At 37.8% G+C, this 288,358-nt stretch overlaps 9 protein-coding genes across 23 annotated transcripts; 4 read left to right on the forward strand and 5 right to left on the reverse strand.

Moving 5' to 3' along the window:
- The first annotated feature begins 358 nt into the window (after positions 1-358).
- Med21 (mediator complex subunit 21) lies at positions 359-4,290 on the forward strand. The gene is made up of 3 exons (XM_076814169.1): positions 359-502; positions 591-702; positions 3,731-4,290. The coding sequence occupies exons 1-3, from the start codon at positions 461-463 to the stop codon at positions 4,114-4,116; spliced, it is 540 nt and encodes a 179-aa protein (XP_076670284.1). The 5' UTR covers positions 359-460; the 3' UTR covers positions 4,117-4,290.
- Positions 4,210-10,704, reverse strand: Waw (Translation factor waclaw). The gene is made up of 7 exons (XM_076814071.1): positions 10,476-10,704; positions 7,370-8,182; positions 6,483-6,722; positions 6,079-6,344; positions 4,911-5,125; positions 4,599-4,811; positions 4,210-4,537 (listed from the first exon to the last, which is right to left on the reverse strand). Exons 1-7 carry the CDS (start codon positions 10,559-10,561, stop codon positions 4,412-4,414), a joined length of 1,959 nt encoding a protein of 652 aa, XP_076670186.1. The 5' UTR covers positions 10,562-10,704; the 3' UTR covers positions 4,210-4,411.
- Positions 10,705-10,851: 147 nt separating this feature from the next.
- Mrpl28 (mitochondrial ribosomal protein L28) lies at positions 10,852-14,210 on the forward strand. The gene is made up of 6 exons (XM_076814139.1): positions 10,852-11,078; positions 11,295-11,461; positions 13,018-13,276; positions 13,352-13,495; positions 13,577-13,764; positions 13,843-14,210. Exons 1-6 carry the CDS (start codon positions 11,055-11,057, stop codon positions 13,898-13,900), a joined length of 840 nt encoding a protein of 279 aa, XP_076670254.1. The 5' UTR covers positions 10,852-11,054; the 3' UTR covers positions 13,901-14,210.
- LOC143369723 (putative phosphorylase b kinase regulatory subunit alpha) lies at positions 13,773-27,836 on the reverse strand. Of its 2 annotated transcripts, none has more exons than XM_076814020.1 (15): positions 27,677-27,836; positions 27,039-27,543; positions 25,398-25,843; positions 24,232-24,547; positions 23,946-24,159; positions 23,744-23,853; positions 21,150-21,297; positions 20,787-20,965; positions 20,212-20,362; positions 19,056-19,348; positions 17,845-18,397; positions 17,672-17,724; positions 17,433-17,591; positions 17,105-17,362; positions 13,773-14,438 (listed from the first exon to the last, which is right to left on the reverse strand). In XM_076814020.1, the coding sequence occupies exons 1-15, from the start codon at positions 27,691-27,693 to the stop codon at positions 14,211-14,213; spliced, it is 3,630 nt and encodes a 1,209-aa protein (XP_076670135.1). In that variant the 5' UTR covers positions 27,694-27,836; the 3' UTR covers positions 13,773-14,210. The 2 variants fall into 2 exon arrangements, with proteins under 2 accessions (XP_076670135.1, XP_076670134.1); XM_076814019.1 differs by lacking the exon at positions 21,150-21,297 and adding an exon at positions 23,505-23,652.
- Positions 27,837-29,251: 1,415 nt separating this feature from the next.
- On the reverse strand, positions 29,252-32,294 carry Ns2 (nucleostemin 2). The gene is made up of 2 exons (XM_076813973.1): positions 32,147-32,294; positions 29,252-31,497 (listed from the first exon to the last, which is right to left on the reverse strand). Exon 2 carries the CDS (start codon positions 31,490-31,492, stop codon positions 29,351-29,353), a length of 2,142 nt encoding a protein of 713 aa, XP_076670088.1. The 5' UTR covers positions 31,493-31,497; positions 32,147-32,294; the 3' UTR covers positions 29,252-29,350.
- A 3,485-nt stretch (positions 32,295-35,779) lies between these two features.
- Positions 35,780-40,518, reverse strand: Rps6 (ribosomal protein S6). Its single transcript, XM_076814154.1, has 5 exons — positions 40,382-40,518; positions 39,820-40,024; positions 38,614-38,759; positions 37,444-37,644; positions 35,780-36,022 (listed from the first exon to the last, which is right to left on the reverse strand). The coding sequence occupies exons 1-5, from the start codon at positions 40,385-40,387 to the stop codon at positions 35,825-35,827; spliced, it is 756 nt and encodes a 251-aa protein (XP_076670269.1). The 5' UTR covers positions 40,388-40,518; the 3' UTR covers positions 35,780-35,824.
- Positions 40,519-40,926: 408 nt separating this feature from the next.
- Positions 40,927-53,393, forward strand: Impbeta11 (importin beta11). Of its 5 annotated transcripts, XM_076814041.1 has the most exons (19): positions 41,036-41,054; positions 41,212-41,440; positions 41,530-41,661; positions 41,805-41,905; positions 47,059-47,172; positions 47,248-47,654; positions 47,733-48,002; positions 48,096-48,266; positions 49,753-49,793; positions 49,882-50,064; positions 50,135-50,246; positions 50,350-50,570; positions 50,645-50,809; positions 50,896-51,088; positions 51,193-51,427; positions 51,497-51,593; positions 51,798-52,057; positions 52,155-52,278; positions 53,119-53,393. In XM_076814041.1, the coding sequence occupies exons 3-19, from the start codon at positions 41,539-41,541 to the stop codon at positions 53,221-53,223; spliced, it is 2,922 nt and encodes a 973-aa protein (XP_076670156.1). In that variant the 5' UTR covers positions 41,036-41,054; positions 41,212-41,440; positions 41,530-41,538; the 3' UTR covers positions 53,224-53,393. The 5 variants fall into 5 exon arrangements, with proteins under 5 accessions (XP_076670154.1, XP_076670157.1, XP_076670158.1 ...); XM_076814039.1 differs by having other exon boundaries at positions 40,927-41,440; XM_076814042.1 differs by lacking the exon at positions 41,212-41,440 and having other exon boundaries at positions 40,927-41,190.
- A 1,085-nt stretch (positions 53,394-54,478) lies between these two features.
- Positions 54,479-133,417, forward strand: Endoa (SH3 domain containing GRB2 like, endophilin-A). 10 transcript variants are annotated; one of them, XM_076814103.1, is made up of 13 exons: positions 54,479-54,634; positions 76,962-77,041; positions 95,164-95,232; positions 102,691-102,907; positions 106,822-106,955; positions 107,088-107,154; positions 116,496-116,561; positions 120,481-120,581; positions 120,712-120,815; positions 123,011-123,129; positions 125,479-125,571; positions 126,710-126,825; positions 128,242-133,417. In XM_076814103.1, the coding sequence occupies exons 2-13, from the start codon at positions 76,997-76,999 to the stop codon at positions 128,359-128,361; spliced, it is 1,251 nt and encodes a 416-aa protein (XP_076670218.1). In that variant the 5' UTR covers positions 54,479-54,634; positions 76,962-76,996; the 3' UTR covers positions 128,362-133,417. The 10 variants fall into 10 exon arrangements, with proteins under 10 accessions (XP_076670218.1, XP_076670223.1, XP_076670221.1 ...); XM_076814108.1 differs by having other exon boundaries at positions 123,011-123,108; XM_076814106.1 differs by having other exon boundaries at positions 120,496-120,581.
- A 21,250-nt stretch (positions 133,418-154,667) lies between these two features.
- On the reverse strand, positions 154,668-243,134 carry Fuss (SKI family transcriptional corepressor fussel). The gene is made up of 6 exons (XM_076814192.1): positions 242,859-243,134; positions 234,572-234,873; positions 231,022-231,614; positions 226,307-226,629; positions 162,212-162,341; positions 154,668-155,391 (listed from the first exon to the last, which is right to left on the reverse strand). The coding sequence occupies exons 1-6, from the start codon at positions 242,952-242,954 to the stop codon at positions 155,291-155,293; spliced, it is 1,545 nt and encodes a 514-aa protein (XP_076670307.1). The 5' UTR covers positions 242,955-243,134; the 3' UTR covers positions 154,668-155,290.
- Between the last annotated feature and the right edge of the window lie 45,224 nt (positions 243,135-288,358).

A 288,358-nucleotide genomic window follows, 5' to 3' on the forward strand; every position in this document is an offset into this window, starting at 1 on the left:
TGTACAAGTGTATACATCACTGCAAGTGATTTTGCACACCATCTTTAGTGTATGCACACCATCTTTAGTGTATGCACACTGTCGATGTGCATATTGCGTGATTGGGCCAGTGAAATTCAAGTGTGTATGGTCTGGGTTAGGTGTAGTGTATCGGTTTGACGGACAATATCAACTCGTAGTACAGAATATGTTTAAAAAACAATTTAAAAGTGAACTGAACTAAATGAAACATAAAACTAAACTAATGAGATGTGTTTCAACGTTTAGAATTTAAATAATTGTGAACGTAATAAACACATAATAAATTTATTTAATGCGAGTTTATCTGTTACGTTACATACTGAAACATTTTGAATATTGTAATAGCATTTAGGGATAGTAATGTTATATAAAAAATAATATTACTGTTTACATCGGAAAAATTAACCGTTCACAATTTTAGAGGTTATATTTTAAGAATATGGCGGATCGTCTAACACAATTACAGGATACTATAAATCAAGTAATATAATTTTTCATTCTTGTATCAAGATCGTATTAAAATGTTTGCATTGACGAGTATGATTACTTACTTACCTATATTATTGTAGCAAGCCGAGCACTTTTGTAACAGTGTAGGTATTCTACAACAATATTCTACACCCAGTAAATTTCCTGGTTTTGATCGTGTTGGAACACCACAGCCACATCAACCGCAAGAAGGTATTTTTTTGTTTCATATCTAGATCATTTAATGTGTGAACATGCCTTTCATGTATAAATTTATTATTTTCCTTTATTAAGGGTTGAATATGTACATGGACCAGGGTTGCCACATCAGGCCTGATCTTTTGCCGGAGATTTCAATTTCGTTGAGGATTGCAGTCGCGGGGGGGTGGGGGAGAAAGGACCAATAAAAAACAAGCATCTAAAATCATTATAATGAGCAAATTCCACTTATGCCCAAATCGCCCCTGCTTTTCATTAAGCTAGATTTCCCTGAAGGCAACGTCAAGAATTTCAAAGTCGATTTTCTCAAAAATGAAGCGTGATATGAAAAAAAGTTACTCTTTCTTTTCGACTTATAAGAAGTAAAGAAGTCGAGAAAAAGGTATAAAATTTTTTGATATTGCGCTTCATTTTCGAGAAAATCGACTTTGAAATTCTTGACGATGCGTCCAGTCGCGTATAAGGAAATCTACCCTAATGAAAATCTCGGGCGATTTGGGCGTAAGTGGAATTCGTCCAATGACTTTTTATAAAGGAGTAATAATAATAATAAAAGTATTATGAATATTTGTTAGAATTTGTTACAGATTTTAGTAGTTTTTAATTTTTGTATGGCATGCTACACCAGTACAGTGCCAGTGCGTGCCTGCCGAATTTGCTAATATTCTCTATTCTCCCGGAGATTTTTATTGTGCCTGCCTGAGGCCGGAGACAACGGTTCAAAACCTGAGACTCCGGCTGAATGCCGAAGATCTGGCAACCCTGACCTGGACGCTGTAAAAATTTCTCTATTTATAACTCTTTGCACTTTTCAAAATCTACATACTATCAGAGCTATGCAAGTTTAAACGAACCAAGTCCTGAACATATCATATCTCTTTGCCTTGTAAGTTGATAGTCAATAGTTCAAATAAGATTTCGATTTCTATTTTGTCCTTTGTACCATACATAGAGTGATTCTAGAAAAATGGTAGAAGATACTGTACAATTTAACGAAGTCTATTCTCCAATGCTTATATTTTTTCAAAAGATCCACTGTGCATCTGTAATCGTTTATATTTATTTTTGTACCATAAATCCATTTTTATCATCATTCTGTATATAAAACTATTAAAAGTATTTCATATCAGAAAATGATTTTATTACAGTATATGTATATGTATAAAGCTCTTACATCAGATCAGAAAACATTAATATAAACCTATCAACTTTTCCATTTTTGTGAATACCATTACAATATGGTTGGTGAATCAAACGAACTAACAAGGGAACATCCCGAACCCGGAAATTCAAAAAATTCTGAAACTTTGTGAATATGTGGGGAATTTCCTCCTGATTACAATGGAATTTTTGTTTAGTACCCAAATTCACTCTAAGGGGGTGTAATTGACCCCTGAAAATCCGGTTATTTTTTATTAAAACTTCATTTGATTTTCTTGTTTCACTTAAACTGTTTAAACAGCAGCACGCATACCACAAAATTTTGGCTATACTTCCGAAAGGGACCGGTGGCCGATCGAGATGAAACTTGGTGGGTATTACGAGAAGTGTGGAAAGACCCCAAATATAAAATTTCAGCTTCAGCAATTAATGCGTTCAAAAGATACAATTTTCAACTTGATAAAAGATACAGATTCCAACTTGTCCCGGGTATTAGTATTGGTTGGGGCTAAAACAGGTGGGGGGCGCGCGCCCGCTCGCGGGCACGTAAAGCATGGTAGCGAACCGATGTGAGTTTAGCGATGCTAAAAATGAGACTGTGGTTACAAATTTCAAAAATAAAAAATGGCAGGACGGGAGGGTTCCCGGGAAGGGGTGCCTGCACCAACGCCCAAAAAAAATCCCCAAAAAATTAACAATAATTTTTTATTAATATTTCGGAATCTAATAAATACCCGAAGCTACAATTTTAGATTTAGGGTCCTCACTCCCTCCCCACCCCTCTCCCCAAACCTCATCTCGATCGGCCACCGGTCCTTTTCGGAATAATATCCAAAATTTTACCCAAAAAACTATGTCTGGCAGTAATAGTTATATTTCTAACATTTTTCTTAATTTTTTTGATAAAATATTCTTACAAAGTATGTACTTTGATACCTGTACTTTTAAATGAACATAAACTTGACACAGGTCAAACCACAAATGACCGTTTTTCATACTGTTTATTTTTAACCCCTTAACTACTGATTTTTCTAACAAGGGGAGGACACCATGAGGTACTGTGGCCCGATGGAAAGAAGACGGTTGAAATGTCTTAGGGGCAAGAGGGGTTCTTCGCTAGCATTGGCTCCCGCCGCCCGTGTCCCGTTTGCTTACTTTGTATTCGTCGACGTTGTCGCGTCGGCCAATAGGGATATACTATTCGGACCTGATATTTGGACCCTAGAGTTTCTCGACCGACTTCTTTCCATCGGGGCACAGTGAACACCGATTTTAATGAGCCTTGACACGATGAATCTATGTCGAAAATAAGTAAATAGGTGTCCGAGCCTTTCTGCCAATGGGCCTTAATAATACAGATATTTACATAGATTAAAAATTATTAAAAATTTCATAGTGGCCGTGGGGCTTTAATGGGTAAAAGTCCCACACTACCCTGGCGCTTGCGGGAGATTCCCTTCTGGAGGCGTTGGGGTGCCTTTTGAAGATGTCTCCACGTTAAAAAAAAAACTTTATAAATTTTTTTTATAATTTTTTTTTTAACTCGGGAAAATTTTCAAAAGGCACCCTGACTCCTTTAGAGGGGAATCCCCCGGGGGCGCCATGGTAGTATGGGATTTTTAGCCATTAAAATCCCACGGCCACTATGAAATTTTTAATAATTTTTAATCCATGTAAATATCTGTATTATTAAGGCCCATTGGCACAAACGCTCGGACACCTATTTACTTATTTTCGACACAGATCCATCGTACCAAGGCTCATCAAAATCGGTGTCTACCTCATGGTGTCCTCCCCTTGTAAGTGTTCCTAATGCTTCGAAACCTGTTGATATTTCTACATACATAATTCCTAATTTTAGATTATGCAGCATTGTTCGCAACTTTAATAGCAAGGTGTGCAAAAGATATCGATACCTTGATAGAAAGTTTGCCAAGTGAAGAATCATCGCAAGAGCTACAAATTGCGAGTCTCAGTCGTCTCGAGCAGGAGAACCAAGAAGCCGGTGAACAATTAGAAGAAGTTGTAAAACAAGGAGAAGCTCTACTGCAAAGGATTCAAGCTGCTTTACAGGATATTGCTCAAAGCCAGCTGGATATGCAAGACCCAGCGTCTACATCTGTAATTAACATCAATCTTAAGACTAATTCAGTTTTCAAACAAGAAAATGTGAATTCTGTGAATACAGTGCCTTCGAATAATGCAAATCAATTATCCGATTCTACCGCAAGTTCCATAAATCAATGATATATTTTTTTAATAATCTAATTGTTCACATAAGTAACAACAGAATAAACTATAAAGTGAAGACACGATTGGTAAAGTATTAAAACATTCTAATAGATCATATAAAATATTTTATATTTTGAAGTAAATGATACAAATTAAATAAATGACCGAAAACGACCGATACATTGAAAACTTACATGCAATCAAAATGTTTTAGTTGATACATTACTGAATTTAAATGAAAATATTTATAATCATGTGAAACTTAAGACGAAGTAACAAATGTTGCATGCCTTTGTACTTAATTGTAGCGCTATCTCTTAAGAACTTTTATGAAAGTATCTCGCGGTAATGAAATCTTTCCAACCAATTTCATCTTTTTTTTCCCTTCTGATTGTTTTCGTAATAGCTTCATTCTCCTAGTGACATCGCCACCGTACTAAAAGTAAGAAAAATTGTAACAGAAATATGCAAATACGATACAGTGAAAGGATTCTTACCAGTTTTGCAGTCACATCTTTTCTATATGCTTTTAAAGTTTCCCGTGCTACAATCTTTCCATTAACTACAGCTTGAATCACTATATCGAACATCTGGCGTGGAATAACGTCTAATAATTTCTCGCATAATCGTTTGCTTACTGCCACAGCTTTACTGAGATGCACAATAGTACTCAGTTCTTCTACTGCGTTGCCGTTTAAATTAATATTTAACTGCAACGTGCAATTTGTAACGTATAAGAAGTATGAATCATATGAAATGTTCCATATATAATTAATATGTCAAAGTAAATAAGCCTAATTCTAAATTACCTTCACTATATTCGAAGGCTCATAATCGTTTTCTTCGTAATCGAAACTGGCATAACCCGAGGTTGTGCTTTTCAACAAATCATGAAAGTCGATGATAATTTCGTTTAGTGGTAATAAAAATTGTAACATTACCCTGTTGTTACCAATATCTTTCGTTGATTGTTCCACTCCCCGCTTTTCAAGACACAAAGCCATTACCGTGCCTATATATTCAGCTAATTATACAATTAAGGATCAATTAGTTTAGCTTGTCCACTACCTGTAGTTATGTCATTTAACACGTTGATCGCCAAGCGTGAATCGGTGGAGTTCCTAACGGGGCCCAAATCCGAACTCGGAGTGCAAACAGCGCGATACGATGCAGTTTAAATGTAGCCAGAGCCACGTAATTGAACGAAGAAGTGGCGACCAACGTGTTAAGGGGGGTCATGCTCAGTCAGGAGGCCGAAAAAAGGGTAGTATTTCGAAATTTATTACTCATAAGCTATAACACATTTCTCAAAAAAATTGTTTTCCTTTTAAGGTTTGCATCTAGTACCGTGCATCGTAATTTTTTTATTAAAAAATATTTATCAATAACTAAGTTATTGTCCATCACTCGAAGGTTCTCTAAAATAAAAGGCTTCTGCGGTGACCACTGCTGCTCGAAGGTCGATCATCTAAAATAAAAAAATTCAAAAGAATTTACTTATTATATTATTTCATCTAGTATTTGAACGAAGGATTGTTCGAAATATTGATTTGGGAAAAAATGGCTGATGTTTAAAGTAAAAGTTTCAATTTTTATCATAAATCGTGCTTGATTTTTGTCAATTAAAATAAAACTAAGCATCGGTTTAAAAAATCCTTCGTTCAAATACTAGATAATATAATATAATAAGTAAATTCTTTTGAATTTTTTATTTTAGATGATCGACTTTCGAGCAGCAGTGGTCACCGCAGAAGCCTTTTTTTTAGAGAACCTTCGAGTGGTGGACAATAACTTAGTTATTGATAAATATTTTTAAATAAAAAAATTACGATGCACGGTACTAGATGCTATCCTTAATAGGAAAAAAGATTTTTTGAGAAATGTGTTATAGCTTTTGAGTAAAAAATTTCCAAAGACCACCCTTTTTTCGGCCTCCTGACTGAGCATGACCCCTGAAGAAGTAATTGTTAAATGTACCTGGTGTTATAACAGTTCCTAATACCATAGGCTCGTAGAATTCTGATACGATTTGAGGAAGAGGAAAATGCGCAGGATTATTGAATGTAATCATATCGGTACCGTGTTTCTTGATATTTTTGCTGCCAATAATTTTTGCTTTGTACGTAACATTAGGCACTGTGACAATAGGTTGTGCACCGTATTCTTGTTCAAGACGCTGCATAAAAACTTCCATATGCAATAAGCCTAAAAACCCGATTCTCCACCCTTGTCCGAGAGCTACGCTGTAGTAGAAGTAAATGCTCGATTAGATAAATTACACGCATATAAAGTGAATATATTCATTACTTAATAGAATCTACGTTGCTGTGTTGATGTTATTATTTAATCTACGAGATGTTAAAAGATATTGCTGTACGTACTTAGAATCCAATGTAACAGAAACACCACTATCGTTTAATGTCAATTTTTCAATGGCAGTACGCATAGTATCAAATTGCGACTGATCAAGTGGATACAGTCCCGAGAATACCATTGGCTTTGGTGACTTAAATCCTATTAGGGGTTCAACAATATGATTTTTTAGGTGCACTGTATCACCAATGAACGCTTCTTTGGAAGATCTCATATTACACGAAATACATCCTATTTCACCTGCAATTCTGAATATAAATTGCCACGGGTAGACATTGTTATGTACACATTATATTATACCTCAGGGTTTCCCAAACTTTTTCTGCAATGGAACACTTCGCAAACCCAGAAATTTTAACGGAACACTTAGCGTTTACTTACAAGGGGGGACACCATGTGGTAGATACCGATTTTGATGAGCCTTGGCACAATGATTTCCCCAAGTTAAAAAGAAAACTTTATAAATTTTTTTTTAACTCGGGGAAATTTTCAAAAGGCACCCTGACTCCTTCAGAGGGGAATCCCCCGAGGGTGCCAGGGTAGTATGGGATTTTTACCCATTAAAATCCCACGGCCAATGAAATTTTTAATAATTTACATGTAAATGTCTCTATTATTAAGGCCTATTGGCTGAAACGCTCGGACAACTATTTACTTATTTTCGACATAGATCCATCATGCCAAGGCTCATCGAAATCGGTGTCTACCACATGGTGTCCTCCCCTTGTTAGTAGATCTTTAAATGTGTTGCAGTGTATAAAACCTTTCCAAATTGTCGCGGAACACATATTCAGGTTCAGCGGAAAATAGTTTGGGAAACCCTGCTGTATCTTATGATAGGATGACTTTGTCAACACTTTTTATAGAATTCTATAAAATAAGGAATAGCACTTACAACTTATTTACAGATTCTTCGTTAGGCTTTAGTAATGCCATCGTTTTAATTTCATAAGATTTTTTAGTATAGATTGAGGTGATAGATTGTCCTACTGATAAAGATCCTTCTTTAACATATATCAACGAAATAGCCCCTCTATATTTATCATACCAACTATCAAATATCAAGGCTCTGAAAGGTCTATCCCTAAATGCATCAGGCGGTGGGATTCTTTCAATGATAGTATCCGGGATCTTATCTACTCCAGTACCTAATTTGGCAGATACTTTTAAAACGTCTGCTTCCTCTATGTCGAATAATGTTTTTAATTGATGGATTACCCTAGCAGGATTGGCATTTTTCAAATCTATTTTATTAATTATTGGTACTATCACCATATTTCGTTTAGTAGCTAAATAAAAGTTAGCCACAGTTTGGGCTTGTACGCCATCATTTGCGTCTATTACTAACAGTACTCCTTGGCACGGTGCTAAGGAACGATGGACCTCAGCCGCAAAGTCTACATGACCAGGTGTATCTATTAAATTCAAAAGATATTTAGTCCCCTTATATGTATAATTCAGGGAAGCAGTTTGGGCTTTAACTGTGATTCCACGGTCCTTTTCAACTTGCAGATTATCTAGTATTTGTTTCCCAGAGTTTGCTTTTATCGCACCAGTTAATTCTAAAAGTCGGTCAGCAAGAGTACTTTTGCCATGATCAACATGTGCTATAATACTGAAGTTACGAATGTTTTTTACTTCTATTTCATGCTCTTTATTAATCTCCGAGTTTGTAGAATAACATTTCTTTAAAAGAAGTGAATATCTCCTGAAATAAAGTATATTATATGTATACATTAAAAGCTGTGGTCACTTTAATATTTGGACCAGGGACTTTAGACCGGTATGATTTTCATACCGGTATTACGTCAACAAAGCTATACCGAAACCGATATCGTACCAAAACAGATGATTACCGAAACCGTTATAGAACCGAAATAGGTGAATACCGAAATCGTTGAAGTACCGAAACCGAAATAAATACCGGTATTTTTCCGGTGTTTCTTTACGTGTCATGGTAGATTAAAGTACTATCTTCATAGCCCTTATTAATTCGAGCTGTAAAAACACCGACATAACGTAATATATTTTCATAAAAATACCAATAGATTCGTAGCTTCATTATAGCGTGGCGGCAGAAAAAAAAATGCAACGTTTCCCATCACTTTCTTCTTTACTTGCGAACACATTATACATGTTATTTTATGATTAGCTTCAGTATTACAGCAATATCAATATCATGTACAATCGGTTTTGCTTAATAATATTTTGAAAACTGTAATGAAATCCGAAAAAATTACCGGTAAATATAGCGGTATTTGCTTATATCGGTATGACGTCATACCGGTATCATCAGTTTCAGTAGAAGTCCCTGATTTGGGACACCACACTATCGCTAAAATTTGTTGCTTCGTATAATGAAAAAGTAATGAAAATACTGGTTTACTTCTGTTATAGAGTGGCGCACTGTTTATTCTAGTGTTGATAGACATGAACAATCTTTTACAATATATACAATTATTATGTAATACAATAATTCAGGTATCATTCAAAGGTGAACGTTTTTGTATATAGTTTTTCTAATTGTTAACATTTTAAAATTACAATTTTAGTATTTGGTTGAAATGCTATTTTATTTAATAAGTCCTTTTAACTCGGCGGGAGGGCGCTACTGTGTAAAATTTACCACAGAGGCACAAGTTGCGAAAATATATTTTTTCTCGCGCAATGTAAACGTCGTGGCGTTCTAGGTACCTTTCGGCGGGGGAATAACCGACCTAGTGTAATAAAAGACCAAAACCTTTCACTAACACTATGTAAACTGATGATTCTAAGTACCTATGTATGTACTTTAAGAAAATTCTGAGTATTATTTTGAAAAAGTAGCTATGAATTATTTTCTTTGCGTTCGTTGATAAGTTCATAGCATCTACTTTTGATATCGACCTCAATTTGATATTGTTACTAAAGAAAGAAGACTAATTTCTGTTTTTTTTTTTCGATTTTATAACCAAGTAAAAATTAAGAAGACTGTTTGAATTTTTGTTACAATTTTTTAAAGAACTTTAATAAAGATTTTGAGATATTTCGTAAATTTTGTTTGCTTCTTAAAACACTGTACTTTAATATAAAAATAAGAAAGTTGAAAGAAATATTCTGAAACTGTGGTTTTTAATTTTGGGTATTTTCGGCGCCGAGTTAAATGTTCGAAAATTAAAAAAGTTAGTTTCCTTTTCTTGCAGTCATATTTATCATTCTGCTTTTGAATGAAATAGATTTTTACAAACACATTGTCCCAACTTCATCACATAGATTTTAATTATACAGCAAATATTACAACACCTAGGACTTTGCTCGGACTCTTTATATTGATAGATTTGAAAAAAACCTTAAATTTTCAACTTTCTAGTACAGCAGACATGTTTATATTTTAACTGTTCTAAAGTTTTACATTCATCTACCTGGTCATCCTATGAGTCTTGTGGGATGAATTAGAACAGTGGTTAGAAGTGATTAGAAAAAATTTATTGATTCAAAGGTACAATTATAAGTACAAGTAAAAAAAGAACGAAGTGATATACTATATCGAATTAGAATATTTGATACAAATTATTCAGAATCTACTTCAATGCCTAAAAAACGTTACTGAAGAAAACAATTATGTAACTAAATATTACTATTGTCTTTTGTTATGAGATTTGTTGCCACCTAATTATTTTACATTATTTTATTTAAAACTTGTAATATAAAACGTAGTTTTCTAATATTATTGCAAATATAATTATATTATTATTACAAAACAATTGATTAAATCTTGGCAAACTAGAATAAATAATTCATCTGTCTCTAACATAAATATTTGAATATTCAAGTACTTTTTATTATACGGAAAGACAAATTTGGGAGTGTGTGGTATGTGTGTGTGTATATATATATATTATATGCGCATTAAAAAGACTAGATGAAAGTATATATTTTTGAAAAAATTACGAATTTGAAAAGTACAATAATATTTTCATGAAAATATTATTTAATATTTAAAAGATATGCGTAACACTGACCTTTCAAATGTTGATGCACATATTTGGAGAAAATTATAATGCCTCTGAGTATATCGTGCATAAGAAGTAACCTTACTTATTTTCATAATGGTCCAACAATGATTATTTATTAGCTCCAATGTAAAGACCTACGTAAACAAAAATACGTATTGATAAATTATATTTTCTTCTTCTCATTGTCGTAAATATTATAATTCTCTAGTTTGTGATTGAATTATAAGTACATACTGCTAAAACGTTTCTAAAGAATATCGAATTAAAATGTCATTAAAAGGTATATATAACTGAAGCTTTGCGGTTTAATATAAAATAATTGTTATAAGTAATATTTGCATATTGCGAATAAGACAATGAGAGTTTGAAAATGAAATCATATTCTTTCGCTTTTCAAGATTTAAGGTTAAGTATCATACACGAATGGTTGCTTCAGTTACTCGGAAACAATCGATAGCAGTGTTATCTTTACATTACTCCGAAAGATTGTCCCCGAGTACTTTAATGTTTTAAATTTAATGTGTAGAAACATAGAAAGAAGTGTTTTACATAAGCTTTATTAACAGTTTGGAAACTCCCGGAAATATGTCTGTGAAGCAATTTGGGCAGGTAAAATCTTACTTTGCACTTGAAGGCAATTATTACAAAGGTTAACCTAAAATGAATAACGTAAACATATATGAACGTACATTTTAATAACACATTTAATAAGTAATAGAGTTTAGAATGAAATTAGTTATAAAGATTTTCTGATATTACTGATATATGTATGTTACTTTCATACGTGTTAGGGAATAAGAGAATTTACGAAAATGAAAATTTCAGCGATTGTACTATATACCGAAAATAACACGTTGGTCAAGAGGAATTGGCGCCGAATTGCCAGAAGAGTATAAAAAATTCTGGAGAGAATGGAAATTACAAGAGCCAACTGCTGTTCATTACATAAAACAGGATGGGAACTATGTAAGAGACGAAGAAACAGAAGTTGTGTAGGTTGCGAATAGTTATTGATTTTAAAATGTTTCCATTCAAAAGGGTCTAGCAGGGTAAGCATGGGCAAAAGGCCCCCATGCCAATTCTTGGAGTTGTTATTTTTTAAACAATGCCCCTTGCCTGAAACACCACTATGTAAAGTTTTAGATGGCTAACCCCCCCCCCCCCCCCCGCCCCACCCGTTTAAGGGTAATACAGGGGTAAATGCCCCTAACATTATTTTTTGTTTTGGTTACTAGTTAAGATATTTTAATTTTAAAAAACGAAGACATAGCTATGTACCAACTGTACTTCATATATTTTTCTCTAAATTTTAAATCAAATATTAAGGGTAGAAAAAAATAATTAATTTTTTGGGGGTGGTTTTTGGAAACAACCCTTTGAGTGTCCACCTCCAAAAAAATCAAGAATAATGCTCTGTTATAGAGCTATTATATAAAAAAACTTGAAGATGCTCGAGATGGTGGAACATATAGTTAAATAATTTAAAGAAGATCATTATATTATAAATATGTGACGAGAAAGAGTATTTGTCGCAAGCCTGAGTATTACGTGTCATTTAAATTGGGAATGTAGGAAACGATTGCGGTTCGTTTGGGAGATCGAAGTGTGAAGGTAGCTGCGGAGCAACGCGCATGCGCTAAATTCGAATATTTCCCAGATATTAATATTTGTATATCACACTATAATTCTCTTATTTCAGAATATGTAAACCATTTGTCTCGAAGATTAGAAATATACTGTACGAAATATACGCGAGAATTATATTCACTTTAATATTCAAGGTAAAGCTGCATATAAATATTAATATCTGCGAAATATTCGTATTTAGCGCATGCGTGTTGTTAAGCAGCTACCTTCACCTTCACATTTCGATTTCCAAAACGAACTGCAATCGTTTCTTCCATTCACATTTAAATGACACGTACTCAGGCTGGCGACAAATATTCTTTGTCGTCACATATTTGTAATATAATGATCATCTTTAAATTATTTTACCCAGTAGCGCCAAATATTCTTTGTCGTCACATATTTGTAATATAATGATCATCTTTAAATTAGTTTACCCAGTAGCGCCTCCCGCCGAGTTAAAAATTAAAATATCTTAACTAGTAACCGAGAAAAAAAAAATAATAACGTTAAGGGTGTTTACCCCCGTATTACCCTTCAACGGGTTAGGGGTAGCGATCTAAAACTTTACATAATGGTGTTTCAAGCAAGGAGCATTCTTTAAAAAATAACAACTCCAAGAATCAGCATGGGGTAGTTTGCTCATGCTTACTCTACTAGACCCTTTATATATAATACTAACATTAACAATTATATGACTCACAAGGGAAGATCCCGAACAGTATAGCCAATATTTCATTCTCTTCTCTTAACATTCATGGACTAGAAATTAATATAAATCATTTTGAACACCTTTCATACGAGTATGTATTCTTAGGTGTATGAATTATATTAAAATTTGTAAAGGATGAAGTTCTTACTTCTCTATTATTTATCTAAAATTGTATTTAATTTCACGTTAAATTGGTATTTATTTATATAGACGGCCGGTTCAAAATATACCATTACCATTGAAATATCCCAAAGAACTTCACCAAGGCATATGGGGTGGTGAAGCCGTGGTACAAGGTTTCCAGAAGAAACATCGTCGAAGTCGTAGATGTCCTCATTTTTGGTTTCCTGCGCTTAAGAAGTCTGTAGTTTATAGCGAAGTTTTAGATACGTATATGAGCGTTGTTATTACCAATAGGACTATTACCTTAATTCACGAACACTACGGTTTTGATCATTATTTATTAAAGGTACATACACTGATTATCAAATATTCTTACATATTATCTGTTGATAATTTGAAACTGAAATTTTTAATTACTTAGACTCCCGCCTGTGATTTGAGGTCTGAGCTTGCGTTAAAGATAAAGCGTCAAATACTTATGGCGCTGGCTGACAAAACTTTGTATCCAAGTGATCCTACTAAAATGGAGAAAATTTATAACAAATATAAGGAGTATTTGACAGCGGTAAAACATCAGTTTTCGAACTATAGAAAATTAATATATACAGAAACAGATGTTAAATAATTATTATACATTTATCGTTAGTACACAAAAGAGGAAATCGAGTGGTATGGTCTAACGTATAAGGAGGCTTGTAAAAAATGGATAAAGCAGAAGGAAGAATCGACTGAAGTGGAACCTTTGAAAATTAAATATAGATCCGAGTTAATTGCAAAACTTAAAGAGAATAAAATCGGCGAAGCGGAAGGTGTGGATGTCTCGCCACCAGAGGGGTAAGTAAATATTAAATAACGTTTTATTTAAAACTGCACAAGTCTGTGATCGAATAAAATGAAACATTGCTTTTGCAGACATTCATCTTGGATATCAAAGCTCAATCCTTTTGCCAAGAGTTCAAAAACTGAATAAAAACATATAGTTGCGTATTATACATATTGAAAGTGAGTAAAATAAATTGCGTACAGAACAATTTTCTTTTTTCCCCTTAGATTTAACACGTTACAAAGACTGATGCTTTAGTATAGAATATTAAAGTCTTCAATTCGTTTGTCAAATTATATCCGAGTGTTAATACGTGGTTTCAAATACAACATCGATTTCTTTAAATTTGTGCTGCTTATGCTGCACAGAAAACCTAAATGACTGTTAACGGCGTACACGATTATAACAACATTCATAAATATGATTAACTGAAAGGCATTTGTCTGCAAAGAATAAACTATGATATTGAACACTCTAAATCACCATCCTTTGGTAAGCAATTTAACGATGAAGCTATAGCCCTTGTAATATATGTCATTGTTCCGAAGCTACCGCTTGGAGCACTATCATAAAAATGTTGGCAAACATATGCTGCTCCGCCGCAAAGAAGATTTCCCATTGCAGTTGTTTCGCGGTGTTCTTTTGGTTTGGCACAGCATAAGGTAGCATCGCCATCAATTTTCATCTAGTTAGTTGAAATACATTTAATAGTCATGTTTCGTAAATGTTACATTCGGGGATTGAAAGCTGATATAATATTGATTCCAGCACACGAAACAATTCCAAAGAACTGCTACGTCGAATAACAGTTGCAAAGAATTGACATTATCTAGCATAACGATTATGATTACGGGTTCAATGTTCTGTATCGATTCCCCTATCAGTTTTCAGCAACAGTGTGTCTAATAGTTTACTTTCCACTTCACCGCAACGGTTCGCATAAGAAACCATCTATAGAGTGTGAGTCACGTAAACTATTGCAAGCCAGTACCTCTTACAAAATCAGACATGAAGAAATTGTTGATTAGATGTTGTATAGTGGTCAGGGGTACATTGTTTGTGACGATGTTTGTTTTCTTTATGTGAAGTAATTTTTTGGTAACGAAAGTTGATTTTTTTTTTAAATTTGAACACTATGTTTTGTCCTCTATAGTCATGTTAGGGGCATGCAACAACGAATACAATTATGTACCGTTGTGTGACCTGTGTGGTGAAAGCTGAAATACACTCTTTTATCTAGCATTACGTAAAGCAGGGCTGTTTTCAGCGCCTAGCGGCGAACAACCGGCCGTGCGTCGAGCTGTCCGGTTGCTAAGGGTAGAATCAGGGAGGAGAACTGCAGTAGTGTAGGCGCGCGTTCGCAGCGGCTTTTTGTCGTTTTCGTGAAGAATGCGAGTGGCTGATTTCAAGTCATTTAGATTCGCACTTACACTACTACAGTTCTCCTCACTGATTCTATCCTTAGCAACTGGACAGCTCGATGCACGGCCGGTTGCTCGCAGCTAGGCGCTGAAAACAGCACCCTGTGCAGCCCTGATGTAAAGTGGCAGATGTTATCAAGTATAATTAAAGATCTTAAATGATCGTATAAGAAATGTGTATAAAATCATGAAAAAAGGACGCTTCATTTTAGTATGTAAAGAATTATCATTTGAGAAATGAATTAAGAATCATGAATTTGTGTTTATATTAACTCGTTTCATTCTACGATGCCTGTGCATACGCAGTATGCGGTCGGTCATCTTGACATTTAAGGGGGAATCCTATTTTTTGGGTTGAAATCATAGCAAAATTTGGGATTTTTCTTTTAAGAAACTAGCAATACGATTCATGTGAAATTTGGACCATGTTTTTATGCATCTTTGAAGAAGTCGCAGTTTCTTTTTTATTATTAATTTTTACTAATAAACATAGGAGTTATACAATGATCGACCATCATGCAGCGCAAAATTCGTTCCCTGCTTTTTGACTTCTTTTAGCATGTGAAATATTTATATTCTGATTTGTCCCATTACTTTAGAACACCCTCATATAACAATTTGTAACAAAGTAACAATTATATCTTTATGTTGGAGTTTTAAGGATTAACAATTTTAATCTGTATGGAATCGATATCAGAATCGTAACTAAGTAGACCGATATGTATGAGAACCTCTATTTCCCACAATGATTACAATATTATTTTGATTCTTCGTAATTTTATCAGAAAAAATCTTTATATACCAGCTTTCAACAGTCATTTCTGTACGTGCACATTCAGACTAGTTGTAATGCTTGGGTCACATGAGCATTCGCACGAACCCAACAAGCTAAATAGTTGAGTGGGCAAGGGCAGTGTTTCCCAACCTTTTTTGAGTCGCTATTCCTTTTTATAATATTCAACTAACCTGCGACCTCCCCCTTCCCCTCCCCCTCCCCATATAAGGTAAGGTAAATATTTCCTTCCTTTCATTTATGAAAAGTCTGTGTTACATCATTAATAAAATATGACAATGTAACCATACTAATATAAATGGCGACCCCCCCCCCCCGAAAACACTTCACGACCCACAGGTTGGGAATCACTGCATTATGGGTCTCTGCTCGTGCATTGTGGCTTGTATTTAATGGACTACTGAATTTAAACGTGGTTAGAAAAGCTTAGAAATGAGAGCGCCCGGAAGGTGCAATTACATCAGAAATTATTGACAAAGTCCACAATAAGGCTTTAGGAGATCGTCGCTTAAAGATCGTTACAATTGTGGATGTTGTAAATACAATCTCGGATGAATGCATATTTCACACCTTGACTAAAGAAGTAGGTATGTGGACAGAGGCTGCAAAAGTGGGTGAAGCGTTTCCTAATATTAAGGGGGTCAGTCCACTGTGAAGTCGTGAAAAATTGTCAAATATATCAATTTTTGAAATGCCAAAGGATTATGGTTGATAGATTATTATCCAAAAAGCTCAACGATAACAGGAAAATATTATGATAATTTTTCGAATTGAAAAAAAAAACATTTTTCGAAAGACATGGTTCAGTAAAGTAGAAAATCGTACCCCCTTAATCAAAGGAGATTATATTGAAAAATAAACATTTTTCCATTCCGTTCCAAAAACTTTTCAAATAACCCATGTAGTACACTGCATTTTGATGACTCGTTCCAGTTCATCACATGTGTTCAGCGGAGATATCAGTTCCTCCACCGTGCACATGTGATCGGTCGAAACGATTCGTTGGAACGCAGTGTACAATAATACTTGCTTTAGATATAGCAATGAGCACGAGCACGGTGAGACACGCAGTACAAGTAATCTGAACGTACTCTAATAATTTTACTATGCAGTCACATTAGGTAATAATGTATATACCTGATCATCCAAAAAGATTGCATTAGCCTTGTGAACTAATTGTTCTACAGCAATAAGTCCACCCAGGGAAGCCACGACATTATATTCAGTTACGAGCGTTAATACCATTAAAGCTTCAACCACTAATTGACGATATTCCGGTTGTGGTATGGTATTCAAAACAGTTTCTACTGCTAATGCAAATTTTAGTTCTCCAGGTGTCATTTCCTGGGTAAGATTCTGAGGTAGGACTCTACCCTCGATTGCCAAGCCTTGGCACTATCAGAAATAAAGATTTTAATCGAATGAAAAATTTTATGTAGGTATGAGGAAAAAAGTTTACACTTACCCGTTCAAGTACTTGCCAAACTCGGGGATAAAAATCTCGTGGCACTCTATTTAATGCCCCATCCAACCTTCGTCGTCGTAACCACTGACCTTGTCGGTCGGGCTCTGATTCGCTACCATCCGTTTGGTCAGGACTTAAGAAACCTCCGATTTGTGATTTCTAAAATGTGATATTAAATTTATGATAAAATGAGAAGTAAAAGAAAATGATAGTAATTTTGTTATTAATAAGTACATTACCTTACTGACTCTACTGGATTTGCAACTGATAACAGAGAAATTACCACGGCCAACTGAAAGTACAAATAAATTATTCCGAAATCAAGGTATTCGAACTTACATTATATCAGGTATCTAATGTTTGAATTGTACTTAATTCAATAATTTAATCCGTAAAAAAACGATGCACATACCACTACTAATGGCAAACTCTTTCCCACTCATGATGTGGTGTAAAAGATTCTTCATCTCAAACGGTGATAAATTAAGTAAATGTTCAGATGCTTCTTCCCCAGTACATATTAAAGTCCTTGATAATTCAGTAGCCATTACTTGAATAATTAAACCTACTCTAAGTCTGAGCATTTCGTGGAATAATTGGGGTTCTGTTCTAATGAACATTGCTAAGTAAACGAGTAATTCTTGTGTTAACATAGCGGTTGATTCGTCGTCTCCGTACGCTTGATGAATTAACGCTCGTAATTCATTTTCTGGCAATGGTGCGACAATAGTGTGCTCGTTGGTTGGTGGCATTCCAACTGTAACTTGTTTTTGGCGAACTAATAAATCGGTGACTGCTTTAGCTAAATCTTCGACTCGTTTCCCTAACATGCCAGCAGTGTGTCGTACAATTCCCCACATTTTTTGTTGGCAAGCTTTCTCATAAAGGTCTTTTAATAAATCTTTGATTAGAACTGGCTGACCTTCTAACATGCCGGTATTAAAATATAGGCCTTGCGAATCAACCTAAGCATTTAAGTTGATTATTGTTTTAAATATAATAAATAATATATTGCATACGATGTGTTTCCAAAAATATGTAATGATTTAAATTAGTAACGAATAATTTTAGGACTTCGTTTATGCATTATACGAGAATATCACAAATTCTTACTGTGAATAACAATTGCATTTTGAATTTACAATTGGCATGGACTCCAAGACAAATAAAGTTGTGATGCATTCTAGTTACACTGTCCAACAGCCATTTTAGTCTGTAAGATTCAATAGCCGTCTCTTATAGATTTGTGTGTGCTGAAAACGAATCCGCAAACCGTTTCTTGCCATCAACCTCAGTTTTTGAGAAATTCGATTTTGAAAAAAAAAACTGCAAATTTTCAAATTGGACTACTCAAATTATTCTATAAACCCTCCCGAATACAGCGATATAAGTTATTGGTGTATTATGAACATTTAAATATGTTTAAACAACGATCAAAAGGAAAAGTACACCCGAAGTGCACTCATTTTTCGTTGCAGATCATTTTCAGCGCACAAAAAGCTATAAGAAACGGCTATTGAATGTTACAGAACAGAAAAAAAGTTTAATTTTGTTGGACAGTGTTATGCAACTGCAAAAGTATTCGATATATGTTAATGTTACTGTGTAATGCTTATAACTCACAAGATATTGTAAAATATCTCCTTGCTCTTCTAAACTCTCAGTTTCTCGAAGCATAGATAACAATTCCTCGACTTCGGTATCTGCATATTGTGTTTCTCCTATGGCTCTATGTCTAGGTACTTTCGGACAATTTGTCCAGGATGGTATATCATCTGTAGGAGATGGCGTTCGATCAGCCGGAGCTGACTGCGCTGGACTAGAAGTTACCGTTGTATCAGTGACTTCAATGAATGGACTTGTAGGTAAAACTGTTGAAGGTCTTCGATCCTCTCCCGTCATACCAAGAATTTCAGCTACGAATGATGATAATTATTTTTTCATTTTTTCCCAGAAATTATTTTGCACACCCTTAAATTACTTGGTTTTTAAATCTATTTACAAATTACCGTACTTACAGAATTTTGCTTTAAACGCTTACAAATATTTTGTGAAAATATATATATTGTTAAATGTACATGTCAATTTTCTCTTTTATATATTTATTCGTCGTAGGGTTACCATACGTCCCGGTTTTCAATCCTTGCCCCGGGTGTCCCGGTTGGTTTACAAATACGTCCCTGTTTTCTGATTTCTTGATTTTTCACGGAATTTTACGAAGAAATTAAGAATAATGAAACATTTCTGAAGAAAGTTTCATGTACAGAAAAATATGACTTGGCTCCCAAATTATTCTGTCCCCTTTTTCTTACCTGCCTCGATTTGCTGGTAAAAACATATGGTAACCCTAATTAGTCGTATACTAAGTAAGCATATAACCAGTCAGCAAACTGTCTGCAGTATGCCAGCAGATTGGCCGCGGATTCGTGCGGGATATGGCAACATTGGCGACAGAACCGGTACGATTAAGCAATGGTTTTGCGGATGCGGTGACAGCGGATTGGCGGCAGAAACCGAACAGATCCTACTATCTACCTGCCGTTGGATTGTCAGCGGTATCTGTTGGGTTTCTTCTGTTAGACTGTTAACATCGCCGAATATAACAAATCCTGTATCAAATCTGTAGCCTTTCTGTCAACAAACATTTATAGCATGCGTTGGGCAAAATCTGCTCGAACAGACTTGGCTGACTAGGTATCATACATAACATAGCGTCCAATCAAAGTATTAGGAACTAAAACAGTTTATAACATTATGACGTAAAATAAGTATAACTCACGTTCTACAGCAATTGACCTCGTTTTCTTTATGGCACCTTTTACGGACATTCTACGCCTCAGATTCTTGCCAGTTCGTATTACTGGTCTATTGAGAAGACCGGTGCGATGGGGGAATGCGCCCATTAGATGTTCTTCTAAATATTGCTGAACCTTATCAAATATAACATAAGATATAGCATAATCATTTGGCAACAGAAATTGTATTTAGGGGTCGTCCTTAAATTACGTAAGGCTTTTGGGGGGGGGGAGGGGGTCGCGAATTTCTTCTGTTTTCTTATATGGGGGGGGGGGTCAGGTAGTATCTTACGTAATATTTTTTAATCTAATTTTCAATAAATACAAATTCTATCATTAATGTTCCAGAAAAATAGTTTTAGTTTAAATTTCCCGAAACCGAGTTAAATGAATTATATAAACCTTTAAAAGAACTTTAATAACTGAAAAAATTAAATGTAAAAAATATTACGTAAGAAGGGGGTTGCAATATGAAATCTTGCGAATTCTTATACTGGGGGAGGGAGGCGGTAAGAAATCGCCAAAATTACCCTTACGCAATTCAAGGACGGCCCCTTACCTGGGGGTTTAGCTTGTCTGGTCTACCATCCTCGGAACTCCCCAAGAAACTTAAATTTGTGATGCAGGAAGTACTTAAGAAATCATTCAAATTTCCCAAAGAGACCCGTGTACCATTGATATAACCGCTTTTTAATTTCTTCATAGTAGTTATCATTGCCAGTGGTATTTTCCCCTGATCTGCAATAACAATTACGTATGTACAAAATGAAGAATTAATTCGGCATTTGTATAGGAACAAGGAAAGCAATGAGTTCTATGATGCTTGTAGGGTGTATTGATTTTCGAGAGATTCATTTAATCTTCAGCATGCTGAAATTAAATTTTCATTCCTAACGATGATTTCAAGATGCCTATGGCATACCTAGATGATTATGAGTAGCGACAAGTGTTACGGTTGGCCTGCCGAGCATTTGCTTCCAGTTGATGGTGAGGAAGGCCAAGTTGGTGGTAAAAGTGTTGGCAAGGAGGGCTGCATCGTTTGTCGTGTAGTACTCCTCCGCATCAAAGTTCTAAGACATGCAACAAACGCGCACACCACCACACACATAAGTTCTTTCCTTATGATGCTATATTATATTCTCAAGAGAAAATGGATTCTCCGCAAATTTTTTTTTTTAATGTTCAATTGCTATGTTTCAGTTGAGATTCAGTTTTAAGCGATTTTGCTCATGATGAATAGGATGATATTAACTTTCAAATATCTCACAATGAGAAACAATAACCAATAAAACACTAATATTATCTAATTAAACTACGTTAAGACCTTCCATAGCCACTAACAAAGGATGATCACAACTTGGACGAGCACACTTTGGTTGAAACGGACCTTAAAATATACTGGTGGATGAGTTTAAACAAATCTTGGAATATTAGCCATTAACACTAGAACTACCAAACCAGTCAAAATGAATGGTATTAAATTTGTTAATAAATTTATCATTTTTAAGTATGAAAAAAGTGTATTTCTAACAAGAAAAGATACCGAACCCGGAAATTCATCAAATTCTGAGACTTTGTGAATATGTAGGGGATTTCCTCCTGATTACAACGCAATTTTTCTTTGCTGCCCAAATTCACACTAAGGGGGTGAAATTGATATTCCTTATATTCCGGCTGTTTTCCGATTTTGTGTTATAACTCGTGAACTGTAAAATATTTTTTTCTACCAAATTTTTTTCTATCTGTAAGAGATAGAAAAAAAAGTTGCAAGACAAGTTACTTCTTTTAATTAGGACTATCTCTTACAGATTGCAAGTTACAAAATAAAGTCGGAAAATAGCCGAATTTTCGGGAGTTAATTTCACCCCTTATTGTGAATTTGGGCAGCAAACAAAAATTGCATTGTAATCAGGAGTAAATCCCCTACACATTCACAATGTTTTTGAGATGTTTTTGAATCTTCGGGTTCGTGATCTTCGCTTGTAAGTAGTATTAATATGTAGAATATTATGTATATATTTTTTAACAATATAAAAATTACAAAAATTCGAATAAAAGTTTATTTTTCTTGTATAATGTATTTTATAAATAATTGGTTGTTTTAACTCAACTGGTAGAAATAGGTACACATTAATTGTAGGTAGTTCTAGTGTTAATTGTTGAACATTGTTATAAAAAGATAGTTTAAAACAATAACATATTACAGTCGTCGGATTGACTTCATTGTTTCCTATAAGCGGGATTTTTGCACGAAAAATCAGTATCTTAACTTTAAATAACCGCCATTTTGTTTCAAACTAATATTTCGGAAATTCCCTCCGTTAATCAGAAGATACATTAATATGCTAACGAATTTTTTTTTGTTTTTTGATTTTAGATAATCTGGTTCCGAATGGCCAGTGCTCACCGCAAAACCAAATTTTAAAAAATGCTTCTTGGATGTCGGTTGTTACTTTATTATAAACGTAAATATTTTTCCACGAAAAAATTACCAAATGTTCTTTAAACGTTGCTCTTTTAAACGCATAAAGTTTTGTAAAAATATATGCTTCCGCTTCTTCAAAAAAAATTTACAAATATTCGCCTCTTTTCGGCCGCCTGACTAGGTACAACCCCTTAAGGAGATACATACTGTGTCCGGATGGAAAGAAGTCGGTCGAGAAGCTCTAGGGTCCGAATATCAGGTCTGAATAGTATATCCCTATTGGCCGGCGCGACAACGTCGACGAATACAAAGTAAGCAAACCCCTCTAGCCCCTGTGACATTTCAACCGACTTCTTTCCATCCGGGCACAGTACGTGACAACAAGATTCAATTTTTTCATTAACCTATAGAGCTTAAAACAATGTCGTATGAGTGTCGACCAGGGTCCACAAGAACCTAAGTCAATGCGACGACTTCGGAATATCAGTGTTCAAAGCTACTTTTTATAATAATGATTAATTATTAGTAGTTAATATTTTCAGATTTATTTGTACTCGTGGACTTCTTACTTTAAGTTTGGATTCATCCAAATAGCAACCATTTTTGTAAGCAAAATTGATAACAAAAACAAATGCACGCATGCAGGCAGACATGTTAGCTTTTCTTTGGATGGTGTACATAACTTTGACAAAAAAATAAAAACGGGTATTCCAAAAAACATCTATATTTAAAAACCATATATTTCATCTCTGTTACTTTAAAGGCAATAATTTTAAAATGCTAATCTTATAACTTATTATGTGTTCAAGAAGAACTAATGAGTTATGGTTTTTAAACATTGAATTACTATACCTAGATGAATGTTCTTGAGGGGCATGACCACAAGAGGACGGCCTAACATGTTCTGCCAGCTAGACTTCAAGAAATTAATTTCGCCTTTGAATATGTCAATCATGAGCTCATAGTCCGATGCGATGTAGAAGCGGGTCATGTCTGTCAACTAACATTTGATGCGAGAACAAGAAGGAATCATCAGAAAAGAAACAAAAGTATAGAAGAGCAGATAACTTGATGTTTCTGAGAATACCTACCTGTGGAGTGAATGCAAATATTCTATCATTCAGGGAATATAATTTACTGGTGCTTAAAATTCCTACATCTCTAGATTTACGTCCGGACAAACCTAATTTTTTGTTTCGACCTACAATTAATTTTAATGTAAATTCGCCAGAAAAAAAAACGATGTAAAATAACTGAATAACACAATATAAGGATTTGATCATTCAAGCACACCTAAATAAGTGTATAAATGGCTGAGAACTTTTGCTGGTTGTACTTCTATTGGAGAAACTTCTGCGATTGTTTGCACATGAATATCATGTTGAGCTATTTTCTCTCTAATTTCCGCATCTTCCGCTAATATAACAACTTGCACTACGACATCTGGTTTTTTCTCGCTACATAAACGTCTGTTCAAGGGATCTAATTCTCCCACAGCAAGAAAACCCTATTTTAAAAAACAATGTCAATAATTTTAATCACTGTGCATTTTGTATTTTTCCTATACTTTTATACTCACTTCTTGCAGTAACTTTCCTAATATGTAAAGAGACTGAGCCCACATAAATGGACATCTACCTAATGCAATCCGTTTTTGACTACCTGGCTCAGCATACTCTGCTGACACATTTGCAGGTTCCACAGAATACAATTCAGGCACTAACCTTATCCCATCATCTGCTTTAATCATTATTCCTTCTAATTGCTTTGTATATTCCGCCACTGCTTCTTTATTGCCTTGGAAACAATAGTCCACAATTAAATAACAGAAGAACAAGGGCCATTCGCATTCTATATTTTCAAACATTCGTAATTCCCATGGCTCATAATAAAGTCTGTCATAAACATAATAAATTTGTTAATGAACATTCATATTATATTTGAAAATAGCTCTTATATTATTTCGGGCTGAACTTCCGAAAGGGACTGGTGGCCGATCGAGATGAAACTTGGTGGGTATTACGAGGGATGTGGAAAGACCCGAAATATAAAATCTTAGTTTCGGCAATTAATGCGTTCAAAAGATACAGGGGTAATTGTGCATAGAAGGGTACACCTTACCGATTTTTTTTATTCACTTTCCCACGGTCCCCCCTCTTAACAATATTTCTGTTGACTTATACCGACATAACGCATTCCACTTTCCAACTTATCCCGGGTATTATAGTCTGATTTTCGAGAGTTGAGACCTGAGGCGGGTCCCTCGAACGGAGCGTGCTTAAGGAGGAACCAATGATACGCTACGCCGCACGCAATCCGTAACGTACCATTGGTTCCTCCTTAACCACACTCCGTCCGAGGGACCCGCCTCAGGTCTCAACTCTCGAAAATCAGACTATAGTATTGGTTGGGGCTAGATCAATGGGGGGGGGCGCGTGCCCGCTTGCGGGCACGTGAAGCGTGGTAGTGAACCGATGTGAGTTTGGCGTTGCTAAAAATGAGACTGTGGTTACAAAATTTCAAAAATAAAAGTGGGAGACGGGATGACTCCCGGGTAGAGGGGCCTGCACCAACGTCTAAAAAAATCCCCCCCCAAAAAAAATTAACAATAATTTTTTATTAATATTTCGAAAACTAATAAGTACCCGAAGCTACAATTTTAGATTTAGAGTCCACACCCCCGCCCAAACCTCATCTCCATCGGCCACCGGTCCCTTTAGGAATAATATCCTTATTTTGTTTCACCTATTGGGATCTTCCTTTGGTGTTTTATATCCGTCTCTTAAGAATCTTTTACATCCGTAAGAACCTTGCAACTTTTTTGTAATAGCATCTCTTGTTAACTGAATTACATTTGGTTCGTCAACAGCAAATGCTGGAAAACTTATAACAGATAATAAGCCACTGTCTAATTCTTTTGAGTTCGATTCACGTGGCAACATGGACTGCAAAACTGCCTGGCACTTTTGTGCTTCATCTGCTAATACATGAATTACGGAAGTAGGTCCACCTCTTGCACCGAACAAATCTAATTCATTCATCGCCTCCATTGCAGCTTTAGCCATTCCAATACTGCTTGCATTTAATTCTGGTAAACCATGATTCGTTTTGTCACCTCTTTCCCAAATTCCATAGTCGGGAGTACAATAGGCAGACTCAATGTAAAATACCAAGTTTTGAATAAACGCGACCTGAAGTTGGAGTACATAAATTTTTAGTTATTACAATGAAAGGTAATTATTTAGAAGTTTTCCATCCTCACCGATTTCAATGATTTTTGGATATGTTGCCGGGGACACGATTCTGAACAACTTTTTCCTATACATGTTACCGCCGCTCGACCTTCGTTTCCGAGATATTCGCGAAAAACTTCTGTTGACTTATTCCGACGCAACGCATTCCACTTTCCAACTTGTCCCGGGTATTAGTATTGGTTGGGGCTAGTTTAACGCGGGGGGCGCGCGCCCGCCCGCGGGCGCGTAAAGCATGGTAGCGAACCGATATGAGTCGGGGTGTTGACGGGCATCCGCAAGTTTCTGGTTGAAATCTCTAAACTCACATCAGTTCGCTATCATACTTTACGCGCCCCCCGCACTAATCTAGCCCCAACCAATACTAATACCCGAGACGAGTTGGAAAGTGGAATGCGTTGCGTCGGAATAAATCAACAGAAGTATTTCGCAAATATCTCGAAAACGAAGGTCGTGCGGCGGTAACATGTATAGGAAAAAGTTGTTCAGAATCTTGATCTTGATAACATATCCAAAAATCATTGAAATCGGCGAGGATGGAAAACTTCGAAATAATTACCCAATGAAAATTATACTTTATATAACATTCAAGATGTCCTATGTAAATGTCACCACAAAATTTCATTTGTAAAAAATTGCTTTACACAGAAGTGACTACATATTTCTCATAAAAAGGCACAGGGAGTTTATCTCCAATTTTCGCGCGAGGTTATAGGGCGATAGTAAAATGTTAGGTATAAATAAATACTCGATTATTTTAGAGATACAAGTAATCGAAGTTATGTATTTTGTGACATATAATGTCCACATAAGATTTTTCATCAAAGTGTCTCGGGAATATGAAGTACAAGGACACAGATGGTGAACTTGAGATCTACAGATCAAATCCCCGTTAACTGAACTTTTTTTTCGATTTGTTTCAATTACAATAATGATATGCATGATGCTAAATGATTTCAAGAATAACCATAAGAGTTTATAAAAAAGAATAAACTATAAATGTATTTTTTTTACCAAAGCCAATCAGATCAGCCGCGGATATAATGGGTTCATAAAACAATTTTTTTCAAAGTCAAACAAGTTTGAAATTTGATGGTCATATTTACGTGAAACATCCCAAACGATGTATATTCACCTCATCTAAATTAAAAACTATTTGTAACCCAGATGCTGTCATTTGTGCTAGAACCAACAAATAAAGAGAAATAGCATCTATTTGAAGATGGCCCCATTCTGTATCAGCCACAACAGATTGTCCATTGACAGAACTGTATTTGGCGTGCAGAGCATCAAGTGGATTCTGACTGGATTTGAATCTTTCAACCTTTTCTTTTTGTTGCATCATTGCCATTAGCAGTCCTCTCATTAATTTCACGCAACTTTGCTCGAGTTCGTATGTCTTTGCCCTATCCTCATCCGCATCAGCTATTTTCTTATATGCCATCGAAAGACCCCACACAGCAAGAATGCAATAGACATTGTCACGAACCCATGCGTGGTTATTTTCTGGACTGGCAGGGAAAAGACCTGTGACTGCATGTTGATGCTTCATTATAATTTTGTGGACAATTCGTTGGTAATAATCGAGGCGGACACCAGAATTACTGCGACTCCGCATTTTGGGAACGTTACAGTCAAATCTGAAAATGTTTTCAGCTCCGTGTTATAAAAAACTACTACATTTTATATCTCTGTAATATATTCGTTATATCTATGTATTATCAGGAGGTTAAGTTCGAACTATTATTTTTTTTAAAATACTTTCGCAATTACCTTTCAAAGTTCTTCATAAATATTAATAATTGTTTCGATGTAAAGGAACTGTCAAATGAAAAATATAAAAATTCGAAGCACGCACATTTTAAATATTTGTAAAGGTCAGAAACATACACACATTCGTATCCTTTATATACAATGTGAAACGAATGTCAAACACAAGACCTCTACATTATCCCAAAGGAACTACTCGTCTCGAAAAGAAACCGCGTTTTCTGTCTTGGAAACAACTCCGTCGGTATCCCTGCTATCAGGGTGTTTATAGGGTACGTGTCCCGATTACGGTGCTTTGACGCCGACTTGCTCACTAAGGAATTAATTACTGACTTCTCTTACTTTAATTTTGCTTGGTGAAAATTTATATTGGTTTTTTGAACCTTTCTCTTTATTAAAGCAATTTTTCGGGTTAAAAATGTTAATCTTTCATATTTTTTTTAATTGAAATAAAAATACATGTTTTTGTCCCAATTACCGTGCCCTACAAAGTGCGTTGTCCGTATTACGGTGCCCCCAATTATGGTGCTTTTTTTTAAATAATGTTCCCGCGGATAGGTTATGTCTTCGAACTTCGAACCGTTGAAAACATTTTTTTTCTCTGCGAGAGGTGTTTGTATGTAATTTTAATATTATCTTTTCATTACAAAAGCAAAATATGCAGATATAAATTTCTGTTCACCCGTTCTGAGAAACGAAAGTAAGGTTAGGTTTAGCAGTTACAGAGGGAGCCAGTGGGTACCGAGGGGTAGTGATCCTCTAGGGAGTGATCGGAACAACGTGTATCGTCGCTGATTGGTTTGCGCGATTTTGGAGCAGAAGCGAAAATAGACAGAGAAAGAAACTGTAAAAAAGGAAAGAGACAGAATTGATATCTAATCGGGCCTAAGATATATTAAGAAGTCCGTGAAAACACAGTTTAGCCCTTTTCACCCCCTTGGGGATGGAATTTCCAAAAATCCTTTCTTAGTGGGTGTCTACGTCATGAAAACAATGTACCTTCCAAATTTCACGTTCCTAGGTTAAACGGTTTGAGCTGGGCGCGGAGCAGAGGCCCCTGATACGCACACGTAGCTAGAGACCCCTCACACACAGTAAAGCCGACCGCGGTGGTTCAAACTGTGAAACTGGGTTAGCGCAGTCGGCTCTACAGTGTGTGTGAACCTATGTATCTACACGTGCCTCCTATTTGCGTGCGAGCGAACGCTACTGCGCGCTCAGCTGACTGAGCTTTTAGGGCGGTATTCTCAGTCGCTACTTATTCTTAAGCAAATGCTTAAGGGCGGTATTCTCAGTCGCTACTTATTCTTAAGCATTTGCTGCACGGCCCGGAAGTTCCACCGCTATAAGTTAGAGAAGGGTAGAGAATGAGGAGTAGAAATAATGTACGAGTGACGGAGGGCGGGGGAGGGGGGCAAAAAAATAAAGATTAGGGATCAGGGAAAGAAGATGTGTCAAAGAAATTAAAACGTGGTTTTTGCAATGCGGCCGAACTAGAAAGAAATGCGAGGAAGTAGGAGGGATAATGCAAAGAAATATAAAATAAAGAAGGGATATGTAAAAGATAATGACAATATGTATTAGTCAACAGTTTGTATTTTTGAAGAAATATTACACAAATAAAGAAGATTAAAACAAGAGTTTCTGTATAATAATTTAATTTATTCAATTTGCACGTTACTTTTTTTTTATTTTAGGAATTTTTCTTTTCCTATTCCTATTTTTTACATTAGTAACTTCATAAAAGTTGCTACCAATTTTCTTCCTTTTATTTGCTCTTTCTATAGCTCGTCGTTGTTTACTCGTTAATTTTTTTCGTGTCTCTGCTTTAGGACATGAAGAAGAAACTTCAAACATACCACTACTTGATACAGTATTTGTATTAAACATTTCATTATCGCTTGAATCATACTCCTCTTCTACTACATTATACGCATTCTGTAGCAATGTATCTTTCTCTAATGGAAGACTAATTTCACTATCAGAATGTTCTTCTCGCTTATCATTTTCATCCTCGTTATTTTTCTTATTTTCTGCAATTGATACTTTGTCATTTTCCATATTACTGCATGCAATTTCAGTTTCATCTTCAGAAGTATCATCCAGGTTTGATAAAATCGAACTACTTTCAAATGTGTCCTCATCTTCTTTATGATCCGATTTGTCACTTACAGATTCATTGCCTATCACGGGCAAATCGTTTTTAATATCATCTCCCGAATACGGTAAACCAACTTTTATTTTTCGAAAATCCTGTACCACAACTAATTGAAGTTTTGTTGGTTCTTTGTTCTGTACATTATCAGTTTCTTTTGTACCAATATCATTACTTTCTTTTCGTGCATCATCGTCTTTGCCAGAGGATTCAGTGATCATTGTTGCATTCGATAGTGGCTCCTCAAAACCAGATGGAGGAATATAAAAAGGTAATTTACCACGCTGCCAATCATTTAACACCATCCGTGACGTAATGGTAATATCTGGCTCTCCTTTTTTCAATAATTTCCCACTTTTACGAGCCAACTTTTCCAAGAAATCCGTGTGATCATTCCAATCTGTAACTTTATAAGTTTTGCGTATATATTCTGCTTTCACGCGCGACAATACTTCCGAAACATAATCCTCGGGATTTTGAATACGTTCAACTCTTACTACGCCTTTTAAAACTTTTTCTGTATCAGTCTCTGCTGATGGGTAAACTACACCTGGGCAATCTATTAAATAAATCCGGCGCATTAAAGTAATATATTGCCATACTTTTGTTTCACCCGCTATTGGCGCAACCTTACATACTTTTTTCGATCTTAAAGTATTTATAATCGAACTTTTTCCTGTATTAGGATATCCTATAAAACCTACACTGATTTGTTTCTTATCTACGTGTAATTTTGCGAATTGGCGTAACAAATTTATCAATGAACCTTTGCCGAATGGATGCGTCAGTGAAGCATGAAATGCTACTGTGGGATACTCTGAGCTTAAAATCGCCACCCACCTCTGTGTAACCCACGTTGGAACAAGATCTACTTTATTTAAAATAAACATTAAATGCTTGTGAGGCTTTTCCGTTTTAAGATATTTTTCTATAGGAGGGGATCTAGTTCCTAAAGGGTCTCTGGCGTCTAGCACTTGCAAAATGACGTCAGAAGAATCTATAACTTTATACAATTCGTTCCAAATTCTTTTGCTTTGTCCAGCTGACATAACCCAGTCTCTTTGTGCATCCCTTGTACCATCATCAGGGCGGAGAAGATCGATATCTTTAGAGTCTTTCTCGTTATTATACGTTTCCTCTTTTTCTTCTGTTAATTGTTGTAACTGTTCGTACGATGATATTGTTAAATTCGGTCTCTTTCGGACTTTTTTCGGACCAAAAACGCTTTCAAAACTTTCAGTATCTAGTAAATGCACTCTTGCGTTCACAGCTTTCTGCTGAAGTAAAGTTACTGGTAATTGCGTGGGTTTCATAACAACATTGTAAGGATCTTTCATAGCTTTTCCTAGTTCATCTTGAAATTTTTGTAAAGCATTTTGAGAAATAACCCTGGAGTTACCGAACCATCTCTGTGAAGGTTCCACACGAGCCATAGTACCAGATGCTTGCCAGCCTTGAAACGGTGCTGGGGAAATTATTTTGCCTGTACGATCCCGTTTTGGTTTTTGATTACGATACATTTGTAACCTTTTGATCGTGGCCTTCGATCGTACTTTGGCTACACCTTTTAATCCCTCGGTAGGTCGTTCAGGATTCATACTGTGTTTGGAACGATTAAACCCCTCTTTACGAGGAGGTTTATTCGTAACGCGTGATTTCGCCATTTCACCTGAAAAGCAGTATATGTTTCAGTACCCAATATGTTTCATATTAATATGTAACAGTAGAAATATTATTGGTGGTGATTGTAATAATTTTGTTTCAAATCTTAGTTCTTATCTATGCGATACATGTGGCATGCAGGTATGTAATGTAGGATATATAGCAGCCTGATATTGTCATACTTTCTTAATACATAAAAAGATGGCAATTCAATTTTTGTAAACCTCAAGTCAATTAGACTTTTTTGATTTTTCTTTAAATCTCAAGAAACATCAACATCACAAAATTACAGAGCATCTGTTATTCATAAAACTTGACCAGGTTTTAATAAATATTCGTTACTTGCTACTTCAAAGCTCAGTTAATATATATTTCTGTGTATTAACTTTTCATTAAATCAAGGATCGGTATTAAAGGTTGGAATAAAGTGTGAAAGCAGGACATGCTCGCAATGACCAGACAGTGAATGAGTATTACTGTTATTAATTATAAATTATAATAATATTGCTCTATGTAATGTGGTACATTTTAAATACTAGTAAATTATATCAACTATTTATATTATCGCAAATTACAGTAATATAATTACTGTAATGTAATTTGAGTGATTTAAATTAGGTATGTAGCTAAACTTAGAATATCAAGAGAAAATATACCTTTCTTCCTGTATAATTATGTACTTAAAAGCTTATTTAAATTAATTTTCATATGCTTGGAGAAACAGCAAAATATAAATACGGTTCTATCATTCGTTTTCGAATGTTTTGATAAATTATATTAAACATGTGTACGTTCAGAGTTCGGAGGAAGTCGGCTCCAATGATGGAGGGGGAAACACCTACAGTAGCGGTGGTAATGTGTGCATGAACTGACGCCAGCGCCAAACCAGTCTAGTGGCGCCAACGCGAACTGACACCACGGCCAACCAGCGTCACCGGGAAGTATGTTGTCGACGCTGGTTGGCCGCGGCGTTACTCGCTTGGCGCTGGCGTTAGTTCACGCGCCATTCCATCGCTCCTGTAGGTGTCTTTCCCCCTCCATCATAGGAGCCGACTCCCACCGAACTCTGTGTACGAACATGTGCACACTATATGCAAGAAAGGTGCACACCATGTAATTCCTGTATTGTTACTGTTGCGCGGCCGCCTGGGGAAACTTGTGCTTCGTGGAAATTTTCTACGCGTTTGATACCCGTGGCGCCCTGAAGCAAAGAGGATAAGATAGAGTGGAAGCATCCCAAGAGCCCGTGTTAAAAAATAACATTGTGGCGCCCAGCCTAGCGATGTGCGAAGCACGCCGTCGCCACGTCAGGTTTACCATCTAGATAGACGAGGTTGACCATGGAAGAAGAAGATTCTAGAGAACGCTATATAGACATATAAAAGGAGCGCCACGTGTAGCGTCCTGAGTAGTAGAACGATAAAATATATATTTTCATTATTTCTACCTCCCAAAATCACGAGGCATTTCTTTTGAGTCAGAATCCTACTGTACGCACTCATACATAGTAGTATAGAGTGGGGAAATAACCCCACAATATACGAGATTCAGCGCTCTCTGGTGCTTCAGACCCTAGAAATTTCGATAAAAGCGGCAATATTTAAAAATTTTAAAGTTAGAAATGAATGAATTAAAATATTAATTAAAGGAGAAATAATGAAAGGAACTGTACATTTGATATTATGTTAAAATTTATTAAGGGTGAATTACATTATGAATATTACAGACATATTACATACATACATTACATTACATATATATATATAAATAAAACATAATAAATAAAATTAAATTAATTTTTTAAATTATGCATAAAGTATAAGTGTAAGGAAGTAATTGAAGGTGAAAAAAGATTACTTTATTGATACGAATTTCATAAACTTCCTTATTTAATAACATTGAAAGTTAGGTCATTGCTTGAAATCATTATACGTACATCATTAAATTTGCAGGTTCTGAGAAAAAGTGGTGATTTTTGTCTTTGGCTTGTGATCTATAGCATCCTTTAACGTGATAACGAACCATTTTTTACACTTTCTTCACCTTTAAATCAACGAATATCCCAAGCCCATTACAAACAGCTACAAATGGCTACCAATGGCTACAAACAGGTGTCTTTGACAATTTGGCTTGGCTTGGCTTCTTTACCCCCCACTCTGCTACCCGCAAACTGAATAATATTGAACCTGAACAGACAGGTGTCGCTTGCATTGCATATTTCTGCTTCTACTCTATCTTATCCTCTTTGCCCTGAAGGACTCTGCTCGTGAAACGCGTGAATTTAAATGAACTAATTATCTTGTAACAAATAACTCAAAACTGAATAAACTTAATAAACTGAAGCTAAATTAAATTGTTAAATAATTCGCTACTATTTAGGAACAGAACGAGGATATTTCATGGAGATCAAAACTGGTTTTATTATGACACGTCTAGACTCTAACAAGGCCAACGACGAGTGTTTAAGAAGGAGGCGAAGACAAATACAAAATATCTAATGTTGAAACGTTCACCCTTAACTCTTTTCTAATAAATGAAACTTGTTCAGCTCAAATTTAGCGCCTTAGGAGCTTACGCTAAACACCGCTAGGGCCCCGAAACCTAACGGCGTGTAGCGTAAACTCTAGAGGCGAGAAGTTTGAACCAGACTACAAATGTAATAGGATAGGGAAGTAAAAGTGAAGTTAGCATAAGTCCAAAGGGTTTGAAAACAGTAAACATACTTCATGATTATAATTTAATCAATACTTACTACCTGAAAAACGGATGTTTAAACATTTAAACTGCACTTTTATCCTTTCTCCTAAACGTGCAAAATCAGCGCAAAGATATTAAACCAGCGGTGTCGCCGTTCATGCGCCTGCTTGCCCTTCCAACCCGTCACCATATTCTACTTGACTAAATTTTAGGGTTCACACACGAAAAAGTGGAACAGACACGTCGAGTAGCGAGTAGTCACTTACTACTAAACGGTTTAGTGAATAGAAAGTGTCCGGATTAGTACATTTCACGGTTCACCTTTACCCTACTCGACTAGAAAAAATCCAATGAAATGGATCTACTCCACTAAATTATGTTACTAAAATACTTGACTAAATTCTAGTGTCTATACACGGTAAGTTACTAAATTACTCGCTACTCGACTAAATTACTGGACGTGTCTGAACTTAGCGTAGTCCGTATCCCTGACGACGCGGACGAAAGTGGGAGAACTCCACAGAGCATGCGTACTCTGGCTTGGACAGCGTTTAACATTAAACGCTTGTTAATTAAAAAATCAATACCCGAGAGGAAATGTATCGACGAATGTGAATTTATCTTATTATTAATAAGTCCCTGCTTGGCTCTTAGTATCTAAGTAAAGACATTTTGTATTTAACAAAATATGTTTTAAAAGATCGGTTTTATAAAGCGTTCACTCTTCAGCCGACAACGAAAGTGAACAGACATTATTAACATCTTGAAAATTTCATATTTGTATCTACTTGTACAGTTCAAATTTTATTTTTTGTTCAATATTCAAGTTTAGTTTCTTATTTCATGTTCTTATTAATTTATTCCCTTTCTTTGAAGTTTTATTATAATTGGCATATAATTAAATTATATATTATATCAAGTATCTTGCGAGCAGAGTGCTTTAGCGCTCCACGGGCATCATTCCGCATCCCAACTTCCCACGAAGAATGCAGAATTATTCCTAAAACGCCGTGCAACAGGCGCAACAGTATTTAGGGTAGAAATCACTATTACGGTGCTTTGACGCCAACTTGTTCACGAATGAATTAATTCACGAAAATTTATATAAAAATATAAATATTGAATATTAAAAGTTATGCAAAAACTAATTGCTGAACGGTATGATTTTGCCTTGACTTTTAACCTGGTCAGATCTCAGAGCAGACTTGAAATTGAGGAATTAAACTGCTCGAAATCAAGTGGAAAAAACTCGTGCAAGAACGCTCTAGCAAAATGTGTAACATTTCAATATTTATGCCCCACGCTTTTATTTTTAGTTATATGAGGGAATTTTTCTAAGGCAGTTATTTCAGCCGGTATCAAAATTATTTTTTTCTTTTTTAGTACATTTTAATGAAAGCTTGTTTTGTTAAAAAAAATTGTTTATTATAGATTTATCCTGTATATTGTGATACTGAATATGAGCTTTCAAAAGAAATTGAATTACATGTCAAATTGATGTAGATTGAGCGGAAAATAACGTAAGATTAATGAGAAAGGATATTAGAACGTCATATGCTGTTCAATGTAAAGAAACTAAAACGTTATACAAATACGTGAAAGTATTTTTATTAAATTGTAAATACATCACTTCCGTTTTACTTTTGTGTGGTGGGTGCTGACTGATTGGAGGATTTAGAGTCTCGCATGGAGGCACTACGTCTTCGTTTCAATTCTTCTTGCCGTCTATTCTTTGCCTCTTTTTGCCTTTGCGCTAACAGCTTCGCATAGTCAGCAGCTTGTTGCTTACGAGCCAAGCTACGCCTTCCCTTTAGAGCTAATCTATGTCGCTTGCGCTGTAAGAGTAAAGTATTTTCGTTTATTTCGTCTTATACTCCAGGCTTGGGAATTAAGTGAACTTGGCGGCCGATTTTCAGAGGCAATGCCTCCTTTCTCCCGCCACGCGTCTCAGCCCTCGTGGCGGCCAAGGTGCTTGGAGCGCCTCAGGCCCGTACCATATGAACCGCGCGTGGCGCATTGTATCAATAGGTTTCCACATCGTCCCAAAGAGCACGATTTTCGATGCGTTTTTGTTTTGTCAACGCGCCACGCGCGGTTCACGTGGTACGGGCCTGATGCGCTCCAAGCGTCTAGTCCAGGCTTGCCCTTTACGGTGCAAATACCTCCTGAATTTCTGGGACCCGGGCAACAGCCGGGCGCGTAACTGTTCCAATTAGGGTTGCCGAATTTTTCGGAAAGTATCGATTTTTTAAATCGATTCGAATCCCAAGATGAAAAATCGATTCAGGAAAAAATCGTTGCTAAAGAATCGATCTTGAAGAAATCGATTCAACTTGTAGGTATATTAAACTCATTGAAGACTAAGTAAGTAGTGAACGTTTTTCTCGCCGTAGGTTGAACAAAGGAAATCCGAATGCGTATGAACTCGATCGCTACACATACCTACAACATCCGGTCTTCCTCTCATGAAGTATAAAGGTGAGATTCCACTGAGACAACTTTCTGGCAACCGGTAATATCGTCGTATCTTTTTTTTGCATACAACACATGCAATCAGTATTCCACTCATCGCATGCGACATGTTGCCTCGCGTTGCCTCAGTGGAATAACACCTTTAGATTGCCTGTTTTCAACAATTTGCAATACAACAAAATCAAAATACTGTATAATATCAAAAATAAAAATCGGTAAATACAGCAGTATAATCACGAAGTGAGAAGCAGACAATATATTCCTTTTCAATTCAGTTGAAATGCGTGAAAAAGTGTACCTATAAATAATAAAGAATCGGAACACGATTTCTGTTCCCCGAGGATCGATTCCATAGGATCGCGATCTGTACTGAAAAATCGATCCAAAAAATCGAAAATTACGGGACAAAAGATCGATCTTTTGATTAATCGGCAACCCTAGTTCCAATGCTACCCGTCGCGAGAGCTGTGAAAGAACTGCATGAGTGTGCGTCCATGTACGAGCCTGCATGGACGGCCGCACACTCATGCAGTTCTCCCGCAGCCCATGCTGTGGTTAGCAACGTAACAGTCCCGTGCTCGGCTATTGCCCGGGTCCCAGAACTTCAGGAGGTATTTGTACCATAAAGAGCAGGCCTGACCTAGGCCGTCGCGGAGCCAAGACGCGCGGCGGGAGAAAGGAGGCGTTGCCTCTGAAAATCGTCCGCCAAGATCACTTAATTCCTAAGCCTGGCATACTCAGTACTTTTGTGTTGTAATAGGAAATAAACATAAAATATGTATACCTGTAGGGTAAGTGGTGTAATAAGACGTTGAATCTTAGGAGCCTTAAAACGTTCTTTCTTGCCTTCCTTCTGAATTGGCCGTTTCACAACAAACTGACGTACATCGTCTTCCTTAGACAAGTTGAAGAGCTTACGAATTTTGCTTGCTCTTTTGGGCCCTAAGCGCCGGGGAACATTGATATCAGTTAACCCTGGGATGTCCTGCAAGAAGTATTCAACTGTTTTGTACAAGTTTGGTAATTATTTAGAAGTTTTCCATCCTCACCGTTTTCAATGATTTCTGGATATGTTATCAAGATCAAGATTCTGAACAACTTTTTCCTATACATGTTACCGCCGCACGACCTTCATTTTCGAGATATTTGCGAAAAACTTCTGTTGATTTATTCCGACGCAACGCATTCCGCTTTCCAACTTGTCCCGGGTATTAGTATTGGTTGGGGCTAGATTAGTGCGGGGGGCGCGTAAAGCATGATAGCGAACTGATGTGAGTTTAGAGATTTCAACCAGAAACTTGCGGATGCCCGTCAACACCCCGACTCATATCGGTTCGCTACCATGGTTTTCGCGCCCGCGGGCGAGCGCACGCCCCCCGCGCTAATCTAGTCCCAAACAATACTAATACCCGGGACAAGTTGGAAAGTGGAATGCGTTGCGACGGAATAAGTCAAAAGAAGTTTTTCGCAAATATCTCGGAAACGAAGGTCAGCTTCGTCATTTATTTTGTCCCATGCTGGCGCATACGCTGCCACGGACGCGTACTGTAGGTAGGTATACCGCAGAATACATTGTGTAGTAGCAGCAGTTTTTCGCGAATATCTCGAAAACGAAAGTCGAGCGGCGGTAACATGTATAGGAAAAAGTTGTTCAGAATCGTGTCCCCGACAACATATCCAAAAATTCATTGAAATCGGTGAGGATGGAAAACATCTAAATAATTACCAGTATTTTTTTAGCAAATCGCGAAATTTAAGCAAATTAATACGTGTATCGTTCGTACACTGAGAAGAAGTGCTTGATATACAGTACTATTTCTCAAATCAAAAAACGATATTTGATCTTCCATGTTTACGATAGTATCATTAAGACACAATAGCAAAGTCTTAGATACACCCTGAATAACATGGTTCATAAAATCACACGAATAATAAGTAAAGTTACAACATATACCTTTTCTCCTTTTTTCACAATAACAAGAGCGAGTACGGACAAATTAGAGTCAACGATGCATCCACGAACAGACTTTCGTTTACGTTCACCATCACGTCGAGGTCTATAACACGAATGTCCTTTTGAGAGCAGTAAACGTACACGACCTAGTTACAAACATAAAGTGTTAGAAACTAATTTGAACATGACACTGATTACACTAGTTTACAAAATCCAAAAAATTATTTTTGATCAAAAAAATTTTTTTTAACTGCGTACAGGTAGCCCTAACCCAGGATCCATCCTGCCCCCTCCCCCTCCCAATTTGTTCTACGGACAGTTAGACGCGTGCCCCTCAGGCGCCTAAAAGGCACTCATATTTAGCTGAAATTCAAAATCAATTTTCTCGAAAACGAAGCGCGATATTAAAAAATTGTATTCTATATTTTCGTCTTATTTTGGCCTGTAGAATCACCCCCTAGAGTATTGCCTATCAATAAAGTAATAGGTAGATTCCCGGTATTATACCCTGTATAATAGGATGGATCTTATCCGCAAGTTTCTGGTTCAAATCTCCAAACTCACATCGGTTCACTACCATGCTTTACGCGCCCCCTGCACTGATCTAGCCCCAACCAATACTAATACCCAGAACAAGTTGGAAAGTGGAATGCGTTGTGTCGGAATAAGTCAACAGAAATACTGAAAGTTTTTTACTAATATCTCGGAAAGTAATAAATTCCCGAAGCAACAATTTTAGATTTAGGGTCCACACACCCTCCCCACCCTCCCCCTCAAACCTCGTGACGATCGGCCACTGGGGCTATTCGGAAGGACAGCCTTACATTTTTCTTAACTTTCACTCGATTCCACCTAAACTATTGGCCGCATTGGAAAACACTGTCGGAAAGAGTTGTATGCAATTTAATTATCTTTAATTTAAGAGTCGTTGCGATCAAATCGGTCAACTCTAACGCGAGATATGGCCAATAACGTTGGGTCGTCTTCTTGAAAAATTACCAAAATATTCATCGAGCGATATCTCAAAAACGTATCCATAGGATTTCGTTTCATGTCGATTTTTCAGTTTAGGGGACCACCTTATATAAGAATTTCATAGTAGAGTCTGGATCAAAAATAATTTTTTGGATTTTGTAAACTAGTGTTATGAAATAATATCGCATAATTATTTCAAAGAAACTTAAAGGAAAATCGTGAACATTTTACCATTGGTCAAAACACCCTGCTTCATGGGGAATCCTTGTTTGTCATTGCCACCAGAAATGCGGACAACGTAGCCATTCCATTCATTACCAAGGGAATCAGCTTCTACTTCTGCGCCCATGCGCTTTTCGTAAAAAATCCTAAGTTTATGCTCATCCGAAATTTCGAACAGTTTCTGACATCCTGTCACAGGATAGGATACGTTTAGCTGGAAATAAATCGTACGAACATTACAACACGTAAGTTACCTACCAAACATGTTTTAATTTTAGGCTGGTAATACGAAGGTAAGTTAATTTTCGCCTTTCGAATTTCATTCGTCAATAATTCGAACGATTATATTTGTTCGAAGCTTAACAATTTAACTAAACATTAATTATACGGTCAATACGAAAGAAAAATGTACAAGTTAATACGATAGGATTCAGAAGCATGTTCAGAATCAAAATTATATGCGTATAAAAATATTCGACAAGAAAACCATTTGCAGGTTCTCGATATTTAAATTTATCTACTAATCGTTCGCAAGTCGTGCAAGATTCTTAAAATATTTATGGATTCGTACCTTCATCGTGACAAGTATCAAACACTGCTGGAAGCCATGAACAGAAAGAAGGTGTATCGATCAGCTCGTCGCTAGGGTGCGCATACCGGATATCCGTCTGAGATGGAATGAAATTTTAAACTAAAACCAATAATCTTTTAACAAACTTGCAATAGTACGTAAATATCCATACAATCAGCGATGTTTCAGTATAGAAGGATACATTAGGCATAGATGAATGCGCAAGGAAATACATAATCTAAAATTTGTAAGTTTCTTTTGATCGAATCAATTGAAATTTCGTTTTGTAATTTACGAGCATATGCAATGTTATGCCACATATAGCGCATATAAATAGAGAAGACGTGTTGAATATCATAACATATTTTATTGATAATTATTGTTTACGATGCCTACGGTCTGAATAGAACGATCACGTTCTCTTGACAGTTTTATGGACAAAGGACGAGATTATTATTTAAATAAATATCACAAATAAATGATATTTACCACTACTGTAATCAATTCCGTATAACACGTAGCGGCAAGTTTATAAATTCCTTGTAAAAATAGGACGCGTCGCGCTTTATATGTAATAAGTGATTCACACTATACCAATAACTGTCACTGTTGTATTGTATCGAAAAAGAGAATAGCAAGAGATGGCAGCATTTTGAAATGTCGACTTGCAGGCGTGTGTGACATTTTGATGTAGTGTGTTTTCGATGATTTTCGTTATGTATCGATTTAATACGTAGATATTTGTGATAAGCGAAATTTACCGAGCATAATTCTACCGGTCCCGTATAAAATAGGTGGTACTTGAATGGGTAGGATTTGTTCTCTTATAGGTTAAGGACTGTCCACCCGGAATAAGGGAAGCGATAATTTATTTAACGATAATAATGTAACGACAGGAAATGTTTGATTTTACGCAATAATCTTCTTCTAATACGGCAGCGAGCGAGAAGAATGTTTCTTTAAATTCTACGATAAGATTAAACGTTGAAAGAAGAGAATAGTCTTAGCACATGTTCATTGTTAACTTTATAGATAACTTTCCCGACTAATACGAATAAAGTAAGGTGGTTTGAATTTAATACAGAGATAAACATACGATCCGATTGCTTCGTAATTAATACACGCGATCTAATAAAATATTTTCTTAGTAGAAAGATATGGATGCTGCGGTAATAGAGATTCTTCAACAAGCGGGTAGTCAAGATCCCAATATTTTAAAGCCAGCTGAACAAACGCTGAAACAGTGGGAGACCGAAAGAGGCTTCTATATCGCATTATACGTAAGTACAATCGTGTATGTTGAAAGCCTTACGAACTTTGGAAATTCGTCAGCCAACATGTTCATTTATAACCAAAAATTATATCTACGCTAATATTATTTAAAAAATGGGTGTGATAACTGAATGTACCGAAATTATTTTAGAACGTATTTTCCAATCATTCCTTGACTGTCAATATTAGATGGATGGCTATATTATGTTTTAAAAACGGTGTGGACAAATATTGGAGAAAAAATGCACCAAAGTGAGTACCCTTTAGTACAGTAAAGATTAATTTACCACGTAGCTAGCTTGCAAGTTATTACTGACCTTCTCGATGGTAAGATCGGTCTGCGCTATGTACAGTCAGTCACGTAGGAGTGTACGCACGATATTTATGAAAAACAACACAAAGTGCCGTGGAGACTGCGGTAATCTAAACGTATACAGTCCTCGCCAGGGTGTACTGGTAAGCAGGGCCAGCTTTAACCCTTCGTGGTCACACGGGATGTATTGTACCCCAAGAATAATTTTCGAGTTAAAATGTCGTGTCTTTACGACTTCCAGAGGGAATTTATCGCAAGAAAAAAGAATTAAAAAATCGGTTTTTTCCGAATTTTTCCAAAATTTACATTTCTAGGAAAAGACTATTAGACCATGATTGTATAAGTATTACGAACGTACAATTATCACTGAAAAATTAAAAGTTTCAAAAATATGAAAATGGTAACTCTAAAAATGACGCTGGGGTACAGTGAACCCCGTGTGACCATGAAGGGTTAAGGGGGGGAAGGCAGGGCGACTGCCCGGGGTTCTACATCAGTTGGGGCGCCGCTGCATGCGTTTATTCATTTATATCTGTTCTGCTAATTGATTTTCGTGCCCTTGGAGGGGTGCCATAATAATCTTGCCTGGGGTGCCAAGTATGCTAAAGCTGCCCCTGCTGGTACGTGTTCCTTTAAAGTTCGTTGGATTCTACCACTGAGAAATATGGATCTATCCGAGACGAGTGCTAGGCACTCTAAGCCGCTCGAAGCGTCTTCCCATGTTGCCAGCTGGAAGGGCCAGAAATGAGATTTGCAACTGCAGCAAAGTACCTAGCCAAGGTTACTAGACGAGCTTGGGCTGTTCACAGCAATCCAGTGATGCAAAGAACTATTAAGGATGTATCGGACGTACAATATTACACAAAACTATATAAAACTTGAAATACTTGAATACCTTCGTGTTACGCATAGTAAATCTAGATGTAGGGGTGTGCGGGTACCCGAGATTATGGTCTCGGGCGGGTTCGGAAAATTTCGGGCGGGTACCCGCAACATACGAATGCTCCGGTAACTCGAAATTTTCGGGCTTGGTTGGAAGTAGTCGGGCAGGTTCGGTCCAAGGCGTTGTCGTTTCTTACATGCTAATTTAAAATAAAGTATACTATTATCAGTGCCGGCGGAACCCATTGTGCAAGTTATGCGCCGCATAAGGGCGCCAGCCGAAGGGGGCGCTAAAAAACTATATCGCACACTTAATAATAAAGGAATCCAACTCCCGCGTAAATAAAATATAAATGTATTTTTTTGTATTGTTCCTCGTAAAGACAAAACATATTAAATAGAAAACAGGTACAAAAATTTGGGGGCGCCAAAAATTTTCTTGCATAAGGGCGCCAACCATCCTCGCGCCGGCCCTGACTATTGTACCTAATAATATGTGTGAAAAGTTCTTTAATATATATATTATACATTATTAAGAAATTGATAGGATACATCTACATATGCATATATGCACTACGAACGTCACTTAACTTGACTTGTGCCTAGCTATGATTGTATAAGTAATCGACGACGAAGTACGACGATAACGCCTTGGACCGAACCTGCCCGACTTCTTCCAACCAAGCCCGAAAATTTCGGGCTATTCGTATGTTGCGGGTACCCGCCCGAGCCCGCCAGAAATTTTTCGACCAGACCCGTCTGCTCAGGTACCCGCACACCCCTATCTAGATCTAAAAAAACTCGAACGACAGTTGGAGTCTTATTTTTACTCCTAGGAAGGTATTTTTCACTTTACAAAGGCTTCTACAAGCATTATTTGCTAAACTTTTGGCAGTGAAAATGCCCTGAATTCAGAATTTTCTTAAGTTATAATTTATTTCTTTAAAATGGTGTAGTGAAAACAGTTTAAACTCGCAGATACTTTCATCTACCCGTATACTACATGTAAAAAGATTTGAAAATATTGGTACTATTTCTTCAACATTTTTTCAGCTGTTTTATCTGTAAAGGCCGTCTCTTTCCACAAGAGTACGTGTAAAATCAGTGAAAATTAAAATCGTTATAACTCAGCAATCATTTAGAGAATTCGTTTAAAAATTTTGGACCACATTAGAAAGATTAGAAAGAACAATCTCACAAATTTTCATCAACTTGGTGCCATTTTGAAGATAGGTCCAATACTCCCTTAAATACTCACAAGGGGACCCTACTGCTGTACCCCCGGGGATTTTAATGAATTTTTGGGGGGTGAATTTGGAGGTCGTCTGAATGACCTTCTGCAAAATATTTTATGCCAATGAGCATTGTTTATGAACAATCGATATGCAGGGCCGTTCCTGCGCTTTGGCCGCCCAGGTGCAAAAACAATATTGCTGCCCTTATTAATTTAATATTTTTTAATTAAGAATTTGATATGCAGTGTTTATTTTTATATCTATATATATATACATAATTTTAAACAGTTATCGTGCAAAAGAGTTTCGATTATTATTGTTATTAGTCAAAACTTTACATATAACAAACGGCCTGCGGCCGCCCTTAAGTTTGGCCGCCCAGGTGCGGGTGCACCTTCTGTACCCCGCCAGGAACGGCCCTGTCGATATGTGCCCCTTGAAAGCAGTTCACTTTAAGGGGATCTTCCGGTCTAGAGCCCCCAAAAATAGTTGATCTTTAGGAATTAATTAAAGGAAAACTACTATATATAATTTAATGGGACTTTTTGCATGGTATTAAGGATGTCTTAAATAATAGAAATATATTTTTTGTTTTATAATTAATCATTGCAGACGGCACTGGGGAGTCGTTAAAGTCAAGGCTTCAAAAAATTAATCCAAATCGGTGGGACCTGTATCTCCAAAAGTTATTATCCGATTCAACTGAAACTTTTCTTAGTTTGAAGAATATACTTCTAGCTAGGAGGGATACCAGAAAAAATACAAAAATGAAAATTTATAATTTTCTAAGGCGTTGAAAGGATGAAAAATATAGTGAAAAAGTGATTTCAAATTTCAAGTGTCGTTATTTTCTAAAAAAAATGTCATTTTTGTAATTTTTCTGGTTCCCCTCCTAGTCAGAGTTATGTTCTTCAAAATAAAAAAAGTTTCAGTCGAATCGGATAATAACTTTTGGAGATACAGGTCCCACCATTTTGAGAACTCTGTTTCGAGAAAAACGCGTTTAAAGTTTTACCTGGGTGCCAAGTGGCCGGTTGTTGCCCATGCATTTGCCGCTACTCAAATGCCTATAATTTTGGGAATTTTACGAATTTCAACAAATCCTTTTAAACGCATATTCCTAAAAGGTTGAACAAAAAAAGTTTTAAAAAAATCAATTTGTAGACCGAAACCTCCCCTTAAACATGTTTGAGGAAAGTAAGTTGGGTAAGTGCGTATAGCGCTTACTTCCCAACCAAACGGCACGGGTTCAAATCCTGTCATTCTAGTTTATTTTTTTTCCTTTCTTTTGAATAATCAAATTTCATACTGCTTTGTTTCATAAATATTGTAATTTTTCAACATAAATTTTATATATAAACATGGTAAAAATACATAACTTTTTATACACGTACAAAAATAACTGGTACATACTTGTACTATAAAGACACTGTAAGTTTTATATTTAGTATGAAATTTTTTCTTTACAATACACATATACACGTCTGTGTAACTTTACACCGTTTATTACACACTATTATATCCTATTATATATCCATATATATACATAAAAAGAAAAAATTTCACATTAAATATATAATTCGATCGTGAGGCGCTGTTGCCATTTTACAATTTCGCGCGAGCGCGGGTTCCAGGATTAAACGCTGACCCTGTGTATAGGGTTACACATGGCAGATTAATTTTCGCGAAGATATCGCGAATATACTCTTGTGTGACTGACTCTATAAAGATCATTAGTTGTAAATTGCAGACTATATTTGCCAGATGTTTATGAACATTTACTGCATTGGTCCATTACTTGACTGTACACTAACAAGGAAAGGTCTAACGTGTTACCTTCATTTCTCAGCAGGCTTTTGCATAGTGATAGATAGTTTACAAGATATATGATATTGTAGTTTTGCAGGTTTCTCTCTTCTGTGATGGAGGCACTTCGTGTAAATAAGTACATGGCATAGTTGTATAGGCATTTGTGTACTAAATGTTTGGACATTTTTGGTGCAACTTCAAATCCCGTTATAAGTTGTTTCCAGTGCATAATTTGTTTGCATTGCTCAATTTTTCAGAATGTACACATATTATAGATAATAATAAATGTATTAGTTAATTCTAATTTTTGCTATCGACAAATTATTTATTAAAAGTTTATATTTATGCGATAGAAACCCTATAATAAAAAGATGCCGAGGAATAGAAAAGAATTATACAGTGGAAAAAGGTAACAAGGAGATTCGGATTCGCATAACAAGATGAAACTTTTGGTAGAGAAACGCTTATACCTCTACGCCATGTTTTTACCGGAACAAATGACCACAGAAGTTTGATACCTACAAAAGTTTACATGTTAAATATCTCATAAATTATTAACCTTATATGCATAAAACCATACATCATTGACTTCACTATCTGAAGCTCTAACACTCTGCAAATGCCTATTAAAAAAATGAAAATAACACCTCGGGACCTTCCCTTGTAAGAACTAGGGCTGGGACTATTTGTTGAATTTTTCGGTATTCGAATATTCGAATACTTCAGTTACTCAGTTATTCGGTGAATATAATTCGAATATCCAAGTATCCAAATACTATTCGAATATTTCAGTATTTGAATACTATTCGAATACTATGCAAATATTTCAGTATTCGAATGCTATTCGAATATTTCAGTATTTGAATACTATTCGAATACTATGCAAATATTTCAGTATTCGAATGCTATTCGAATATTTCAGTATTTGAATACTATTCGAATACTATGCAAATATTTCAGTATTCGAATGCTATTCGAATATTTCAGTATTCGAATAATAACATTCGAATACTCAAATATTCGAAGTTTATTCCTAGCATTCGAATACTTGTAAAATATTCGAATATTAAATTATTCGAATAGTCCCAGCCCTAGTAAGAACCACTTTCAGCATTCATAGAGTTATCATAAATTTAACGGACAAATAAAATATGCTATTATTTTAGTGCAATTGCGGATGACGAGAGAGAATTCCTTAGACAGCGTTTAATAGCAAATTTTGGAGAACCAGTAAACCAATTGGCTGTACAATTAGCAGCTGTTATTGCTAAAATTGCAAGGTAACTGGTTTCGATGAAATCTTTCATACCGATTGTTTGATGTAAAAAATAATTAAATGGCAAATTGTTATGTAGATACGATTGCCCTAGAGAGTGGGGCTCATTAATACCAACATTATTGGATATCATACGAGGGCAAAATCCATTAGCTCAACATCGGGCACTGTTAACGTTATATCATGTTGTTAAGTCTTTAGCATCTAAACGTTTAACTGCGGATAAACGATTCTTCCAAGAATTGACCGTTAATATGTTCAACTTCATTCTGAATTTATGGAACACATACACGGAATCTTTTCTTATAATGGCGTCAAATGGGGCAGACACAAATCAGACGCAAGAAGCTTTAGAAAAAGCATTACTTTTATTGAAAATACTTAGAAAACTTGTCGTATATGGGATCAACAAACTGTCGGAATCTCAGGACGCTATGCTATTCTTAGAAATTGTTTTTAAACGTGCAAGAACATGTCTCGAGTGTCGTTAGTATCCTGAATTTAAAACTCACACCACGAAACGAATCAAATGTATCACTGTTTCTGTAATATATTTGATTTTAGGAAAAACGTTAATGTCAAGGGATATGCAACTGGATACATGGGACAAATTTATAATTCACCTGGCCAAAGTACTAACAGAAACATTACACATGCATCAATTTGGTTGTATTGAACTGATACCAACGTTTCTAGAATTCTCTGTTTTTTACTGTTTCACTGAAGCTGGTCAAACTTTAGCATTTGAAAGATTTATTATTCAGTGTTTAAATTTAATAAAAAGCATCGTACCTTCTATATTTTTTAGGTCCGTTGTGTCTAAAAATCCGGAAGGTATAAATAATTATTTGCTTCGTGTGTATACGTTTATATGTACAATGCCGGTATAAAATATTAATAATTAAATCCGTAAATTTATTGATGCAGACATACAAGATCAACTCGATAAACAAAAATTACAATTGAGAGCATATCAGCTAAAACAAGAATTTTTCACACCTGAAATATTAACAGAAATCTTTTCAAGACTTGTAACACACTATTTTCTCTTAACACCTTCTGACTTGGAACTGTGGGATGCGGACCCAGAAAGTTTTTGTAAGTATTAAGTATGATTATTGTATATTATACAGGGTGGACCCAAACGACAGTCTACTAGTCCGGGCTCTAATAGGAAGTGCAAGAGTAAACGAACAGTATACATATGTGATAAAATACCTTCTTAAAAGGTTTTGGCTAAAAATCTTTATGCACCATTCTTCTTATTCAGGAGAACAAGAAAAGTGTAATGAACGAAACTTGCAACCATTCTTTAATCGCAATCATGACGCGTATTATTGAGTAAAAATAACATTAGCAAAAAAAAGTCGCTCAAAATATTTTTCGTCTACTTATAAGTATGCATATTCTTTCACTACCATTACAAATGCAAAAGTTGAATAGCAATAGCTATTTAAGGAAGCATTGAAGAATATATGTTTATTGGCACCTTTCTACTCAATAGTGTATTTATATCCGCGGATAGCGTCCGTTCATTTGGGTATACTCTGTATATGCATGTTGCTTGATTACACTGGCCAACAGCCATTTTGGTCTGTAAGATTCAATATCCGTTTCTTATAGATTTTTGTGCGCTGAAAACGAATCCGCAAACCGTTTGTCGCCATCACCCACAGTTTTTGAGAAATTCGATTTTGAAAAAAACTGCAAATTTTCAAATTTGAACTACTCAAATTATTCTATAAACCTCCCCGAATACAGCGATATAAGTTATTGGTGCATTATGAACATTTAATATATTTAAAAAACGATCAAAGGGAAAGGAACACCCGAAATGCACCCACTTTTGCAGATATCTTTCAATTTATTTCCAAAACTAAGGGTCTAAGAGAAAATCTGACTACTCCACGCGACGCGGCACACAATTTTCCTTCGGAAACCACCAACAGAATTGGTAAGTCACGTTTTGTTTTCAATACAGAAGCGAAATAGTTTGGCAAAAAGGGTGCTGTCGACAGTGGTGGTCACGCGCGTTAAGTGATTGTGTGACGCTGAGCGCAGTGTATCGCGCGCCGCCGTTGACTACCACTGTTGACGCCGCACGTTTTGCCAAACTATTTCGCTTCTGTATTGAAAACAAAACGTGACTTACCACTTCTGTTGGTGGTTTCCGAAAGAAAATTGTCTGCTGCATCGCGTGGAGTAGTTAAATTATCTCTTAGACCCTTAGTTTTTAAAATATATAGCAAGATATCTGCAAAATTGGTGCATTTCGGGTGTCCTTTTCCCTTTGATCGTTGTTTAAACATATTTAAATGCTTATAATTCAATAATAACTTATATCGTTGTGTTCGCGAGGGTTCAACTATTATTGTTTGAACACAAAACATGTTCAAAGTTGAAAATTTGCATTTTTTTTTTCAAAATCAAATTTCTCGAAAACTGAGGGTGATGGCGATAAACGGTTGCGGAAGAAACGGCTATTGAATGTTACGGAACAGAAAAAAAGTTTAATTTTGTTGGACAGTGTTATTTATATATTTATACATTTTAACGATTATTTTATATGGAAAATTAATTTCAGTTGTTGATGATGGGGGAGAATCATGGAAATACAGCTTGAGGGTAAATCTTTTAAATATTATAAATATTATGTACGGTATTGTGTAATTATAGCATTAAATATTCACTTACTTTATAATTGATATTTTAGCCTTGTGCAGAGTCTGTATTTGTAGAAATGTTCCAATATTTTAGAGACATTTTTGCATCGGTCTTAGTTGAATTGATGCAAAGATATCACCAACCTGTCGATCCAAATAATTTGCATGCTATTCTGCTAAAAGATGCAGTATACAATGCAGTTGGTTTGGTTGCATTCGAGTTATACGACGAGGTAGGAACAAACTATTACAAAAATTACTGTAAACAATCGGTTATCCAGTTATCACATTTCTATGTATTAGGTCAATTTTGATCAATGGTTCTCAACCACATTAAAGGAGGAACTGAAAATTCGAAGCAACAATTACCGAATTATTAGACGACGCGTATGTTGGCTTATCGGTCGGTGGACAAGTAAGTGGACTCGAATTTTCTTCGTATAAATATTTCGAATTTTACTATATAATAACGTCTACTTTCATTGCAGTTTGATTTAAGCATTATATTGAAATTGCAGGTGTAAAATTAAGCGCAAAATTAAGACCGGAATTGTACGAACTTATGGTTGAAGTTCTAAGCCCCGAAGAAGATTTAGGTGTCCGCTTGGAAGCGAGCGATGCGCTGAAACTTGCAATAGACGATTTTCAATTTAATCCAGAAGAATTCTCTCCTTATTTAGAACAAGCATTCTTTTTGTTATTTTCCCTTCTGAAAGAAGTAAAAGAATGTGATACGAAGGTATATACTTAGACCACTTTTAAAATTGTTTCTTTTTCGTTTTGTGGAATAATAAATATCGTAATTGTTTGTAGATGCATGTTTTATACGTATTATCATTCATGATTGAACGTGTGGGTAACGAAATAAATCCACACGTTGGGGTTCTCAGTTCGTATCTACCAGCCCTTTGGCAACAATCGGAAGGACATAACATGTTAAGATGCGCTATAATTTCGACGCTTACACATCTACAGAAGGTAAACATTTCATTTATACGATCTAATTAAGCTACTAAGTATATTTAATATTTCAAACAATGATTTAATGTTTTGATTAAAAATAGGCCTTAGGCCCTAAAAGTGTCATTTTAGAGCCACTGGTAATAGGTGCTATTGCGTTGAGTTGTGATGTTAATCAAGAAAGTCACGTTTATTTGTTAGAAGATGGATTACGATTGTGGTTAGCTTTATTGGAAAATGCACCTGCGTCAACACCAGCTATAATGGATTTGGCTAGAAATATGCCCGCGTTATTAGGTATCTGAATAATTTCACAAATTTTCAGTGAATATTTCTATTTACTTTTGGAAAGCTAAATAAGTTTAATAACAATAATAACACAGTAATTAATTTTTTTTCAGAACAATCTTCAGAGAATTTAAAATTATGTTTGTACATAATTCAGGCGTATGTAATATTAAACCCACAAGAATTTTTTAATCAAAGAGGAGCAGCAATAATCGAGATCCTTAGGTCACTCTTGGGAGATATGAGGTGGGAAGGAATCGTAACGACTATGAGTGTTTTTGAAACATGCTTGTGCGCTTCTCGGCAAGGTGCAGAGTTGATTAAACCTGCTTTAATGAATATATTCAAGTGAGTACAAGCATTTTGTGCCACGTTAGTGTGAATTATGGGTAATAACGCTTATTTTAACTTTCATAGGAATGTGTATAAGGAAAGAGGCCTTATATCGACGATGACTATGTATTTATCTATTGTGGCTAGAGTTTTATGGTTTTATAAAGATATTTTTATACAGGTATTAAGATTTTCATATGTTATTATTATTTTTAATTTAAAAATTCGTATTCCCGTCTCCATCCTCACTCGTCCTGTTCTTCTTCTTTCACTTTCTCTTCTTTCTTCTTCACCTTCTTCTTCTCATTATTAATATATTCTTTAATTTAAAACTCTATATTCAATTACAAGTATGGCTATTAAAAACGTACGAACTATTATATAGACAATAAGCGAATTAACCAGAAAATTGAGTAAACACGAAACAACGGAAGAGGCTGTACTTGGACAAATAATATATGTATGGGTCGATCGAATGGGATGTACCACTCAACCAGAAAGACGTAAATTATTAGCCCTTGCACTCTGTTCGCTCGTTGGGGCTAACAGTCCTAGTGTTCTCGAACATTTTTCACAGATAATGTCCAATATCGTCGAAACTCTGAATGATATAACCAAGCTGGATAGTATAGAATGTACCTTCGAGTAAGTGTCTTTTTTTAAACTTATGCATAGCGATTAAAAAGTACAATTATAATAGAAGTCATTATTTTGTTTAATGCTTTTCATTTAACTCGATTAGTGGACAATCTAGTTCATCGGAATATGAGGATGAAGATTATGAGAACAAACATGAACAGCGGAGACGACTCGCCTTCGGCGATCCTGTAACCTGTATATCTTTAAAAGATACATTACAAAATCAGGTAAAGCACTACGTTTTATTTATTAGTACAGTACTGCTCGGTTAGAAGCTCGCGAATCACCCCTTGCACATTTTTTCTTTGGGCACACCAGACACCGACCCCGAGCGGCCTCGGAATGAGCTATTGAAACTTCCATGTTTCCTATTTTTATTGCGAGTTCCAATCATATTGAAAATGGTACCAATTTCTGACATGTTTTTGATCAAAATGAGTCCAAACTTTTTGAGTAATGCGTACAATTGATTGCAAAGACTGAGCTTATCGCTCTAAAGTCTAAATCGCGCCATGCGCGTTGGTTTGGGGGAGCCTTTAGACAGTCACGAGGTTGAAATGTTCGCTCACACGATGATTTATGGGTTAATGAAAAATGAAACTCATATTTTTCACAATATTTTTAAAAGTGTGACATCAATGAATCGATAAAGTGCTTTTGATGAAAATGAGACCAAACGCGACGCTATCCCAACCATTTTTAACGATGATCGATTGGAATAATTTCTACATTCTGCAATCAGTTTTGCATTCCGCATTTTGATCAAGACATGTCAGAAACTAGTACCATTTTCAAGAAGATGTAATGAAAAATAAGAAACTTGAAGATTTCAATAGCGCATGACTCATTAAGTATGAGCTAATCGCTGCCCGCTCTCGGTTTTCTCGTCGATCGGTTCGCCCATAAAATCCAATCAACCGTTGACATATTCGCTACCATATACCGGTTGAATGATCGCATGGTCGAGATCGAAAGCGAGCCTTCAACAGGGCAGTAGTGTAGTTGTACCAGCGATAATGTTTTTCTCGGGGTTGATATCTATATTAAGAATTTAAACTTTATTTCAGTTAATTACGTTAAGGGGACTAATCGGGGACAGCCAGTTTAATCAATTGATGTTCACTCTTGACCAGGAAACTGGCGAACAGCTGAAGCATTACGTATCTCTATGAAAGAGGAGCGAGTCAAATTAAGAAAAATATTATTCAGTCAAACGCTATATTACGTGTAAAAAAGGCTTTACAGCATTCTATTGTAAAACGGCTCTATTTTATTGTATAATACTAGCTGTTTCACTGTACTAATAATGTTGATAATAAAAACCCATGTCATTTCAAATTTATTCTACACGTGAATCTTTTATCTCAAAAATATAATCAAAGGTTGCTATATCTAACGATAAACTACTGTGCGGAACCGAGATATGGGTCCGATTGTACATCCCCATAGGCCCAAGATCTCTAACGGATTCGTAGGGGTAGGGCACACGTATTGCCGCTATTGGCCGACGCGACACATCGAGGAATACGAAGTCAGCGGACAGGACAGAGTGGTGCGAGCGAAGTAGGGTAGATGTCCCGATTACCGTGTCCTTATGCTTAAAGAAGCCGTACAAAAAAACTTGCATAAATAAATAAGGAAATAATTTTTTTAATTAAGTTAAACTATTAATGTATGTGCTACAAACGAGAAGGTTGCATTTTTAAACAATTATAGCATAGTAAAAAAAATTTCAAAAATGCATATGAAGATTTTGATGGATTTATCTAAATGATACTGCTAAACCTAACCTTACTTTCGTTTCACAGAACGGGTGAATAGAAATTTATATTTGCATATTTTGCTTTTGTAATGAAAAGGTAATATTAAAATTACATAAAAACACCTCTCGTAGAGCAAAAAAATGTTTTGAACAGTTCAAAGTTCAAAGACATAACCTAACCGCGGGAACGCTATTCAAAAAAGGGCACGGTGATTGGGGCACGGGAATAGGGACAACGCATTTTTCGGGGCACGGTAATTGGGACAAAAATATGTATTTTTATTTCAATTAAAGAAATATGAAAAATTAACATTTTCAACCCGAAAAATGCCTTAATAAAGAGAAAAGTTCAAAACACCAATATAAATTTTCACCAAGCAAAATTAAAGTAAGAGAAGTAAGTAATTAATTCCTTCGCGGAGTAAGTCGGCGTCAAAGCACGGTAATTGGGACATCTACCCTACCCCTCTTGTTCCTGTGACATTTTGGGGGACAGCATCTCGGGGTTGCGCACAGTCATAATTTGTAATTATAAATTTGATAACTCCCGCAATTATTAAACTATTACACTAACGTGGTTTTAAATATTCACAATTAGTGCACACGAATGTTATGTGCTGCGTACAAACATTAGTATACGAGTTAGATAATGTTTCAATTTTATCATTTTCCCGCTTGTGAAGTAAGTACACGTTAGTGCGAGAGCAATCTAGCGTCGCTGCTGGAAACTCCAAACAGCTGTCGTCTGTATCAAACCGTAGCAGGGGGTTAGCTCAATTCTTGTTTCAAATAGTGGACTGCTCTCAGTAAATTAACGTGCGGTGAGTGTATTAGTATAAAATGTGCCTACTGGTTTGTATAAGATTGATATTTTTAACGGTTGTGTGTAAGAAAATGTTTAAATCGGCTCGTTTCTTCAAAGAATGGGTGCGATATAAATCTACATGACTGGTTAACACTTTTGTTTCACATGTTCGACAAATTTTTGTTATTCTTACGTACACACAGTGAACAATAATGTTTATTCTAACATTATATACTTACGAAATATAAGGTCGACCACCTAAAGTATTTGGACACAAATGTCCAAAAGACGCCATGTTCATTATTGGTTACTAACAGCAACATCTGTGATTGGATGCATGATACCACTGGAATTCTCGTTATTTCAAATTTCAGTGAAATGTCGCGTACATTCACAATCGGAATTGGTACTTATTCGAGTGAAATACAAAGCAATACCGTAAAAGAAATATTGTTTTTGCTGGAATTCTTAAAATGTTAATGTTCTAAAGTGTAGATTCATTCTTCTCTTTGTATTATTGTGTTCTCCGAAATATTTAGTAATGACACGGCACGAGCAAAAGTATAAATATTGACAATAAAAGTTTAATTAGAAATAACTTACCGACAATCACTGTTACGAGCACGTGATGGCATATATACAACGTATAATGTTACGTTCACTTTCAAGATCATTATTTAATAAATAAAAGGAGGGTTATCAACTTCATACTTTTTATTTGAATTCGGGGTTAACTTTAACATCCACGGGAATGGATATATACCGGGTGTGCGTGTAAAATTCGTAATTAATGGGAAATAATTTGATAGTTGAAGAAGTATAAACGTAACATGTTACAAAATGAATTTCTACAAGTAAAAATATACCGGCTATAATTATTTGTTTACAGCTATAGACATTTATATAAAAATAGTCGTACATAAAAGATGCACAGTACAGACGCTTACTTTCGTCATAAATTTGCGATATATGATCAATGTTTAAATCGATGTTATAATTGAAACATGACATACATTCAGATTACCAAAGTTACATAGGTATGTCATTCTTATAAAGTAACAAACGAGCGTGGTCACGAATGATGATAGTGAGACGTAATATAAAAGAACTGTATATTTAGGTTAGTTTCTTTCCGTTTATTTTGTATGCAATCAAAATTCATATTCTTTTAAATGAAATAATTTCTCTAGGGAAATGATGAATATCATTAACTATTTGACTAGTACTGATGTGTTTTTACATCTAAATTATTCTATGCTTTCGCTGACTGTGACATCTTTTTACACCGATGTGGGAGAGAAATATTGCCCCACGCAACTAATCTAGGGACATTTGAAGCGATGATCATAAGAAAAAGGCATTTTGTAGCGCTACTTATGCGCTTGTTCATAATATTATATTCGCATTAGTATCATTTTTGCATTAGCATGATTATCAGTGTTAAAGTCGAACAAATGTTGCAGAAGTCAGAAATTCAAACAAGTCGATTAATTAATGGCAGAACGGTCACGTGGGCGTGGCGTTGTGATCTGCGCCACGGAACCTTGGGTCATAGATGGGAATGCTGTTTTTCGTAGTGTGTCTCGGGAGGCAAGAGTGGGGATGCTAAATATTGTGTTCGGCAACGTATTCAAGCTTCTCAAGTTGTATATAAAGCGATATCCTTATGGGCCCAAACCGCTAAATGTGTTCTTTGTCACTCAATACAGGGCTGTCCGTATTTAGTCAAATTTCTACACATTTCAGGGTCTTAAGGTATATATTAAATGTCCAAAAAATATGCTGAAAGTTTTTCTGAGTGGTTCGCTTCTCGCCGAGACACTCAGAGGCGCTTATTGATTTCACCCTCTGCTGCTTTTATGACAACATTATACAAGCAACACACTATGCATAGAACGTAAATTTTATTACGTTCGATATAGATGAATATATAGCATCTGTGGGAGCAAAATAGTCTTATTTGTACAAAATATTGGTGTTCAGTGTATGTATGATAAATAGAGGTATATATAGGAAATAAGACTTGTCAGTGACATTGCCTAGGGTTATAGGAGATTAGCTGGATAATGCTTTACGTACTATTAGCGGATGCGTAAGGTCTGCCCGGTTTGGGACGGTATTTCTGTTTCCCTAGTAGAGGCAGAGGCTCTTGATTCTTTCGATTAACATGGTTGTGAAATGCTCAGTTTGGTTTTTTGATCTCCTTTTGAATGTCTTTAAAGTAAAATCATCTTTGTATATAAAACACCAGGGATTGTAATTATAAAAATACTAATACAGTAGAAAGAATCCATGAAAAGATAAATTTCAACTATATAATCGCAAAATTGAATAAAAGAAAGGATTCGTTAGTGACATCCTTCCGGATGCTGTTAAAAGAGGAAAACACTTACAAGGACAGTGCACAGGGTTTGGGGCCCCGATTTTTCTCGAATTTTGCACACTGTTGGTGCACGACATACATATGTGATAATGTATGGAACTCATAGAACATTTCACTCCAAATTTTACAAGAAAATCGAAAAAATCGTTGAAAGTTTTACCATTTCTAAGATCTCCAGTTCGCGCCTATAGGAAAAAAGAAAATTGCAAGTAAAGAGTGGCATGAAGGCAGCATGCCGAATTGTAAGTCGGAAGGTCCCGAGTCTCTTGTGGTAGGCAAATGTATTTTTTAGAAGGCGGAGGGAGGGAGGGAGAGGATTGGAACTATGTTTTTCGAAACTCATGGTTGGGAACACTGATCCTACGCTATTATTTACTCTTACGGCTTTATTTTTATGTGTAAACGCGAGTAATTCATTTTAGAAAAACAAAACTTTATGCGTTTAATCTCGTGCACTGCCTTGTCAATAAAATCATGAAAGTATTTTTTTTTCACTCACGCGATTTAGAAAGTACCAATAATGAATACCACCATCGAAGAATGAATGTATGAAGACAATGTTGAACGAGTAGTACACAAATGTTCGGCCGCAAATATTCGTGAAGTACTGCTATTACTATTCGTAGATAATATTCGTTAACGCATGGGTAGAACCGGCGTTAGGTGCTATGTTCCAACTCCATGTGCTTGGTGATGTGCAAACTGGGTGCGCGTAAATCATTATGTTGCTGACCATTCGATGATGCGGAACAAATCGAGTGGCGCATGCATTATTATGACAATAAACAGACTTGTACACTATTATTAAAAAGTTTCAATATATTCAGTTTCTAATATTTCTTACTTTCCGCTGTGTTTTATAATTTTTGTAATAACTCGTGCATCCCAATGTAAAGTTATGGGTTATAGTCATTCAAGCGTAGAGAATTAGAATTTTCATTCATAACCCTATGACACGAAGACGCTTTATTTAACGGTAATTTTTCGGTTTAGTTTCCAAGTTTACTACATTCATGTGCTGTATAACCCCGGGTCTCCACCAAGGCGAGCCCGAACAAAAACATTGTTCGCGAACTTTTTCGTCTGTTCTTGCCGAGTCCACATCGCTGCGAATATGAAAAGAAGTCAGCGTACGTTCACATGCGATTCGTACGCTGAGTTTTTCTCATACCTATTCGCGGCGATTTGGACTCGGCAGGAACAGACGAAGTTCGCGAACAATGTTTTTGTTCGTGTCCGCCTTGGTAGAGACCCGGGGTAAGGATATGTCTTGCGAAATTATTACCAGAACCACATGTAATTACAATTCCACGCAGCAGTGCATTTTATGAAAGTATTATATACGTAACCATTTGCTATAAAAATGTAATTAAAAAAACATTCTTCGGGAACTACGAACATACCATGAATTCAAATATTGGTGTGTCAGCGCAGGCGAGGTATATACATATAGGGTAAACCTACATCCAATGTATTTTGTGTACCGGTTTTTGGGGGTCCTAGCACCCAGGGGCGGATTTGGGACTTTCGGGAGGGGGGCGCAGGGGCGAATCTAAAATTTTCTTGAGCGGGGGGGGGGCGTAGGTCTGAGAAATAAGCCAGGGACCTTTCCCGATAATATTTTCGTGCTAAATGAAAAAGTGTTTTTTTTTTGGTATCAATTTGTCAAATTTTCTCTCATATTGCTAAGTTAAAATAAGTATTTTTCAAATTAAAATAAGTATTTTTCCCTTGAGGGAGGGCCCCCCCCCCTCTGAATCCGCCACTGCTAGCACCTCCGTAGCATTGTCCTCGCAAATGCAACGTTACCGTCAAACTGTTGAAACATCGTAAGGGGTTGTCCTTAAATTATGTAAGGCTTTGGGGGGGGGGAGGGTCGCGATTTCTTACGTTTTCTTACAGGGGGGGGGGGGCAGGTAGCGTCTTACGAAATATTTTTTAACCTAATTTTCAATAAATACAAATTCTATAATTAATGTTCCAGAAAAATAGTTTCAGTTTAAATTTCCCGAAACCGAGTTAAATGAATTATATAAACTTTTAAAAGAATTTTAATAATTAAAAAAAATAAATGTAAAAAATATTACGTAAGAAGAGGGTTGCAATATCAAATCTTATGAATTCTTATACTGGGGGGAGGGAGGGGGTAAGAAATCGACAAAATTACCCTTACGTAATTTAAGGACAGCCCCTAACGCTGTACAGTGGTGTATTTGCACCGAAAAGCCGGGAAGAACTATTTTACAATTTGCTGAATCTTCAAACTCCCGTAACTTTGGGAAGGCTAAAATTGGCTAAAATTTATCCAATGTGTATGAAACAAAAAACATTTTAAATATTAAAGTTTGAACTTTCTACTTTTCGATTCTGTAAACCACTCTTATTGAAATGGCTTAGTAAGGCATGTAAGTAGCTTAATTATTCAAGCAAGCTTGAAAAAAAAACGATTTTCTCGAAGGACTTGAGCAGCTTAAACGTTTTAACTATGTACTTACTTACATTTAAGCCACTTGAATTGAAATAATTACTCAAATCCCCAGAGCCGCCCTGAGAGTTTGCGAGACCCGAGCCAAAAGTCGATATTGTTGAAAACATCCAATTGAAAGCAGATAACGTTACGCAGGGCCGGCTTTAAAGGGGGGGGGGGGGGCAGGCAGGGCGGCCGCCCGGGGCGCCGAATTTGTACCGGCGCCGCTGTATGCGTTTATTCATTTATATCCGTTCTGCTAATTGATTTTCTTGCCCTTGGAGGGACGCCATGATAATCTTACCCGGGGGTGCCAAGTATGCTAAAGCCGCCCCTGATCTTACGTATCTACTTCATGCGTCACTTAGGCTTGCCGAAAATCTATTCTAGAAAAATTGATACCTTGACAATTATACTTAATTCATTTAATTTTTACAAAATCAAGTCCCTAAGCACAGGGCCCCCTAAGCGCGGGGCCCCCCTGAGCGCGGGGTCCCCCTAAGCGCGTGGCCTCCATAAACGCGGGGCCCGGACTCTGCAAATCCCTTTGAAATGCTTGAAAAATAACAAGATATTCGCATAATTTCAAACTACTTAGTTTATCAAGGGTCTTATAAGAATAAAATGAATCGATACAAGAAGAGGTTATTTCGAGAACAGAAGTGCTGCTATATCTTAAGAATAAAAAAATGTAAAACATGTATCTATAGTTTATTATACGTGGAAGTTAAATTTTTGTAGTTTATATAATATTTAATATAATATTCATATAATTTTGTATTTAATTGTATATAATTATTAATCTACATACGTATGTCTGTATAAGTTGAAACATTAATAATGATTTTGGATTTCGAGAATAAAATTAGTGGGTATCAATTATGAACAGTGAATGCTATACATATATGTAGTATTCGGTAATTTGAGTCGTTCAGAATAATATACCTTATAATTATACTGAATATAAGCCATAAATCAAATATCCATTGTATTAAGCAGTAAGCGCCATTATTGGGTCAAATTTTCGAGTAGTATTAGAATATCTGAATAACTCGAAATCGATCGAGTAGCTCGAAAGATCTAGAGACGCGGTAGCGTTTCGACGCCAAGTACATGAAAGACACCCTATATATATGTCGACTTTCGCTACCGCTATCATTTACTCGAACGCAGAGCTATTCCAACCTAACCTGAAACTTATTTCATTAATATCTCATCACGCTTGCAATATTTTCTAAATTTAACGGCATTTTTCTCATGTAAACCGCATATAAGCTTTCAAATAAGACCAAATTCAATAAAATCGGTCCGCGTATGACAGAGATATCGTAATATCGTCTCATGGATCTGTCAGAAATATAACATTTTTAACATTTTCTTCTTCTGATTCTCCAGTCAAATTTTTGCGACATAATACGTATACGCGTTACACGCAACATTCAGCCAAAACGACACTAAACATGTTTCATTCGTCGATTCGTCAACTCTCGGGACCATTCGGCAGGACACGGCAGGGATCGTCGTCCGTCATTGTATATATTATATGAAACTGAAAATTAACGACTAGTGTAAATTCTTTGAAATTTAATTTTCTATGCACGTGAGCATCTCCAGGAGGTGATTCTAAACGTGAATGTGCTGTGCAGTGGAATTCTGGATGAAAATAGAGGTTCAATGATGTCCAATTTCTTTGTCTAACCTCAATTTTCAGTTTCATATAATGACCAACGTAAATTCTTTGAAATTTAATATTCTGTGCACGTGGGAACATCTAGGAGATGATTCCAATCGTTAATGTGCTTTGCGCTTAAAATCTGACTTAAAGTGGAAGGTTCCGTGAAGTCAAATTTGCTTTTTGAACCTCAATTTTCAGTTTCATGTAACGACTACTGTAAATTCTTTGAAATTTAATTTTCTATGCACGTGAGCATCTGCAGGAGATGAATCAAAACGTGACTGTGCTATGTAGTGGATTTCTGGCTGAAAATAGAGGTTCAGTGATGTCAAATTTGATCGTCGAACCTCAATTTTCAGTTTCATATAACGACTGGTGTAAATTCTTTGATACCCATAAAAAACTTCAAAAAAGTAAACAAATTATGCCAAGTACATGAATTATCTTTTGTAAAAAGAATTGAGATCCCCATAAAAAAACTTCAAAAAAGTAAAGAAATTACGCCAAGTACACGAAATCAAATAAATCACAAAAAATAGAAGATAATAATAATTCCAAAATAAAAAAAAGATGTGAAATCAAAATGGGCTGCAAGTACATAAAGGTGGTTTCCAACTGTGCTTAAGATGACACAACTACATATACACAGCTAAAATGCTGTGTTCATACATTATGTTCATTCCATTACTCATATCGCGGACGTTTTAATTAACCCATCAAAAAGAATCCCATTTAAAAACATTGTCGTAAATTAATAGCTTTAGAAAATTAATTAATGATATACAAAAATTGCGACAATTATAATAATGGCTATTTATACAAAATAAGAATGTATTACATAATATTAAGCAGATATATGTTTATACAAATAAATATTTTATTCAAAGTACTTGGCGCTGCGATACCGAAGAAATGCTACTTGTATTAGTATTAATAATTTACAATTACCCCCTTACAATCTAAAATACATAATATACATATATATATACTAGAAACGCAGTCAGATTTATTCTACCTACATATATTTAATATTTAATTCTAATATACATAGCATATGCACACGCACACATACACACATTCACGAATGCACGCACAAGAAAGAAAAAGATTAATGCAACTTATACATATTTATTCAGTTTAGCGACACCAATTCGGGACGCAGCGCCAAGTATTTTGAATAAAATATTTATTCGTATTAAAATATTTATTTGTATAAAAATATATCTGCTTAATATTATGTAATACATTTTTATTTTGTATAAATAGCCATTATAATTGGCGCAATTTTTGTATATCATTAATTAATTTTCTAAAGCTATTAATTTACGACAATGGTTTTAAATGGGATTCTTTTTGATGGGTTAATTAAAATGTCTCAATTTTAAGTACTTAAATATTTCATATATTTAGTAGCTCTATCTATTTCACCCACAACGAATTTTATTACCTATAAACACGTAATTTAAGAAAGGAGTGCTTGGATGATGTATGACTTTATTTTATATTGGTAATTTCTATGCCAAAAGAATTTTTTAGGATCCTAATTTTTGTACTTTCTCAAAATTAATACTAATGTTGCGTTCGTGTGTGCATGACCCAATGTAAAATATAATAAAATTGTACTTATAACGACAGAAGTGATGTAAAAAATTGTATAATACAGCAGGAGGCGTAAAATGGTAGTCTATCTATACTACCACTTTGAACAGAAAGAAATCTACCCTACATACATAAGTATGTATACCAAAACCAAAAAAAGTACGAAGTTCGTTACTTTATTTTGGAAAGAAGACAACTATTAAAAATTATATCTTAACCCCTGGCTGCGAAAAGTGTATACATATGTACGCCCAGTAAATTCAGTACCTTGTTCTACTTAATTTGGTATTAAATTAGTATTGGACATAATATTACATTTTGCATAGCGACCACTCAAATAGTTAAATTTTGAGAACTATTTCCTTGTTTTCTTAAACATCGACAACTACGCACATCTTTCTAATTATACTGACACGCCTCAGCGGCGGTGATGTAAATATCGCCCCGCACACTGCGTATGGGTTTCTGTTAGAACGCGTCGTTGTAAAAGTGTTACTGCATATGGAGACTTCTCCGTGACTTTTCAGCCCTCTTGGGGGGTCTGGGTGTGCAATGCGCACGTCTGGATGCAGCTGCCGCCCTCGTGCAGGGATTGCAAAATTACCGAATTTTTCAATTACCGGTAATTCGGTAACATTTTTAATCAAAACCGGTTTACCGATAATTTACCGGTATTTTTTAAGGTATTGAAAATATAAGAGTAAACATTACAAAAAAACTTTTTTTTAACTCTAATCGCGCATTATAAAAAATATATGGAAATAAAATTATTCTGAACATAAAATATAAAATGATATAACACAAAATAGATATATTTGTATAACTGTTGACAATACTTATTAATATGGATCGTCAGCACGAAAACAATGAAAAGAATCTTAACTTACATACATAATTAAATATTTTTTATTTAACAATTCTTTTTATCAAATAAGCACGCAAAAACATACCTAATTCGTCTAAACTTTGGTCTCCTGATCGCTACCTAATTTTTGTACAAAATTATTAGTAATTGAAGTTTTTGTTTTTACTGATAACGTAGTAGATGTCGATGGAATTAATGAACGCATATATGCGCTATATTGCTATATGTAATTTATCGAATTACCAGTAAAAATTTGGTGAATTACCGGTAAAAATTTTAGGGTATTTCTCGCGATTTACCGGGAAACCGGTAAACCGGTTTACCGATATTGCAACCCCTAACTGGCACCGGGTCAACTAATTATGACAAATAGTTTACGCGATAAAAGTTCACAAGTACAACCTATTTTCACGCAACTGGGCAAAAATCGCAAAATTCAGAGCTCTGTATTTTTCAAAAAAACTCGACATCGGAAAAACGATGACTTAAACCCTTGATAATTTCACAAGAACTACATCATATTCCATTTGGAACAAAATCCCAAACATCGTGGGAAAAAAGTTATCGATTTGTTGTGGACTGACCCATTTTAGAGTTCTTTATTGGAACCAAGTCAACATTTCAGTTCCCAGCTGCAGTAGTAACCCACAACGATAGACTCTTACCGCCCGAAGTGTATTAATCTAAAAAGTTATGCGGCTAAACTAACTATCGTAGTGGCTTCCTAAAGTTAAGCAGTTGGTTCGTCCACGTCATCCAACCTCTTAGCAGCTAGTGGTGTTAACCAGGCACTGGGTCGAACACTACCCTTCCTAGTAGTTCCCTACGGTTTAAGGTCTCGACACACATATTAGTTCCGTGTCTGAGGGGCGTAGAGGATCTCTTCTTTCCACTGACACGTACCGTCACAGAACTGATATGTGTGCCCAGACCTTTAAGGTCAATTTATACAGCCACCGAGACTGCGACCAGGCGCGTTGGCACGTTTGATACTCGCACGGTCGCCGTGCGCTCATCTACTTAGTCTCCACCATGCGAGTATCAAACGTGCCGACACAGCTTGTCCCCGGCTCGGTGGCTGTATAAATTGACCTTTCGCCGTAGGATCGTCTACGACAGGCCCGCTCAGTCGGGAGCCAAAGACCTCCGTGTGGGACCCGGGTCAGAACCGACGGCTGTGGTTACCAACGTAATACAGTAAATCCCCGTTGTGAGCCCGACGAACGGGGCTGGCGATGGGCTCACGACGGGTTACGGACATGATTCTCTCTTCCGTACCTGACGGCAACGTCGTGTCTGACTCTTTCGTTTCCTCTCGCTCGTTGCCCGGTTCTCTCACTCCCGACCGCAGGCTTCCAAGAAATGGTGGGGATAGTCGCCGGGCTGTCAACGGGAGGTAAAAGCGAGCTCATAACGGGGATTTACTGTAGTTCCGCGCTCGGTTGTTACCCGGGTCTCAAATCCTAAGGAGGTCTTCGCAGAGTTAGGAGCGATGGGGCCTCAGTGAATGGAGGGGGAAACACCTACAGGAGTTGTAGTTATGTGTGCAAGAACTGCGCTTGCGTCAGTCACGCACCATTACCACCGCTCCTGTAGGTGTTTCCCCCTCCATCACTGCGGCCCCATCGCTCCTAACTCTGGGTCTTCGGCTCTCAAATGAACAGGCCTGGTTTACAACATCCACCTTCCTGTGGCTACCGGTGTTGGCCAGGCACCGGGTCGTCCGCGAGTAACAAATTCTAAATAAAACTCGTACCCTCGGGTGTGTAGCCGCCCTCAGTCCTCGGCGCGTAACAGGGTTAAAAAGGGGTAAAAAATGACGTTCTGACGAGTGGTTTTAATAATTGGAAAGAAAAGACTGTAAATTCGTGATTTTGAGTTTTATATTTTGTTTGTGATTTTCGCCAAGGTTAAATTCCAAGACGTACCATAACAAATCTTACGATCTGTTTCGATAGTGCATCACGAAAGTGGCACGGAGGTGCTAGACAGTGATGCCAGAATCGTGGGACGCGGGGCAAAATGCTTACCCCCACTATGACCTACCGTCGTCCCCCACTTTTTTCCTATCGCACTGCACACAGGCATATCCCTACTCCTGTCCGTTTGCTCGGTAGCCCAACAGACAGCTCACATGGACAGGAGTAGCCACCTGCGTTTAAAAGCCACAATAATGGCACATAGTCCCAAAAAATAAAATTAACGGAAGCCGGTATAGGCGTGACGTTGAGTAGCTAAAACATTCAGACATAAAAAATCTAGAAAAAAAATCACACACCGCTATACAATCAAAGACACGTCCCATTAGTTACCCCTTACGTCTGATCTAGGTATGCACTGCATTAAGGATAAAATCAGAAAAAAGAAATCCAGAACAATAGATTCTGAGCTCTGAAGAACTAACACATAATTGAATAAAAATTGAATTTCTCAATTTCTGAAAGTAATGATACAGAAACAACTAGCCTATTGTTTATCAACACCACGAATTTTAAAAGCAGCATTAAATACAGTATCAAATAAACAGTTTGCAAAAGCTTTTTACAACAATTATGGTTAAAAAATTCATAGAAAAAAAATTAAATAAATGTAAAATATGATAAATTATCCACCATTAAGAGGGAATAATTTTTTCTCATTTTGCGGCGCAAATTGCATTCCAATATCTTTTATAGTTCAAAAGTGATACGAAAAAGGCCCCAAATTTTTCAACCCGGGCCGGGAAAATCTGAATAGCTCTTTGCGACGTTAATTTGAAAGAGACCGTCCCAAAATTCTCGAAGCTCGGACATCACTGCTGTCCAGCGGTCGCTGGCAGCTCTCCGAACGCCGGGACGGTGCATGGTTGTAGTGGAATGCGTCCGTGAGGCGCTGTTGCCATTTTACCTGTTCGCGCGAGCGCGGGTTGCAGGATAAAACGCTGACCCTGTATAGTGTAAATCGACCTTTAGTCGGATTAGTCGTGTCTAATTATTCGGCAAAGAGCATAGGTACACATTGCAATCTTTTGCCCGTTGAGCTGATCGTACGGCAGATTTTATGAAAATGCCCTATAATCGTTCGATACGACCACGTGATACATCGAGTCCTGCTGAATCACTGCGACCGTCCACATATTCATGTACAGTGACTCGCATTAATATTCGGACACTTTTTAAAATTGCATAACTTTTTTAAAATTAATTCAAACGACTTGAGTTTTTTTAGAAGCTAGAAGGATTAGTTTGCTAAGTGACGTGATTTGTCGTTTTGAAAAAAAAAATGTGTTTGGTCGGAATAGCAAAAAAATAGAAAAAGGCGTTTTTAAAATTTTTTTAAAATCGCCAAATTCCTGAAATCAGCGATTTTTTACCTTATTCTGCGATCTTTAAACGTTTGTAGCTCGGAGCAACGTTAACCGATTTTGATGAAATTTTAGGCACGTATACAACTTACTGCAATCTACAAATTGTTTTTTTTAATTTTCATTACAAGCTCACAAAAAAAAAGTTTAAAAATCGACCTTTACTATTCTTTTCGCTATTCCAACCAAATACATTTTTTTTCAAAACGACGAAACGCTTCAGTTAGCAAACTAATCCTTCTAGCTTCTCAAAAAAACTCAAGTTGTTTGGACCAATTCTAAAAAAGTTATGCGATTTTAAAAAGTGTCCGAATATTAATGCGAGTCACTGTATGTAGGTAGAGAATGTGCCTCTTCCTAGGTGTCTTTTAACCAGAGAGAAAAGCATGCACATAGCATGTATTTATGTACTCGGAAGACATACGAGGGATCGTACGAAATATCATAACATCAGCGGACCCTTTAGAACTTGCGGTTACTGTAGAGTGGTTTACGTTTGTCGGGACAGTTGTGTTCAGCTAGCCCTGCACTCTGAATATAGTACGTCGACACTAATGAAAATTTGAATTTCCATATTTCCTATCAACCCTTCGTTGCCACACCTCTTTTTTCGGTCAACTTTGACATACCTGGGTGGCTCACACCCAGAACAATTTTTGAACGACTGCCATTCTTATCCGGAGAATCCAATCGTTATGAAAAAAATCATGGGTCAATTTTAAGGTCTGCATAATGTATTCCAATAGTTTTTTTATTGAAATTTCATCACAGGTTTGTAAAAAAAATCTAGATTACCATGTGTCGAGAAAACACGAAGAAAATCTTCAAACAATTTTAACTTTTACAAATTGCAATATTAGAAGCTATAAATCTACAGAGTTATTGTTCAGATATAATATTTTGAGAGAAAAAATAGTTTGTAAGTCGGCTTTGGAAAAAATGTATTTATTTTACATATAGAAGGTACAGAGCGTCAAAATCAGCTTGTGGGTGGCTCACACCCAGAGTGTCAAGGGTTAAACAGGTGGACGAGCAGGGAGATCCGATGCCAATAAGTCCAACACATCATCCAGATTATTTTTAATTATACGTAATTCTCATTGCTTCTGAATTTTATGGACTAATTTGACATTGTTTATTAAATATTACAAATAGTCGAGTGAAGTCGAGTTTGGACTTATTTTCATCAAGAACGCTCATACATTGTTAATAGTTTCATGATTATGTAACAGACAATATGGAAATGAAAGTTTTCATTGGCAGATGATTTATTGCAGGCTCGACTGATGGTTAAATTAAGGGTCATTGAGGCGATGAAGTTACGAACCGATCTCCGAGCTCAGTTTGTTTACACAAGAATCATTCAGGGCCTTTCAGACGATGGTTCCGATACTCTTTAGAAAACATCAATGCAAAAACGCGCCAGTGCCATGCATAGGGTGAACATCCCTCGGCGTAAAGAAACACCCCCGCTACTCAAAGTGTTACTGAACAAAAAAGATCTTTAATACTTTTCTTTATTGCAATTTATAAATCATTATTAATAGATACTGCATTGAGTATAAGATTTTTTACTAGTTTATTGTAAATGCATAAAAAGTCGTGTACGTTGTTTACCTAAAATATTATCCTGTATAATTATTTCTTGAGTATAAACTTTTTAAATCGAGATAATCAAATTATCTTGTATAATTATTTCTTTAACTGTTTAAATCAATTCATTTAGTTTCGAATGTCCAATAAGGTGAGAGAAATATTTTTTTTCAGTTATTTGTTTTTAAACTAGATTTTTGGCTCGCCATTATTTTTCTAAGAATAAAAATATACATATGTTTTTATCATCATATACCTGTAACTGACAAGAGGAACATATTAATCCGTATACAACATGTTGACCGTCCGATGACCTTGAACCAGAAAGTTCCATATTTAATCGGTCGGGAGTGCACGCAAACAGCGCAAGATATGTAGGCTGAGAGAAAAGAGTGAGAATATTTTGCGCGTTATTCTTCCTGTCTCGCGCTTAGGGTCGATTAACTATGTACGTAATTTCATATGCCATCTGTATTTTTGATTATGCATATTAGACGAGTATATCAATAATAATAGCAGGCAATAATTATATTAAGTATATTAAAGTACTAAAAAACAGAACAGAAAAAGCTCTGACAGATAAAACTCGCAGTATATTTTACTTTTTTCGGGTATGATTATTTTGACTTGTATTTCTATAAAATTCGTTATAGTAGGGTGGCGCTTATTTTCGATTTTTGAATTTTCTTCGGGGCACCCTCCAGAATAGTTTCAAATAATTAAAAAAAATCCGTGTAAAGTTTGAGCTCGATCGGATAACGGGAAAGGGTGCCCCTGGGCCCTTAATTATTTAAATCATTATTTAACAGCTCGCGAAGTCGATTTTATATAATATCTTCCAAATTATTGATTAAATCAAAAAATATGTCAAACAAAAGTTGTAGATCCGGACAAGGAGCATCTTTTATGTTGTATTACTTTTTCTCGTGCGACAAACGGTTTTCGAAAAAAGTCCGAAAAGCTAAAAAAAACTTTTTCCCCTCAAATTTTGAAAGTTTAAATGCTTCTGGAACACTTTTTATTTATGAAGGCGAACAAAAAAATGGAGGTTTTATTTTCGAGGACTATTTTTTTAAACATTTAAGGGGGGGGGCATATACCGAAATATGCGAAAAAGATAAAAAAAATTGTCTTATTTTCATTGTTTGATATGTCATGAATGTTTCCTGAAAATTTGGGACAGAAATTCGCAAAATATCGAAGATATAGAGTCTGTATATTCGATATTTTTGCTAATTTCGGTTATAGTAGATATAAACTTAAACACATTTTCTTGAATACTTGCATCGTTAATTTATTCTGTAGTTGTTAATGCTCCTTTTTATGTAAAATAAAAATACCGGCTTTTATCTGCAAAATAGTGTTCCAATATTCGCATATCATGCATTCGTTTCAAAGTTATGATTATTTAAAAGCAACAACCCCCAATTTGACGCCCTATGCAAATTCCTCTATATTTGCATTTTTACAACTTTCTCACCGTTTCTCCTGTTAGTAATTATGCTTCTATAATTCCACGGGACTTACAGTATAATCTCTTATTAAAATTCTAGATGTCAGAAGAAGCATAAATTTGGCCATTTTCTGTCACACGCTTTTAAAATGATATATTTGACTGTTTCAAAATTATTTATTAACAAAAGTGCAGAATATACTTTTCCATAAGTTTTTAATGCTCTACCACTATGTATATCACGGTTTAAATTAAATGACACAAATTTCGTTCTCGAGATGTACTATTGTAAATATTAATAAAAAAAAGAAGGCGTATATAAAGTAAACGTCGATTCGGCGTAGAGACGACGACTATTGTCGCCTGCAGGAATAAGATATACATTGGGATATATTTTTACGAAACGTGGGCGCAGTTTGAACAGCGGAAGTACAGTCAGACACATGGGGGCGTACAAAGCGACGGAATCATATCGAATGATAAAAGCACCCATGACCCAATCGTATTTAAATAGACTTTTCATTGATTACGTGTTAATACTTGCCTCCAGCTTTACAACGTTGCTATTTTTTAACACGACTTTACGCGATATACAATAATTAGATTTTTATTTAGCATTGCATGTTGTTTAGACATCGATATTTTCGTCTTACAGAGCCAAGTTTCATTTTTTGCTAGATTGTCTTTATTAATTTTCATCGTTATCTACAGCCAAATTTTGACAAGTCCTAGCATATTCGCGTATTTTATTTGTAATTTTTTTTAAAAAATATATCTATGAGATATATTTTGTAAATATATTTATGAGATATATTTTTTAAATATATCTATGAGATATATTTTTTAAATATATCTACGAGATATATTTTTTAAATATATCTACGAGATATATTTTTTAAATATAATGATATACCATGAGAAACAGTGTTCTCAAAACGGTGGGACCTGTATTTCCAAAAGTTATTATGCCATTCGATTGAAACTATTTTTACTTTGGAGAATATATTTCTGGCTAGGGGGGAAACCAGAAAAAATTACAAAAAATTGAAAATTTATAATTTTCTAAGCCGTTGAAACGATGAAAACTATAGGGAAAAAAGTGGTTTCAAACTTCAAGTGTCGTTGTTTAGTAATAAAAAGTAATTTTGTAATTTTTTCTGGTTTCCCCCCTAGCCAGAAGTATATTCTTCAAAATAAGAAAATTTTCAGTCGAATCTGATAATAACTTTTGGAGATACAGGTCCCACCGATTTGGATCAATTTCTTGACGCCTTGACTTTAACGACTCCCCAGTGCCGTCTGCAATGATTAATTATAAAACAAAAAATATATTTCTATAACGTAAGACATCCTTAATGCAATGCAAAAAGTCCCATTAAATTATATATAGTAGTTTTCCTTTAATTAATTCCTAAAGATCACCTATTTTTGGGGGGGCTCTTGTACCCTTAAGCTCCTATAACTCTGGGAGTTCTACGAATTCCACCTTAATATTTTATGGACATATTTTCGAAACCCTAAACTATTAGAAAATCAAAAAAAAATCGAATTTTTGGGTAGAATACCCCCTTAAGAAAACAACATTATAACCAATATCCTGGTAACAGATTACTGTGAATCTAATCCAAGGTTATCCCAGAGTCGGCTCCTTTGTCTTCAACAAATCTGACGCTCCACATTTTGTTGTGTCTCATATTGTTTGCAAATAAAATACAGTAAAGGGCGATTCTCTGATAGCAGTTACTGTATTTGATTATTATATTGCCCCATGGATAAAGGGCGATTCTCTGATAGCAGTTACTGTGTTTTATTATCATATTGCCCCATGGCAGGTATGCACAACTGTATGGTTAATAGTGACGTAACAGACAGTAGATGAGGAGTGGAGAACATCTCAAGTAGTGGACATGCAACGCTGCGTAAGTGAATAACTATTGAAAGAGGGTGCATTATGCATTGCTGTGCCCGCGGCTGTGCTCGCGGGCGCTCGTGCCCGCCAAGCCGCCAGTTGTGCACGCCTGATATAGGGTGCGATTGAATTAGGTCAATTAGGTGATCAGAATTTAGGAATGTGTAATCTAGACACCTCAAGTGTGAAGAGAGGCCATATAAACATGGATCCGCGAACTGTTCGTTTCTAAGATACCAGCATTGTTAAAGTACGATAGAGTTTTAAGAGAAGGTCTGTCAATGGTATCAGTTCTCTTATCACTTCTTTTTGTTGGAAGGAAACAATAATACTGAGTGAAAGACCAATTACGCGGCGTATACAGTGACTCGCATTAATATTCGGACACTTTTTAAAATCGCATAACTTTTTTAGAATTGGTCCAAACGACTTGAGTTTTTTTGAGAAGCTAGAAGGATTAGTTTGCTAACTGACGCGTTTCGTCGTTTTGAAAAAAAATGTATTTAGTTGGAATAGCGAAAAGAATAGTTGAGGTCGATTTTTAAACTTTTTTTGTGAGCTTGTAATGAAAATTCAAAAAAAAAAACCCGTTTGTAGATTGCAGTAAGTTGTATACGTGCCGAAAATTTCATCAAAATCGGTTAACGTTGCTCCGAGCTACAAACGTTTAAAGATCGCAGAATAAGGTCGAGAATCGCTGATTTCGGGAATTTTCGCGATTCTCGACCTTATTCTCCGGTAGATTTAAGTCTGTCTTCCTGACTTAAGGGGTTACGCCACCCTGAAAGTTTTGAAAAAAAAAAAACGATTTGTTTTTCTTTGCACTTTCTTATTACGTAAAGTTTTAAGAATAATTTAAGCCATGGTAGACGCAAAAATTCCCCAAAATAGCCGAGTTGTAGACTTTAAACGAGGCGCGGATGTCGATGTTCCGCAGCAGGTAGCTACCATTCTACTTTTCTTCTTTTGCGTTTTTCTCGAAACTACATTTTCAAAGATGACCTATCGAATATCTCCAAAACTATTTGTCCGATTGAGTTGAAACTTGGCACGCATATTCTTAATGGTATTATCTACGATGTAGCATATCAGTTTTTCCATGCTATACCCCATTCGTATATAATTAATGGTTTAAATTCGTTTTTTCATGTGAAAAACGTATAATTTTTTGACTTTGCTCTCATTTGTGCAATACATTTTTTTTTCTCAAATCCCTATGCTACATCGTAGGTATTTTATTAAGGAACACGAAAATCATCGGGTTTTTGATTTCAGACGAACATGTTCGTTATAATTTGTTAGGTTAGTCACGCGTGTAACGGCGGACGAGCTTCGCGGGAGAACAAATAACTCGGTCATTTTTTAATATTTTTGTACAGTATTTATACAATATATGCACTAATACATGCTCTACCCATAAGAAGAAAATAAATAATTTTGAAGCTCATAGTATCAGTAAAAAAAATTCGTCTAGTTTAGTGCTGTTTCGAGCGCCTCAGGGTGGCGTAACCCCTTATATCTACCGGATTTGTATTTGTACGTTAATATTTACTCAAGTTATCGCAATTTATGTTTAAAGAAATAATGATTTTGATTTTGGACGATGAAAAATTTTTTGTTTATAATTTTTAGCTCGAATATTAATGATTCGATAAACAAACTACAAATAGAAAAAATGTGTGTCTTGAAGAGCTTTACAACACTGTATTTTTTAAAATTCAGTTTAACATTTAATTTTCCAATCTTTCTTAGCGTTTAGACAATAATTTTTTCCATTTTCGAGCGCTAGTCCCCTTATTGCATCCGACCCTTCAATTGAATGCAACCAAAACAAAAGTACATTAATCAAGGTTTATATTAATGTGAATTAGATTTGCGAAATTTTACTTTGAAGTCGATTTAATGTGTAGAATATGTTACATATAGGGTGGGCGGATACTTTTCTGAGTAACTGCATGTAAATAGTTCCTAGTGAATAAAAGTAGGGCAATGTTTGTAAGATTCACTATCTTAGTAAGTCGGATTAGTCAAGAATGGCTCATTGAAGGAATGTAAGAAATGATACAGTTGATCCATATTTTAAGTTCCTCGACTCTGTGTGTAGGTTTTGTTTCAATAAGTCTGTTAATGAAAAATCCGTTTGAATAGTCGGGCTCATCGGCCGCTTTCTTGAATCGGTACGCACCGCGATGTTCAAATGAACTGTATGCAAAAAAGTGATATATTAAAAAGAAAGCTTAACAGAATTTGGTGATATTTCTCAGATCTTTGAAAAACTAAATTTCTCAACATAAAGAATTTATTTAAAATTCTTGTATTGAGAAAATTTTTACTTCTTAACGAAATAATTGTTTAGAACGTTTCAGAGTAAAAGTGAAAGAAAAACATGGCCACAAGATTAATAGTTTCAGAGATAAAAATTTATCTAGAGAGCAAAGATATGTCAAAATCGGTCAGAATTAAAACATTGATTAGCAATATTATTTTACTATTGCGTTACAGCTAGAATGATATAGCAGTTTTAATTTAGAATCCCCATCAGAATCAGTGGATATACAGTAGCGTGCAAAAGTATTCGGCCACCCTTTAAAATCGCATAACTTTTTTAAAATTAATCCAAACGACTTGATTTTTTTTTAGAAGCTAGAAGGATTAGTTTGCTAAGTGACGTGATTCGTTGTTTCAAAATAATGCACTTGGTCGGAATAGCAAAAAAAAAAAAAATAGAAAAACGCGTTTTTTAAATTTTTTATATGAGTCTGTGACGAAAATTAAAAAAACCCGTTTGTAGATTTAAGTAAGTTACATACGTGCCTAAAATTTCATCAAAATCAGGTAACGTTGCTCCGAGCTACAAAGTTTAAAGATCGCAGAATAAGGTCGAGAATCGCTGATTTGGGGAATTTGGCGATTTTAAAAAAAAATTAAAAAAACGCCTTTTCTATTTCTTTGCTATTCCGACCAAGTGCATTTTTTTCAAAACGACAAATCACGTCACTTAGCAAACTAATCCTTCTAGCTTCTAAAAAAAACTCAAGTCGTTTGAATTAATTTAAAAAAAGTTATGCGATTTTAAAGGGTGACCGAATACTTTGCACGCCACTGTATTTCTATACGAGAATTCGAAATTACCCTGTGCAGAATACGGTACTTATTAATATAATTCACTGTCAAAAATGATGACTGTAATTTACATAAGTGTACAAAAGCCCTGCATTACTCACAGTTAAAATCATTACCAGGAATTACTTTCCGCACTGGCTAAAACGTGCCCGAGCTTTTGAAAGAAGCATCAGTCGTTTCCTCGAAGGAATGTTTCTAATAAATTGTATATCGGACCGTGAAAGCCGTGATATGTTCTTACTGTGGCATCGGGGATACACGTATACTGTATTAGGGGATTTCATTTCTCTAAAACTTCTCCCAGCGGTTCAAGACGATTTTCTCTGCCGGCCAGTAATTTGTGCAGAAAGCAAAAGCATTGGAAGCAAGTGACAGGGTGCGTAATGGGGGAAAGGAGTAGGGAAAACAGGGAAACAAGCAAAAAAAAAGAGGAAGGAAGCTGGAATAACGAATAGAAGAGCAAGGGATGATTCCGAGGCCTAGGGGATGGGGGTATGTAGGCAGAAAGGTTGTAAGGAGCACAGAATAGACTCTACTCGGTAGAGCATAGCGAAAGGTTGGATGGAAAGTTGACTCGAAAGCCGAAAGAAAATATTGAAAGCGCAAGAAGTGGCGGAGGGGCTGTGGGAAGACGATGAGAGGAGAACGAGAGGGAGGGAGAGAGTCCGAGCGAGTTGCACGGGAGGGTGGGAGCGAGAAGGAGGGGTAAGGGGGTCAAGGGAGGGAGAGAAACGACTCGTAGCCGGGTATCGATCGTCAGCTAGAAAACTACCCCTTGAGGAAGAGGCGCAGTGTGCAAAACCGACTACGTACGGGTCGGTGGTGCTCGTGGTGTTCGTGATCCACGCGCATCTCTGAACGGTTTAGAGCTTCTCCGCCTGCTTTGTACAATCGTAATCGTCTATACTCCTCAGTGACAGGCATTGGTATACACCGAAGCAGATCCTGCCATCGGACGCAAGGTGAGGGATCTCATTCTGCTCTAATGTCACGCCTGTCGTTAACGATGGTCTTCTGGTCAACTCATCTACGAGACACCGCATCGAATTCATCCGTTCTCCGTGGCGTTTGTCCGGGCCCACTCAGGAAACCCGATAAAGCTCGAGGCGCGTGTTATTTTCGTGTCGCTTTATCCTGAAACTCGCTTCCTCCAGCCTCCCCGACGACATCATTCCCTTATCGCTTCCCAATTGCTGGGACACACAGTTCATTAACTAGACCACTTCTTCGTTTGCCTGCGATGCTTCAGCCGCGCTAAGGATTGCATGAAACGCGGCGTTCCTGAGGAATAGCGTGCCCCGCAAAATCGTCCTCTGTACTCCCTGTTTGGGCAAGAATACTGTACGTGACTCTTCGGTTCCTTCGCGCCCGTCACCTTTGCCCTTATTTATAAGACGCTTGCTTTCATTCCCTGTTCTATTCCGAGGAGCATTTCTGAAGGAGGACGACTGTTGTTCGTACCTCTTCACGAGCACAGCACTGAGCTTTTGGGACCATCGCTTGCGCGCTGTTATGGCAAGCCGATTAGCGGCGACAATAGTTCGTTAGGAACGACTTGATCATGCTGGTTTAACGCAATGTGTGCAACAAAATGGCTGTTTCGACGTTATCGGGCACAGTCGTTTTAAGCAAGGCATTAGGGTCCCCCGCGAGCTGTCGCGATTAAATGTTAGACTGGGTGCAAGTCCGCCTGTATGGAGTGTGCAAATGGATTACCGTTGGCGTGTACGTGTGTCGGTGATTATTACATCACAAGTAAGTCATGATGCTGGAAAACGTGGTCGATCGATAACATTGAAAATCATTCGTCCATGGGCGACCGGGTCTGGCAGGCAGCCAGGGAGCCAGTTGTCAGTTCAAGCTTCTCACACCTTGCCTTTGGAGTTTTTCTGTTCGAAATTAGGTTTTCCTCAGGCACGAATTTCTGTTGCAGACTACCGTTGAAAGGGGAGCCAGAGGAATTCCACCATGGCGTTCGCGGGGTTGAAGAAACAGATTAACAAGGCCAATCAGGTGAGTATTTCGCCACGCTTCTTCTGTCTAGGGCAATCGGTGGGGAGGAAATGTGTACTCCTACGGGACGCATATGTATTATGCATAGGCGAATCAAAAGGTTCGTTCATGTTTTGATACACTGTTGCGAATAAGACCAGCCAGTCAGCTCTTTTCACTGCAGAACCATAATTAGTGTCTTTCGAGTGGTGTATTAGGATAATCTCTGGTAATTGTCGATTTGCAGTTACGCACTATACCATCTCCGAATTTACTGCGTCGTATGAGAAAGAAAGAGCGGAGTGTAGCGGAGTACTGAATTACTTCTGCTTTGGAAAGGTGAACTGCTTTAGTTTACAAACGTATAGACAACCTCTTTATCAGATTTAATATTGTGTTAAATAACAGGTGTTTAAATAAGGCGGTGGAATGTTATTGCGCTTCAAGAATATTCAGGTACCTTTTTACCCTTCGCGGTCACAGGGGGTGTATCGCACCCCAAAAGCAATTATCGAATTGATATCTCGCGCCTTTGCGTCTTTCAGAGGGGATTTATCGCAAAAACAAAAATAAAAAAAATATTAAGAAAATCGGTTTCTCCTCACATGCGTGGAAAATCGTTGATTTTCAGCTGCACATTTTATCGTATCAGAATTCGCATTTCTAGAAAAATAATATTAGACCATGATTGTATGAGTGTTACGAATGTACAATTTTCACTGAAAACTTAGAAGATTCGGAAATACGGAAATGGTAATGGTATTTGAATCACCCTTTGCTTATATTTCGGCTCATTGCTATAATTCCCACCCACCTGATATTCGAGGTTTAAATTCGTTTCCTGATTTTAAATGTAAAGCTCGGCGATATATAAGGTTACATTATGCGTCACAATAACTTTCTAGTTTATTAATGTTAGTTAGTTTTTTTTTTAGTCGTTTAGTTAGTTATTTTGTTATGGTTAGGCTTCTAACAGTATTGTACTGCAACCTCGCCATTTACTTCGCTTGTCTTTATGTATTATTTTCTTCTCTGGATGTGTCAAGTAATAAAGACGAATAATAATAATAATAATAATAATAATAATAATAATAATAATAATAATAATAATAATAAGTATCTCAAAAAATAACCACGGGGTACAGTGAACCCCGTGTGACCAATTTGTGATTTTAAGAGGGTGTGTCCACGAAGGGTTTAGATTAAATATTTTTATATCAGGTATTTTTATTTACTTAAAATAAAAATAATTTTATTATATAATTTAATATATAATTTTATTCAGTTAGTTTTATTTAATTTGTCTCTCGCATCCTTTCGAGAATTCTGAAATTATTTATATTAAATATTGCGAATTAATATAGCTTCGTGTTCGCTTCCCTCTTCTCCGGAAATTTGAATTTCGAACGAATAGAAAATTTGCGAATCCTTAGGGATGGGATCAAGTTCAATATGTACTCACGAATCCGAGTCAATTCCAGTGCAAAAGTTTCGATTTTTGAGATTCGAATACTACTCATAAGAGGTGACGTTTCATTCTATGTACTTCCAAAGTACTTGGGTTATACAAGCTCGTTTCGAACCTTTGAAGGTGTACCTGAAGAGTTCGAGAATGTCCTTGTAGGTACTTTGGCATTCGAAAGAACTAAATCTCGTAAAAGTAGTATTCGAACACTGAAAAACAAAACACCAATCGCATAATTGCACAGAATAGAAAACTGCTAGTTAAAGTACTCGTAATAGGTTCGATTCTACTTGCTCAGGTTTCGATTCTACTTGAAAGTATCGCTAACGTTTCTCAAAGTACTTATAGAGAGTTCAAACCTACCTCGTCGAGGTTCGAGTCTACTTAAAAGTATTATTTTTCTTTTTCGAAGTACTCGTGAACTGGTCGAAAGTATTCAGTCAGATTCCAGTCTACTTCGAATATACTTCATCCATCATTGCAAATGTATCTTGCAAGTCATCTATTCTGTGATATTCGCGTCAAGTGACTGAAAAGGTAGATGCAAATGTTTGGGGGCGTTTGCGAGGTAAATATTCTGATATTATTCATACTTTATGCTTAAATCATAAAGCCATATTCATAGATTTTAAAAGAATTTTAAATCTTTACAATACCAAAGAAAATAGGGTGAATGTACCAGTGAATGGACATTTTATATTAAAACGAGTAAAATAAGTTATTAAAATATGCAACTAGTTAATTAGAGACTTCCTTTAATTTCTTGCTTCATGTCCAAACAATTTTTGCAGCACGTGGAATCAATCGTGCTGCAAACATAATTTTATAAAAGTGTTCATTCGTTAGCCTTAAGTGTTGATTTATTGGTGCGTTTACCCTACGCGTTTAATTGCCCTGCAATCAACATTTAAACTTCCTTACAAAATTGGTGAAAGGAACACGTCTCTAAATAATTTATGGGGTACTTGAGATACGAATATAATGATTGTGCTTTATATACGCATGTATAATACATAAATACAATAAAAAAAAATTTATTATTAAAATAATTTAAAAAAAAAAATATATATATATACATATATACATATATAGTAAGTATACTATACAACATACTATATTTGTTATATACTATATTATAATTGTTTTTATATATAAATGTTGTTAGCAGGGCAATTTTGACAGAATGTTTATTTCAATGCGAAAGCAGTAACGAAAGTGGCAAAAACGAAGAATTTAAGATTGACCTATAAACGAAAGGAGGAAGTGTGACAATGTGTCTGATGGTGTACTTCCAGTTAGTGTTCCTTTTCGAGAAATTTTATAATTGCTTATTTCTTATTTCTCGAGAAATACTATAATTTCTCGAGAAACTTAAGTCTAGGAAAAATATTATAAATCTCATTTATTTTCGTAAATGAATGTATTACTAGTTAATCGCGAACGTGTAAATGCATCTACAATTTATAATACATCTTATTAATAACATTAGAACCTCTATGAATTTCAATAGAAAATCACAGTACACAAGATTCGATATTATTAACTGCTGAAGGTGATCATAAATTCTTATTTAAAAATTTAGAAAAATTGTACACTGAATTAAGTACCTAATGAGTTTCTTGTGGCTATTAAAGAAGAAATATAGAAAGGAGGAGATAAGACTATTGTACCCCGTATACAATTTTTGCATGATCCAGAATTTCTTCCAAAAGGGTCAAAAGACGCATTTTTTTGTAACAGATTTTGCCACAAAAAAGAAATAGATTCGCTGACGCTACATTAGACGCATTGTGCTGTTTAAAAATAAATTTTAAAACCAAAAAGTAATGTTTCGCTTTGCATAAATTTCGTATTAAATAAATAAATTTACCAATTATATTTAATGTCTATTTTTCATTTACACAAGTTTTGTATAAATTAGACAGGAATAATCATTTAGTTAAAGTTCCCTTGTGTTTTTGATAAATATTATCAACATTATTCCAAAAATATGATTTTTGCAATATTTTTCCAATTTCTCGAGGAATATGATCTCATTTCTGATTTCTCGAGAAACAAAAAATATGGAGAAATCAGGAACACTACTTCCAGTACAAGTATTGCACACTAGTGTTTTTCAAAGACGTTTTGGGTAAAAATGAATATTTCGACGTTTTACAAAAGAAGTTATGAGAATTCGAAAAACTGAAACTCAGAAACCCCAGCAATTTAATAGTCCCACGCGTAAAGTATGAATAGCGTAGAAGCGTTTACGTTTCAAGTGCTCCAAAATTTTGCATCTGCATCTTCAGTCACCCGCCATGAATTTCACACAAAATTTATGCGATAAAATAGAATTCTAAATGCGGTAACCTTTCGAGAGTTTCGTCAGTGTCAGAGTTTCTTTTCGCTATAAGAAAATGTATATCCCCTCCAAGTAGGGAGATCAAGGCTGACATCCTTGTTCAGACACGGCGGTTTTGTCCGCGCAGTCTCTGGTTCTGTAGGATCAAATAAAATCGTTCGCACTTTGCCGCGTGGCCAAAATTAAAACTAAATTGCATCTACTCTTATCTTACTCACATTTTGGTGAATAATCAGCTCCGTTAATTTATCGCTTCCTTTGGTTGTTAATTAATCGTTTTACGATACTAATTACAAAGAATAAAAATATCGACTTTTATCTACAATTCATTTCGAAGTTATGATTATTATTTAAAGTCAACAACTTCCAATTTGTCGACTTGCGCACATTCCTCTTTATTTGCATTTCTCACAACTTTCCCATCGTATTCCGTGGCAGTAATTATGCTTTTATAATTTCACGGGACTTCAAATTTTCGGTGTCCGGATAAATTCGGCCAGTTTCGTTCATCCTTCTTTCAGTAGTGCATAATTCATTCTGAGCGCCGAGCTTTGCTGTTGGTCTTCGGACGTTAGGGGCTCGGGTGTGATGGGTCTCTGGTCTAGGTACTTAAAAAAGATTTGGGGGATGATTCGCGAGCCTTTAGCCCGGCGGGAGGCGCACCCCATGTTGTAACACAGGTTGTCGCTACCGGGTGAAAAATACCTTCACCTTCACACTTCGATTTCCAAAACGAACCGCAATCGTTTCTTCCATTCGCATTTAAATGACACGTACTCAGGCTCGCGACAAATATTCTTTGTCGTCACATATGTATAATATAATGATCTTCTTTAAATTATTTAACTGTGTTCCATCATCTCGACCATCTTCAGGTTTTTTTTTATATAATAGCTCGATAACAGAGCATTATTCTTGATTTTTTTGGAGGTGGTCACTCAAAGGGTTGTTTCCAAAAGCCACCCCCACAAAATTAATTATTTTTTTCCTACACTCAATAATTGATTTACAATTTAGAGAAAAATATATGAAGTACCGTTGGTACGTAGCTATATTTTCGTGTTTTAACCCGGCGGGAGGCGCACCCCATATTGTAACACGGGTTGTCGCTACTGGGTGAAAAATAGCCAAAATTGAAACGTAAAAAAACCACGGTTTCAGAATATTTTTTTTTAACTTTGTAATTTTTATGTTAAAGTACAGTGTTTTTAGTATCGAACGAAATTTATGAAATATCTTAAATTCTTTATTAAAGTTCTTCAAAAAATTGTAACAAAAACTCAAACAGTCTTCATATTTTCGCAACTAGCGCCTCTGTGGTAAATTTTAGCCAGTAGCGCCTCCCGCTTTGGTAACATATAACAAGTTACTTTTTTCTACATATGCCTAAGTATCTAATAGAAGTCATTAAACAATACGTTTATCTAATTAAATATTAGTAGTAAGGTGAGTGTCCCAATTTCTGCTCATGCCCCCATTTCTCATCATTTCGTATTTCTCTTATTATTATATGCGTTACGTTTGTACTACAGTTGCAACAAAATAATTCTAAACTAGTTAAACATTTACGCGAGTGTTGCAGGAACTTGGGTCAATACATACATCGCTATTTTTCTTGAGCAGAAATACGGACATTTAGAGGATTATATATTTAATTACAAATTACTAATAGTTGGACATCTTGAAATATCTTTCTTAAATAGTTTTTAAATTGGTTGATTTATTATTAAAGAATTAATTACTCTGCAAATTTTGATCACAAACAAATTTTTTACACCTTCTTTATAACCTCTTAAATGAGCAGAAATTGGGACATTCACCTTAGGTACATTTCATCTTCACTAGCACGTATAAAAATCTTCACATTTGTAAGGTGCCTGAATATTTTTGTAACATAATTTTCCATCACTAACTTTAAAACCTACTGTCCAGGGTGAGTCACCTAAGTTTAGTATCTCACAAACCTCCTGAATTTTTTATATTAGCGGAAAATATCAAAAGAAATATATCCTTAGTTTAATGGGGCGCCTCGAATAATTAAGGGCAGCTTTGCAATATTAGGTACTTATGGTTTTTAAGATTTCAGGTCACCTTGACTGTGAGATGGGATGCGGCATTTTTTACCGTGCAGTCTTGTACCTACCTGATGCAAAAACGAATTCAATGACTGAGATACTGACGTCGACATTCCGACTGTCGTCGGCGTGTTTTCACGCCCTGGGGTTTTCATGGCCATAATTTATGAAAATGTACTTCGCCGCCTCAGGGACCGCTAGCATGCAGTCGGGCACGATGAAGCCTGCACGCGAATGGGTCATCCGCTAACGGAAGTTAAAATTTTTATATTTTTCATTAGATATAGAAGAAAATATTACCAATAGATTGGCAAGTTTCTCCTGCTGAAAATGAGCCTACACTCGACCTCATTCAGACTGTTTCTAATTATACATAACATAGAACTGCGTTTCAAATTATGAGTAATTAAAAGCAGCTTTGATAAGGTCGTACATGGACTCAGTTTCGTCGGAAAAGCCTCGCTTATCCGTTTGCAGTACTCTCGTGAAGATGTAATGGACAATATAAAAGTTTAAATTTTCATTAGTGGTGGCTACTGATCGGGTCGATACCGGTACCGATTCTATTAATACCAGTTTATAAATTTCGATTCAGTATCAATTAGAGCTGTTGCTACCCGACCCGGCGGATACCTGGGTACCCGTGAAATACCTGGGTGGACAAAAATTACCCGTGAGAAGATACCTGGCTACCCGGGTATGCGCGACATACCCGAGTTTGTTTGTTTTTATTGTTTTCCTGCGTTTTAAACAGGATGGCGTTTCAAGCTTATTTTTTTTGCTCATATTGCCCAACGAACACAATAGTCCCATTTTTTTGTTCCCTCCTCTCTCCTTCGGGTCCCAGCAGCAGCAGCGCACTGAGAAAAAGGTGGTCACCCATCTTTCCCCAGTACACCGCCCCGTGATGCTTAACTTCGGTGATCTAACGGGAACCGGTGTTTTCCATCACGGCTACGGCCGCTGGTACATACCCGAGTAAATGAGTTAGTTGAGAATTCCGATTTGACAGCCGATCCTCTTTCGACTATCGATCATTTTCGCCTAACATTACTAATGAGCGGAATAATATCTTCAAGCAATTAAATGTGATATTGTCTGCGCGTTATGATTATGAAACCCTCCACCCCCATAAACATGATTCAGGTATGAAAGAAGCTAATTCCCTTTAATTCTCGAAAAATTAAAAAAGTTCAGATGCAAGGATTGTGAAATCAACTTTGCTAATTCCAACTGTATACAAATCAATTCAGTGCTCAGATTTTCAGCTTCGGTTTTAAGTAATTTGCGGGCTGTACGAAGATCATTTTACGATCGAAGATAATAAAAACTTGGTAGAGACTAATTGTTCCGATCACTCCCTAGAGGATCACTAGATTCTGCTTTCGAAAGGCGACATCTACTGGCGTCAAGTGGAGGAGTAAAACGAGAATGGCGACATCTACTGGCGTCAAGTACTAGTGCTACGTGACGTCTGACTGTCTCGTAAACAAAGTATCATTTTGATAACTATTAATTCAGAATAATTCTTTTATCTTTTAGAAAAACAGCTTGAAACATTAAGTAAAAGGACAAATGGGTTCAAAAAAAAAAATATTCGCTGGATCGTGTTAAAACACCGGATCTATGTAAGATAAAATAATAAGGCCAACATAGCTACGGGGTCGTACCCATTTCGCTAGCATTCGTGTATAGAGGCATGGTCGCTCAGTGTGCCTATGGGTAGAGGGGGAAGGGGAATTAACTTCCAGACGCGACCGCGTCTGTTGATTATGACTATGATACGTAGAATGTCATTTGATCAGAATGTGAAAATTGCGAACTGTCGACGTTCGTTGCACTTGCAATAAGGTAGTTCGCCCTGTTACAGTGCCTGCCCCTATTAGCTTAAGAGTAGAGGAATTAGTCTTATCTAATCCCAACCAACTCCGTCAGTCGATGCAAAGCAAAACTAAGAAAATCCTAGGAAAATGCACTCGTTCTGGGTTTTCGTTCGCATTGTGGTGGATGCCGGTTATCGATGCCTGTGCCCCAAAACTCTTTTAAAACGCTTGAGAACTTGGAATTGCTATATGGGGAGAAACGGGAGAAAATTGAACAGGAGCTTGCTACAGCGTCCTCGATGTCTGTGACCATCGATGAATGGTCATCCCTAACCCGATCGCAAGATTCTTATTTATCCCCAACGGCGCATTTCATAACAAATAATTGGGGGCTAAAAAATTTCACATTTTCCACGCATGATATAGTTATAGAGGGACGGCATACCGCCGAAAATGTCACAGCCGTTATAATAGGAAATAGGAATTCGTAGGAAGGTGGAACATTACAAATAAATTAATTGCTGTGGTACATGACAATGCAAGTAACATGAATGCATCAGCAAATTTATTAGAGAATTTAAAATACAGCATTTCGTGTACTGCGCATAATTTACAGTTATTCATAAAAGGCGCCCTTCGTAATCGTAACGCGCACACAATACCGCATTCAGTTGCTTGAAGTTCTTTACTGATGTTAGCCGAAAATGATCGAAAGTCGAAAGACGATCGGCTGTCAAATCGGAATTCTCAACTATCTCATTTACTCGGGTGTCTCACGGGTATCCGGGTAGTCGGGTAATTTTTGTGTACCCGAGTAGTCGGGTAATTTCTGTATACCCGGGTAATGGGGTAATTGTTGTCTACCCGGGTAGGCGGGTAATTTTTGTCTACCTGAGTAGTCGAGTAATTTCTGTCTACCCGGGTAGTCGGGTAATTTTTATCTACCTGAGTAGTCGGGTAATTTCTGTCTACCTGGCTAGTCGGGTAATATTTGTCAACCCGGGTATTTCACGGGTACCCGGGTAGTTTTGTCTACCCGTGGGTCTCATCGGATACCCGGGTGCCCGAGTACCCGAGTACCCGGGTGCCCGAGTACCCGAGTACCCGGGTAGTTTTGTCTACCCGTGGGTCTCATCGCATACCCGGGTACCCGGTCCAAAAGAATAGCTCTAGTATCAATACATATCAAAGAGGCAAGTATCAAAAAGAATTGATACCCCACAGATACACAAAAGTATCGATACCTGTTTTATATTTTCACGACAGTATCGATACCTACTTTAATATCGATATCTGTTTGATACTTTTTAATACCTTAGCTCTCATCTCCAAATATTATAAATTGGATAGGTAATATTAAATTTTCACTTCACATGAGTTTGAATTGTTTATTATTAGATAACACATTATATTAATTACTAATAAAACTAGATATTATTACAAACTGTTCACGCTCAACAGTGTGACTGCTCCAATCTAAAACAGGGAAACGATATTTTTGACCTTTGGCACTAACAGCACTGAACCGATACATATTTGCGAATCCGCCTTTAAGGTGACTCTCAACAATACACGTTTAACAAGCACACTGTGGATATTTGACGCGAACACTTGACAATCACGGTGCATCATAGGAAGATTCCCCTATCGATAGGGCTTCGTGACGTGGTATACTTTCGATGTGAATATTGAGAGTGACCGTCACGTTAAGATCATACTATTAAACGTCATTGAGTTCGTCGTTGCATCAGCTACATATGTATAAGACTATATGGTCAGAAATACTATATCCCATCTTAAAGAAGTCAAGGTGACTGTTACATCCGAAACCGAGATGGTGATTGATTCCGGAACGTAAAGAGGGATATATATCATATCATATCATATCATCTTGCCTCGTCGCCTCCGACGTAACCGTAATCCCTCGGGCCGGTCACGCTTTTTGGAGTACTGTGCGGAGCAGATGGATTGGCATTAAAGATCGAAGAGGAAAAGAAGATACTCATCATTAGGGCTATAGCTGACGGCTCCTGCCCTAGACACACTGGGACTAAGAGAAAATAAACTTGGAACTTGTATATATACGAACGAGAGTGGACGATAGGACTTGCGAGAAGAGTAGACCTCTAGCGGCGCCGGCGGAGACTAACCGGCGTGATCCATGTGGTGGGGCCGGGACGTCACAGTGACCTTAAAATTGTAAAAACTATATTTATATTTTCGATGTGTCCCATTAAATAGAATATATACTTATTCTTTTTTTTTACTAAAGACTAATGAAATATTAGAGATGGTAAGCTTCGACAACTCAACTTGTATAAGACTATACTAACATTTGTAAACTAGAACAAGTAGTTTCCCTTTCTACAGTAAAAATAATTCAATATTTCTGTATTTCTTCCATATGCAAATCGAAGAAATTGAAAAATATTGTGTTGTCCAAATATGAAAGTGAGTGATTGTAGTTTCATCATAGCATTATGCGTTACAGTTTCAATATCCATGCACAAGGTCTAACGAGGCATGCCTTACGGCTATTTAATGTAATGACATTTTACTTAAGACGTGTCCACATTACTCTCATTTATTTATATATAACTAGATCACCGAAGTTAAGCATCACGGGCCGGGTACTGGGGAAAGATGGGTGACCGAAACCACCTTTCTCCCGGTGCACCGCTGCTGCTGGGACCCGAAGAAGAGAGAGGAGGAAAAAATATAAAAAAATGACTAATATAGTAGTTCGTTGGGCAATACAAAGCGATTGGCTTTGAAACGCCATCCTGTTTAACAGGAAAACGAAAATACAAATGCAAATACAATTTATATATAACTGATCAAGACTCTGCGTTTCTATCAGTCGAATTTTGATGCTCACTTTCTCGCTAACAATGCGGAATTAGTTTCACCTTTTTGATCAAACATATATCTCATGTTGATTGGAGACTAGTATCAGTTTTAGTTGAATAATTTACGAATCGCTACACGATACGTGATATTCTAGGTTTATTTATTAGCGTCAAGAGAATAAGATTTTAATATTTACAACGATATATAGTACAATAGTCGATAAAGTTGAAAACTGGGAGAAGTTTTATTTCATGGGAAAAGGTCATTGTGATGATTATCGCGCACAGGATGCAACATACTTGCAACTTCTGTAATTATTGCAGACGATGCTTTCGTAATCCTTAGCTTAGGAGAATCGGTTTTGAATCAGGGTGATCGATGGATGAGGTGACCGCAGCGTAAAGAGCATGCATGAAAGACTGTGGTAATAAAATTAATGATACTGTGCAAAATGAAATGCTACTTTCTAAAATCGTGATAGGCTGTCCATAATTTAAATATGCCTCCCCCCCCCCGCCCTTCGCTTCCAACTCCTCCCGCCCTCCCTCTCCCTGCCTCTCTACCGTAAATTAAAAGATACACTTTTATTATGCGCCGGCTATCTATAATATGGACTATCTACAAACAGGGAATCTAACACGAATCGCACCCCGGATAACCACGAAAGGTTACTGCAAGTTACAGTAACCCGTAGTAAACACAAGAGAACGATTCCGAAGTGTTGCCAGTGAGGCGGTTAACCCGTTCGCAGCTGATTACAAGCGACATAAGGATTGTAGACGTTCTAATCGCTGCCTAATCCTTATTGTAACCCGGATTATCCAGAGACGGTTACTGATCTAAGCGGGTTAAGGGGGGAACTTGCTATAATCGACAGAAATCAAGGTTCTTTTTGGGAATTTTTTATGAGGAAACTATACCTGCAATCTTTTTAATTTTTTTATGCTATATTATTATTATGTCAAGGGGTGAACAAACATTTTTTTATATGGAAATAACGCTGTTATTCCAAATGGCACAATTGTGCCCCCCCCCCCCCTCCAATCGAGTCCCAAACCTATACCGATACCTCGTCGCATACTGAAGCATTCTAGAGAATATTGGTAACTTATAAGGAGAGTCTACCAGGTGTCCGCCTCCGATTGCTTTGATTTGTGGATATGTTTTAGAGGACCAAAAAATAAGATACACATGTTTTTTTGAAGCGGCCCGGTTTCATATTAAAGTTATAAGATTTTCAGGTGTTCGTCTCTGATTGCTTTGGTTTTTAGATATGCTTTAGAGGACCGAAAAATAAGAAATACGTGTCTTTTTATTTCGACCCGTTTGCATGTTTAGGGGGTGAAACCACCCCTCAAAGTTCATAAGGGGTACAAAATTGTGTTGAGTAAAACTTCATATGAAAATACATATCCACAAACCAAAACAATAAGAGGCGGGCACCACTTATTCTTATGAAATCTGAGGGGTGGTTTCACCCCCTCAACATGCAAACAGACGAAAATAAAAGACCCCTGTTTCTTATATTTCGGTCCTATAAAACATATCCAAAACCCAAAGTAATTGCAGACGAACACCTGAAAATCTTATAACTTTGAGGGGTGATTTCATCCCCTAAATATGAAAACGAGCCGTTATAAAAAATACACGTATATCTTATTTTTCGGCCCTCTAAAACATATCCAAAAAATCAAAGCATTGGAGGCGGGCACCTGGGCGACTCTCCTTGTTAGTGAGCTCATCTGTATTATTACCGAATGTTAGTAGAATGATACAGGTACGCGGCACCAACAGCCGACGCGAGTGCTAAGGCTGCTAACAATAAGTAGCACATTATACGCGGCTGCTGACTGTTGGTGGCGCGCGAGATTTATTAATCAGTGTAAAAAATTTGTGAAAATTTTCCTTGTATATTATGGAAAAACTTTGTTGCTGTAAGTTATATGTAAATATGTACCTCAAAATTGCCTCGATACTTTTTAACGGCGAACGTTGAAAAACATGGGGTGTGTCCAGTATTACTTTTTAAACTTACTTTAATATTTATAAATACTATTACATTTTTTAATATAAAGGTTTTGTGCATACACTTTACGGCTTCGTTAGAGTTTTCTGAATTTATGTTTTAAGTCTTATAATGATCCGTTAATTTTTACTCAAGTTATCGCAATTTATGTTTAAAGAAATATTGATTTTCGATGATGAAAAATTTTTTGTTTATAATTTCTAACTCCAATAGTAATGATTGGATAAACAAACTGTAAATAGAAAAAAATGTGTGTCGTGACGAGCTTTGAAACACTATATTTTTTAAAACACAGATTTAGCAACATTTAATTTTCCAATCTTTTTTAGCGTTTGGACAATAATTTTTCGCATTTTCAAGCGCTAGTTCCCTTATTGCATCCGACCCTTCAATTATTCAATTGAATTAATATCACGGCTTTCTGCTGGCCACTTCATTACCGAAAAAATCTATACTATTATATAAAATTAAAGTCGCATACTTTGAAATGCGGTGTCTCAGTAAATATGAACTGTACGCACAAGTGTGTTACATCATTTTGTTCGTCTTGGCGAGAGGAAGGCTCTACCGTTTTTATTTTTTTTAAATACTGATTTTTAAATAATAGTAGTTCGGGACGCGGCCGCCAGGCGGCGACCGGGCGAGCGTTTCTCGCTTGCGAAATAGCACCGCGCCGGGAATAAGTAGCCGAGGGCTCTCGAGTTTACAGATTGCAGACTACAGACTATGTATCAGTCACGCTAATATTTTGGGCGAAGCTGAGACGGGGAATGATAGTTTAAATTATAAATCCAATTTTTTAGTATTGTCGTTGTGTGTTTTGGCTCCCCGTCTTGCTGGAAGAACCACATCGTTTTTATTATTTCCGACGGAATTGGCAACTGCCGGTAAAATTATTTCCTAAGATATCTGAATTATTGTTCCTTTCGCTTGATCCCTTCGATTTTTATTATAGGTCCCCAACACCGTTGTGTGAAAAACAGCCCCAACACATAATGGATCCGCCAAATTTCATGGTTTGTTTTACTTTCGATGTTTGACCCGCTGCTATTAATGAGATCCAGTACCAGGATCTTCCGTCCGAATCAAATCGATTTATTTTTTACTTATCCACACTCCATTCTCTATAGGTATTAACAAATACTTCTCGTAGCTTTATATTCTTGTCAGAAAGAGCACATTTGCGTTTTCTTTCTTTAGCTTTTTAACCCAATTCCTTTCAAAGAACGGTGAATTGTCTATTCACTAGCCCTTATTTCTATTTAATTCTTGGGCCGCTATTTTCGGTGTTTTTGTACATTCCGAGCGAAGAATACGTCGCGAAATTTCACGTGCCTCTCTAGCGGGAATATGTAATTCGCGGTCTACCATTCTCTGTCGAAGTTAAGGCACAACCATGTTTTTCTTATCTTGGCCATTATTGTGTGACTCACGTCACGTTTACTTGCAACTTCGCGTAGTCGTAACCCGTTACCACACAAAGAAATGATTGCTATCAGTTTTTTCTTCGCTGACTGACTTCGTGTTGAGTTTCGCGGTTCAAACAATTGGAAGACTGAAGAAATATCACGGATTTTAAAATAAAAGCGTGTTATTTTCTACAATTGTCAACAAATGGCGACTATTGATTGTCCTGCTCTTCTATTATTTACCATTCGTTCTTTACACTTCTAACGAGACGTGCAAAAATGTTAACATTGCAATAAGCTAGCATTTTTTAAAATACTCTGCACATTGTTAGTATAAACGAAAATGAAGTGTTATATTTCATTTGCATTTTACTAGATTCTGTTTGCAATTATAATATCCAAATTTTTGTAAAATAATTCAAATTATTAGTTATTATCGCACTTCTTATAAGACAAGCGTGTTAAAAAAATTTATAACTCCTCTTTCTATTTAGTGCCATCGAGTTGTTTTTTCGTATTAGAATCATGCCTAAGAAGTATGTATGCACTTCAAACCGTGCTGTTTGGTCGGACGAAAATTTAAAGGAAGCCATTCGAATGTTGAAGGGGGCTCGTACTACAATATAGAACAAATTTTGAGAATGTAGATATTTTTTATGACAATTCGACTGATGCAGAAAATGACAACTACTGTGCAGTATGTGAACTACATTATTACGATAAAAAAGGACCTAAATGTAACTGGGTAAAAACTACTTGTTGCAAAAAGTGGGTCCATGAAGACTGCGTAGAGATTGGGGACTGTTTAGTTTGTTAGAAATAGCTTTTTTTCAAATATATTTTACGTTTCATTGAGTTCAAATATTTGTTATTAGTTACTAATAGCTTGAACAGTTTAAAATATTGTTGATTCTCAAAAATTTGAGTGCTTAGTTCGCACTTCATAGCTTGTGGCATATTACCTCAGACCTTGTGGCATATTTACCCACCACTTGGGTAATATGCCTTCTTTAAGTCATTTTTATTTCATATTTTCCTCTTTCGAATTTCTAGATCTAATATATGCCAAAGGTTTTCTATGGGTTTGTTACGTACGCAGACCTATCTTTGACCTTTTTAACCCTTTCGGGTGTCCGGAATGCACGTGACCCGGCGGGGTCACCGTTTCCTGCTGTGGTGTGATGCAACCGAGGTTTCCCCGAAAACCTAATATTCAATTGAAGGCATTCATGTCCCCACTACTTTCTAGCCGAATTTCGCCGTATAAAGAGAGCCACGAATCCACACTCCGGGGCTCATTTCAAGTGTACTACGTTCAGATGAAAGAGGCTTGCGAGATCGAGTATTAATTCAACTTAAGCCGTACAGCTCGCAGAGTTGCTGATAGGCGTTGTAATTATTAAAGTCCTTGAGACCCCCGCATTTCTCAGTGCGTCAAAACCGAGAGGTGGACTTAGGTACCGCGACAACTAAACACTCAGAAACAACTGTAAGAACCGAGCTTATAGAATATAATTAGTTATTTCTTCCTCAGAGTTCCTTTATTTGAATCTAATCATCATCTGAACTACCTCTACGAGACTAACCCACATAGATACATCTTTACCGCTCGAGGTGTATCACATTATATAGTTACGAGGCTAAACTGACATTTCTTAGTGGCTCCCGGTGCTATCCAGCCCCGGTTTGTCCACGGTTTCCAACCTCCTAACGGCTCCCGGTGTTATCCAGGCACCGGTTCGTCCGTGAACATTTACCTTCCTAGTGTCTCCCGGTGTTAGCCAGGCACCGGTTCCTCCATGCTTACCAACCTCCTTATAACGGCCCCCGGTATTAGCCCGGTTCCGGTTCATCCGTTACTAACAAACTCTAACAAGCAAATTCAATCCTCGGCCTGGCAGCCGCCACTCTCATTGCCCTCAGCCTCGGCTCGTAACAGGCTTAACATCCGGTGATTGAGGTGGTGTTTGAAGTTGTTAAGTACGGTATAAAGAAGCCACTCTTTTGTTCCGTGGGCCGTGTGCTTTGGGTCATTATCTTGCTGGAAATGTCGCCCCAATGCGCCACGTGCGGTTTATATGGTACGGGCCTGAGGCGCTCCAAATACCTTGGCCGCCGCGGGGGCCAAGCCGCGTGGCGGGAGAAAGGAGGCGTTGCCTCTGAAAATCGGCTGCCGCGTTCACTTAATTTTCAAGCCTGCATTAGGCAGTAAGTAAAAGCATTATTCTATCTAGAAGAACGAAACTTTATATCTTCTTTATGCCCCACTTACGAAAAAACTCTTATTATAACCTCGTATTACGCTCCCCTTGAAACCAAATAACATTTGTCCGAAGCATTTTTTCTTTTATCACCAAAAATAAACAAGTTAATGAGGTACATGTTTAAGACGTCTCTCCCTGTATATACTCCCTGCCATTTAAGAAGGAACCTGCCGACCGACGAGTTTAGACCGGTTCTGCGCAGGTTGACGCCCATTGGTGCCGGGAGACGCCGCTATTGGCTGTACCCCCACCATCGCTTTTTCAAGACCAATGAGCTCATCCCACATGCGCGAAACGGGTTCCTTCTTAAATGATAGGGAGAATAGTATGTGTACAAAAGTGTCCGCAAATTTATACCAATTTGGACCACGAAATAAAAAATCGCATCGTAATGAATGTTTTGCATTTTAGTGACTCAGGGGTAACAGAAGGCTGGTCTGTTTCGAAGTGATTCAAAACATGACAATTACTGTAGTTTCAAATTAAAAAATTGTGCTTCAATTTCTGTTTGATATAAAAAAATCGAGAAGATAATGTCACTGTCTGATTCATGTTTGTTATAAACATCGTCATTCTGTAGCAATTCTCATGTATTAATGTATTGGCCGATTTACACTACAGTTTAAAAGATTGGGTACACACATTAGTGAAAGAAATATTAAATTTAGTACTCACGGTTTCATATTACGCCTGTCATTTGTATATCTACATTTGTCAACTACTAGGTAAATGTGGGCAATCAAAAATATGATGTAAAATATCGGTCTTCCAGTTCAAACCATTTCCAAGATATTAGACGATGAAGTTGTAAGAAAGTGGAAAGAATGTACGCAAGTGCCAGTAAATATTCATACACTTATACAGTATTTCTTCGTTACGGGCTCGGTTTGGTGTACACGATATGGACTTTTCGCTATCCCCACCACTTCTGTCTCACTCTTGTCCGGCGAAGGCGAGAGCGAGATGGAACGAGAGCGAGCGAGAGGCACTGAAAGCGAGTGAGGACGTTTTGTTTCGCTCCGTCTTTCGAACGTCTGACACTCTGTCCTTTGCGTGCGCGACCATCGCGCACGCCCGCCGCGCACACATTGTTCCATCTCGCTCCCCCCTTCGGCCAGAAAGAAGCGAGAAACAAACTCTCGGAATTAGGGCTCTGTTCACGATACCGACTCAACGCCGGTCCCGACCGGCGAGCCGCTAACGAGGAAATACTGTACCAGCGCTGTCCAAGGTCGCTCCCGCGGGAGCTTGGGGTTCTCCCACTCTCGCCTGCGTTGTCAGGGATACCGCGCGACGCTAACCGCGAAGACGCTAGCCCGGCTAGCCCGTCATGGCAGCCTTTGTAGCGCCGCGCGGTCTCCTTGACAACGGAAGGCACGCTGCGCGAAAGAAAGATTGGAAGGGGAAGCGGGCGCGTGAGGGGCCCCTACTCTGGACAGCGCTGATTTATACTAATATTGTTTTTTCTGGAATTTATATACTCTTTAAAACTGTCGGCACTTCTGTTCTCGCTTGCCCGTGTGAAAGAGCTGTTATTCAAGAACCTGTTTAAACTTGTTGAACTATACAATGACATTTTCCTAAATATTTGTCAGACGTAGCATAAAATAACAGTAAGATTTACAAAAAGTCGAAAAATAATTTTAAGAGGGACAAAAGTAATTATAACATCAGAAAATGCTATTCTCTACAGCTAGAAGTGAATTAAATACTTTTATAGTGCAACAATCATTCAACAAATACCTGAGGATTAAAGTACCTACAGTCAGATGTTAGACTCTACATTTTATATTTGAATGCAAAAGGCAAATATGGCAAGTGTACCCAAACTATTGAGCAGTAGTGTACATATTTCAACGTCATTACTAATGCAATTTCTTGTTAAAGTATATGACAGAAAAAATGGGTGGCGCGGAAGGAACCAAGCTCGACGTTGACTTTATGGACATGGAGAGGGTAAGTACATGTTCTAAAAGACATTTTTTAGAAAAAAATTCAAGACTATTCGATATAAATATTTAACATGTTACGTTTTTTTGAGTGGCTTGAGTTCTCAGCTGCTTAAAATTTTTAAATTTTCTTGTAATTACAAGATGCAATAATTTCATGCTGTGCGTGCGTTTTTTGTTCTTGCTAAAAGGTTTATTTTCACTATCTGTCTAACTGGCAATGAGCAACCGTTCGTCAAAATATCCGTTATCGTGAACTTTGCTGGATAGTTTGTTAAAGCAACCGCATGGTAGTATTCGTAAAAAGTAAAATACAATGGGCTTTCAATGAAGAAATTTTGTTTCGTCTAATAAGTCTTATATTTTATGTAAAGAATTCTCCCCATCAAATTCGTCCTGTGTTTTCCTCTCCAGTTAACTCTTTCCTCAATAATATTTTTTAATGCCCATGAATTATGATATCAATGATCAGGCAATATTTTCTATTTTACTTGAGTTAGGAGTAATGAATAAGGAGAGCAGATGGTAAAAATACAATATTAATGGGAACATGATTATTGCAAGTTGTCTAAAGGCAGATATTACGACGCTAGTTAGTTTTCGACGGTTGCCTGGTATGAGTTAGGTAGACAGTAAAAATCCACCTGCGGTAATGTCGCGCTATTAAAGTCATGGCATCGGTTTAGGTCTACATATTCAGACCACTGAGATAATCTTTATTGTACGGTTTAGCTATTACCTATCTGTTCCAGTGATGCCAGACTCGTGGGACGTGGGACAAATGCTTACCCCCACTATGACCTACCGTCGTCCCCCATTTTCTTCCCATCGCACTGCACACAAGCATATCCCTACTCCTGTCCATGTGAGCTGTCTGTTGGGCTGCCGAGCACACCGGACAGGAGTAGGGATATGCTTGTGTGCAGTGCGATGGGAAGAAAGTGGGAGACGATGGTAGGTCATAGTGGGGGTAAGTATTTGTCCCACGTCCCACGATTCTGGCATCACTGCGTGGAGCTGTTGCAGATCGCGCAATATAACTTTGCCTCCGAGCGGTCACTGAGTAGGCCGTGCGTGCCAGAGAGTCTGACCGTCGGCGTTCTTTTAATTCATTTCGAAAAACATGCGACCGCACACTGACGAGTATCATACAAAGTAACAGGTTAGCGTGATGCTCATGCGTGTTCGACCGTATGTTTTTCGAATCGAATGGGGAAGATGACTGCAACTTTTTCCCACCTGTGACGCCACCAGCACACGTGTAAACATTATGTAACTACCCACTTCATACATTCCACAAATGAAAAATTCGCGCGCAAATCATTCGCACATGCGCACTCATGCAAAACCACAGTACATGCGCTCGTGGCGCCCCTTGTACCGAGCGTTGCGTCATCTTCCCCATTAAAAGAACGCCGGCGGTCGGACTTTCTGGCACGTACGGCTGACTTACGGCCTACTCAGTGGCCGCTCGGAGGCAAAGTTATATTGCGCGCTCTGTACGTTGCTAACCACAGCAAAGGACGGCGGTAACCCCTACAGTTAGGGTTGATTCGATACTACCATGGTATCGATACTTGTACTCGTTACTTGGATCGGAATAGACGTATCGATACTACTCGGGTATCGGTGGAAAAGTATCAATACCTTACTAGTGTATTCGGACGGTCGCACTGGTGCGCACTGATTGCGAATTTTAGCTTGTTTTAGCCAATCGGAAGCAAAAAGTTCACACTCAGTGCGCGCACCAGTACAACCGTCCGAATACGCTGTTAAATATCAGTATCGAATGTACTATTATTTTTCGTGAAGAAAGCACTTCTGCTTCTGCATTATTCATGGTGCCCCGATTCTTCTAATTATTTCCTTTTTCACTGCCAACCACTCCAAAAATAATAAGAGTCAACAGAAAAAAATTGTCGGTTAATATGTTTTCAACGGAAAAATACGTTTCATATGTGGCGAGAGAAGGTTTTGTGTGGAAGGTTACGGTGTTTGTGGATAAAAAAACCCGTTGTCCACTAGAAAAAACACCGACTGTCAAGTTTCCTCCCTGGCCTCTTATTACTTTGACGTGATAAACAATTAAAAAAAAATAATGCGAAAATCGAGGTACCACGAATAATTTAGAATCTAAACTATTCGGAATAGTTTTTCCCAACGTCACCGGAAAGTAGGTTCCTGCAAACTATTCGTAGTGGAGGGGGAACACCTACCTTGGCGTCGATTGGTTTGACTTCATGGCGTCATCACGCGCATGCGTGCTGCGTTCCCCCTCCACTACGACAGGAAATTCCTGATGTACATGTTAATGCGTATTCGATTCGATTCGATTCAAATACCTCTCTTTCGATTCCTCACAAGTATCGCATGGCAAGTATCGATACCAAAAATACTCGGTATCGAATCGAAAGTATCGATACTTTACTTGTATTTACTAGTATCGAAACAACCCTGCCTACAGTCTGTCTGTCTCTCGCGCTATCGGTGGCTCGGAATCGTGGACGCTATTCGTTAAGTACTCGCCGCCAGCCCCGATCGCGAGCCCATAGCGAGATTTTACTGTACATATGCTGTGTCTCAAGGGATCAGTTGCGTTTCAAACAAATAATGGGGAACGCAAATTACTAACATAATTAAAATCTAAAAGGGATGGTCGCATTTTTCCAAACTGACTATCTGGGATCACATTGTTTGGAATGCTGTGCTCTAGTATTTTATCATTTATAATTGCCTCATACACTTTGCTCAGGCACGGTGTCAGGCTGATTGGATGGTAACTGGCAGAATCACTAGGGTTTTTACCTTTTTTATGATGGGCAGGACCCTCCCTAGCACTTTTCCATGACTTAGGGAAGTAGCACCTATTGAGAGCATTATTAAATATGATTGTTAGGTCTACTATTATTTCACCCGGTAGATGTTTCAATACAATCGGGGGGATTCCGTCAATCCCACACGATGTCTTGTTGGGCAGATGCTTCAGTGTGTAGTTGACAGACTAGGGATCACGAAAAGGGTGTGCGACGTTATCTACTAAGGTTGGATGGACAGCCGTATTTACATCGCTGAAGTGAACCAGCGTTGCGCTTTGATCTCTGTTGGTATTAAACTCCCTTTTCAGTAACTCCGCCGAGGTGTCAACCAATTCCTTCAGCCTAGTGTTATTGTTGAGATAGCGCGATGAATTTATGGTTTCATAATAGGCTCCGATAACGTTGAGTTTGTCCGCGTATTCTGAAGAAACGTAACTGTTTTCAACTTTTGGTACATTTTGTAGATTACATCCACTTCTAGTGAGGATAGAGATGTTGTCAGAATCAATGTGAATGTTGATGCCATCAAATTGTCTGGGTCTGAATATTGCGTTAATCTTTGGGAAGAAACTATCGGATTTTCTGTAATCGATATTTTTAATTACTTTGGTCCAATATTTCTCTATAACGGATTTGAATCCGCGCTGCAGGGCTTTAAGTAGCTTCTTGAGGGGGACATTGGCCTTTTTCGTTACCAGGAGACGCGAGGATGGATCTAATATGTGCAGTTTGTGTAGCAGGGATACTATATAGCTCTTATCTTTCTGTACTTTTTTCATCCTACGGTTTAGGTACTTGTTTACACGATTGACCCGCTTATATGTGGGGACAGTATCGGCCATGCAACAGAGAATTGCGTTGGTGATCGTTGGCAAGTGAGCATCGATTTGTACTAATGTCAGATTATTATCGAACGGTATATGATTCACATATGACTCGGACAACCTTCTTGTGAACTTGCGCCATTTCGTGGCTTTGTAATTATATGTGTGCTTTAATGCCGCCTGCCCATCCCAGGGAAAGTAATCGTTTTGCTCCTCAAAGACAAGGGACAGCGCCGTGTGATTGCTGTCGTATGGAAGAGTCCTTGCCTTACCACTCAAATCATTGAGCCAATTCAGTCTGGAGTCAGCCAGGCAGATGTCGAGAAACATCTGGGCCGGCTTGAAAGTGGGGAAGGCCGGGATAATTATTCGCAGCTTATAATTAACATCTTGCTCGCACTCCCAATGTTGCATATACTTGCCCCGTTGATTTTCTGCCTGGTCACCCCATGCCTTGAATCTGACGCGCTACCTTAGTGGCCGCGGAACCTTCTTGGGTGTAGGTTACTATAGATGCTATATATCTGGATGAAGTACTACGTACGTTAAAAACTTTAAATTAGAGTCAGTTCTTTCTATCGAGGGATCACTTTCTAAAGTAGATTGACAACTCTCCGCGTTGCATGAATGGTATGGTATGTTAGCGGCCTCATATTTTGAAGGCAAGTCAAAGCGGATAGCCAAACGCTACTTTCCTTTCGGACTGTTTCTGACGGGGTCACGTCACAGATGAGGCTTTGATATAAGCTATACGCCCCTTGTGGGTGGGTATCGGATGATGGTTGATGACTCCGAGTCACCAAGCTGTCGCATGTGATTCGCGATTGCTTAAGGCGGGTACGGACTAGAAGACGAACGTGAATGAGGCAAGCCGAGCTTCAACCAAATGCCTCGGGCTGGAAAAATAGAGATTTTTCGATCTGTACATTCCGCACGAAGCAAGATGAGGCGAGCTAAGGTAAGGAGAGCGGAGGAGGGACCCCTCGCACGTTTACGCAGGAGGCAATGCGTAGGTACAGACCGCGCACGCATTAGAGACCGCGCTGGTACAAACCGCCAAAATAGGCTAGCGTACGCTGCCGCGATTGCCGCACGCTCAGCTGACTCGGCTTTAAACTGCGCGGCCCGGAAGTTACACTAGATTGAGAACAACCTGAACAACCTAGAGGGCACGCGGCAGCGACGGACTATAAATTACGGTGCGCTCTTACTTTCCGCGGTAACTACAAAAGAATTAGTGGCAATGGTGGATTAGCACTGATGGACTCGCGAAATGTGCAATAGTGGCGTAACTCACAATTTTGGGTGAATTAACATTTCAGCCTAAACCATTTCTTATACAGCAAAATTTTAATTTTATGGTGTCTTGAGCAACCCTACAAAAACATACACAAAATGGCAGCACAAAAACGTGTTTTTGCGTCATTATTTTATATATTAATAATATACACCATAGCAATTAGATTTTGTAAAACATCATACCTATGTACTTAAAAATAGAAATTTAAGCATCGACTTTAAAACGTCAGTAATTTCATTAGCCGTTATATCAAAACAAAAGTTTTGGGTTTACGGTACTATTGCGCTGATAGTCTCATATATGTAGACATGTATCTCGCCTTTCGGTGTGCGCGATAAAGTATGTAAACCCCTTGCTACATCTCAAACAGTATGAAGTGTGCAACCCGTGTTTCGGTCACTGACAGCTAGTGCCAGATAGCACAAACAAACATATTATATAAAGAGGGCTCGTCTTTTCATCGTATTTCGACGTGGGCACGAGGAGTTCTCTTTGATGGACCGTGTTACGTCCGAAACCGAGATGGTGATTGGTGATTGATTCCGGAAAACGTAAAGAGAGGGAGATTTGCCCCCGTCGCCTCCGGCGTAACCGTAATCCCTCGGGGCCAGGTAACGCTTTTTGGAGTACTACTGTGCGGGACAGGTGGATTGGCATTAAATCGAGGAGGAAAAGAAGATGTGCGCGTGTGTTTCGTCTTGGGACTGTCAGCCAGACTCATTGGTAGGGTTATAGCTGACGGCCCCTGCCCTAGACACACGGGGACTAAAAGGAAAGAACTTGGAACTTGTATATATGGGAACGAGAGTGGACGATAGGACTTGCGAGAAGAGTAGACCTCTAGCGGTGCCGGCGGAGACTAAGCGGCGTAACTCATGTAGTGGGGCCGGGACGTCACAACCGACAACATTCAGCTCAGCCTGAGGCGTCTACATTGAGCATACTTAAATTCTGTTTTCTGAACCGACATCGTTCGGGCTCGGTCCGAGGCAGTGCGGCGAAGAGCCCGAAGCACTTCACAGTTCGCATGCTGCGGAACAACGTTCGCACTTGCATACTCATGCAGCTTCGGCTTGCCTCATTCGCGTTCGTCTTCTAGTGTGTACCCGCCTTTAGAAAAATAAAGTTTAGGAATGGCAAGCTATCAGCTACCAGAGGTCATACTGCTAAAAATTAGGGACTCTGTTCCTAAAGGATTTGGCCACAGAGTGGGGAAGGCGATTGGCGTATTTTGATATGGGGCCTGTGGGTGAGCCACCTAGTTCTTACTCATTGTCAGAACCATTTTGAAGCGAGCTTGTCGGAATTCTAGGTTACGATTTTCCAATAATTTTTGACAGGTAGATGACTGTCAGTAGACTGCACTTCTTGCGCATCGTTTCATATACCGATAATAATATTTTTTATCTATCAGGTCTTTTTTTACGTTTAAACGTTTACCTCTAAATCTATATTCCTAATTGTTAATTGCATTTAGTTACTCTTTTTTATTATAATTTCTACATTCTCTAATGTAATATGTACTAATATAAGTAGTAATGTAGTAGTAATTATGCTTTCCGAACTTTTTGGAATATACAGGTGCTTGTCCCGCTCAAATTTTTATTTTCCGCTGTGGTCCCAAATTGACTAAAAAGTGACAGTGTTCTTTCAACATTAAATATCTCATAACTATTATATTAAGCGTGTAAGCCTAAAATAATATACAACAAGCTGTACGCCTTCATTTCAAGTCTTATCGCTATCTAAAAATTTATTAGAAAGTCAGCGTTACACCTCAGGATCTTTCATTGTCGGTATGTATATCTCGTCCAGTTTCATCGTACAATGGTAATGCTAGGACCGGTCTAAAGAGGACATAATTTGGATTAATGCCAGGAATAAAAACTCTCTCCTCCCGCGGTGTACAAGGTGTTCCAAAATTCGGCGAGTTCTCGAAGCATGCAATATCCTGATGCAAAAAGACATCGAAAAGTCCTTTACCGTTTTGGGACCCGAGGCTTCGTTCCCGAGATATTAACAGTTGAATATAAGCGGTCCAACTTCCGGGCCGCGCAGTTTTAAGCTGAAACAGCTGAGCGCGGAAAATGACCCCTCGCACGCATAGATACAGCCCGACACACGCAGTAGAACCGACCGCGCTGCGCCGGTTCGCTTGGCAGCGCCTCTAACCCATTCTCACGGTTTGAACCAGCGCGGTCGGTTCTACCGTGTGTGTGGGCCTGTATCTACACATGCCTATTGCGAGTGCGTACCACGCGCTCAACTGACTCGGCTTTAAACTGCGCGGCCCGGATTTCCGACCGCTTATATTCAACTCTTAATATCTCGAGGACGAAGCCTCGGATCACAAAACGGTAAAGGACTTTTCGATGTGTCTTTGCATCAGGATATCGCATGTTCCGGATTCTCCCATAATTTTGGGATACTCTGTATATGCTTGGGCGAACACGATCGACATGCATATAACTGAAACATACTGTGTCTAATAGAGTGTCCATAAAATGTCACAAATTTGATCACAGAAAACGGACGTCACGTATGAGCTAGTGGAAGAGTTACAGATGAAAACAAAAGAATTCCTTCAGCCAAATCCAACGGCAAGAGCAAAAATGGCAGCTGTTAAAGGTATCAGCAAGCTTAGTGGCCAGGCGAAAGCTTCGACTTACCCCCAACCAGAAGGTGTTCTCGGTGATTGTATGCTCACCTACGGCAAGAAGCTGGGCGAAGATAGTGTTTTTGGTATGTAAATTTCATTTGTGTACCACAGTTCCCTGAATACTTGCTTACGCCGATCATATTTTACTCTGCAGTACATTATAATCTACAATATGTAAGTCTCTATTCGTTCAACACCTTACGATTCAAACGTTCTATTATGGAAACAGTGCATCTTCGTAAAATTATCGTTTTTCTTAATGTAAGGTTCTTCTATAACGATCAAACCTAAGTTTAATCGTAACAATATAGTGTAAAGTTAAGAGCACACATGTTCAGACATAAAATAGCATTCAAAGGAAAACTTGTGCTAATGTTAATAATAGAAACAAATTACACTGTCAGGGCTGTCTCGAAAAGAACCTGTGTCTTCTGTTTTGAAAAGATGCCGTTGATATCCCCGCTACTTCGTTTGTAGTTGCCGTGGCAAATAAGAGGTGCCAGAGAGTAAAAATTAAAGATAAGAAGACGGAAGGAAAGAGTGCATCAGTACTAATATTCAGGGTGATTTTAGCAACTGGGCCAGGCTATAGAATCCCACCGCCTGATGCATTTAGGGATAGACCTTTCAGAGCCTTGATATTTGATAGTTGGTATGATAAATATAGAGGGGCTATTTCGTTGATATATGTTAAAGAAGGATCTTTATCACTAGGACAATCTATCACTTCAATCTATACTAAAAAATCTTATGAAATTAAAACGATGGCATTACTAAAACCTAACGAAGAATCTGTAAATAAGTTGTAAGTGCTATTCCTTATTTTATAGAATTCTATAAAAAGTGTTGACAAAAAAGTCATCCTATCATAAGATACAGCAGGGTTTCCCAAACTATTTTCTGCTGAACCTGAATATGTGTTCCGCGACAATTTGGAAAGGTTTTATATACTGCAACACATTTAAAGATATACTAACAAGGGGAGGACACCATGTGGTAGACACCGATTTTGATGAGCCTTGGCACGATGGATCTATGTCGAAAATAAGTAAATACGTGTCCGAGCATTTCTGCCAATGGGCCTTAATAATAGAGATTTTACATGTAAATTATTAAACATTTCGTAGCGCACATGTAAAACACAAAAGCCATAATCTCTACTTAAAGATATGCCGTGGAGCGTTCGGTATGACGTTGGCGTGGTGGTGTTGCGGTCGTGAGTTTTCGATTCCGCCTTTGTCTATGTACTTTTTTCACACTTTATTTTTTCCACACTGTATAAACAGTGAGAAAAAGGTAACGATAGTAACGTTCATTATTAATTCTTTTAAATGTATAAATACAATTAAAGTTTGTTTTTTTTTTGTTAACGTGGGGAAGTCTTCGAAAGACACCCGGACACCTCCAGAGGGGAATCCCCCGAGGGCGCCAGGGTAGTGTGGGATTTTTACCCACTAAAACCCTACGGCAACCATCGCGCGATGGGGGACCACCGGAAACTTAAAAAAAAAGTATAAAAAAAGTTATATAGACAAAGGCGGAATCGAACTCACGACCGCAACAACACCACGCCAACGTCATACCGAACGCTCCACGGCATATATTTAAGTAGAGATTATGGTTGTTGTGTTTTAAATGAGTGCTATGAATGTTTAATAATTTACTTGTAAATATCTCTATTATTAAGGCCCATTGGCAGAAATGCTCGGACACGTATTTACTTATTTCCGACATAGATCCATCGTGCCAAGGCTCATCTAAATCGATGTCTATCACTTGGTGTCCTCCCCTTGTAAGGCCAAATTTGCGCTCCCGACATTTTGCTGCGGTCGATTATTCAGTGCGTAAATACCTTTCGAAGTGACAACATCGAAAATGGATGTAAAGCAAAGTAAATTCAGTGGAACGCGACCATCTCGTCCACGGAAAAGAAAGTTTTACGGAAATCAACACACACGTGAACTTAGTTCGGAGTTTACAAGTAGTTCGGCCGAAAAATTAAAGAAAAGTGACGATTTTGGAGTGAATATCCATCCGAATTTTAATTACCACTGTGCACGTGAGACGCCATGACGGGAAACGAACCGACACCACGGCCAACCAGCGTCACCGGGAAATATGTAGTCGACGCTAGTTGGCCGCGGCGTCACTAGCTTGGCGCTAGCGTCGGTTCGTTTCACGCACACATTACCACCGCTTCTGTAGGTGTTCCCCCTCCATCACTGTGGCTGGACTGCTATGAATTATGGCGGTAATATTCAAGAATATAAACTCCTTTACGTCCCTGTTTCTAATAAAATAAATTGAAATATATGTAAGACTGGTGGCAGGTAATAGAAAACACAAAATAATAATGAAAACTTGATGTATTTATGCACTAATAATGGTAAATTGAAGAAATGTATTCTGTTATAATGTACTATACGTGTAAGGTGATAAAACGTATTTCTGTATTTCGTATATACAAAATATACATAAAGTATACAGAAATTATGTTACAAAATATATATATATAAAATATAAAACTTTGGCTTGGCCTGGCGCTGGCGTCGGTGCACCCGTGACGTCACATTCGTTTCGCGTTGTCGCCACTTGGCTGATTTCGCGCTGGCGTCAATTCACGCATACATTACCACCGCTCCTGTATGTGTTTCCCCCTCCATCAGCGTAGCTGGAGCCCGCCGCTCCCTGCCGTGAGGTACGCAACACGCAGCGAAGCATCCCCACCACTTTCTCGTTTCTTTCTTGCTCTCGTTCCATCTCGCTCACGCCTTCGCAGAACAAGAGCGAGTCAGAAGTGGTGGGGATAGCGCCAAGCTCCTGACGTGTAGGCCAAACCGAGTTCTTAGCGTAAAAACACATACATCAGAATAGGTGTGCATTAGCTCCGAAAAAATTCAGGAGCTTTATTGGTCAGAACATTGATTCTTTCTCGATAGCTTCATCTCGTATTGGTTTACGCATAGCTTTGTAACGCACACAACTACTACGCTAAGAATAAACAACAGCTACACGGCTTCGTTCAGGCGGAGTCGAGCAGCGTTCCAGTTACCCCACCATACCCTTCGGGGGCCGAGCAACTTGAACTGCCAATCCACAATCGTCAGGTGGTGGTGGCTAATTCCTCCTCGCGCGCTGCTTGCGAAACCGAACTCACCGGCCAATATATCTGAAAAGACTTTACTTTATTTGACGCGTCGCGTCGGTTGCGGACGGAGGCCCACCCAGAGTTAGGAGCGACGGGGCCGCAGTGAATGGAGGGGGAAAAACCTACAGGTGTGGTGGGTATGCGTGCATGAACTGCGCCTGCGTCAGTCACGCACACATTACCACCGCTCCTGTAGGTGTTTCCCCCTCCATCACTGCGGCCCCATCGCTCCTAATTCTGGGCTCACCTCGATCGTCTTTTATCTGCAGCCAGACGCTCCACGGCGAACGCTACGTCGCTTGGCGCGTTTTGTGAATAATTCTGTCCTTACAGTTTACAATACCGAACATGTGCATCAAAGTAAATTTCCATATTCTTTTTATGTGGATTACTGTAGCAATTCTGTAGATGTTTCTGTTTTCAAGTGCTGTGAACGGAAAAAATTGTCACTGTGTACTATATTTCCTCTTATCACTCATTTAATTTTTCATCAAATCAAAATAGTACAAAATCTTGTCTTCGATGGTTTCAGGTGTCGTTAAGCAAATTTTGTATAATACATAGCATATTGGGGTATTCAGCTCTCACTGTACTTAAAGCATTTTTCCTATGCAATTTAAACGGGATATCAGAAATGAATTATTAAACAAGAATGGTTAATCTATAACGAGATAAATGTCACGGTGAATATTCTAAGGGTTTAGTTTAGAGTTTAGATGCTCCCCTGAATAATTATATCACACTCGTGATGGGAATGTTTTGCAAGTATTTAGTGGCACTCATTGGACGAATAAATACGCATCTAAACGTAAACGGATTTCTGCAATTTATATTTTTTAATTCTCGCAGCTCTGGCTCTCATTGAAATGGGCGAGGCTATGAGGCAGATGGCGGACGTGAAATATTCGTTGGACGACAACATTAAACAGAACTTCCTCGAGCCTTTACACCATTTGCAAATGAAAGACCTTAAAGAAGTTATGGTGAGTAGTGTGATTATTGGAAAAATTCTCCCTCTTCTGCCCTTCAAGTGAACATCATCAAAGAATTCCTATCTAGCCTTCTAACCCATACAATAAGAATTGTTAGATTTACATATGTTCATTTTGTTTCAGCATCACCGGAAAAAGCTTCAGGGGCGAAGGCTGGACTTCGATTGCAAACGAAGACGTCAAGCAAAAGGTACATTTGCTCGCGACTCGACTTTACTTTTCCCCATTGTTATTGGTTCATTTAAGGATAAGATCGGAGGTGCACGCGTGCTTGCAGTGTGAAACCTGATGCGTTCCCTTTTATTATACATATAGTGTGAGACTTGATTTGTGACACAGCCAAAAATGGAAGATTCTTCCTGTAAAAATACAGCGTTTGAGGTTTCGTTTTCGGGAAAATCGATGTTGAAATATTCAGCAGGAACACGTGCGATTAAGCACGATTTGGATGATGCCTGTCATATATATATATTATTTCTTAGGTTAGTGTTAGGATTTGTTATGTTGACGGTGGTATTGTTCAAATAATAGTAGATTTAAAAATGCTATTGTACATAATAGCAGATTTGTACTCAATGTTTGTTTCTTACGATGTTAAGAATTGTAATAACCAAGTATGGCAAACATATACTCCGTGATTTATATCTACTGACAGAGTCATATGAAAATGAATACCTACAGAAAAGAAGTTGATCTTTTTTATGGGATCTGGGATGATCTCTATCCTGGAAGATTGGCAGTTCTCATTTGTCTTTTTGTGATGCTTTCTTTATGTGCATTCTCATTTCGTTTTTCCATTGCGTAGTCCAGGGCTGAGCAACTTGCTTGCTGCCGCGGGCCGCACAGTCCCCACTACCAGTCAGCCGGTTCCCCCACCATCAGCAGATTAGCCGCCACTCCATGTCCCTTCCTTTTACTCCTACGAGTGCGGTTATATATTGGCATTTTCTTATTTCCGCTACGCCATCTAGTGGCGAAAATTAAAGCAGTTTAATCAGGTTAGTTGTCACCTGTTATTGGCAATATTGGGAATTTCGACTGTTTGATGATCGATTTCGTAGAATTTAACAGACTATTTAATGACAAAACCATTATTGCAATATTTCAAAACTTGTGCGACACCAGTCCTGTAACGCGATTCACCCGATTACAGAGCTTACTTTAGTAGATGGCGCTCTCACAATATTTCCCATTAGGTACGGCGTACAGTGTAGGAGTTAAAAGAGTATGGTGGGGGCCGTTCTCCTGCGGCCCAGCCGAGTAGGCAAGTCGGGGAATGAGCCGCATGCGGCCCAGCCGAGTAGGCAAGTCGGGGAATGAGCCGCATGCGGCCCAGCCGAGTAGGCAAGTCGGGGAACGGGCCGCATGCGGCCCATGGGCCGCGGGTTGTCCAGCCCTGGCGTAGTCCATGTGTAAATACGATTTACTGTGATAACTCATACAAACGCAAGTTGTTAATGTAATTATATACAGTGAGCCTCAGAAGTATACGTACCCTCTCGGTGGTTGACTTTACACGAATTGATATTTTTTTAGGAAAAATATAGTCGGATCTTTTTAATAGGAATATATGGTATATTGGTTAAGCTTTGAATTAATCTTAACTTGATTGAAAAATAACAATTCAGTATAACAGAACTAAATATTTTAGGGAACTATCACAGAAGTAACATCATCAAATATTTTAATAATTAATATTTTGTTAGACCGCCTTTAGACTTGATAACGTTTTAAACGACCCGGCATGCTATGTACTGTGCCCGGATGGAAAGAAGTCGGTTGAAATGTCACAGGGGCAAGAGGGGTTCCTCGCTCGCATTGGCTCCCCCCGCCCGTGACCCGTTTGCTTACTTTTTATTCGTCAACGTTGTCGCGCCGGCCAATAGGGATATACTGTTGAGACCTGAGATTCGGACCCTAGAGTTTCTCGACCGACTTCTTTTCATCCGGGCACAGTATGTATTAATATTTTTCTATTAGATCATCCCATCAGTAATACGGGTTTTCTGAGAGCTGAATTTAAAACAACGGAACTCATTGCGATCGTCACCTGTTTGAAATATACAGGGTGTTCGACTACAGGTGGGAGAAAATTTAAAGAGTGATTCTAAACACCAAGATTAGACGAAAATCAAATATTGTAATTCCCCGCGTACACGATTCGTGTAGTACGATTACATTTGTGATGCGAATTCTGTGACAGTTTACTGAAATTTATATTCTTCTTATACTGAATTTTATTTGTTCAACAAAATTCATATCAATCGAAAGCTTAATTAATACGGTATATGTCCCCATCGATAAGGATTCTATAACGTGTGTTTGAAAGAGATGGAGGAGTCGTGCAGTACCGGCCACTCTAAGTTTTTGTACCGTACCTTGGGTTATTGTTGGACAAAAATTAAATTTCAAAAAACTAATTTATAGTACAAATTGTGCTTAATAAAAGGTGACAAATCGTTTTTCTTAAATTTTATCAGAAAGATTAATAATTCGCTGGAATAAAAAAGTTGTAATTTCCAACGAACGAAAAATTTGCCGTTCAGTACCGGCCAACTACTTAGTTAGTAGATTTTATGGTCTAATTAATTAATAATGTTAGTAAAAACATTTTAAAATAGAATAGAACTTTTATTTAGGCATGTCTACAAATATCACAGGTAAAGTGATCGACATATTCGTGATCTGTACACTCAACGTGGGCCCACACCCTTGCATTTGATGCACTGTACCCAATCTTCGTTGAATGATTCTTTACAAATGATGCACTCAGTGACTTACTCATCAAAGTCTAGTTTAAGTTTAGTTTAGTCTAATTTTGTTTTAAAGTAGCATTTTCAAAGCCGCATTCATTCTCCGTTCATTTTCCCTTTTTCTGTTTAATTTTGGACATTTTTTCTGCAGAAAAACAAAGAAGAAAAATCTAAAGACTCTAATTATATGGAAAAATTAAAAAAAAAAAAAATGGCCGGTACTGCACAAGTACACGAAAAAAGTGTTATATTTGAAGTGTAATATACAAAGCAAATTGCGAAAACTGGGGCATTTATGTATACCTAAGTCTGAAAACAATGTACGAAATATGACAAAATTATTTAAGTACCTGAACAATAAGAAATCAGCTACGAAAAATAACTTTTGTCATACGGAAAACCAGCATAAACGTTAAACGTTTTAGGATTCTGTTTATACTGAACAGAAACGAACGTCGCCGGAATACGTTGCGTAGGATCATGATGTAAGGACATTAGGTGTGCTCAATCGGCAGCTTATTTTCGTCTTCTACTGCGCATTCACACTTTCCGCCATATTAAAATATGTATGTATATGAATGCATATGGAAGTGTGCGGACGCGTTATCAAAATGTTGATAAATTAATTCTACACTATTGTGGGATCAGGAGCCCCCATAGTATAAGAGGACACGGAGTGACGAAGACCGGAGGGAAGTCGGCGGTAGCCAAGGTGATTAAAGGTCTGCGCAAACATATCCGTTCCGTGTCAGTTCCGTATCCGTCGTGCCAGTGGTAAGAAGAAAAGGGGCGTAGAAGGCAGATATGTGTGCGCAGACCTTAAGGCGGCTGGCCAGCGCGCAAATCTGAAGATCGCGGGTTCGAGTCCCGTCCGCCGGAGGCTTCCTTTTTTCCCGTGATCCTACAATTGGTGTCCCAAGTGGGATGGGGGCAGCACCGATCGCCACTCGGAGCCGAGAGATGGCGTTGAGGTTTGAGGTCGTTGTCTGCGGCGCTAAAAATAATGGACACTGCGGCGGTCGTAAGGAGTTGTCAGCGACGTGAAATAAAGGCTCCCCCAAACCAACGCGAGTATCCGCTTCGCGCCGCGGATTAGATAAGGCAGCAGTTTTTTATACGTGGTGGCTTATGGGCAGTGTTATCTGATCCGCGGCGGATCCGCTCCGCGCCGCGAAATTTGCGTTGGTTTGGGGGAGCCTTAAAACGACACCAGCACGTGAAGTTGCGAGATGACATTCGAGGGCGAATGTCGTCGCAGGATGGCCGAGTGTGGGATCAGGAACCCCCATAGTATAAGAGGACAGGGAGTATCGAAGACCAGGGGGAAGTCGGCGGTAGCCGAGGTGGTTAAGGCGGCTGGGGCCAGCGCGCAAATCTGAAGATCGCGGGTTCGAGTCCCGTCCGCCAGAGGGAGAAGATAAGGCTTCCCTTTTTTCCGTGATCCTACACTATCGGTTGACAATCCAATCTGGAGGATCTTGGGAAGGGCAAGTTATTGGCTAATCTGGAAGGCTGCGCAAGAGCACCCCTAAAGTGTCCCTACATCATCATGCTCAGGACCATATAGTATTTATTTATTTCTCCATTGATAGTGCAGTCAACTAACACTAGAAGCGAGATCCGTACGTCGTTTAAAACCAACAATTGAGGGGGAACGAATATTCCTGTGACTCTCTGTATATTGTAAGAACTAGTATAGTTATTGTATGTAATCACGAATAGCTTTCTATCCATTTATTTGTTGTCATTTTCTAACGAAACGAAGAAATCATGCAAGAATCTGCAAAATTAAAGAAATGAAACAAATTATTATTTTCCTTTCATGGTTTTTTAATTTGCTAAGCAGAACTTTGTTAGCGATATGCAACGTTGATGACCTTTTCAGCTATTCTTAACGTATTGGAAGATAAATACTCTGTAAAAAGAGGACAGTATGCGCATTATTCGACCCGTAGTATCGTCAGTGTTCGCAAATATTAAGATGCAAGTAAAAATAATGAGTAACACACAAACACAGTGGAAAAGTCGTGTTTAATTGCTCGCATATCCGATGAATTTTCGAACGTGGTTTTCTCGAGGACAAAGTCTCACGAAGAAATTTTCTCCCATATTTTCCCCGTATTTTTATACAAAGATTAATCCGCTTTTCGATTGTGTTACGCATTGCGGATCACCTTGTATAATTTTTAATTTTCGGAAACTAATATTGATTGATACAATCTGGAAAAGATCGTATACGCTGAAGCGATTACGCGATTAGATACGTGTTCGTCCTCAATTCTCATCATTGCACAATGCTATAGACATTATCATTTGCATGTTCTAACTGCATGCGCATGTATAATTATGAGTTAATTACTTGTGTTAATTATGACATCGTGATATTGTCATTTATTAAATATTTTATTCGAGATGTATCTGTTACATTTTATAGTACAGGGTGGAGAACGTAATTGAAACCATTTCGATGCCTCCGTGAATATCAATTTTGACAAAAATTATTCGAACAAGATAATACAGAATTTTTCTATTTTTTTATTTTCCAAGATACTGAGATCTCTTTCAGATTCTAGAATGGAATCTAATTATTTTCCTATAACAAAGTCGTAAAAATCTTTTATATAAATTTGACATCGTTTAAAATTTGAAATTATATCGATTTCAATTTTTTTTTAACCCGTTCGAGTGAATGAATGAATTGAAATACAAATATATTAACATTTCGTGTAATATTAAGAGGGGATGACCATCCTAGTGATATTTAAATTATTTAGTTTACGAAGGACAACCTACACATACGATTAAATGAATCGTCCATACCTATGCCAAAATGTATTACAAGTATTTGGCAGAAATTATAATCAGTTTGGAGAAATAATGTGAACGTGTATCACGATTCAAGGGTAGAAGTTTTATACGAAACAAAGAAAAGTAATAGAGAAAAATAGTTACGCTATCGTAACGACAAGGGTTGCATGAAATTTCTGTTAGAGACAAAAAACTGATTTCCGTTCGAGAAACGAAAAGTAAGTTTGAAATAAAACCAAATTGATAAACAATATAAACACTTAAGAGTATATAACACAGTATCTACCCTTTGGATTGCGTCATATTTATTTTGTTTAATTTTCGTGAAAATTAATAGTTGCACAGTTATCGAAGGTGTTCCATTTTTAGTTAAACTGAGCAAGTCAATGATTGCTCAGGAGGAGTTAAAAGGAAAGTTTGGAGAGAATAGAATCCTGAAATATGCTTGGTTGCCAGCTATCCAACATTACAGGGTTATCCGTTAAAACTGCAACCTACGCGCGCGCGAACAGACGAAAATGGCAACACCGCCTCACGGACGCATTCCACTGCAACCATTCACCGGCCCGGCGTTCGGAGGGTTCCCAGCGACCGCTAGACAGCAGTGATGCCCGAGTTTCGAAAATTTTAGGATGGTCTCTTTCAAATTACAAGTGGAATGCGTCCGTGAGGCGGTGTTGCCATTTCGTCTGTTCGCGCGCGCGTAGGTTGCAGTTAAAACGGACGGATGACCCTGTATGTTGCTGCTGTTGCTGCCCTCCCCAATTGCTCGTGGTCGACGATCGAAAGCGATAAGACGGCCTTCACAAAGGCATGCGTGAGCTGAGCATATGAGTAACAGGAGACGGCCAACTTTGACTTACAATTAGCTACAAGCTCACGCGTACAGTAGCTGGAGGAGGTACATATAGCCAGGTCTTATATTAAACCATCGAGAGGGGGCGCCGACTAATGTGATTCTCCTGAATATTCCTGTCATTTCGTTTGTGCCCACGCTCGAAACATGTTTGTTGTTTAGTTTAAAGCTGGGAATCCACCTGCAAGCTAAGTTAAGCTAAGCCATGCTATGCTATGCTATGTTTAAAAAAGACAGCTTCAATATATCATTCTCCACCAAAAACTACGTTTCTGTGCTATGCTTTTGTCGGGTTAGCTGGACGTAGCACGAGATTGCCCTGCAAGCGATTTTTCGGAAACATAGCAAGGCATAGCACAGAAACGTAGCTTTTGGTGGAAAATGATGTATTGAACCTGTTTTTTTTTAAAACATAGCATAGCATGGCACAGCTTAGCTTACAATTAGCTTTTGGTGGAAACGGTTCCATAAGAATGTATTGAAATTAATGTTTTAATACCTAGCATAGCATAACATAGCATCACATAGCATAGCATAGCATCACATAGCATCACATAGCATAGCATAGCATCACATAGCATCACATAGCATAGCATAGCATAGCATAGCATAGCATAGCATCACATAGCATAGCATAGCATAGGATAGCATAACATCACATAGCATCACATAGCATAGCATAGCATAGCATAGCATAGCATAGCATAGCATAGCATCACATAGCATAGCATAGCATAGCATAGCATAGCATAGCATCACATAGCATAGCATAGCATAGCATCACATAGCATAGCATAGCATAGGATAGCATAACATCACATAGCATCACGTAGCATAGCATAGCATAGCATAGCATAGCATAGCATAGCATCACATAGCATAGCATAGCATGGCTAAGCTAAGCTGTGTGATGCTATGCTATGCTATGCTATGCTATGTGATGCTATGCTATGCTATGCTATGCTATGCTATGCTATGCTATGTGATGCTATGTGATGTTATGCTATCCTATGCTATGCTATGCTATGTTTTAACGTAGCTTTTGGTGGAAACGGTTCCATAAGAATGTATTGAAATTAATGTTTTAATACCTAGCATAGCATAACATAGCATCACATAGCATAGCATAGCATAGCATCACATAGCATCACATAGCATAGCATAGCATAGCATAGCATAGCATAGCATAGCATAGCATAACATAGCATATCATATCATAACATAGCATAGCATAGCATAGCATAGCATCACATAGTATCACATAGCATAGCATAGCATAGCATAGCATAGCATAGCATAGCATAGCATAGCATAACATAGCATCACATAGCATAGCATAGCATAGCATAGCATAGCATAGCATAGCATCACATAGCATAGCATAGCATAGCATAGCATAGCATAGCATCACATAGCATAGCATAGCATAGCATCACATAGCATAGCATAGCATAGGATAGCATAACATCACATAGCATCACGTAGCATAGCATAGCATAGCATAGCATAGCATAGCATAGCATAGCATCACATAGCATAGCATAGCATGGCTAAGCTAAGCTGTGTGATGCTATGCTATGTGATGCTATGCTATGCTATGCTATGCTATGTGATGCTATGCTATGCTATGCTATGCTATGCTATGCTATGTGATGCTATGTGATGTTATGCTATCCTATGCTATGCTATGCTATGTTTTAACGTAGCTTTTGGTGGAAACGGTTCCATAAGAATGTATTGAAATTAATGTTTTAATACCTAGCATAGCATAACATAGCATCACATAGCATAGCATAGCATAGCATCACATAGCATCACATAGCATAGCATAGCATAGCATAGCATAGCATAGCATAACATAGCATATCATATCATAACATAGCATAGCATAGCATAGCATAGCATCACATAGTATCACATAGCATAGCATAGCATAGCATAGCATAGCATAGCATAGCATAGCATAGCATAACATAGCATCACATAGCATAGCATAGCATAGCATAGCATAGCATAGCATAGCATCACATAGCATAGCATAGCATAGCATAGCATAGCATAGCATCACATAGCATAGCATAGCATAGCATCACATAGCATAGCATAGCATAGGATAGCATAACATCACATAGCATCACGTAGCATAGCATAGCATAGCATAGCATAGCATAGCATAGCATAGCATCACATAGCATAGCATAGCATGGCTAAGCTAAGCTGTGTGATGCTATGCTATGTGATGCTATGCTATGCTATGCTATGCTATGTGATGCTATGCTATGCTATGCTATGCTATGCTATGCTATGTGATGCTATGTGATGCTATGCTATGCTATGCTATGCTATGCTATGCTATGTGATGCTATGTGATGTTATGCTATCCTATGCTATGCTATGCTATGTTTTAACGTAGCTTTTGGTGGAAACGGTTCCATAAGAATGTATTGAAATTAATGTTTTAATACCTAGCATAGCATAACATAGCATCACATAGCATAGCATAGCATAGCATCACATAGCATCACATAGCATAGCATAGCATAGCATAGCATAGCATAGCATAACATAGCATATCATAGCATAGCATAGCATAGCATAGCATAGCATGGCTAAGCTAAGCTGTGTGATGCTATGCTATGCCATTCTACGTTTTTAAAAAATTAGCTTCAATACATTCTTATGGAACCGTTTCCACCAAAGCTACGTTAAAACATAGCATCGCATAGCATAGCTTAGCTTAGCTTCTCGGTGCATTCCCGGCTTAACGATCCACTGATTTTATGATCTTGCTATATATCTTCCAGCTGCTATACCTTCAAATAGAATACCGGGTTTAGAAGTCATGAAAAGTGAAGAGGGGATTGACGGGCCAGTCTAGGATTGCTTGATCTCGCCTATTTCCCCACATCTCTATTTGTGATCTGCATCCCGGTCTCTGACTTTCTCAGTTTACCCATACGTGCCTCGCCCTGTATTTCTTGCTCTCTTGATTTCTTAATTCTGGATATTCATTGGGTATTTATTCGCAAGGATATTACATGTCTTATTTGCTTTGTATAAAAGCGAAGCAATCTTGTTTTTTTTCGTTTCTTTGAATGCTTCTTTAATCATTAGCTGCCGGAAAAAGATCTGCCAGTCCACATATTGGAAGTCCAGTAAAATCTTCGTCACCATATACCGGTATGTGACTTCTTCACGTACAACGATTATCAAGTTTTCCGCTTATACTTCTAATTTTATAGGTTGCTACGCTTTGTATAGAGTAAGTGACAAATGTATACCAATACTTCCGGAGGTGAATCTATAGTCTAAAAATAAGTGAAAATGCTATTGCGAATACACAATAGATCGTATACATATATCATAATTTCTGAGGATTCATAGAGGATTACAGGATATATTTGAACTATCAGCTGGGGATTGAACCCGCCACAAGGCTAGTTAACACTGGATCCCTCACTGGGTAAGAAATACGTACCAAGTTATTCGAAGAATTTTAAATTCATTTCGTACCTTCTTTTGCATTTCGTGTCATTAATTTGTGGCGAACATAATAGAGTTAAACATGCGCTAATTATATAGAAGAGGGCACACCTCACCGATTATGATGACCTTGAAATATGCTGTCGGGGGCATGATTCTGAACAACTTTTTCGTACACGTGTTACCGTCACTCATATTTCAAGGTCATCAAAATCAGTAAGGTGTGCCCAAGCAATCGAAGCAGCCACGGAATGGGTCCACATCGTTCAACGTAAAAATACTTCAAGTTTCCATGTATGTGATTTTTTGTGTATACACACTGTTTCTCGATCATTTACTTATTTTAATTCGAATGTATCAAATTTTGTAAAGCGCTTTTCGATAAATGATACGGTTCTACAACCTGGAACTTGATGGCTAAGAAAATATCCACGGTACGAACGAAATTCTTCACATGCATTGCTATTTGCTAATTGTAAGCTATACACGCATTAACCCTCAAACACCACACTGGGTCTGCGTGACCCAGGCCGTTTGGATGATTCGTGGCCATTACTAAACGGTAAATGGTGAGGAGCTGTTGTGGTGGGGGAAAAAACTTTGGGACCCCTACTACGGAGTCCGCACCACCAGGCCCCTAATTTACCTGAAGAAGCGGAGTGACATCGTGAAAAAGGTAGTTTATGGGTCACGCAGACCCAGTGTGGTGTCCACGTCAGTATTTCGGAAAAGTGGAGTTAACAGTTACTACTGAACATTACTGTTTGTTCAGTAATGTGCTCTTCGTGTAAATGAATGATTTCATAGTGATTTATACTGTTTTTATAAAATAAATTATTATTCCAACCGTTTCATTGTATAATTTCACAGAGCACATTCGGAAGAAGCAAAAGTCACTCGACTTCACCTCGCGAAATAATTATATTTTTTGGGACCAATCAGAATGACATATATATTTCCTTAAAGTATACCTTTCGATTGATGTATAATAAAATCCCCGTACTTTTTTTTAGAAAAAACTGCGATTAAAAGAAGAAAAAACGGAACTTTCAGAACACGGACGTCTTTTTTTCAAAATATCTTGAGCATCAAAAGATTTTTGACCAAACTATCGATATATTTCATTTCCGTATTGTCTGTCGGATTGATTAAAAAAAAATTGTTTGAATCGGTGCAGCAAATCCTGATATATAGAGGAAAGAAAATTCTGGGTCGCGCGGACCCAGTGTGGTGGAAGCGTTAGGAAAGTATAGTGTGGTGTTTGAGGGTTAAATGTATGCCTGCTCTCTCGGTTCATTTGTATTTAACCATATCAATGGTTGAAGAACACAATTAGATTAATGAAAATCATTGGCACTCTGTTTGTTAGAGTTTGTTAGTAACGGACGAACCAGTGCCTGGCTAACACCGGGAGCCTATATAAGGAGGTTGGTTTCCGTGGACGAACCGGTGCCTGGCTAACGCCGGGAGCCACTAGGAAGATAAATGTTCACGGACAAACCGGTGTCTGGATTAACACCGGGAGCCACTAGGAGGTTGGTTGTCGTGGACGAACCGGTGCCTAGATAGTACCGAGAGCCACTAGGAAATATTAATTTAGCCTCGTAACTTTATAATGCGATACACCTCTAGCGGTGAAGATGTATCTATGTGGGTTAGTCTCACAGTGGAAATTCAGACGATGATTAGATTCAAATGAAAGAACTCTGAGTAAGAAATAACTAATTATATTCTATAAGCACGGTTCTTACAATTGTTTAAGTGTTTGGTTGTCGCGCTACCTAAGTCCACCTCTCGGTTTTGACGCACTGAGAAATGCGGGGGTCTTAAAGAGTCTAATAATTACAACGCCTATCAGCAACACTGCATACTGTATGGCTTAAGTTGAATTAGTACTTAAAGGAGAATGTTACCCCGAGTATGGGTTCGTGGCCTTTTGTTATACGGTGAAATTCGGCTAGAAAGTAGTGGGAACATGAATGCCTTCAATTGAATTGTTGCGAGGTTGCCGGGGCTGAGATTCTTGCCTGAGAATCTGGTCGGTTGCCGTGGCTGTCTTCGGAAGGGTCGTTCTCCGGGCTCCGGTAATTCGGGTGAAGGTGCCGGGAATGGGGACTCGGTCTGGACCGAAGGTAGGGGATCTTTGCCGGTTTAAGAGTTGGAACCCACCGTAGAGTGAACATGGATTTATTGAGCTTTGAACTGACGCTAATCGATTCGAAAAAGTGAGAGAGCCTGCCCCGTTTTGGGCATTGGTTTACACATGGTCATTTGGGTCACGGTGGGGGCCTAATGGTCTCCGTCCGATGACCCGTGGCCGTGCAGCGTTCGATGACCGTGCATCGTTTGCGGATTCCTTTGCATAGCTGCACATCTTGCTGGCTCGATGTAAAGCGGTGGTTGTTTCATAACAGAATGTTAGGTTTTCGGGGAAAACTCGGTTGCATCACACCACTTGCAGGAAACGGTGACCCCGCCGGGTCACGTGCATTCCGGACACCCGAAAGGGTTCAAAAGTCAAAGATAAGTCTGCGTTCGTAACATCTGAATGGAGCGTCAGATCCCGCAACGAAAACCAGGTCCCGAAATAACGGGTAACCGCATATGTTTGAGTCGACGAAATTTCGGGACCCCAACGCGAACCCAAAAAAAGTTCCCGACCGACCCGAGCCCGAAATATCGGGTACCAGTACACCTCTATTTAATAATTTGATTCGTGCCTGGCAAGATTGCGTATACCTAATCATTAAGCCCGATCAAGATGTGTTCATTGCGTATAAGTGCTGCAGCCGAAACTGAACTCTGTGGACACTGTCTTTAATCCTGTATAATTCAGAAATTATGGTATTTGTACTCATGACCAATGAATCATTTCGGATCAGCACGCGTGTACAGCGGACAAGCTGCCCTTTACAACGTCACGCTATGGGCCCATAAAGGGACGCGTTCTCCGTCGTGCGTATGTGGTCACCCGGAACGAATTATCGGTCTGAAATGTACGACCTGTGTTTGTATAACATTCTTTACTTGTTTAGTGTATAGATTCATCTCCTGAAGTATTAACATGCGTTTATGGCTCACCCTATATATGGTATATTTGTATAAATATAAGTAAAAATATTCCGTAAGTACATCGTATTCTATACACTCGTAAAATGCTACGTTGAGTTAGAGTAATATGAACAGAATCTAAATTTACCTTCTATAATTTTTTAAAACATTACGTATTTTGTGACACAGACGCGTATACTTGTACCACGGTGATCCATAGTTATTTCAAATCATTGTGCGAAATGTAAAAAAAATGGCAGGTATACATAACCACACGAAGTGTTTACAAATGCACCGAAGGTATTACAAATGTTGGATGTATCACTTCGTAAACTTCACAATAAAGTTTTAATATTTGCACATGATTGCGTTAGAAGTGATGGAATGTACATAATCGAAATATTTAGTATTACTTTATAATTGATTTAATTTCGCTATTATTAAGTTGAATATGCTTTCTGTTTCTCTCTCTGTTTTCTTTATATCTCATGTATCGAACTTAAGCATTGAGGTAACCCTGTAGTGCAATTTTTAATGTATTCGCCGGCGCAAATTTTGCGAGCAGGTTCTCACGTTTCAGACGATGAGATTCGTCAAGCCGAGGAAAAGTTCGCGGAAAGTCTCCACCTGGCACAACTGGGCATGTTCAATTTGTTGGAGAATGATGTAAGTTGTATGATATATATTGGTACAATATTTTAAGTAGTTTCAAATAGAGTCTATACGTATATTTGCTATTCATAGATTCTTAATATTATAATGTAATATAGTATTTTCTATTCTGTTTTGTATTTAGGTAGAACAAGTGGCACAGCTTGCGACGTTCAGTGAAGCTCTTCTGGACTACCACCAACAGTGTACTGAAGTTTTGAGAACACTAACGGAGACGCTTCTAGAGAAGTATGTATTTACTTGAGATCTCCCTAAAATTAACTCTCGGAAGGCGGACCCGTGGAAGGCGGAGATGGGTCATTCTTGACCCGTAACAAAATCTCGTACGAACATGTTTCGGAATCAGCTTTGACATCTGCGTCAAATGGTCATCAATTCCAGTTCGCTGAACCGACTCAAATGTGCCGCTAACAAGGAGACCGCACAGGTTATGCAATCGGTTCTGGAATGAGACTGGGTGGACATTGTAGTGCACACCTAGTGTTACAAAACCGTAAAGGGTTTTTGTACAATGGGCCTTCGTTTTCGAGAAATTTGAGTTCAAAGTTTTGCGCGACAGTAGTATTTCAGTTGTGCAAACATTCTTAGGAAGCAACGGTTGTAGCTGCGATATTAAGATGTTTGGCTACGGTGCTGGAGGTCTTCGGTTCGATTCCTGGTGCGCGCTTGTTTTTTTTTCTTTTTCTTTTACTTACCGTAGTAATGTAATGGCTGCACCTAAAATTATTTTGCGCTGTAACGATGTTAATAATATATATTATTACAATAATACTGCACACAAAGTACAAACATAATACAAGTGCAGATATAATATAAATATAATAAAACCACAAATTACAAATAATATCAGTGCAACAATATTAATATTATTATCCTTATCGATGATGTATTAAATTTACTACGTCTATAAGTGTGAGTGCTTTTATATATTTAAAAAATATGCCGAAGACGTCGCGGGCTGCAGACTATCGAATAGACTTTAACGGCAGTTAGAGCTCCGGTCATATCTGACCGTAAGGATAGTCGTATACAGTAATATTGTTGCATTGATATTATTTGTAATTTGCGGTTTTATTATATTTATATTATATCTGCACTTGTATTATGTTTGTACTTTGTATGCAGTATTATTGTAATAATATATATTATTAACATCATTACAGCGCAAAATAATTTTAGGTGCAGCCATTACATTACTACGGTAAGTAAAAGAAAAAGAAAAAAAAACAAGCGCGCACCAGGAATCGAACCGAAGACCTCCAGCACCGTAGCCAAACATCTTAATATCGCAGCTACGACCGTGGCTTCCTAAGAATGTTTGCACAACTGAAATACTACTGTCGCGCAAAACTTTGAACTCAAATTTCTCGAAAACGAAGGCCCACTTTACAAAAACCCTTTACGGTTTTGTAACACTAGGTGTGCACTACAATGTCCACCCAGTCTCATTCCAGAACCGATTGCATAACCTGTGCGGTCTCCTTGTAAGCCTTATTGCTCTACGAAAAGTTTTGGCTTATGTTTTTATCGTAGGATTAATATTTGGGTCTCCAGTAAACCACGTTCGACATTCGAGAGTTAAGATTTTATGAATGTTAAACAAAGGATTAGATTGCAATAGACACAAGGACACAGCGAAATATTAGTTCTTTTAACTCTTAAGTAGGCGCACTGCCAAAATCACACAAGTGGACCCATGGGGTCAGCAGTCACCCCAACTTTATTTTTAAAAATTACGAGCGGTCTTACGTCGGTATTTTTAATAACTCGACGACATTTCCAATTTATACTGTACGTACATGCTTGTAAACTATAACGTCCGAAACTGTCGCTCCTGAACAAAAAAGTCGGGAGTTTTGCCCCATCTTCGAGACCACCGAGTCTAAAGGCCGGCTTCATCTACTCTGAGAGTGATCGGTTGCTCACTGCTGCAGTGTGGTTGGTGTGAGGGAATCAAATTCACTTTGTGTACATACATAGTTTGCATCTGTAAAGGAATCATTGGATCCATATGTTGACATCTTTTGTACCTCGCACCTTTCATCAAATATTTCTCTTATTTTTATTCCCTGATAGCCAGATCTGGGCAGCAGAATCTGACATCAGAACCGTAGTCGTCTGTGTCCGCAGATGGCTGTGTTCTGAGTTGCAGAGCCTGATGTCAGATTGGCAGCAGATCCGCCGCAGATTCTGCCTTCTGCTACGGTTCTGACATCAGGCTCTGCGCTCTCATCCCAGAGCCAGACCCTGCTACCAATCTGATGTCAAACTGGAAACAGATGGTTATCAGGGATTATTTCCGTGATATTAAGAAGTAAAGAATGAACGATCTTTTACAATCTAATATTCTTTTCCATATTTGTCACTGTAACTGCTTTCGCTATAACTGTTTCACGTTTTAATGTCGCCTATTTGGATTACAGGAAAGACGAAGCAGCAAGCAAGCCGAAAATGGAATTCATACCGAAAACATTGACTGATTTACACGTGGATGGATTACCCATATCGGATGCTATGAACGGTGGGAACTACTCTCTTCACGGTAAAACACATTTTACACGTACACATACAAGATGATAATATTTGCGGGTGGATAGCTGTCTGTTTCTTGTTCCCTCTGTATTGCAACATTTCTACGTGTCTAACTGTACACTCTGCCCATATACGTTGTCGTATTTCCTCCTAAGTGATTTGCGTCTATCGTCTCTTTGGCTGTAATAACTATATTAAATTTCTTCTCTCTCTCTCCCCCACCCCCCCTCTCTCTCTTTCTCTCTCTCTCTCTCTTCCTCTTGCATTTAAAGGAAGACGTTACATACGCACACGTCAATTTCATATTCAGGTATGAGGGAGCTATTTTAATACTTCATCGGCAGATGACACCACATTGCGTTGAATCTAAAGGTGGCTATCTGTTGCACTTTAAGCATTTGTGTTCTATCAGTTGAAATAGGTTTCGAAATCATTTTATTTCTAACAAAAGAATAATGTCACGGGAGTGTAAGGAAATGAATTTGTCAGACAGATAGTTTGGGAATTTGCAGCAGTGCAAAATACGGTGAATATAAAATGAGAGAACTAATAAGCTCACAAGAACACAATTCCAAGTTATATAAGTTTATATGAATTTGTATTATTATTATTGAGCATCAGTCATGTTGAACAATTGTGTTCGAGCCCATTACGAGCAATCCTGCTGATGAGTCATATCGACAGATCTGCCTGTCTCGCAAAGCGCAGAAGCCCACCTGTCACGGATTTGTCTTCCACGTTCGTCGCGTGGAGGAAGAACGTCCTCATTACGGCCAGCTTGGGAGCCACCAAACCTCACAAAGCGGTATAAGGTGGAAAGGGGTTTCCTCCTCTGCACCATACAGAGTTATCCACTTAACTCAGAACAGAGCGCGAGAACAGATGAATGGTCAAGTAGCCAGTCCCTGTATTAAAGAAGAAATTGGTTTTTGGATGTACCAACGCCTTGCTCCGGGTTCTTGGGTCGCTTTCCCCTGAGCCTAAGGCAAATGTCGAGGCTAAGGGCCATGCAACGCATCTGTTTTCTCGCGCGCAGATTGTGAGTTTAGTGGATAACCCTGTATCTCAGGCACACAAGCTCCTTTTTCATCTCCATACGCACAAGATGTTTTCTTGTGAGTCAATGTTCAGTGATCAGTCCGATGAGTTGACGCAGTTGCTTTCTTTCCATGCGTATCAAGAATGCGTCCAGCTCGTTGGTGATTCTTAACCCGGTCTCAGAGCCCGGCAAGTCGCCCCGTAACCCAACTCCTCGCTAGTCCCTTGACCGTGCTTGGGGAGACCGCTAATGGGGCATATGGTACTCATGGGGGGTTTTGATCCCCTGATCTTCCCCCAGCTTTTCCTCAGCTTTGATACCCACTACTACTATGTAGTTTAACGTGATTGTTATGCCCCAACCATGTCAGAGCTTCAACACAGTCTCGAACCAGCCTGGATCCCACCTATACCTTTAGGGGAGCCTCCAGCGCTACCTGGTCGCCACTGCATATACATATATAGGGTGTTCGGTAACAGATAGTAGAAAATGAAATGGGTGATTTCTATATGACAAAATAAAATGAAAATCACGAGTAAACAAATTGGGGTAGAGGAGTCCCTTTTTTTATATTATTAATGTTTGAAAATTGGGGTCAGTAACGCCTGCAGAACGGCAATTCAGTGATCAGAAGCGCATCTCCCAAACTGAATATAATGGGTCGGTGATCGGAGAGGGTTACATCGTCCTTCATCCGCCAGCTTTTTATCAGTTGAGCGACCTTGTCAGAGCCCATCATGATATCTATCCCCTCTTGTCTGTAAGAAGCTACAAAGAGGGGTTTGGAACCCCTGTTGACCTACCTCTCTTATTGGCGTTGGTGCTACCTCATATCTTGTGATGGGAGTTAACATCGCAACCCACCAATTTCTATTCCCACTACTTTTGTAGTCACTGTGGTGAGTGCGGAGGGGGGGGGGGGCTGGAAATAAGCGAGAAAACACATGATAGTGACATGCGATAAATTTCGGTCGAGATAGCGGCGGCATCGTCTTACTGAATCAAGACGACATAGAACAACGACGAGTGGTGCAGCATACCCTTTCAGCCTATCCGCCCTGCGTCGGATTAATAACGAGGCAAAACTGTAGTAACCTTGAATCCGCCTACAAATCTCCCCCTCGTAACATCATTTTGAATCCGCCTTGCTCTTAAGAGTTTGCTGTACTTTTCTCGTTCAGTATATGTATAATATTCACTTATATGTATAATACTCACAAACAGTTACCACATTTACAACACACATGTCACACATTGTGCGCCTGTTCTATGTGTACTATGTGTGCATATTTGAATGTCTGTCCTTCTGACACGATGTAGGGGCAAGTCAAGCCGGGTCTCCGATCCATGCGGACGGGAAGCGCTCACAGCTCGAGCTATTTCCGGCCGGAAACCCGCCACAATCTGCCAATGGTAAATTTTTCATGGGGTTGGCTTCTCTTACGCTAGGCTTCATTGCACCATCAATTTCACTGCTTTCGTGAACCACAGTCAAGGTCTAATTCAGGGCTCTTCAGCGTGGGGACCCCTCACGCGCCTACTTCCCCTTCCAATCTATCTTTCGCGCAGCGTGCCTTCCGTTGTCAAGGAGACGACGCGGTATCCCCATGGACATAGGAATATAGGGACGTAGCAATTGTTGAGGGGGGTGAAGCAGCTTCCGGGGAGCGGGGAACTATGGTCACATGGTATGTACTCTGGTGTCACATTGGCGATTGGTTGTGATCGCGCAAGCGCAATCTTCAGGCACATCTGTAGATCGGTTTCCGTGTTTCAGCATCAGGAGCGGAACTGGCATCTTGCTCATCAGCTAGGCGCGTGAGCAAGATGTAAGAGTCATGAAATCTGCGTCATGAGGCATGCCTCAGTGTTTCACTGCAACGTGTATCAGCATCTGGGTGTGCCTTTATTTTCCTCGAGTAAGAGTGAATCAGAACCAATTGGAACCAGGGTGAAAGACAGAACCAATCACCAATGCGGCACCAGAGTACCACGTGACCGTGTTCCCCGCTTCCCACAGCTGCTTCACTCCCCTCGCCTGAAATCGCAACTATTAGTCCGTCCCTATATTCCTATGTCCATGGGTATTCCTGACAACGCGGACGAGAGTGGGAGAACCTCGAGCTTACGCGTAAGCGACCTTGGAGAGCCCTGGTCTAATTAGTGTTCTGCATTTTGTGTACCCCTGTTAATGTACTCTTAATTAGCATCCGTCTATCAATTCTTGCCACGCATGTTTGTTAAGCGATTGTACCTTATTCTTGTGTTAAGTTATGCATTTTGTAGAGAGCCCTAATTCTTTTGATTTTGAAAGTATATTACTACTTTCATTAGTTTTTTGAAAGAGCGAACGTTCATTTTAACTTTTTAACTTCTTTTAATTTTGTATTGCATAAAGACCATCATTTTGAAGAAAATATTGGAACAACCAAGCAAATGCTTACATGTCGTAGTTCTGATCATATATTTGTAAGACTACCACAGCTTAGTTTAAATTTTGATTGCGCCATTTTCTCTTTCTCAGGCTAATCGGAATTCTAATACTTTTCAGCTTCTCCTTTGGCATCGCCAAGTAAATCTCCAGCAAGAACTCCAATGGCAAAACAACCGTGCTGCTCAGCCTTGTACGATTTTGAGCCAGAAAATCCTGGGGAACTTGGATTCAAAGTAACTATCATACAAATATTCACTTGAGTAATATGTTCTAGAAGTATAATTTTCAAATATTGTTTATGAAAACTACTACCTATGGCTTCCTGATATAAGCCGTGTTCTTCCGAAATGTTGTTCCAACACTTCAGCAACATTGCAGTTAGGTTCATCTGGGGCAGCGAAGTCCAGGTGGGCGGTCTGAGGACGCTAGCATCCATAGCGTCTTCTACGTGCTGCGTGGAAGGGGGTGCTCGAAGCCAATGAAGCGGCGGGCATGCCATGGGTAGGGAAAACTCTAGTAATATGCCCTTAGGCTAGCGAAGGCCAATTCGAGCCATTTGGGAGCCCGGCCTCCATGATGTTTACCAGATCCGCGCGGAAGGGGAGCTCAAAACACAATGTTAACGTGGGCGCGCCACGGATAGGGAAAACTGTAGTAGTGGGCGGTGCACCCATAGACATATATAGACAGAGCGTGAGCTGAGGGGGGTGTAAGATTCGCGGTAAGGGGAGCGATACAGGCAAATCGGGTAACGCAGTGGTTATGCATGCCGAATGCTTCCGAAGCTAACCCGACGTGCCTGTATCTAACCTCTTGCCTTTTCCCCTCCAAGCCTACCGTTCCCCTCGCCGATAGTCCCAGCTTCTGCTCCGTCTACATAAGTCTATGGGTGCACCCTCATACCCGTACGATAGGCTTGAATGATTGGGATTCTTGGGGCCCCAGTGAGCGCTGCCACTGGGACTCCTTAGAGGGCCAGTTGTTTCAGCCTAGGGGTACGAGCCTGCACCGCATGTTACTACTTACACTCTTACAGTTTTCCCTATCCGTGGTGCGCCCACGTTATCATTGGCTTTGAGCTCCTCTTCCGCGCGGCTATGGTAAACATCATGAAGCCCGGGCTCTCAAATGGCTGGAACTGGCCTTCGCTGCCTTAGGCCCTAAAGGTGAAGTTCCACGACGCGCGCTCGGCGAGTTGGCTCGGCTCGCCCAGGTTCGGCGAGACGGCTTGGTGAGCGCGAGTCGACGAGCCACGCGCCGTGGAATTTCACCTTAAGGGTACGAGCCTACACGCACGCTACTAGAGTTTTCCCTATCCGTTGCATGCCCGCCGCTTCCTTGGCTTCGAGCACCCCCGTCCACGTAGCACGTAGAAGACGCTATGGATGTTAGCGTCCTCGTACCGCCCACCTGGACTTCGCTGATCTGGGGCCTGTTGACTGCCTCATCTCACGGGCCAATAGTCCCACATCGCAGATCTTTTTAAATGTTCTAAAAGAACGCGGTTTACATCCGAAAGCCTCGGGCATCGGCAATTTGGTTCATGAAAGCCTTAAACATCCCAAACGATCATGTTATGCAACACGATGGTTTCCAAATCATTTTTTTGTTAGTCTAATAAAATGTCTAATAAATGTGTTTTCTTGCAGGAAAATGATACGATCACTCTGATACAGAAAATTGACGAGAATTGGTACGAAGGTAGCTTGAACGGGCGTACCGGATATTTCCCAGTAACTTACGTACAAGTCGTAGTGCCATTACCTTAAGAGGACGTCGCGCGTTTCGAAACCAAAGACCCTGCTACATTCGTTCACCACCGTCTACCACAAAATTGTCTTACGCTCCAGTTAGCCTAAATCTCTCTGAAAGTCTCTCGATTATCACTTCAGTTATGGTTGGAATGCTTCTTCAAAAGATTAATTGACAGAACTTTCCTATTTCATTCAGTTTCTTTTATTTCTTGTCCCGAGGATAGCTACGCGCATGGTAATGTACATATATAATGTTATAGTGTCTTTTATCGACGTAAGGATATTCGTGCGCATAAATTCATATATATATATATATATGAATGGCTGCACAGTAAAGTGTAAACATAAAACACACCTACATACACATACACATGTACATTATATTTGAAACGTACCTACGATGGCAGTTCGCTGTCAAGAGCGGCTCTTTTCTCGCGTTGTGTCGCTTTATGTCATAATCATCACAATTACTTCATAAAATCCTCGTTAGTTTCTCACCAAAGTTTAATTGCACAAAGATGTCAGAGCGTCAAGACTGCACTGAAATTCGACTAACAAGAATTTCCAAATACTTTTTCATCAAGTATTTTCAGTTACTTGATCAGTGATTGCGTATTATGTAGGAAAACTTTAAGTTACTTTATTCCAAGGTAATCATCGATCCATTTGAAATATCATTGGACGGTTAAGCGTCCAAAGTGTGATACATCGCTTACTTGATTCGTCATGTTATATTGTACATTTTTTAAATTCATTTACTTCTTATTTGCTAAATGTCGCTGTTCCTTTTCCGAGAAATGTTTATCGAATCATGGCAACATTTCGAATTGATCTATCTATACAGTGTACGCGCAGGAAAAATTGTACCGTGTACAGCATATTTGTACATTGCATAGCGATTCGTTTCCATATCCAGGTCGTTCGATGTTTCTTGATCGTTTTACCATTATTTTTAACCACGTAGGTGGCACCACAGTAGAACTCTTAGGATTTAGTTTAAGCGATCTTCAACATGGCGGAGAATCTCTTCCACGAAGTCGTTGCCGACTATATGATTGTAAACAGTTGCGTTTCCTAGAATTCCATTTAGATATTCTGTCGTGATTACTTCAAGCGATAAGAAAATACGAATTATATGTGTTAAACCGTTCGCCCCTAATTTTACATATCGTTCATTAGCCTATCGTAATTTGTATACGGTTGTGTTAGCGACAGCTTCTTATGCGACTTCCTTTAATGCAATTGAAATGCTAATGAGAGCATCGAATTTTTGCCCATGCTCGTTGCTTTGTCACCCCTCCTCAATCCCACCCTTCCAATCTTCAAGTAAAAAAGACCTAAATCTAAATCAGAGTTCTTACCACGTTCACGTCTTCGTGTCACAAATATTCAGTTTGCCCTTTTCACGGACTTTGTACGAGAGTTAAACCGCCAGAACAATGAAAGTAATTAAGGAACTTGACTATTTGTTGCCACGTGAATATTATAGGTAATCTTCAACAAGTATATGCTAACATAATATAATAATGTTAGAGTATATATAACGTACGTATTATGTTGTCGACGACAGCGGCAACGGTGATGACTACGACGACGGCATTATAATTGTAATAATTATTATTATTAATATCCGCGTCTTTTTTCCATTACTGTTACGGTAAATGTAAAGTGTTCTTGGCCTTACCTTCATATTCTGAATCATTTCAAAAGCAGTTTAGTGTAGTTCGTATTTAATGAATTCGCGGCACTTTGAACAGTGTTTCAATAACAGTTACTCAGCTTTATGATAATCGAAGTACCCCGTTCTAACTAAGAGTAATAATGTTAACACGCAGTTGATCGATATTATTAAACGGCTAGTTTTACTTATACTTATTAATGTTGAATTAGTCATATGCGTAATCTTTATAGCAAGTATTTTTTATGAGTTTAACTGCATCGATATGTCAGTGAATTATGTGTAATATATTTTCTGAGGCAGACGGTATTAAAGTATCGTGTTGAATTGGAACGTTGTTCTAATGGCCGCTTATATTGTCGAGAATGAAACTAAACTTCTGTATTGATTTGATGTAACGGATAGTTACAGATTATTCAGGTATCCGATACTGCTACCGTTGTTACCGTCATCAGCGATCAGTCAATGCGGAAGAAGATTACGAGGAGAAGAGAATATTGCTAATTTTACCTATTGCAATTATTGCGAGCCACGAAACTTTTCCCCCGAAAATTTGAAGTTGTATCGATGTTGTGCAATATTAAAGTTTAATATCGTGGTGTTTAGTCGATCGCTGCGATCGCTGGATCAGTGTTTCTCAAAGGCAATTACGGAAGGAGCGTACTACGAAAACCAATAAATTAATACACCGAAACAATTCTCCGTCAGGTCCAATGATATAAGAGGCATTTTCACATGGCCTGACCAAACGAATCATCTTGTTACTTCTTGTTAAAAACGGTAGAGAGGACTCTCGTTCTTACGATTATGTCTTCGGCAGAGCGACACGCTTATGGAAGAATGTAATTCTAGCAAATAAGTCCTATATGAATGTTTTCATAATTTATCGAAGATATAAGACAATGGTAAAATATAGCTGATAGCAAAGTAATATTACTTTAATTGTAGCTGTGTACTACAGATACCAGGGCACATTGTAATCATTTTGTGTTCCTTTAAACGTGAATATCTGCTAGGAATTTTGTCAATTAATAAGAATATTTGAGCCGCGAGTTTAATCTTCCAAGTACCAAGGAGATTTGCCAGGGAGGAAGGGAAACGTTAGGTACAAAAGTTGTTGAAAGCGATGAGAATGTTTTGTAACCTGCGTTCACGCGCGAACGATAGCAATATAGAAGTGGAGATATTTTCTTGGAACGAGAGACATATCAATCTATCCGATGGATGCGCACGATTTTGAGAAACACTGTGCTGGTACAGCGGATGAACACGATGAGAAAGTATCGAGGGAAATTGATTTGTCACGTGATATTTATTTCCATGTTAAGTCCGCATGTGCTTTCGCTCTTGCGGTACCTGAAACACCTTTCACTGGAACGCAAAGGTGATCGACGATTGTGAGATAAAATTAAACGAAGGAAACAAAAAAAAACAGAAAAAGTAAAAAAATAAAAAAAGGCAAAACAAAATGATCTATAAATATTAAATCGGTATCTTACTCTATAAATGTTGGCTATTGTTAAATGTTGAATATTGTTCTGCGGAGGGCTTGCCTTTTTTCGAACGAACAGACACCGTTTTGAAGCTCACATCGTTTACGTTCCATTGTATCTATGTTTCGTTATTTTATTGTGATAGCGACGAATGCGCTTCTTACATGTAGGTTTATTATACAGGATGTTTCAAAACTGCAAGTGCATACTTAATTGAGTGATAGTATTCGTAGATCGAAACAATAAAGGCTCGTCAATGTTTCGTGGTAAGTTGATAAAATAATTATTTGTCAATATTAATCGAATGAACAATTTTAAATTAACGTAAGGACTAAGAAATAATTAAGGAAAATAGCTATAAGAGAAACGATAAGAAGTATCGCGACTACTTGGATTGAACCTCTAAGGAAATGTAAGACAGTCATGCCACTGAATTTCTAAAGTTGTCAATCATTTTGTAGCGTGTCATGCATTCGTACAAAACATAATTGGCTTATGCCCTAATGAACTGAATATTTAAAAAAAAAAAAATGAATACGTTATTTATTTTATGTATTGTTTTGGAACACCCTGTGTCTATTTTTTATGGAAACGTATTATTTCGCGATAGGTAGGCTTAGTTCTAAAAGTATTATGCAACTTAGAGGATAGAGGCACCATTTTCGAACGCACGAATCCCGTTCGAAGCGACAAGCTCTCCGCATTTTAATTGTAATCTAACTATTTGGGGTTCGAGCAGATACCGAATCTGTCGCTCCCCGTAATGTCACTGAGCATCCTTGGTCTGGAAAATCGAATTACAGATGCTTCTTTTCTTTTTAACCGACTTCAAAAAAGGAGGAGGTTACTCAATTCGTCACGTATATTTCATGATGTATGTATGTATATATGTTCACGCATAACTTCCGTATAGGCGCACCGATTTCGAAGATCCTTTTTTTATTTGAAAGAGTATGAAGAGCCGGTGGTACCATATTAATTTCTTTTTTATTACAACCTGGAGACGCTAGGATTATCTAGAATTCCAGGTTTAATTATGTTCGCGCAGAACTTTGTAACGCGTGGACCGATTTGGATGATTCTTTCATGAATGTTTTTTAACCGACTTTAAACAAAGGTCACTAAAAATTATAAAATAAACTTTTTAAAAAAAAAGTAAGAAACCGACTTCAAAGGTGTGCTAAAAAGGATAAAATAATTTTTTTTAGAAATCGGTGCCAAAATAGAAACAGAATTAAATCAATTTCTAAACCTGTATCAATTATAGTTCATTAGCACACTAACGACCTGGAATTTAGAGCGCGCAAAAATTTAGTGGGACATCACGTGTCGAACCGATTTAATTTCGTTTTTATTTTGGCACCGATTTAAAAAAATATATATTTTATCCTTTTTAGCGCACCTTTGAAGTCGGTTTTTTACTTTTTTTTAAAAAAATTTATTCCCTGTCTATAGGTTAGCCTGCCATGTGTATTTACTACCTACTTTGTTGAGGTGTGTCTGCATCAAAAGACGACTAACTCGCTCGATTTTCTTTGCTTCTCTTGGCTCTGGTTCACTTATATTTTGTAAGCGTCAGAATGTCCAAGATTCACGAGAACCATTGAAAGGAGCGAGAACTCCTTTTACATTAATGTTACGTTCTCAATATTGTGTCGTCTTTGAGTTTCCTTCTCGAACTCTTTGTAACTGATAAAACGTAAAGAGACAACCAGTGGATGCAACACAGTGATACTTTCAGACAATACATTACAATTAATTACACTTATATTAATAAATTATTCTATTATGAATATTGAACTCCGATTGAAAATGAATATACGACATGTACTCGATTTCGGTCAGTGCTAAATAATTATTATCACTAATTAAGAAATAAAGTGTGCTCTATGTCATGCTACGTGACCCGAAAGTGACTATATAAATTTACCCTTCCAAATGTCCTAAAGAATTCTGTAAATTAAAAGCGTTCCTGTGTTTTTCCTAAATAAAATGTACGAGCAAGCCGTTATAGACTCTATTATTGAGGTCACTGTTTTAAATATGCATGTACATAATTAGGGATAGATGAGTTTGTAATTTGTATATTCGACAGTATAAATGATTTGGTCTCTGACGAATGAATCAAATATTCTATTTTGAAGAATGAATGTTTAATATTTTTAAGTATTTGCTAAATGTTTGATCTGCACAGCATGACTGTCTGTACAGAATAACTTTCAAAAAGTTAGTTATCCCATAAAAATAGACGATCTTCTAATTATTTAAAGTAGTGCATTTAAATAAAGTTCGAACGAGTTAAATGTTTTTGTTATATTTATTTCTAAACCTTATTATACATATGTATTGTTGCGTGTACAGTGTACATATAACTTCATGGGCTACTGGTGCTCGCATCCCAAGTTAGAAGACGGTCGGTAAAGCGGGTAAAGACCGAAATTGTAATTGATTAACCGCCAGTCTTGAACTGATGGGACTCACGAACAGAATTGTCAAACCAAGCTCTGAACTATTTGTGATAGTGAATAAATTATCGTATTGTGTTGCTTCAATTGTGTTAAACCGAGAATAAATAAACATGGCTAACGAGAAGGCTCCTACCCGCCGGAACATTAGTGTCAGAAGTGGGATTCATACGAGGTCCTCAGCGGCAGGCGATTTCTATTTGCAAGAAATGTTCGAGAACTTCCAGAGGACCATTAACTATCGGACAACTAGGAGAGCAAAAGTCTTCCGAGACAGGTCACGGAAAACGTGGCTCGAGAGGCCCGAAATGCTGCTTGGGAAACTCGTTTGTACGTTAGGCAGTGGGGGAGGGGTGAGACAGGCGACAGTTAACAGTGTAAATTGTGTTGTAAATAGCTATGTAAATGAGAATGTAAATAATAGGGTAAATAGTGTTTTTCCTGTATCTGCGCAAGTCCCTCGTTTGTTTCCGCCGCTGACCCGTTGCCGGACCCGTCATTGTTTGCAGGATGCGGTTATGAAGGTTCTCGCGTACCTACTCATTTTGACGCAGGGGGACCAAGCCGTCTTTGTTTGGCTGAAGTTTTCCCGTTTAGTTAGCACCGCATTGGTAGGAGGCGCTAGGTACATCACACACACATACCTACGTGTATCAGTGAGCACAACACACAACCTTTCGACGTTGGTGAAATGTTACCATGACGACCGTCGTCATTTAGAAATGTTTGGCGCAGACACGAGGAAGTGTCCTCACTTTCCCTGGTTTACCCTTTCTAAGGCCGTCTGACCATGGATTGTCGCGTCAGTGACGCGTATGCAGCAGATAGAAGGATATACAAAGAAATTGAATATATTTTCTTTTCCTAAGAAAAGAAGAAATATTCAATTTCAATGTTTATCCTTCTATCTGCTGCATACGTGTCGCTGGCGCGACGATCCGTGGACAGGTTTTAAAGTAAACGGTGCATTACACGTATACACATACACATACGTCCCGATTCACACCAATTCACACATTCACAGTTTAGTACGCACCTCATTGGTAGGAGGCGCTACAAACTCTGCTTCAACTTTCGTAAGAGGGAAGCTTGGCCCCCCTGTTTTGACGTACGCGTTGAAGCCGACAGGTTACGATAAGAAGAGTATGAAGTACAATTTGAAGCAATGACGAAGATGAGGCGAAGTACTAAATAGTACTTTCAAATATGTTCTTCTATGAATTAGAAAATGGATTTGTAAAAGAGATTCGTTGGGATCTTCAAGTTGTCTCCCCAAACAACTGGAATTAGAAGATCCTGCAGAATACTTCAACACATTCAGACTGTCAAAAAAATCTTTTGATTTATTATTCAACAAATTTAAAACGCAAATTCAAAGAACACATATACACATTCGAAGTGCCATTGAAGAAGAAGATGCTATGCAAAAAGGAATGTCACAGCGTACAGCTTCCAAAAAATATGGAGTGCCACGATCTACCATGCAAATTAGAATAAGTCCTGCTTTTTCTAAATCATCGCCAGGTCCACCTCCTATATTAGGAAACACATACATACATAAGATATATCCATTTTTATTGAATAATTTTAATCCTATTTCTATCATCATATCAGATAACATTTTCTTTTAGGTTATATTATGTGGCAAATATAAAGTGATCAGACGTCCCGCAATGTGCGGGGCAGTCCCGGATTTGAGCCCTCTGTCCCGCATTGAAAACTGTCCCGCAGTGACCCGGATTGGACACGTAACCTTTTATATTTTCGCAGTGGCGCAAAGTTACTGTTTCCTCTACTTCATACTAGATGGCGCTAATGCTGTTAACTTGTAGGGCGGTATTCTCAGTCGCTACTTATTCTTAAGCAAATGCTTAAGCATTCGGCATCCTTTACTAGCTACTAGGCTTGAGAAAACATATAATTCTAGCCGGTAACAGAATCAAGGCAAAATAGTTTTTTTTTGACAAGTTTAAGGCCGTTTAAAGACGAAAAAAACATGGAAAAGATAAGTTTAAATTCGAAGTCCCGCCTTTTTGTGAATTTTTAATTTTATTTTTCATAAATCTGCTTCGACCTATAGCCACACTCTTATTAATTAAGAATCCATTTGCTTTTTTCATTTTGAATCAGCGGAACAGCTAGAGTCATGTGTACCATGGGGCAAATTCTTTTTGCACACGCTTTACGAGATGACCCATATCTCCATTAATTATTGTTATATATGGCTGAATTTTTTTTTACATCTAAGTGAAATGTTAATAAATACGTGTGGATAATGTTCATTGGTTAAAACTGTGTAGATTTTTGGTGCATCGTCCCTAAAGAAAGGCAAAAAATTGGCCTTCTAGACGAAACTACCCCCTTTTAACTGATGCATTTCCCGTTTTTCTAGCAGTACAACGTGTAGGTACAAAAAAGTCGTTAACATTTGAACAACAAGTGCAAAGTCATGTAAAAGGTAAAGCAAAAGGTATTGCAAAATGTATTGCAAAATGTAAAGCAAAAGGTAATTCAAAAGGTAATGCAAAAGGTAAAGGAATAGGTAAAGCAGAAGGTAAAGCAAAAGTTAAAGCAAAAGGTAAAGCAAAAGGTAAAGCAAAAGGTAAAGCAAAAGGTAAAGCAAAAGGTAAAGCAAAAGGTAAAGCAAAAGGTAAAGCAAAAGGTAAAGCAGAAGATAAAGCAGAAGGTAAAGCAGAAGGTAAAGCAGAAAGTAAAGCAGAAGGTAAAGCAGAAGATAAAGCAGAAGGTAAAGCAAAAGGTAAAGCAAAGTGTAAAGCAAAAGGTAAAGCAAAAGGTAAAGCAAAAGGTAAAGCAGAATGTAAAGCAAAAGGTAAAGCAAAGTGTAAAGCAAAGTGTAAAGCAAAGTGTAAAGCAGAAGGTAAAGTAATGTAGAAAGTAATGTAAAATCTATTATACTCATCCTATTATCTATTATACACATACAGATATTGTACATACAGTATACATTTATACAATGAAAAAGCTTTAATGACTGCAAATTTAATTTCACCCGAATTGAAATTCAGACATTTGAATGGGGTGTGCATGTTCAGAACAAAAGTCATTTTTCTTAAGTATTATTAACGTGAGATTTACTGAAAAAAGTTGCTATTGCACAAATATAAAATTTGCGAGCTATCGCAACGTACACAGCAGCATTGGGCATAACTGTCTATTTCGGCCTTTAAAGATTTCCTATGTGTGTCGAAGAGTGGATGTCGATTATAAAAAGGAATTTGCTTATCCGGAGAATGGAGGCAAGGCATGATTCAGCAGATCATTTGCAGAGTTAACCAACCCTGCGACATGATTTACCAGGTGCGGGGCCAGCATCCATAATGCATATCTTCCCTTCTGTGGACATAATTGTATACGATATTACCCGAGGGAACACGGTTCTTCCCGGTAACAAGGCATACCATCAACTCGTAGAAACTTTCATAAAGCATTCTCCGCTTGACGTCGGTTCTATATGTTATTTTCTTGTACCGTGGGATCAAGCCTCTAATCTTATTTTTATTTCGCATTGGATTATTTCCCGTTCTGCGAAATAATTATTTCAGCAGTTAATTATAGAAAATATCGGGTTTCCATGCATAATTACAAAGCACCGCTTTCCTATTACATGAAACGTTTCCACGTCGACATTTCCCAAATAAAAACGTGTCAATGTAAAGCAATAAGCGAGAAATTTGTTCGAAATAAAATATACTGCAGTCTTGTTTTAAAATACATTATAATTTGCATTGCAGCAATATTTTTACACGAATAGAATTTTGCGATAATTCGTAATCACGCTTACAAGGAGAGTATTTTAGGTGTCCGCCTCCGATCATTTTGATTTTTGGATATGTTATAGAGGATCGAAAAATAAGAAATACGTGTTTTTTTATTTTTCCCCGTTTTCATATTTGGGGGGTGAAAACTGCGTTGAAAGTTAGGGGTGAAAAATCATTATTGTGGATTTTTGAAAATCTGGTGAGTCAGTCATATTTCGCATTCAAAGAGACAAAATTCGTCCATTGACACTATTCCCCTATCTCTAATAGTTCTCGAGATATTCCACAAAAATGATTTTTCAACCCTTAACTTTGAACGCAGTTTTCACCCCCCAAATATGAAAACGGGGAAAAATAAAAAAACACGTATTTCTTATTTTTCGGTCCTCTATAACATATCCAAAAATCAAAATGATCGGAGGCGGACACCTAAAATACTCTCCTTGTTAGAAACCACAACACAAGTGGATCCACAGCGTAGGGTATAAATCGTGGTGGAATTGATAAAGGAAATCATTATATGTACTTCAGGAAAATACATGGAAAGTACAGAGAACAAATTCGAACAAACTGATGTTATTTCTGTTCATGTTCGTATAAAGTGTAATTGGCTTTCAGGATTAATTTATTTACTTAAGAAATTAATACTTTGCTAAAAAAAATTAGGTTGTAGTTAGGTAATAATACCTTAAAAAAAAGGACATACAAAAGTAGATAATGTTACTCCTCTATCTGGGTCCTGCCGATTTTCTGTAGTATATACGTATGTATTTATATTGTAATTATATTTATTTGTATCGTAATAGTTAGATTGCAGATATCTATGTACATAAGGCAGATGCAAATACACATGTACAAGGTTCATACATATAAAGTCAATTTTTACAAAAAGGAAACGCAACATTAAAAAAATGTACTCCACATTTTCGTTTTATTTTGACCTGCAGAATCACACCCTAAAAGGTTTACCACCTATATAACGAAACACCCTGTATATGAATTTTATTCGGTGATCAAGGATACACACGAAGCTGGTCGTTCAATTGTAAATAGTTTATTACTGTGTTACTTACTTAATAATTTGTTTAATTTACTTTTAAAATCATTATTAGCTTGCCAATTGTTGAAAATATTGTCCATTTTGCTGTACACACCACTGTGTTGTTCTACAAACGTTTTCTAACGTACCATTTTGCGTTTTTAGTGTTTCAAATGCCACATTAATTTTTTGTCTCAATTGTTCGATGTTCGCTATATCATTACTGTACACGATAGATTTGACGTTGACGCTATAAATAAAAATGGAACAGTGATATTCGTCGAGTCTGGATACAATCAAGTACATCCACAAGTCCTCTACAAATATATAAAGTTATTTTTCTCGAACACAAAGCCCCACGACAAATTTTTATTCTTTGTGTAATAATGTATAATCTCCCCCTTTCCGCTTGTATCGCCATCTACAAGACACCCTGTATATTCACTAAAGTAACCTTTGCAGAAATTTCAGCGAAAATACTATTTTGATGGGGAAAGGAAGTCGTTACAGAAAAGTAAATTGTTATGGAAAATTAAGTAGATTTATGCAAAAAGAATGCCTTTCCCTTGGACAATTGAAAGAAAACGTTCCGTAATTTGCTAAATGTGAATGGAAAGGAATACTATGTACAAGTGTAGAAATACGAGTAGAAAAGTAAAATATTACTTCTTGCAAATAAGATCTTACTACTACAAAGTTGAAATCAAAAAACCAAGGAATGATAACTTTAGGGGTTGGTTTCGTCTTTCGTCTGTTAGAGTGAATTTCAATTGCAAAAAATAGTTTCTTGCATAATTCGCCATGCTCTTCGATAAATTAAAATGTACAACATAGAAAATCTTGCAGCTTATTTTTCCACATTTCATTAAGGAAATTTAAAAAATTATGAATTAATAGCTGTTTTAGGATTTGCGGAAAAGGTGACGACGGTGGTGCAACAATTTTGACGCAGTTTGCTTTTCAATTACGTGGAAATCCCTAGAACGGTGTTCTCTTCTGACATTAGAATTGCTTTTGAATTTAAGAGAACTTGTTGGTAGGTTTTTTTGTCGAACGAAAAGTCGAATTACTTTCTGGCAGATACAATACCCACTGCTCGTTTGCGTCCCATAACAGGAGGGTCGTTTTTATTAATGCACGAGAAAGGGGCACGTAAGCGGCTTACCTCCTGCAATTAAAATGTTCCTTTAAATACTCAGCTTGACGGCGTTATTGTAGATGACTGAAAGTTGTATTTAAGTCCTTGCTCGTTATACTAGTTGTCGATACGACCTCCGCTGTTAGACGATAATACAGTTAAGAATATAATTTATTTTTTATATGCACTTTACCGTTGTGGCTCAACTATAGGCTATCCGAACAATTTTTGTATTTACCATAAATTCTAAGCAGGTATTTCATGGATGGATAAAAAATAATTATTGCGTCGAATGCTCGTTATAAAGTTACTAATCATTTGACACTGCGATTGTTTGTGCATTTGTGCATTTTAGGTACTTTAATATCAATCGTACTGAAAAATTTTACTAAATTTATTGTTTAATCAAACATTTCTTCAAATTTTGCGAATTGAAATTATTGTCTTTCGACTAATTAATCGCAAATAAGTTGACGAATTATGACATGGTTTAGTCAGAAGTTACTCAGTTTTAATGGGAATAGAAAAATTTCATTTTTAATAATTTGCAGGCTTTTCTACTTCTCCTTTGTTACATCGAAATTGAAAAAATTGTATTGGGCTTCAGACCTTCGTAATGATGAAAACGAAGTGGATACTCATGAGCTATTCTGCTTTGCATCTTGGGAATTTATTAAAGCGTTAACACATTTTTCAATTTTTAAACACATTTTAAAATATTTATCTTAGTGTTACATTGTATCAAACGAAACTTATTTTATTCTGTAAAAAAATATGTATTCTTCAAAGAGGTCGTTTCATATAGAGGGTGGCTTATTTTATCCGGTTGGATTGAGGAAAAATGTAACGCGTAGAAACTGAAAGAAGTTAAGAGAGTCATTAGTTCGATGCATTGGGTACCCTTCGAGGTAACTTAAGGTTTTCTTTTTAATGGAATCCGTACTTCTCACACTAACAGAAGGAGCCAAAGGATATTCGTCGTTATAACGTCTTACATTGATCGCAAAGCTAAGAATTTCCTTAACCCACCAGCGGGCGCGCGCGTGTACTCAGTACACGGAGGTCAGTTTGTGGCTGAAAAAATTGTTTTAACGTGATCTATTCTACCCAGCATCCGTATGTATTCTTCCAGCGGACATTTATGCATAATGCTACGTACTTGTCAGGTTCAAATTCAGTTTGGAAGTGTCCCTGAGTGAATGAAAACGACAGTATGCCGCGTATTCTGCCGGCGAGCGCGCCCGTGTACTCACAAGTTTCCCAGGTGTCCGCCTCCGATTGCTTTGTTTTTTGGATATGTTTTAGAGGACAGAAAAATAAGAACAGGTGTCTTTTTATTTTGGCGTGTTTGTATGTTTAGGGGGTAAAACCACCCCTGTAAGGTTTTCAGGTGTCCGCCTCCGATTGCTTTGGTTTTTGGATATGTTTTAGAGGACAGAAAAATAAGAAATAGGTGTCTTTTTATTTTGGCGTGTTTGTATGTTTAGGGGGTAAAACCACCCCTGTAAGGATTTCAGGTGTCCGCCTCCGATTGCTTTCGTTTTTGGATATGTTTTAGAGGACAGAAAAATAAGAAAAGGTGTCTTTTTATTTTGGCGTGTTTGTATGTTTAGGGGGTAAAACCACCCCTGTAAGATTTTCAGGTGTTCGTTTCCGATTGTTTTGATTTTTGGATATGTTTTAGAGGACAGAAAAATAAGAAAAGGTGTCTTTTTATTTTGGCGTGTTTGTATGTTTATGGGGCAAAACCACCCCTGTAAGGATTTCAGGTGTCCGCCTCCGATTGCTTTCGTTTTTGGATATGTTTTAGAGGACAGACAAATAAGAAAAGGTGTCTTTTTATTTTGGCGTGTTTGTATGTTTAGGAGGTAAAACCACCCCTCAAATGTTTTTAGGTGTTTGTTTCCGATTGTTTTGATTTTTGGATATGTTTTAGAGGACAGAAAAATAAGAAAGAGGTGTCTTTTTATTTTGGCGTGTTTGTATGTTTAGGGGGTAAAACCACCCCTGTAAGGATTTCAGGTGTCCGCCTCCGATTGCTTTCGTTTTTGGATATGTTTTAGAGGACAGAAAAATAAGAAAAGGTGTTATTTTATTTTGGTCTGTTTGCACGTTTAGGGGGTGAAACCACCCCTCAAAGGCCTCCAGCTGATCGTCTCCGATTGCTTTGGTTTTTGGATATGTTTCCAAACTGTATTTGAACCTGACAAGTACGTAGCATTATGCAAAAATGTCCGCTGGAATAATACATAGGGATGCTGGGTAGAATAGATCACGGTAAAACGATTTCTTCAGCCAAAAACTGATCTCCGTGTGTTGAGTACACCCGCGCGTACATTGCGCACTTGCTTCTACGCTTGGATGGCCGGTTCTTCTGGGAGGGATGCAAGTTCGATTGGTTAGGTTAGGAGGTGTGAAAGTAGCTAGACCAAATTTCTAAACTATAGGGAGCAGATTGTATTAGGACCAATCGGATTTAAAATGCTATCACATTAATTGCATTCACTCATTTCAAACATATGAAAGTATTTAGAATTACATATAACACGTATGGAAGGTACTAAATATCAGTCTTTGATTTTTGCGACTGCGTTCCACCCTTTCAAAAAATCTGAAAAAAGTAGACGTCAATGACCATACAAAGACGCCAAAACTGTAAAAATATAAATGTTGTAGTTTCAAATTTTTACTTTGAAATCATCATTTTTAATATTTTTGAATTTTTTAAAATTCGGGTTTGCCACTGAAAATTCTGAAAAAATCACAGACACGCGTATCAATGGGCAGAAGGCCTCTGATTTTTTGTGTAAGTTTCTATTGAATAGAACAAAAGTAATGGAGCTTAAACTGTAAATTACGTTTCACCCCGTAACTACCCTAGTAGTAGGGGTATCGGGTTGAAACTTGGCAGAAATAGTTTTCTTAGAGGAACCTATCGATTTCCGCAAACAAAGTTCAATTTGGTTTGGGGGCACTTTTCACTATGCTTATCCTGCTGCACCCTTTACGTAAATAATCTTCCTGTTCAAATTTGTGCCCTCCACAATTTCTGGACTTTGGAAAAACGCGTATTCTGCATCCCCTTGTTACTGGACACCCTGTGCTTTCACGAATGAAATAAATCTTGCACTCTTACAAATACTTCTGGTTTCGGAGACGACGCTACCTGTTATGGCTGTACGTGAACGTGTATCGCCAGGACGTGAGGTAGTTACGGGAGAAATCGGCACGAGGAATCCCACTCGTATTTGTAGATTCCTCCCGAGAGGCAGTGGAGTGTCTACGTTCACGTAGCCAATTTGCCGGAACATTAGCTGCGGACGATGTTTCTTCTAGGGTACCCATTATTGACACGGTCTCTTCACAATTGGCTGCAATCGATTGTATTAGTGTTTTACGGAATTCGACGGGACTCAACTTTTTTTTCTGCGCGAATAAAGCATGTAAATATTGGATGACCATCAACCCCTGGATGGTGGAACGTGGAAGTCGGTAACTAGAATCAAGCCTGTCCGATACTAGTAGGTATAGGTATAATAAGGGCAGGGCTCGATTTTAGAAAGTGATGAAATTATGAAACTTCGGAAATATATAGAGGCTGCTATGATAAATAATAAGCTACCTTGTTATTCTGCCCGAAATCACTTCAAAGTGGTAAAACCACATCCCCGAAGGTCATGTTGTTTTTCGCTTTTATTTCAATCTTCGCAAACAATCTATAGAAAAAAATTATTACTTCTTTTGAACACATTTATCGTTCTATTGATTTTTATCCCATGTCTTGATTCTATGATACTTAGGCTTCCTGTTAGAGTGTTTAATTTTCGAGAAGAATTAGCTTCAGTGCAGGAGGAAAGGAAGCTGCCTGACTTTGTCTTTCATTTCGGACCTCGCAGGACTTTAAACGTTATCGTTTCATGCATCGTTGAATTCAATCTGGTATTTTGAGTTTTGATTTTTGATTATGTTGAGTGTTAACGTTTCTCACATCATGAAGAAGCCACAGTTTTTCTGAAAACAGAATTATGGTCCCCCTTTTATTTTGTATTGGATTTGGTACGAATGGACCATGTTGGGGTGTGTGCGTATAAAGGGTTAGCAGTGTTGATTTGCTTTTCATGGCGACTTCTCCGTATGAGCTGTGGTTTTCTATTTTTATTTTATTTTGCTATTTTTCGTTTTGGGCAGATAAACAGTCAGTTTTACGAAGTGCTTGGACTAATATCGAATGATATAAAAAAAGAGCCGAATAAATGTTATTTGGTAATTATTTGAACCGGTTTCCATTGCCGCTCGACATTTTTTAATCATTCCAGAATGTATAATTACATACAACTAAACGCGTGGAATGATTAAGTTATTTAATTATTTATTTCATCCATTAACTGTCAAATTTTTTTTATATAACTTATCCGGCCCAAAATTTCAAAAAAAAATTGGCAGTTAATGGGTTAAATAAATTATTAAATAACTTAATCATTCCACGCGTATATATATATATATATATATATATATATATATATATATATATATATATATATATACAACTAAATAAAAGTTGTGTAACAGTATAATTATATTCCACTTATGTTTTGTTTTGAAAATATTCGATATTTTTGAAAAAGTCCCAAATGGGGATTGTGGCAGGTTGCCTCTCTTTATTATCTTCTAGTGGCACATTCGTCTTTAAAGCGACTGCCGCATATGAGGATACATCGTGCATAATAAATAGAATAAACAGGCGATCTGCTTTTGAGAATAAGACGTACATCAGTATATACCATATGTGGTCGAAATCTGAAATTTTGCTGACGATCGTCCGGGGACTACAGTGTTGTATCCGTTAAGGGTTTCTGCTCATTGGAGCGTCCTTATGTATTAGGCGGGAGAGCTCCCTAAGGATTTCACAGGCGGGATATATCCAACGACCAAGATTACACAGTGCATTCTCCTGTATACCAGTTTCTTCAGTAATTGAAAAGGATTTGTTCTTTCTGAACAATCTATCGCAGATTACATTCTATTATACCTTCCCGGGGGTTGCATAATTTGCTGTTTCATATTATATACAGGATGAGGCATTTGAAACAGGCACTTGAATAACCAGGTTATTTTTAGTGCTGGAAAAAAATACTTACACTTAGACAAACGTTGCTTGATATCAACAGGAACATGCACATGTTCTGATATCAACAGTTGTTTTGTAGGTGGAGGCACAGAGAACATATGCCGGTGAACTGTGTTTTTTTTTAAGTGGAATGATACTGTTTACTTACTATGCAACAGAGTGTCTGTAGTACTATTACCCGGCCGAAAGAAGATCCCCAAGAGGCGGGCTCGGGCGATACAGTCCGTCGCTATGACGATTGGTCGAATCACCTATTTTGGCACACTTTTAAAGACGCGACACACGTATTTTGGTTATTGGCTGAAGTAGGCACATACATTGTCGCACCGCGCGACGAAGAGAGCGCACAAAACACATCGAGATCGAGTGGAATAGAGCGATCTGACCGACGAGCGCCAAAGCAATAGCGTAGGCATCTCAGACGGTTAACCATTAATATATAATAACATAAAAATTTCCTTATTTTTCAAACAATCTGTGCGAGATTGCGTTTGGGCTTATTTTAATCAGAAAAATCTAACCAAACTAATGACAATACTTTCCTGAATATATTGTGAAAAATAAGGAAATTGAGTGCGTGCTAGGAGTCACTGCTCCGCGTCAGCTGTTTCGGCTTTAAACCGCGCGGCCCGGAAGTTCGACCGCTAATATTCAACTGTTAATATCTCGAGAACGAAGCCTCGGATCCCAAAGCTGTAAAGGACTTTTCGATGTCTTTTTGCATCAGGATATTACATGTTCTGTATTGTTCTTCAATTCTGGGACGCCCAGACATCTGGGATTATTGTCGTAAAGGCTGTAAAGTTTTAATATATTTTGGGCACTTATATTCTGTTCCGTTTAAGAAGACGGAATATAATTAAGAAATTATCCCTTGTGTGGTGAAAATTGTCAATATAAGTAGAAAGGAGCAACGGCGTTAATCCTTACTGCACGCGTACGAATCCACTTTCGTACACGAGTCATCCTGAACCGTAAAGAAGCTCCAAATTCCCTGTAACTTTTATCAAGTCCCACCTAAAGTTTTCACATCTGTATTATCTACATCTAATATGTATCTATCTAATACAAATGAACCTAATCGTCTGATGTCTCCCTCAAGGCCAAACAGTCCTTGGAAGATACGAATCCTATTTCCTGCTTGGTTTTAGAAATATTAGATTGTAATGCTGTTAAACTAACTCACTGTATAGTAGAAATACCACCGCGGAATGATTGTAGAAACATATAATAAAAACTACTATGTATTTCGAAATATTGAATGAGAATTGATCTGTGGAGAAACAAGATGGCACACAAGAATTATATTGATTAAGACTTTTATTGTTAATCCGATTATACATAGCATTTCCATACGCTGTCGACTGTTACTTTCGGTAACGTAACATGTACAATGTACATACATTCTACACGGCGTTTCTTACAGCTGTACTGGTGCAACGGCTATGTTAAAAAGCAGAAGAAATGTGTACGGTTTCCATTCAGCCTTCGACGTCAGCATTGTGTCGCGTATGACACCAATTCCTAGGATCGATTAAAATTATACGCAGATCGTTATATGACAGAAATGTAGTACCATTTTACAGAAGACGCTTTCGTGACTCGCCACTGCTGTCTAGGATATAAAAATTCACACGCAGGATCAGTCAACGTCTAATGATCAACAAATCATTCAAAATTTGAATTCGTGAACGCTGCCTTCGTTAGAAATAAAATTATAATAGATGCAACAACTGGGAGAATTAATGAATATAGCATTATTTGCTTCACCGCCAGGATTTTAAAGGTGTTAAAACAATGCGGGACACTTTTTTAGGCATAAATTCAAGTGGCATAAATTTTCCCTGCATGTGCTGCGGTGAAAAATAATATAAAACTTTTGTACAAACATAGGTTCTCAAATGCTTCTTAAAAAGTTATAATAAAAATATGAAACGATTGGCGCAGTTAAAGCTAATACTGGTGAAAACTGTGACATGATGCTGTTCTGTTAGAACCCTTGCCGATATTCTCTAACAGTAACTCTTCAATGATTTTCGTACAAAAGTTGTAAAGGAAATGCATATCTGCATACTCTTCAATAAAAAATAATTTTAGCATTCTGAAGATCGTGAAATATTACCCGGCGAGCCAGTACGCAACTGACAATAAATTACTACATAGTAAAGTGTGCATCTCGCGATCGTGGGTACCAGAGTTGGGCATTAGTCGAATAAATTTTTAGTCAACAAAATTTTTATTCGACTAAATTTTCAGTCGACTAAACTTTTAGTCGTTATTCTCGAATAACTTCATTTTATTTAAATTTTTATTCGAGACTTTTGGTAATAACTTTTTCTTAAAGTATTTATGAACCTATACATATTTATATGACATTTATGTCTTATTTTTAGTCGCTGGACGCACTGGCAAAGTTTTTATGGAACCCTGTGTGGCCCCCTATATACATTCGATGACGCTTAATCTGTTCTTGTGTGCTGCTTGGCATTTACGTCCAACTCCGGCTCTTGCGAAGATGAGCAGCATTCGGTGCTTGCAAGCGAAGGCAGAGCAACGACAGGAGCAGCAGCCCTAGAAGGGATCGCCGGTCTCTACATTTGCAGATTACCCCACCATGCGACTTTTGCTCTTAAGCTTTGTGGACACTAGCAAGAAACTGCGACATTTATTGCGAGAGTTTATGCCAGCGTCTGTGTAAACACGTTTGAGAGTAAGGCCAGCAAGTTCAGTTTGCTGGCGACAGTCTTATAGCGTAAACTCCTCCGAGCTTAAGAGCTCGGTGTTCAGTGTTAACATCCAATAATATTCTCTCAGAGAAGAAGGTTCTATTTCCAAACGCACTAGAAATTTTTGGCGAGAGTAGAAAGCAAGCAGGTGGAACATAATGCTTCGTTCCGAATCCACGTGCACTAGTAAACTCATAAAGCACATATCATGAGTTAACGTCCTTTAAGTCCACGCCGGCTCATTTTAAAAGCGAAAACTTTCAGTTCCTAGGTATTTCATACTCTGTCAGCATGGTTTACCAGATTTACCAGCTTTATGACTTTTTTGGCTACGTCTGGACTGCAGTGGATCATTCGGAGTCTCGCCTGGTTAAGACCGTTCCCACCCTTGTTAATTTGTGTCTTCCTCCTTCCATTTCCATGAAGGAGTCCGCCAGAATTAAACAACTTTGAGCCACCCAGGAATGTTATTGTCTTTTTAATAAAAGTAACACTGAGTGTGCATACAGCAGCGTGTCTATCAGATATATTAGCCGGTGAGTTTCGTGAGGCGTATTCTCCCACCACACCGCTTATATGCCTCGGTGCTCCTTTTCTCAACGTTTTCTGACTGGCTCTTGTTCCATCTCGCTCTCGCCTTCGCAGAACAAGAGCGAGTCAGAAGTGGTGGGGATAGCGCCAAGCTCTTGACGTGTAGGCCAAGCCGAGTTCTTAGCGTAGAAATACATACATCAGAATAGGTGCGCGTTAGGTCCGAAATAACTCAGGAGCTTTATTGGTCATATCGTTGATTCTTTCTCGATAGCTTCGTCTCGTATTGGTTTACGCCAGGCCTTCCCATGTAGGGGAAAACCACTCCTGAAAAATATGTTTCGGTTCTCCCTCGAACGCTACACCTTCAGCTAAGGTGGGACGATTCCTACTATTTCTCCGAGGAGACAGTAATGGCGCTAGGAAGCATGTTGGGGCGCTTTATGGTGGAAGTACCGAATGTGTCAATTTTTTGTAGGAAATTTCATAATGACTTAAAAATATAAGGAAAAATTAAAATTGAAACTAGCATTTCAAAATGACGTAAAAAGAATTTTAAAAATTTATTACAAACAACGATATAGTTTTCCCTACTATTTTGAAGTCATTATGAAATTTCCTACAAAAACTTGACACATTTGGTACTTTCACCCTACAGCGCCCCAACATGCTTCCTAGCGGCGTTACTGTCTCCTCGGAGAAAGAGTAGTAGGAATCGTCCCACCTTAGCTGAAGGCGTAGCGTTGGAGGGAGAACCGAAACACATGTTTCAGGAGTGGCTTTGTCCTACATGGGAAGGCCTGGTTTACGCATAGCTTCGTAACGTACACAACTACTACGCTAAGAATAAACAACAGCCACACGGCTTCGTTCAGGCGGAGCCGAGCAGCGTTCCGTTACCCCACCATATCCTTCGAGGGCCCAGGCTGTGATGCCAGATCGGGGACGGGTTCCCTCGAGAATTTCCCCCACCTCGCGCATACTACGCCGGAGCAGCGTGTCCGTGAGCTCGGCGCTTCGGAGTCCAACTCAGGGACACGCAGCTCCGGCATAGTGCGCGCGAGGTGGGGGAAATTCTCGAGGGAACCCGTCCCCGATCTGGCATCACAGGGCCCAGCAACTTCAACTGCCAATCCATGATCGTCAGGTGGTGGCGGCTGATTTCTCCTCGCGCGCTGCTCGCGAAACCGACCTCACCGGCCAATATATCTGAACACGACCTTAAGTAGATATGTTGCGCATTAAATATTTAATGCCAACTCTCAGGAACAGTGTAGACATGCGTCACATATATTCCGTAATACTAACTGAGATTTCTTTCGCAACTACTTGCAGGCAATGATTTGCAAGAAAAAACTGCCGCAGTGTAAACACTCGTGCAAGTTTATTGTGCAATAAATGTTGCAAGTTGGTTGCTACTTGGTGTCCAGAAGGCTTTAGGAGGCCGAGTTGCCTGGCTTGATTGCTCCAACAGTCTCAGAACAGCTCGCATTTGCTCGTGCGAGGAAACTCTTGGACGTGCGTAGACGAACAGTTCTAATGTTGACAAGTAAATCTGTCACTCGGTATATCCTCACTTTAAGCGGGGTCCACCTGAATGCGTGTATACGTTGAGTAAAACTGAGCGCGCATGTATAGCTAATGTAGGTACTGTTGTTTGCAGAAAAGAAGGCGCCCGGACGCTAAGCGGGTCAAGGGGGATACTTTGCTCGCATTGGCTCCCACCGCCTGGGTCCCGTTCGCTTATATAGCATTCGTCGACGTTGCCGCGTCGGCCAATGCGAGCAAAGTATCTCCCTTGCCCCGCTTAGCGTTAAATTTGAACGTACCATTTCCACCACCGTTTTCTGTACGACCGTCTTCACCCTCATCCTTCATCACCACGAGCTCAGCGAATCTGTTACGAGACCAACTCTTGGAAGCAAAACGCTGCCCTACTTGCGAGAATTTGAATGCGCGGGCCCAACTAATTCAAGTTAACCGGTTACTGCTGTACAACGAAACAGCAAACGTGATACAAAAATAGACCATATGAGAATATATGGATAGTGGTCACGAGTTACCGAAGTGTCTCGCGCAAAAAGGCCCTTAGAAGCAAGCAATGACGCAGAACTTTCACATACCATTTGTAATCTGCATAAACAATTACATCGTGAATATCGTCAAGACCTTTTCCATTAGAGGGTTGTTTGCTACGTGCAGGCATTCCCTGGCGGAAGTAATAATCATAAAGAGTAATGCAAGTGTAATATTGCACGGTAATGTCGACTCGTACCGGGCGGGGAGGCAATTTCATGCTCCTATGGAACCCCAGTGCATTAAGTATGTGATTTTACCTATTCAAATCCAGAGGAATCTTCTTTACATAATTAAACACACGCTTGCGTTTGTTACATATTTGCACCCGAATAAATTATACTTAATCCTCCAGTTGATACGCACAATCACAATGTTTCGCTTAAAATTATTCAGTTAATATTATGTTTATACATAGAATGGCACTGAAGAAGTACAATTTTACGGAAACGTGTTCGTACAAACGAAAGAAAATGAACAATCTGTAATGTGCTAGAAAAGTTTCTCCGCAGTACGGTCTGTTGATGGGTTATCGATTAGTAGCGAAGTTTACAGTTCAGTCCCTTAATTCATGTGACAAGTGCAGCAAAAGAAATTTAATTTAATTCGATTTATTTTATATAATATAAACTTACCAAGCAATGAATTTAATTATACTAGCTCTGGAAGATCATAAAATTGTTCTCGTTTTACAAACACATACTTGTATCATGATTTCTAGTGAAATGATGCAACGTAATTCGGTATTAGCAATTATCAAGTATTCAATTTTTGTCAGTTTGTTTTAACACCTGTACATGTCCAGAAGAGTAGTCTAGAAAAGAAGTCTGGACTGCAGAGCCCTGCAACGGGCGGGTTTGATCCGCACGTCACCCGATTGTATCTCGATGCGCCTGAACCACCCGGACCCGAACTTTCCCCGCCCATACCCACCCACACCCGCTCGACGCCGCCGAGCGCTTAGCCAACCCGTCCGTACCCGCGACGGATGAGCCGGGTCATCGTTGGTTTCTATCCGCCCGACGCCGCCGAGCGCTTATCCAACCCGCCCGATGCCGCCGAGCGCTTATCCAACCCGCCCGACGCCGCCGAGCGCTTATCCAACCCGCCCGTACCCGCGGCGGATGAGCCGGGTCATCGTTGATTTCTATCCGCCCGACGCCGCCAAACGCTTATGCAACCCGCCCGACGCCGCCGAGCGCTTATCCAACCCGCCCGTACCCGCGGCGGATGAGCCGGGTCATCGTTGATTTCTATCCGCCAAACGCCGCCAAGCGCTTATCCAACCCGCCCGACGCCGCCGAGCGCTTATCCAACCCATCCGTACCCGCGGCGGATGAGCCGGGTCATCGTTGATTTCTATCCGCCCGAGGCGCCCGAACAGTCATCAGTCACGGGTAAGAGAGAGTAACAGTGTGGGCAAGAGCGAGTAACAGTGTGGGCAAGAGCGAGTAACAGTGTGGGCAAGAGCGAGTAACCGTGTGGGCAAGAGCGGGTGACATCATGACTGGTGACTGCCTCGAGCGTTTCAGCGTTCGGGTGTCTTGGGTGTCCCGGGTGTCTCGGACGCCTCGGGCGGATGGAAAACAACGCTGACCGGACTTAAGGTCTAAACACACTTGTCAGTTCCGTGTCAGTGCCATTCCGGCGTGCCAGTGGTAAGAAGAAGAGGGGCGTAGAGTGTCTCTTCTTCTTACCACTCCAGCCTTACCACACCTACCAATCGGCCGATCCGCCGCGGGCACGGGCGGATCAGCCGATTGACCCGCGATATACCCACCCGTTGTAGAGCTCTCTGGAGACTATGTATATTCATAATCGTACTTATTGATTATATTTTTTATGAATTTGATCTGATTGCAAAAGAATATTCCGACTATTTGATAGAACACCCAGGAGCATATAAGGTGGGAGGTAGAGCTATCATTCCAGGTTATTGACTTGAATTATCTTAAGTTTCGGCCAACTTTCGCACGAACCGTTCAACAAACAGAGTGAATAGGATACAATGAGAATGAGTGAAACAATGTAATATCGATGGATTTTACGTCTACTTGCAGTTGGTGCTCGGTATTCGAGAACGTTAAGGCCTGCGTGCCGAATGAGTTATCTATTCCGTAATGAACATTTTTATTCGGATATTTTTCAGTACATCTTCGTAAGAATATAAATGTGCCAGGTTTTCCCGATAGAAACGAGTTCAAGTACGACTTCACATGGACTAAATTTATTTATATGTGATAGATATATTGTTGGTGAAACTGACCAAGTCCATATATCTCAATTTTTGGTAAATGCAAATTTAATGTTCAATCTATTACAGTAAATCAGGTAATAATTATTGAAAACTATTGCAAAATACATCAGCTTTTCCCTATATGGATTTTTATTAATTTATTGTAAAAAAAACTTAGAAAATAATAGATTCCACTAATCCTTAAGGATTTTAGAGTGATGGACTTGGTCAGTTTTACCAAGCCAACGATATGATTATTTAATTTTCAGGATTCAAAAGTGATTTTGATTGCATATAATTAAATGTAGTCTGTATGACGTTGTATTTAGACTCATTTCCATCGGATCACTATCGCCAATTTATTAAATTCCATGAAGATGTAATAAGAAGTGTTGATTTTCATGAGTCGATGATACCTAACCAATTTTTTGTCCGTGCAAAACTTTTCGATTAGTTACGATGGTTAGGTTACTTTGTAAGGATAACTGAAACTTATTTGCAAAACTTATTAACAATTTTTACACACTCTGAACGTCAAATATAAAAACTGCGAGTGTCACGTGAAATTAATGTCGATATGTTTTGTCAGCAAGTGTTCAACAGATTTCATCTGTTCGATACTAAGTAAAGTAGCATAAAATTGCGGCAATGGGGTCATTACACATTAGACCAGGCATGCTTAACTGTCCTCTTGGCGGGCACCGGCAGCCGCCGTCAGCGCCCGCGAGTGCCCGCGATCGCGTTCAAGGCCAAACGAGTTCGACAACGGAGTGGGGAGCAACTCGAAGGCAGTAAATTTTCATTGTAAGCTCCCCGGGGTTTGTTTGTTCCGTGATCATCTCTATCCCGCCTAACCGGGAGGATTCCCCTCGGAACGAGGCAAGCGTAAAGGGGTCTCCAGAAACATGCTGAAGCATGCGATGCATGCATTGACTTCATGAAACCTGAGAGTCGATGCATGCATGCTGGAGGTCCCTTAAAAGACCATGCTCATTCGCTCCCGCTTCTTTCTTACTCGTGTCCTTTTCTTCAACTGCCAATGCCGCTATCGACAAAACATAATAAACATCAGCTGGAGCCGAAACACGGTGCTAATCGTTTGCGTGGCTGGGCGAGTTTCGCGGCCTACTTACTCGCCGAACCACGCGCCGTGGGAATGATCAGCTTGGGCTGGCCGCGACGTCGAAACGCCCAAGGCTTGCTGACTGGCGCTCTCTAAACAGATTTGACAAACATATAAAAAAGGCTGGCCGTGGGAGTGCACCTTAAGACTCTGCTCAGTCCCGAGCGATGAGCTTACAACGAGAATTTACTGTAGTGGGTGCGGAGCGTTTGTGTGTGTAACATGAGCCCCTCAATTGTAATGGGTCCACGATCTCTACTCTCTACATCAGAGGTGCACACGGAACCGCTTTTACCTCCTCACGATTCTGGGCGTCGGATCAGGAGCCTATACGCACGCCAGCGGGCAACAAACCCACACTTCTTGGTAAACGTGGTGGGGTACCCTGTCAATCTAGAGCAGTGGTGCATACGGTGTCGCTTTTACCTCCTCGCGATCCTGCGCGCTGGGTCAGAGCCGAGCGTCGAACTGTGCAATGTAAAGGTGGGTATCCACTTGTTACGTATCCTCATATCGTATCGCCGTTGCGTGTCAACCAGTGATACGATACGACGCAATGGTGTGTGACTTTTTCCCGCATCACCACTGATGCTGTTGCATATCTTTGCATCAAATTTTGATACGCGACGCTGCAACGTTGCCTGTCCAAACTGATAAGCAACAACGATACGATATGAGGATACGTAACAAGTGGATTACCACCTTTACATTGCACAGTTCGACGCTCGGTTCTGACCCAGCGCACAGGATCGCGAGGAGGTAAACGCGACACCGTGTGCACCACTGCTCTAGATTGACAGGGTACCCCACCACGTTTACCAAGGAGTGTGGGTTTGTTGCCCGCTGGCGTGCGTATAGGCGCGCGTCCGTGGGCGCTGGCGGGTGTCTTGCCAGCGTCTTTAAGCATGCCTGCTTTAAGGTCTGGGCACACATATCTGCACTCAATAGCAAGCCTGCTCATTACAATCATTAAAAATAATCAGAATTATATCACGTTTGGTGTCATTTTCATCTGAAAAACGCCAGCAATCCATTGGCGATACTTCTATGATGATCTAATACAAAATATGGAAAGTGGCATTTACATTACCGAATGGCCTATTGCTGTCTTTGTCTTTATGACTCTAGGGTGTAGGACCCCCGAAGCGTGTCGCTCGAGAGCTTCGAGCCAAGAACCCATCAACGTCATAAAAGAGTCCCATTTAGTAAAGTCAGAATATCCGGACCAACGAATTTTAACTTCAGAGTACGGATACGGATTCGACACTGGAGGAAAATGACGTCAATCACACTGACAAGTGTGAACTGCTCCAGCCGAAAACAGGGAAACGATATTTTTTACCACTGACACTGATGGCACGGAACTGATATATGTGCCCGGATCTTTAGACCGACTAATTGTAAGTAGAATTTCAACAACTCCACCGTGAATGCGGAAATGGAGATTCTTAATTTACAGTGCCTTTGTGAATTACTTTCTACCTCTTTCCTGTTAGCTTTTTCACTATCTCAGTCTCCTTCTATCACGTTGATTAATTAGTGGGTGCAGACGGACTATGGATTTGACCATAATATATGCCTCTTGGATGACAAGCTGAACAATCCGAGCCCGTCCTCTCCGTCGGTTCGTTTCCTGCAATCATCATTGTTGAAAATTAAAAAAAAATGCCTGGCGCAATGACAAATTAAAAAATGAACAAACGAATAATCGAAATACCGTTGACTTATCGAGGATGGGATAAATAACAAACCGACTCAAAGAAACCGAACAGAATTAGAATGCTATTCGTGGATGGTGCTTGCTTCTATACAGGGTGTTTATAAAAATGTGCGACATTTTTTTCAGGATCAGTTCTACTTGCCAAAATAATAAAAAAAGTTGGTATACGCATATGTCCACGAATGCTTAGTTTTGCAGGTATAAGCATTTTTATATTTCTTGTTAAATATGTTGTGTAATTTGTTACACAACATATTTCTGCATACAGTTCGTCGATACTGTGAAAATTGGTAGACCGCAATAAATTGTATACTTGCGTCGGCCATTACTACTAGTTCGCGTACTGACCGCTAGTGTCGCATACTAATGTTCTACTCCCAATACTGGACATTTAGTGATGACATGAAAGTTATTTAAGAATTTCAACATAAGTTTTCATACATTCTGGAAATTTTTTGTATTGAACTGATTACTAAGCATTTTCGTAAGTTCAGGACTTTTTGATGTAAATAAATAATGAAATATTAAAGAGATATTAGTAAAAATGTAAAACAAAATTTCGTCGTAATTACCGGACACGCTTAAAGCTTGAGAATTATTTACCGTGGCCGAACTACCGGACACTATCTAGATGCATTATCCACTTAACTAAAACATCTTCGTGAGATTCTGGTCCTGGCTTTTTGTCCTAATATTTGTTTTTAATTTTGACGCGTAACGTGCACCTTGGAATGCCAAACTGTATGCTAGCTGCATTTACCGAAGATTGATGTGAGGTTATAACCTCTAATGCTTTGTTATTCGAGTCTTTACTGTATTCTTTTCTTATAGCTTTACTCATATTCAGATCTGCCAAATAAAATTATTAATGTTAAAAATTCTCTGAAATGTTCACAAACATTGTTACTTTAATGAAAACATCTACATCGATTCGAAAATAGGTTAGATCGACACGAACATTGACGCAGTCCCCGGATTCGCTTTAAATTTTTAGAATATTATTAAACCACCTCCATATGCATTTTTTATTATTATTTGAACTTAGTACTATCACTACATAACCATTTTTGTACATTAGATCAATCGAATTATTATTATATCGACTCTTAAATGTAAGTGATGCTTAGCCATTTTGATAATGAAAATGGTCAAATGCCGATAATTGGGGAGTTGACAAAATTTTTAAGCGTTTAAAACTGTTCATTATGATAAAATATGCTTGTAAAAAAAACATTGATTTTTTGCTACACCTCTAACATGAAAAAAATGTAATTCTTATTTGAAATAAAAAAATTGCCGCGAAAACGCACTGCATGGTCACGTGACCATTTATGACGTCAACGTGCAGTGAACACAGAAAGTTGTGGTTAGGGAAAGTAAGGGGTGAATTTTTCTCACAAAAATAATGGCGAATAAAAATTATTATCAGCACTGTGCTGTTCCCTGTTGTGGGAACACTTCGATACGTACGCCGAAGAAGTTATTTATTCATGTTCCGCTGGAAACAAATATTCGCAATAAGTGTATTCGGCAGAACAGAAGTCTGGATTTGTAGCGAAATAGCTAGCCACCATAATAGCGTCCAATGTTGGTAAATTTGTGCTGTCACCTTTAACGAAGTTATTTTCCATTGCCAATAATAATATATATAAGTGTCATTCGTCGCTATATATAAATCGCTGTTGACGTCACGCGCCGTGATTGGCGTTTGAGATCACATGACTCAGAACTTAAAACCGTCAATTTTATTTATTAAATTTTGGTAAAACGAATAAGTGTTTTATTAATATTTCTATCATTTTAGGCTTTTCATTAATAAATCTGTGGATTTCACTACTTTTCCCTTTTTTTCAAATACTGGCAACTCCCCAATTGCCAGAATGAGAATTTCTATACATTTTTTACACGTTTAACCTACATTAATTATAAAAACCTTCATTTATTTAGAAAACTATTTTCAAAACTATTTTCAAAATTTTCTAAATTTCAAATGTTATTACAAAAATATTATATTTTAATTCATATAGCCTGGATTTTATAAATCATGAAAAAGAATATTGGGTCCGGTACATGGGTCCTTTACCCTGCGATAAAATCGAATTTCTTCCCAGAGCGTTTACGTTAGTCAAAGTGATCTCCCTTATTATCGATGACCCTATGTTCGCGTTCACCGGCAAGGTACCGCAGCTATCTCGTTATTTTCGGCTTACAGCTGTTTTCAATAGCTCAACTGATGTCCCAGCAAGTGTATGGCGCGCTTCCGCGGTGGTAGATATACAAACGTGACATTTAAAACGTACACATGTTTCGTTGCTTATTCCTAAATTCCTACGTAGTCAACGATTTCGCTGTGCTTACACGCTATTATCGACGCTTGGAAAGAGAAATCGATAGGAAATGGAACGAAGCAGAAGCGCACGAAATGGAAAATAACATAACTTATACAAATTTAATATAACTTACCTATATTCAGTAACATTGGCATTGCGATGTATGTAATGTACTAACTTTGTTATCATGGATAAATATGATTCTTCGAAGCAAATGTTTATGCTCACTTCAAATGTAACGAATATAAGGGAAGAACGACATGAGCCGTTTATTTCGAAAGTGGCCTAAGTCCATTTATCTTCAAATCGAGATATTTAAGGGTTTGCGTTTCAATGAATTTAAAAATATACGTATAGGATACTAATGAGTCATACTGCTTAAGTGTATCTAAGGATGTTAAATTTATAGTTGCTATTAAAATAGTGGCAATTATTAAGTGAATAATATGCGTTTTCTTATCAAGAATGGAGTTAGGCCACTTCGAAAATTAACAACCAGATTCGTTATAAAATTTGAAGGTGCCCAAGTCCATTCAACATAATTTAAGATGCTTCAAATTGAAAAAAAAAGAAACAATACTGAATTTATTTTACATATCGTTAAAACACTTCGGAAACATAATTTATGCGTTTCATAACATTTTTTAACTACATAACGTACAAAATTACAAACATAAATTTATTACAAAACAATTTACTACTCATCTACGTTTTGTGCGTGTGAAAGGGATTTGAAGAAATCATGATGTTCCGGTGGTATATATCGTAATAGGTCCATTATGTCCTTGAATTTTGCTGTTATAATTTGTCTGATATTTTTATACAGTGGTGTCAATACAATATTTTCGAACTTTCTTGGTCTACCCCGACGTGGTAATAAATGCAGGACTTTAAAATTTTCATTCTTATTCATTGATGTCTTATAGAAAATTTTATACGGTTCATTTCTGACAAAACGCATCCAACATATTTTTAACCAGTTTATTGATTCTCCATCAGAATTCTTTACCCTCTTAAAAATTGCGTAATTAATTAAAATTACCTTCATCACTGCTTTACACGGTTCGATTATTGAACTAACTCTGAAAACTTATGTGTCAAGAATTATCGTATTTGCTCGGATTATAAGCAACGTGAAATGCTTTACTGCTAAATAACGTGAAGTTGTACATGTAACCATGGGAACCGGAAAAATTTGAAAAATGGAGTTAGGCCACTTTCAAAATAAACGGCTCACATGTCAGTTTCTTTAATAAAGCCTTCATTATAATTAATCCAGTCAATGATTTTTTCATCCAGAAGACTGATTTTTGATTATATTTGTAATTTTTCGTCTTATGAAAGAATTAAAAATATAATATAAACAATACAAACATATATGTAGACTTCACCCTAAATCGATATTTACAAAATAAGCCAAGCTTAACCGACAGATTCTGACAGCTTTTTTCCTTGATAATGAAAGATCATATAAATAAATCGCATTCAACATTTTTTATTTCTTTTTACACGAGGAATCACCCCCTTTCTTTGTGCATCACGATTACTGGTAGATATACCCTGTATTTTTGCAAGGCATTATACACCGACTGTTCGCAATTTTTGAGTAAAATCGCGCAAGCGTCAGAGGAAACACGCCTCCTCGTAAAGAGGAGTTAATCTGCAACCCCATTTCCCATCTTTACCAGCTCCGAGCTCCAATCCCATCTCTGTTTGATATTAAGGCAACCCTCCGCCTCCAGTTAACATACCGGTCGCGACTAATTACTCTAATTAATTGAGACTCTGATCTTCTCGTGAACTGCTCGAGCTGCGCTAATTACTAATTACTAATATTAGGGTGGCATAGTTCGAAACGTGGAGGGTTAAACACTAAATGAGCGACGTCTGCCATTTCTGTTAAGGTCCGAATGGTAATTATTTTCAAGAATTACACGTTGCTGTAGCTATTTATCACTAAAAAGCATTTCATTTTAGTTCTTCGTTTTGAACGACGACTGACATAGCGGGGTTCAAAGTATTTAAAAAAGATATTAAGCTCAACGATTTTAGCATACAAATGTAGGGTGATAACGAATTAATTCGTTCACATCGTCGATAAAATATACTACTACATATAATAAAGCTGCTGAAAGTGGTAGAGGAATATCTTGAAAGTTAGGTATAACAAGGTCTATCTTGGTGCGACTTCTCTTTTTACGAAAATGTAATTGCATTTTTGTTCTCAAATGGAATAGGTAATATATGTAAGTACATTCACTTATGCTGTTTTTAGACAAATCCCATTTCTTCGTAAGTTTGTACATAAAAGTTATGTCCGAAGAATAAATACAGCATAGGTAAGATATTTCGAATTTCTTACTCAGGCACCTGCTTCATTCAAATAGACGTAAACGTTCCATTACGAAAGACAAAAATTAATTTCTAAAATCAAAATCGTAGAATTCGCTCGTAAATTTTTGGATTCTATTGTTAAATCACTCTAATATGAAGCAGCTGTTTAAAAAAATATTCTACGTTTGCGTTGAACTCATTATACCAAATAGACATGTTGTCCTATTTCTTCTTAAGGGGGTCCGAATCGATCGTAGCGTCCCCAGTAAACAAACGGACCCTATTGAAACTACTGCGGTCGGTAAAGAGAACTTGTTCAGTGGTGACATCTCCAGGTACTCTAGGTAGATGAATTTTTGGCGCCTAGTTGCCACAGAGTTCTCTCTTTCTTTCGAGAAGTCTTGAAGGAATACGGGAAGAGAGCTGCGTCTAGCGTCGGAGCCTCGCTGAACGTGGCAATAATGAAAGATACAGAGGTCCGCGAGTGTAAGAAGGAAAGATAGAAAGATACCAAACCTGACATAATTTGAACTATCATTATTAACGATGTCACACATAAAATTTATTTGCAGAATTGAAACTCGGATTCGTTCAAAGTAATCCAATTTAAATTATTTTCTGTCAATTTAATCGGCAGAATCACTTTCATATTGATACCATGAAAAATAAGGAAATTCTGTTTCTGCATAATCGATGATACATCGCCGAGCAACTCCAGGCGGCAGGTTAGATATATTCAAACATTGTTTTCCAATTTTCAATTTTATCGGACTTAAAAGACTTAAGGGGACATTCTACGGCAGGGTTGCACAGGGAGCCGTTTTTAGTGCCTAGCTGCGAGCAACCAGCCTGTCCCGTTGCTAAGGTTAGAATCGGTGAGGAGAACTGCAGTAGTGTATATAGCTGGGTTCAAGTCATACCAAATGCACGCACACTACTGCAGTTCGCCTCACCAATTCTAACCTTAGCTAGGCGCTAAAAACGGCTCCCTGTGCACCCCTGTTCTACAGGCCCGGCCGAAAATTCGGCTACTTTTCGGTGATAGTTTTCAAAATGAAATAAACACTTCACGTTTACGAACTTTTGGAGGTATACTGTACCACTCTTGAATTATAATAAACAATCTTTGTTGTTTGTTTATTTCATTTGTTTACATAAATATTTCACAGTGAAGTTGACGTCTTCAGAATTTGACCCCTTGCTGTCGGTTGAAATTCCAGGCGAATGAATTAGTGGAAATAAAAAAGCCAAAAATATTTTTAATTTGCAAGAGTATGGAATTTTCTCCATTCCAAAACAAGCAACCGATACCTTTTACGCCCACGGAACTGACACGGAACTGATATGTGTGCGCAGACCTTTGAGTCCCTGGAGTCAGACGTCTTTATGCGTATTTTCAAGAATTAATAATTCGGAAATGAAGCCACAAACGCGATTTAATAATTCATGATTTTCGTCTTATTTTGGCATTTAGAATCACACGTTAACGTTTCTGATACATGTTGACGAACACCCTGCATACAAGTTCCATCCTTAGTTCAAACATCTGCAGCGTTTAGAAAAGGCAGGGTCTGCTAGATATGTCTTGCTGACAAATTCTGGCAGACCCAGGACGAAACGCACTTCTCGTTCTCTTTCCTCTTCCTCTATCTTTACTTCTCCAGAATAACATGGAAATTGGTGGGGTACGATTTCGGCAACACTTCCTTATACATATACACATAATGATCTTATTTGTATTTGTTAAACAGTTCTCGCAATACACAAGATTCATTTCTGTAATATGATGTATGTGCAATAAAATCGTCTTCTATTGTTAAAACTGATTTTATAGCATTAATATACTACAATAGTATTTTCTAGGTGTAATATGTAAGATCCCCTGCTGAATATCAACACAATGTTAGCGGAACGTCAGATATCTTTCCCAAAAGAGTTATACCCTGCAGGTGAAAGCATCAAATCATATGTATTAACTACTTTCCTTATGCTATGAGAAACGTAATTGAAATTTACGATTTTAGGAAAAGAAATCAGACGTTTGCATTATATAATTGTGTGTATCGTACCTTTTAGCGCATTCGTGTGTCTATAGAAACTGTTTCCTTGCCAGCTGTCAGGACTTCTTGCTGGTTGAAGTTCTAGTTTTATGTCACGCATAGCTGCTGTCTCCTCTGCTACTTTTTCAGCTTCCCGTTCCTAGAATACAGTCGTATTGGAAGTATAAAATATCGATCTTCGAAATCCACTGATGCATAAATACATGACAATGATATGCCATTAAATTTATAACATTCTATTATCTGAATCAAAATTTATCTAATCCTGCGTATAAAATTTGTTTAATTTTCAGGATGCAACATAAACTTTGTATGAGATTATTATTTGCGGAGTCTTTAATAAACTCACATATGGTGTATTTTAGGACTATAACAATAAAATTAACGACGATTAGAATTCATAGAAAGAAACAAGAAAACACGTTTACATATTGTTATTATTACAAGTTTAATAAAGATCGTTTTTAATCTTTCATAATGTAATACATTTATTAATTTATCGGATAATGTATCTATTTGTACTGTTACGTCCGAAACCGAGGTGGTGATTGGTGATTGATTCCGGAAACCGTAAAGAGGGATCTTGCCCCGTCGCCTCCGGCATAACCGTAATCCCTCGGGCCGGTCACGCTTTTTGGAGTACTGTTCGGAACAGGTGGATTGGCATTAAAGATCGAGGAGGAAAAGAAGACGTGCGTGTTTCGTCTTGGGACCGTCAGCCAGACTCATCAGTAGGGCTATAGCTGACGGCCCCTGCCCTGGACACACGGGGACTAAGAGGAAATAAACTTAGAACTTGTATATATACGAACGAGAGTGGACGAAAGGACTTGCGAGAAGAGTAGACCTCTAGCGGCGCCGGCGGAGACTAACCGGCGTGACTCCTGTGGTGTGGCCGGGACGTCACAGTATATGTATTTTAAAATGAATATTCGTCGTATTTGCATTTCAATAAGGATAGGTATTTGGAACTTGTACAGAGTCATCCGTTAAAATTGCAACCTACGCGCGCGCGAACAGACGAAATGGCAACACCGCCTCACGGACGCATCCCACTAAATACAACCATTCACCGGCCCGGCGTTCGGAGGGCTGCCAGCGACCGCTGGACAGCAGTGATGTCCGAGCTTCGAAAATTTTAGGATGGTCTCTTTCAAATTAACGTCGCAAAGAGCTGTGCGGAATTTCCCAGCCCAGGTGAGCGAACCACGCGCTCCGCTTTTATGATCGGTTTACCACTCGCACCCCAGATTACTGTAATGAGGTTTGAAAACAATGTCGACTGGTCTCGTACCCGTCTTAACTTCATCAATTTTAGCTACGACACGGCGCTATACCCCTGTACGGAGAGATTTTTCGCCACCTGCGTGTAAAATCCACAATAATGGCGCTTTTCATAACAATTGTGGTTAAAAATTGATAAAAGAAAAAGGAAGTAAACGTAAAATATTTTAAATTATCCATCATTAAGAGGGAATAATTTTTCCTCATTTTTGAGCGCAAATTGCATTCCGATATCTTTTATAGTTCAAAAGTTATACGAAAAAGGCCCCAGTTTCTTCAACCTGGGCCTGTAAATCTTAAATAGGTCTTTGTGACGTTAATTTGGAAGAGACCATCCTAAAGTTTTCGAAGCTCGGGCATCACTGCTGTCCAGCGGTCGCTGGCAGCTCTCTGAACTCCAGGACGGTGCATGGTTGTAGTGGAATGCGTCCGTGAGGCGGTGTTGCCATTTCGTCTGTTCGCGCGCGCGTAGGTTGCAATTTCAACGGATGACCTTGTACAGCAGGCCTGCCCTTTAGCGTGCGCATACCTCCTCAAGTTCTGGGACCCGGGCAACAGCCGAGGGCTGAATTGTTTCCTTGTTAATCGTTGCGTGGGTTTTGGGAGAACTGCAAGAGTGTGTGTGCGCGTGAGGCCCAGCTATACAGACTCGTAGTACGAGCCAGTATGGACGCACGCACAGTCTTGCAGTTCTCCCGCAGCACATGCTGTGGTGGAGATCCCGACGATGTTCAGACCCGATTCGGGCTACAAGTATGACCGCTATGAGCGGGCAATTTGATTTCAGGTCGGCTCGGCAAAATTCGGACGCGATTTGCTCGAAAGCCAGCTATTAAGAGGAGACCGAGAAAGAATTATGTATACCATTTATATCAATACCAGTGATAAGTGAATCATCCTAAAACCGTCGGGATCTCGACCAATATGGAAGTATCGGGACCCCGCCCGAATTTTTCCGGCCCATCCCGAGCCCGAAACGTCGGGTACCCGCACACCCCTGGCACTAGGTGTTTTTTCCGCAACACTCGAAAAGGACGTGCCATCCGGCACTCCGTGGCGAAAACAACACGCCACGATACCTCACTGAGGCATCGTATCTATGTATTTGGAAGTAACAACAATGGATTCCTGGCGTTCTCCCGATTGAACCATACCAAATGTCATGTAAATCGGAGTATTTTTAACGAAGGCAGCTTGAAATTATACAAATGATTTTTTCATGTAATTTTCTTAATGATTATGGATGTGCAAAAACTTAGCGCTGTGATTATTGCTTATAATATTTTAAAAAAGAGAAAGAAGCAACGTAGAAAGAGAAATTGCTGGGTGGATGAAAAGAAATAGTTATATATTTTGAGTTGATTACAATAAATGGCGTACATAAAATGTGTCTCGCTACTCGGCTCGACGCAGGCTGCCTCGGTCGCGCAGTTCTCCCGGCTAACCGCCTAAAAACACTTCTCTGGCAACACCGTGCCTCGTAACTAAGGAATTCAATCCCGGGATCGTAATCCTGGGTACCCGGGATCCGGGCTGTTTTTTGGATTCCATTTTTATATTTCTCAGTTCATAAAGTAATTTACGCTTTTAAAAATTCTCGAAATTCTCGGGATAAGTTATAACTTGATATATCAAATCCCGGCAGTTTTAGAATCCAAAAAACAGCCGGGATCCCGGGATTGAATTCCCTACTCGCGACGCGAGCCTACGACATAACTCAGAAGACCTATTCTCGCGACAGCACTCGCAGAATACGAACCAGCTTCGTATTTCGGAAGCAACTGTCGGATAGTAATATTATTATGTATCCACTCGAGAGCAAGTTGCAACGCGCCCGCTGTCTGAGAGTTGAACGTCGCTCTCCGACAGTCACTCTCGGACGTAGTGTCCACTTGCGAGAAATACTCTCGAGAGCTTCTCGCGGGAGTTTTACTGTCAAGTGGACACGTACCTTACGGCCGGGTATAGACTTGAGGCACGAACGCGAACGAGGCAAGCCGAGGCAGAATGAGCATGTGAAGTTCACAAACGTGGAACACTTGCAAGCTCATTCTGCCTCGGCTTGCCGCGTTCGCGTTCGTGCCTCAAGTCTGTACCCAACCTAGGAAATCGATTGGGGTCGTTCTTTTACCTGAGAACGGAGGCATGATAGCGTTTGGCGGTCCACTCGTTTGGCGGTCCACCGTGAGGCATGCTTTGTCGCGAGGCTGCCTCGCAAAGTGATCATGGTCGAGGTAGTCTCCAGGCTCTCCACTCCACGAGGAAGCCTGGCTTCCTCGCGAGGAAGCCTGGCAAATTCGACGCGCAGGTTAGTGGTGCGCCCAGATCTGAGTCGACCCCCTAGCCGGGGGACAAGGTGTTAGAGAACGCCTTGTCCTCCGTGCCGTGTGTTTGTTTCCTCCGAGATAAGTTGCTTTTATATGAATAACTGTTACATCTTCAAAACTTTAAAAAATCATCACGTTAGCTGGCATACTTTACACAACTTTGAGATTATTGTTATTTAAGGATACAAAACAATCTGGCATGGTTTGCGCAACACTCTGCGTATTCATGTATTGTATACGCGCGTTTCGGTTGGCTTAACATCATAAAGTGGTTAAGCAGTACAGTACAGGTGTGTAATCTAGCCTGGAAATAGATGAGTGTTATTCCACCACCAGGCGGGTTTGTGCGCGACCTTTCCACATAATGACAACCGACACGATGAATAAGGAAAGGAAAATGAACGAATGTCTAATCATCATGATCGTACACTCAGTCATGCAACGATGGCTACAATCGTACTGATGTATTGTGACCAACGGCGGCTTTCTCGATAAGGCGATCTACAGGGTATTTGAGAAAAAAGTTCAGGATATATAGGGTAGATAGTACGCATTAAACTGAGTGAAAACTGCTTAATGAACATATTCCACCCCACTTTATCCACAAAAGTAAAGAATATTATTAATATTATTATATTGTAACTTCTTGTAAAAAGGAATCGAAAGTACAGAATAAAATTGATTTTCAGTGAGATGATATTCTATTGTTGAGAAAGAAAACTTTGAAAATTTTTGAGGTATGCAATTATGCATTCGATTTTTTTTATCATTCTCATAAAGACCAAAGCTCATTCTGTGAATAAAAGAAACATTGAGGGACCAAAAGCAAAGATTGTCGCAGCATTCGAGGAATTAAAGACACATAATACACTGCAAAAAATGCATTAGTAATTTAATTTACAGAGTGGGACACCTCGTGTTTAACTAATATTGCAATTAATAGTTCTTATTGTCATGAGTGGAAAGCGCCAGCCCAAGCCGGACGGGGAATTTTTGAAACAGTGGGTATTTTATGACACAGAGATGTGAAACTTATATGCAAATTAAATAAAAGAGTATATTTAGAACACTTTTCTAAATTACAAAGTTAGCACACGTAAAGTGTTCACTTCGTTTATATTTTATATGCATTAAATGATCACTGACGTTCCCAAAATTGACATCACTTCTAACTTTCATCTGTTAATTGGTTCATTTGTCGTTCAGGATCGTCTTTAGTGTATTAAAAATTATACGTTTAATAATTATTAGAGATAAATTAACTCATCTCGTCCACAGTAAATGTGACGCATACCCTAAGACGCGTTTACCTTTCGTAGGAGTGAAGCTTCGAAATTTTCGTGACAATTAAACTCTCTCTTATGCAACGTGGAGGAATTTTCGAACGGCGAGTTAGCTCATCTTCTCCAGTTAAGAGATTGGAAATATTAATATTACTACTTATGTATAATTTTTTTTTTTTTTAGTTGAGTGGGTGCTATTTTCCTAGCTAGTCTCGAACTCTTTTTTAACACCCTGTATAATCTAAACACAGATACCTATGTATACTCAGCGAGGTGCCTTATTTAATATTTTCACCGATAGCAATCGTCAAATTACTTAGATTAATTTAATCCCTCGGCTCGACGGCGATCGATTCATGTAAATTATTCAGGGTTGCGGGAGTCAACATTCCTTGTATACTTGCCAGATGTTTTGATAGTCGGAGAATAAATATTTTCTTATTCGGGTATAATCGCTACTACAAACCACTCCCCCAATTAAGTGGCTGCTCTGTGCTGAATTTTTGGAATCGAATTTCAATTAATTCTGATGTTTGAAACGTTACACCGTCTAGGGGTCGAAGGAATTACTGTGCTCAGAATATTATATTATTTACCAGTGTTAATAACCTTCTGTTAGATTCTGTTATAAAAGTTCGTCATCTGTGTAGATTAAATTTTGCGAATGTATTGTTATATGAGTAGTTAATATTATGCGAATATTTTTTGTTTCTCAGAAATCCATCGTCAATTAACTAAAAAATTTTATTTGTTTTCCATAATTTTATATTCGAACCACTAAAGCATATAAAATTGGATTATATGGTTTCTTTCCTCGCAATCAACTTGTTAGAGACAATCTTTAGTGATGCGAATGTGTTTTGTTATCAATTGTCAGCACCAATGAAATCTAAAACCATGCTAAAAATTAGACAGTGTTGCTGGCTACAGAGCCTCGCTTTTCCCACCCTATACCTACCAACCTAAGAATTTGGGGAATTTTTTGTTTAATGTAAACGCAAACTTATGTAATTTGGGGATGTTGTTTTATCTTTAGCTTTACTCTTGATCGTTGAAAGAAGTCAGAATGTTGCTGATTTCTATTGACTGGGTAGTTTAAACTCTTAGGTGCAATTAACCTATCGCCTGTATCCACCAGTAAAATAGAAGCAGATGGAATCCGTAAAGTCTTACAAAATAGAGAATGGCAATTAAGATTAATATTTGTTAAATATTATCAAAATTAAATTAACCCTTCAAGTGGTGCAAGATTTTGAAAAATGCTCCCCTTCAAGTCGGTCAGGCCTTTTCAAGTAATCACTTTCACCGGGGCTGTTTTGAACGGCTCGCCCTACACTTTGAACGCATGTCGACACTAAAGAAAATTTAAACCTGTATATTGTTCATTAAATTTCCATGAGAGTATTGCCAATAGACACACGAGTATTTTCATGAAAACGAGTGCAAATACGACGGTATTCGGGGTTTTTAATTAGCGTATAATTCAAGCCGTTTCTGAAGTCCGTATACCAACTTATACAGTGTGTACCAGAAAGATGGAAGCGCAGGAAAAAAATTTCAGACAAAAGTTTGAGAGTCTACAAAGAGGCATCTGATGGTAACCTTGATCATGAGATAGGGATCAATTTTAGGGGTGCTTTAAAGATCAACTTGATTTTTGAATTTAGAATCACTATTTCCGACACCAAAAATGAGAAGAACGTAAAATACAGCCAAGGTATCTGGAAGATCTTCGCCGAAAAATCTTTGATATAAAACATTTGAATCTGTCGAATGCGTGTAGCTTAATCAATGGTCGATCTTGCCTTATTCGCCTGGATCAATGGTCTATGCCAGCGTTGCCCCGATGGGCGGTCCGAGAGCACGAGCGTTTTCCAAAGCTCGCGTGGAGGGGGGCGCTCGAAACCAATGAAGTTGCGGGCATGTAACGGATGGATTACATGCTGATTTCATGTCGATTAAATTGATTTGATTTGTGGTTACAGGCTGATTTCAAGTCGTTTGGGTTTGTGGTTATGGGTTATATTTATTGATGACTGGGTAATTTTTTAAAACCCTGTGGGGGTTTCTTTTTCTTCATAATTTTGTATTGTCATCCAAACTACGTATGCCTGCAAAGTTTCAAGTCTATTGGATAGTTGGAAGTGGGTTAAAATTGAGTTTCTAGATTCGAACTAAATAAACATACATACAAACAAACAAATAAACAGAGGATTGAAGCTGAATAAAAATCGTTTAATAAGAAACTTTTTGTTAATCAGAGGTGCAAGTGGGACTTTTAAAGTCTATTCCGTGCAATTATATAATATTATTGTTTAATCATTAATTAATTCCTGTTTATTTTCCCAATTCCTAAAATGTAGAACACTGGGGCTCCGAGAGTGCCAGTTATACAAGCCTACGGGCACGAGCCTACACGCACACTACTAGAGTTTTCCTCATCCGTTACATGCCCGCAACTCCATTGGTTTCGAGCGCCCCCTTCCACGCGAGCTTCGGAAAACGCGATGGATGCTCGTGCTCTCGGACCGCCCATCGGGGCAGCGCTGGTCTATGCCGAGAATAATCCTATTTTAAAAAAATCAAGTGACCTTAGAACGAACTCTAAATTTGGCCCTTACCTCGTAGTCAAGGTCACCATCAGATGCCTCTTTCCAAACCCTAAAACTTTTGTCTGAATCCTTTTTTTTTTGTTGGAAATTTCGTACTTCCGAGTTAATCCGGGGTTCCCATCATTCTGGCACACGCTGTATAATACATCGTGTATGAAAAAAATAGACCGAATGAACACGAGTTTAGGCTCACTTTCATTAGGATAGTCGTTAATCCCATTGGTGGTACTTTAGCGAATATCTAATAGAGAAACTAGGAATTACATCGGAGGTTCGACACTGCGCAGTCGAAGGATCGGTGAGGCGGTGTTTTATTCTTGTTTTGTTTTTATTGTTTAAGAAAAATTCGGGAACTCTCGGACAATACTTTCAACGTTTCTCAGAAACTATCAACGTAAACCCACGTCAAATCCATGTACAGTAGGGTGGAGCGATATTATATAGGCGAAAATTTAAATTTGAATTTTCAGTTGGCCTGGGTGTGGGATAGTTGTCTTTCGATTAACCAAACACAACTGAAAAAAATTTGGAAAAATATTCATGTCTGCAGGTTCCTTTTTCTCCTAAATAATCATATAATCATATAATCATTTTTCCAAAAATTGTTTACAGTTGTGTTTGGTTAATCAAAAGGCAACTATCCCGCACCCAGGCCAACTAAAAGTTCAAATTTAAATTTTCCACTCCGGCCTAATGTACAGGATGCGAATACGTGAATACACGCCGTCACCACTAGTATTAAAGATGAAAAGTAGGGTCTACCTACTGTACAGTAAAATCTCTTTCATGACAGAAGATTATGAAGGAAAATATTCAATTTCTACATTCCTTGGTTCAACAACATTAATATCATTATTTCAACCTGAGACGAGTATATAAATCCCACTTGTATAGGCATCTACCTGTGCTTTTGCGATCAGCAAGTAGAAATCGATATTTGACGGGATTATGTGAATTATATGTAATAGACATTTCTTGTGCCACTAGTTTAACCATTAGAATATTAAACGAGCAATGCCAAACACTGTTTTGAAAGATTATCTTATTTAAATTCTTTTCTATAGCTTTGTTTGCGTGAGTGCTTGATGTGTTATCGATCTTCATGATAAGATACAACAGCTAAACCGATTCTCTGAAAAAGCCGCGTGACGGATGTTATTTAAAAATCAACGTATATCGGGATTTCCGCTCGTTTCGTGACAAAGAGTCCACGAAAAGTAGGGTTGCTGGTGCACGGACACGCGAGAATGCATTTTTAAAAGGCTTCGGGCATATACTTTCCGTAGAGCATAGATTCCCATCTCAATTATTACGTGAAAATTAAATCAACTGTTCTCGAAAGATCGATTTAAGGGGTCAGTCCACTGTGAAGCCGTGAAAAATTGCTATTCTTTAGGATTTATTTTTTAGCGAACGGAATGTCCAACTTAAATAATGTTTTGTCTACTTATTAATACACTTATTGACAGTATACAAAAAAATCTATTTTAAATTTTTAATATTTTTTTTTTAAAATATATATCGCACTGATGTGAGCGCCTTGAGAAAGCGGTGCAGTGCTGGTGCAGGTGATTCCGGGAGAACGACGCATTAGAAACAAAAAATTCAAAGTGTGTTGTAATCATTATGAGTGTGGTTATCGCCGGAACTAGGATTATTTTTACTGATAAAAAATTAACAAAATGGCGGAGGTTTGAAGTTTAACTGTCGAAATACGGTGAATTGTTCAATCATTTTGTCTTGTAAAAAGTATGAAATGATTAATCCAAAAAGGTTTCCGTGGTCCCGGCCATAGACACTGAAGTTCTGAATAACGTGTAAAAATTTCAGACTGATTGGTCTAATAGTTTTTTTGAATCACCTGCACCAGTTGAAAAAAATGTCGTTTTCAGATAATTGCGTTTTAAGTTTTAAACAAATTAAAAAAATTGATTTAATTTTTTTTGTATAATATAAGAGTAGCTTAATAAATACCAAAAAGATTTATTGCACTATATGTTGTATCTACGGAGAAAAAAATCTTTAAAAATAGCTAAATTTTTCAAACCGTCACAGTGGACTGACCCCTTAATACCGTGACGATTAGAAAGTATTATTTTGTTCCTATTTCGGTCAATTGAAACGCGAGGACAATAATACAAAAATCGCCTCTTTGCGCTCGATGCATTAGCCCTCGTTACATTTATGAATTACCGCTGTTTACTCAATGTGACTGCATCCGACATATTTTTGCAAAAATTTAAGGCGCTTTACAGAGCTTCGTTGGAGATTAAGTTAATAAACAGTACTTTAATATTGTAGTAGCATAAACAACATCAACAACAATAATGATAATGATACACCTTTATTACTCACATACAGAATAAATAACAATAAGATATACAAAGAATTACAGTTAACGGTGTTGTAATTTTATTATACACGCTAGAATACTTTTTCGATCCGCTCACGACATTCCCTCGTTGTACGCTATTTTCGTTCTCGCACGTCACGCTTTATCTTCCTCCTCCCCTCCCCTGCTAACTGTTTCTCTCGCTCTTTCGCCTGCCATTACTCGTTCCGCCAATCATCCTACCACGCACTCGATATTCAGTCACACTGTGTTTAGTGACAGCACGCGTTATAATTCGTTCCTCATTCTCCCTTTTTCCACACTGCCGCATTCTCTCTTTCTCGCTCACATAGGCGTCGTCTACGAAGTTGTGTACAGATTGAGCAAGAACAAATTTCACCGTTATTAAATTTAATCCTCGCCGAATTTAAATTATGTATAAAAGTTTCGAATAGAAGTGGCTATAGCAATCGTAAAAGTCTACAAAGTTAAAGGAAATCGAATAGCGGAGGATAAAAGGGTGTAATAATAAGTACTTATATTTACAAGCGCCTTGTAACAATAGGCTGAACAGTGTACCTGCGAGTTTTAGTACAATAATTCACGGATATATGTAGATATAATAGGTGATAGAATTTTGGGACTGGAACAGTAGAGATCGTATCCAGAATCCAGAACTGCTTCGTGTTTAACCATCTACACCAGGCATGCCCAACTGTCCTCTAGGCCAGGGCTGGGCAACGCGCGGCCCATGGGCCGCATGCGGCCCGTTCCCCGACTTGCCTACTCTGCTGGGCCGCATGTGGCCCGTTCCCCGACTTGCCTACTCTGCTGGACCGCATGTGGCCCGTTCCCCGACTTGCCTACTCTGCTGGGCCGCATGCGGCCCGTTCCCCGACTTGCCTACTCTGCTGGGCCGCAGGAGAACGACCCCCACCATACTCCTTTAACTCCTACAGTGTACTTCGTACGCCTATAGTTGTTCCATCCTAAGAAAAACCTCGTTCGCGCAGGGATGATTCTGAGGAGGCGCTGATTGATCCGACTCCCCACTTAACCGCCTACGTTTTTCTCCGTCTTACCACCTGTTATCCCTCTATCAGCCGTTCCGCAACCTGCAGTGTTGACATTGACATCGGTCACGTCCCGCCCTTGGAGAAGCAGGGAACCCGACAGGTAAAGCGCTACGAACAATCGCCCGCGTTGGGCCTGTAAGCAGTAGTGGGGGGCTGCGCAGATCGCTCACAAAACGGTATGGACGTTAGGGTTTTTCTTAGGATGGATTCAGTATATATATGACCGCATCCGCAGGAGTAAAAGGAAGGGACATGAAGTGGCGGCTAATCTACTGATGGTGGGGGAACCGGCTGACTGGTAGTGGGGACTATGCGGCCCGCGGCGGCGAACAAGCTGCTCAGCCCTGCTCTAGGCAGGCGCGTTCAAGGTCAAGCGAGTTCCACAACGGAATGAGACTTGAGACCCGAGAAGTGGGGACTCGGACTCCGCGGGCGCGTCTGTAGAGCACGCCTGATCTAGCCTCTAGATCAGGCATGCTCAGTCGGGAGCCAAAGAGATCCTTAGGGTCTGGTATCCGGGTCCCTACAGAGTGCGGAACTATTAAGGGGTCATGCTCAGTCAGTAGGCCGAAAAAGGGTGGTCTTTGGAAATTTTTTACTCAAAAGCTATAACACATTTCTCAAAAAATCTTGTTTCCTTTTAAGGATTGCATCTAGTACTGTGCATCGTAATTTTTTTTAACTAAAAATAGTTATCAATAACTAAGTTATTATCCATCACTCGAAGGTTCTCTAAGAAAAAGGCTTCTGCGGTGACCACTGCTGCTCGAAAGTCGATCATCTAAAGTAAAAAATTCAAAAGAATTTACTTATTATATTATATTATCTAGTATTTTAACGAAGGATTTTTCGAAATATTGATTTGGGAAAAAATGGCTGATGTTTAAAGTAAAAGTTTCAATTTTTATCATAAATCGTGCCTGATTTTCGTCAATTAAAAGAAAACTAAGCATCGGATAAAAAAAATCCTTCGTTCAAATACTAGATAATATAATGTAATAAGTAAATTCCTTTGATTTTTTTATTTTAGATGGTCGACTTTCAGCAGTGGTCACCGCAGAAGCCTTTTTTTAGAGAACCTTCGAGTGACGGACAATAACTTAGTTATTAATAAATATTTTTAAATAAAAAAATTACGATGCACGGTACTAGATTCAATCCTTAAGAGGAAAAAAGATTTTTTGAGAAATGTGTTATAGCTTTTGAGTAAAAAATTTCCAAAGACCACCCTTTTTTCGGCCTCCTGACTGAGCATGACCCCTTAAGCCGGGTCCACATTTGTTACCGCGATCTGTTCCCTAGCTAACTGGTCATGGTAACTCCATACTGTAACTCGTTACTTGGTTTAGCCGTTCCGATGTATGTCTCGGAATCGTCCGACGTTGTGGGGCATCGTCTGCATTTGTCACCATGACCAGTTAGCTCAGGTGCGGTAACAAATGTGGACCCGGCTTTACGGTTCGGACCTGGGTCCCAGAACCTAAGGGGATCTACAACTCTGCTGTAGAGAGATATAAGAATAATGAGGTGTGTTTATACTTATAGGTATCGTAAGGAGAATGTTTACTATTTCGAATACAGCTTTTTGCAGTATAATTAGTAATAATTAAAAGCTACAAATTGGCCATCAAACGGTGCTTTGATTAGCATTCGTGGGGCATGGGAACTTCGTGCTTTACGTCATACCGTCAAAGTTCCAGCTTGAAATATGTAAATCGAGGTAATCGCTGAGACGCACGATTCGAGATAGGGGGCTACAGAATAGGCCGGTAAAACTGATTGCATGCGTGACGCCTCCTTTAGGTCGGAATAAAACATTCATTCTAGCGCGTGCGGAGGTTATGTTGTCACGTAATGCCGTACGAAAGCCACGCCGATTACATTTACTTTGTTACTCACGACAGATTGGTCACTGCTGCCTCATAGCGATAGCCGGGAATTCGATGCTAATAATTGCGAAGAATTGAGAGCATTGTTTTTTCTTTACCTCGTCCACGCTCCAATACCATATAGGTGCCTACGTCGCGGCCATTTGGCCACTGTTTTCAATGCATGTGTAACACAGCAGGGATTTATTAGCTGCACGCTAAACGGACCCATTAATTGCATGCAAGTGTCCCTCGCCAGTTTTGGGGAACTGCTTTGAACAAAGCAAGCCTTTAGCCATCTGCACTCGCTATTATAACAAATCACAAGATATACATATGTGCCTCCTTTGGAATCTCAGTAAAAATGTGTTACTCTCCTGTGCTCGATCTTAAGTCTACATGTTATTATCTAGTGTTGTTTGGTCTGTCTGAGTACATTTGACCATGGCTTTGTTGTAGCATCTGTATCGAATCGTTCTTCGTCTAATCTCCATGCATATAAGGATGTGGAATCTTTCCACCCATTGTCCCACATCTTACGCAATTTGCTTGCAATACTTTTAAATATCAGTAGAAAGTATTTTCGACAATTGGCATGTTGGTGTTAGAGCAGAAACTTCTTTCACAGTTCTGTCCGCTATTTCGTTTCCAGTGACACCCACGCTCGATGAAATCCGTGCTAGTATTATTGTCTTGCCTTGTTTTGTTGCAATTTGCTTAGTTTCCAGGATACCTAGAATTAAATAATCTTTATTCACTTTGTTATTAATAGCGCGGACTGCACTTCTGCAATCGATAAGAATTATGTATAATACTTTTCGCCTAGAGCGTTACAGGCAGCTTCGAATGCTCGTTGCATAGCGGTCGTCTTATTTGTTGCAACTTTAGTGCAGCAATGTAATCTGATTTTCGTTATAAACTCTTCGTGAGCATAGCACACACTCTTCGATTGAAACAGATCTACTGGCGTATGCAGGATAAACTAGGGTAGAGATAAAATCGTAGTGCAACCACACAAGAGACGATTCCTTGTGCAAATGCAAATTGGAGATACAGAATATACTTTTTTTTTGTCTGAAGCTTTATTTTAGAGAAAATTAAGTTTGAAAATCGTGTTACAGATATCGCGATAGTCGCCAACCGACCACCCCCTTTTTCCTCCATTAGACGAATGGGTTTCCCTTGTACGGACCCAACGAGATTGGGTCCGGTTGGAAATTCGACCATTCAGTAAGGGGCGACACATTCCAAGTGTCGCCAAGATAATTACCCATCCGGACAACAGATCCCTTTTAGCAATATCCTGATTTCCAGAGCAGTCCCTTTTTCCCAAATTCCGAGTGTCGCCAAGACGGCTCCTTCTGATATCAGATTTCCCAAACACCCCTTTTCCCAAATTCCGACAGTCGCCAAGATGGCTCCTCCCGATATCGCCTTTTCCAAACACCCCCTTTTTTCCCAAATTCCTTAGGCTGCTCGCCTAGCTCACCTCCCACCCCTTTTCGTAACTAAGTTAAATACCGGTCCCAAACCAAGGGACAGGACAGTCGCAAACCTAAGACCAGTCAAGTCACAACGCCGTTAAGAAACAAAACACTGTAAAAACTTATAAATTGTACCAGTTATAGTAATAAAGAATCAGTAGTTATTAAATCGGAGTTACCTCGACGACACAGAAGAGTGATGAAAGTTTACATAAATTCTTTGACTTGGAATTTTGCATAAACATCGCTATCATGGAAAAACATCTACCCATACAAAGTTTGTATTTCCAATGAAGGGATTTATTTAATTTTATCAGTAATAAGAAGTATAGGTGTGACTATAGTTCAGGTGTCTGAGAAATTTGTAAATAATAAAGATCAGGAGCGGTACCAACTGATCTGAGAGGCGGGCATCAGATAACGCAGAGAATGCAGAAGAGAATCCTAGGTAGAAGTGAATAATAGGTAATATCGAAAACAGTTTGGAATTATCTAGTTGCATGTGTAAGGGCAATTCGATTGGTTGAATAGTTTCCTCTAAATTACCCCCACCGTTTTGCAACTTCGGCGGCGACTCTGTAGCAAAATGCGCCGATGGCGACATCTACAATAGGGCGGAGCGATACTATATAGGCGAAAATTTAAATTTGAATTTTCAGTGGGCCTGGGTGCGGGATAGTTGTCTTTTGATTAACCAAACACAATTGTAAAAAAATTTTGGAAAAATATTCTTGTCTGCAGGTTCCTTTTTCTCCTAAAAATGATTATATGCTTATGTGGACATTTAACAAAAATCTGCTCGGTTAAATTTGAACGAACCATCCCCACCATCATTTTTGGGCGACCGCCGCCGTCGTCTTCATCTTTAATCACCTTAAGCTTATTGTTAGTGAAACACATTAGCGCATTAGCATAGTTGTCTTTTGACTAACCAATCACAGTTGTAAAAAAAATTTGGAAAAATATTCATGTCTGCAGGTTCCTTTTTCTCCTAAAAATGATTATATGATTATATGATTATATAGTACATTAGCATAGTTGTCTTTTGATTAACCAAACACAACTGTAAAAAATTTTGGAAAAATATTCATGTCTGCAGGTTTCTTTTTCTCCTAAAAATGACCATATAATCATTTAATCATTTTTAGGAGAAAAATGACCATATAATCATTTAATCATTTTTAGGAGAAAAATGACCATATAATCATTTAATCATTTTTAGGAGAAAAAGGAGCCTGCACACATGAATATTTTTCCAAAATTTTTTGTACAGTTGTGTTTGGTTAATCAAAAGACAACTATGCTAATGTGCTAATGTGTTTCACTAACAATAAACTTAAGATGATTAAGAATGAAGACGACGGCGCTCTTCCAAAAATGATGGTGGGGATAGTTCGTTCAAATTTAACCGAGCAGATTTTATTTAAATATAACTTAGCGCCATTATACACTTTTACAATCTTTGCATGCAGGGACGAATCCAGAGGGGGCAACCCCCCCTTGTGTATTATTCTGTATAAATAATTAATGTGAATTCAATTACTTAGGCTATAGTATCAGATAGAGATATTAAAATATAAATTAAAAGCAAAATTTAAATTCTGTAAAAGGAAGTTAAAAAATGTACTTATGTACTTTTACATATTTCGCCCCCTTCCCAATAAAAAGATCCTGAATCCGCCCCTGTTTGCATTGTCGTTTGTGAGGGGTAGGTATGCAATCTAAGTACATTTCTTTAATTATGCACGTACCCTTATTCATATTAGAAGTAGGTACAGCGAATTCGGTGCAAGGATAGCACGATAATTACATATGAAATTTAACGTCATCCATCAACATATCTGATGCGTAGGTAGTGGAGCATTTGTATAATACCGTGACTGACGGTAACCCTGATTTGGGAATACTCCTGTCAGCGAGCAGGTGTTCAAGGGTGATAGTATGTACCCCATCAGTTGATACACATCTTTACAATTGGCACATATGTTACTCATAACATCCATGCAACCTCTGTGCATACAAAACTGAATGCTAGTAAGCTCGTCTGTTGTGACCGATTGATTCGCCACGGCCATCGACGGACTTTAAACCCATATGGCTCAAAAACTAGTCAAAATCGTCTTTGCAAATATCATCCTTTTTATTAAGAACAATTTTTTTATTCGAATATTCGCAGCATCTTTCATAAGTTTTATCGATTAAACTCAACATTTCATATACGTAATTATTCACAAAAGTATCCCCGGATCCTATACGTAACATATCTTACATATCAAACCTTCGAAGTAAGAATTCTTAATTCTAATTCACATTAATACGAACCTTGATTAATATATGTAGGTACGTTTGTTTTGGGTGCATTCAATCGAAACGCTGTGCATAATTTATTTAAAAAAAAAAGTATTATCCGTGGAAGTAGCAAGATTGTGTAAAAAAATACTCGCCCAAATTCAATATTTGATTTATACAAGTGTAATTACAATAAGTTAGTAGGTATCCTTTTGATATCCCTGCGATTTTATTATAAACTTTAATCTATTATGCATAGATTCAACTATTTTTCTGTGAAATTTGGGCTTATCTTCCATTTTTCTAGGAAAATTTTTTGGAGCAATTTTTTGGTAGATGGTGCTAACTAAAAATATATTAATCAAGGTCTATAGGTACTAATGTAAATTATAATGTAAGTAAAGTTATACGTATGAGATAGGCAGTTACTTTTACAAGTAACTGTCTTCTAATGCATACAGTTTTTAATTTAGTATTTAATACGAAACTTATTATTTGTTGAAACCAAGAAGCTGAGATGTACGGATATTTCTTTATATCACTGCATGTGTCACAGAATGGGGTTATTATCGCCGGCTCAGCACGTAAAACAAAGCAGTCCCATTCTCTTAGAATGCCGACAACGTACAAACGAAAGATAAATATCTGCACTTTATCATGTCAAAAGGAGTAGCACTCAAACGTGCGCATCGCAGACGCAACACATCCTAGATAGTATTCTCGATTTTTCTTCTTTTCCCTGGACGTTCTCGTGTATTCCCGTGGGTAAATTGCCTGAAAGATAGATCCTGCGCTAGGAACAGAAGCGAGGACAAATAGAGAGAGAGAGAGAGAGCAGAAAAGGATGCGAAGATTCGAGGCGTACAATCCACGTCACGAAGCTCTTATTATATCGCTCGTACGTGATGCGCACAGATGTTGCTGATACCGTTCAAGTGACAATGGAGAAGAAGGGAGAAAGGTCTAACAGAAAACTGAAGATAAGAGAATGAATTGCAAGGACCAAGTGGCGCTGAATATAGCGATGGATGCGCCGAACGAAAATCGCGATACTAACAAGAGAAGGCTTCCAACCCGAAAATTCTGATTCTAATAAAACATTACGTGAGTACATGTCAAATATCCTAGAAACCAATATTTCGACGGAAATTCACTTTCAAGAGGTGACTTCAGCCCTTGAAGTTATTGCGTCTTTTTTTCAATTTTTTTGGATATAACTTTGTAACAGTATGGGATATAGCGAAACTTCAAATAGAAAACTTGTTCAACTTTACATGATTTATTAAACTACTATTTTCTTATCATTTTACTACGTCGTTTGTGCATGACTAGATGCAGGTCCTTCAATCGCGATTGCAACTGAAATAGTTTTAGTTTTAGCCTAGATTTTAATTTTACAAATATTAGTGCCTATGTATAGTACGAGCCACACTTAATTATGACACAATTATTATTAGAATTGCGCTTAAATTATACTGAAGGTATTATACAGAGGAAGTGAAAAATAAATTGCTCTGAGGCAGGGTTGCACAGGGAGCCGTTTTTTGCGCCTAGCTGCGAGCAACCCGCCTGACCCGTTGCTAAGGTTAGAATCGGTGAGGCGAACTGCAGTAGTGTATATAGCGGGGTTCAGGTTATACCAAATGCACGTACACTACTGCAGTTCGCCTCACCGATTCTAACCTTAGCAACGGGACAGGCGGGTTGCTCGCAGCTAGGCGCTAGAAACGGCTCCCTGTGCACCACTGTTCTAAGGTGTTGAGCACAGGAGAATTGCTGGTGCGCGGTCGTTGTCGATGCTTAGGGGAAGGTGAGCCCGAAAGACCGGGGTAAAGTGAGTCCGAACAAGTTTGAAGTCGAATAAAATTTTTCCCTTTCAATAAAAATGCGTGGAAATAGATTTGTAATATAATTTAAATATTACTATTGATAAATGATGAATAACAATACTTAAAATAAAATTAGAGTATATTAAAATTCAACTTGAAAGAAATGATGCAAGTGGTATCACTTTACCCCATGTATAGGGTAAAGTGAGATGCAACAAAATAAGAACTTTAATTAAGGATATAGGTAAATATTAACCCCTTGCGCTGGAATGACATGTTTAGCACAGCAGCTTCTGGCTTTTTTGCACCGTGCTTGTCAAAAACTGTGACAGATTTTTCATTTTTTTGGGGTTAGTTTCTGTTCCAACACGCCGCGTGGTTTTCTAGCCAGCTGACAGCTTAGGATATTGCGCACATCACTTGCGCATCGGTTCTTAGCAGCCATTTGCAGCTCAGTTTACCCCGGTCACTTTGCCCCGAATGTGTACTCAGCTACCTGAATAATTTCTATAGTTTTTGAGATTGGAAGAAATGTTTGAGACAAAAGTTAAAGTTGTTTGGGTCCGAGGGGCCCATTGAGGTCGTCGCCCATTACGCCGAAGCGAAGCGCGGCGACCACACATCGTTCATATGACAGAACAGCAGCGACTACGCATCACCCATATGACAGAACAGCGCCGACGAACATTTCGCTTTGGTCGCCGCGCTTCGCTTCGGCGTAATGGGCGACAGCCTTTTTCTCTGGTGGAGGTGCTTTGGAGATTTGAAGGTCGACTTAATCTTTTTAAATGGAACCATGTATTTCCGAACACCTACGATTGTAGCCTTACCCAAGGGCTTTTCAACTCCCTGCTTTCTTCATTCACAAGAAAAGAGAGTAAAGAAGAAAAATCAGTAGGGACTGGGAATGGTATATATATATACATAGGGTGAATTTACATAATGCTCTCGTACTAACCGCACTCACACAGTAAAACAGCCGGCCGCTCCCTATGTATAATCTCCCTTGCGCATTGCGCTCAGGAGGGGCCGGCTCCTTGGCTATGTCAGTGTGGTTGATCCGAGGGAATCAGATTCACTCTATGTACCTACTTATGCACCTACGTATATTTTGGCACAGAGATTTGAATCACCTTGTATAAAAACCAAGATTTCTTTAAGTTTCAATTTTAATTTAGGTCGACATGAAGTATACAGACACACGGACATCCGAAAAGGGAGGGGAGCAAGGGAAGGCAGTTGCCCCCTCCCCTGGCTTGAGAAAAAATGCTTATTTTTAAAAACTAATCTTTGTTAAGTTTATACTAAAAAAGTGTAATATTTTTAAATTTCAATTTTAAATTTATTATTAAATTGTCACTACAAAATGGGTTCAAATGAGGAAGCAATCGTCGCCTATCAACTTGACTGTTTCTCAAAGTTGCCACCCCCACCCTCTCTCTGGAAAGTAGGACAGAAGCAATTAGTGTGCGTGAAACTTTTCGTTTTGTAACAGAAATGTCTGTATTCAGAAAATCTCTCAGCACACTTCAAAAAGTAAATTACAGTAAACATTCGTATTAAGCCCGACGAACGGGGCCTGCGGCGGGCGTACGACGCGTTGCGGGCATCATTCCGCGCGGCCGGTGCCGCGAGCAAGATAACTCAAGAGCGAGCGAGAGGGAACGAAACTGTTGACACAAAGCTGCCGTCGACTCTTTCGTTCCCTCTCGCTCGTTCTCGGGTGCTCTCGCTCTCGACCGAAGGATTCCAAGAAATGGTGGGGATAGTCACCAGGCGTACTACGCATGGTAAAATCGGGGCTATAACGAGGATTTACTGCAGTCCCGAAGGGAGGATGATGTAACAGAAACTGAAATTTAAATCTCTACATTTTAGTACACTTCAAATATAAATTTAAAGGATCAGAAATGCAGAATGAAAAGTGAAATCAAAACATTAAATATATTCAATCGATTCCGCGATTTATAAATTATAATGAAAATTCTTCACGAATTTCGTTATCACTTGACGATTTTCGCGGAACTCTTTGAATATCGAGAAGGGATGCAATTTCAGTAGGTATTCTCTTTCTCCAAGTGCTAGAAGAAATTTGTCCTTGTATTTCGGTGTCTGAAGAACTGTGTGACCAATAAATATCGATGTCACACTTTTTCATAAAAAGCTATGCAAATGTACGCAAACTATCACAATAACCTCAGCAGTTTCAGGTTGTAAAAGCATAAGACTCTTTAAAATTGGAGAAGCGGATGATACAATTCCGAAAGCATTTTCAACTACTCTTCGAGGTCTGCTCAATCTGTGGTTTAATATTTTTTCTTCTCACATATCCCGTATATTCCTGAATAGAGTTTCATTAAATTGTCCCCTAAAGCGACAGCTTTATATCTTCTAAAAGTACGTAAGGTATCGATGCTTGGCGTCCTGGCAATTCTTCTGGCGATGACAAATCCAAATGTCCATTCTATGGGCTTTTAAATAATTCTGTACTTCTAAAAACACTTCCATGGGAAATTTGCCATTAAAACCAATCTCAAAAAAAAAAAAAAATGAACACTTACATCTACCGTGGCAAGCAAAACAATGCTGAAGAATAATTTGTAATCACAGGGTATTCGTCTACAGCTGGGAATCCTTTTAGGGGGTGATTCTACAGGCCCAAATAAGACGAAAATCAAGAATGACCAAATTGCATTTGAGGCTTCGTTTCCGAGTTATTAATTGTTGAAAATACGCGTCAAAAGCCTCTGGTGCGGGGGACTTAGAGTAAAGGACCCAATTACTGACACCTAACCAATTACTGTCACCATAAGCTATTTTACTTAAAATAACGAATAAATAAACTATAGTATATAATCTATAGTATAGATTATAGGTTGAATTACATAATTCTTTTTGTGTATGACTTTACAACGTTTATTTATTCGTTATTTTAAGTAAAATAGCTTAAGGAGACAGTAATTGGTTAGGTGTCAGTAATTGGGTCCTTTACTCTACACTACTGCCGGCGCGTGTTAGCCAAGCCAGACAGCGAGGGCAATACCGTTGCCACCTAGAAGGACCCACTTATGTAAGTACATACATAGCATGTGCAGTACGCACTTGTTATAAGCCCGACGAACGGCGCTGGCGGCGGGCGCACAGCGCGTTGTGGACACTATTCCGCGCGGCTAATGGCGCTAGTGAGAAAACCCACGAGCCTCTCTCTTCGGCTTCGGTCATTTTCGTCCGAACATGGACGTAGTAATACAGGGTCAACGTTTTACCCTGCAACCCGCGCTCGCGCGAACAGGTAAAATGGCAACAGCGCCTCACGGACGCATTCCACTACAACCATGCACCGTCCCGGAATTTTGGGATGGTCTCTTTCAAATTAACGTCGCAAAGAGCTATTCAGAATTTCCCGACCCGAGTTGAAAATTTGGGGCCTTCTTCGTATAACTTTTGAACTACAAAAGATATTGGAATGCAATTTATTTCCTCTTAATGATGGATAATTATATAATATTTTATTTATTTATTAATATTTTACATTTACTTAACTTTTTTCTATCAATTTTTTAACCATAATTTTTGTAAAAAGTTTTTGAAAACTAATTATTTGATACTGTATTTATTGTTGTTTTTGAAATTCGTGGTGTTGATAAAGAATAGGCTAGTTGAGAAATTAAATTTTTATTCAATTATGTTAGTTCTGCAGGCCTCAGAATCTATTGTTCTGGTTTTCTTTTTTATGATTTTATCCTTAATGCAATACATACGTAGATCAGACGTAAGGGGTAGCTAATGGGACGTGTCTTTGATTGTAGCGGTGTTTTAATTTTTTTTTAAACCTGGTCGGGGGCGACTGCAACATCGGCAGTCGGGGTCGGTTGTACTGGGACAGACCCGAATAGTGACAAAGAAGATTAATATTATTGTCTTGCTTGCATGTAATCCTATAGCACAGCGCAAGCAAACCAAATAATAAAATGGGTGCAATGTACTGAACGTAAGGATTGATCACATGAAGAATTCACCAGCCAAAACGTTTTCTATTTCTGCCACAATGGCGACACCGCATAATTGATTATAAATTTTACTTTTTCCATTTATTATTATAATTAAAATCAATAAATATTTTAATTTTGTAAAGTTAAATTTATGCTACTATTGCTTTCTCTGCTTCTCATTTTTTTTATTAATAACCGGAATATTACTTGACATACAGCGAAACTGTTTTATCTCAAATAATCTCAGATAAGTAAGTAAAATTTTCGCAAAAAAGACCTGTTGTTGTAACTGTAATAGTTTTTGCGTAATTGTATTCCAAAGTCGAAGTGTTACTACCGCCCCCGGTCTACCCTAAATTATGAATGCAGTGTGCAGACAGATAAGTGAGCAGGTAAGTTATGAGGAAGAGAAAGGGAGAATCTCCACTTGCGGATGAGATTCGCGTTCTCCCATTTGTAACTTCGTTCATCCGGCAAAGTAAGTAGGTAGAAATCCTTTCCCGCCCCCATCATTGGAGCCCAATCTCGCTCATCTATCCCTACCGCGTTCCTATTTTGTCCTCACTTCACCCTCGTGCCGCTGCGTGCTTTCCAGATTGCCGAGACAAGTGATGGATGATTAATCCGCTTTCTCGCGAATGTTCAATTAATTCAGGCAAAGTCTCGCTTCGGATCATATCAGACATTTTTCGAATCACACAAGTTTCCTAAAGTCTTATTGAACTTCAACTGTTTCGATAAGTTTCGGAAGTCGTGATTAAGGAGTGTAAAGTCTTCGGTTTCTCATTCGATATAAAATAAATTGGTAATAGAAAATAGAGTAAGTGTGGGTATTATTGCGGACTTTTAAGGGAGGTTAACTTTAAAACCCTCGATACGGCGTTCAAATGAATGAAAGTTCCTCCTTCTTTTTTTAAAAGAAAGGTGGAACCTTAATAATTCCATAAAAAAATATGAGGGCAGGGTAATAAGCACAGTTAATTAAAAACACAGAGATTTGTCGATCAATGTCATTGCAGGAGTTTACTAACGAAATACCAATTACTGCGCATGTAGTACCGCGGTCCGACGTGAGGCGAAACATAACCTTAGTACAAATATCACTTGCAGATAGAAAAATTATTTAACTTCCTTTATTTACTAAAATCAGCAGGAATGAGTAATAATTTAAATCTTAGTAATTAGTAGTACATAGTTGTCCTTATTGCACCATCCATACTTAAATAAATAGTAAATTTAATGTTATCTGGTCGGAAGAAAGGTTAGATGGCGCTGTCGTCGGTCCGCAGTAATACATGCACATGCTGAAAAGTACTGCACCTAATACTGCGTTGAGAAATAAAAATCAAAACTAAAATGTGGCTGACTGATTAACTGTTTTTCTGAAAAAAAAAATAACTCTTACTCTACCGAGTAATAACGCTGCATTAAATGTGTTACTGTTAATAACAAAAATATAACTGTATCGGGAATCGACCGAAGTTTCGCCTTGACGAATTTCAAACTACGCTAACAGAATTAATAATAACTTTGCTGTACATATTTATCAATAATCATCTGTAATAGAGTTTAAAATATTTTTATCCAAATTTTTGAAGAGGTTATGTACGTTCCAATATTAAAAATGATCTGTTTTAGAATATCCGCAGTAATACCCCCACCTACCCTAATTTTAACACACACAATAACGCATATGATCTTCATGAATGAGCAATAAAATATTTTTTAAAACCATCATGGCTTTCAACACCCAGTAAAGGTCTATGCACACGTGTCAGTTCGACAGCGGTTCAGTGCTGTCATTGTCAATGTCATCATTGTTTCTGCGTCAGCAACTCACACGGATAAGTGCGAACTGCTCCATTCGGAAACAGGGGAACGATGTTTCTTACCACTGACACTGACGACACTGAGCCGTCACGGAATAGTTGTGATCTTAAGTTTTTTTTTTTTAACACTTTTGATTTTCGAGTAACATTCGAACCGGCTTGAACTTTTCCTCATATGCTCGGAGCGATTCGAAGCATCGCGAAGCCCATCACTAGCGGAGCCACCCTCCCACACGGGACAGCCGGTAGCATCGGCATCGCCAGACCGAAAATCCGACACGCTCGCCTGCCTCTATACCAGCCCATCCTCGCGTTATGGCTCGCTCAATTGTTTCAGCCCCGTTGATCCAATAAAGGATTACGGAGAAACAATCGTAGCGTGCGCCAACATCCTCCTACTTTTTTGCCACTCACCCCCCACCCCCCTCCCCCTCCCCCACCCCTTCTCCCACCTCCTCGTTCTTGTACACGATGGATTTTACGTAAATGGTAAAAGGTTCCACCGATATGGATATGTACCCCGTTTTGTCCACGAAAACACGCCGCGACGGGTTCTTTTTCTCTGGACTTTCTTTCGCGGAAGCTTGAATAGTCGTCCTCATGGAAACGTGCAATTCCAGCGTGCACATACGCACGCATGTACGTTACGAGGGAAATACAAGGCAATTTTTGTTGGACGAACCCTTTCGCAGATATAATTGATCACAAAAGTATTCGTCAATGGATCACACCACCCTCGAAATTGTATTGCCTAACTGACTTTCCAGCGAAGAAATAATCGCAATGTGCTCCTTTACAAAAAGCGGAAAGTGCGGCTTAATAATAACTTAAGCGGACTAGGCAGTCAGAAACTCGATTTCTTTTTGTATTTTTTTAAAGTACCACCCTTCCAGAGTAAAATGTTTGGTTTATGTTAAAATTCGCAAATTTAAGGATTTTACAGCCGAGAAGGTCGAGCGCGTCAGGAACCGTTTCTGCGCGCACGCAGGTAGACTGATTCCTCTTCCGAAACTTTAAACGCGTTTTTCTCGGAACCATATTTCCTCTTCGTTTTGCAGTGATTGCGAAAGAACGGAGGTACAGGTCGATTTGAAAAAAATTCAGCATATGCGAAACATGTCTAGGTACGACCTGAACCTACGGGTAAGTCTGTGAAAACTTCTGTTTTGACAGAAAAAAAATAAAATGGCTCTTTTCCCTGGTGAAAAATCAAGTTTCTTTAAAATTTGCCGTTTTACAGCCGCCATTTTTATAATTTTGATTTTTTTTCTTTTTTTAATAGGTTCAGGGCAGAATGGGGGTCAGGACAAAGTATCAATTTCAGAGGATATTTCACAATTCAATTTCTTACGGCCAGAATCACTGCAAAATTACAATGGCTCCAGAAAAAAACATATATATATATCAGGCAACTGTAGCGCTGTCATACATATGTATGTATTATTCAAATAATTATTTTTTTACTGTTTATAGTGTTAACAAACATTACCCAAAAGTACTAGTCACAATTTGTATTCATCTCTTTGTAATTAATTCGCAAAGAATACTTGATTTTCGAGCGATCTGACTGCCTAGTACCCTTAAGGGGACGTCGTTCCTGTCTAAAATGAAGCATTTCTGTTTCAATTAATTGCGAAGAAACCAATTGAAACTGAGACTTGTTCTTTGGCACGAAGTTTATTAACATCATGAGCATTAAAAAAATTGTTTGTGCAGTCAAAAATATGCATTATATATTACGCTACAGATGGATCATTAAAAAGGCTTTTTAAAAAAAGTTTCTTTTGTTTTGCAGTGATAACTCAGAAACGGAGGTTCCAATCGATTCAAAATAAATTCGAGGATCTTCACAAAATGTGTAGTTTCGGACCAGACAATCACACAAAATTGGAAAATAACCGAATTTTCAGGGGTCAATTACACCCCCTTAGAGTGAATTTGGGCAGTAAACAAAAATTGCGTCGTAATCAGGAGGAAATTCCCTACATATTCACAAAGTCTCAGAATTATTTGAATTTCCGAGTTTGTGACGTTCCCTTGTTAGTAAATAGAAGATGTTTCTATAAATTTGTGTCAAATGTGATCTTGTTCCCGTTAAGGGTACATTCGGTAGAGAAAATTACTTTTTCATATTTCTATTGTATTTCTTTATTTTATAACAAACGGTTTAAGGCAGTATTCAATGCGTGTATCCTTACTAATATATAAAAGTGAAACGTTGTCTGTTTGTTTGTCCTCCTTTCACCCCTAAACGGCAGAACGGATTTCAATGAAATTTTGAATATGCATTACATACGTCCTAGATTAGATTATAGTCTCTTTTGTTTTGGAAACATCAGAAATAATTCCCGGGTGAAAGCAGGTAACGGGGCAACTTGTTCCTAATAAAGGTGCAGCTTTAAAATGAATTTTAGTTCCCATCTGATGAAATTCGAATTTCATAATCCGGTTCGCTGATATCTAAACAGTAATTAAAATGTTACACGAGTAGGCGTGGATATCATGAAAGTTAATCCTTCGCAACAGTAATAATATATTGTTATGATTATTTTGCATTATAGATTGATAATAAATACCCCTGGCGAATGTTCACACTTAGGATCGAAATGTTGAATTTTGCCAAAATCACGTTTACCAATCTAATAATATTTACGCAAATCCGTGTGTGAAAATCAGTAAGCATAACCCATTACGGTCTGATAGAGCTGAAATAATGGGATATAAGTGCGATTTGTACAAATTCGGATCGGGGTTGCGAGCCACTCGTCGAGTGCAAAATTAGTACGCAATCGTGTTAGTCGAATCGCTTCCAGTCGGCCGGTCTCGACCAAATTCATGGCGTGTTACGGAATTATGCCGGGAAATCAATTATGCTATCCATAATGCTTTATTCAAGAGCATTGTTTGTTTGATTCCACAACCTGGGTGTACATACCTGCTAAGTTGTCTCTGTTTCATTAAAATGTTTTTAAGTAGGTAATCACTTTTCGTAACGATTCTTTTTTTTTTTATATACGAATGAAATTTATTGTTCGACGTCAATGAAAACGTATCAAGGATATATTATTTTTGTTATTTATAAAATGAATGCAAATTGGTTCTTAACATTCGGAAGTACACATTTGGTATTCTTTGTTTAATAAAATGCACTGGAAATTTAGTAGCGTTTTGCACCGAGTGATTATAAAATAATATTCATATCGTGATCCAAGTTTATGATATCTCTTCGAGGTCCATCAGTTATTCAAACATTTTCCATCGTATACGTTCAACTTTTTGCATAGAACTCATTTTTGTAGAATATTTCTTCTCTTATGGAAATATTCTTTGAAAATTATTACTTTTCGGTTATTAAGTTTTTATTAAAAGTAGATATCATCGTAAAAATTTGTTAGTTTTTAAGGAGAGATCACAGCCACGGGGGCGCCGATTTCAGCCGAACCTTTTGTCTTGAATTTAAATAGAAAATTAGGATGTGCATAATTGAATACTCGCACCGGCACGCACTGTTTACAAAGATATTTAGCATTAATGTTCCAGAAGTTGGAAACGCTCGTTCATTAATACTATAAGCGAGACATATGGTACAGTGTAAGTAGTGTTCCTGATTTTTCCATATTTTTTGTTTCTCGAGAAATCAGAAATGAGATTATATTTCTTGAAAAAATATTGCAAAAATTATATATATTAGATTAGTATATATATTAATAATTGAGGTTATCAACCACAACAGAAGCAAACAAGATATCGCTTCTTAGCTGGGCTTTGTTAAGTAGCATTAAATTTATTATATAGATGACATATGGCTAGATCTGTTGCTAAAGTTACATATACTTTCATTTTGTAATATGTAAATATTTTAAACATTTTCATGTGAATTTAATAAATACTAATTTTCGCATATTCTTATTTTCATTTTCATGCTTTTATGTAAGCAAGACTCACCTTAAGCAGTATATGAATATGTAATTTGTAGTTAAATCTTACTTAATTTCCCCTATTTTCAATTGTGATTTGAAGTAGCTAAATCGCACTCAAATCAATTCCTGAAGATAGCTTCAGGTTCAAGATTAAAAACAACATTAATTTGCCACTAGTCATTTTAAAAGATTCAAAATTTTTAAATTTACCCATAAAATTGACACCCCCTAATGGGTAGTAATTAGTAACGTGTTGTGCTTAATACAACTGTTACTTCAACATTGCCAAAGCTGTCACCTGAAGTTACACGGTTATCCTAGCTCATAGAAACTGAAGCAACAAAACTAGGTACGAGTTATTATCCAGATCGGAATGAGAGACAACCCAGTACAGTTCTGATTTCACTTTGTGAGATACAGTTGCATATATTTGGTAACGTTTTAGTTAAAATATATCAGATTGTGAATTAACTGAGAGCGGTTGAATATTTCGTAAGCGAGTAAAGGTATGCAAAAATTGCTCCTACAAAAATTTTGTAGTACAAAGGGGGTGTGGTATATACCTGCGTATAGTTTTTCGGTAGGCACAGTGGTGGGGGAGATTTCAAGAGCAACTTAATTTTTTTAAATGGAATGCTACACTTGGGTCACTGCTTTATTCATAATATTATAACATTTTTTTAAGACGACTTCAAGGGACCAACTAACATTAAAAAACAATTTCCTATTTTATATGATTAGTAGAACCTATTAGAATACGTCATTGCTACTAACTCAATTTCCAAAAAAAAATGTGGGTTAGTCCGTTATAATATTACTCTTGCCCTCACTGCCTCAATTGTACCTTAATTTCTGAATGTTGGTGTCAGTTTTTTTCGCAGCAGGAATATTGGGCCATTTTCGGCGTGGTCTGTTTCGCGTCAATTGCACGGTCGAGGGTTCAGCTATGCAGCCAGAGTCGAGAGTCGCGTTCAACTGAGTCCTTGAGGCCTCTCTAATTTATGAACTTCTATTGGATGAAAATACCTCGTGTTGTGCTTCGTTGAAGTCACCTGCAAAAGCGCTATAATTATGTGATTAAAAAAGTATAGCATTCCATTTAAAAAATGTAGTCGACCTTGAATTCTCCCCCACCACTGTGCCTACAGGCAAATTATATACACCACGTGATGTTCCCCTCTGCACCTAAACACTTTTGTAGGAACAATTTTTCTACATCTTTACTTGTTTACGAAATAGTCAACCGTTCTCAGTTAACTGAGACACACTGCTCATTGGGTGGACCTTATTTTTCGACCATCAGATGTTTTTTCAGATTTTGGAAAAAAATCAGGCCGATTGGATCACGGGAAAACGAAGCGCATCGAATTTAAATTTTTTTAATGTTTTAAAACTTGACATAAATATATATTACGATATATCGTTGAATTTGTATTTTTTTCTGTTTAAGAATACATATACAGCATGTACGATTGTTAAAAAACTTGAAAACTCGCAAGAGTAATCTTGAAAAAATTAATTTTTCTTTGTATTATATTCGCCTCTTTATATACCACAACTTTTGTCTGAAGAGTTTTTTCATATATCCATAAACGATGGAGATATTAAAGATTTTTGATTTTCATTAAAACACATTAGATGTAGGGTAGATGCACCATTTGTGGCCACTTTAAGGTATTGTACCAGTTTTGGCCACTTCTTACAAAATATAATATTTTCCCGTGTAAGCAATAAATGTAACTTTATATTTCTGGCGATATACTAAACAAAATACTTATCATGTGAAATTCTCCACATAATAATGATCTGCAAGCAGTTTAAAAATAAGATAATTATACATATGGGCAAAACAGTGCAATGCTATACTGGTTCTTCCCATCGCACTGCACACAAGCATATCCCTATTCCTGTCCATGTGAGCTGTCTGTTGGGTTGCCGAGCACATGGGCAGGAGTAGGGATATGCTTGTTTGCAGTGCGATGGAAAGAAAGTGGGGGTGGACGGTAGGCCATAGTGGGAGACGAAGGTAGGTCATAGTGGGGGTAAGCACTTGTCCCACGTCCCGCGATTCTGGCATCACTGGGTGCGGCGTACACTATAGAAGTTAAAAGAGTATGGTGGGGGTCGTTCTCCTGCGGCCCAGCAGAGTAGGCAAGTTGGGGAACGGGCCGCATGCGGCCCATGGGCTGCGGGTTACCCGGCCCTGGTATAGTATACATGTTGGTACCTGCACCCAACAATAGTGGGGTCTCTAAATAAGTGCGCATGCTCAAACGGGAAAGACCTTCGCAGTGCGAAATCTGTTGGGACAGCAATGGTTTGAATCGTGGTTAACAGGCTATTTAGTATCAAGCTACATATTACTATTGGGTCATTGGAAAGCAAGGACCTCTCACGAACTCTTGTTTCGCACCACTTTTAATTAAATTAGTAATTTCACATTTGCTACTGCAGATTACAAAGTACACTTGTTACTTAATCCAGGTGGACTTTCTGTTTAGCGTAGCTTTAATATTAAACATCTTTATACAAATATACATATGCATAAATGCTGTATACAGGTCTGCTAATTTTCACTCAATCTGTGATCAGTCCTTATGATCTGAGAAAGTGTTTAAGTGTTTTTTTAATGGAAAATATACTTTATTTTAAACACAGATAAGATTTATGTCTCGCAATGTCTTTAAATGTCTGCATATATTGATTCTATGTATAATAATATGTCTATTTTTTTCTAAGCTAGAAAAAACTTCTTTTTATAACATTAAAATTGTTTAAGTGTATGTAAAAAGCAATTTCAAATAAATTGTTTCCCTTAAAAAGAAGCTGTGCAGGGTTTTATAAACCGTCATTAATTACTGAATATTATGTGATTCGCCTATTGTCATATATGCAGCAAGCAATGTTCAACACTGGCAGTTTAAAATATTAATGGGCGGGACTGTACACAAATACGCATAACGCGAATAGAACGAATCGTTTATCGTAGTGGAACATTATTTGAAAATTCTTAATTGCACGCGCGTGTTATGAAATCATTTTTACCTAAACCCTCTTATTCAGATATCTGTACTGTGAACACAGTAGCGGAGTTAACGAGTTTCATCCCCGACGCACCAAAGTTTCGACGCCATTCATGGGCGATCCAAACATGCCTCCATTTACATTTCGAGGGCGATCAATCTAGCGATTTCCGTTTTTTTCGTACTGGCCAGCAATTTCGAATTGAGTGGAGCCTAGTGGAATGTAAAATTACGGAAAATCGTTGGAATTGAGTAAGGCAACATTTTAGAAACTCCATTCTAAATTACCGGTTAAAGACTGATGGAATATTTAGCATAATCTGAACATAGGTACATACTTGGTTGTCTAGTAACAATGGATTCTATGTATGGACAAGAAATAATTATTAATAAATTTTCAGTTATAAAAATATTGCATAACCCTAGTAGCATTTCTGGTTGGCCCACAGTATCCCCAAGTTGGGAATTTGTTGGCCATCAAAATGCCAACAATAAATGCTACTAGGGAATATTATAGTTATAAAGATTGCTGCAAAATATTGCTTGATATATTGTGTTAAAATGCGTGTGTGTACGTGGTTACATTATGTATTGCATGTGTTAATTTCCATTCATTTTATAATAAAAAATAGTAGTTCCTAAATTTTTTTATCTAGCGCATAAGTTTTCATTCTTACATTATTCTAACAATAAGTGGGTATCATTTTTAAAATATTTTAGATATTTATGAGGAATTGCACGTGCTTTGAATTATAAAAAATTACACGAGCTGAAACCCATAATTACTGAATTAAAAACTGAAAACTCAAAATGATTAAAGAATGTTTTATGTACATTAATAATCGACATTTATAATCTCTTTCGAAATTTTCATTTATTTATTTCTTCGGTTTATGCATCACGTATTGGAGAGCTTCCTGGTTTATGTTATTCAATGTATTCGCCAAGATCTTGTCTTTCCCTTTAAGAGGTCACTTTACCAAAATTGAAGATTATTATCATTCCTAATCAATCTCCGATTTTACAGTCACGCGTACTAATTCTTTGAAATGAATTTTTCTAAGAGTAGTGTGACACTTCAACTCTCAGTACTACAACAATATTCATGAACTAATAGGAAAACATTTTGAACTACGTTAGACCTTGATGCGAAGTAGCTGGATTTATAGAAAAATGAAATTCTATTCGCCGATTAAGGGGGTACACCCGTTTGAACCCTCGGAAAATGTGTACATTTTGTGGATTTTTTTACAAGTCAACGGCTTGACGAAGATTTCCCGTTTTTTTACTATCTTTGCATAGTATTATGAACTACTTAAAAAAAAAGTTTCAGTTAAAAAACTATTGTTTTTCGGAAGTTATATACACATATCCAAAAGTCTCTCGGTTTTAGACGGCTAAACGGTGGACCTGAAAACAGCTGTATGTCGTGTCTGAAATCAAAAGCAATAAAATCTTCTTATAAAGTATGTCAATAGCTATCGTCCAACGGGGCCGATTTTGAAAATTTTGAAAAATAAAGAAATGGTGAGAGATCAAAGGTAAAGTTACATTTTTCTAAGAGAAAAGGCCACCTTTTTTCTTTATAAATAATAAACGGGGAATCGGAATAAAAAAAGCCCTCGTTGGACGATGTGGAATCTTATTACGATCCTGCAAGCAAAATTGGAAGTGAATTGGTTGAACGTAGCGCGAGTTTTTAGGCCCACCGTTTAGCCGACTAACATCAAGAGGCTTTCGGATATATACGCATAACTTCCGAAAAACAATAGTTTTTTAACTGAAACTTTTTTTTTAAGTAGTTCATAATACTGTGCAAAGATAGTAAAAAAAAGGGGAAATCTTCATCGAGCCGTTGACTTGTAAAAAAATCCACAAAATGTACACATTTTCCGAGGGTTCAAACGGGTACACCCCCTTAAGCAGTTAAATTTTCTGCCCTTGAATTTTTTCATTAAAATCAACTATCACAAGTTTTGAAGTGATGTAATGTAAGACGAAAATAAAGTTAATTAATCGAAAACACGAATATAATTTTTACGGAACATAACACTGTGCGTTTTTTTACTCGGTAGCAATTTTTTATCGTAAACGTGACCGTAGTAACGAAACATTAATCGTGGCTGTTTTAAAGTTAATGTAAATCATGTTTGAATGCAAATGGATAGAAATTCGGTGAAAATATTTTCATAGAGACCGAAGAGAATGTAAATGGCGGAAGTCTGGCGCGTTGGTGAAAATAAAGGACAGAAGTTGGATTGAATTCGAGGAGGGTGTTGGGCGGAGCAGGTCTGGGCTAACGATTATAATTAAATCAACAGTCGCCGCCCACGACTCCATAACGGATCTCTGTTTCGTGCCACGATAATATTTTCTTTCAGACAGCTTCTACAGGCCAAATTATTAACCCGGCGGGAGGCGCACCCCATATTGTAACGCAGGTTGTCGCTACCGGGTCAAAAATACCCAAAATTAAAACATAAATAACCACGGTTTCAGAATATTTTTTTTAACTTTGTAATTTTTATGTTAAAGTACAGTGTTTTAAAGATCAAACAAAATTTATGAAATATCTTAAAATCTTTATTAAAGTTCTTTAAAAAATTGTAACGAAAACTCAAACAGTCTTCATATTTTCGCAACTAGCGCCTCTGTGGTAATTTTTACCCAGCAGCGCCTCCCGCCGAGTTAATAGAAATAAGCAAATCTTAAATAAATTTCCCTGGTTAATTTTCACCCTTTTGTTTCAGAAATCCTTATCCTTTTTTTACACATTTGGGTGCAAAGTGATTATAAAAATTATAAACAATTATAACCTCTGACAGTATACATATGTATGTACAAATCCAAACTACCCTTGGTAGTTCAACAGACCTCAAACCTACCCAACTAAAAGTCTCAGGGCAACAGCTGTTTTTTTTTTTTGCTCCAGACACATCGTAGGGAATGGTTTTCTGCATCTCTCATTAAATTTTCATCCAAATCGCTGGAGCGGTTTTCGAAATTTTATGTTCACCATCAAACGGTGCACCGCGTACTCGCCTTTACGTTTTTACTCACAACTTTTATGTACATAGAGATAGTTAGACTTTTCTTTTTTTGTGTTAAAGCTCATTGAATAACGATTAAAACTGAACAAAAACGATCTCTCTACAGTTATTTATCACTTTACAATTTGCGTTTGAAAAAAGGCCTTTTTTTAGAGCTATCGAGGGTAAGCTACCCCCTTAAGGCTCATCAAAATCGGTGTCTACCGCATGGTGTCCTCCCCTTGTTAGTTTTCATTTAGCAAAATTGCTACCCATCTATATAACCCGCCTGACTAACAATAAGTATTTAACCTGAAATGTGTTCACCATCCATCCACTATATTTGGTGTAAGAATAACTCTGGAAGGACGTCACTGTCGGATGTATGAAATTATATTGATCCCTACTCACAAGGAACAGACCCTAATAACGACTTAACAGTAATTCTCAAGAAACTATTTGACACAATTTTTTTATCTACTAACATCCGTATTTAGGGGGTGAAAATTGCTTTCAAAGTTGGGGGTGGAAATACCCTTTAAACAGATATTCCTGAAGAAAACAATTCTCACATTGAAATTTTTTGTTACGCCCAATACATTCCGAGATATTGGCCCAAACAGGTTTTCCATCCCCTATTTTGGAAATTATTTTTGGCCTCTAAATATGGGTATAAACGTATAAGAAAATACCTGTAAAATATTTCTTTAAAAATTACCGAATATGTAGCTAATCATAAAAATCGGTATTGCCATTTTGAGAGTGTATCTTATCAGATCAATATTGTAGCTGGTAGATAAAATATCATTTAAATTGTTTGCAAATTGGCTGACTTATTCCAAGGACAACACGAGTAGGTATATGTAGATCACTGTGTCGTGGGCAACGTGGATTGCGATTCCCCTTAAACTTTAAACAAACAACACTAATCACTTCATAAAGCCGGCACAAAGACATTCTCTTCTTTAAAAAATTCATTTTCTTTCCTTCTCTCGTTTGTAAAACATAGCAATAAGCGATACCCATTAAAAAAATTCCGCGAGTGGATTTTATAGTCAATTTTAGGTGAAACAGATTTTATCAGCATAAGTCAGAGTTTTTTTTTTAAAAGTCGCATTAATAAATAAGGTCATGAGTGACATTACAAATTAACAATTTTTGCATTGTGCAATATGAGATTATGTAAGATTTTTTGTAGGGTAAATATTACGCAATACAAAGTTTATGCACACAAGCAAACTTAAGTAATTTTCACTTCTTTTAATAATGTAATTATGTTTCTAATATTTTCACGCGAGTTCACCAGTTCATTTATGTTATTTTTAACTCAGCATTTTGTCCTGCTTTCAACGAGATGAAATCGCCCAAGGGTAATAAAATTAATTTGAAAATGTAGAACCCACAAAGCGAATTTGTCTAAACAGGAGTATGGTTAGGGTTGAGGGTCATGTTTATCCGCATTTCGACATTATTTCTGTGAATGCGAGGCACTCATGATCTTTGCATTTCACATTTCCTTCCTTAGAGCGGTTAATTAAGAAGATTCAGTTGGCATTTTTAAGAACCATTGTGTACCATTTAAAGCTTCTCCCTGCGCCGAACGAAATGTCAATGTTTGACCTTATATATCCGTGGTACGCTTCGGAACCCTCTGTGATTAAATTCACTGGTAATGTCGCACGAGTGTACGTTACAACGTTCATCCAAGGGCATAGTTTGAAAAAAGTTGACCTGGTAACATTTTCGAAACGAACATCTTCTCCCCGAACAGTAACACTCTTTTGCGCGGTTTAAAATGCCATTACTCTTTTGCGCAGTCCCGAATGGCTTCAATTGCTTGAGGATCATACTATATTATTTTATACGACTATTGTTTATGTTGACCGTCGGTTGCTCAAGCATTTGCACCTTGAGTTAGCAAGTCTTGTTGAAATGAGTTGTGCCAGTTCGATAAAACACTACTTAGTGTGGTCTGCTTCATTGGGCCATCTGCAAACGGGTGTTATCCAACGTGTACTACGAAATATGATGCAATACGAACTGTGTAGTGTGTTCTCAAGCAGGCATCCTCTACGGCTTCTAAACTTTTTTTGATAAAGTTAACCGTTTTTAAGAGGATCGTCAGAATTATGTTTTATAAAATGTTATTGTAAATGTAAAGGAAGCGGGGGGGACTAAGATTTTGAGAATTTTATACTGGGATGTCTTTAGAGTACCTACTATGTTTTAGGTGGTTTAGAAAACGGATACCTACCGAGAAAGTATTTTATATATCTTTAATAAATTTTCAAACTCCAAGTACTTTAAGGTTCAGCGATGAAGACTGTACATACATCTAACATTTAATAATAATTCATGGATATATATATTTCGAAAATGATAGAAATTGTGACAAAAATGTAGAGTAGAAGAAGTCTTGTTCACTCTGAGAAGGTGGGGTATTTTCACTGTTTAATCCACAAGAACTACCTCAAGAATGTGATATATTTTATAGCGGTAGCGAAGATAAAAATAATATCGGTGCGTTGTTCCTCACGTAAGGTAATTGTGAGAGAGTTGCCGCACCTTACGCAAAATTGTCGCCATGTCTAAATTTTGCTATGGAAATTTTTTCCAAGGATACATATTATTAGTTGAACATCTGGCGCTGCTATTAGCATTAAAGAAAATTAAAATTGTAATATTTGTCAGCCTTAAAAAATTGAAACTAAAAACATCCATTTGGTAGGAGAGACGCCGCACATGCGGGAGTGGTGCCGCATTTCGAAAAATGTTTAATTTTCCATTTAAACTTGTTAATTTTAACTGTTTTTTTTTTTAAAAATAGTAAAAGCAAAGTAAAATGAAACATCGTTTTACTTTATACAGTTATAAAATACAATAAAATTGGAAAAATAAATAAGTACAGATATTATTTCTGCTTTTCTAAATTTAATTGCTTTTTCTTCTATCCTCCATATTCATTACACACAAAATAAAAATAAAATGTGTAAAAAGAGTAAAAAGCCCACAAATATGTTTGGATTATCAGAGTTGTCATTAAAAAATAAATAATTTGCCTTGACATATCACGGTATCTATTTTGAAACACTTTTTTTTGTATTTATAACATTAAAAACGTCATTTAGTCGACTTTGGTACCTTCCGATACATTGCGCATAAAAGTGCGGCATCTATCCCAAATGCCTGGGAGAGACACCGCACTTTCGTATTTCCAAGTGCTGTGTCGAATGTGATCTATTCTGGCCGAGATATATTCCACAGAGTTCCTTTAACGTATTACAAAAGTTATATCACGAAAAACCATGAATTTTGAACTACTAGGATCGCAAAAATAAACTCGACGTATAACTATTGAGGCAAAGTGCGGTAGGCTTACCTCGAAAAATAGAAAAATCATTAAAACTAATAATGAAAGCACTAAAGCAAATAAAATCGACAGTATTGTATTTTATCTATACCATTATATAAAATTGAAGTTGCATACTTTGAAATGCGGTTTCTCAGTAAATATGAACTGTACCCACAAGTGTGTTACATCACTTTGTTCGCCTTGACGAGAGGAAGGTTCTAACGTTTTTATTTTTTTAAAATACTAATTTTTGAATAATAGTAGTTCGGGATGCGACCGCTAGGCGGCGACCGGGCGAGCGCTTCTCGCTTGCGAAATAGCACCGCGGCGGGAATAAGTGGCCGAGGGCTCTCGAGTTTACAGATTGCAAACTAGAGATTATGTTTCAGTCGCGCTAATATTTTGGGCGAAGCCGAGGCGGGGACGCTAGTTTTATATATTTCTCGAATGGAGAATTTCTATTTCGCACAAGAAATTGCTTTCTCACAACTACTGCTCCTCTGTGGCAGTCTACATTCTATAAGAAAAATGCAAGATATAAATACAAGGTCAACATGTTGATCACACCACAGCGGCTTGGCGACGAGTGTCGAGCAGTGTCGAGTCGTGCGTGCTGTCTCTCCCGGAATTCCGTTACCAGGCGTTCCTCACGATCAACGCGGCGTACGCCTTGCGACGTTGCCGCGTTGCTGATGGGATTCTACGAATCCCATCGTTGTCGGCTCTTGCATTTCCCACAATTACCCTATCCGGTAGTTACCTCGGGTAACAAGAATTTTACAGCTTCGGTAAAATAGTTGAAATGTAACTTTTGGCTACGCAACCGTGAAATTTGACCACTGTGCGCCGCGGACGCCTGTTTTTAAATCTAGTGCGTACAATTTGGCATGCTTTCTTGGTAGATTCAAACCCGGGTGCTTGCGTACTTCCGAGAAATCTTGTTCTCCTGTGCCGCCAAACAGTTTTTTCAAAGAAGGAACACATTTTCTGATTCTGTAAGGTGTGTTCAGTTGTGATGCTACTGGAATTGCGTCGATCTGAATCAGTGCACGGGATCAGAATGAACAGGAAAATACACTTTGCTCTTTTAATGCCGACATTGAGTATATTTATCGAGCCACTGCGGCGGACCCAAACACTTCAGTTTTACAAATTGATGATAGTCTTTATATACGTGTTCACGAGGCAAGTGCCTTTACAAGAAGAAGGAACGCATTGGCAGCATGGAGAGGACATACACAAGATGCTCGTCCGCCTCTGTGCTTGTCGGCTGGACCACAAGATGTCGCCTGATTCGACAAGGTCCAATTAATAGCACACTCGGGAACCCGCACTAGTGCGCACTGAGTGCGAACTCTTTCAGTGCGACACCATGCCGCACATTCGGGTGATACTAGAGCTGACTCAGCTCTGTTCTGGTGGATTCTGGTTAGGGATGGAGATAGTGACTTTTTACCTTGAGTGAATTTACTGTGATGTTTCCCCGCCACCCTGTCCGCCACACACGATAAACCATTTCCTACGAACGCTGGGTGTAGCTGGTTCGTTCTTTCTACTAATGCCCCTGACAATGAGCTTTTTCCAAACAAACGACAAACGGGGTCCTTCTCAGTCGTCTCATCTCTCATTGGCTGTTTCTTCATGAGGATATAATCCTGCGCGGTTTGGTGCGCACCCAACCAATCTGCGCAGCATTATGTCCACACCAGAGACCAGCCAAGCAGAGAAGGACGCTTCTGGTCGTTCCTATTCGGAACAAGTACAGAGAGAGCATACAGCAAGCAACATAAAAAAATGGGAATTGTAATAATAGTTGTACCCATATTATTTACGAAATATATTGTTGTATTCCGTATTTTTCGTATTACTTTTATTTTATTAAATAACTTTATACAAATAACGGAAACTAAGACGATTACAGATAAATACTAGATTATAGATTCAGAACTAGATTCTCGTGTCCAGGCTATTCGGACTGAAGTGCTCAAGTACTTCTGACTGGAAGAATTACGTGTAATATATATATATGTACGGTTTTCGGTAAGCTGAAAAGTGGGGGTTGTCCTGAGTTTAACGGTCGTTAAGGGATGAGGCATAGAGATCGAGGTTCAAGGATGAGTAATAGGGTACGGATAAGATCATAAAAGAAGGACTTCAGGATGCTTACTATTGCTATCTGGAAAACTAACGCGCTGACTAATACTTTATATAGATTTAAATGACGTTGGTATACAACAATATATTTGTCACTGTTAATTGGTGCGAAGATCATTTCCCGCGCATAGTTTTCTAGAAGTTGGCTACACTGGAGTCTGCTCTGACTGCACTGCCAAAAATCGCAGTGCGAGAAAGGTTGCACTAGTGCAGTTTATTCCGTTCATCCGAATACGAAGTTTGCACTACATCAGGGTAGTTCTTGGTCGTCGAATACGATACAAGATTGCTCGCATGTAAAATCCTTTGTAATCGGTGCCAGAAAACCCTAGAAAACATGCCGCACTGGCACTGTGCCGAGGCAGCACCGGCACACAGTGGGACGGATCGACGTTCAGGTAGGCATTAGGGCCCTTTACACGGACGGTCTTGCGCGCGGTCCGGCCCGCGGGCCGGCGCGCCACACGCCGCGCGGCCCGCAAAAGTACGCGAGGCCGGATCGTGGCGCTCCTTCGCGCGGGCCAGAAGGTCGTACCCGTCACTACTTAGAGATAGCGAGTTCGGGCTCCCATTTCTACGTCGACTCCACATGCTTTGTACACGATCCACCGCAGTGGTGTATTGTGTTCTACCTGTTCGATGTATATTATCGATCTGCGAAACGATCGACAAGACACGATCGCGATATACGTTCGCGAAAAGTATACAAATTCCTCGATATACCTGGCCTATAAAGGATATCATAAATGCTGTTACTGTAGGGTACACTGAAACATCTGTTTTTACGAAGCTAAATTTGGTTGACCTGAAGGTGCTATAAATTCTAGAAATGGTTTATGACTCAGTTATAACGAGTGTAAAATTTTACAAGGGTACATTAAAATATGTCCAAATGTTTCCCCGGCAATGCGATGGCAAATGAAATTGCAGTTAACACATTCACTGTTGTGACGATCATAAATATTACTATCAACGGCAATAATTACCATGTCACTGCTTGTTTTAATATAAAAACTAATATTGATAGACAATAAATACATATAGGTATGCAAGTGATGTTATGTCTAAGATAAATGATGAAGAGATGTAATATGCAAGATGTTTTGAAGAAGGGGGCTAGTCTTCTGATTGCTCGTGATGCAGGTCAAATTTTTCACCCACGCTCTTGCGTGGCGCGCAGCAAGAAAGCATCACAGTCCTGCCCGCGCGCCAGAAAGCACCACGCTCCTGCCCGCGCGCAAACCTCGAATCCAGAAGAGTTTTCATAAGAGACAGAAAAGGTAGTTAGAAAAGGAAAAAACGATACTTGGAACCAGGCTCGTTGCGCGCCTCAGGATTTCCGACAGTGCGGACGAGTCTGAGGCGCGCGACGAGCCTGGCAGCCGATCCTGGCAGCCAAGACTCCAAACGCAACGCCGTCGATAAGCCGTGCCTCGATGGGTTTCGAGGACTTCGACCCTCGAGACCAGGGGGGCCGTACCATGTTGCCCCCTAAGACGTGGCGAATCGAAAATTCTACATTTCGCACCGGATCTTGGCGAAAGTGACGTGGATCGTTTCCTTATGTTTTCCCGATGAAAATGGTCCAAAAAACGACACAAATCGGATTGTAATTAAGGAATCTTCATAATAAATTGATTTCCATAACTTCGTTAAAAATAGTCCGATTTACATGAAATTTGGTATAATTTTCATTTGAAAAACGTAAAGAATCCATCGGTATCACTTCCATATCGATACGATAAAGAATAAAGTATACAGTTTTTCTGAAACAGGTATGAATCCTTGGTCAACCGCAGCGAATTGAGGTCGGCGACCCACAGTCGAGGGTGAAATATTCATTACAACGTATTGAGAAATTCTTTACTCTTCGTCGTATCGATATGAAAGCAACACTAATGGATTCCTGGCGTTCTCCCAATTAAAATGATCACAAATATCATGTAAATCGGACTACTTTTAACGAAGTTATGGAAATCAATTTATTATGAAGATTCCTTAATTACAATCCGATTTGTGTCGTTTTTTGGACCATTTTCATCGGGAAAACATAAGGAAACGATCCACGTCACTTTCGCCAAGATCCGGTGCGAAATGTAGAATTTTTTATTCGCCACGTCTTAGGGGGCAACATGGTACGGCCCCCCTGGTCTCGAGGGTCGAAGTCCTCGAAACCCATCGAGGCACGGCTTATCGACGGCGTTGCGTTTGGAGTCTTGGCTGCCAGGATCGGCTGCCAGGCTCGTCGCGCGCCTCAGACTCGTCCGCACTGTCGGAAATCCTGAGGCGCGCAACGAGCCTGGTTCCAAGTATCGTTTTTTCCTTTTCTAACTACCTTTTCTGTCTCTTATGAAAACTCTTCTGGATTCGAGGTTTGCGCGCGGGCAGGAGCGTGGTGCTTTCTGGCGCGCGGGCAGGACTGTGATGTTTTCTTGCTGCGCGCCACGCAAGAGCGTGGGTGAAAAATTTGACCTGCATCACGAGCAATCAGAAGACTACCCCCCTTCTTCAAAACATCTTGCATATTACATCTCTTCATCATTTATCTTAGACATAACATCACTTGCATACCTATATGTATTTATTGTCTATCAATATTAGTTTTTATATTAAAACAAGCAGTGACATGGTAATTATTGCCGTTGATAGTAATATTTATGATCGTCACAACAGTGAATGTGTTAACTGCAATTTCATTTGCCATCGCATTGCCGGGGAAACATTTGGACATTTTTTAATGTACCCTTGTAAAATTTTACACTCGTTATAACTGAGTCATAAACCATTTCTAGAATTTATAGCACCTTCAGGTCAACCAAATTTAGCTTCGTAAAAACAGATGTTTCAGTGTACCCTACAGTAACAGCATTTATGATATCCTTTATAGGCCAGGTATATCGAGGAATTTGTATACTTTTCGCGAACGTATATCGCGATCGTGTCTTGTCGATCGTTTCGCAGATCGATAATATACATCGAACAGGTAGAACACAATACACCACTGCGGTGGATCGTGTACAAAGCATGTGGAGTCGACGTAGAAATGGGAGCCCGAACTCGCTATCTCTAAGTAGTGACGGGTACGACCTTCTGGCCCGCGCGAAGGAGCGCCACGATCCGGCCTCGCGTACTTTTGCGGGCCGCGCGGCGTGTGGCGCGCCGGCCCGCGGGCCGGACCGCGCGCAAGACCGTCCGTGTAAAGGGCCCTATTCAGTTCATTTCTTACATATTTCATCATTTAATGATTATAATCTAAGATTACAGTGTAATATATTGTATAATAAATACAATAATCATTTTTTTTCTCGTCGCTCTTTTTAATAATGGGACTTCAGGATTCCTTCATGTTGATTTCCATATATATACATCCGTATATATGGATCGAGGCTTATTAATAAATTATTTAGAAAATCTTGATTTGTCATTTTTCGGCTGCTCTTTTTGCGTATAATTCGCTGTAGATTTTAAAATCATTATTTCGGGCGTTCTAGGCTTCCTCAGGTAAATATTCTAAAAAAAATTTTAGATTTCCATTTTTAGAAAATGATCAGCTTTTACACATTGGAATAGTTTTAGTTAGTCGTTTTCTTGTAATGAAAAATATAAACACTTATATTCTATTGCCAAATTAAGATTTTTTGTTAGTATTTTCGTATTTTTCTAAATTAAAAGAATCGTTCGTATTTGTCCGTAAATTCAAGCATACCTCGTAATTCTGGATAGATTCAATTTCACAAAATTCAATTATTCATATTCGACCGCATCCGACCCTTTGAAAAATTCATATTTTTTTGCACAAACGCAGGTGCAAGTTCAGGAGAAATATACTATTTTGCTCCAATTTTTTATTTGCAATAATAATTGTGCAAATTGAATGTTTTTAGCTTTAAATTACACTAATTGAGTAATGCTCAAATACATGAGTAATATATGTTGGAAGTGAAGCACGCGGAGGTGTGCAACGTGCAAAAGTAGGAATGAAACGCTAGATAAATAAGAATGAATCATGTATGTAATCAGAGAGTGATTGGAATTGAATTTTGGAGAAACAAATAAAAAGGAAGCAAAAAAAAATGATTATTGTATTTATTATACAATATATTACCTGTAATCTTAGATTATAATCATTAAATGATGAAATACGTAAGAAATGAACTGAATGCCTACCTAAACGTCGATCCGTCCCACTGTGCGGCATAGCGCGAAACTGCGCCAGTGCAGTGCCAGTGCGTGTCTGCCGAATCCGCTATAAGATTTCTAGCGGTGGCCAAAATGTATTTTGCCACGTGACTTTTTGCTAGCAGGAAAAATACATTAGGCACCCGGTTTTGCCCCACTTGTGCCGTAAGCCAGAATGTCATACACCGTTGCTTTTCAATTTCCCTCGGTGCGCAACGCGGATGGCTAGAACTCTAAGTTAATTGTTTTTTGGGAAACTATTGCAGAGAGTGAGAATACTATTTCCGATATCTTCTTGTTAGAATTAAAAAATTCAAATGAATAAGATTACATTATATAAAAACCTATTTTTTATTCGCTAAATTCTATTTGGTTTCTACGAACACGTTGCTGTATTTCCATGAAAGGCGGGAATTAGCAATGAAGCGAGAAAATGTTTAGAGAACAAGGAACCTCCCAGCGTGCTTAAAATTACGTTTAAAGGCAATTCAGCGGCCCATTTAAAACTTTTTCCACGAGGCGCGACAGGGTGGAATTACGTAACAGAGAGAACGATAAAAGAAGCAACGCGCACCTTCGAAAATCTAATGGCTCTTCAGACGGTCCAAGCGCAATTAAAAGTTGCGGTCGAAACTAACTAAACCAGTCGGAGTTTGATTTAAACGTTCCCGATTCCCCCGTCCTCTTCTACGTGACGGCGTTTAATTGCATTTAAATGGGTGGCGGAAGAGCTCCGCGAGTGTCTTCATGCTAAATCTAACGGAAACCCGATGCGAACAGAGCAGACACAAACTGAATATTCGTTAATCGTGATCGACTTAAAGATCTTAATTGACCGGAGAAGAATTACGAAACGATAATCGCCCTCGTCCTTTTCGTGGGGCCCAAATACATCAAACGTTCCTACTCTATTTTGTTCCTTTCTCCACGAAAATGTTAGGCACGTTGCGAGAGACGCATAGTAGTGCATAGATTTCAGGAAATGCAAATTTCGTTACATAGTACCTACCCATACGTAGAAAGATGACAAATTACCAGTTCGTTTCACAGCATGTTCGTTGGACTAATTGTAAGAAGGTAGATTGTTACAGATCATAATTTGAATCGGAACTAACGTAAGAATTGGAACTGGTATTGGATTGAGCGGTACTTGAATTTGAACTGAAACCAGATTAAAGTCGTCAGAATTGTAGCTGTACTGGTGTTAAATACGTAGCGAGCTCCGATAAGTGATTGGGATGGGGTTTTAGTACGTTATCAGGTAGGAGTCAAGGTGGTAGGACAGGCAAAAGTCCCCGAGGGTAAATAATTTCTCGATGTATGAATTAGGATCGGTGACTCAGAAGCTACGGCAACGCAGGTGTGACGTGGGTTTATGTCATTCAGTGAAATGGTTTCGGTTGAAGGTAAATATTCGGCAATGACAACAAGTTTGGTACATTATAGTTAGAATATTTATATTTTAATCAGATATCGTTTCACTTAAGTCTGGTAGTTTTCGATCCATCACTGTGACAAGTACATTACTGTAAAACTTACTTCATCTACCTTACAGATTTGTTTTCAGGTAGGTACTTGCGAAGAAGAGTAATTGTTACGGATCTGATTATCGTGTTATTCATCCCCGATGGATTAAGAGATGTCAATAAACAGATGTTTCTAAACCCTTTCACAGTCTTCTAAACATAGTCAGTATATTTTCAAAAAAATTTACTTTATCCAAACACCATGTTACTCTACTTAAGGGTGAGTGGGGTAGTTTCGAACATCTAAGCAAACAAAAAACAAATAAAACGAAACTTATATGAGAAATGAATTTGTTTATTATTTAAAAACGTACTTAAACTATTCATCTATAAAGTACTGTGACGAATTTTTGAAAAATTATAATTAAAATCAACTTTATAGTGAAGAAACAAAACCCTTGGCGTTAGTGATTACTCGACTGCTGGTGGGTAATCACGAACAGAGTGCTAAATATCACAGAAGTCGCACAGAAAGCGCAATTTCAATGGTCAACCCATAAAAAATGTTGCTACATCCTATACCTAATGTATTTTTCAAATTCCTCTTCTTGTCCGTTAGAAAAAAATTGCAATTGGTCGCAATATCGATAAAAATAGGAAAAGTCGTTTTTTAAACTAAAGACTACAACATATCCAAGTTTCACCAAAATCCGAAATTTTATTCCAAAGTGTCCGATTTCGCGTGGAATGACCCTCTCCTATTCTAAAAGCTTCTAAAAACCCTTGTCTGAGTTACTCTCTCTTACAATTCCAAATCAGAATCGTAACAATACTGAAATTCTGTCCGCCAAACTCTACCTTCATAAACGAGAACCATCACGAACATCAGATTCTTATTCAAGTATCTCTGTGGTAATATTACTTATATTATTATTATTATATGTCGGAGAGCAATAGGCGAACTTACAATTAGACCACGCCATAGCCATTTCAGACTAAATTTAACAAATTTTCCTGCACTGAAATATTTTTTTTTTTTGGTAGTAGCCGCACAAGTTTTGCAGAGATTCTTCGATATACAATATACAGGGTGATTCAGAAGTATAGAAACAAATTTATCTCATTTAATAGAACTCATGAAAATAAATTACAACGTTATAAAAAGCGTAGAGCTGTGAATTAATTGTTTCTGAGATATTCACTGCCGATTGTAAATTCTAGGGACATAATTGTTGAGAACTCACCGCGTTAACAATTAATTGGTGCGGTCATACTGAATGTGTAATTAAAATAATATCAAATAATAAATTTAGTTATGTTTCAATTTTTGTATACAGTTTAAATATCACAGTGACTTGCGTCGAGTATTTGTAGTTTTCTAAGCGATTGTGCATCTTTATTATTATTTTATTTACTTACAACGATTATCTTTGTGTTTTCACAGTATCTGTTTTAATTCAAAATGCTTCTTATTAAATACAGATATGACGAACACACGTGTTGATATTCGTGAGCTGTATCTACGGGTGCGTTCCGATTCGCGCAGTGAGCGCATGAAATTGGTGGCATCGTATTGGTGGCAAGTGAGAGAAAATCTAGGGAATTGCATGATGCCACCAATACGATGCCACTTCCGCTGCAGCGAGCGCGCAGCAAACGCAGAATTTCAGAGGAGAAGCAGTCACTGCGGGCGTGCGTGTGCGTATTTGTTTCTACAATCTTTGATTATTTGAATTTCTATATTGGAAATATAGAAATTCGGTTGATAGAATTTAATGAAAAGTAATAAAAACAATTAATTCTCTAAGGATTACAACTGCCACTTTTCTACATTATTATTTCGAAGAAACTTCATCTCATGTTTTTTTTAATACAAATGTATAATTATATACTTATTACCTACCGATAATGTTCTTCGAATATTGTTCTCGAATATCCCGGAATGACACGTTTTATGTAATCTGCCAATTTTTAGGTAAACATAATCTCTCCGAGCGTTTTGTTCACAATTAATAATATTTACATGTATAATAATTTCTGATTCTAACTGGCAAGTTAATATCATCTTCATTTTCGCTTTCATCAGACGAATCACAGCTGCTGATTTCATTATCTCTATTATTTAATAGTACCGAGTACTTAACTAAGGGTGGTATTCATAAAAGTATTTTAAGCATATATTATTCTAAGCAAATGCTTAAGATCATCTTAAGGGGAGGTTCTGGTCTAAATGTCGATTTTTCTTTTATTTCATTTTTCGAATGTTCAACCTTTTAGGAAAACGGGTTTGAAAGGATTTGTTGAAATTCGTAAAATTCCCGAAGTTATAGGCATTTGAGTCGCGGCAAATACATGGGTCACAACCGGCTACTCGGCGCTCACGTAAAACTTCAAATGCGTTTTTCTCGAAACAGTGTTCTCAAAACGGTGGGACCTGTATCTTCAAAAGTTATTATCCGATTCGACTGAAACTTGTTTTATTTTGAAGATTATTCTTTTGGCTAGGGGGGGGGGGGACTAAAAAAAAATTACAAATAGTTGAAAATTTATAATTTTTAAAGGCGTTGAAAGGACGAAAAATACAGGGAAAAGTGATTTCAAACGTGAAGTGTCGTTATTTTCTAAAAAAAATGTAATTTTTGTAATTTTTTTTAGTTCCCCCCCCCTAGAAAAAAGAATAATCTTCAAAATAAAAAAGGTTTCAGTCAAATCGGATAATAACTTTTAGAGATACAGGTCCCACCGATTTGGATCAATTTTTTGACGCCTTAACTTTAACGACTCCCCAGGGCTGTTTGCACTGATTAATTATAAAACAAAAAATATATTTCTATGACATAAGACATCCTTAATACAATGCAACAAGTCCCATTAAATTATATATAGTAGTTTTCCTTTAATTAATTCCTAAATATCACCTATTTTTTGGGGCTCTAGACCAGAACCTCCCCTTAAGCAACGTCTATGAATTCCTGATGTCGTAAGTGAAATAGGATCGTCTTCTGTATTTTGTATTTTGTATTTTGTATTTTTTGTTTTCCTGTGTGTTTCTAACACACAGGATGGCGTTTCAAGCAGTTCGCTTATATTGCCCAACGAACGATAGTCATTTTTTTTTCTGTTTCCCTCCTCTCTCCTTCGGGTCCCAGCAGCAGCGACGCACCGGGAGACAGGTGATGGTCACCCATCTTTCCCCAGTACGCCGCCCCGTGATGATTAACTTCGGTGATCTTACGGGAACCGGTGTTTCCATCACGGCCATGGCCGCTGGTAGGATCGTCTTCTAGAAGATGATCTTAAGCATTTGCTTAAGAAACGTTTGTAAATACCGCCCTAAAACGGAACGATTGTTCTCTGCACTTCACGCGCAGTATGCGTGAATCGGAACGCACCCTACGTAAGCTGTGAAAAAGCTTTGTTCGATAAAATTAAATATCGCAAGCACGAGTAGTTTGCTGATTTTTGTTCACGGAAATTTTTTGTTAACTTTATGCTCATAGTTGCGAAATATTTTCCATATTTCCTGTGTGTACATGTATTCCGCAACGACACTACTCATTCTCTTGCGCTAACGATGTCTCTTACGGGTGCTTCAGATTTCAAAAGATCTGCCACTTTTCTACCTAATGTATCGCTGGCAAGCGGCTTTGGCTTTGAAGCGAAAAGAAACCAACATGTGAACAGGACGTACAGATGTGAAAATGGAAATACCGGTCCCTCGTCTCCTTCCCTTGCTCGATTCGACGAAGCGAGAAATAACTGCAAATACCGTTCGGGGATTATGTAATTACCGCAACACACTTATACCCCGTGCAACTCTCCACTGGCACGGTGTAGTAACCGAGTCTCTTCTTGCCTACACATGCCGCGTGCTTTTGTGACGGATATCTCTGTAACATGTACGCGCACACTCGATAACGTTAAGATGAGGGTGGGAAGGAGAGATTTTGGCTAGACCCTTCGCAAAGCATGGATCTGCTCCACTCGACACGTTCACCAACAGGGGGAATTGAAAATCTGTCTGGCAATCCGGATGGCTTATCCTGGCCTAACCCCCTCTTTTCTGTATCTTTATCTATCTACCATGTTACCCTGTATTCCCTTTTAAATCCCCCGTTTACCTCTTGTAGATAATTATTGTTAATTGTACTTGTCTCATGGGTTAGAAGAAGGGGACGAATTACTGCCATGAATTTGTATCGTCAATGTGAAACCTTTCATTGATTGCACTGTAAAGGCAGTTCTGTAAAGCAAACTACTTTTTACTTTGTATTTAGTTTAGTTTCGTTGTTCATTTCTGGATATGCGCATAGTGATTGTATTGGGAAAACAACAGGGGCGAACGTAGCCGGCGCACAGTGTAATGAGTATATAAGAAAAAAAATCAATTTTTGATTAAGATACAGTTATTTACATGTAATTGATATGTTAATCATATTTGTACACAGAAAAATTTTAACATGAAATAATTCATTCAAATATATTTTTGAACATAATTTTTATTAGTTAATCATATCGTGCATACTTTTGTAAAACCAATTAAATATATATTTTTTTAATGCATTTAAACACAAATTAATAACAAACATATGAAACAATTATGAAAAAATAACATTAATTTTTTAAATAATTCGTATTGATAATAAATTTTAAATTATTCATTCTTATTATACATCTTCGTCTCTGTCAGTTGCATCTGAAGGAACTCAAAGCTCAGTGTGTTTTAAAAATAAGTATTCTAGCACAGATTTGTCTAATTTTTCGTTTTATTATGTGTATACACCGTATTGAAACGGCGCGAATTCCAAACTTCGTCCCTGGAACTCTAAAGGAAATTGAGATCGATTCCCTACAAATTTGTTATTTGGAATAAAAAGGGCTGAAACATGAACAGTTACAGGAGTAAAGTATCCTTTATCGGTTTTCAAGTAATTTTAGTAGAAATGTTTAATGTTTCGTAGATGCCGAAACGAAAACAATGGAATAAGGAGTCCTTGCGAAAAGAAGACGTTTATGTGCCGTGATTGCTTGCACAGATAAACTGTAAGATCGCTTGTATCAGTAAAAAAAATAATTTTTCAACTTATTTACTGTTTTACAAAACTTTTCTTGGGGGACGAAATTAGGAACACTTTTTTCAGATCTCACATTTTGTTTATTATCTCGTATTAACATAATATAATTACATTTTGCGATTCGTGGATACATAGAGAAACGTTCAAAGAAAATTCATGCCAAGTGCCAGCTCATCCTAACATTTCATACACCCTCTACAGGGTCAAATACAAATGGGGGACGAAATTTGGGCCCTTTATCCTACATGTATATAAAAAAAATTATATGTAAAAAAAAGTGCGATGATAAATAATTGCACAGTTTCTAAAAGGTCCAGACGAAGTTGTAGGATGTTCAGATAAAAAAGAGACATCATGTGCTATTCCCACAATTATTGTATGTACCTATTTATACAGTAGATTATTTTAACTGATACAAACTGTACATTTTTCGACATAAAAATTACATTTTCAAAGTATTTTAAATCGTTCAAAGTGCATCTAACTTAATTTTGACAGAGAATGTCAAATGTTCATAATCCGAGTTATGTAGTATCAAAAAGAAGAATCCTTTAAATTGATGTAGTTTAATTTCTTTAACCTGAAGCGTTGGCTAGAACTGAAAAATTTGAAAATCTGGAATCCGATTTCTGGAGGGTAAGCGGATTCCTAGACTGCCTTAAATTTAGTTTATTTCCTAAAGTGGGGGTGGTCAAATTTAATAATTTAATTTCAGTTAATTGATTAGTTGAATTAATTGATCTATAAATGTAGATTTTAAATTGAAATTATTTAGATAGTAATGTAAATATAATGTAAACACATTTAATTTAATAATGAATGAAAGTTTGAATTGGTTACTAATTTTAATAAAGGTAACTTTAGTGCCAGCAACAGCGGTTAAACTAAATTTGTAAATTAATCCACTTATTTTTTGAATTAGTGAATTTATAATAATATATTTAATTAAATTGATTTAAGTATGGTGCAATATTTTTTATTATTATGTTAAATTTTATTTAACTAATGTTTATTAAATTTTATTAGAGATTAGGATCAGATACCCTATTATAAATATAATTTAAATTGAATTGACTATTAAACGTTGATCATTAAAATTAACAAATGTGCTGTAAGTTATTAAATTTTATTTCGTTCGAATTCAACGTCGCAAATTACCCAGGCGAAATTCACATTTAGAATGCAATTTAACAAAAGAGGTATCACACTTAATTAATTTCTTATGTATTTAATGTGTTTTTCGTGCCGCGTTGCGATACTATACACACACGTTGTGTACACAGAAGGTTGTCTGTGATCGAAATAACACGGTGGTCGTTCATTTAATTATATCGCCGGCGTAAGTGTATCCACGCTGTGAGTATATTACATTCAGTCGATCGCGCGTGCCCATTAGTTTGTGTGGTCACGGAGTATTTACTGACACAATAATTATCGCGATCGACGAGGCAAGCCGCACGAGCAGTCAGACCGCAGAGCAAATTCTAGGGACGTTGAGTAGTGGCAGCAACTCTCACCCCCTTCGCCCTTTCCCCCCCTATCAGCTATTTCTTGCCCCTAGGTTTCCGAGTCGATTTAAAGACCATTTATATGTACCTACATAGGGCTTGCCAAGACCCTACCGAATACGCAACGACGACGTGCTGCCGATTTATACATGCAACGTGCATTCGACGAGTGGAGCCCCAGTCAATAGAATTTCTCTCGCTATTCTTAACGATTTTGCATCGTCACACAGTGGGGAAATTTCGCGATTTTATGCCCAAAATCGCAAAAATAAATTTTTCAATTCGACAAAATAAATGCAAATGGCAATTGAAGAACTAATATGAGTATCAAATGCCACCAATTTTACTGTTAAATGTTTTGATACAAAGCTCGTGTAGACTCGCAAGTGTTTATGTTCATGTGGGGTTAGACCGATCGCAAAGAATTAATCCGGATTTTCAAGTTGCTTCAAACACTTATATTGTATTTTCCAAAATTCTGAGAATAATTTGAAGGCATGGGTTGAATTCCTGGTGGTGCGTAGGATATCTTTTTGTCCTCGAAATAATTATGTTTCGGTTTTTAATACGTAATTTATACAATTTTTAAATTAGTGTTTTGGAAATTAGCTTTTCATATAAGAATCAATTTTCAATACATGAAATAGTTATCAATCCCATAATATCCTGCAATGATTTTCATTCCTATTTTACGTTCGACTATTTTCATTCTATAAATGCAATTATTAATTGCTAATAGTTGATAATCTTGTAATTATACGCATTTTTTTAAACACTGTGCAGTGTGCCTTGTGTAACATACGAAATAACTGTGACCGAGACTGGTTCACATGTTATACATTACAAACCTTTTCTTTTCTAAACGATTTTATTCAGCTTCGATCCATAGAGGCATGATCTAACAACGAAAAAAGTGTATAAATGTAAATAATAAAAAAATCTTTATCGTTCGTAATTTTTGTAAGTGCTATTATAATTATTGCTATGATAATTTACTTTCTCATATATAAGAAAGTAAAAGTGACGAATTTAATATATTAAAAATAAGTTTCGAGGTTTTGACCGCGGAAATGGATATAGTTCTTCAATTGACATTTGTATTAAATTTGTAAAATCAAAATTTTCATTTCTGTAGTTTTGGCCATAAAATCGCAAAATTTTTCGGCATAATGCCTTTCTATGTACAATATCGGTTATAAAATTGAGGGGCCCAGTGGAAAACCGGCGCATGTCACCGTTTTACGATTTTAGAGCAAAAGCAAGGTGGGGGAAAAATTCTTTTCACAGGAAATGTGGTACGCAATTGTAATTATTTTAAACGGTACTTGAATTAGGTGGTAAATGACAACTATTATCAGACTTTAACTGAAAAATTAATTCTATTAGATTACATGCCCTCAAAGAGCCGAGTGACATCGGCCCCTCTTCTACTACGCATTTGTTTTTTCTTACAACTGAAGATCCCGAGCCCGAAAATTCAAAATATTCTGAAACTTTGTGAACATGTAGAGGATTTCCTCCTGATTACAACGCAATTTTTGTTTGCTGCCCAAATTCACTCGAGCGGGGGTGAAATTAACCCCTGAAAATTCAGCTATTTTCCGATTTTGTGTTATAACTCGTGAACTGTAAGAGATAGAAAAAAAGATTCAAGACAGAAGTTACTTCTTTTAATTAGATCTATCATTTGGTAAAAAAAAATATTTTACAGTTCACTAGTTATAACACGAAATCGGAAAATAACCGGGTTTTCAGGGGTCAATTTCACCCCCTTAGAGTGAATTTAGGCAGCAAAGAAAAATTGCGTTATAATCAGGAGGAAATTCCCTACATATTCACAAAGTTTCAGAATTTTTTGAATTTCCGGGTTGGGGATGTTCCCTTGTTAGGGTGAAGAAAATTTAATATGATTCTGCTCGGTGAAACGTACATGTTATTGTATTAGGACGTGGTGAAATTACACTGCATTACAGGAACGAATTAATGGTACAAAGAAACGAGAACTGTTCTTCACTGGGCTCATCAATTATGCAGAACATGGGGGTAAGTTGAATATTATACATATGCTGTATGTATACTACGTCTACAGCAGGAAATGTTCAACTAAGGTGTATTGATGGGCAGAACTCAGTTAATTCGATTAACCTGAAATAAAATTGTTTGATCGGTATTATATAACCCGATAATATCTCGCCGGCTGTTTACATAAGGGAAGCGCGTTGGCGGGTGGAGCTACTTTCCTTCCAAGATAAATACATTCAGTTATTAAACGATCAGGATATATACTTTTATTCACTACTCAATGATTAAGAATCGTGGTTGACGTTGTGTTTCGTTGTATTACTTTTTTCAAACACAGTACGATGTTCACTGGAGAAATATAATGCATTCTACGCAATTATTCAACATTGCAAGTGTCCCACGTCAAATTTCATGAAACTGTACAATTGTTCACTGGCTCAACGTAAGAGGTTTATCGTATTTACCTTTGGTGCTATTTATTTACTTTAAGGGAGAAACCACCCCTTTTATCCGAGATGCCTTCTTTTATGCGCTTATAATTTGTAAATTACAGAAGATATCGAAAAAAAGGTTTAAATGAATGTTGTAGCATTCCTAAAGACATGCAAATCTATATAGAAAAGTTTTCGGAAAAATAATTTATCCCTCGGAAAACTGATTATGTATAAGGGTCGGTAATTTTATAATATTGTTTCTGTGATGCAAATTAATTAAATTCTTCGAGAAGTTTTCCTCGCCTAGATTCAGGAATATGCTTAAGAGCATCCGCCGGTGAAAAAGTAGATTTTTTTGTATATTTTCATTCAACAACATCTCAAAAAGGCCCAGTTAAAATTTTGGATCGAAATTCCTAACAGCACAGATTTTATAGGCAGTACAGGGGGATCAGCAGTGTGAAGATGGATTGTGACGCAGGTATAATAGACAGAAATGTGATTTTTCTTTTAATTAATAATACATTTATCCAGCTAAAAGAAGAATCAATTTTTGTTTAAATCGAATAAACGCATGGAAATTAGGGCAAGTCCCCGTCACTAGAAGAACGCGCTCGGCGTCAAATTTAAGTGCGCTATTCTCCAAACAATTTTACACGCACTAGCGCTACGATAAAAGATGCAATTCTTGACTGACTCTAAAAATTAAAACTGGATTCCACTCGTAATTTTTATACTCGTTTTTTTTTTACGAACCTTTTTGTGCGAAAAAAACCCTGTTTCGGGGACCCTATCGTTTCTTAACACTGCCCGAGGGTAGCGCGATAACCACACATGTGTAATTAAGGAATATCTTTGGTTTATTAATTTTGGATGATTCTGCCTAAAGTTATCGTGGTGCTTGTGCAGGCCAGTTTTCTTTTACAACGATAATGCATATCAGAAGCTGGGGTGCATTTGTAGCAGAATAAAGTGCAAAAAGTTTTAGACCCGTACATTGTATACTCTATTCTAGAAAAAATCATAAAAATCACCTATGTTTTCGCGCGATTTGACCGGCGGGTGCCCTTAAACCAGCGCTGTCCAACTTGCCTCTTGAGAGGCAAGAGCCGTCCCCACCATCGTCCGCCGTTGCCATGGCGCAAAGGCGTCGCCGAGTCAAAGTAACAGTGAACGTCGATGTCGTACGTGGCGTCTGAGCTTCCTTGTCTACGCAACTGTCACGGTCTCCCTTTAACGTCGCGAGGTTTCCTTGACAACAAGTCACGCTGCGCGAAAGAAAGGTTGGAAGGAGAAGCAGGCGCGCGAGGGGCCCCTACGCTGGACCGCGCTGCCTTAAGGGGGAACACCACTGTGACGGCCGGAAAAGTAAGCCATTTTTAAGAATTTTTTCAGGAATAATTTACAGTTTTCATAAAAAATTGTTATTACCTACCTTTAGTACGCTGTCTTAAGAGACTATACAAAAAAAAAAAAATACAAAATCATCCATAAATTTTAATATATTAATTAATCTTCTAGACCCCCCGACGCGAGGTGATCGAAGGTGTAACTGTGGAACAGCAGGTCCGAAATTAAATTTCATTTTTTTTTTATAAACTATATGAGTGTAGTTTCCGTTGTATGAATGGTACCATTCAAATCGTCTCAATGAGACCTTTCTAATACAGTACAGAAATCAGGGCACGCTTTTCAACCACAAACCACTCTACTGTTGGCTCATTACATATGCGCCTCTGCGCGTGTTGAGTTGTCCATAAGCTCGAGCAAAGCTGATGGTCGGTGCCCTCTTTTCCATTTGCAAAGCATGTGCCCTACATAGATTGTACATTTGACTAAAAAATATCGCTTCGACTATCGCAAATGCACTGCAGCTTGACGCGGTTGTTTGCTTTTGTGTCCTGAACATTTCTACAATATTTCCAGAATATGATCTAGGGCAGGCGAGAACCTACAGCGTGGCTTTGTCCTAACACCATATCCATGAAATATTTTACAAGTGCTTGTGGACCAGGTGCCTACCATAAGAAGTTGTGCCATCGTCTGTTGACCATCTATCGCAGTTGCAGCGATAGCTTTTAGCCAAATGTACTTACACGATGTGAGGCCGTTCTCTCGACTTTACACGCACTTATAGACGGCCCAAACGCCATTCTGAAGCACGGATGTAATGTGTCGACAGTAGGTATCACGACCTGTCAACGCGACTATCAGTTCAGCTTCCACCGCTCAGCGTTCCGTTGTTATGGAAACCGCTGCGGTGATTTCGCGTCTACATGAAGAACGCATGTTATATACGCGCGAACCGTGTAACCAATGCTACTTTACTGCTAGTATATAAGCGATCCTGAGCTCTACGGCAAGTGGAAGGTGACTAATTGTAAGTATGCACCCGCATACACGGTGTGAGGGACTCTGCCTATACGTAGACCATAGACAGGTCTGCCCTACGGGCTTAAAACTCCTTCACAGGAATTACGAACCGATTCGTTTTTAACTTTAGAATTACCAAACCAGTCGAAATGGCTGGTTTTAAATTTTCATCTAAAATTACACACATTTAGGGTCAGGTAGCCGAATATGACGACCTCTCCTAACATGAGACCCCAGCTTATCTCCGCTACAGAACTCTTGAATGTCACAGCGATGCTATTTCTTCACTAACTAACCGTGTATTAGTTGTTTTGTCCGCACAGTGGCATTGCAATCAATTGAGCACCTTGAGCAAGCACATATTTCTGAGATACGTTGCAGAAAGTTATTGAAGTGGTCCGATTAATTTACATATACCTCTAAAGTGGTAAGTGTGTAATGATTCTCGCAAATACTGTTGTAGGTATAGTGCTTGCAATGGAGTTTAAGGCTTACTAGTTGTGTATCATTAAATGATGAAGACTTAACTTCGAAGCTACTTAGTAGTTATCATGTTACAGTAACCGTCCGTTATGAGTCCGTCGAACGCGGCTGGCGGCGAGCTCATAGTGGATTGCGGACATGGTTCGCGCGGCCACTGGCTGCGTCGACCCTTTCGTTTCCTCTCGCTCGTTGTCCGGTTCTCTCACTCTCGTCCGCAGGCTTCCAAGAAAAGGTGGGGATAGTCGCCGGACTCTCAACGGGCAGAAGAAACGGACTTATAACGGGCGATTACTGTATTGTTTCTAAATATGAGACCCGTGAAAGTTCTACCGATGAGAGTGAAGAAGATATTGTTCTGAATGATGAAAGTGATTAAGAAAGATAATTATGATACAGAATGCTTGTTTTGCACAGGTCTTTATGCTTCAGATGTGCTAGGCGAACAATGGGTTAAGTGTACGTATAAAGTGTTACGATGGGCGTGATGGGCCCATGAAGACTTCGGTGGTGGGCCCACGAAGACTGCGGTAGTGAAGAAATAGATTTCACATGCCGACTTTATAAAAAAAGAAATATCTCAATATCTCGAGAACTATTAGAGATAGGGGGATAGTGTCAATGGACGAATTTTGTCTTTGAATGCGAAATATGACTGAATCGCCAGATTTTCAAAAATCCACAAAAATGATTTTTCAACCCTAACTTTGAACGCAGTTTTCACCCCCCCAAATATGAAAACGAGGAAAATTAAAAAAACACGTATTTCTTATTTTTCGGTCCTCTAAAACATATCCAAAAATCAAAATGATCGGAGGCGGACACCTAAAATACTCTCCTTGTTAGTACTAGTCGTGCATTACACCTTTGAGTACATAACCAAACAGGTTTCAGCTGCGTAAATCTGCGGCTTTGGTGTAGGCAGCATTTTTTCTATAAATTTTATCAGTAAGTATTTGGAGTATGTTGCTTTTGTTTTTCATAATATCGAAAAATGTTTTAGATAAAAGTTGAATGGTTTCTAGGAGGCCATAATTTAATGTAATTAATTTTATATATGTGGACGCATAAAGGGCATATGTATGAAGGTCACCGATGTTTTGTTAAACGGAACCATATATTTTTTAATACATTACTGGATTCAGTTCATCATTTTCTATGACAAAGTATTAACCTACTTATGTCGAGGAACTATTAGTTTAGGAGATATTTTAATTTAATCATTAATATTGACACACAAATATCTGCTATACTAAGGAGATATTTTGTTTTTATTAATTTTGACTTCAGATTTGTATTCAGCGACCTCAAAAACCCCGGGTTACCAAGTTTTGTATAAATTGAAGGTTTCACGTTGATGCTATGCTTTTAATTAAAACATGATTGCCGATAATTACCAGCCTTGTGTTTACGCATGCGATAAAGACAGGCGACTGATTCTGAAGAAACTTCTCGTATAAAGTGTCAAGTATTTGGGGACCTATCGGCCTTGATAATGGGTAGTGATCAAGCATTTTGTAAGATTCATTAGGAGCGAGGGCGCGACAATGGTCACGTGTCGTCGGGAAACATTGAGCTGTTACGCTTCTAACTCTCGTTTCAGCGATGAGAAGCAACGGGCTATTGGAGTCTCGATTAAGTAATGGAATACTTGAAGATGTAAGAGGCTCTCCAATTTAGTTCCTTTTGTAAACAAGGCACACCCGCCAGAACACGTATACGCTTATAAAAGAAAAAGTAATTATAAAAAAGTTCAGTAGTAACCGTGACTGATGGGCTCTATACACGTTGAGATCTCTATCGATATATGTATTGATACAGATCGCAATACATGTGTCTGAGATTGGTATCAAGTATCAAACAACACATAGACGTTGAGCCTGAATGATGAGACATCAGTTTAGTTCAAAACGCGGATTCGTGGAATTTCCTGGTAACATTCGTTATAAGTGCTAAGCTTATTCCTCAGCTGTTGCATGTAAAATAGCAGTGTTTGTCTATGAAGAAAAAAGTAATCCTTGGTAGCGCGATACAAGAGACAACAGCATACACGCTGAAGCCTGTAGATATTCGTATCACTTGCACGGTAAGGGCCCCATACACGTTGTGATCGCGTTACAGGTTTCGTGAAACTGGCATCTTGCTCACCAGCCAGGAGGGTGCCAGATGCGCGTATCAATGTTTCAATACCGAAACAGTGAACTCTCAACGTGTATGGGGGCTTTGAAAGAAATAACGAATTAGTATCTATTTAAGAAGGTAGGTAGCACAATGTTGAATTCTGGTCAAGGAACAAGAGAAAGGACATTGGACTCTACAGCCTGACGTCTCGTAATAATGAAAGTATACAATAAACAGAATTATAAAAACATTAATTGCAATAAACTATTAGTTCCAGCCATTGTCATAGCAATATGTTTACAAATATAAGAATGGAAGCAATATAAAAATGTTAATATATAAACCAGAATGCTTCTATATGTTTGTGTGTTTGTCTGTCGCCTAAAAACTTTCGAACGATAAACACTGAGATCGTGAAATGTGCCTCAGCTCATTATGCCTGACTAATCCAGACGAATGTGACCATTTTAACAAAAAAAAAATTAAAAAAAAATTTTTTTTTATAAAAGCAAAATCTAAATTTCGGGCGAAGTCGAGTAGTAAACCTAGTATAATATATAATGTGATGTACCCGTGACTTCTGGTACTCAAGTCTTGAATCGGGATGAGTTACTTTCGGGACGAATCAGCTTATCAGCTTTTTGGCAGGCTGCAGCAGAAAGCAGAAGGTATACAATATTTTAAACACTCTTCAGTATTGATAATATTTATTCCTAGTCCTATTTTATACTTTTATTTTCTTTGCATTGTTATATTTTTACGTATATTACTATGATAATACATGAAACTAATAGTTCATCGTAATCGACTTCTTATCATCCGTTTGTTTAATTCATTCAGTTTTACTTAATACCTCCGCATTAAAACCGGTGGAAAACGGAGGGAATTGCTCTATTATCAATATTTTGTACCTCATACGTAGTATAAAGTATATAGAATATAAACGTATATGTATATATATTTTATATTACATAGATTATAGAAGCTAAAAACAGATGAAGACAGGAACCTTATTCGAAAGTAAAGACAAAATATTTTATATAGATAAAGAATTGGCATATTTCGGTCGGGTACTTAATTGCCTGAAAAAATCTGGGCCAGTCAAGAGCAACAAGAATCAGACTACGAATGGGAAACAAGATGCCAAATCAAGTCTCGGTTTTTGGTGTCCGAATCTTTCAGGATCCCGAGCATTTATATGTAGACAGACACCTTCGGGATCTGGACCAATTTGTCGCGGCTCGATTTAAACTTGTGATCTCGGGTGCCAGCACGCCTCTAATGATTATACAGGCTACCCTCCAGTCAGTGGTACAAGTGAAATGGTATGAGTAGGTTATTCTACAAGAAAAAGTATGTCCAAAATATAGAATAAAATTTTTTGATATCGCGCTATATTTTTCAAAAAATTTACTTTGAAAATTAACCGAGTACACGTGCCCCGAAGTACCTAACTTCATTTTTGGCGCCTGACAATGAGAGGCACGTCAAGGGAAGGGGAATTGTCTACGGATAGCGCGACGCGTTCCTCTTAGGGCTGTAACGAATATTCGAATAATCTAAGTATTCGAATACCATGGAATTCGAATAAATTCTTCGAATATTCGAACCTTCGAACCTTCGAACCTTCGAAGAAATTATTCGTATTCGAAATTATTCGAATATTCGAATGGTCGAATATTCGAATGGTCGAATATTCGAATGGTCGAATAATTACAGCTCTAGTTCCTTTCACATAATCCGAATTTACACGGTTTATTTTAAATCTTCATAAGCTTTTCCTGATGCCAAGAAACGTAGTGTAGGATTTAAACGTTGCTCTTGGCGAAATATCTTCCCTCATTATTGCGTTTTGCTTTGACAGCTTATTCCTTATTAAATTTAGTAGTTCATCATACATTTTTGTATCCATCCACAAATAATTGTTTAAGTCATCAGAGTCATTATCGCTTAATTCTTTCAATAATTGAATATCACTCAGTCGTTCCTTTTCAATTAAGTACTTGTTTACCCACTTTGTACGACTTACGGTTTTTTTTTAAACATATTTCGTTTTGTGCAACTCTGTTCAAGTCTGCGGGGCAACTGAGAAAACTTTCAGCAAAACGAGAGTTCACAGGTTCCGATAAAATCCGCGGATACCAAAGCGATTTTCATCCCTTAACGCGCAGTTTTATCTGTGACCTACTACTTATCCAACGTGATTTGTCTGTGAACTTTCATCGTATGTTTAGTGAGTATTTTCAGTCTCGATCCGCCACAGACTTTGATCGCAGGTTTATTCGCGACGGATGAAGACCGCGGAGAAACCTCCCCGTGTGTGGCCAGCTTATTCCCGGCTATTTGAAGTCTCCTTTCTCTAAAACGGAGCGCGATAGCAGCAAATTTTATTCTATACTTTCGCGACTTATCTTTTCATGCAGAATCACCACCCCCTTCCGCTTGTACCATCGTTTACGGGACACTGTATATACAGGGTGGTCCATTTAAATAAGGCCACCTCTATATCTCTTCAAATTGTGATGATTGTCAAACACACACCCCCCGTCCTGGGTTGCCGGTCCGTTCCAGACGAAAAGGGAGTTTTTGGTTCTTGCCCCGTCGCCTCCAACGTACCGGTTGCGCCCAAAAGGGTCCTCCAGACGCTGATAGATACATCATGTTGTATGAAACGTTGATACATGCATCATGATACAGGTTTCATGATACATGTTGGGGCTACGTCTGTAGATCGGTTTCCGTGTTTCAGCATCAGAAACGGAACTGGTATAATCTTGCTGACCAGCTAGCTAGGTACGTGAGCAAGATGCAACTTTCATGAACTGCAACATGTTATCCGCGTCTGGAGGGTCCTTAAGGCCGGCCGGTTACGCCGCAATGGAGTAACTGTCCTGGGCGGGTGGATTGGCTTTGTCAGGATCGTGAAGGAAAAGGAGAGGTGTGCGCAGGGTTTCGTCTTAGGACCGTCAGCCAACTCATTTAATAGGGTTATTAGCTGACGGCCCCTGCCCTAGACACACACGGGGACACAAGAGGACATAATTTGGAACTTGTATATATATGAAATGAGATTGGGAATTAGGACTTGCGAGAAGGTTAGACCTCTGGTGGCGTTCGCCGACACTAAGTCGCGGAACCGTGGCGGGGCCGAGACGTCCCATGATACAAAAAATATTTCATATGCAATTTGAATGGTATTAAGCGACCAATATACTGCAAGAATATCTGTTTTCGAGGTCAGCGATGTTTTTTTTTTGCACATGACTGCATATTTTTTCTAATGCACGTTCAGGTGCGTATAATGATATGATCTTTAAATGAACGCAAAATTTATGTCCATCGAGATTGCCGGCTTCGGCGAAGACACGACAAGCGAGCATGTTGGAAAAAAATATTCGTGCAGCATATTGATCCCTTCATAGGTACCATTCAAATTACATATACGATATTTTTTGTTCCACCATCATTGGAAGAGATATTTAGGTAACCCTATTTAAATGGACAAACCCTGTTTAATTATTGGTATCTATAGCAATAATGGTTGCGTTATTTCTTATTGTACTATGTATATCAGGGCCGGGCAACCCGCGGCCCATGGGCCGGGCAACCCGCGGCCCATGGGCCGCATGCGGCCCGTTCCCCGACTTGCCTACTCTGCTGGGCCGCAGGAGAACGACCCCCACCGTACTCTTTTAACTCCTACAGTGTACGCCGTACCTATATATGACCGCACTCGTAGGAGTAAAAGGAAGGGACGTGGAGTGGCGGCTAATCTGCTGATGGTGGGGGAACCGGCTGACTAGTAGTGGGGACTGTGCGGCCTGCGGCGGCAAACAAGTTGCTCAGCCCTGATGTATATATCAATATACCTAATACACAGTGGCGCATTCAGGATTTAATCTTAGGATGAGCCGAGCTGATCGGATAAAAACACTTTTAATGCAAATTCAATAAAATTCATTAGGTGATTATAAACAGTTTTCTTTTCGTTTTACAAAGCTCTTGAATGACTTCAGTCGTGGTTACATTCATCTCCTTTTCCTTTTTCATTGGAGGGTGCCCCTTTACGCCCCCCCCCCTGGCTGCGCCACTGCTGATACAGTAAATTCGCATACGTGAGGGATCATATACGAACAGAAAGTAAACTTTTATTAAAAAGTATAATCTATCTCACGACTTTGTCTTTGCTTTCGACGGGGCTCGCGGTGGCAAATCGCTTTAATTAGGGAGGGCACCGATGTGCGTTTTTAAAGTGCCCCCTCCCCCCACTCCCCCGCCATGAAGGTAGAGCATTTTGGAAAGTCTGAAGACTATATATTCTGCACGACGCATTGCAGATGTAGAAATGTCTTTTGAACCAAAAATGGCTGTGCGCACGATTACATAAGATGAAATCCATCATTAGACAATCTTTGAGCATAAGACTTAATTTTTTTATATTCTATGGCGAAGGCTTCTAAGGAGAATTTCTATGCGCGAGAGGCTGTGTAAAATTTGAAAAAAAAAATGGAATATCTAATTTAGAGTAAGTTCACAGTACATTGTTTACAAAAGACTCTTTATACCGACTACGAAATGCGCAGGCTCGCGCGAAGTTAATTTAGCATGTGACTATACTGTTACGTTTATTTAATTAGATAAACCGTATTTTTGAGTGAATTGACAGGTGACTTTGTCCTATCAGGTATGCAACGACTGTTCCATTGCACCAGTTGAAGTTTACGCGCAAAAAGTAATGTGCTTAATTATAAACTACTACTTACCGTTTCTCGAGGTGGGCTCCAGCATTGGGGGGAATTGCGACCACTGTGACTGCTGGTGGTCGATTTCGAAACTGAATGTAGATTGTGAGTGGTGATATTCAGAGATGTCACTGGATCGTCTTCCGTCGTCTCGATATCTACCTCGTCGTCAGAGTTGTCCTCATTGTTTGTTGGAGAGGTGAACGGTGGTTCTTGTGTCACTGGTTCGACGACTGGTGGTCCACGAATGACAGGACGAAACGCAGATTGATGTAAGGATGGGCTCACTGTTGGTATCAGTGGCTCCGTGGGACTGGAACCGCTTATGGGTGGTGGTAGAGGTCCTAGACAATCAGTTCACAATTTCTTGTAACTTTCTTCCGCAAATGTCTGTAAGTTCTAGCGCAGTGTTAAATATATAGAACTGTATAGTAGGGCGGAGCTGAAAATCTCAATTTGGATTTTCAGTTGGCCTGGGTGCGGGATAGTTGTCTTTTTATTAACCAAAATCAACTGTAAAAAAATTTGGAAAAATATTCATGTCTGCAGGTTCCTGTTTCTCCTAAAAATGATTATATGATTATATGATTATATGATTATATGATTATATGATTATATGATTATATGATTATATGATTATATGATTATATGATTATATGATTATATGATTATGTGATTATGTGATTATGTGATTATGTGATTATGTGATTATGTGATTATGTGATTATATGATTATATGATTATATGATTATATGATTATATGATTATATGATTATATGATTATATGATTATATGATTATATGATTATATGATTATATGATTATATGATTATATGATTATATGATTATATGATTATATGATTATATGATTATATGATTATATGATTATATGATTATATGATTATATGATTATATGATTATATGATTATATGATTATATGATTATATGATTATATGATTATATGATTATATGATTATATGATTATATGATTATATGATTATATGATTATATGATTATATGATTATATGATTATATGATTATATGATTATATGATTATATGATTATATGATTATATGATTATATGATTATATGATTATATGATTATATGATTATATGATTATATGATTATATGATTATATGATTATATGATTATATGATTATATGATTATATGATTATATGATTATATGATTATATGATTATATGATTATATGATTATATGATTATATGATTATATGATTATATGATTATATGATTATATGATTATATGATTATATGATTATATGATTATATGATTATATGATTATATGATTATATGATTATATGATTATATGATTATATGATTATATGATTATATGATTATATGATTATATGATTATATGATTATATGATTATATGATTATATGATTATATGATTATATGATTATATGATTATATGATTATATGATTATATGATTATATGATTATATGATTATATGATTATATGATTATATGATTATATGATTATATGATTATATGATTATATGATTATATGATTATATGATTATATGATTATATGATTATATGATTATATGATTATATGATTATATGATTATATGATTATATGATTATATGATTATATGATTATATGATTATATGATTATATGATTATATGATTATATGATTATATGATTATGCGATTATGTGATTATATGATAATATGATTATATAATCATTTTTAGGAGAAAAAGGAACCTGCAGACATGAATATTTTTCCAAATTTTTTTTACAGTTGTGTTTTGTTAATCGAAAGACAATTATCCCGCACCCAGGCCAACTGAAAATTCAAATTTAAATTTTCGCCTATACATATAGTATCGTTCCACCCTACTGTATAGTATAAAATACAAGTATCGTTGTTGGCATGGACAATAAGTTCACCATATTATTCAAAAGTTTTGACTTTGTCTGATTAAATTGCATAAAGAAAAAGTTCGTCTAGGTAGCTAAAATTTAGAGTTACCTAATATTGCCTTTTTCGAGTAGTTTCTTTGCAGTATTTTTTAATTTCACTTGTTATTCAATTTTATTTGCTAAATGATATAGAATGCAAATACGATTGTTTGCATCATAAACTGGAAAAATAATTGTAGGTTACAATTGTTGGAAAATGTAATCTCGAAAGGTCTGCATGATACCTTTGGGAAGGAAATTTCGTTTTAAACCGATGTTACTTTATGAAGCACTGAGAAACGCGGATTAGATACTGCACATACCTATACTGTTATAGTAGTCTAGGTTGTAACGAATATGAAACAGTAACTAACGATGTTTGTTGCGAGCAACGGTTAAGCTAATCCTCTGAATAGCCTGTCCATTTATGGCTTTAATTTGTTACCAGTATTGATGCTGTAACTTTTGCGCACCACTTGGATTAATAACCACCTGCAGCGCAGAGAGATTTCGTCTACTATTAGTTAAATAATAATTTCTGCTGATTAACGTCAACCGCAAACATAATTTAAAATCGCGATATCAAATGGACGGAAATTATGCTGTATTTTGGGGGATAGATTGGATATCACCGCATCAGTGGCTGAAAATGTAAATACTTTCCATCAGCTGAGAAGTCGTTAACCTTTGTAATCGCAGGTGAATATGGACGAAATAGCTACCGCCTTCTGCGCTCGATTTCAGTCAATAATCCAGGTCGATGGTCATAGACGATACACCTATAAGCTGTGTATGCGAATATACACATGTGCGATCAAGTGGGCGTTTAGTTTTACGGCAGGTAGGCTAATTAGATGAAATTCCTTAAAACCGAAGCTGAAAATCTGAGCACTGAATTGATTTGTGGCCAATAAAGGAATGTCAAGTATAAAAAGTGACAGAGGAATCAGTGTTCGAACGGAGAACGAGAATACAATTGGAATTAGCAAAGTTGATTTCACAATCTTTGCCTGAGAATGTTTTTAATGTTTTTCGTGAATTAAAGGTACAATTGGAATTAGCAAAGATGATTTCACAATCTTTGCGTGAGAACTTTTCGTGAATTAAAGGGAATTAGCTTCTTTCATACATGAATCATGTTTATGGGGGGGGGGGGGGGGGGGGGATTTCATCACTTTTTTCATATTAAATATTTTCTAAATAATCCTACCTTTAACCTTGATTAAATATCTTCTTTAGTATGATAGAATAACAGCCAAGTGACATTTATAAATTATGCTTTCGAGGCGACACCTACTGGCGTCAAGTGGAGGAGGAAAACGTGACGTCATACCTCGTAATCCTAAAAGTATCATTTTTATAACTATTAATTCAGAATAAATCTTATATCTTTTAGACAAATAGCTTGATACATTAAGTAAAACGACATATAGGTTCGAAAAAAAAATGATTCGCTTAATCATGTAAAAACACCGGGACTATGTCGTAAAATAAGATAATAAGGCTAAAATAGCTCCGACGACCTGTCAATTTCGCTATCTTTCGTGTATAGAGACATGGTCGCTCAGTGTGCCTATGGGTAGAGGGGAAGGGGGAATTAGCTTCCAGACGCCACCGCGTCTGTTGATCTCAGAACGGCCCTAAACCTGACCATGTGTTCAAACTGTGAAATAAGTACGAGTTATTGTCGACACAATATTAAGATCATTATTTAACACCGTAGCAATTATTACTTTGTATTCTTGTTATCGTGTTTCAATGATAATATTCAATTCAATATTCGTGTGTAAAACTCGCGTGTCACACACGAATACACATAACCTTAAAATTAGTCATTCAATAATAGATTGTTTTTACTCAAGTTTGTTTACTGATTTGAATAAATTACTTATACAGAAAAAATATGCCAATAGGAAAAACTGTTGTGTTATTTTTTATTTTTAATTCCCCTAGAAAACATCCAAATTGCTGATGTTTCATCATGTGTCCAGGTAATGCGACAGTAAAATCGGGACACCGGGACATACTAGTTAAGCTGTCCAGGTATTGGGTCACTGTAAGGCCTATGAATTTTCGCGCGAGATTATTTAGTCATTTAGCAAATTCTCGTGTGGTTAATTAATTAATTAATTAATATTCACTTATGTTCTAGACGGTACATCCTCTGTTTTATGTATGTATCTTGTATATTAAGGGATTTCCCGTTAAATATAATAATAATAATAATAATATTTTACAAAATTATTCAATCCAATAACATGTTGTTTTTTTTTTAATGATAAAGTACACACAGTGCCCCGTGTAATTGCAACACCGTTTTTATATAAATGGACCTGTATAACTGCAAAATTCTCAATCGCGTTTCCACCGTACCTTAAATGTCCAAGTATTGGGACATTTACCTTATTTTGTAAGCGCAACGCGAGTGAATTCGGCTCACCAGTAAACGACATCCAACTCGAGCGAACTTCGCCTGACAGGCTAATGACAAATGCGATGACCAATGACATTATAGTATACCTATGTAGCTTATAATTTAATATGTTGCTTTACTTGTGCACTTTCCGCACAGTCGCGCTCAAAGTAATTACGAAACAATTTTCAAAATCTTCACACGAACATTCGAATGATGTAATATTGTAATATATCTACTTCTAATGTAACAATTTAAATCCTGCTACTTTCAGTTGAGTCATCGAACTGCTTTCCGAATCAATCGTCCTAGTTTCGCGTCTTGCACAATTCGAAGCAACGGGTCACGTGGGGAAATAGCATATCTATCGCAGTTATTGTTGATTTAAACTCACCAGGAAACAAAACTGGTCCTCTCTTGGCTAGCCAGGGCAGGGCATACGGCGGGAAAGGGAAGCCAGGTGTTTTGGCCGCGGCGGCGGCAGCAGCTTGTTGATGCTGGTGCCAGACATAGTCCATGACGAGACTCCTTGACAAAGGCAGCGGCAACTCTGGGAATGGAGGTACCCGCGGGTGCGTGGTCGACGAGACGAGAGCCGGTATTTGGGCCGTCGGGGATGATCTCGGTTGTTTCGCAGGACTAGGCGATTCTCTTGAAGTCGAATTGTTAAGTAATCGCTTTCTAGTCCCGCCATTGAACATCGCTTTGACATCCTCCCAGGCGTGGACCACTTCGTCCGGCAGGCTGCCAGAAAGTTTCATGTGACGCCGCCAGGAATTAAAATTCGCCGCGTCCGGTTGAACGTATTTATCCGACGGGCCGATTCTGTGCGAGTGGAAGATAAACTTGTTCGGAGAGAAGAACAGGCCGCAGTACGTGCACTTTATGCACTTGGCACGCGAGCTGTTGTAGCGTGCTGGGAGGAAGGCGCCTCGGCATCCCCAGGCGCATTCGTGGTGGACAGAAAATGCGAAATCTTCCGGCAATCTTTAAAGAAAAAACGACAGCTCGATCAATATCATTGTGTCTTCTTTGCTATTCAAGGATAATGACGTACACTTGACCGTAACTAACGCTCGCGCGGTGGATGCAGGGTCCAATTTGACCCATCCTACGTATCAAATTATATACGTCATATGCCGATGTAATTAGTATCATTTTTTGAAAACCACCAGAATTTTAGATCATGAGAGATTGGAGTCTAAGGTAAAAGCTTATTTTGAAATGTGTATGAATGGAATTATGGGTCAAAATGCACCTCGCATCCGACGTGTGGTCAAACTATCCGCCATTCAAGGGTTAAAAGATATAAAATTTCAATATCGCACAAAACAGTTAGTTGCTATGGCTAGAAGTGAGGATCAGCCGGGCTTTGGTCGGCAGGTAGGTGGACACGTAGGTGGCACTCGGTCATAGTTTAGGAGATTTACTATTAGAAGAGGCAGACTGTGCTGTCAGCTTGGATAGCTTAATTGGTTAAAACAGTCTTTCGGGGATGGTCAGAGCCAGGTTTGAATTTTGTCTAGCGATCCGATCGACTGATTACTTTCCCCCTGCAATATGTGGGAGGAAAAGGAGCAAACTGAGTAGTTCTTATAGAACCGGGCATTCAAATTACGAGGACACTAAGGTTTCCATATCAGTGACTCGTCTTCTCACTCTGTTAAAATGGAGCCTACTTCAAGCTTAGTATCTTACAGGTGAAATCAGACGGCTCGTGGCTCCGCGAGCCGGCGCAGCTCGTCTAGCTCGTCAAATCGGCTTGGCGAGCCTGCAAAGTGGATCTACAGTTGCTCCATCCTAAGAAAAACCTCGTTGGCGCAGGGATGATTCTGAGGAGGCGCTGATTGGTCCGACTCCCCACTTAACCGCCTACGTTTCTCTTCGTCTTACCACCTGTTACCTCTCTGTCAGACGTTCCGCAACCTGCAGTGTTGACATTGACATCGGTCTCGTCCCGCCCTTGGAGAAGCAGGGAACCCGGCAGGTAAAGCGCTACGAACAATCGCCTGCGTCGGGCCCGTAAGCAGTAGTGGGGGGCTGCGCAGATCGCTCACGAAACGGTATGGACGTTAGGGTTTTTCTTAGGATGAGTTCAGTATAGACGAGCCGAGACAGTTCGCGGAGCCACGAGCCGTTTAATCGGTCATGGCTCGGCTCACCCAGGCAGGCCAAGCCGACTTGACGAGCTAGACCAGGGCTGAGCAACTTGTTCGCCGCTGCGGGCCGCACAGTCCCCACTACCAGTCAGCCGGTTCCCCCACCATCAGCAGATTAGCCGCCACTCCAAGTCTGTGATGCCAGATCGGAGACGGGTTCCCTCGAGAATTTCCCCCACCTCGCGCACACTACGCCGGAGCTGCGTGTCCGTGAGTCAGGCTCCGAAGCGCCGAGCTCACGGACACACTGCTCCGGCGTAGTATGCGCGAGGTGGGGGAAATTCTCGAGGGAACCCGTCCCCGATCTGGCATCACAGCTCCAAGTCCCTTCCTTTAACTCCTACGAGTGCGGTCATATATAGGTACGGCGTACACTGTAGGAGTTAAAAGAATATGGTGGGGGTCGTTCTCCTGCGGCCCAGCAGAGTAGGCAAGTCGGGGAACGGGCCGCATGCGGCCCATGGGCCGCGGGTTGACCAGCCGAATCAGTTCGCGGAGCCACGAGCCGTCTGATCAGTCATGGCTCGGCTCGCCCAGGCTCTCCTAGCCGACTTGACGACGTAGACGAGCCGAGCCAGTTTGCGGAGCCACGGGCCGTCTGATTTCACCTTTACATTTACAGGCGTATTCTCCACTTTTGTTAGCGTGAAGAAAAAAAGATCCTAATAAAAATGGACCCACAAAACTTTAATTTCTTTTTTCAATTACAGGTTATATGTAAAGTTACATCGATATTTATGATAAGTAATTGTATAGTAGACATGAAATCCAATCACTCTATTTGTATTTTGCTCTAGTAGAAACAGTTCAGGGATTATAGGAATTAGTTAGAAGAATTCTAACACGTTTGGATACTTACAATTGAATAGTTCAAAATAAAGTAGTAAGGTAAAGTAGCGGTATTTTCGAAATGGAAGATTTGCCGGCTCATTAACATAGAACACGCCTGTTAAATTTTGGAGATCAAAATCGAATCACCCTGGACCTAATATCCGCTATAATTATTTATCGGGTACAGATTCTACTAGCCTATAGTATTGTTTTGGGTTTCATAAACAAAATTGATTCGAAGAAAGTAGAGATGTGTAAGTACGGGAGTTATTAATCATCCACGCATACATTATGTGGCCATTATTGATTACGTACAAACGTATACATATAGACTAGAAACTCAAGGTAAACAACCCCAATGAAAGATACCTTCTGTTAGTATTTTCTGGCGGAGCACAAGCTGAATCCATCTTTAGAACGATAATTACATTGCTTGAAACAGACCTGGGAAGCGTGGGGGCATTTTTATTCAAATCGGCATCAAAATACGCAATGTCATGGTTTGAAGTGTAGATAATAATTTTTTTATTAACACTGTGATTACCAATCACGTCATCCATATGCAAGTGACAGTCTTATTTACTCGATCGTGAATTATATTAGCGAATAAATTTGCCAAGTTGTAGTGGTATAAATAAACTGTTATAATACACAGGAATCATTAAAAAAGTATAATTCGAAATTATATTTCTTTTGTTTAGCCACTGAACAGACATCTTCCTCTTCACTGATACTTTGTAAAGATTTGCAAATATTCAGATCAGTTTCTTCGACACTGCTCGCCAAGCCAGCAACTGTAACTGCACCCTCCTTTTACGATATTGTAACGAGAAGTGAACAAATTGAAATGAAATGAATTTAAAGCTTTGAGATAACGTAATAGTAGAAACAGGTGTAGATACCTACTGTCTATAAAGATAAGTTTGAGGAAGTATTCGATGGAAGCTGACCAACCTGGGCGGTGCATTGTCGCCGAGGAACGATTTGCAGAGGCGCTCGGCTTCCCTCCGCGTAATCATGCCGCATCTCCTGGAGGAAACAGGCATAGCGCCGGCGCGACGGAGGATCTCTAATTGGACGGGGGTGCACTGTACGCAGGTGATGCCCAATGCTACTCGGCGATTGTGGATCTCGTTGTAACTGAACTGTTTCAACAACGTGTTGCTGATTTGCGCCAAACAGAGCCTCTCCTGTCCTTCGATCACGAGAGACACGATGTGAATCCCATAGAGAGAAACGGTGCTCACCTGCAACTCCTACGGGTTTAGATTCGCAATGCAGTTCTTGAACCGTGAGTTTTATATTAGACTTAATTCTTCGATCTATTACATTTCAGATTCGAAACTGAAATGGGAAATTTAAAATTTATTTCTCTACTTTATCAGCTTCCAATTAGTAGAGCAGATGTGCAGGACGTTTTATAATATAGAGGTAGGTATAAGTAATGAAGAAAGCTTGTATAAACCTGTGTCCTATCGGACCTTCTGCTCCGCGTTACAGATGTTTCTGTGTTTGGATAATTCTTGTTACACCCTGAGTTTTAGGGGTACACAAGTATTTCGGGGTTAAAAAATAAAAAATTTTATCGATTGTTTATGTTAGCCGCATAATAAGTAAAAACATTTATAATTCAACCTATAATCTATACTATAGATTATATATTATAGTTTATTTATTCGTTATTTTAAGTAAAATAGGATAAGCTGACAGTATGTGGTTAGGTGTCAGTAATTGGGTCCTTTACCCTATAATATCAACGCTTTATATCTGGCGAGTGACTACTATTTACGAACAGTTTCATAAAGCTTTTTGAATCGCATCTCTGTCGGGAAGATGCCTACGCACCAAGTGGGTCCCTACTGAGTAGATAACTGTCGAATAAAAAATATTCGATGGAATACACGAACGCATTCGCGATACGGGTTCATTTCGAAAACGGTCTTTTAACACATTGCGTACTAAAGATGTGAATCAACGTCTTTGGTTTTTGAAGCGTTGAGGGTGGGAGGCACCAACTGACGTATCAGCTTGATATGTTCTGGAAATGCGCGAGTAGATACAAGGCTTTTATGACGTTCACCTCATACGGTCCGCAGTGTGTTAACTTAACTATGATACGATAGACATTATTTACACTACCAATCCACATACAGTTAGTTGCAAAAGGTAATATATTTTACATATTAAATCGACTTCAAAGTAAGAATTCGCGATTCTAAGTCACATTCGTGTAGACCTTGATTAATATAAGTACCTACCTCTGTTTTGAGTGCATTCAATTGAAAAATTGTACACAGTTCTTTTAAAAAAGTATTATTAACCGTGGAGGTAGCAAAGATCCCGAAACAAAATATTCGCCTAAATTTAATATTTAATGTACACAAACGTAAGTGCAATAAGTTAATATCCTTCTAATATTTCAGCGATTTTATTATAAACTTTAATCTATTATGCATGGATTCAACTAATTTTCTGTAGAATTCGGGCCTGTTCCATTCTTCCAGCAAAATTTATTTGAGCATTTCTTTGGCACATGGTACTAATTAAAAATATATTAATCAAGGTTTATACCAATGGGAATTCTAATGGGTAATTCTGAATTTAACAATATTTAAATAAATCAAATATGTCATAGGTATGTGATGGGCGGAACATCGGATCATTCAACACGATAGAGACAAGTAGGTACTTGATGGATTGCAAAAAAGGAGAATCTGAATGTCTCGATTATGGTAGAATAGTAAGTGATAACCAGTTTTGTATGTGCCACATTCAACGGGTTTCAACATTTATTTGTAATGACTATGACTTTCTTTCGTGAATGAACTTTGGCACAGGATTATTGGCACTTTGCAATTTCTACATTAAATATTAGTTGCGGGCGAAACTTAGTGTACCAGAGACGGAGTATTTTATTTTTACATAATTAGTGGACCGAAGATCAATCAAGGCTTCAACTAACGTTACCAATTAAAGTTAATCTTTTCTAATCTCTCAAACAAGTTTTGCTCATTTATATATTTTTGATTGTAGTTTATATCTATTTTTTTACAAATATTGTATAAGCACGATATTGAATTAAGTAGAACACGAGTTTGAAGGTAACTTATGTTCAATGACTAGCCTTTTTGTTAGCTCTGAATCATTAAAATATTCTCTTAATAATTTTTATCTAGCTGTAAATTTCCCAAGTGCCTTACTGCGCATTGCGCTCGGTCTCCAATTCTTTTCATTCGTACGAAGTCAGATTTTGCTTTCATCTAACCCCTACCGGTCATCCTCTCCTCCTACTTTTGTATATGCATCTCCCCACAAACTGCAATACAAATTCACAATCAGTTGTAATTCGTAATATCCGAAATCTAGTTTGTCCCTGCAGACTATATTCAATTAATTCGCCTATTTATATTCGATATTAGCCTAACAAATGTCGTTGAATCTGTGCTATAAGAAATTGTTGTCCAACAGGGTGTCTTAAGATAAGTGTCGTTACAATTTGCGTTTCAACTATTGATTTTATGAAGGAATGGTGGAATTTTTAAAATCTTAACAATAGAATTTCGCGAGAGGTAAGTAATGCGTTTGTTTCCTTTTTCTAATGTTACATACTTCAAGGTGAATTTGATTTTTTTTTTAAATGGAACAATGTATTTTTATAATCATATTTGGTGAGATAAAAAATTAAATTCAGCGGTGTCATGTAGGGTAGGTGGGGGTATTACTGCGGAAGCCCCGATATTCTAAAACAGATCATATTTAATGTTGAAAAGTACATAATCTCTTGAAAATTTTAAATAAAATTATTTTGAACCCTATTACAGATAATTATTAATAAATATGTACAGCAAAGTTATTATTAATTCTTTTACCGTAGTTTGAAATTCGTCAAGACGAAACTTCGGTCTATTTCCGATACGGCGGTCATGAACACCTACTTGAAAAACAGTTATATTTTTGTTATTAACAGTAATAATACTCGATAGAGTAAGAGTTATTTTTTTTTCAGAAAAACTGTAAATCAGTCACCTACATTTTAGTTTTAATTTTTATTTCTCAACGCAGTATTAGGTGCAGTACTTTACACCAGTGATGAGCAACTGGCGGCCCGCGGGCCACATTTGGCCCGCCAGCCGCAGACCTGTGACACACCTGAACATCGCCATATCTGTTTTTCATGAACGAGCTTGACAATATTAGGCGATTATAATATGTAAGTATGTATTAATGTGTATATATTGCTAATAAACAGTACATCAAAGTTAAAAAAAAAAGTTTTATTGCAAACCAATGTCAGAAATAACAAATTCAGCCCATAAATTAAAATTCTTGGATTAGTTATATTTATGTATTTAATATTGCGGCCCGCGTAGAGTAGTAGGTTTTCACTTGTGGCCCAGTTCTGACAAAAAGTTGCTCGCCACTGCTTTACACCATTTGCATGTATTACTGCGGACCGACGACAGCGCCATCTAACCTTTCTTCCGACCTGATAACATTAAATTTACTATTTATTTAAGTACGGATGGTGCAATAAATACAACTATGTATTACTAATTACTAAGATTTAAATTATTATTCATTCCTGCTGATTTTAGTAAATAAAGGAAGTTAAATAATTTTTCTATCTACATGTGATATTTGTACTAAGGTTATGTTTCGCCTGACGTCGGACCGCGGTACTACATGCGCAGTAACTGGTATTTCGTTAGTAAACTCCTGCAATGACATTGATCGACAAATTTCTGTGTTTTTAATTAAAACTGTGCTTATTACCCTACGCTCATATTTTTTATGGAATTATTAAAGTTCCACCTTTCTTTTAAAAAAAGAAGGAGGAACTTTCATTCATTTGAACGCCGTATCGAGGGTTTTAAAGTTAACCTACCTTAAAAGTCCGCAGTAATACCCACACTTACCCTAGCATGGCCTTGGAACAAATTGGCGTTAGATAATTTTAAATATCAAATTTGAATGAAAAGTGCCATTTTTCGCGTTGTCTGATTCGAACGGTTAATTCTACTCGTGCGACTACAGGGTCATCCGTTAAAATTGCAACCTACGCGCGCGCGACCAGACGAAGTGGCAACACCGCCTCACGGACGCCTTCCACTACGTACAGCCATTCACCGGCCCGGCGTTGGGAGGGTTGCCAGCGACCGCTGGACAGCAGTGATGCCCGAGCTTCGAAAATTTTAGGATGGTCTCTTTCAAATTAACGCCGCAAAGAGCTGTGCGGAATTTCTCCGCCCAGGTAAGCGAGCTGCGCGCTCCGCTTTTATGATCGGTTTACCACTCACACCCCAGATCACTGTAATGAGGTTTGAAAACAATGTCGACTGGTTTTATACCCGCTTTAATTTAAAAATTTTTAACTACGACAGGGTTGACCGCGGCACTATACCCCTGTACGAAGAGATTTTTCGCCACCTGCGTGTAAAAGATACAATAATGGCGCATCGTTCCAAAAAATGACATTAAAGGAAGCCGGTATAGGCGTGGCGTTGAGTAGCTAAAAGGTTAAAACATTCAGACACAAAAATTGTAGACAAAATTTAAACACCGCACTGCTACAATCACATACACGTCCTATTAGTTACTCGTTACGTACGATCTATGCATGCACTGTATTAAGGATAAAATTATAAAGAAAAAGACCAGAACAATAGATTCTGAGGTTTGCAGAACTAACACTTAGTTGAATAAAAATTTAATTTCTCAATTTGTGAAAGTAATGATACAGAAACAACCAGCCTATTATTTATCAACACCATGAATTTTAAAAAGAGCATTAAATACAGTATCAAATAAAAGGTTTGCAAAAGCTTTTCATAAGAATTATGGTCAAAAAATTGATAAAAGAAAAATTAAGTAAACGTAAAATATTTTAAATTATTCATCATTAAGAGGGAATAATTTTTCCTCATTTTCCTCTTTTATGGTTCAAAAGTTATACGAAAAAGGCCCCAAATTCTCTAACCCGGGCCTGGAAATTTCAAATAGCTCTTTGCGACGTTAAGGGGTTATGCCTAGTCAGGCGGTCGAAAAGAGGCGAATATTTGTGAATTTTTTTTGAAGAAGCGGAAGCGTATATTTTTACAGAACTTTTTGCGTTTAAAAGAGCAACATTTAAAGAACATTTGGTATTTTTTTCGTAGCAAAATATTTACGTTTATAATAAAATAACACGCGACATCCAAGAAGCATTTTTAAAAATTTGGTTTTGCGGTGAGCATTGCCATTCGGAACCAGATTATCTAAAATCAAAAAACAAAAAAGATTTCGTTAGTATATTAATGTATCCTCAGGTTGACGGAGAGAATTTTCCGAAATATTAAGTTAAAACAACATGGCGGCTATTTAAAGTTGAAATCCTGATTTTTTCCTGCAAAAATTACGCGACAAAATCAGGCTTTCAACTTTAAATAGCTGCCATGTTGTTTTAACTTAATATTTCGGAAAATTCTCTCCGCCAACCTGAGGATACATTAATATACTAACGAAATCTTTTTTGTTTTTTGATTTTAGATAATCTGGTTCCGAATGGCAATGCTCACCGCAAAACCAAATTTTTAAAAATGCTTCTTGGATGTCGCTTGTTATTTTATTATAAACGTAAATATTTTTCTATGAAAAAAATACCAAATGTTCTTTAAATGTTGCTCTTTTAAACGCGAAAAGTTCTGTAAAATTATACGCTTCCGCTTCTTCAAAAAAAATTCACAAATATTCGCCTCTTTTCGACCGCCTGACTAGGTATAACCCCTTAATTTGAAAGAGACCATCCTAAAGTCTTCGAAGCTCGGGCATCACTGCTGTCCAGCGGTCGCTGGCAGCTCTCCGAACGCCGGGCCGGTGAATGGTCGTAGTAGAATGCGTCCGTGAGGCGGTGTTGCCATTTTCGTCTGTTCGCGCGCGCGTAGGTTGCAGTTCTAACGGCTGGCCCTGTATACAGCTTCCTCCACTGTCCTTTTTACAGCTAACAATAAGAGAAGCGAACCTTGATCTATCTCTTGTGAAACATCAGTGTCAGAATGTTAGTATACACCTGCCAAACTATCCTTTTTCACGGCGTGTCCTCCTATGACTCAACAACCACGGAAATAGAAATCGTACACAAATGGCGTTCCCTTTTGCAACATAAAGTCTTTCAAGGGTAATTATACAGATGAGGGTCCACGTCACCGATTTCAATAATTTCTGGATATGAAGTCATGATTTTGAGAAAATTTTCCTATACATATGTATAACCCCCGCTCGGCTTTAGTTTTTGAGATAGTCGGTAGTTGGGAGGGGCCAGATTAGCTTAGCGCTATTTTTGAGAGATTAAAAAAAAAATAGTGTTTCAGAAATGGATGGTCATGAGGATTTGAACTAGCAGCACGTGGATGTTACGCATCCGGAGCAAAGCTGGTGTGCTGTCTATTTATTTATCGCTGTCGAAGGAGTATATTGCATGTCGAGATGCTATTTCGCAGGGAGAGTATGTTTCTCAGAACACATTATTTTATCTTAAATCTCTCAAAAGTTGGCGCTAAACAAACCTAGCCCTAACCAACTACCGATCAAAGTAACAATATTAAAACTTCTTTCATGAATATCTCGAAAACTAAAGCCCAGCGAGGGTTATATGTATAGGGAAAAATTGCTCTGAAAATTGATCCTGACAACATATTCAAAAATCATTGAAATCGGCGAGGTGAGCTTATTAGGCTAGAGGCTCTTATCATAAATGACGTAACTAAATAATATTATACATGTTTTTAACTTTCCTTGAAGATGATCTAAACCAAGATCGAAACGTCGGAAACTAATATATATAATTAATTAATTGCAAAATAGCTTTTGATGTATTATTTTAATTTATTAAAATAATAATTGTTTTAATCTGACCGATCCAGTGCGCCGATACCATTGTAGGTAACTAAATAATTCTACTCTTGGATTAATTAATTTATAGCATAGATTATAAATCCTTACGCTGTATGCCTTTATCTAGAGATCGTGATTTTAAAAGTGATCCCTCGATTGTTGATTCTATTACAAGTATATTTACTACACCCAATAATTCATCGGATGCCGTGAACTTTTTTTTTTAATTCATTACGCTGATTTAAAATTTGAGATTTCTAGTTCATCTCGAATATAGCAGAGCCTCCAGTATATGAACGTCTATTATCCGAATATTCTGTCATTCAAAGGTTGCATTATTCGAGGAATAATATGTTTCCTAATCGAGTAGTAATATGTTTCCCAAACAGATACGACCGTATGGCTTTAGAAACGAATACTATTCACACTATATACTTTAAAATGAAATTTACATTGCAAGCGATAAAACCTTGTATGCACAGTGACGGACGAAAGAAAGTTTACAACTTTTAAAATCGCATAACTTTTTTAGCATTGGTCCAAACGACATGAAATTTTTTTGAGAAGCTAGAAGAATTAGTTTGGCAAGTGACGAGTTTTGTCGTTTTCAAAAATAAAACGCAATTGATCGGAATAGCAAAAAAGTAGTAAAGGTCGTTTTTTTTAACTTTTTTAAAATCGCGAAATTCCCGAAATCAGCGATTTAAGCGTTTATAGCTCGGAGTAACTTTAACCGATTTTGATGGAATTTTAGGCATGTGTACAAGTGACTTCAATCTACAAACGAGTGTTTTGAATTTTCATTACAGGCTCACCAAAAAAGTTTATAAACGACCTTTACTATTTTTTTTATGCTATTCCGACCAATTACAGTTTTTTCAAAACGACGAAATACGTCACTTAGCTAAACTAATCCTTCTAACTTCTAAAAAAAAACTCATAGCGTTAGGAGCAATTCTGAAAAAGTTATGCGATTTTAAAAGTTGTAAAGAAGACACCTATATGTCGTATCAACCGTTGCAACGAACCAGGAGCTACTTCAGAAGCAAAAGTCTCACTAAATTAGCAAGAATATATCGCATTGGATGATCTATGAAAATATCCTTATATTATTTATCATTTTTGTTATTGTTACTTGCGTTATTTTTTCTGAGATGAAAATCGAGTGTTTCTCTATCCGAAAATTCAAATGCTGGAGGTTCTGCTGTAAAGTAGAAATGCAATTCTTCCTCAGTTATACGCGATGTCCTTTGTGCATTTCTTTTTAACTAACACTATCCGCGATGTCCGATAGCGCTGTTATTATAAACGTATTTATTGCAAATTAATCGGCGGCGTTCCATCCATTATAATAATAGTAGTAATATGATACCTGATTGGATTTCGAATGCGACTGCGGCTGTGGCGACTGTGCCGATTTTTGGGGCGTGGTTATCGACGGCATCGATAATACCGCCGGCCCGTCCATCCTAGAAAAGCGATAAAAAAAAAAGAAGAATAAATTGTTATATGTTCCAGCAATTTGCAAAATGTTTAATAAAGCGTCACTTTCGTCGGCATATAGAAGCGCTACTGAAACGACAACTGTGTATAAATTTTACTTTTCTCGTAACAGCGTAAAACACGATGGAACGTTGCGTTATTGAGCGACATGCTCCGTCCTCCCACCCTGGTTGTAATTATATTTATTACACTTTATCGATCACTTGATATTGCGAACGAATCAGCTATCAGGTGTCATTAAACGTTCGCTCGCATTTAGTTCAATTAAATCGTATCATCCGTTTTTTATAGACATTTGCTAGTTTGTGGTCAATTAAGGATGATCACTGCCGACTGACCTCATTGATCCATGCAATATCGATCAGCTTTCGGCAATGCGGTGCTGTAGCAGCGCGTGGATTTCAAGTGTGATTAAGTTCAGCTACCTGCTGCCATCGCTCGGAAGACCATTTTTAATCGTCGCCTGTATCCGGGGTAATTAACTAAATTCTAAAAGTCGCTACCTGATAGTGTCAAGACTTTAGGACGAGGCAGAATATGGCAATGCAGAGTCGAGTCCAAACTGACAAGGGGAGGACACCATGAGGTAGACACCGATTTTGATGAGCCTTGGCACATGTAAATATCTCTATTAATAATAGAGATATTTACATGGAAATTATTAAAAAAATTATAGTGGCCGTGAGGTTTTAATTGGTAAAAATCCCATACTACCCTGACGCCCCCGGGTATTTCCCTCTGAAGGAGTCGGGGTGCCTTTTGAAGATTTCCCCAAGTTAAAAAAAATTATAAACTAAAAATAATTTATAAAAAAAATTTTATGAACATTTTCAAAAGGCACCCCAACGCCTCCAGAAGGGAATCTCCCTTGGACGCCAGGGTAGTGTGGGATTTTTACCCACTAAAACCCCACAGCCACTGTGAAATTTTTAATAATTTCCATGTAAATATCTTTATTATTAAGGCCCATTGGCAGAAACGCTCGGACACCTATTTACTTATTTTCGACATAGATTCATCGTGCCAAGGCTCGTCAAAATCGGTGTCTACCTCATGGTGTCCTCCCCTTGTGAGTTTAGGAATCAAAAGGACCGCATATTCCGTTGCTCTTACGCGTCTTTCTCTGAAAACTGTAGTCTCTTATTTTGTGCACTACAGCTCTGCTTCACTAACAATGAATTTAGTAAGTTTAAATGCTTCCTATCAATTTAAACTTATGCACGTTATCAGAGAAATTGTTGCATGTAGTTAAATACTGATGGCAAATATTTATCATTAAATAATGCGAAGCAGAAAACTCAGCTAAATGAGAGTTGAACTAAAATCTTTCGCTTGCAGAACGAGTGTTTTGACTAATTAAACTATCCAGGTCACCTGTAACATCTTTTCTCTTAAGGGGAGGTTCCGGTCTAAAAGTCGATTTTTTTTATTTCATTTTTCGAATGTCCAACCTTTTAGGAATAAGTGTTATTTTACTACCCAATTTTACTACACCCCCTCTGCACTTTTACCAGAAAAATGGCGAAAGGTCGTAGATAACCAAGGAAAATACTTTGATTAAAAAGCGTGTAATATATTTTTATTTTTAATAAAGAGCAACTTTTGCACCGATCTAATATTAAATTGCTACACACCAAGTGATGGATGCTTTCGAGAAATTTTGAGCTAAGCAGGCACAACATTTTAGGTAAAAATAAATTGCATTATTTAATTAAAGTAAGCTTCAAAAGGTTTCATACACTTTTGCCATTATTACCTACGTAATTCATGGTAGGTAGAGTAAGAGGCGATCGCGGTACAGCAGGCCTTCGCAAGTAGGGGAAAACCACTCCTGAAACACATGTTTCGGTTCTCCCTCCAACGCTACACCTTCAGCTAAGGTGGGACGATTCCTACTACCCTGTCTCCGAGGAGACAGTAACGCCGCTAGGAAGCATGTTGGGGCGCTTTAGGGTGAAAGTACCAAATGTGTCAAGTTTTTATAGGAAATTTCAGGATGACTTAAAAATAGTAGGAAAATTATTTAAATTAAAAAAAAAATTATACTAAAAACTATCGTTGTATGTAATAATTTTTAAAAATTCTTTTTACGTCATTTTGAAATGCTAGTTTAAATTTTAATTTTTCTGTTTGCTGCCCAAATTCACTCTAAGGGGGTGTAATTGACCCCTGAATATCCGGTTATTTTCTGATTTTGTGTTATAACTCGTGAACTGTAAAATAATTTTTTTACCAAATGATAGATCTAATCAAAAGAAGTAATTTTTTTCCTGAAACTTTTTTTCTACCCCTTACAGTTCCCGAGTTATAACACAAAATCTGAAAATAGCTGAATTTTCAGGTGTTAATTTCACCCCCTTCGAGTGAATTTGGGCAGCAAACAAAAATTGCGTTGTAATCACGCGGAAATCCCCTACATATTCACAAAGTTTCAGAATTTTTTGAAACTTCGGGTTCGGGACCTTCCCTTGTTAGTCTTAAAGGCTATTGTAAGTTAAGCCACGAATGGATTGTTCAAAGTCTGGCAAAGCCTGACTTACTCAAGCAGTAACAAAGAGCTAAGGTCATGAACTTTCACCAAACCCTTGTCTGTGTACTGATGTAAACGCCTTTCACAAAATATAAGGCCTTAGCGCCTCTGGTACCTTGATTAGCCTAATTTTATTACTCTAATAAGGAAGTAGGAGTCATCTAGTCAGCAAGGGACTGTTAAAACGAGCGAATGTGTTTGCGAAGGATTGCAAACGCATAAGGGATTATACATAGGTACATACTAATTAGTTTGGATCGCCCACGTGGCGAGGATTAACCGTCGGGTGGTAAACGAGAGTGAGCAAGCGAGTCTGTTTTCAAGTTTTATCACAGAGCAGCTTCTTTAGCAAGGTATCTTACAGATAGAATTAAAGAGTATTTTTTAAAGTACTTTAACCCTTTACTTACTTAGGGTAATTGGAAAATAGGAGAATGAACTTTCGGAGTATATTCTACGTACTCATGGAGAGTTGAATGCCTGGAATTACATATTCTTCAGGTCGATTTAGGGATTAGAATCAGTTACTATATGCAACAGCGTCTGGCAAAAATACCTAACAAGTTTCGAGTTGTATTGGATCGAACGAAAAGCTTTTGCGTTTTCTACGGGGTGCAGCTGTAACGTCCTATTACATAATTCCTTAGTAGTTGCTCTTTTGTTTTTCGTAACCTAATTATACTCGGTGAAATGACTCGGGAAATATAAACTAAACGGCTTCACATGATCGATGAAAAGGACAGCCGTACCATGCGATTGGCCCTCGCATGCAAGTCCAGGCGGGGATATTATTCCGAAAGGGACCAGTGGCCGATCGAGATGAGGTTTGGGGGAAGGGGTGGGGAGAGGGTGTGGACTCTAAATTTAAAATTGTAGCTTCGGGTATTTAGTAGTTTCCGAAATAGAATAAAAAATGTTGTTAATTTTTTTGGACGTTGGTAGTTGGCCCCCTACCCGGGAACCCTCGGGTCCCCCCATTTTTTAATTTTGAAATTTTGTAGCCTCAGTCTCATGTTTAGCATCGCCAAATTCACATGCTTTACGCGCCTCCCGCACTAATCTAGCCCCAACCAATACTAATACCCGGGACAATTTGGAAAGTGGAAAGCGTTGTGTCGATATAGGTCAACTGAAATATTGTTAAGAGCAGGGACCGTGGTAAAGTGATTAAAAAGAATCGGTAAGGTCTACCCTTTTATGCACAATTACCCCTGTATCTTTTGAACGCATTAACTGCCGAAGCTAAAATTTTATATTTGGGGTCTTTCCACACCCCTCGTAATACCCACCAAGTCTCATCTCGATCGGCCACCGGTCCCTTTCGGAAGTACAGCCCCAGGCGGAAATAGTTCACTTCTACTGTGTAGTATTCTTTCACGTGCTGTGTCTATAATTGAAGAGTCGTTGTAGAAAACACTGTAAGTGCCAAAATTGAAAAAAAAAATTTATTGGAAAATGTTCTACGCGCCAGTGGTAATACTATAGTATAGAATTTTAATGCAATTTCCTTTTGTAAATAAGTGACCAGTGCTAAAAGATGGTAGCGCTGGTGCGTCCAACGCCACCAGTTTTGTAGAAAACAATGTAGGGGAGACCGAGGCAAAGTGAACCCCGGGGTAAAATGAGCTTACTTAATTTATTCTTTAACAATAGAATACATTTACAAATTTTGGTGACGTAATAAATGTATGTAATACGACAATGATAATTATGCACATTCAGGTATCGAAAAATAGAAATTCTTTAAAAAATTAAAAATGAAGTTTTAGAGACTTCCAATTGTTTTTTTTTTCAATTTAGCTTTTTGGATAAATGAGTCTTAAATGTGTTATTTTAACTCCATTTTTTTTCTGCGTGTTTATAACAAGCTTATAAACATACATGTACACGCGTTTGAGAAAACATTAATCCTAACATTATTAAATAATTAATTTTCCACTGAGTACACATTCGGGGCAAAGTGACCGGGGTAAACTGAGCTGCAAAGAAAAGATGCGCGAGTGATGTGCGCAATAACCTAACATGTCAGCTACCTGGGAACCGACGCGGCGTGGTGGTTCCAGCGTCCTCGCAAATAATTATTTTCAATATATAAGGTAATATAAATTCATTTCATTCATTACGTTAATAAATGAATTCATTTTTTTCATTACGTCGATAAATGAATTCATTTTTTTCATTACGTCAATAAATGAATTCATTTTTTTACCAACCTGTCTGCCAAAAATTATTGAAGCCCATTTGAAAAAAATTTAGATAGAAAAATATATGTTTTTGTTGAAAAATTTATTTAGATATTATAAGTACGTATTTTATTAAAAATTATGTATGTATTTGTTTTATTTATAATATGTCAGACTGTTCATGTAAACAAAGTTCCTTTAAAAACACATTTTCAGAAGAAAATGAGTTTAGACTAGTAACACAAAGTATAAAGTTACAAAGTACAAATTATTAACATTAAGCTTGTATTAATGAAATATATTTAAAAAAAAATAGTTTAAATAGTTTAAAAGTTCTAATAAAGTTGATTTTATAATTATATCCTTCCTTTACCCCATATATGGGGTAAAGTGGTCGATTTTGCATTTCCTTTTCAAGTTGAATTTTAATATACCTACTCTAAGTTTATTTTAAGTATTGATATTCGTTATTTATCAATAGTAATGTTTAAATTATATTATTAATCTATTTTCACACATTTTTATTGAAAGGGAAAAATTTTATTCGACTTCAAACATTTTTCGTCCCACTTTGCCCCGGTCTCCCCAAAGAGTCAATTATATATCTACTTAAGGACAAACAGGATTCGCACTTACAGTGCTTGCGAATTTAAATGAATGGCACATTCAGTTTTCTCTACAACTGAGAGGTGGCACATACAGGGTTTTCTCCAATTACAATTCTTTTAATGCTAAAAATAGAAAATTTGTGTTACTGTATATTCAAATTTAGCAATCAAATTTCCTAAATGATTTAAAGTCAGGGAAGTCTCGTCTCTTCCCAGAAAAATTTGATTTTCGGCACTTAGTGTTTTTTTTTCTCAAGCAGTTTGCATAACGTACACCTCTATTATGCTCTTCAGATCGCTACTGCAACCTGCCATCTGCTTAGTAAAAGGCAACATTTCCCCGTCTAAAGCGTCCTGAGCTACGAATTCTTTCGAGCGTTTCCTCCGAGTCTTGCAGAGGTGTGGAGGGTGAATGGGGAAGCAGGAAGAAGCGAGAAAAGGATGGAGCCGGAAAGAAGTGAGTGGAACGGAACCGAGCGTCGGGTCCCTGGTCGTTTTACGTTAGTCGAAGCGGTGAAGATTCTCGCAGGAAAATGGGGGATGGAGTACTAATAAGTGTACCAAGCCAACTGGCTACAAACTCCTTCCATTAGTTTAACGCGGGCCGAAGAATTCACTGAGATTGTGAATTTTTCATGGAGGAACGTCGGGGATACGAGGGAGGAGGAGAACAGCGAAATAAAAACTAGCGAGCGGGAGAGGGACAGAGAGGGAGACAAAGCCGAGGCAAGAGACGGTGAAAAAAAAAAAAAAAAAACGATAAAAGGAGACAGACGGATTTGATTTTGCGCAGGTATGCGAGAAGGAGGGAGGGAGGTCGATAGATAGACTAACAAAGAGAGAGAAAATGCAAAAGGGATGGAAGGAGAGACCGAAGCAACCCTCGGTGTTGATTTTAATTGAAAACGCCTCCATGAAGGTATACCCTGTATACCGTTCGCCCGGGTATGGGTGTACGTACAGCGGTGTACGTAGATAAAACTCATCTACAAGCGGGTATAGCTCTGACGTAAAGCACAGAGAGCGCTAGCGTTCCAGCAAACGTCCCCGGGGACCGTGGAACCAGGGGGTAATTCAATTTGACACCCCCCACCCACGCTTAAACAAGGCAGCACCCATCCGACCCTCCACTTTCACCCTTCCCAGCCCCCTCCACCCTTGCCGTCTCTTTCTCTCCTTTCCCGGCCGTCCCTCTCATCCCCCCCCCCCCCTTGTCGTCCATGTTCCCATCCTCGTGCTCGCTTCGTCGCGCAAATTAAATTCTCATCCACCGTGAAACAATGCCGGTGCCCGAGCCGGAACAATCCCCTCCTTCCTGCCATCCCCATCCACGATCCCACCTGCAGCATCCGTCGACCATTTCCTCGAGTCACCCCCCTCCCGCCTGTTACTGGATTCCGGTGGTCAGTGGTTCGACAGATCGGACTCGAATCGACCGCATTAATTACTTGCTACTTACAATTAGTGCAAACTAGAAACGGCCGCGTACGTTCCACTAATGATCGCGGTGTTTGTTCGTCTACTTACGCCGGCTCCATTAGCTAATTGAGCCCTGATAATGAAACACGGCTCACCGTTCATTGTGTGGACGAGGACGCGAACGAAAAAGATCTCGGCCGCACGGGCCTAGCTTCCGCGCCCCTTCAGCCCTTTAAATTCGCCCGAGGAAGCCGCTTAAACGTGTCACTTAAACAGCCCTAAATGTGGATCTTCGTGGAGAAGACGGGGCAAGACAGCAGAAAAGTGGAAAGTAATAATTGAAAGGAGGAAATGCTTGTTTCTTTTGTACGTAAAGAGACGCAGGGCTTGCTAGCTGAATCTTGGTACAGGGTGCCTCAAAAGTGGAGATACAATCTTAATCGGTGGATATAATTGAATTCACGGAAACGAAAAATTGGGTTCTCGTAAATAGGAACCCTTAATTAAGCTAGTCGTGTTTGAAGCTATTATTCTTGATACATACAATCACATGTACCATAAAATGAAGGAAATTTTGAAGATTGCAGCATGTCAATTACAATGAATTATCATTCGTTCAATGGGTGATTAAAGTTTTTACTAAATATTTAGAAGTGATTAGTGAAACCATATTTCTTAGCATTTCACTTACTCGTAGGTGTTTTCCTTATTTTCTTCATCCAAGTTTCAATAAAACTTTGTAGTTTTATGGAACAAACAGAAATAAAGGACACGTACGTTTTTTAACATCCAAAGTTTCAAAATATTGGGGAACGTTTTTAACACAAATATTCTAGGGTTTTTAACAAAAAATGTCGTTTGGTTGATCAAGTTGCTGGGCAGTATATTTGGTGGGTTGATTAGCCTGTGCTTGTGAGATATAACCACTTTTTTCACTTTATCCTGAACGTAACTCGAGTGTGTAAATCATTTTGGTGAAGGGTTTCGTTGCTAGCATAGAGATTCGTTTTATTTTGAAAACGTTGGGGGATACTTTATGTTTATTATATTTATACCCTCTCATTTTTGTCTGCCATTTATTCAGATAGGAACTAACGTTACTTTGTAGAGTAAATTTTTATTGCTCAGTGTGAGTAAAAAATAGGGTGAGTGAATTTACATCCAATTACCAAATTCATTTTTCTCATTTTTAAATTTATCTGTTTTCTTTTGGCCAATGGACGATATTGTTAGGTGAGTTTTTTATTTATATAAAGGCCAAGGTATTTTACTCTGTCCTTAATTGTTAGAATCTCATTGCTTAGTTTTAATTACTGGGCTTAGAATATAATGTCTTTTGTAATAAAAATAGTGAACGTAGGTTTACTTGCATTTATTCTGAATCTTCATTTTTGTGTTCATTTCTTTACTTCAGCCAGAGGTAGGGTAAACTATACAAGGATTGGCACCCTAAGCAGAAATGCGAATTGGAATATCTATATATTTTTGTGAAGTTTGTACATGGTCCTAATTTTCAGTTATTATCAATGATTATGGATTTCTCATTAAAATAAAACTTCCCTAGTACCCATTAAGTCTTTTATTTTAAAAATATTCAATAAAAAACAAAAATAGGCATAAAAGTACAATCATTGGCACCCTAAAATTTGAGGTTACATAACGAAGTTTGAAGTGTTTAAACAGACTATTTCATTCTCTATTAAATACCTACAACACTTAGTAAATCTATATTTCAATCCATTACTTAGTTATAAAGCGACAGAGTATGCTTACCTACCCCTTATCAAAATTTTAAGAAAACACCTAAAACTCAGCCCTTCGTCCCACTTTGCGGCGTTGCCAAATGTAAAATGTGTAGTTCAACTACTGTACCTTGCAGTGTTGTAGTGAAACAATAATAAGAAATTGTGAAAAAGTACTTTCTAAGCTTGTACTTCCTTAATATTTAACTTTTTAATCAGGGGTGCCAATGATTAGTGCAGTGCCAGCATTAGTGCAGTTTACCCTAGTTGAATAAACCTTGATGCCTCAACTGGATTTTCGTGCACCGCTAAAATTTCTATGTCATCGACGTGTGCGGCTATTAGACCATTATATTCGCTAGGGAATACGGTTTGCCTCGTGGAACTCTAGTTTGAATGGGATAGCATTTGGAGTAACATCCATTCGGATTCACATCAGTTAATTTTTCTGCAAGTAAGATTTCCATAGCAGAAGGTAGTTATGAGAGAGAGAGGTTTCGTTTAATTTTATGAAGCAAGCCTGTATGCCAGACAGGGTCAAAAGCTTGACTAATGTCTATAAAAGCAGCGGAACGTACCTTTGCTCTTCCCAAAGCTCTTTCCTGCTTTATTAACTATTCGACAGGTTTGTTTAATTGTAGAACGCTATCCCCGAAATTTCAATTGGGGTAGTTATATTAAGTTGATCTCCTGCACAATGTGTTCGAGCGATTTCAGAAGTAGTTTCACGAAAAGTTTCGATATTAACGCCACGAAAAAATAAGTGGAGAGTGCAGTGCCAAAATGCAAACGAGCCTTTGTTCTTGAAGACAGCAACTGTGTTTGGTATGAATATATTTGACTATTATACCTATTTTATACTTTTTTTATAGTATTTACTATTTCTCCCGGATTTACTATTATTATCACTATTACTACTACCATTATAAAAACTATATATTTTATTATATAACACTAGCTTTAATACTCTAAAATTTAGATTTTGATTTTATAAAAAAAAATTAAAAAAAGAAATTTTTTTAATTTATATTATATTATTTTTTTATTATATAATACTAGCTTTAATACTCTAAAAAAAATTTTTTTAATTTTTTTTTTTATAAATTCAAAATCTAAATTTTAGAGTATTAAAGCTAGTACTATATAATAAAAAAATAATATAATATAAATTAAAAAAATTTCTTTTTTTAATTTTTTTTTATAAAATCGAAATCTAAATTTTAGAGTATTAAAGCTAGTACTATATAATAAAGAATATAGTTGTTATAACGGTAGTAGTAATAGTGATAATAATAGTAAATCCGGGAGAAATAACAAATGCTATAAAAAAAAGTATAAAAATTTCTGTTTTTAATTTTTTTTTTTAATAGTCACAATCATCTGGATTAGTCAAGCATGACGAGCTGAGGCAGATCTTGTGATCCCAGAGTTTATCGTTCGAAAGTGTTTAGGCGACTGACAAACGCACAAACATATTAGAAGCTTTCCGCTTTATATATTAAGATGTAACAGCGTACGGGAACTTCGCCGTCTATTTACTCCTTCCAGTTATCGAATAATGCATCCCGCTTCTATGAGAAACAACCATGAAACCCGGGATGTAGCGCAAGCAGAGTGGAACAGACAAGATACAACTTGCATGCGGCAGTGGGTAGGCGGGGACGAAGTCGCAAGGATAAGCGTACCCACGGGCTAACGGATTATTTAAATGCAAACACAATGTTGTACCGAGGCGCATTGTTCCCCTCTCGGTTATTTTACAATTCAATCTGCGATCCTGGGTTGCTGGCGGCACCAGCAGGGATGGGGGCCCAGGTACGGGGTCAGGAAACACTTGTTCGTTCATTGTAACGTTGTTAAATCTCTGCGCTTCCATTATGACTACATTGTGCTCTTATTTCATGCTCCCTCTCCCTCCCTCCCTCGCTCTCTGTTCCTTCCCCTGTTTCACCACTCCCACGAACCCCACCTACGGTGCTTTTACATTCTGCTGTCCTCCCCCTTCTGCTCTGTCCTTATCTTTATCCAGATTTTGCTTCTTCGCGTCATTTTTCTCCGTCGATCTGTCACTCTTCAAATGGTGTTCTCTTTTATAGTACCTTTTTATTGTAATTTCTGCGCAACTAAATGAATTGCCTTCTTCTGTTAATATTCAGTGCATACGGCTTGGGAAGCACCGGAACATCTAAATACGTTAACAACTGTATTTTATTCGTGTTATATTTTAATAATTACTGTTTTCCTATAATTGTGACATATTGTAAGCCAGTGTTGCAAGGGTGCCTTTGGTAAGTGGAAAATCCCTGCCTTGGGCAGACCGAGAATTTTTAAAAGGTTCACTGGATCGAAGTACGTATGTAGGTATGAAATATTTATGGGAAGGGAAGTAGGAGACGTAGAATATTTTGTTTTCACTCCGCATGAAATGAATAGAGGCAGGGAAATCACTCGTTACTGTAGCGAAAATAGCTTCTAACTCTGGCGGGGTTGAATTTTCGATTTATTTTCATGCAGTATTTTTTACTCAGCGCAGAGAATAATCACTCCGTAAGTCCTGAACTGTTATTTAAAAACACCTTATATGTGTACTCTTACACATACATTAGGGTGGTCCTTATTTTTCAAATTTCAAATTTTTATTGCCTTTACCCTCTTAAAATTTTCTATTCGACAAAAAAATATATTCTTGTTTTTTATTTGAATATTTTGATATATAAAGGTCGCTCGAGGACTTTATATTTCGCATGCACCACAAGTTTGGCAACTGCGACTTTCTATAATTGTCACTTGTCAATTTTAATGAAACGGGGCCTATATTTAAATATCAGAACCCGAAACCTTGCTTTTATCCATGCGTTTAACAACCGCAGTTGAATGTGCGTCAGAGTTTGCGTCTGCATCTGATTCAAGAGCTGCTGATGAGGGAAATTTAAATGTGCATATAATGCCTTATGCCGCAACACAATGCAGTACACACTCGTTATAAACTCGCTTCGTCTATGCGATGTGTGCTCGAATTTTAATGTTATACTCTCACTTAAAAGTTAATAAAATTATTTTGCCAATTTCTATCAATTTATACCAAAGTAGTAATATTTCATTGCCATTGAGCGATTTGTAATCCTTAACATATTTTAACAAAATTTTAGACGAAATTCTTTTAAACTATTTGGAAGCTTCTGAGAGGGTCAGAAGAAATTTTTAAAAACTTTATTATTTTACCATATTACTCCTAGAAACCTAGATTACTGAAAATATAAATTTTGATACTAAAAACTGTTACTTAACAGAGATTTATAATTGTACAGGATTATAATTTTAAACAATATTAATATTAATATATGTATGTTAGTGTGTAATATAATTTTAAACAATATTAATATCAATATATATATGTTAGTGTGGTCTTTACACACACACATATATATATATATTAATATTGTTTAAAATTATAATCGTCTTCAATTATAAATCTCTGTTAAGTAACAGTTTTTAGTATCAAAATTTATATTTTGAGTAATCTAGGTTTCATAAGTTTTCCTACTTCAAAAAGAATGTGTATACCTATCTATGTAATTTTCTTGGTAAATTGTGAAAAGTAATTTGCTCTAATAACTTCTGCGTAACATCTATTTCTACTTTCAGTGCAATTGTTATTTTGTACAAACAATGCTCGTTTTGTAATCGTAGAAAAACAGAGAAGTTGCAATGAAATTGTTTCGGGGTTTGCGAGACGGATTAGAATCTAGGGAATTGCTTTGACCCTTGGGTGGCAATTATGTGACACCTTGGGCACAGTGGGCCCAGCTATAGTATTATTAAGCCTCGAACAAAAACATTGCGAACATCGCGCCGCCAAGCCCAAATCAATACCTTGCTGGAGTCAAATGATAAATCCGCTTACAAGAGGACGTGCGGCTCGCACAAGTACAACTTATATTTTCGACACTCTAGTACTCTAGTCAGTCCAGTGGACCCACGTCGCCATTTATGTAAGTCTTCTTCACGACGCCACTTGAGGGTTAAGCCTCTTGGCGTCACTTCTCCGGCTCGCTACTCACAACAGACACGACCCCCACTTGTTTAGGCTTACACACGCATCGGCGTTTCAACTATAGGTTTCATAGATTTATGGGTGGGTTAGTTCTGGGTTAGGTCTGGGTTACACACGCATCAGCGTTTCAACTATAGATTTCACAGATTTATGGGTGGGTTAGGTCTGGGTTACACACGCATCAGCGTTTCAACTATAGATTTCATAGATTTATGGGTGGGTTAGGTCTGGGTTACACACGCATCGGCGTTTCAACTATAGATTTCACAGATTTATGGGTGGGTTAGGTCTGGGTTACACACGCATCAGCGTTTCAACTATAGATTTCATAGATTTATGGGTGGGTTAGGTCTGGGTTACACACGCATCAGCGTTTCAACTATAGATTTCATAGATTTATGGGTGGGTTAGGTCTGGGTTAGCTCTGGGTTACACACGCATCAGCGTTTCAACTATAGATTTCATAGATTTATGGGTGGGTTAGGTCTGGGTTACACACGCATCGGCGTTTCAACTATAGATTTCATAGATTTGTGGGTGGGTTAGGTCTGGGTTACACACGCATCAGCGTTTCAACTATAGATTTCACAGATTTATGGGTGGGTTAGGTCTGGGTTACACACGTATCGGCGTATCAACTATAGATTTCATAGATTTATGGGTGGGTGCTCTCAGATTTCCAGGCGTATACGTGATCTCGACCTAATTTCATTACCAACTTTGTTCACAAAGATTTTCCTAATGGAAACATATCGCCTTCCTTTTCTTCACTTTCTCGTTCCAACGATTTTCTTTCTTCGGCGCCTTCTAACTTTCTTTGTTTCCCACAGTCGGCTAGTTTGCCTCTTTGTCAAGGAAGAGAAAAGGGGAGACAGACACTGAGACTATTTTTAATTGGACGAAATTCGATTGACTTTTGAATTTTGTAAAGCAACCGCATATTACGTACTAGCAAAATATCCCCGCGCTTCGCTTCAAGCCTAAGAGATATTAAGGACTCCATGAAAACACATGTCACCCCTTTTCACCACCCCTTTAGGGGTTGATTATGGCAAAATCCTGAAATTGGTTTTTAGGCATTTATGTGGGCAACCTTTCGAACCAAAAACCAAGTTCCATGAAAATACATTTCACCTCTTTTCACCACCTTAGGGGTTGATTAGAGAAAAATCCTGAAATTGAGTTTTAGACATTTATGTGGGTAATCTTTGTGAGTAAGAACCAAGTTGATATCTAACCAGGCCTAAGAGATATTAGGGAGTCGGAGAAAATACATTTTACCCCTTTTCACCCCCTTGGGGATGGAATTTCCAAAAATCCTTCCTTAGTGGGTGCCTACGTCATAAGAAAACAATGTACGTTCCAAATTTCACTATCCTAGGTTAAACTGTTTGAGCTGGGCGTTGATGAGTCAGTCAGACAGTCAGTCAGTACTTCTTCTTTATATACATACTATCTTTACTACCCGGCTTCGCCCAAAATTTAAATTCTGATTTTATAATTTTTTTTTTGAAAATGTTCACATTCATCTAGATTAATCAGACATAATGAGCTGAACCACATTTCGAGATCCCAGAGTTTATCGTTCGAATGTTTTTAGGCGACAGACAAACACACAAACATATAGAAACTATCTCCTTTGTATATTAAGATATAGATAATTGAAGATGGTCTGGATGAAGTCGTATTTCGTCTCATTCGTACCTATCGGAAGGGACGCCCCAATCCATGTGATAACACTCTCATGACGATTCAATGAATAATTCGAAAATTAAAATTTTGCATTAATGACTGACAATCCGCATGGAGGCTTTACCACTTTTAGTTAGGGGCATGCGCGTGTCTGCACGTGAACGAAAGGACGCTCTCTCGGTGTAAGCAAAAGGCACTCCGAACGCATTTTACGAGGGACCACTGTATACAGTTTTATATTCTGTGAGCCAAATGGATTTTTCACGCTTGAATGAAACTTTTTTTAGTAAAAATTCTGTAGTAAGTAGATGCTCGGTGGAGATGCTTCCTCCTTCCAGCCGTTTTCAGGCTAAACGTGCTTGGCGATGCGAATAAAATTAAATTGAAACTGTTTTAAATTGTTTAAAAAATTATACAGTGCTTTCAGCGGCAAAGATTTGACGTAGGCACTTACGAAAACAGAGAGTTAAATGAATAGTTGGACCTCCTTGGCATTGGTGGACTCAGGATAAAAGAAAACAGTTTATAAATATCGGTTGATCAAAGTTAATTTAATAATTTCCCCATCGGCCAATTAATAACAAACATATTCAATGTTCTTTCTCAGAAAGCACGTGTGCTCCAATTGAGTTCTGAACGGTAACGTTTGAGTAAGCCTGGGTACATATCGGTATGATGTAACACGAACTCTATGGACGTGTCACGAACGTCTCGCTAATCTAATTGGGAATCATTGGAATGCGTGATCTGCTACTAGTTACAAAGAACAGGCCGACCGAAATAGTCATTACAAAGATTATTCTTCCTTTTTATTATTTTTCATGAAAGTATTATCAATGGATTGGCGAGATTCTTCTGGTGAAAACGAGACCAAGCGCGAGGACTTTTGTACAATTTTCAGTTAAAGTTACAGTTTCAATACTACACATCCCATTGGCTTAATTCCGAAGCCATGAAAACGGGAGTGAAGTCATTTTCAAACGACAAATCCCATTGATTTTTTGGCTAGCTAAATTAGGTATAAGCAAAAGCTACTGCTTTCAACGGGACTGCAATTTCTACAATGTACCTACTCAAGCAACTTCCTACAGCAACACAATCGTCAAACCATAACTTCATGTGACACCTTGGGCATATGTAGGTATATTAAGATTTAGATGACGAAAAGAAAACAATCAATAGATCTGACTTACAGAAGACACGACTATAAGACTGGTTAACAGTTTCTCCGGGAACTATCAAGAAGTTTGTGGAAGCGAGGCCGAACAGGTTGCAAGCTACACCTAATTAATGGCAGATGTATACACATGAAGTATTAACCCTTAGAGGGCCAGAATTTTTTCACTGAAATTGTAAATTTTATTTAGTTAAAATTCGTGCATGTATACCACCAAAATGGCCGGCAAAGTATCCAAATTCTTAGGTGGCTACTATAGTGGCCAGCCCGGCCCTCCAAAGGTTAAACATTTATTTTGTACTTATGAATACAAGTAACGTGAAGTGACGTTTTGTACATAGTTAGACAAGTAAGTACTGAAGAGCATACTTGGTATATGTGTAATACTTTGAGCAGTGCAAGGTTTTGAAAAATGCCCCCTCAAATAGGCCAGGTCTTTCCTAGCGAGTATTATATCCTGCCGGGAACATTTTGCTTAACTCACCCCGAACAAACATTCGGAAACACTTGGCGATACTTTGGATGCTTCCCAGAAAATGTGAATGTGAAAACACGTTGAAACGGTGCACAGGGAGTAAATGACTCTGACGAAAAATGAATGGAGAGGGTAAAGGTGGTGTTAGGTCCGAAACCGAGATGGTGATTGGTGATTGATTCCGGAACGTAAAGAGGGATCTTGCCCCGTCGCCTCCGGCATAACCGTAATCCCTCGGGCCGGTCACGCTTTTTGGAGTACTGTGCGGGGCAGGTGGATTGGCGTTAAAGATCGAAGAGGAAAAGAAGATGTGCGTGTTTCGTCTTGGGACCGTCAGCCAGAATCGTCAGTAGGGCTATAGCTGACGGCCCCCTTTTTTCTTTTCTTTTTTTTGAACTTATGTTTATTGTCCAGGTTTAATACAGTAAAATGAAATAATTAGCGACGAATAAACATATAAGAGTAACCAAACATTAATAAAAAATAAGGTTTCTTAATTGCTACATGCCCGCTCGCAAGCGAATCTCGTAATAGCTGACGGCCCCTGAACTTTTTTTTTATTTTTTTTTATATATACGTTTATTTTTGCCAACAGTTAATAAATTTGTATAATACAGTAGGAACAGTAAAAAAAATAAATAAAAATATTCTTAAACGTATAAACTTAGGAACTACATATGTGCGAGCGTACGCTTATAGACTATTGACTCTAAACGGGAGAGTACGCGTAGTCTTGGCTCTCTTAAATTTTGGGTAGCACTTAATGCCCGCCTAAACTATTTTACAATGAGTTTTCAAAAATGAAACTTAGTAATCAAGGAATGTCAGTATAGGGGCGGCGAAACTATACTCAGTTTGTAAAGGAGGGAAAATGAGGGTGATCGAGGGGTGAGGCGAAGATGCCTGCATATATTTATTCTTAATTCTACTCTTACTATTAGTTTGTACTTGGTTAAGATCCCTTTTTGGTCTAGTCACAGCCACCAATATCTTTTTGTGTTTTGTCTATGATTATCATTTAAATCTACTTTTAATAATTTTTATGCATAAATCTTAGGTTATCGTGTTCTAAATCTATATTTACATTGTATACTAATTTTTTATTATAATTTTTTTCTATTAATATGGTATATTGTTGGTAAGTTATTTTTTGATTGTATGTATCCCTTAGTGTCTAGGAATACAAACGCTTCTGGGGATGTGTAACCTGTAGCTCTAGTTTTTTCGTAGTACGAAGGATTTGGGTACAGTACATGGGAGATGTTTGTATTATTAGATACTTGGTGAATACCTGGCCCAATGGTTTCTGATTAGTCTGAGTAGGAACAGATCTATATTCTCAATAGGTCAGCCTCATTGTATAGTTTATAATTCTTAACTCTTTTTGTAAAATTACTTTCAGGTGATCTGTATCTGCCCAGACAAGCTCTCAGGCAGTTCCTTTCAACGGCCCCTGCCCTAAACACACGGGGACTAAGAGAAAATAACTTGGAACTTGTATATATGCGAACGAGAGTGGACGATAGGACTTGCAAGAAGAGTAGACCTCTAGCGGCGCCGGCGGACACTAACCGGCGTGACTCATGTGGTGGAGCCAGGACGTCACAGGCAGAAAAATAATTAAAACAACAAAAGTCCTCTAAGAAAATAAAATTTGGCAATAAATATGATTCCGTTCAAGGTCTGCCTTTGACATTAATAATTGCAGAGGATGCGGAGAAAATTATTTTGAATCGAAAAAAAAGAAGACTGGCTAAGATGTAGGTTATGTGGTTATTGGACCCATGAAAATTGTACAGCGTTTGACACTATGTGTCAAACATGCGCATTAGACGACTCACAGCAAAAGCCCAAAGAAGTTTTGAGCGGGCAGAAACAAAAGTGGACGAAAACTATGTAAGATCCACAGCTTCTTAGCCTGAAAGGTATATATGCCCATCTCTCCCGGACATTAAAGTAGAGATGGGCAAAGACACTTTTTTTAATTTGTGAAATTTCTGTATTATTAATTTTTCGTTTATTAATATTAACGGATATGTAGACAAAGTATTGAAGTTTTGTTCTATATAATTTTCGTTGCTTTATTTCAAATAGGTTGGCTGTAGGAGGCTCCAAACTAAATACGACCATCTCACCCGGACTTACCCTATACAATAGACATTAAAAGCACTAAATGTCCAGCTCCTTTCACATTCACTTCCCATTCATTATTAAAGTCTACTAGTGTATAAAACTTTGCTAAACAAACTTCAACCCTCCAATGATTAAGCAGCATTATTGCCAGAAGCAAATATTATTTTCACCAAAGCAAGAGTTGCTGATAATAATAACTTAGGTTGCATCAGAAATTACACTGCAATAAATTGTAACCAAAGGTAGTCAAATCCATTTTCATTTTCGTTTCCCAATAGTTATCAATTCAAACCTTTCCCGCGCTGGAGTTTTAAGAGGGGCGGAGGATTCAAAGGATTTACCACCATGTCAGAGAAATGAATTGTCCTCTTTGTATTCATAAAAATTTACATTATCCTAAGTGAGTTGCATTTTAATCCCTCTTTAGGTACATCAAACGATGCTCGCTGCTCTGAAAACCTCCCAAGAGGATTATGTAATTTAAACAGGTCCTACCTATTATATCTCGTACTTTCATGCTGCAAAGAAAATTCCCGTTGTTCTGCGCAACTCGGCGCTTGCCAACTCGAAGCACCGGGCAGGCAAATGTTATGAACTTCCGCGTGCACGTGAAATACGATATTATTTGCACGTAAAGGGAGGGCTGATACATATATTTTCCGACAGTTCAACTTTTCTTCGGGAGCAAAAAAAAAAAAAAAGGACAGCGATCGTTCGTGAGTAGCCAACCGAAAAATTACACGAACTGCCGAACTTCAGTAATTCGTGAAATTGCCCCCAGATGCTCGAAATGCGACGGAACTTTTCCCGGGGTCACCTGAGCCCCGGGACATCGGACTTATTAATCCCCCTAAACAAAACAGGTTGTTGTTTTCAAGGTCTTTCTCGAGTTAAATCTAAAGTGATGCACGGCTAATCTCTGGACAAACAGTTTACGGTGTTTGCCTATTCGTGTAGAGAACGATCTCCCCCCCTCCGTTCGACGTGAACCCTCCTGTCCCCTGGGACCAGTTTGCTTTAAGCTCGTGAAACGACTATCAACTTACTCGGGGGCATCGCACGAACTGCCCAACGCCAATTTTTATAAAACTTCGCGCACCTGAAAGGCAACTACAATTTTAACGGCGTATATGTCAAACGACTCGAAACTTAACCGACAGAGAAAATAAATACACCCCTTCCATTCCACGTGTAAGACAGATTCTCGGAGTTCTAACTATTCGGTGTAATTTTGGATACTATTGGAGTTATATGTTGCTAACGAAGTTTCCGAATCCATGAACAGAAATTGGGGGTAGTATTTTGCTACCTGTGCTGTTTAACTATTAGATCCGTTTTGTATTAAACAGTTAGCGACGATCCCGAACTTGCAAATTCAAAAAATTATTAAACCTGCGGAATATATATCTGGGCAGGTAATACTTTGTTATTTTTTCATGCCAGAATTTATTCTAAGGGTGTAAATTTAACTGCCTTTAGACCGAATTCGAGCAGCGAAAAGAAATAGCGTATTGTTTTTATCGAAATACCCTCTGCGGATTTTCAAAGTTTCATAATTTAGTGTTTTTTTCTTAATTGAATGCGGCTACTGAGAGTAATATAAGTCGTAAGCAATAGCTAAGCAATAAAGGATTGATTAATACCTATTTTTATTTATTTGACAGTTAGTGAGATAAATAAATTTTATGGTATTTCAATACTGTAAATATAGCTATTTAAGTCAATCATATTGAGTCGCGTATTCAAGTTAAATATATATATATATATTGCCACGACTATTTTTTAATACTGTATCTAATATTTAATTTGAAAATAGTAAGGGAAATTATTTTAAGGGAAGTGCAGTATAAAAATATAAGTTGTTATTATCGACTGATTAATATTATCTATTATTCGGTGGTATATGGTTTTTTCATTCAGTGTTTTCCTTATTCAACTATATTCTGATAATTTGCAGTTTTCCAGTTAAATAATTAAATGCCACTAAACGATTTCATAGGAACGGTTAGTGTTCCTTCTTGAGAATTTCTCGAGAAATTTTATAATTGCCTATTTCTTATTTCTCAAGAAATACTATTTTTTTTAGAGATACTTAAGTTTACGAAAATTATTATAAATGTAATTTATTTTCGTAATTGAATTTGCAGTTAGTTCAAATTTTATTTTACTAGTTAATCGCGAACGTATAAACACGTCTACAATTTATAATAAATCTTATTAATTAGTAGCATTAGAATTGACTGGTGAAGGTGCTCTTAAATTCTTATTTAACAATTTAGAAAAATGGTATAGCTACTGAATTAAGTAATGCGTTTCTCGTGGCTATTAAAGAGGAAATATCGAAAGGAAGAGACGAAACTATTGTAGCCCTTATAAAATTGTTGCATAGGTAATGGGGAATCTCTTCAAAAAGATTCAAAATATGCGTTTGTCATTTAATATCCAAGACAGATATGTATATAACGGCAGCACAATTTTTAAGTAGCTAGAGTTTTCGGGAAATATAACAGTAACCATGATTCTACTGAAAATACTGAAAAATTGACGGGTCCTCAAAATGAAGAATTACCATTAAGAAAACAATTAGAGGTAGCAATAGCAGAGAGCCTCCAAGAAATTAGTATCAACCAAGAAGACGATAAATTCTGGATTTTAATAAAGGAATTTCATATTTTTCTTTTTTAACTTTTGGATATGCCACATAGGATCAAGTCGACATCCACTCAAAACGAAAGAAAGTTTTCTACAGCTACAGATTTTATCACAAAAAAAAAGAAACAGATTAAAAAACTATTTTAAAATAAAAAAGTAATGTTTCGCTTTGCACAAGTTTTGTATTAAATAAATAAATATATCAATTATATTTAATATCTGTTTTTCCATTTATACAATGTTTGTGGTAAATTAGACAGGAATGAACAATTAGTTCAAGGTTTGAGTTATTTCTCGTGCTTTTGATAAATATTATCAACATTATTCGAAAAATATAAATTTTGTAATATTTTCTTCATTTTCTCGAGAATTGTCAAGAAGTGCGATCTGATTTCTGATTTCTCTCGAGAGAAAAATATCGAGAAATCAGGAATACTAGTAACAGTCCATAAAAAGTCTTCTGTTTATGAAAAACATACATTTTCTCCAAACTTCTTTCGCGTAATAATTTTTTTGTACATCTTTGTGCTCCTTTCTTACACGTAAGAAAATATTGTGATTATTACTTTATTTTCCTTGTAGTCAAGCGAAACTATAAGTTTCCCTTAAATATATATTGGTAATTCGATTAAATCTGAATTTAGATTGATTTACGTGTGTACGAGGATTTTTTACTAATTAATTGCATTATTAGTAACCATTCTTGCGTCACTGGCTTTAACTGGAAGAGCACTATACAAGTGGGGTACTTTTCGAAGTGCAGTGTGATAATGAGAAATTCATGGGGGTTGAAAGAAAACTTAAAATTCCTGAAACTCACATTTCCGTAGAATTAAATCTTTTCAGAAATGAAATTAAATGCTTATTTAAACAATCTTTGTTATTCAAAGTTGACGTTAATTAGGAGAACTGAGTGACACCATTTTCTTATGCGAATGTGTTAAAAACGTCAGAAATAATACAATAACAGTGCTCCTATAACAGCCTCCATTATCCAAATTAATAGGGAGACATAATTATTTCCATACACAACTTTCTCATAGCAAAACTCTCGTCGATCATTCTACACTGTGCTTCAAAATATCAGTGCACAACTTCAAGAGTAAATTTAGCACACGAAAAAGGTTCGTATCATCGTTCTCCTATGTGACCCTATTTCTAAATGACCCAACTTTTTGTGTTTCTGTAATTCTCGTTAGAGAGTGATCTGCACGTGTAAATGTAACAGCTTTGCAGAAGCTTGTACGCAAAGAAGTTCTCAGAATTACCATCTAGAGTTTCGATACCAGTCTCTAATTATATTCTCACTGATCTCCCAATGCATTCAAAAGTTCCAATTAGTATTCTGATTTGCTGGAGGAGTATGTTAACCGTATCTATCAGTCAGCATACTGTAAACTGAAAAATAAATTTGAATCTGGCCATTCGAACCAATTGTGTTAAAACAACTCGGTTTGAAATTGTCTCGTCAAATAAATAGAATCATCGAAATCGATTAAGTAGGTCAGTTTGTTGCGAGGATTGTTGAAATGTAGAAACGTCTGCAACTCGGGGACGAAAGCTAATAGGACAAATGGTCATAGGAACCTTTTGCATTATATTTATTTGTTAATTAAGGGGGAGAGACCACTGTAATGGTCTGAACAGTAAGGGTGTTTTCGGGATTTTTTTTCAACCAAACAACGCAAGTAAATCAATGTATCGCTTAGTACAGTTAATATGTACATATCGAAGGGTAAGAAAAAATTTTTTTCAATCAAATTCATAAATCCGTTTCCTGTATACTCGTCGTCGAAGTTTGCGCTGCGGCAAAATCGTGCTTGTCGCGTTGACAGTGTCCAGGCCATATGCTTAACCCGAATTCAGAAAGACAAAAATATTTAGAAACTAGAAGCCTACCTCTATTACGTGACGATAAAAAAAATATCAAAATCGCAAAAAATTACAAAATGGCGGATCACTGAAGAAAAATCATGTTTTCGGGGTACAAAATTGGGGAAATGTTGATAAAAAAAAAATAGAAGCAGGCCGTTAATTGAAAAAAACTGATCGTCAGGTAATAGCGACGGGTTTTCCGTACAATAAATTGGACGTATAGTTTTCTCTGTAGACTGTCATCGCGGTTGAAAAATGTCATTCTCAGGAAAACGCTTTCGAAGTTCCGCGCGGCTCGGTCGCGCGCTTGACACCGCTTCACTGAAAATTCTATATCTCCGTCAATTTTGCGAATTTCTTCATAAAATTTGGAGAGAGCATTCTTGAAACTTGCGTCTTTCAGAAAATGTGAGAAAGAAAGGAATCGATTTTCCCGATTTTTTACAGTGGTCTCCCCACTTAACCCCAGAAATTAGGTCTCACTTGTTATGACACATCCTGTATATTTCTTTATAATTTATAAACAATCGATTTTGTTTAATATATATTCTATCGCCAAATTGTAAAAAGATTCTAATACTTGTGACTGCGTTACTTTGCATCATCTCATGTCAGTCCCTTATCTAACACGAGTGCTTGAAAGACTCGGTAAAGACGTTACTTGCGCCAGTAATGGTACACATTTTCGCTTAGACAATACTGTAGTGGGTGCGTATATAGGGTCGAAGTTAGTTTCGATGATTAAGAAGGAACTTTACAGAAGAAGAAATATTCTACAGGCCCTATGGTCACATAATGACACGTTCGAATTTCTGTGAACGTTCGGCGAGTAAATAATTCGGATGACCGAAGTTCGGGTACAGCAGCTTCTTTCATACTAATTTTCTCTGCCTTCAGGCGAATCGAATTATTTTCTTCTATTTATGTTAATGTTCATTAACTAGGGGTTAATAAAACTTAATTGAAACGGATAATTGAAAGCAAAAGAGCAGAGAAAAAGTTAGGTCAACCGATGTCGACGTTGACATAGGGTAGATGTACCGTTTGTGGCCATTGCACTGTTTTTGGCCATGTGCATAATTATCTTATTTTTAAATTGCTCGCAGATCTTTATTATGTGGAGAATTTCACATCATAAATATTTTGTTTAGTATACCGCCAGAAATATACGGTTACACTTTTTGCTTACACGGAAAAATATTATATTTTTTAAGAAGTAGCCAAAACTGGTGCAATACCTTAAAGTGGCCACAAATGGTGCGTCTACCCTACCCACTTATTAGGGCGGAGCGTAAAATTTTAATTCGAATTTTCAGCTGGCCTGGGTGCGGGATAGTTGTGTTTTGATTAACCAAACACAACACAACCCAAACACTTAACCAAGCACATTAACCTTTTCATATAATTATTTTTAGGAGAAAAAGGAATCTGCAGACATGAATATTTTTCCAAATTTTTTTTACAGTTGTGTTTGACTAATCAAAAGACAAATATCCCGCACCCAGGCTAACTGAAAGTTTAAATTTAAATTTTCGCCTATATAGTATGATTATATAATCATTTTTAGGAGAAAAAGGAACCTGCAGACATGGATATTTTTCCAAATTTTTTTTTACAGTTGTGTTTGGTTAATCAAAAGACAACTATCCCGCACCCAGGCTAACTGAAAATTTAAATTTAAATTTTCGCCTATATAGTATGATTATATAATCATTTTTAGGAGAAAAAGGAACCTGCAGACATGAGTATTTTTCCAATTTTTTTTTACAGTTGTGTTTGGTTAATCAAAAGACAAATATCCCGCACCCAGGCTAACTGAAAGTTTAAATTTAAATTTTCGCCTATATAGTATCGCTCCGCCCTACTATTTATGTGTGTATTACTTAACATAACAAATACTAAATCGACCAGGTTTCATTTTGACTGTTTCTATGTTAATACCTATTCGAGATGTTAATGCACACTTCAAATCAGTGGAAGCAATGTATCTACTATGAATGAAGCAATCTGGATATTTTTGAAAGCTCTATTAAAGGGACCTTCCGGCTAAAAGTCGATTTTTTTTATTTCATTTTTCGAATGTCCAACCTTGCAGGACTACGTGTTGAAAAGGATATCTTGAAAATCGTAAAATTCCCGAAGTTATAGGCATTTGAGTAGTGGCAAATGCATGGGTAACACCCGGCCACTCGGCACTCGCGTAAAACTTTAAACGCGTTTTTCTCGAAATAGTGTTCTCAAAACAGTCGGACCTGTATCTCCAAAAGTTATTATCCCATTCGAGTGAAACTTTTTTTATTTTAAAGAATATACTTCTGACTAGGGGGATATCAGAAGAAAATACAAAAAATTTAAATTTTATAATTTTTAAAGGCGTTGAAAGATGAAAACTATAGGGAAAAAGTGATTTCAAACTTCAAGTGTCGTTATTTTCTAAAAAATGTCATTTTTGTAATTTTTTTAGTTCCCCTCCTAGCCAAAAGAATAATCTTCAAAATAAACAAGGTTTCAGTAGAATCGGATAATAACTTTTGGAGATAGAGGTCCTACCGATTTGGATCAATTTTTTGACGCCTTGACTTTAACGACTCCCCAAGGCTGTCTGCAATGATTAATTATAAAACAAAAAATATATTTCTGTAGCTTAAGATATCCTTAATACAATGCAAAAGGTCCTATTAAATTGTATGTAGTAGTTTTCCTTTAATTAATTCCTAAATATCACCTATTTTGTTGGGCTCTAGACCGGAAGGTCCCCTTAAATATTAAGTGCAAACGATGATAGCAGTTGATATCATTGATATCTACTTGCTTAGTTTCATAATTATTCATATAATTCTCATATATATTCAACTCAACATTATTCTGTAGTTATTAACTGACATCACCATAGCAATCATAAATGTTTTATAAGAGCGATATTCACATTCAGCTTAACTGTAATCATTTTCTGCAGAAAATATGTTTGCTATTCCTGACAATAGGAACAACATTATTGTGTTAATTAATAAAAAAAACGGTAGTCATGTGTATACTGATGAGTTAAAAGAAATTAGTTTACAGTCTGAATAGTATTGGGCATGGCACTGTTTTAAACTGTTACATAATAATATTATGTATTGCGTATTTGATAACCAAGGGATCGAACCAAAAATTCCCAAGAATAAAGATACATAAGGTAAATAGATACACTGGTGATAACGAACGAAACAAAGAAGTAAAAAGTAAAAGCTAAACAATTACTGTTATAAAGAATTGTAGTGAACATTCGCCGTGTGAGGTTGGTGCAAGAAACAATACGCTAAACGCACCAATAAATGAACACTTAAGGCTAAAGAATGAACTCTTTTATAAAATTATATTTGCAGCGCGATTGATTCCACGTGCAGCAAAAATTGTTTGTATATGAAGCAAGAAATTAAAAGAAGTTTCTAATTAATTAGTTGCTTACTTTAATAACTTATTTTACTCGTTTTAATATAAAGTGTCCATTTACTGGTACATCCACCCTATGTTTCACGAGAACTATTTATAATTAGTTTCATTTAATAAAGCTGTGAGAAATAAGAGCTCATCTTAAATGGTCTAGATGGGACATGGATATTATTGAGTTCCAATGATCTACTAATATATTTAAAAAGAAACGTCGAATCTGTCAAGTCCACTTCATATTGGATTCTAATTATTACGATTTTAAAAATAAGACATATCAAGCTGTCAGAGAAATTAGATTTTTCAACGAGACGTAGTAGCATATTTCATTCCTTTTATTTAAAGCGTGGTGTTGTGTCTTTACCGTCTCAAGGTACCACTAGGTGGTTAAGACTTCGAAGAGCAGTAGAAAGTTATAACATTTTTCAAATTCGCTCACTTTGCAGATAAGCATACCTCCATCACAGTTTACTTATTCTTAGTTGCGAGTCATTTTTTCTGGCTATCAGTAGTAATTTCAAGGCACAGCTTTTGACGCACACCAAGTTTAGAGCTTAAAGTGATTTCCCCGCATATATTTACAGTTTCTGCGATCACTTGATACGCGATTATTAAACCACGAAAGAGGAATTGTTATCAACGCATAATTTTCATACATAGACTAGTATTGGATTCTTAATTTATTATTGAACAAAAAAAACGATAGTTTTCCCCTTGCCCGCCGTAAGTCACAACGTTCAGAGTTAAAAAAGAGAGACGGTCTTCACATTCCTCTTCTATTGTTCCGCTCTCATATTTTTAGAGTGTTTAAAATTGCTTTTTAGTCTAGGGATTATGATTTTTTTTGGGTGGGAATGTAATCTCTTCGAACGAGGCTCTTCATGTAATTTATATTTTTAATATACTATTATAACATTCCACAAAAAGAGATTTTAAAAATTATTTTTTTATTACGTTCTAAAACACCAAAGGGAGGACGAAGCATTGTGCGACATTTAACTCATGTGGGTAATATCTTTTAGAAGTAAATACCTTCGCACGAATTAGGCAAATATGAACATGTCTGTGTTACTTTACGACCAAATACGAATTATCTCATTAATTACGATGTTACTAATCCAATTACTCTGTTAGCCTAGTAATAAATATATTCACGAATATAATCTGTGCCACTTGCTTATGCACAATGTAATAATTTCTCTTCAACTTTTGAAGGGATATTCGTAGTCAGTTAAGAACACTGGCAGTTTTTCAGTACTGTGCAAATTTAACTAACAAATACAAATTTTTACATCCCACTTGTTTATTTGAATGCGTTCACACTAAAATCCTTTTATCAAAGATGAAAGCATGAAATGCCCCACATAAGAATTAAAAAATATGAAATAACCTTTGAAAAACCAAATAAACAATGCATTGAAATATTCTGCAGGAAATCGTGCACCATATTGCAAGTACTTTAAATCTTGGAGAATTATTCATTTTTCAACAAAGCCGCGATCTGAATCGTACAGGGGAAAGGAAATGAAAGAGTGGCTATATCTATAATGTGCCCACAAAATTTCATATTGTCCTACAATTATAATCCCCAAACATGTCTCCGTGTATCACTTGTGGGTCAAGATAAAGGGATGCCTTAAAAAAGCGTGATAAGTAAAACCAAAAATATTTAAAATGTAAAATATTATACACCTATACCTCGCTATACGCCCGCTCTTTATACGGTATTTCGCTATAACGGCCTTTTTTAATTATGGCACTTTTTCGATTTACGGCCCAAAGTGTTTAGTTACATTAGCCAAAAAATGCTGTACTGTTAGCGAGCTTCTGTTTAGTTTCAGCTGCTCCCTTTAGGCGGCACTGCTAAATTTTGCCCCACGAAAATATCCAATTGAATTTGTATGGGTTTGTATGAAAATAATTAATTCGTTGTACGGCTCTTCGCTTTACTTTTCCGGAACGTACCTATGCCGCAAAGCGAGGTATGGGTGTATTAGCTGTCACTGAAAAATTAGTCTCTACTCTATTCACTGTCCTTCTGTTTTCTAGTTTCATTTTCCACCCCCTCTTATACATTTGCCAGATACATCCGAAAAGTAAGTTACGAAACGTTTAGTTAATGTAGAGAGTCTCCTCTTTATCCTCGTCTCACTGAAAAATTGGTCCCTACAATGGAAAAGCGAATGCGGGCTCTTAAACCCGGAAAGGTGGTCAGTGATTATGAATTCCGAGACGAGGGTGAAATGATCACCAATTTATTATAATAAAATTTATCCACTGGAAGACTCTTTCGTCCGAAATGTTTTCGGTTGTTCTAGATGCCCGGTTCATTCATTATTAAGTAAATAAAAATTTAATTATTCAATAGACCGAACCAGGGTGCCGAAATCCTCTCTTCTAATTAGACCAATTTTCACGGTCGAAATTCAGATTATATTATTTAAATATAATCGGTTTATATTTTTCATAACAACAAACGTTACATTTTTAAGTAGATAATCTAAATGTTGCTTATTTATCTACCTCTGTGCTAAAATTACACAGCGTCGAAGAAAGGCTGGTAAGTACGCAGAGTTACTTGCTTGAGCACATCGTTTAGAACCTAACTAAAGCAGGGAGATTTCCCCCGGATTCGCCGCTGATTAATCCTGTGTACGCGCAAGTTATCCAAAAGTGTACCAGACAGTTCAAATAAATACCTGGCAAAGCAAAGCCTCCAAGGCGCAGGGAACCTTCTCCGCGAATCACAAGTCGGTCACCAATTCCATCACGCAACAGGGGTGCAAACCAAGTAGCCTACTCGACGGACGTTCCTTTCTGTCGTTCTGCCTTCACAATGAACGGGAGAACTTGTGCCAAACCGTGGAGAAATTTGTCGTCTCGTGAAACAGTGGCAACGGGCAACACCGGAAGATCAAGGAACACGTTAAGGATGACTGCGAGCGACTGTCCATATTCGGGTAACGTTTCGGTACACTTTGTGAAACTCTCCCCCTCTGTCTATCTCGCTCTCTGCGTAACACGAATAGTACAGGCACAGAAAGAGAGACGGGCAAGCGACAGGGCGGAAGAGAAAGAGGGAGAGAGGAGAGGATTGCGAAGAACCGCCCCCCGAGTATGCCACCCCTGTAACAACCAACCCCATGGCGACGATAACGGGGATGAAGGCGGAGCTTCGTTCTCTTGGTTGTCGGGGGTGGCTCGCCTCAGGGGTAACTACAAACACGTACTTACCGAACATTACGATCATACTCCAACTCGAGCCACGCACACAGGGTTACTTCGCAGCTTGTTCGTGAGCCATGCTAAACATGCATGCAAGAAAATGCCCCTTCCATCGCTCGGGCGGAACGTTTTTCAAGATTAATTTCTAGCGGCGATTATGAGGCTTGGAGTAGAGGCACTCTAATACTGCTGTGATGTGGCAACGTTGCGTGCATCTGTCCGACTATGCCATGTAAGATGTTACATTTTTCTAGCAATGACCGATAAACAGATACAGCCGTTCGAAACTGTTACCTCCATTTACGCGAATACTGTTATGGCTAGAAAAAAATTGATCAAACGAAAGTTGCATGGTATCGAGGCAGGCGTAATTTGGGTCAATTGAAATCTTTCTGCGTGTTGGTGTCGCGATGATTGGAACAGGACCTTTGCTTCTTTAAATGGAAACATGTGCTCTTTTATGGCAAGGTTGTAGTATACACTATTCCGAATGCAAGCATTGCGGGTTGTTGGTGTCAAGGTGTTGTGGCTGTTAGCAGGGAAACAAATGGTATCGCTCGTTCGCTATGCGTTAGAAGCGAAATTATTTCGAAGTGAATTTATTTCGGCTTTATTGTGAAGAATGACGTTAAAACAAAAGGTGTTTAATCGTGATGAGGACTTTACAATGAGCACACAACACATCTTAAGGTACGTGTCCACTTGGGAGTAAAACTCGCGCGAGAAGCTCTCGAGAGTATTTCTCGCAAGTGGATACTACGTCCGAGAGTGACTGTCGGAGAGCGACGTTCAACTCTCAGACAGCGGACGCGTTGCAACTTGCTTTCGAATGGGTAGGTACATAATAACATTACTATTCGACAGTTGCTTCCGAAATACGAACCAGGTTCGTATGCTGCGAGTGCTGTCGCGAGAGTGGGTCTTCTGGGTTATCTAGTAGGCTCGCGTCGCGGCAGACACGGCGTTGCTAGATAAGTGTTGCGAGGCACGGCGTTGTCAGAGAAGTGTTGCGAGGCACGGCGTTGCCAGATAAGTGTTGCGAGGCACGGCGTTGCCAGAGAAGTGTTGTTAGGCCAAAGAGGAGATATAATAAGAGGCGTCACTCTGGGCGGAACCTTTGAAGTCCTTACTTGACCTTGGCATTTAAATTGTTGTCTATTCGAGCGGGATATTCAAATCGACTAAATGTACCTTACCGCAATTTGCTGATTATTGCCGAAGTTTACCGTGGTTTACCGATCATTGCCGAATGGGCATTTAAATTGGTTGTCTAGGTACCGTAAACTGGGGGAACATTGGCATGTTTTTGGAACACTTTGCTATATAATATTAAAATTAACATTTTTGCATTTGCTTTAAGTATCCTGTCATAACATTGCATCTTCGTGAACGCACTGCAAGTGTCAATATGCATAAAATTTTTGTCCTTATCCTTCTTTAAGGGGTCAATCCACTGTGACGGTTTGAAAAATTAAGCTCTTTTTAAAGATTTTTTTCTCTGTAGATACAACATATAATGCAATAAATCTTTTTGGTATTTATTAAGCTACTCTTATATTATATAAAAAAAAATTAACAGAATTTTTTTAATTTGTTTTAAAATTTTGAACGCGATTATCTCAAAGCAACTTTTTTTCGACTGGTGCAGGTGTTGGCAAAAGAACTATTTGACCAATCAGTCTGAAATTTTTACACGTTATTCAGCATATCAGTGGCTTTGGCCCGGACCACGGTAACCCTTTTTGATTAACCATTTCATACTTTTTACAAGGCAAAGTGATTGAAAAATTCGCCGTATTTCGACACTTAAATTTCAAACCTCCGCCATTTTGTTAATTTTTTATCAGTAAAAATAATCCTGGTTCCGGCGATTACCACACTCATAATGATTACAACACAATTTGAATTTTTTGTTTCAAATGCTTCGTTCTGCGGTAATCACCTGCACCAGCATTGCTTTCTCAAGGCGTTTACATCAGTGCGATATATATTTTTAAAAAACTGTTAAAAATTTAAAATAGATTTTTTCATACTATCAATTACTGTATTAATAAGTAGACAAAAAAATATTTACGTTGGACATTCCGTTTACTAAAAAATAAATCCTAAAAAATGACAATTTTCACAGTGGATTGACCCCTTAATACATGTTAAATACCTGCCGATGTTACCTTATTATTATTATTTTTTAATTAACATTTTTAAATTTGGTTTAGGTACCCTATTATAACATTGCATCGTTTGTGATGGTAATACAAGTGTGAAAATGTATAAATTTTTTTTCTTTTCCTTTTTAGTAGATGTTAAGTAGATGCCAATGTTACCCCGTACTGCCAATGTTCCCCCAGTTTACGGTACCTACTTTAAAGTTAACTGTCTTCCAACTGTTGGATAGGACGATTGAATCGGTTCTTTTTGAAACGACATATATATGTGACCTTTCCCAGTTTTTGAGAAAAACGATAAAAACTGTTTCATTTCAATACAATTTTAAATTGCAAGTGTCCACATTGTTCTAGCGAAGTAGGTAATGAAGTTTATTCACGAAACATGTTCACATGCGTTGACGCTGTAGTAAATCACTTTTTCCAAGACTTTTTCGTTTTTTTCTTTATTGAAAACTTCCAGCTTAAAAGAGAAACTCCACATTTTATTTGTTTGAAAACACATGGTATTAAAGCACTAAAGAAAATTACGTGGAAAAATGTTCTGTTCGTGACAGATACATTATAATATACGCTTCCCTGTACAACCGATTCAACTGGTTTCGTTCATAATCATCTGATCTGGCGTGCCTGGATGCCTTCTTAAGGGGTAATTTGAACAATAGAGTTTGCGCATAAATTCCACCTGCGGTGGCTGATACGTTGCAGCGGAATATCGTTGAATATGCTGACACAACAAGGGTGCATTAATTACCAAAGTGTCGAGATTGTCAATAGTCGTCGGAATTTAACACTTTTTGTAAATGAAGCCGACATTATACGTACAGTAAGAGTAGAGGAGACCGGGGCAAAGTGAACCTCGGGATAAAATAAGCTTTCTTAATTTATTCTTTAACAATAGAATATATTTACAAATTTTGGTGACTTAATAAATGTGTGCAATACCACAGTGATAATTATGCACATTCAGATATCGAAAAATGGAAATTCATTTAAAAACTAAAAAATGAAGGTTCAGAGACTTTCAATTGGTTTTCTTTTCAATTTAGCTTTTTGGATAAATGAGTCTTAAATGTGTTATTTTAACTCCAATTTTTTTCTGCGTGTTTACAACAAGCTTATAAACATACCTGTACACGCGTTTGAGAAAACGTTAATCCTAACATTATTAAATAATTAATTTTTCACTGAGTACACATTCGGGGCAAAGTGACCGGGGTGAACTGAGCTGCAAAGAAAAGATGCGCGACTGATGTGCGCAATAACCTAACCTGTCAGCTAGCTGGGAAACCACGCGACGTAATGCAACAGAATCTAACCTCAAAAAAATGAAAAATAGGCCACAGTTTTTGAAAACCATGGTTAAAAAAAAACAGAAACTGGCGTGCTACGCACGTCATCCCAGCGCTAGGGGTTAATAATTACGTATATCCTTAATTAAAACTCGTATTTTATTTCAGCTCACTTTAACCCAGATAGTAGCTCACTTCTTTACCCCATACATGGACCCAACTTAGACTTAACCCAAACCTAACCCAGACCATATATGGGGTAAAGGGGTTGTTTTGGCATTTTCTTTTCAAGTTGAATTTTAATATACTTTAAGTTTATTTTAAGTATTGCTATTCGTCATTTATCAATAGTAATGCTCAAATTATATTATAAATCTATTTCCACGCGTTTTTATTGAAAGGGAAAAATTTTATTCGACTTCAAACTTTTTTCGCGTCACTTTGCCCCGGTCTCCCTTATGTAAGGTTTTATTCATCTCGTGATTATGTTTCTCTGCAAAGAATAAGAACCTGAGCAATAACAAGATATCTATATATGTTTCTCCATAAACATCAAAAGTCATCTTCAGAAAACTCTGAAACGATACCTCATAAACAAATTTCGTTTGATCTAACTTTTTCAGTTTTGAAATCATGCAACTTTTATTTTAGCCGATTTTTTTTCTAGACGAAATATTGATAAATCAAGGAAGCAATTTCAAATAGTTAACTCTGCATATTAAACTACAGCTCTTTACAAAACACTTTATGACTCTTTAAACTTTACTCAACAACACTTCCAAATCTTAACTATCCTAGAACCCTTAGAAAATTTTTAAAAATTAATTTTTCCCTGTTGCACGTGTCGTTGATTATTTCGAATGTCAATTCCGTCACTATTTTGCAGCCGCATGGTTGTTTCAGGTTTCATTTTTATTGCTAAAATAATCTCTTCTTTAAGATACAACTTATTTGACTAATTGTAAAAAAAAAGCAATTTCACAACGTATATTTTTTATTATATTTATAAAATATTCTATAAACATACTGAATCTGTAAAAAAAGGAACTTACTCTTATGTTTTTCAAAACATCGGGAAAAGGAATTTTAGTAGCGTAAGGCACTGAAAGCAATGCTCAGTCTTATATTGCTTGGAAATGAACGCGGCGTGGCGTTAAGTAACAAAACTAGGCCACCAATCAAACTATTAATTTTTTTGGGAAGTGTGAAGTACTCGGAAAATGTTGTTACAAGTGACGTGCATCCTTCTTTTTCACAATAGCCACGATTCCCCTAACGAAATATCGTTTAACGAACCGCAAAGAGGCTGGTGCAGTTTATACCCCAGTTGGCCATTATGATTTCTGCCACCCCTACACGTGTAATAAATATTGTTGCGGACCCCTGCCAATTATACAGGCGATATCTCGCTCTCTCTAGTCGCGTCCTCCCCTTCACGCTGAAATATCCGAAAGAGAGACAAGAGCGACGATGTGCGGAACATAAGGTCGCGTCTCCGTTTCAACCCCCGTCCCGTTCGTGTATTCAAGTGTTCCGAAATCCGTGACTGCATTATTTTATTCACGTGAACGATCGTCGATAATGTTGCTGTGAACACACTCACAGACACCGATGTTTAAAATACGATATTCTCTTCTGGGTTGCTTTGCCGATGCGCGAAAGCCACCCCATGTTCCCGTACGAAATGGAACGTGACATTATTTCTTTCATCCTTCCTGGTGTTTTAAAAAATTATACACTATCCAAGAATCGAATTTTTCTTGTATGGAATAAGTTCAATTATTACTGGCAAGGTCACAGAAGCCAACTATAAAATAACTACTTTTGAAAAACATTATTCGGTGAATAACGTAAGAGTTTTCCTTTATTCGGGCAAACTGCGATTACATGTAATGTTCTTGTTTTCTTTCTGTTGAAGGATGGCAGCATATTTAGCAGTAAATTATAATATAGATGGTGCTGTCCGTATTTGTGGTGATTTTAGACCTCAGCTATATTGTAACTGCATATAAAATTATGCAAGCCATTAAAAAACACTGGAATATCGGAAAGAGTAACTTCGACTAATAAACGCTGTTTTCATAATATGAAGCAAATATTCCCATGTAAAATTACACAGCAGAATGTGTTTTTCTATAATAAATACATTGGAAACATGGAAAAGGAGAGAGATTGTGATTTAGATAGGTGGTGAATTATTAAAACCATTGCAAAAATATATTAAAGATTTAAACAGAGGGCTTAGAAAGTCGGGCACCCCATTAAAGGTGCAAGAAAACATTTTTTTTTTAATTTTGTTTATGGTTGCAACATCATAGAATATTAGCGACCACATTATTTGAGTTACATGGGATGACTTATAGGTATAAATTAGGTACACACTTAATCCTATTTAATTCTACTGTACTCGCTTCACATTTACATTTCTACTATATGTTATTCTAATGTATTTACGATCATATATGATTTTGTAAATTTATGTAAATTATAAAATTAAGTATTTCGGTTACTCTCCGTTCGTCGCTCAACGCTACGTGAAGATTTCCTGAAATATTTAATTTATTTCGGCTTTATTGTGAAGCATGACATTAAAATAAAATGTGTTTAATCGTGATGAGGACTTTACAATAAGCACACAACAGATCTTAAGGTACGTGTCCACTTGAGAGTAAAACTCGCGCGAGAATCTCTCGAGAGTATTTCTCGCAAGTGGATACTACGTCCGAGAGTGACTGTCGGTGAGCGACGTTCAACTCTCACAAGGAGAGTATTTTAGGTGTCCGCCTCCGATCATTTTGATTTTTGGATATGTTATAGAGGACCGAAAAATAAGAAATACGTGTTTTTTTATTTTTCCCCGTTTTCATATTTGGGAGATGAAAACTGCGTTCAAAGTTAGGGTTGACAAATCATTTTTGTGGAATATCTCGAGAACTATTAGAGATAGGGGAATAGTGTCAATGGACGAATTTTGTGTCTTTGAATGCGATATATGACTGACTCACCAGATTTTCAAAAATCCACAAAAATGATTTTTCAACCCTAACTTTGAACACAGTTTTCACCCCCCAAATATGAAAACGGGGAAAAATAAAAAAACACGTATTTCTTATTTTTCGGTCCTCTATAACATATCCAAAAATCAAAATGATCGGAGGCGGACACCTAAAATACTCTCCTTGTCAGACAGCGGACGCGTTGCAACTTGCTCTCGAATGGATACATAATAACATTACTATCCGACAGTTGCTTCCGAAATACGAACCAGGTTCGTATTCTGCGAGTGTTGTCGCCAGAGCGGGTCTTCTGGGTTATGTAGTAAGCTCGCGTCGCGGCAGACACGGCGTTGCCAGATAAGTGTTGCAAGGCACGGCGTTGCCAGAGAAGTGTTGTTAGGCCAAAGAGGAGATATAATAAGAGGCGTCACTCCGGGCGGAACCTTTGAAGTCCTCACTTGACCTTGGCATTTAAATTGTTGTCTATTCGAGCGGGGTATTCAAATCGACTAAATGTACCTTACCGCAATTTGCTGATTATTGCCGAAGTTTACCGTGATTTACTGATCATTGCCGAATGGGCATTTAAATTGGTTGTCTAGTGATTTCCATAGTTTATGACTGTCCTTGTCGAGTGACGCCTCTTATTATATCTCCTCTTTGGTTAGGCAGTTAGCCGCAGTGTTGCCACCTCTACGGATTTTTCCGTAGATCTAGGGATTTTTAAATTGCCTACAGATTTACGGATTCCAAACCGAAATCTACGGATTTCTAGTATTTTTTTTGTTCCCGCTTTTTTCCTCTTTCGTTCGTAATTTGACCAACGAAAGAATCAATTTATTGTAGTGACATTTGTCACCACTAGTCTGCCGGTTCCGATCCAGTTTGCGCAACCGGCACGTGGCGCGAGTATTCATGTACACTAGACTTTCGACTACTCACGAAACACTTTATCTTAATTTATTCTCTTTAGTGAATTTACTATCAGCGAAGATATTAAATCATAGTACTACCTGTGATATTGTTTGCACCGCGAGATCTACGAAAGTGGGACCAACATTAATGTTAGTATACTATTATTATTAAATTGCTAGAATTCCTTAAGGGAGAACAGCACCTTGAAGCCCGAAAAAAGTGCAAATTTTTTAAATTTTCTGTTAGATATCCATACTTCGTATCAAAGTCATTGATATGGGGTTTAAATGTGCATGTAGAGGACAGTATTTTAGAATTTTTGTGTGACAAAATATACAGTTTTAATCAAGTTATAGAGGTCGCCGTAGAGAGCAACGCGTCGAACACGATCTGATGGTTTCCCACTTTATTCACATCGCGTTCATCTGAGAAAAAAAAGGAGATCATTGTTTTAATCTATATTAATATAGTTACAGTTAAGCGTACGAAAATTTAATTACAATAATTTTTGGAGAAATGGCGGAGCTTAAAAAAAATCATGTTGTATTTGGGGGTGGAAAAAATACTAAAAATAATTTATTTATAATTTCCTTACGCTCAACTGTAATTATATTAATATAGATTTAAAAAAATGCTCTCAGATGAGCGCGCTCTACGGCGACCTCTATAACTTGACTAAAACTGTATATTTTGTCGCACAAAAATTCTAAAATACTGTCCACTACATGCACACTTAAACCCCATATCAATGACTTTCCTGCGAAGTATGGACATCTAACATAAAATTCAGAAAAATTGCACTTTTTTCTGGGCTTCGTGGTGTTGTTCTCCCTTAAGAAGAATAGAATAACAAACCAAGCACGGGACATGTAAAGAATATATGATAGCAGTAATCCCTACTCGCGCAATTTGCATTGGTTTTAAGTACCCAATTATAGGAAACGTTTGTGGCCAATCTCGAATGGAAAAACTAACCTGACTTTATCCCCGGCTTTGTAGAAAGTATTGGTAAACGAACAGTAACGAGTCGCAGGCCACTGCAAACTAGATCCCGAACAAAAGAAGATGGAGCAGTTAAGTGTGGTTCTCAATGGACTCTCGATACTGAAAGGATCGCTTTGATGAGGACGCGTGTCGGGTATTAAAGCTGGCTGCCTGAACTAGCTAGACCTGTGGCCGATTTACACGAAACTCGGGGTTCGGTGGTTCGTGATACTGATTAAATCTGCTAGGGTAGTCAATGCTAATCACTGATTAGTAATCACGATGCTAAGGATAAGTTGCAGAGGAGCGCTACAGTCTGGCCGTGTTTTTATAGACACTTTCAATGCTATTTTAATGCTAGAACGATACAAGGCGAACCGCGTAACAGTGCCACCCCTATTTTTTTCATTCTTAGCGAAGCGATCCAAATTTTTTTCTCACAGGTGACACGGTTTTGAGGGACCTTCGAGATATTTCCTCTATGTCCCTTTTTATATAAATTTTAAACTGTTTGAATTTGTGCAAAATTTAGGCACGACCCCCTACAGTCTTTTAAATAATAAAGTTAGAATTTCGACCGTAAAATTTTTTTAAAAAATTAAAACATGATTTCGGCGCACAGTTTCGATTACTTAAAATAATAAAAGCTAATTTGCAAATATAAGAAGTATCATCTTGCGACGTTTCGGTCAATATTTAGACCTTTATCAAGGAAAGTTTGAATAAAGTTTGAAGTCTTTTGCCTGTCAGCGAGCAGGCATTGAAACAAATTCAACCAGCTTAATAAAAAATATTTCATTTTATCTAATGGAATGGTACGGCGATAAAAACGTTCAGGCGAAAAGTAATTTTATACAAGCTAAATGACATGCGATGTCTCTTTAAGGTTACATCTCCGGGAACTTTCTCGTGTTATTGCACGGTTAGTATTGGTCGTTATGCACTCACCTCGCCGTGTGTTTTGTGGGGCACGTTAAAAGCCAAAGTGTTCCACGATGCTCCAATAACCGCGGAGAATATGTGGCAATGGATCATAGATGCATGTCGGGACAATTACGGGATTGATAAACGTATGCATTTGTTTCTTCGTCCTCTGCACAAGTATTCACAGAAACTGGAGGTTCGCGTTATGAATTTAAGGGATGGTTCTGGTCTAAATGTCGATTTTTTTTTATTTCATTTTTCGAATGTTCAACCTTTTGGGAAAACGTGTTTAAAAGGATTTGTTGAAATTCGTAGAATTCCCCAAGTTATAGGCATTTGAGTCGCGGCAAATGCATGGGTCACAACCGGCAACTCCGGCGCTCACGTAAAACTTCAAATGCGTTTTTCTCGAAACAGTGTTCTCAAAACGGTGGGACCTGTATCTTCAAAAGTTATTATCCGATTCGACTGAAACTTTTTTTATTTTGAAGATTATTCTTTTGGCTAGGGGACACCAGAAAAAAAACAAAAAGTTTAAAATTTATAATTTTCAAAGGCGATGAAAGGACGAAAAATACAGGGAAAAGTGATTTCAAACTTGAAGTGTCGTTATTTTCTAAAAAAATGTAATTTTTGTAATTTTTTAGTTCCCCTCCTAGCGAAAAGAATAATCTTCAAAGTAAACAAGGTTTCAGTAGAATCGGATAATAACTTTTGGAGATAGAGGTCCTACCGATTTGGATCAATTTTTTGACGCCTTGACTTTAACGACTCCCCAAGGCTGTCTGCAATGATTAATTATAAAACAAAAAATATATTTCTATAATCTAAGACATCCTTAATACAATGCAACAAGTCCCATTAAATTATGTATAGTAGTTTTCCTTTAATTAATTCCTAAATATCACCTATTTTTTTGGGCTCTAGACCAGAACCTCCCCTTAATTAAGTTCGAAGCTTAAGATTAGGGACATCGCATGTCATTCAGCTGGAGCAAAATCACTTTTTATCGCCGCATCATTCCATTGACCCTTCGTTGACACGCCTCTTTTTTCGATCAACTTTGACATACCTGGGTGGCTCACACCCGGAACAATTTTTGAACGACTGCCATTCTTATCTGAAGAATCCAATCGTTATGAAAAAAATCATGGGTTAATTTTAAGGTTCGTAGAATGTGTTCCAATAGTTTATTTGACTGAAATTTCTTCATAGTTTTTGTAAAAAAAAATCTAGATTACCATGTGTCGAGAAATCACGAAGAAAATCTTAAAAAAATTGTAACTTTTACAAATTCCAATATTAGAAGCTAAACATCTACACAGTTATTCTTCAGATATAATATTTTGAGAGAAAAAATAGTTTGTAAGTGGGCTTTGAGAAATAGGTATTTATTTTACATATAGAAGGTCTGGGATAGGTCGGGGTTAGAGCGTCAAAATCAGCTTATGGGTTGCTCACACCCAGAGTGCCAACGAAGGGTTAAATGAAAAACAATTTTTTTTATTAAACTCGTTGAACCTGTCACAATGCCTGCCAGCTGATAGGTAAACAAAGCAGAGGATTATATATATATAAAAAAAAAGTTGAAGGTGGCGGCGAAAATTTATTTAAAAACAGACATAGAAAAAATATAATTTCATCACCTCGACGGTCCTACAAAACCGTGTCAGCTATTATTATTATTATTATTATTTTATACGAGAAAAAACCCTTTAGAGTACATAATATACAGGTAAATACAAGTAAGATTAAACCGCCCGCGTACTACAAAACAATAAAACGCTGCAGCAAGGTTGAAAAATTATACTAAGAGTTGGTCAAACAATTAATTCCGAAATGAATTTTGAGATACAGAGAACAAATCTATATCCGCGAGGCACTGACTGACCTCCTCCATGGCACGGTTTATGGGGTCAGCAGTATAGTGGTGATATTCCGGTGTCTTTGGCTTAAATTCCGCTATCTTTAGCTATGACACAATAAATTTTGGTCGGTCGGCTAACAACAACAATAATAGAGGTGGTCGCGTTACGCGGTTCGCCGTTTATACACGGTGTTCCACTTCAAGTGGCAATCCTTTTAAGGGGTGACTCTACAGGCCGAAATAAGACGAAGATATAGAATTTGTGTCGGAGAAAATTGGCTTTCAATTTTAGCCAAATACGCGTAACACTGAAGTAGACTTTCAGACGCCTGAGAGGCACACGGAGGTAGGGAACGACCTACGGAAAGCGCGTCGCGTTCCCCTGTGTTCTGTAACTGGAAACTGTACATCGGTGGACGCATACTCGGCTAAAATTCAAAATCAATTTTCTCGAAAAGGAAGATATTTCTATTACAAATTTTTCTTCTGTATTTCCGTCTTATTTTGGCCAGTAGAATCGCCGTCTAGAGAATTGCCACCTGTAGTGAAACGCCCTGTAGAGTGAACAATTCGGCACCCTTAACTGCAACTTTTTTTCGGCACCTTCTTAACTGCAGCTCACTCTGTTTCTTTTTCCCTGCCATTTTAGTCTGTTCTAGTCATCCTGTTCTTCCAAAAGCAATTCATTCGTCATCAGAATGCGGAATTGGGATTTCGATATTAGGCATTTTACTGTTAATCTCAACATTATTCTTGCCAGCGATTCAAAACTCTGCCCAGGATGAACAATTTTTCTAGTAGCCCGAATTGTAGCAACATACGCCGCGCACGCGCCTGTTCGCAGAAAGTTCGGTCAGCAATTTTAAACACCCTTAAAGAGCAGCCGCAATCTGGAGGGTTGGTTTGCAACATTAGCAAAACGGGTTTCGATTTCGGAGAGTCAGGTCGTTTGTTTGGAAGCGACGATGCGTGGGTAATGTCGACAGAGGGGTCGAGATCGAGTCGCTGAAGTCTCTCTGACGACACACGCGTTACATATGGGAGACGTCCGTAAGCGTGGACAGGACGTTGGCGTGTAACCGTACTGGCATACTGCGCAGTCAATTAGTTTAATAGGCTAACAGTTGTTGTCCGCCGGTGACAGGAAGGAAGGGTGGTGTCCCCGCGCGAACTGTCACGCCCATGAAAGGCATTATTACCGCCGATTTATCGATTCACAAGCGAAATCCGTAGTGTCTACCCTGATTCTTTAACTTCGATCCCCAGTGATTTACATTATAAGTAGCTTTGGTAAACTGGAACCTCCGCTTTCGAAACTTTTGTCTTCTCTAATTCTTTAACACGCAGTGGTTTACTAGCTATAAGGTATGCAGACTCTGCAGGGGGTGTGATTCTGCCCTTACAGAGCATGTAACATTTATTGAAGTCAGCAGAAAATTTTTTAGGATTTTGTCGATTTTGTATCTTGATGTTTACGAAAGATACTCCTCGGAAGTTTCTACCACTTTCTTTGCTCTCAGTCACTTGTCAGGAGAGATACTCACCCAGTTTTAATATTATCCTGTTGGTTTAAATTAACGTACAGCTGTATTTTGTGGCCAAAGGGAAAAACACTGTCATATAGATTTTTTTTTAAAATTTAGTTAATGTAATGAATATAATTAAAATACGACAAATATCACAGAAATAACAATATGTAAATATATATATATATTTATTTTTATTTTATATATATTTCATTATTTATTTTATAATTTATTTATTTATTTTATATATATTATTATTATATATATATATCATTATTTTATATATATAATAATAAAATAAAAATATAATATAATATATATTATAAATATAAAATAACTCGATTGTCTATTTGTTGAAATCCGAATAAATATAAAAGTTACAGGTAGCTGCAACCTAAAATTAGCATTCTCTCCTTCATAATTGTCTAAGCTTTCATATAAAAAAAGTTCGACGTCTACCACTTGTAAACATTTTTTAAAAACCTGCTCAAAGTTTATAATTGTTATAAATCTTACACTGTTTATAAACGGATTAAGAAATGCTTAGAATAGAATTAAATACTTGAAATACTCCTCCTGACATGTATAACACCATCATTTAAACCTGCATTCTGATGTTCTATGTATAATGAATATCCAAAACGTTCAATGTCCCTTTGAACTTTACGATTTTGTCCTCAGAACGCTGTATCTGATCACAGAATTATCTGAAATGAATAATATTTTAAGTTTCGTAGCTTCAAAAGTTATCAATTATAGCAAAAAAAATCAAAATATTAAATTTGAGAAATTGGAGTTTTGCCAAAAAAGCGGATTGGTGTGATTTAGTGTAGTTTTGTCGAAGGTAACGTAATGTCGGGTTGCTAGTAGTCTGAATTTTACATCTCTAAATAATCAGGTCTCAATCACTCGACAGCTACGCGATTTTGAATCGCAAATAAAATAAATTACTAAATATTCGCGAATAAAGAATAAATGGCTTTTATTCATTATCCGTTATTCGCCAATCAAATAAAAACACTGCGTGGTAGTAGCAGTGTTATTGAAGTGTCATTATCATAAAATATGATACAATCACTTGACTCAATAACAAAATTTAGTCTCATAAAGGTAAAACTTTTACCGTAAAAGGATATAGCAGCTTTTTAAAAAATAGCAATTTTTTAAGTCCACTTTCACTGATTTTCTTGAAGACAAAGGCTTGTGTAGAAAAAATTATAATACAATTCCGGTTCGTTTTGTACAAGTATTCACCCCATTCGTAATTGTGTTACACTTAATGCTGCATCCTACTAATTCTTTGTCAAATGCACGCATGTTTAACCCGGCGGGTGGCGCACCCCATATTGTAACACAGTTTGTCGCTACCGGGTCAAAAATACCCCAAATTAAAACGTAAAAAACCACGGTTTCAGAATATTTTTTTTTAACTTTGTAATTTTTATGTTCAAGTACAGTGTTTTAGAAATCAAACAAAATTGATGAAATATCTTAAAATCTTTATTAAAGTTCTTTAAAAAATTGTAACAAAAACTCAAGCGGTCTTCATATTTTCGCAACTAGCGCCTCTGTGGTCAATTTTACCCAGTAGCGCCTCCCGCCGAGTTAACCGATAATGTCATTGTCTCGAAAACGAAGCTGCAAATAAAAAGTGTTATTCTACACTTTTCGGGTTGCTCCACCAGTTACAGGACACCCTGTATATTACGAAAAATTGTGCATCGCATCACCCTGTATATGATATGATTATAATATAATCATGTGATCTAGATTTAAAATTGAGTCACTCCAAAATTGGAACTTAAAATGCCTCCGCTGTTTTTAGTCACACGAAATTGAAGGTACCAAATGTGGGGCATAAAAAGGCAAAATAAAAGACTTGAGAAGCAATATTGAGTATTCTATTATTTGTCCTTTCGAAGCGAAGATCATCCTACTAATATAATAAATGCGAAAGTGTGTTTGGTTGTTTGGATGTTTGTTACTCAATCACGTCGCAACTACGCAACGGATCCTTCTGAAATTTGGTATACAAGTAGTCTAGGGCCAGGAATAACTTATAGGATATTTTTTATCCCGATTTTTTTTAACCGATCTGGACCAAATTTTGTATAATTACTCTCTGGAACCATGCGCAAAATATGGACTACCATGAAATGTGGACATCTCACCCCTTCCCCCTTATTTCACCCCCTTGACACTCTGTGACGATCAAAGTTTTACCCGGACAACGCCGGGTGCTTTAAGCTAGTTTTCTATATATATTTTCACGTATTTTTAATAGCAACAGAGATACTTCAGTTGGTGACTGTTCCTGAAAACGGTAACAGTGAAAGAAAAGAAGTAGATTGAAGCGACGTGAAAAGTCTCCTGAAACTATATTGTGTCTTACCCGAAGCAAGATTTTTAATTAAAGAGGAGACGACGATGCTCGTCGGCGGTGTGAGCAAAGCGTTACGCATAATGTTACTCGACGTATCCACCGTAATAAGTGTAATCCGCGCGCCCTCGATCCTCTCGACACTAATAGTCGGGGGATAATACAGATTATAACCCCCTCCGTTTCGTTCCTTGCCAATGAAGCTACCCTTCGAGCTGAAAGCCAGACCTGCTTGCCTGAACTGAACGTGTTTGCCACTCGAATAGCAATCTGAAACAATTCCAAAGCAATCGTAGGAGGTATTGTCGTGGTCAGCACTCTTCATCAAATCGATTTTCAATTATCCGTCTGTTTCGACGATCCCTGCTGGGAGATATCCCTCCTCGCGAATTCCACCGAGAAACTGAAAGATTGTGAAAAGTGATCGGAATTCAGAAGATATCGGCAGACTGACGCCACGATATATACCAGTGCTGGCCAAACCTTGTCATGATAGGAGCCATATATCGGCTGCCAAAAACACTCCACAGCCGCATCCCCTACTACGGGAACGGTATTTTATATATGTATATACATACAGGATGTTCGACTACTGATGGTCGTCCATTTACAGGATTATTTTACAGGTCAAAATAAGACGAAAATATAGAATAAACATCATTTTCTTTTTATTTTGGTACAATCGCACCCTAAAACAGGCCCGTTCAGGTTTTACTCTTGCCTTCGAAGCGCGACCGCGGGTGTTTGCGAGCGAAAGCAAGAGCGACGACGGTTGGGCCCCACCATGGCGGCCTTTGGCTCTAGAGGGGGACCTGGAGAGGGGACCTTTGGCTCTAGAGGGGGGAGAGGGGCCTTGCGAGGGGCCTTCAAGAGCGAAGAGCAACTCGCGGTTGCTCGTGCGAGCAAATCTCTGGACAACACTGTCCTAAGAGAGTGGTCATCAGCAGTCGAGCACCCTGTAAGTATAGTGAAATACTATTGTAGGTATCACTGTTATGTTAGGTTAAGAATGCCTACTGGGGCGGAGCAATATTATATAGGCGAACATTTAAATTTGAATATTCAGTTGGCCTGGGTGCGCGATAATAATATAGAATAAGCATCATTTTCTTCTTATTTTGGT

This window comes from Andrena cerasifolii, chromosome 6, assembly GCF_050908995.1.
Source record: "Andrena cerasifolii isolate SP2316 chromosome 6, iyAndCera1_principal, whole genome shotgun sequence".
Taxonomy (NCBI): Eukaryota; Metazoa; Arthropoda; class Insecta; order Hymenoptera; family Andrenidae; genus Andrena; species Andrena cerasifolii.

Excerpts from the sequence above, each read along its gene's own strand:
- Med21 (XM_076814169.1), top strand. The coding sequence starts at position 461 with ATGGCGGATCGTCTAACACAATTACAGGATACTATAAATCAA. Across the intron at positions 503-590 it reads TACAGGATACTATAAATCAA|CAAGCCGAGCACTTTTGTAA; the intron begins GTAATATAATTT and ends ATATTATTGTAG. Across the intron at positions 703-3,730 it reads GCCACATCAACCGCAAGAAG|ATTATGCAGCATTGTTCGCA; the intron begins GTATTTTTTTGT and ends TCCTAATTTTAG.
- Waw (XM_076814071.1), bottom strand. The coding sequence starts at position 10,561 with ATGAAAATAAGTAAGGTTACTTCTTATGCACGATATACTCAGAGGCAT. Across the intron at positions 8,183-10,475 it reads TGTGCATCAACATTTGAAAG|GAGATATTCACTTCTTTTAA; the intron begins GTCAGTGTTACG and ends ACTTTATTTCAG. Across the intron at positions 5,126-6,078 it reads AGGAACTGTTATAACACCAG|CTGAATATATAGGCACGGTA; the intron begins GTACATTTAACA and ends TTGTATAATTAG.
- Mrpl28 (XM_076814139.1), top strand. The coding sequence starts at position 11,055 with ATGTCTGTGAAGCAATTTGGGCAG. Across the intron at positions 11,079-11,294 it reads CTGTGAAGCAATTTGGGCAG|CGATTGTACTATATACCGAA; the intron begins GTAAAATCTTAC and ends TGAAAATTTCAG. Across the intron at positions 13,496-13,576 it reads ATAAGGAGTATTTGACAGCG|TACACAAAAGAGGAAATCGA; the intron begins GTAAAACATCAG and ends ATTTATCGTTAG.
- LOC143369723 (XM_076814020.1), bottom strand. Across the intron at positions 25,844-27,038 it reads TAGTTTTTAATTTAGATGAG|GTCGCGTTTATTCAAAACTT; the intron begins GTGAATATACAT and ends CTCCAACTTCAG. Across the intron at positions 17,725-17,844 it reads AGAGTTTGCCATTAGTAGTG|TTGGCCGTGGTAATTTCTCT; the intron begins GTATGTGCATCG and ends TTGTACTTTCAG.
- Ns2 (XM_076813973.1), bottom strand. The coding sequence starts at position 31,492 with ATGGCGAAATCACGCGTTACGAATAAACCTCCTCGTAAAGAGGGGTTT.
- Rps6 (XM_076814154.1), bottom strand. Across the intron at positions 38,760-39,819 it reads GCAGGGTGTTTTGACCAATG|GTCGTGTACGTTTACTGCTC; the intron begins GTAAAATGTTCA and ends GTTTGTAACTAG. Across the intron at positions 37,645-38,613 it reads TTGTGAAAAAAGGAGAAAAG|GACATCCCAGGGTTAACTGA; the intron begins GTATATGTTGTA and ends TACTTCTTGCAG.
- Impbeta11 (XM_076814039.1), top strand. The coding sequence starts at position 41,539 with ATGGATGCTGCGGTAATAGAGATTCTTCAACAAGCGGGTAGTCAAGAT. Across the intron at positions 48,267-49,752 it reads TGCGGACCCAGAAAGTTTTT|TTGTTGATGATGGGGGAGAA; the intron begins GTAAGTATTAAG and ends AATTAATTTCAG. Across the intron at positions 51,089-51,192 it reads AAATATGCCCGCGTTATTAG|AACAATCTTCAGAGAATTTA; the intron begins GTATCTGAATAA and ends ATTTTTTTTCAG.
- Endoa (XM_076814103.1), top strand. The coding sequence starts at position 76,997 with ATGGCGTTCGCGGGGTTGAAGAAACAGATTAACAAGGCCAATCAG. Across the intron at positions 102,908-106,821 it reads GGGCGAAGATAGTGTTTTTG|CTCTGGCTCTCATTGAAATG; the intron begins GTATGTAAATTT and ends TAATTCTCGCAG. Across the intron at positions 116,562-120,480 it reads ATCTTCGTCACCATATACCG|GTTCTCACGTTTCAGACGAT; the intron begins GTATGTGACTTC and ends TTTTGCGAGCAG.
- Fuss (XM_076814192.1), bottom strand. The coding sequence starts at position 242,954 with ATGGACGGGCCGGCGGTATTATCGATGCCGTCGATAACCACGCCCCAA. Across the intron at positions 231,615-234,571 it reads GGCGACAATGCACCGCCCAG|ATTGCCGGAAGATTTCGCAT; the intron begins GTTGGTCAGCTT and ends TTTTCTTTAAAG. Across the intron at positions 155,392-162,211 it reads ACACACGAATGCGCTAAAAG|GAAACGAACCGACGGAGAGG; the intron begins GTACGATACACA and ends TGATGATTGCAG.